The sequence below is a fragment of the Apodemus sylvaticus genome, chromosome 7 (genome assembly GCF_947179515.1).
Source record: "Apodemus sylvaticus chromosome 7, mApoSyl1.1, whole genome shotgun sequence".
Classification (NCBI taxonomy): Eukaryota; Metazoa; Chordata; class Mammalia; order Rodentia; family Muridae; genus Apodemus; species Apodemus sylvaticus.
In genome coordinates, this window is record NC_067478.1 from 73,686,417 (window position 1) to 73,929,935 (window position 243,519).

Here is a 243,519-nt window from a genome sequence, read left to right on the forward strand (position 1 = left end):
CCACAGCGTGAGCATGGGCTGAGAGCAACCAGATCAGTTTCTTGTTGGGTGAAGCTCGATGGCTGTCACAGGCTCCTTTGTTCTTTTCTTTTCTTTTCTTTTCTTTTCTTTTCTTTTCTTTTCTTTTCTTTTCTTCTTTCTTTTCTTTTCTTTTCTTCTTTCTTTTTTTTTTTCTTTTTGGATTTGGTTTTTTCTAGACAGGGTTTCTCTGTGTAGCCCTGGCTGTCCTGGAACTCACTCTGTAGACCAGGCTATCCTCAAACTCAGACATCCACCTGCCTCTGCCTCCCAGAGGGCTGTGTTTCTTAAGTGCTTCACAGTTTCTGCCACAGTCACTAAAGGAAGCATCCCCAGAACAGCACCCCGGAGCAACAGAGGGGACCATTGGATGTCGGGTCCACCCTCTGCGAATCTGCTAGGGAAGGTGGATGCCAATAGCTAATTTCTGTTGAAAAATGGGCAGAGTAGCATTGGCCTAAATACAGGCTCCGCACGTGTCTGGAATCTTGCTGGACAGTCTAAGAGGACCAATGACCCCGTTTCATTTGGATGGCATTAGACCTGGGGCCAAGTCATGGGTGTAAAGCTTATTTAACACGTTGTTTCTCTAAAAGGCCTCCAGCCTGCTTGTCCGGGGACCACAGGGCGATGGAATGAGCAGCACAGGCAAGCCTGTGAGGAATGACGACCCCGCCTGCTAGCTGGGCTGCCAATGGGCTGGCAGGGCTGGCTCTGGAGCTCCACAAATGCCTAACACTTGGAGACTTGGCAGGTGTGTGGGCTGCAGAATGAGGCAGATAGCCCTTGGCTCCTGGACTCTCCCTAGCATACCTGTAGCCATTTGTGCAGTGGGCTGATGGGGTCGGGCCTACCTGCTTCTATTCTGCTTCTGGCTCTGTCTTCCTGTTCTGTTACTTTGGGTGAGTTAAAAGCTAAGGCATTGGGGTTGGGGATCATGTGAGGCTGGAGCTGAGAAATATTTATCATATAGCATGTGCCCAGTGGCTTCACGGAGTGGAGCTTCTGCTGCCTCTTGGAGCTTGTATGGTTTACATAGAACGTGGTGCCCTTGTGTGGCCCTGGGCTGGGGTCAGCATGGCCATAAGGAAGACCGAAGGACACGGTACAGGAATCCCAGCACCCAATCCAGCCTCTTCCGGGGAGGACTAAATCATACTAACTGCTTCCTGATGGCAGACTGGACTCGGCGGCAGGTGGACTGGAGGTTGTGGGGAGGGAATGAGCAACCCTGACCAAAGTTTCTTCATCTCTCCTCCTCCATCTCATTGTAGAGGGACAAACTGGTCCCAAGATCCCTCCAAAGTCACTACTCAGTTATGTTTTCAAGCACTGGGCAGAATTAGATCTCAGACAAACAAACAAAATCCCAATTTTCTTTTGACAGGAGGCACGGCCCCAATAGCCAATATTCCCTGGATATATATATATATATATATGTATATATATATATATATCCCTGGATATCCCTGGATAGATATAGATATATATATATTGAGGGATATGGTGGAGAACTTAGACCCACCTATATTCACAGACCTTCTCAGTAACAGATAAAGAAAAACAGAGTTTTTCAGGCTGGCATTTGTGGGCACATATGAGCTGATTGTGGATGCAGGCTTTCAAGCTGTTAATCACACCAAGTCCAGCCAGGGACAGTCTCAGGTTAGGCACTGCTAAAGGCAAGTCTGAGGACTTGATTCTCCTCGGTTTTGGCTGCTTACTACCACTTGCTGATGAGATTATACAGCTTAAGGATTAAGCTAAAGCTTGCCAGTCCCTGTTCCCATTGCAACACAGTAGATAAGACTCATCTGGACCAATCTATACAGGTTGTAAGGACAGCCAATCATCACGGGACTCCGTAGCAAGTCTTCCATTCCGTGTAAACCACTGAGTTCAGTTCTTGAGAAGAACAAATGCCCTTTGTGTATAAATTGTCATGTGCTACTGTTTGAGCTAAGAAGTTGGGGCTGGAGATAGGATTTGGCCCTTCTGATTCAGACCTGTGCTGGCTAGGTTTATGTCAACTTAGCACAAGTAAGAGCTCTTTGAAAGGTAGGAACCTCAACTGAGAAAATGCCAACATCAGATCCGGGTGTAGAGCATTTTCTTAATTACTTATTGTTGGGGAGGAGCCCAGCCCATGGTGGGTGGGGTCGCCCCTGGGCTGGTGGTCCTGGGTTCTGTGAGAAGGTAGGTGGAACAAAAGCAGCACCCCTCCATGGCCTCTGGATTGGCTCCTGTCTCCAGGTTCCTGGCCTATCTGTGTTTCTGTCTAACTTCCTTCAGGGACCATCAGTGATGTGAAAGCGTAACTCCTCCCCAGGTTGCTTTGGTCATGGTGTTTCATTACAATGATAGTTCCCCTAAGACAAGACCCAAGCATATTTGTCTTAAAGTGTCTTCCAGATCCCTCTCCTGAGTCAGGCTGGTTTCTCTGATTCTGACACAGAGAAAACCATGGAACAGCCAAAGAGCCAAGGCCTGTGACTATTATTTTCAGACATGATCTTGGCTCAACTCAAGCCTACCTACAGCCAAGAGATAACAGGTCCATTGGTGTTTGAACTAAAAACCAAATGATGGTTAAATCATTTCTTCTTTCTCAAGCCATCTGGGGGGACCTCAGACTGAGATTCTAGCCACCCTGGCAGCTCTCAGAGCATCTGAAAGCAGATCTGGGGTTCGTCACCCTTGAGACCAGCCTAGGGCTGATTACTACTGTGGCTGCCTCACTCTGGGCTGTACTGTAATAGCATCTCACACTCCCCTTGCGCTCCTTCGGTCCTTTTGTTCCTGTAGGTGATCCTGCAGATGGAGCACTAGAAGCCTTACACTGCCTGCCAGACATTCTACAGAAACCTCCTGAACTGCCCCCAGGAGTCTTATCTCAAAAAAGTCGATCCTCTCTTGGACTGACAACCCCTAGACTCCACCCCATCTCAGCCAGAAGCAGCTAGAGCAGCCATTGGCCTTCCCCTGACAGCAATCCCTGCAAGGCAAAAACAAAGGAGCTTGAGGTGGGTCTAGATGAGTAAGGAAAGTCGAAGTGGGCTCCTTGAGATGCGGTTTCTTGTTTCCACAAGGTACAGAGGAGAAATGATGAGAGGGCCCAAGGTCCTGTGGTCTCAGGCTTGGGGAGGGCGGGCTGGTGGTGGTGGGGGCCTAAGAGTGGTATCTAAACAAACCAATAGGGGAAAGGGGGAGGACCCTGGAGCCCGGTAAAATACCCAGGCCTGCGTCCATTTAGCAGACTCTGAGCCCTAGGGGATAAGGGATAAAGCTCTTACTTCCCCATTCTCAGGCCTCTCTTCTGTCTTCTGTGGTTGTTCAGCCCTTTCTCTGGGCCGGGGAACAAACCTGGCAATCCTCCAACACCATCATTATGGGTCTCATGAACAAGGCGTGGCCTTTGCCTACATAGAACCATATCCTCCCTTCCAAACACCTTTCCAGGGTGGCTCTGTGCCGAGTCTCTTCGCAGGACTTAGGCCCAGTAACCTAAGAAGCAGGCAGCGGAGCAGCTACTGATCACACAAGGGGACTGCTGCCCCTCCAGAGCTAACTGAGCAGCCCTGGAGCGGGAGGACACCGGGCTATTGGAACCAGGGCAGGCTGCACACACCCCTGCCCCCCAGCCCCCACCCGCAAGCATCTACAAAGAGTGCAGGGGAGATTTGAAAGAAGTGTGAGCTACGTCACAAAGGGCTGTGACTCTCACCTTGTCACCTGGAGGAATAGGATCCCTTAAAACAGCAAGCCATCCCTCCCTTGCCCCATGCACATGAGAAAACCATACACAACTCTGAAAGCTGTTGGGCAGGCAGAATGAGAGCAGCCTGGGGGATGTGGTAGAGAGGGGAAGAAAGCTAGAGCAAGGCCAGGGAAAAGCATGGGCGGGCCTACGCGGGTAGGCTCCAGGCTCCCCCTCTGTAAAGGCCTTAGGGCTGCCAGAGAGGAGATAAGCAGCCCAGATTAAGTGTGTATCTGGTGAACTCTGAACCACTGACGACAATGGCCACCAAACATAAGCCTCTGCTATCCACATCTTAGTGCAGCTGATTTTTATTATTAAAGCTGGGGTCATAAAATGGCTGCCCTTCCCTCCCCTCCCCTCCCCCTCCCCTTCCCGCCTCCAGATCCATCCCCTCAAGGCCTGTGAAGACTTGGAAATGTCCATGCTGGAATGAGAGGATGACAGGTGAGACAGGCTTGGATGTGGTCTCCGTGGTTGTGTCGGCTCCCCCAGCATTACTGGGGCGAGGCTGGGCAGCCCCTGCTCACAGTGCTGTCCCCGCGAATCCGGGGGTGAGGGGGTGGGCATCAGGAATGAAGGCAACGAAAGAGGCCTAGCTGGCCCCCACACTCTCCCCTGCTGACGCTGGGCCATAGGCTGGTTGTTATAAAAATGGTTTAAAAAACAAAACAAAACAACAAACAAAAACCCAAAACCCCAGCCAGGAGCACCACCCTCTCCTGAGTAGGGCAAAAGGAGGCCCCAGCTCTGGACTCTGACTGAGGTCTGAGGCATGTGGCCTCTGCCTGGCGTCCCCTCCCTGGAAGCAGACAGCACCCTGTGGGAGATCAGATGGGATCCTGAGCCCCATGTATGGCCCTGGGTGGCCTCTGGGGTCCCGAAAGGGCATCAAGATGGCTGTCTCCCCTCTGCACGCAACAAGCCTGTAGGCTCTCTAGGCCTCAGGAACCGAACGCAACTTTGGCTCTTTGGATTCCAAAGATCTGAACTTGTCCTCCAGCCCGGCTGCGGCCTGCAGGTGGATGACAGGCTTGATCTGAAGCACAGAGAGGGCCTCCTGGTTCTTCTGGTTGAACAGACTTAGCCTATGCTCCAGCTCAGGGCTGGTCTGGACTGAGCCCACTGGGGTAGGCTGGGCTAGGGGGGCTGGGTCCAAGGCCTTATGGGATGGGCAGGGGTCCTTTGACAGAGAGGACATCAGGTCCTGGACTGTGGCCTCTGCCACCAGCTGCTGAGGGGGCACAAGCAGTGGCAGGGGAGAAGCTCTGGGCTTAGAGGACAGCTCTTCTCGGGGGGTGCTAGAGTCCGTGGAGGAACCCAGTGTCTGGCTGCTGGCGCTCTGGGCCCTGGTGACTGAGCCACAGGTGGAGTGGGAGGTGGTCTCCAAGGTGGCACTGGCGCAGGTGCTGTTGCCGCTGAGCTTCAGAGGCAGGTCAACCGAGAAGAGGTCTGAGGCGGTATTGGGCTGGTGGATGTCTATGGCAGCTGTAGTGACCACACACACTGCTAGTTCTGGGGCTCCACTGTCTGCAAGAAATAACATATATATACATACATACATATATATGCATATGTGTATATGTGTGTATATATATATACATGTATGTACACATACATACATGTGTACACACACACACACACACACACACACACACACATACACACCACTTCCCAGAGGAAGCTTTAGAAGTCAGCTAGTGCTTTGGCCTCGGGGTCCATGTTGTGCTTAGTCAGTGGGGACTGCTGATTTCTCGGGGGTAGAAATGGTCTGGTAGAAGAGCCTCACATAGCCTGCTGTGGGCCTTTATTTAAGCCAAGATGAAGAAATAGCTCCACAATAGGCCAACCTAGTCTATCCCAATCAACCCAGAAAGCTTGTCCTAGGAAAATGAGTCGGGGATCTCTTGGAGTCATTGAGTTATCATCATCATCATCATCATCATCATCATCATCATCATCATCAGTAGTAGTAGTAGTAGTAGTAGTTGATGTGTTCATCCTCATGCATATAGGAGCACCTGCCCACATGTGAGTAGAGCCCAGGAGTTGAGTTAGATGTCTTCCTGTATTTCCTCTACCTTACGTTTTTGAGACAGGATCTATTCTGGAGACTGAAATTTACCAGCTGGCTACCCAGTGAGCCCCCGAGATCCACCTTGCCACACTCGTGGGAGTTTTATGGGCGGGGGTGGGGGGTGTTGGTGCATGTCCTGAGTAGTCTGTTTTCTAAAGACTGACTACTCTCAGGGCAGTCAGCTTAGAGCAGCTCTTTTCTCTGAGAGGCAGTGGGGCTGATGGCGGAGCTGTACTCCTGCTGTAGAGCTACAGGGTTCTCCCCAAAGTTATGGGGAGGACTGAGAAGATGGGTCAGAGTTGGAGAACCAGCAGTTTGGATGAGGCCAGGGGAAAGGAGAAAAGAGAGAACTGGCCTTAGGGAGTTAAATAGTGGAGAAGAAAAATATGTGTCACATAGCATATATTTTCAGTGCCTATAGTGGAGTGCAAGAATTTCCAGGACTGTAAAATCCAAACTCAAGATTTAAGACTTTAGCTCTAGAAAACCAATATGCTAAAAGGTCTGGGTATAAAATCAATCCTTTCCCCTATGGAAAACTCACTAGGCATCCTCGAGGATTTCAAGGGTATGAAGGAAGCATTAAGCACATCAGGACTACCCAAGGCCTTTAGCTGGTTATGTTTAATAAGTTTTCTCTCCACCAGGGAGCATGAAATGGGAGATCACTTGAGTTCTGGACTACAAACCCTTCCTCTGTAGGGCTCCGCACTGGACTCTCATGGTCAGAGATGGATCAGGTTGCCCCGACCTTGTCAGCTGCAGGTTCAGCTCTAGGGCATCAGAGTTTCAGCTAACCTATATGCTGAGGATTAAAGTTCCAGGTGTGTTTTAACCCTGAGCTCTGTTCTGCCATCACAGTCCACAGGCTTATAATGGTAGGCCCTGCTACCTGAAGCCAGGTACCTATGTTTGGGTTTAGGTTTTGCTGGGGTCACAGGTGTCCTGGGGCTGCATGGTGCATGCCAACAGTCCCAACCCAGACTTACCACTGCTGGGCCCATTGTAGTATTGGCTGATGTAGCTGTTCATGTCATCTTTCACCGTGGCTTCTACAGAGATGAGGACAGAGAAGGGTGCATGTGGTGAGTGCTACCATGTTGTAGCTAAGTTGCTCTCTGAGCATTGTAAAATGGGGATAGTGATGGCTGTACTCCTGAGTTATTGTGAAGATTACAGAAAGCTAACCAGCAGGTCAGGCTCTTAGAATGGGGCCAGGCACACAGAAGGCCTTCGAGGCATACCTATGACCGGGTAAGGAGTCCTCAGCGCACCCTTTGGCTTATCTGCTGGCTGAGGTCTGCAGGTGACAGACTTGAGGTTTTTTGAGGCTACCTTCTGAGGTACACCTGAGTTGACTGCGGAAGCCGGTCCACCTTCAGATCTAGAGACTGAGTGGGAGACAAATGGATCTTAAAAGCTTTCTTGGCCTCTTTTTGATCTTGAAATGCCTGCGGTCAGAGGTGTGTTCCGAACCGCTGCTGAGCGGAGGGTGCGGCCCAGGCTGGCTCCTGCCTCCTGCATTAGCTAGCACAGAATCTCTGTGGACATCCACAGCCTTCCCTGTAATTACAGCCTAGTTCCGCCACTGCACTGGCAAGCAGAAATTACTGTCCCCAGCCAACCGCGGATGGTGCAGGGCCACTGGGCCATGGGGACAGGCAGCAGGGATGGTTCACTTATCAGGTGCTGTTCTCTGGAGCGACCACTGGTCTCGATCTTAATCAGGTCTTGTCCCCTTGCTAGACTTGGGTTTCTCCATTTGTTACTCGAGTCCCTACAAGGCTCTTACAGAGTGTGATGGAGCTAGGCTACGTGGCTAGAAGGCCCCGAAACACTAGAAGGTCTCAGAAGCATCTGGATCACCTGCCACTCCCAGAGAGGAATCGATGCCCCCTATGTACCCAGGGCCTAGCTCTCTGCCAGCTATTAGAGCAAGGAGGAGTTCCTCCCTTGGGAGCACAGTCAAGGGCTGGGGAGCACCCATCATTCAGAGGAGCAGGGGCTTTCTATCTCATCAGGAAATAAATGCCTAACTGCACAAGGATTTACAGAACCTCCAGGTTCCCTGCACATGGGAACCAAGATGGGCCCATCGTGACTGTAACCCTCAGCACTGGCCTGACCACGCTGTGACCTGTAACCCTCAGCACTGGCCTGACCGCGCTGTGACCATTTAACATGCTAGTTCTTCTAACAGGGGCAGCATCCATCTCCCTAAAGTGGCCTGTAAATGTATTTAGCAACTCTGTTTGCTGACTTACGCCAACCTCTTGGCCAGAAGATACCCTGCTCTCCTCTGTAGGCCTGACCAGGGCCAGGCTTTCAGCACACTGCACTCCTGTGACCCCTACCCAGGCTCTTCACCATCACCCAGACCTGCGGCAGGCGGTAGTCTGCAGTAGCAGCCTGCTGTGGCCATCCTACATCTCAGCCACCAAGGTGCCCGAGCCAGCCCTGTGGCCTTGCTCTGCGGCCTACATGTTTGAGGGTGCCCCATCTTCACCCAGGTGTTGATAATAGTAAGCTCTGTCAGGGAGCCTTCAGCCAAGACCTCTCTCCCAAGCACTGGCTGGTCTGGACACGTCCTGATGACCTCTAGCTCCGTAAGCAGAACTTACTTTCTCTCCTGACTCTCCACCTCACCTTGGTGAATGGGTCCCCACCCCAGGAGAGATCCTGGCTACTGACAAATACCTCCTCAGCTTCCTTAATGCCCCAACTGTCATAAAGCCTGTAGCTAACTGGTCAAGGGGCCTTGACTCCTCTGCTAAGGCCCTGCTTCTTTTTTTTTTTTTTCAGATATTTAGCATATTTTTTTTTATTATTCAATATAATTTATTTACATTTCAAATGATTTCCCCTTTTCTAGCCCCCCTACTCCCAAGGCCCTGCTTCTTATGGGAGAGACCTCATGGCTTCTCCTCCAGGTTGTGACTTGCCAATGGGTTTAATGAGTGGGATCACTCCCTTTCTGAATGGATTGGATACCAAGCCTGGTCCCTAGTGGCCACTGGGGTCATGTCCAGAATGTATGCTTTGCCCACTGCTCCAGACCCACACTGCACAGGGGTTTGTGTGTCTGAGGTCTACCCTGGCTCCTCTAGAGCTGACCTTGGTGCTACATGCTTCATGCAGGGCTCCTGGAGCCCATTCTCGAACAACAGCCTGGGGCTGAGCCTCTCTCCCTATTCATACAGGAGACACAAAGCCTTTGACAGCAGGAAGCACATGTCACTCAGTTCCCTCCGCACTTTGGCTTGACATATGTCAAGTGGCAAAACAGAAGTCTGGACAGGCCACAGATCTGCAGGGTCTCCAAACCTCCCATTCCCCTCAAGAGGCGCAGGGCCGCTGTGAGCTGCTCTCTGCACTGCCCAGCCTGTGTTCTTACTCTTCCCTCTAATACCTTACATGTGGGGCTGGCATGAGGCTGGGCAGAGGAATACCTGACCACACTGCCAGCTTCCCACTGCAAAGGTCAGTTTTGATTTAGCACCGGGGAGCCCGTAGGGTCTATGGAAGCAACTCACTGAGGACTGAGCCTGACAGACCTTGGTTGTGGGGAGAGACGGTGCAAACATAAGCTTCAGATAATAACACTCTATGGTGCTCTCCAGGATCCTTGCTGTGTGGTCTTAGGCTATCTTTCAGCTACACTGGGCTTCTGCCTCCTCGCTTATGAAATGGGGAGGACAGATGCAAAGGTTCTAGGGAGCTATGCAGCCCCACTAACTTGAACCTCCAGCTGTGGACAGGCCTCATGTGCCTGAATCCCTTGGCCCACAGCACTCCCATCAGCTCCGAAGTCTCAGGAGGCTCGCCTCTCAGAGTGAGCCCTTTGCAAACCCAACCTGACTAGTGCTAGGAGAGAGGAGTTCAGAGGAGGCACTGACTCCCTGGGTGAGGGCTTCAGACCTGCTGGTGAGCTGGCTGGGCCCGCCTTCTGGAGATGATGAGAGGACGGAGCTCTGTGTGGGCTGGCAAGTAGTGAGGAAGACTTATACGCCTCAAAGCCTCAGGTGTGCCCCGTTCTCCCACTCCTCTATGGCTCAGCGGCACTCCCTGAGAAGATGTTGACAGGCCCAGGGCACCTGCTGCTTGCCATGCCTGCGGGCGGGAAGAGCTTCCTGGGCCCGGAGAACAGACAAGCTGGTGGACGAGTAGCTTAAAAAGCACCAAAACTGCTAGGAGAGCGAAAGTAGCGACTTGAGCCCCAGGGCCTTATGGGACTGCACAGGTCACGAAGCTAGCCCTGCTCGGGGAGGCTAACCTCCAAGGCCGGACCTGGGTCCCAGACTCATTCAGGTTACTTCAAATTCCAGTCTGTGAGGCTTTTCCAGGTCTGTCTAACAAAGCTCTGAGGCTCCCAGCGTCCCCAGCACTTTTATCAGGTCCGCACACTTGGGGCCAGCAAGGGCACCTTGGTCCTGTCTTCCCCCAAGGATAAACCCTACAGCCAGCTCAACTTCCTGTGCCCTGCTGCTTGGCAGAGGGGAGGCCAAGGGCAGACTGGCCAGAGGCACCTCTGTGGCTGCTTCTCTGGACGCCGGTGCAGCAAGGCGGGGCGCGTGGGGGGCAGCAGGGGACGCCAAAGTTATGATATATGGGAAAATCTGTGGCGCTCATACCAGGAGCTGTATTTCATAAGTTATGGGCAAGTTTCACGACTAATAAATTTGGGATAGAAGTATTAATGACTATACAGGGGCACTGTGAACTTGGCAGGCCCCAAAGCCTGGAACTTTGCAGCCCAGGTTTTAAAAATGATTTGTGCTGAAGCAAGTCTAAACAGAAGGCAGCAGTCGGCATTGTCTGACTGGGACCTGCTGGCAACTTCAGGAAGCTCTTCCCTCTCGGAAGGATGGGGCTGCGCTGGAGCTGGAGCGGGCACTTGTGCCCTCCCCCACTTAAGGAGGGACAGCCATGCAGAGGTGATGCCGGCCAAGTCCCAAGGCTCCTGTGACTCACTGCTGTGTCTGCAGGTTAATGCCTGGATTGTCTGTGTCCTACCGAGCATGCAGAGGGCCTCTGGGCCCTGCTACCCTGGAAGTCACAGCTACTGACAAATGTCGCCCTTCCTTAATCTTCAGAGTGGCCCAGAACGCTCTTCACTCATCTGTTGTAATTTCTCGTGTCATGGAAATTCCCTCTCGGACATGGCTTCCGGTCAGAGAGAAGCCAGTTGGGGGATGCCCTGAGTTCCTACTGAGGCCATGAATCATGGCGGCTTCTCACAGGCTCTGCATTTTGCCCTCTGCTTCAGGGGCACTGGCCATGCCACTGAGGGCTCTGGGTACAGTTGTGGAAATGCAGTTGAGGGCTGAATTGTGGGTGGGTGGCTGCTATACACCAGGTAAGTGTGCATTAAAAGACAGGTATCCAGGGATGCCACAGGGTGATGGGGCAGGAGGAGGTGAGGAAGGGGTCTCGGTCAGCATCTGTTGTGACTGCATAACCGTGTCCCTCCCCCATGTGTTGTACTGAAATCTTAAGTCCCAGTACCAGGATATGAGCTTTATCAGGAAAGGTGATTGTGGTGCGGTTAGTCAAGATGAGGTCCTGTTAGAGTAGGGTGTGCTCCTACAGAGACGGGGTTTGGACACAGACATGAAGGGAGGTGGCACATGAAGATGAAGGCAGAGGCTGGTGCCTCCACAAGCCAGGGGTTGCCAACAGCCACCAAGAGCTACAGAAGAGGCAGGGATTGGCTCCATTATGACACTCTGAGCAGCCAGCCCTACCAACACCCTGATCCCAGACTCTAGCACCCAGAACTGTGAGGCTGTCTCCATTCCTCAAGTCCCTCAGCTTGGGACATTTTGTTATAGGCATCTAACAGATGACCACACTACTTGAAGGGGCTTAGACCAAACTACTGAAGGTGTTTTTCAGAGATAGAGCACGGGGAACCAGTCAACGTGTTAAGTTGGGAGAGCATGATGACTTTAGAAGGTCACTGTACACTGGTGGGCGGAGATTACTCACACTATTGGTTCCTCACATCCTATGAGGCTGCAGAGGGAGCTGGAGGTGAGGCCACTAAAGTCTCAAGCCATATATCTAGGAAGTGCGGCCTCCCGCCTGATCTGCCCTTTCTAGTTCTGCCTTGATGTGAGGAGGAGCATAGGAGACCAAGGTGACGTCACTCCTGGGCCAAGCTGGCTTTGGGAGTCCAGCATGTCTAGGCCCTGCACCATCTTTCTCTGGATGTGGCTGTTTTATTTACAACCCTGTAAGGATGCCTCTTGACAGCAAGTAAAAATCAGGGTCCAGAGAAGCAAAAACCCCTGCCTGGGTCATAGCTGCCTAAGAGAAGAAATGAGCTTTAGAGCTAGAAATGGCTCCGGGCTGGGGTTACAGCTCCTGCCTGTGACCACTCACACCATGGCCTTCAATTTGCCCCGCCTGCAAAGCTCAGGCCACAGGCTATTATGGTTTTAGGCCTAGGCCTCTTCTCTGAACTCTGGTAAGTGGCAGTCCGTTAGGAAGGTCTCAGACCTCCGACTAGGAGCCTGGCTCTATCGCCATGATGGTTAATGCTGGTCAGTTTGACAGGATATACAATTACCAAGGAGACAAACCTCTGGTGCCTAGAGGTTCTGAACTGAAGAGAGGAGAGTATGAGAGATCTAGGTTGGGTTAATTGAGGAGGGAAGTCAATTCTAACAGTGGATGGCGGGATCCCAGGAGCTGAGGCTCCAGGATGAAGAGAATTGGAGAAAGCAGTCTAGTACCAGTTTCATCTAGTTCCTAACTGGAGAGCTACTTTGGCTTCTGTGGCTCTCTCAGTAAGAAGTGCTGCTCTCTCTACCTGCCTTCCTGCCTTCCTGCCTTCCTTCCACCCATCCATCCGTCCATCCCGTATTTTTGCAAGTGCAAGAAAAGTAACAACTATTAATTCCCAATGGGACTTAAATGGCTTTACTAGATCTGACTTTTAATTTTAATTTGTGTCACGATCCCCTAGCTAGATGTTCCTCCTGGACACTGAGGGACAGTTCCAAGGCACTAACTTTGGAGTGTCACTGCAGATGAGAAGGCACGGACCTACAAGTGGCCCCAGCCCTGGGAATCCTGTGTAGCCCCGCTGTGCAGAGACCTGGAGTGAGGTGGGGGAGGAATCCTTGGGACTCTGGGGACAGTGGGCTCACCTTGAGAGGGCCTCAGCTCCTCCACGATGGTCTCGGCCGCAGTCTCCTCGGCCCACGTGCCGGCCTCCACTACCTTGTAGCGGCTGCGTGGCTGGCTGAGCACGTGTGGGGCCTGCAGCGCCGCCTCCCGCTCGGCTGCCAGATCCAGGTCCTGCTGTGCCAGGTGCGCACGCAGCTGCCGGATCTCAAACTGCAAGAAGCAGACAGAAGGGTTGCAGGTGGGTATGCCACCCATGTGGGAGCAAACGCTCAGCCACACAACGTACTTCAGATACCGGGTGTGCAGGCCCTACTCTAAGAAAATGTCCGTGAACAGAAAGTCAACTGTCATTTATAGGAAGGCCACTGAACCGGCCATCAGGACATCTGGATTTGAAGCTGCCCTTAGCTACTTGTATACCTCCAAGGAATGGAAGGAAGGCGCTCCTCAGGCTCCTCAGACAGGTACCATTGAGTCAGGAGACTCCCATCCCTAAGCTAGCAAGCTTAAGTGTTTGTTTACATGCCGGCCTGACTTGTCTTACAGTAACATCCATTTCCCTTTTCCACAAGTTGTCAGAGATGGCCCTCAAGTAGATAGTACTGGGATATGTGACCTAAGGTTATTCACTTTCTCTGGCCTCAGTATCCTGATTTGTAAAATGCAGTTTTATGTCTCTGAGTTTTATGTCCCTTTTTGAAAATGTGGTTAAAAAACAAAACAAGACATAAAAACAATAACAACAACAACAAAGCCTCAGTGGTAACACCACCACCACCACCACTGGAAAGCTTCTGAGAAAAGCTTCTAAATGTCTCCGGGGTTTGTGACTGAGACAGGTGTCCACACTCCAAATCTTAAGGCGACATCTGGGTGTAGGACAGAGGGTCTGTGTGGGGAGTGAGTAGTCACTGCCACCTAGTGTTCAAAGTACGCATTGCACCCTCTCCACAGGCGAGAGAGTTGATACTTTCTGTTACTTATTTGTCCATGACTTCCCAAAGCTCATCTCCCGCCCCGCCCCTTATTACAATGTCAATCTGGCATATCCGTTGCCTGCGTGTGTACCATTACCACACACTCAGTTTGCTTGGTCAACATACCACTACACTTTCTCAGACCTGTTCCTCAGGTGTTTTTAGCTATAGTCAAAAAACCTCCTCATTTCAAAAAAGTCTCCTCCCATGGCAGCAGCTAACCTGTTCCTAGTCCAGCTGCATCTTCAAGTGCTCTCTTAGGCTCTCACTTGTCCCCAGCGCTACTGCTGGACATGGCCTCACAGCTGCATATCCTTCACAGACTCTGGAAAACCTAACTCAGATGACGCCCCTATCCCCTCTATCCCAGATCACTTGGCTGATGTCTGCTTGGAAGGCCTTTTCCTGGTCTCAGTCACAGCAGCCTCTTTGAATTCTCTGCATCGCACTGATTTCATTCCGTCACTTTTGTCTCTGTCCCTCCCTCTCTTCTTCCTCATGCAGTGTCAGGCAGCTCCGTCCTCACCTTGGGCTTGTGATCCTTGGACACGCCTTTGAGTGGTGTGCTGGGATGCTGGGACTCTGCTCTGCCTGGTTCCATGCAGCTCTGAGACTGCAGCTCAAAGCCTCCTGCACTAGGCAGTGGCTCTCGGGACTCGGCCACACCTGCAGGGCCTATTTTCATTTTCAGCCCATCCATTTTTAGGACAGCAGAACTTGAGCTTTCGCAGTGCTAACTGAAAGCATTTAGTTACTCATGTTGGAGTGGCCTAGCGGTGACGGGCCTTGGTGGTCCAGCGCTGGGCCTCTCCTAGGGTCACTATCTGCATGCCCTGTCTGAGACCACTTATGTTTTATTTACCCCTGTCAGGGATGCACCTCTGGGTGCACTGGGAGCAGGGCAGGGGAATGGGGCATCACTGGGGAGGGGACCTTCTCTTAACTCTTAGTCAGCCATGCGTCTCTCTCCACCGGCACCTGCCCATGCAGAGCTTCTGGCTCCATTTCTCCAGAGGACAAGCCCATGGCCTCTTTTAGGGTGTGGTGAGGCCTCCTGGCCAGGCAAGCCTTAGGATGTTTTACATTTCTGTGTAGACTTCTACCCATCCCCCTTGTTCTGATGTGTCATAAGATGTCCCCCTTCCTCCCAGAGTCTCTGTGGCTCTTAAGGGCAGAGTTAATCCCTTTGCCTCCTCTGTGGCCTGTAGGCCACAAAACTCCATTGTTATAAGTCAGTCACTGTTTCCCCCACTTTCCCTAAATTCCTTGAATTCGGCATCCTCTTTGAGCCAACCTAGAGACTCGAGTTTCCTAATTTCTGAGGTTTGGATTCCCCCATCAGCCCTCATTCTCCTGGCGTCTGAGAGGCAATCAGATGCAAATCAGATGCAGATGTGCAGTTCCCCCTTTCTGTTACCACCATTCATTAGTTTACCCTTCACTGCTGGGCAGTTGTGTGCCAGCAGTTGTGTGCTGATAAACAGAAACAAAACCTTAATAGGTGTAAAAATGCCAGGAGGAAACCTACTTTGTATGCAAAAATAAAAAAGTAAATAAAACATTCTTAAAAACTAATGAAAGCAAACTCCGCTCAATTTGCAGTACATGCCCCTGTCTATCTGCAGTGCAGGACATGCCCCTGTCTAGCTGCACTGCACGGCATGCATGCCCCTGTCTAGCTGCAGTGCAGCACACATGCTTGTCTAGTTGAGTTCAAGCTACTAGCACAATATCATGGCAGACTGAGAGACACAGGCATGACTGAGCTCTGGTACACCAACACGAGCCTTGTGTGCTGTATGTTGGAGGCCTTCAAATACTTCGGAGTAATGAAGTTGAACTAGTTAGCTTCTTCAATCTCATGGTTTCACATTGAGCCTAATTCTAGCCACAGCTTGAGCTTCAACTTTAACCCAAAGTATAGACAAAGACTGTGCCATATACACTGAGCCCAGATCCTGCTTGCAGACTGATCCTGCTTACACACCCAGTATGGACTCTATAATCAATCTCAGCCTCCATTACTGGTCATACACTGAGCCCTGACCTTGGTCACACATGTATGTGAGTCCTTGTTACACTTCAACCCAAACCTGGGGCTACTACAGTGACCTAACCCTGGCACAGTCACCGTCCTAACTCCTGACTCCGGGCACTGTGCCTCAACAGCCCAGCCCTCAAATGCACTGGTAGTCTCGGAGTTTGAGGAAGTATGGCTTGTAAATTTTACGGTGGCCTTTTCTTGCAGGGAATAAGGGGCCACGCCTCTATATACAAGGTCCAGAGGTTCCGTGAGGTGATCTTCCTGGACTCTGCAGGGATGGGAGCCCTTTCACCTAGGCTGATGGGAACTTCCCACGGGCGCATGCAGTCACTTTCTCCAAGGCCATGCCTCAGCCTCTGCAGGCCCAGCTAATGGCCTCCTAGGCCGTCTAAAGTGATGCATTATTGATGGCTTGTAATCGATACAGAGCTGCTCTGGGAAGTCTCACTGGAATTCAGGCCAGCCGGCTGGAGGTCAGGGCCCGCCCAGGCCAAGACTGCATATGCTCGGAGACAAGCTCTGAACTGAAGGGTGAGCACCAAGCCCGTGGAGGTTTCTCTTTCATCGATTCTCCCTTCAGAAGTCAGGTAGGGGCTATGTTAAAATTCTGTTACATGGTTTGGAACGAAAATGCCCTTCCTTGGCTTAGAGGTGAGCCCTGAGGGACCCCAGGGAGGAGGTGCCCCTGTAAGGGACGCATCTCTGCTGGGAAGCACAAGGTGTGTCCTGCAGTAGTGCCTGGGGCACAGGAGGAAAACACCAGATGCAGAGATCAGCAGGCAGGCAGGCAGGGCTGGGGCGGCTGCAAAGGTTGCTAGGAGGAGCCATGTAACCAGGGTGAGATATTTTAGGGACTTTAGTTTTTATTTACAGAGTAAAGGAACCACTTGAAAAGTTCCACACAGGGCAGAGCGGGTGGCATGAGTGCTGTGACCCACACAGAGAGCGACATGCTGGCTGCGGAGTGAGAAGGGGAGATGTGTGGATGGCCACCGGGGCCTACTGCAGTGCTCCAGAGATGGCCAGATTTGGAATAGGATGAAAGCAGAACTGAAGGAAGGGAAGCTATTGAATAGGCAAGGGGGTCCTGCATGCACTGGGATGAGGGTAAGAGAGGGGGCAGCCGGCTACACAGGTCGCTGGAGGTGTTTTGTTTCCGTTTGGGTTTGGGTTTTGGTTTTTCCCCTAGACAAGGGTCTGATTATGTAAGCCAGGCTGCCCTTGAACACACAGAAGTCCACCTGCCTCAGCCTCCTGAGTACTGGGATTAAAGGTGTGCAACTCTGTGCTCCACTAGGATAAGTTTTTGGACACTTCATGTCAAGAGGATGTAGGGTATCTGGATGCTGACTGACTCCTAACTGCAGATGGGCCGAATGGCATTCGGCTCTGGCCACTGGATGAGACAGCCCTTGAAGGTTTCTCATCACATCCCAGTGAGACCCTCAGACACTGGCTCCCCACTCTTCTGACACTTAATACGATCACATACACCTCCCCCAGTTGACTGAAGGGTTGTCAGAGGAATGTCAAGGTGTTATTAGTCAGACGAGTTGACTGAGGCCTGGAGGTAGAAGGAGCCTTCTGTGCTGGGGAAAGGGAAGGCCAGGGCCACATGATGTCCAGAAGCAAAGCCTTTGGCAGTCAGCTCCACGTCCTTGTGTCAGGGAACTTAGAGTCCGGTGGGTGAGAAGGGCGGATCAGCCAAACAGAGCGCAGGTCAGCTTGATGGCCACAGGGGGAGAACCTGAGGTCCCCACAGGAACAAAGCTGGGGCTGGGGGAGAGGCCTGAGCTCTTAGCCCATCCCTTCCACCACACTGGACTGACACACCCCTTTCGCCTCTGGGCTTCATTGCACTTTCTGTCTAGTTCATGACAAGTGGACTGGCTGAGTTCTGAGTCTTGCCCTGGAACTCCAGTTGGGGCTTGGGGCTGGGATCAGGTAATGAATCCAGTTTCAGCTAATCCTGAGGGCCAACCCTGCTGCTGCTGCCTGAAGCCTTTCTCAGAAGATCAACTCTTTGAGGAATGATAGCGTAATCAGGAACCCTTACACACACTGAGGAGTAGGAAGGAGTCGCCATTTAGGACAGGAAAAGGCAGTTAGGAGAAGCAGACTGTGTGAGTAGTCAAGCTAACACGTAAGGGCCTAAAAATGATGATAAATGGATATGTGAAAGAAAATGAGCTGGGAGGTGTGGCGCACACCCGGAATCTTGGCACGTGAAGAACTGAGGCAAGAAGTTCCGGACCAGCCTGGGCCCCCGTAGTCCCTCAGTGGCCTTCCAGTAGGGAATGAGAGTCACGCTTTATGATACAGTATTGAAGGTGGTGTTACAGCAGCCTGGGCAGACAGACAGATAGACTGATCTGTCAGAGTTCTTGAGCTTTAAGATGGGAGATGGGTCTAAAAAAATGACCAAAAGTTATGGGTGGAGGAGGGAGAGCCAGTGGGAGGAAGGGTGTGAGGGAGGACAGACACGTACAACTGGAGCACCAGAAGAGAAAGAAAAGGACAAAAGCAACAAATCACTCAGTCGGGAGTGCGCGCTGTCGCGTGCCTGGGGTGTTCATTACCACCCCACCCCCACCCAAGCTTCAGAATCCAGTGAAAACCACCAGTCTGATCTATTCAAGAAACTCCTAGGGAGAAAAGGAAGGGAGGGAGGGAGGGAGGGAGAGAGAGAGGGAAGGAGGAAGGATCTGAAACTTGTTACTCCTAAGCAGGATAGGTGCACCCCCAACTCCTTGAGTCAACCTACTAAAAAATGATCAGTAGAAATATCAAGTCCCCCAGGATCTCCAGAGCTCACAGGAGCCTGGCCTCTGACAAAGGTGGTGCACAGTGCCTCTGAAGATAAAATAAAGCAAATCTTCCACTAGCAAACTTTACACAAAAGCCCACCCCTAAGCTAGGGGAAAAAAATCAAAACAACTATTTCTAATCTAATAACCCAACCTGATCAGCAGGGACCCACAGAGAGCCCCAGACTGCATTACTAGAGCGGGCCAGGCCCTTCTAAGGTGGCCACACCCAGCCTTCCTGGCCTTTAATGGGCTGGCCACAGAGGCCAGCTCACACGGGCTGCAACCTGATCAATGCGCACTGTGGCCAGCAGTTCGATGGCATCTAATGCAGTAACGATAATTTGGCTCTGTTCTGTCAGTGCCATCTGCACAGGCTGCCCGGCCCTCAGGGCCATCTGCTGCTGGGATGGTATCCAGTGTTTATCTCCATTACCCTCACCGTTGTTGGTAACAATAAAAATCAGGAGACGGTTGCAAAGTAATGATTTAGGAGCAGGGTGAGGTTGAGCCCGACCTTGGCCCCTTTCCATCCACTATGGAGATGACAGGTAGATGGCTGTCAGTTTAAATTATAGTCAGAGGGTAACATATGTTATTTCTCTGATGGCTAATTTTATCAGCTAAATAGGCTTGTCACTAAAGCTATCAGCTGTTTTACAAACCACTTCCCTTGTTAAAAAAAAAATAGTAATAACAACTTTCCTCGGTGGAAATTTTGAAAAATCCAGGTAAGAAGAGGCTATCGTGCCAGAAAGGTGGGGCTTAAGACTTCTGCAGGGAAGGAAGGACTCTAGAATGAGCACCGCTGGGGAAGAGTAGAACATGTTTCCTGTTATTCCTGCCCTTTGGCCCATTCTCCGAGCTCTGGGCACAGCCTCAGAGGGCAGCCGTTTGTGCAAACTGTGAGCTTTGCTCTGGATTCTCAGATCCAGGTCCAGAGCCAGGCTAGGATGAGGAGATGGACGCCATTTGTACCCTGTACCCACAAAGTCTGTCCTAGCTCCTTCACATGAGCGCTGGGGTGCTGTATCCTTCTACCTTTACTGCCTTAGAAATGCACAGAGCTTGGGTGGAAATTCCCATCTTTTTCTTGGGAGGATGCTTCTTACAGGGAGGATTTTGGTGAATGAAATTGTGCCTCCAACTATACAAAAGGGTCATGAGCCCACCAGCCTCATTTTTGGGGTTAGGTGACTGTATAGTGACTCTTTCTCTTTGGGACACACAGGCCACTAGTGTCGACATCTAATATCTTCAAACTTTTCAAGACTTGCCGATGAAATAAGGACAGAAGCAACATCACCACTTCCAGACTTGCCAAATAAAGACTCATGGCCAGTTCTCTGGCCTCTTTTCTTCTGCACTGCTGGCTGGAGAAGACCCAGAGGAGCCACACAGTGGCAGGATCCTGGGGCCAGAGTGACAGTGGAACGGACAGTTCCTCGGGCTCTGCCCACTGCACCCTGCTCTGGTAATGATAATGATAAGAATGACAAGCACACCCTTCATGTGTTAAGTCTTGGGAGTTCTTTGTGTGTCTATATAAGCATTCACACATGTGTATGGGTGTGTTATATGCAGAGCACCTGGAGATCAGAGATCAGAGGTCGGTGTTGGGGGTCTTTCTCTCTATTGCTACAGGATCTCTTACTGAACCTCAAGGGCACTGGTTCAGCTGGGAATCCACTTCCCTAGTACTGAGATGACAGGTATGTGCTACAAACACAGCTCTTCATACAGGTGCTGGGAATCTGAACTCAGACCCTCAAGTATCCACGACAAGCACTTTAGCATCTCCCTGCCCCAATCCTCCAAGTCTGATGCAGCAGCTAATGGTACCCACCATGATAAGCTGTGCCTTGTATGGACACCCTGTTGCAGTATAGAAAAATGTAGTCTGGGCTCTGTTCCATCAGAAACTGCACCCAGGTAAGGAGTAGCCTGTGAAAACCTCTGTCTTCCCATATGTAGAGGGGTTAACAAAACCTGGCCTGCCAATCTTGACCGTCAGAGTCAAAAGCCATGGAAATAATGACTATGATGGAAGACCATTCAATGGTATTTGTACCGTCTTATACATCAAGAGCCTCCATGCATATTATTCAATTAAATTGCCTCCTAACAGCACCCATGCAATAACAACTCTCTTGCCTTCATCTTTTCAATAAAGCATCTAAAGCCCAGGGGTTGGAGAGAAACAACCTGGAGTTCCTGATGGAGCAAATGTTGGAATGAGCTTGTTGCAACTCCTAGAAGCAAAATTTCAGCAACCTGCTGTCCACTGGATGCTGTTTGGGGGAACTGGTTCTTGCGCAGGATCTAAGCTGTGCTGAGGGGTACACAGGTGCCACAGGGCTCCTTTGGCTCCGCGTCACCCCTCGGTGATCCTAGACCCTCAGTATTTTCCCAAAATCTTAAGGTGAACATGTCTGGGAGGGAGCTTACCACTTTCTTCTCATCTCCATGGGAACCAACAGAGGTGAACACTAACTCCCAAGTGTGCCAGGCTGTACTAGTTTGGGCCAAGTGCTGTTACAAGGCTTGAAGGGAAAAGAGCAGACAGGATGGGACTCTGGGGCGTGTTTCTGAATTACGGCAAGAGCCGGGCATCAACAAGCATGAAATCTCAGAACTGGCTTGTAAGATGACTCAGAAGAACATAACACCACATCAACAGAACCACTAATCTAATGTGCCATTATTTAGCCAGGGCCGAGAGAGACCGAGACAGAAACAGAGACAGGCAGAGAGAGACAGACAGAAGACAGAGGGTGGGGTCCACAATGCCTCCCTGAATGACAGCCACCAGCCACTTCCTCTGGCATCCATTCGTCCATCACAGGCTTTAGAACTCTGGCTGTAGTCCCGTCAGGGAATAAAACCAGCAAGAAGAGACTTGCAGTCGCGAGGACTGTGAGAGCCAGGTATACCACAGTCGCACCAGCCAATGCAGAGAGCTGGCCAGGGCTCAGAGGCAAGAGTGGATGGCTGTGTCCTCCCCACCTGGCCCTTTATGCTCCCCTTTCTTCACAGGATTCTGAGGAATAACAGGGCATCAGGTGGTGTGAATTCCTGTCTCCAGACCTGAGCTCTCATGTGGGGTGTGTGTGTGTGTGTGTGTGTGTGTGTGTGTGTGTGTGTGTACTGGCATTTCCTCAGACTACTGCGTGACACTCCCTTTCTGTGGGCCTCGGGTTTCTTACCTGCTGTACCCTAGATTAGACCACTACTGTCACAGACTTCAGTTAAGGTGTGACAGGGTCTGAGGCACCCTGGTTGTAGCCTGTGGTAAGAAATGAGATACCATATGGTGATGGACAAATGAATCTTTACAAAGGAGAAACCGAACAGCCTCAGTTAGGTGGTCAGGCCAGCACCGGGCTGGCAGTGTGCCCCTGCTGCCCTCGGTGGGAATAGCACGCTAACTCCAATCTTCCTTCCAAACATCATTACCAAGAGAAAAACTGTACCAGATCTCAATAGGGAGACCCTTACAAACACCCAGCGAGTGCCCCCCAAATCATCAGTTATTGAGACAGGGAAAGAGGGAGAGGCTGTTACAAAGAGGAGCCAAAGAAGTCTGGAATACAGAGTCTGGATTTGGAAGAAGGCCCCTGGAATGGTGTGTAATCTGGATGACGTTTCAGTGCTGATTAATTCATTGTAACTAGTGATGCAAATACAAGACATCAGAAACAGGTGACCCTGCAATTTGGGAATTGTATAATTCTAAAATTGCTCAAAAATAATCTTTTTTTTAAAAAAAGAACTAAGATGCACGCAACCATGGCAAATATTTCCATAAGCATATTTAAAGAAAAGAAAGTGGGGCAGATCACCCAGTGGTGACGGGGATGGGGTGGGGGTGGGGACAGCTGACACAGGAGGTGTCTTATAGGACACCTGTCTTAGGTCAGTCTGAGCTACGCAGCGAAATCCCCATCAACAAAAATCAATTTATCAGTCAGTGGGTCAATCAATCAAATAAACAAGAGACCTGCATATTTCACATTTACGCGTCAGTTTCTGTGTGTGAGGCATATATAAATTCCTCTCGGAAGAGGCTCCTGTTAAATATGTTCTAAAACTCTGGCTGTGAGAGACGAGACTTGTGGCAAAGACAGAATGATGGGGTGGGGGTGGGGCCAGGCTAGGTGGACAGCAGGTTGGAGATTCTGGAGACACTGTAGATTATTGAGAAGTCTGGGCCGGTGCCTGTAAGGGGCTGCTCTCTGGCCAGTGTGGATCAGGCTACCCCATGCCTGATCTCCACCAGCAACATTCTTTCATGTTTTTGAGACACGGTGTCATTACGTATCTCAGGCCAAGAGCCCATTTCTTAGATCAAGCTGACCTTGAGTTCACAGTCCTCCTGTCTCTGCCTCTGACTGCTGCCACAGGCATGCACCAACAGCGTGGAGAAATATTTTCACAGAAAACATGGTAAGGAATGATTCTCAACAAGGTGGGATGGATCTTACAGGGGAGACACCTAGGTCTGTCCTGGCTCTAAGACGGGTGTGTTGGCAGGTCGAGACTCAGGTCTATTTCTAAAGCAGGTGAGTGTGCATGAGTGGGCGGGCAGTCTGAGGGGGGCGGCCATTGGACAGGATTGAGATCTCATAGCCATCCTCTGAGGGTTACTACCTCCATTGTTCAGATTAACAAAACCAAGGTTCTATCAGCACCCCAGACACAAAGCCACTAAGTAACAGGGCCGGCTTGGAACCATCTCTTCCGAAGGCCAATCTTGGGCATCCCAGACCCTGCCGTAACATCCGTGGCTGACATACATACCTGTTGTCTGGTCAGGACTCAAACCTCGGCTCACACTGCCATTAGGGTGCTGCCTCTGGCCTCTGGGGAGTGGGCTTCAGCTTTGGAGAGCAGTGGCCTGTTTCCTACTCTCACAGCAGAAGCTGAGTCCTGCTCCACCATCCGTCCCCCCACAGGGACCCCAGCTGTCTGTCCCTCTCGGCAGTCTTAGCTAAGATGACAGGTTTCAGGTGCTTTTTAAATTTCAACAGTTCATTTCTGTTCATCTCTTTTCCAGATGTCACTACCTAGCAAGATCTTCTTTATTTACTGCTCTTTCCTGTGCAGACTGAGGAAGTTCCCACCCCTAGACCCTGAGTGAAGAGCCTACAAGGGGGGAGTGACTTGAACCTGTACAGCGCAGGACACAAGACTTGTGGTATAGGATATTGGAGTTCACCATTAGGGTCTGCTCCTGGCCGTGAAGCGTGCATGCGTACGCGGCTGATGGTGGCTTGTGGTAGGGCTGTGTTCCCTGTTAAGCATTTGTAAGTTTGGGAGCACTGCAGTGTTGTGCTGAATCTCTCAAGCTGCCAACAGCAGTGGTGTTTCCCTGTTGTACAGGGACCCAAAAGTTCCCCATCCACTCTGAGCTGGTTTCTGGGTAACAATTCCGGCTTTCCAGTCTCAGGTTCCCAGACTCCCGGTCTAAACCCAGGTCTGCTGTCACCTGGGTGATTGCTACTGCTCTGGCTTTCTGTCCCCACCTGTCCCCTCCTACCCACTCTCCAGAAGCAGCCAGAAAGATCCATGAGAGATTGACACTTCCACAGAGACGCTTCCCCTTTCCCCAGGTGCCTTGATCAGCCCGGAGTCCCTCCAAGCCTCCCCTCCCCTCCCTTGGCTTCCCCTAGCTCACAGGGGCGTGGGCTCTGCAGCCCAGCTCAGCCCCTACTCTCACGCTGGGCTTCCTGCCTGATCTTCTCCCAAATGGCGCTGCTCGGGTCAGCTTCTCTGCCAACCTTCCCTGACCATGGCCTACAGGGTCCCTGTGGGGCACGCATGGCACCAAATTGCCTTCGTATATGCTTTGGCCACCAAATGCATTTCCCCAAAGCGCCCATGAGGAGAGAACTGGCCTGTATCCCATCTAGAATGGGGTTCTGGTGCCTAGCACAAGTCTAACACAGAGCAGGCCCCTGATGACCAGGCTGGGGACACCAGTGAGAGAATACCTTTCTCAGGGATTGCACTACTGCCTTGTTAGAGTAAGAACCCCTATCTAAAAGACTGCCATGGTCCAAGGGGTCCTGGACAATGTGCTGAGAGTGGGGTCCACAATGGCTCTCCCCGTCCATCAGAAATACTTCATAAGAACGAAAGGCCATGTTCCCAAAGTACAGAAAAATAATTGGTTTATAAACAGACATCCCAAGGGGATGATCTGAAGATGTGTGTGTGTGTGTCTGTGTATGCATGCATGTAAGCACCATCCTATGGAAACACGTCCTAGGATCAATTTGTGATGACAGTCCACAGATTTCTACACTTATCAGCTGTGGGAGTCTGTGGCTTGAGGAGTCAAAGGAACCGCTGAGCACACATTTACTGAGCTCTGCAGTGCGTGTGTGTGTGGGGGGGGCACAGGGATCTGAGGGAAGTCTGTCTTCAGGGACTGAAGACATTCTCTGACTTCAAACCTCAAGCTCTGGCATCCTGACGTTACTGACATTACAGGGTCCTCAGCAAGGCCTGGACAGAGGTGGGTAGATGAAAGTATTACCCTGTACTGACTGGTTTTGTGTGTCAACTTGACACAAGTTGGAGTTATCACAGAGAAAGGAGCTTCAGTTGGGGAAGTGCCTCCATGAGATCCAGCTGTGGGCATTTTCTCAATTAGTGATCAAGGGGGGAGGGCTCCTTGTGAGTGGTACCATCTCTGGGCTGTATTCTTGGGTTCTATAAGAGAGCAGGCTGAGCAAGCCAGGGGAAGCAAGCCAGTAAGGAGCATCCCTCCATGGCCTCTGCATCAGCTCCTGCTTCCTGACCTGCTTGACTTCCAGTCCTGACTTCGTTTTGTGATGAACAACAATGCAGAACTGTAAGCAGAATAAACCCTTTCCTCCCCAACTTGCTTCTTGGTCATGATGTTTGTGCAGGAATAGAAACCCTGACTAAAACATACCCCTTGCTCCTGACAGATTTGCGTCAGTCTCTCCAGCTGCTCATCTTGGATGGCCTTAGCCTTCTCGTACTGCTGGGTGACCATCTCCATCTCCAACTTGACGGGCAAGACATAGGCTGGAAGACAGAGGGAGTCGTGTGAAGAGCTGGCTAGCAGCTATATGTGGACTGAGCAGCAAGCTCAGAACTCAGCAGAGGCTCCAGAGCGCAGACTCAGCTTGTGGGCACGCGGGGTCGGGGCAGGTACCCAAAGGCATCCAGAAAGCACAGAGAAGCCACAACCTAAACTCAGTTCCTTCTTTTCCATAGTGACAGAGCCATCGAGCTTTGGAGTGTCGGTACAACTGCCAAGAAAAATGACTATATCCTAGCTTCTGTTATAGTTACTGGTGTCCATAAGACAACTGGCAGAGTTTGGGACCTCAGAGCCTGCAGACATAGGGTGTAACTGAAATGTAGCCTTTTGGTTTCTGGAGATAATCCATTAATAAAGTCTATTTCTGAGGAAGGCAGTAGATATGTAGATAGAAAACTAGATGATAAAAGATGGATGGATGGATGGATGGATGGATGGGTAGATGATGGATGGATAGATGGGTGGATAGATGATAGATAGATAGATAGATAGATAGATAGATAGATAGATATGATAGACTGATACTGGTTAGTGGGTAGGTCCCTTTTAGTTTTATATTTTCTTCCTTCACTTTTCCTGGGTATGAAGAAGAGTTGTGACTGGCATTGGTACAGCCATCTTGGGAAGGTAGGTTATATGCAGCAGAGCAACAAAATAGAAAGTATTTTTAGTCCTAAGTAGAGAGGAAGTGCCATGTCACTCGTAGGTAGAGAGTGACACGTGCCACTTTCCGCAAACTTCTGGCTTTGTTTGTTGGCTTGTTTGTTTTTGGAAGGTTGTGCTGTATGTAAGTCAAGGATACCCTGGGTTTCTGTTACAGATTATCCTACTTCTGATTCAGAGGGAGATTTGGAGAGAGAGCCGGGGCTTTGAGTGTGGGGTCCCATGATTTCTCAGGCAGCAGTAGCCGCAGAAGCCCCTCCCTTGGAGTTCTGGGGCTTAGCACTGTGTTCTAGACCTCTCTACACGCTCTCCCTGAGGACAGAGTGAGCACCCACAGCTTGTCCCTAACTGCTGTCGCCTGGGCTGTCCCCGAGACCAGTTCACACCCAGGTGAGAATGGCAAATTAGCACTCCTTAGTTCCCAAGTGTGATCTGAGCAGATGGTTCAAAAGGGGCTGTCAGCCTCTACTAATGAGGAATGTGCAGCAGTCTACAGCCACCAGGATCGAAACGCATTATCCTGCCCTGAGGGAAGATGTTCTCACCTGACAGAGCTCAGAATAGTATCCTGAGTAGGAAGGATGAATCAAGCAGCCAAAAAAAAAAAAAAAAAAAAAAAAAAAAAAAAAAAAAAAAACCACACTGAATAGTGTATGTGTTTGTGTGTGTGATGTGTATAGTGTGTATGTGATGTGTACATGGTATGTGTGGTGTGCGTATATAGTGTGTATAGTGTGATGTGTGTGTTTTGGTATGTGTGTTGTATATGCTTCTGTGTTCATGAGTGGTGTGTATGTGGTATGTATGGTATATATCATGGTTTGTGTGTCGTATATATGTGGTATGTGCATGTTGTGTGTATAGTGTGTGGTGTGCATAATCTGTGTGTGTGGTATGTGCATGGTGTGTGTGTGTATGTGAGAGAGAGAGGGAGAGAGAGAGAGAGAGAGAGAGAGAGAGAGAGAGAGAAAGAGAGAGAGAGAGAGAAAGGAGAGGATTGAGAGTGTGTGTGTGCTGGGCTTCAATCATGGTTCCGAGCACCATTCACAGTATGACTCTTTATTCTTCTTTGCCTTAGTTTCCCCATCTGTCATGAGGAGAATGTCAGATGAACTCCTCAAGCCCTCCTTCCTAAGTTGTGGATCCTCCACATTCTAGTTCCGTGAAGATGCTGTAATGTAATGTAATGACAGACACAACCAAGCTTGGGAATGAAGCACTGTCTTTATGTTCACAGGAGGGAGGTGAGAGGCTGCCCTCCCACAGACAGAAGACCCAGGAAGCCATCCTGCCTGCCCCACACCTGCCAAGCTGATGCTGTTGGCAGGACTCTATCATTGAAGCCAAAACTCAGGACTTGAAGGAACCGTGACATCTATCATAGTGTTCTAAACTGTGTTCTGACAGTCCTCTGAGGTGTCTCTTGGCGTAAGGAGAGGGCACGGGGGTCCTTGGGAGTCACTGGGCACCTCCTCTTAGGAGAGGAAGATAGCTTGGTAGGTTGGAGAGGTGACGCTCCCTGTAATGTCCATTGCATCTGAGGCCCACTTTGGGGAGTCCAGTGCCTTGGGTCTTCTTTCATTTCCCCAAGATGACCCCAGAGGCCCTCCCCGGGTCATTACCTTCTTTACCATGTCCCAGTTTTATGACACTGTTCTTCAAAGTTGAGATTTCTAGTCTTATGTGAAGTCTGGCCTTGCATGGACACAATACAGAGCTTCATCAGAGCCTGGTGAGGTGGCACACACCTATAATCCCAGCACTTACTTGGGAGGCAGAGGCAAGTGGATCTCTGTGAGTTGAAGGCTAGCATGGTCTACACAGCATGTGCCGGGACAGCCGAGGCTACATATTGAGACTCTGTCTCAAAAACAAAAAAACAATACCCCCGCTCCACCAAATAACTAGTTGCACGGGCTGGGAGGTGGGGCACTCATGGGTAAGTATGACACATGACTGTGTGGGTAATTTCAGAATACCATGCTGAAGAGACAGGGCGGGCTTGGCTTCCTCAGTGCAATGGGTCACCCCCAACCCCACCCCACACTGACCATGCCACCCCGAGTCCTCCTTTCTCAGGTGGACAGCTAGAGCTCATGCCCTCCCTTCCCCCCACACCCCGCAGGGCACTCACCATCAATGACCCTCTTCACCCGCCAGATTCTGAACATGATGATGAGGCTGATGGCGTCCCAGGGGCTCCTGGGTCCGTTAGCCACAGTGGATGCCACCATGGGGGCCAAGGACAGGATGATCACAGCCCCATCAAACACCTGAGGAAGGGGTGTACTTCAGTGTTCCAGATCAGCTGTGTGTCTCCGGGTAGCCTGCGCCTCCCAGAAGCTCGCCCCATCTCCAGCTGCCCGCGCTTTCCCTCTGAGGAGGCCTCTCCCTCCTGGACACCACCAAGCATTCTTCATTCTCACAGCCTCAGCTTTCCTATAGCTCTTAGTTTAGACAACCTTAGGCCCGTCTCCCATGTCCTAGACCTGGTTGGAGACTGAGGTGACTCTTTCATTGACAGGCTAGGAGCTGATGCCTTACAGGGGCCTCTTTATCTGTGGGTGGCAAGACCCAGGGCCGTGTGTCACCTCTCACAAGTGCAGAGTCTTTAACGCTGCAAGAGGGCAAGACAGCTAGAGGAGAGCAGTCCACGTGATTAAGCCTTGGGCACTGACTTCCTCTATGCTTGCCAGAGCCCAGCCTGTGTGAGCCTTTCTGAGGCCAGGACCTCTGTGCAGGCTCCCAAGTCTGAGCCCAGAGAGACTAAAATACAGTCAGAGGAGGGGAAGGAAAATAACTGACACTGGATACCTAAGCTAGCCTGGCCTCGGACTACTGCACAAACCCCTGGCAGCAGCTGGACCGCCAGCACTGTAGTGATCTCTCCTCACACTGCTGCCCGATCTCCATAAAACAGAGTGGACACCAGGCTAAGATAAGTCCATAGCTTCCCTGACCAGTGCACCATGGCTGGGCGACTCAAGTAGATTTATTTGCTTTAAAGTATCTCTCAAAGACTTTTCAAATGGATTCAACTTTAGCTGTATATCTTGTGAATAGCAAGGCAAGTTTTAAAGAAAATTCTTCAATTGGGAGATGCCAGGGTTTGCCCCTCCCAGCCTTCCCCCCCTACCACCGTGCCCAAGTGGCACCCCTGTGGTCAGGTGCATGCCGGGCAGAGTTGGACTCTTATGATAAATGAGGCAACATTTTCCAGCCTCTAGGATCTGGGGACAGAAACTGGTCATACCTCTATCTTGTTTTCGATGTAATCCCAGATGCCCAGCACCACAATCCGTAGAACAGTCTGAGGACAAGTTTACAAGAAAAAAAGTAGTTATTGTTCTCTCTTCCGAGAAGGTTCCAGAGCTCAGGTCTGGAACTGTTTCCATGCTCAGTAGTAACAAGTACAGTTCTTCACTATTCCCTGTGTCCACCCAGCGTATACACCCTCCCCTTCCCCGCTACCAGTGCCCAGTTTCAGTACAGCAGTGGCCTTGCTTTCTGTGGTACCCTGTCCTCAGGCTCAGCCCCTCCACCTATGAGGTGCCACCCCCTCAGTATCCTGTATGCCAGGCTCATTCAAAGCCCGTCAGCACATATAGAATATACTACAGATTCCTTAGAGCGGATGATACCCAAGGCTCTGCATCCGTCTTCAGCATCATCTCTCACCCTTCCTCTCACAACAAAAGCAATTACAAATGTGCTGAGTCTTTCCTGTTACCTGGTGACTGCATCATGGCAAAGGAGGAGAGCTGGTGCTTTCCATATCTCTCTGTCCTGCACTAAGTCTTCAGGCATGGCCACAGGGCTAAAGACTACATTTCCCAGCTTTCCCTGGGCTTGGTGTGTGTGTGTGTGTGTGTGTGTGTGTGTGTCTGTCTGTGTGTGTGTCTGTGTGTGTCCGTGTGTTTGTATGTATGTGTCTACATTCTGCCCGGTGGCTGGTGAGAAGCACGTGGACCTTTTGGGGGCTGCGCCCTTGAACAGACTTAGCTCTGTGTGTAGGTAGGCATGGCTGTGCCTTCTTTCAGTGAGAAAAGGATGAGGAGAGAGGTGGAAGCCTGCTGGGTCTCCACCAGCTCTAAGCCCCTCACAGGCCTTAATTCCCTACTTAACAAAGCCTGTTCTTCCAGCCTTAACTACAGGGGTACGAAGTGTTCTGGGTCGGGTGAGGGTTCCCACATCTCTCAAGGTCACACACAATAAAGGCTGACTGTGTCTTTGAGCAATCTGAATCTCTCCCCTCAGTATGGCTTTTCCCTTCTGCTGTTAGATGACACAGTTTTAGATACTGATGAGAGTAACACCTGCTGTCTAGGCTGTGGGGATGAGAGCCGGGTGCTGAGCCACGCCTCACGTGTGAGTCTCGAGAACTAAGAGGAACAGAGGCTGAGGAAGCCGCCCAAGGTCCTAGGTGACTGAGATGAAGTTGCTCTCTGGACCAGAGGCTTCCCTCTCTACATGGCGGACTCCCACAGGGTAGGAACCCCATGCTCTCCTGGCTTCTTTTCTTGTTGTCTGTTCCGCCTAGGGTGCTGGACTTGACACTTTTCTCTCTTGGATTGTTACAACAGAGAACCCACCTTCAACCCAGCAAACAAGGCCCAGGCTGGAGTAAGGAAATTGCCTGAGCCAAATGTGATCTACCAGATGGCTGCTGCTGCCAGGGTTCTAATGCTGTTAGGCACAATACCACTTTACTCCCCTAGAGCACACTCCTGCTGAGTTAAATGCACTCATGTGTGGCAATCGCCACCAGACCCTTTACACAACAGACAAATGAGATATGCACTATTCAATAGTAACACCAGGCTCCTCCACGCCCCCGACCACCTCCTTCCGTTTTCTGTGTCTATAAATTTCACTCCTCAGACAAAAAGAACTGCTATAGTTTCTCAGAAGCAAGGCTGGGGGTGTGATGGACATGCCTTTAATTCCTGATCTCTGGAAACTGAGACAGGTAAATCTCTGTGAATTCCGGGCCAGCCTGCTCTACATAGTAAGATTCAGGCCAGCAAGGGTGACAAAGTGAGACCCTGTCTTTAAATAAAATAAAATAAAATAAAACTTGTCTTAGCTGAAATTCCTATAGAATGTAGGCTGGGGGTGGGGTGGCCAGGCATGATGGAAGGGCAGAGGAGAAGAGGTCAGCAGCCAGCTCTGGGGCCGCGATACCCCTGGGGGGGGGGTATCTAGCTTTGCAGGCCACTGTGGGACCAGGGATGCAGGTAGAGCAGTTCAGGCTTCAGCACATGCCTGACCTCCTTGGTGACCCCTTTGTACATCTGTCTTCCAACTCTGGTGTCAGCTCCAGACCACTAACTGGGAGACTTGCTTTCCTAAGCCAGCAGAAACTGCAGCAAAGATGGCTGCAAAGACAAGGGCTCGGGGCACACGGCCAGCAAGCAGCACCCAGATCATCTGCTTCCAGTTGAGGTCAAAGCCAGAGTGAGAACCAGCTCCTCAGTATCCCGCCTGCTGGCTTCCTTCCGGCTGCAAATATCTAAGCTGAAACCTCCCGGCATGGACCAAAGGGCCCGACCCACCATCCATCCCGAAGACCTAGTACATCCTACATCTCTGAGGAGATGCTTCTCAATGTGCAGTGACCCCACTTCGTGTTCAAAACACTCCCAGGGAGACCCAGGATACTAGACTCAGGATACTGTTTCAGCAGGGCGGCTGCAAACCGCAGTAGGACACGGTAGAGCAAGCAACAAGCTCGACAGAAGTGGACTTCACTCCCAGTCCAGGCCGCTGCTTTCTCAAAGGGGCCCTGGGTTGTCCGTCCCTGTCATTCCAGGCTGGCTGTCCTCATGACTAGCAAGACCAGCAAGGCAGGGCAGAGTCTTGGCCAGGCCTTAAAGATGATCCATTACGTAATTATCACGAGCCAGGCTTCTCCCGCCTGAGTGCAGTCGCTGAGGTTAAGGAGGCAGGTAATGGTCCCTGGCCCTTCTACCTCTCCTTTTCTCCATCAAGCCCAGCTCATTAGTGTCAAGGGAGGAAAAGATGGCCTCCGCGGGGTGGCAGAGAGAGAGAGGCCGAGTCCTCAGCGTTACATCTGGTCCAGTGGCAGAGGCGTCCTGCCCTGTCTGCGGCTTGAGACCCTCGCCTTGGGAAATCGGCCTCTCCCCAGAGCAGTGTGGAGATCCCAGTGGATAGAGAAAGAGGCCGCTGCTAGTATCTACGTTGGCTTTGAGCACAGTTTTCAAAAAGGTAACTGCTCCGGGCAAAGGAAGACTCCTGGCTCACAGTTTCCTCAGAGAGGGGGGCAACACCCCAGCTCCCAGCCCGAGGCTTCAGCCTGGCCGGGTTGGGAGTGAGTGGATTTGGAGCTGAGATGACCCAGAGGCATGTGGATTTTGGACAAGTTTTCCTTGGGGTTAAATGTTAAGTGGGGGTGGTGAGAGGCAGTCCGAATCAGGTTCCAAGTACCCAGCAATAGAAAGGAATGTGGGTGTGGCAGCTGTCAACCCGACTCCACCTGGAATTAACTAAAACCCTAGCACCCGGCCTGGCCGCAGTTGAGGAATTTCTCTTTAATGGATCATTTGAGGTGGGAAGCCCCACCCTAAATCTGGGCCACACCTTCAGATGGCAGCCCACATAAAAGGGCGTGGGAGAAGGAAGCTTTTGCTTTTTGCCTGCTTGCGCTACCTCTCACTTAGGAGTTCATTTGTCCTGATGCTAAGTCACTTGTTCTACTATTAGAGCCTACTTCTTCAGGTGAGTGAATGTGTGTGAATGTGTGAGTGATTGTGTATGTGTGTGTAGTGTGTGTGAATGTGAGTGATTGTGTGTGAATGTGCGCGTGTGTGAATATGTGTGAATATGTGTGAATGTGTGTGAATGTGTATGAATGTGTGTGTGAATATGTGTGAATGTGTGGTAATGCGTGTGTGAATATGTGTGAATGTGTGTTAATGCGTGTGATTGTATGTGTATGTGTAGTGTGAGTGTGTGTGAATGTGTGAGGGATTGTGTGTGTAAATGTGTGAACATGTGTTAATGCGTGTGTGTGTGTGAATTGTGTGTGAATTGTGTGTGAATGTTAATGTGTGTGTGAATGTTAATGTGTGAGTGTATGTGAGTGTGTGAATGTGTGTGTGCTCATCCTATCAGTTCTGTGCTAGAGAACTCTAATACAGCGAGGAACCCTGCAGAAGGGGAAACAGTCTTCAGCTTTCTTAAAGGAGCATTCCAGGGCTGGAGAGGACTCAGTGAGGAAGAGCACACGCTGCTCTTGCAGAGGAGGAGTTAGGCCCTCAGCACCCATGCTGGTCAGCTCATACCCTGTCAAGTCTAGCTCCGGGAGCTTGGATGCCCTCTTCTGGCTTCCCTGAGCACTGCACTAAGGTGCATAAACCCAAACTCCAAGACAGACAGACACACACACACACACACACATAAAATTAAAATAAAAAGACTTTGAAGTGCTAGTTAGTGGTGGCACACACCTTTAATTCCAGCACTTGGGAGTCAGAGACAGGTGGATCTCTGCGAGTCTAAGGCCAGCCTGGAGCGAGTTCCAGGACAGCCAAGCGACACACAGAGAAACTCATCTCCAACCTCCCTCTCCCAAAAAAAGGTCTGTGAAGTTACAAGTGTCCTTTGAGAAGGACCACAAGGACACAGCACTGTTTGCAGCTTATTCCTTCCAAATCCCCAGGGATCTGGCTGGTGACCGTCTCTTCCCTGGGTCCAGAGGGCACAGCCCCACCTAGACACTGTAACTGATACCTGCGGGGGCCCTGAGCTCACAGGCAAGACTTCGGTGTGTGCCCTCAAGCTGTCTCACTCTGGCATTAGATTCCCAGCGATTTTAAGGTGACTTGTCCAAGGCGACAGGGGAAAGCAAAGGCCAGCAGCTATGTGACTGTGTGTGTGCCAACAAAGTGACCAGCACTGATGGGGCACTCAGTACACGGGGCACTATCCCAGACCCTGCTGACCAGAGAATGAACAAGGCTTAGTTCCAGAGCTTTCTCCTGGCACAGAAACATTTTCAAGTCTAAAAATTAAAATAATCTCTTCGGGAACGACATCTGTTCATTGGGCCACTGGCCTCCTGCCCCTCCTTCCCAGGCAAAAGCCATCTCTAGTGAGCCTGCTACAGTTTGTCTTCAGCCTGATGCTGCAGTTAAATCCCCAACCTGTCCCCAGAGTCACCAATGAGCCCCCGATGCCAACGCCCTTGGCTCACGTGGACAAGCAGTTCCTGTTGCTAGCCTCTGCCCTGCTGGAAGAGCCCTGTTTCCAGGACAACCCCCTTCCTCCTCCTCCTCCCCTGCCCCTCCCCCACTCTGGACTTTGGTCTCTCTGCTACATTTGTAGGTTTCTGTCTCCCAGGGCTGTCCCCCCTTCTCATTCCCTGGCTTTATCACCTCCAGTTCTCCGAAGCCCCACTTCTATATCTTCAGTCTAGATGTCTTCCTGATTATCAGTCCAGGGACATCAGTGTCCTCTCACTGACTAAGCCAGCCCCTCAGATCTCTGCACCTCCTCTCCCCACACCGTCCTCCTCCGCCCACTCCCTGGATCCCTTAACTCTCCATTCTGTCACCTTTCTGGTGACTTAGCCAATCGCCTCAGTCAATCGTCCTCCTGACTGCTCTTCAAATTCCTGTCCCCAAAGCTTCGCTGGGACCCTCTGCCCGGAGCCCCGTGACTCTCCCTTGCTACAAGGCATGGATCTTGCCAGGCCTGCACGCTGTCCCTCACCAGCTTCCGACAATTGCGATCTAACTAAAATCCCTGACTTAAACGTGTCATCTCATATCACGCAGGCTAACAAGTCACCTGTGGAAATCTGGTCTTTGGGAGTGGAATAAATGGAGCAGCAGGACTCACCTGGCTCTCGTGAGCCCGACAGTCATTCATAAATCACGGGAATTTCAGATAAGCAAGTTTCATAGTGAATTCATAAAACATTTCTCAACTCAGAACCTATTTTCTATTTTAGTGCCCTTGGTCTTGATTACTTTACAACGTATCCCTGTATTTTATTGTGAAATGCCTTAGTATACTAAAAACACTCAAAGGAAACAGCAGCGAATTCAGCAGACCAAAAAATGGCGTGGCTTTGGCACTGGTTCATGGTTGACTGTCATGACACGAGTTACTGGCTGCTACTGGACAGATACCAACACTGCACTCTTCTCAGAGAGTCACCAAAACTGGAGTTTTCCTTTTGAAATAAAGATGATAATAAGGACAGGGGAGAGCCCAGTAAACTGCCTGCCGCTCGATTGTGAGATCCCAAGTTCAGTTCTCAGGAGTCAGGCATGGCGTTTGTAATCTCAGAGCTGGGGAGGTGCGGACAAGCAAACCCTGGGTTCACTGGACAGCCGGCCCAACTGCTAAGCCCCTGGTCACGGAGAGACGTGCTTCAAAAAAAAACAAAAAAAAAAAACAAAAAAAAAAACCAAGGTGAGCCAGGGGGTGGTGGCGCACGCCTGTAATCCCAGCACTTGGGAGGCAGAGGCAGGCGGATTTCTAAATTCAAGGCCAGCCTGGTCTACAGAGTGAGTTCCAGGACAGCCAGGACTACACAGAGAAACCCTGTCTCAGAAAAAAACAAAACACAAACAAACAAACAAACAAAAAAACCAAGGTGGACTGCTTATAAAGAACAACTGCCCCAAGGTTGTCCTCTGGCACCTCTGTGTGCAGATAAATGTGTACATACACATATATGCACCTGCACATGCATGTGTGTATATGTATATACATGTATCCATAGGCAAAAAGACATTTCTCAAAGAATCCAAAGATTTCTAAGATGTCAGTCAAATAGGATAAGTGTGTTGATACACATTAGTGAAGTAAGTACCTAAGGCCAGGCCAACATGCTTTGTGCTAACCAGGCCATTTCTCCTCGGGTTTTATACTTTATTCTTAGAATACACTGAGACGTGTTTGAACTTACTTAATGCACCTAAAAATTTCCTGGCAAGACAATGGAGTCAAAGCAGCCTTTGTCTCTCTGGGAATCATCCCATAGCAGTAAAGAAAAATAACAGGAATGTCGACTCTCTCAGTTACAGCTACGAGATCCCTCTTCCCCTGAATTTGTGAGGACTGAACAGATGCAGAAATAGTGATTTGTCAGTGTGACAGCGGCAAAACCCAGCTCAGAGACAGAGGAAAGCCAATACCAGCTAGCTGCAGGATGGGACAGTATGGGGCAGGGGCGGGGGCAGGGTCTGGGTCTGGACTCTTGTTTTCTAGTTCACAAAGATCAGTTGTTTAGCAGGTCCCTCACGTGAACCACGTGAAGAAAGGGGTTCATGTCTCCAGCTGGAACCCATGCTGAGGCAGGAGAGAGGCCCCGGGGAATGGATGGAGTAAACAGCGCTCATCTGAGGCTGGTGAGACAAGAGGAGGGGATTGTTTTCTTATTTTGGCATGTTAAAATTTTTAACTGATACGCCGGTAAAATCATTCTTATAAACATTAAGTCAATTACTTTCTATATCAGACCATTCAGATGGAGTCTCAGGGACTCCCTGGGTATATACAAAGAACAAGCCGTTATCAAGGCTGTGGGAAGCCGTCCCGAGCAATTCGGACTTATGCTTACTCATGGCCCTAAGGTGGTGGCTGCTAAAATATAAGAACAATTAATTAGAGCCTTCCCCATGAGCTATCAGTGCGAGAAGATTCCCGAGAATACCACAAGATGTTCCTGCCCTAACCGCGGAATGTTCCTGGTGTCCCCACCTGGATGACCTCCTCGCTTCCTGCTTCCATCGCTAGGGGTGTCTCTGCCCTTCCCTCCTTTGTCTGGTGTGAAGGTCAATTCCTTCTCTGTAAGCCTTAAAACCCACTTACCTCCCCGACATTAAATGAAGCCTTGACATAACCCAGACTGACTTGTCTTTCTTATCGTGCTTGGCTTCCCTTTTCTCTCTCCCCCCATTTTTTACCCTCAGGTAGTGCCTCTTCAGGACCCTGGAATAACTGGACCTGCTGGACGGGTCACAAGGCTGTCTGTCCTGTGGCCTCCTAGCCAACATAACCCTTTTGGCCAAATGTCAAATCCCGCTTGTTTCTAGGGCCAGGTCAGCAAGGATGTTTTCCCAGGAGAAGACTGTGTAGTTAGAACACTGGGTTTGTTTCTGGCCACAGAGATGGGGTTGGGAGACATCCCTTGTCGTGTGGCACAGTACAGGCCCTTCCATTGCTATAACTCCTGGCCCAGAAACCTGGTGAGTTGGCCATCTCCATGACTGCAGAGTTCTGTTGACGGTGAGTTACACTGTGAACAGCAATCAGCACTGTCCGGCTGACATAGAACAATCATCTTCACATTTAACTGGCCAGCCAGCTCCTAAAGGCCACTGTCAAAGTCACGGCAAAGAAAAAAATGGAAATGAGATTTTTCAAAAGTAATTCCTCAGATACATATAACTAGTTCATTCCTTCAGTGGTTGGGGTCACATGCCCAGCCCCATGCCAGGAGATGGGGGTGGGGAGGGGCAGGGACAGAATAAGGCTTCCATCCATTTCTGTGCCCAAGAGGAGAAATAATCAAGTGCAGGGCGTAGCATGAAGTAGCAGGCAGGACGGAACTTTCTAGAAATGTCTACCATGGAGGCAAGCTCTTGAAAGCCTGTGCTCAGAACCTACGGGCTGCTCACAGCATCACCACGCTGTTCCTGGCTGAGCCTTTCTGGGGTTGGAGGTACTGTCTACTCTGCACGGGCAGGAGGGCACGAATGGATGGACTCAGGCTCTCATGGCTACAGGGGCAGGTCTGGAACCTGATTCTCCCACATCAGTGTGAAACATGGAGAGAGTGAGAGAGGAAAGTCTCTACCCTACAGCCTAAGCACTGGCCTCACCTCAGGTGGGGTCAGGGGGGCAGCCCACATCTGGGCCAATTTCCTTATGTTGATGCTCATGCAACAATGCCCAGAGAGAGGCAGTGACTTGTCTCCGATCACACAGTGTCTTCACTGCTGAACTTTCTCTCAGATAGACACTGAGAGCAGACACTCCCTTCATCTTCTGGAGCAAGGAGGACAGACACCCCACACACTCTCCCATCTCCTATCTGGTGACTGAGGTTCCCGGGGCCCTCCTGAGACAAGGCACGGGCAGAAGAGGGATTCCTCGAGAACCCAGATGCTAGGAGGCTGATGCTATACAAAGGGAAGTGTGTGGCTCAGGTTGGTTTAGTGAGGACCTTCACATGACAAATGGCCAGATCTGGGTTCCCTCCTGAGACAGGCCTTCCCCGGGGACATCTCTGGGAAGCTGCTTCAGCTGACATCAGAAGACACCTGGCTGGGGCTGGTGAAATGGTTCAGCAGCTAAAGGTTTTCCACACGCCAGACAACCTGAGTTCGAGCCCCAAGAGCCATGTGGTGGAGAGAAAGGACTCAGAGGCAGACACCCTCTCCCTTCTTCCCTTAAAAAATGTAAATTGTAGAAGAGACGCTTGGTTCAGCTGGTGGCTGGTGTATTATACCCATAGGAGAGAATATTATTCAGACAGAAAAAGAAACGGAGTCCTGGCTCACGCTGCAGCATGGACCAATCCTGAAAACATGCTTAGTGACAGAAGCCTGAAAACATGCTTACGGACAGAAGCCAGCCAGACACAAACGACCACCTAGTACATGATCTTGATTACAGGAAACAGGGATACTTCCATTCCTAGAGACATAGGGTGGGTCTGGGTTGGCCAGAGCTATCTATAAAGGAGACATGGGAATGAGTGTTGATGGATGGGGGGTCTCATCTGGGGGTAAAACTGCTTTGGACCCAGCTGGAAGTACCAGTCACATATTGTGTATGTACCAAATGCCACAGACATGTATGCCTGAAAGTTATGAGAATTCACACCGAGAGCTGGGTCAGCCAGTAAATGCTTGCTATGTAAACACGGGAGCCTGAGTTCACATCCCCACCACCCAAGTAAAAGCCTGGCATGGTATTGTTCTCATAGGACCAGGGAGACCCAAACCAGAGGTTTGGTCCTGGGGTTTACTAGTCAGCCTAGACTAGCTGAGTCGGTGGGCTTCAGGTTCAGTGTCTGAAGAGAGAGGAAGGAGGCAGCAGCTACAGCTGCCACCGCACGGACATCACCTTGAGGCCCCATCTACAGGTCTGCTGTGGTCTCTTCTCCCTGGAAAGGATTGCAGGAGGCCATGAGAGTTTCTGGCCACAAAGAGGAACAATGGGCTCTCTGCTTCCAAGTGGCTAGCTGGGCCTGGTCTTAGCCAAGGGCAGGCCATGCTTAGGAAACCCCATTGCACAATTCTCAGTTTGATTCCAAAGACTCTGCTTATTCTTGCTGTCCAAGGTCCTGTGGGAACACGATGACCCTGTATGACCAAGCACCACAGGGCCCAGCTGCATGAGCACATTTCCCCCCATCCCCCTGCTGGGACTTCACCCTAGTCTGCCTAAGGGCACCCAATCCTGCTTATTTTAGAAGGCCCCAAACTCACTGTTCAGACGCGTGGCTTTTATGAGCAGATGTCCTTGAACTGAGCCCAAGCCAGACTGTCAGCCTTTGTCCTATCTGTACCCCAAAGCCTGCCCAGGACAAAGTGGCCCATCTTCCCGGAACAGCCTCAGAACTCTAGGATGGTGAAGATGGGACCGTGGGCTGCTCACCCACCTAGGGCCTGTGTCCGACTTCCCCTGTGGACTCTGGACAGTTTCCTCCACCTCTCTAGGTCTCAGCTCCCCAACCTGTAATATGGCCCATTGTCCTTCCCTAAGGCTCAGTTGAAACTAGGCATGGAGCAATGCTCAGAAATCAGCAAAGGACCCTGGGGTGGCAGCAGCCCTCGATGGCTCCCCTGTGTGGAACTAGCCCAAGCTAGCCAGAGAAGGTCCCGTGACCTCTCAGCAGCATCCCTGGGTATGTACCAGAGAAAGAAGGGGCCAGCTCTAAGAGGGGACATTTGCACTTCTCTCAGATGAGAAGAGAGCGCCTCTCAGGCCTGGTTTGTGCTCACAGGCCTTGCATGGTCAGACCTTTGTTCTCAGTGTCTGGCCTTGGTCCTGGTCTTTCACCCAGACTCCTGATTCCTTCTTGACCTGCCAATGCCAGGCCCCTAGAGGGCAGTCATAAGAGACAGAAGCCCAGAGAGCTTTGACCATAACTGTGATAACCTTGGGATGCCCTTCTCACTCATTCATGTATGTATATGTGTATGTATAAATGAATGTGTGCATTATGTATGTATGTATGTATACATGTGTGTGCATACATGCATGTATGTATGCATGTGTGTATATGTATGCATGTGTGTATATGTATGTATGTATGTATGTATGTATGTATGTATGTATGTATGTATTTTGAGACAAGATCTCATGGATCCCTGGCTGTTCCTTGAGCTTTCTATGTAGCAGAAGATTACTTTTAGCTTCTGTTCATTTTCCCTCCACCTCCTGAGTGCTGAGATTGTGAACATCGACTCCCATACCTGGCTTATGGAGTGTGGAATTTGATCCCAGGGCTCTGTGCATGCAGGGTGAGCACTACACCAGCTAAGCTACTTCCTGGCCCTATGTGGTATTTTATGAGCATCCCTAGCACCTTGGCAGGCTAGCGTGCAGGCCTAACATGCTGCTGAGAGATGCTGGGCTCTCTGGCTTTTCGTTAGAGGTACCCTAGTCACTGTGAAGGCACAAAAGGCTTATAGTCACCAATGCTGTGCTAAGAAGACCTCTGAGAGCTGGCTGGCAGCAAGGTTTTGACTCTTGGCTTTCTGGTGCTCTGTGAGACTACAGAAGGCCACTCACTCTTGGTAGCCAGGATGCCCCGACAGGCGATCACTGTACACAGCTCCTCTTTCACGCCAGGCAGACGGCACGTGGGGGGGGGGGCGTTTACTGCTGCTTTGATAGCCTAGCTCCATCCCATCCTCCCACCTATGACAAGGTCCAAGGCAAGGGGCTAGCCTTCAGCATCCCCACAGGCTCTGCAGAGACGGCTGAGTCTGCGGGAAGCCCCAGTCCCTTTCCCACTTTGCGGGGGTTGGCTGCCTGGTCTCTACGACTGTTATTTCTGCACACAGGAGCTAGTCTGTTTCAGGTGGTTTGTCTCTGGTACTGACAGGAAGGGGATGCCAAATTAACACTGGGCCATAAATTCTGCAAAAGCCAATAAAACCAAAGCAGGGAAGAGCCGAGGCAACTGATTAAACATTTTTGTTGGCAGTCACAGGCATGGGCACATTTTCCAAAGTTTGCATCAAGGAGACAGCTGGCCCTGGCCCAGGGATTTGCAGGAGGGAATCCCAGCGAGCAGAAATGAGGGGCCAGGCAGGGATAGACCCTATGGAAATCCCAAGCTACAGCTGGGATTCAAGGTACCGGTCGGCCTCTCCAGGTGTCTGAGCACCGGCGATGGCCTCAGGAAGCTGGTGAGAAAAGCTCCTGGGAATGCAGAGTTGGGACTGGTAGGCGCTGTCTCAGCTGTAGCCATGCTCACTGGCCAAGGCCTGGGAAGACAGTGTTCTGTGTTTGCTACGCTGGCTACCCAGTTCAGCCCCTGCAGACTCAGCGTTCTGAAGTAGAAGGCCTAGACCTCTTCTGATTTTTAAGGAGAGAGAGACAGCAGAGCAATTGGCTAGGCCAGAAAAAGCCCTGGGATTCTGGCTTCCTGGGTTCTTTGACCACAACGGACAATCGCTCACTCTACAGCCTCACCCATGTTCATCTTCTTCTCTGGCCCACCATCTTCCTCTGAGATTGTGCTGTACTCTCTGCTTCAGTGCACTAGCAGCTGTGTGTGTGCACCCGTGTCTGTGTATGTGCACCCATGCCTGTGTGTGCACCCACGCCTGTGTGTGTGCACCCACACCTGTGTGTGTGCACCCATGCCTGTGTGTGCACCTGTGTCTGTGTGTATGCACCTGTGCCTGTGTGTGCAACCATGCCTGTGTGTGCACCCATGCCCAGTGTGTACACCCGTGTCTGTGTGTATGCACCTGTGCCTGTGTGTGCAACCATGCCTGTGTGTGCACCCATGCCTGTGTGTGCACCTGTGTCTCTGTGTGTGCACCTGTGCCTGTGTGTGCAACCATAGCTGTGTGTGCACCCGTGTCTGTGTGTGCACCTGAGCCTGTGCGTGCAACCATGCCTGTCTGTGCACCCATGCCTGTGTGTGCACCCGTGTCTGTGTGTGCACTTGTGCCTGTGTGTGTGCACCCATGCCTGTGTGTGTGTGTGCACCCATGTCTGTGTGTATGTGCACCTGTGCCTGTGTGTTCCCAGAAGGCTCCATATCTTATTTGTGTCTTTCATTGAAGACCCTACTGGGGCTCTCTGTGCGCAGATGTGTACCTGTGACAGAAGGAGGGGATACCTGGGTGGAGTGAACAAGGGGACGAGCTACCTGGTCAGTCTTTGGCTCTATTTGAAAGAACTAGTTCCAGATGAAACTCTCTGCCCTTCACAGCCCACAGCATGAAGCCATTCCCATCCTTCTGGGAGGCCCTGTCTTAAGCAGCTACAAACCAGTGTCCCACAAACATGGATCACAGTATCACTGCCAGCATAGGAACTGCTCAAAAGAGGTGTCAATTGCTCCCCTTGTAAAAACTGAGGGATGCCCTGGTGGCAAGGTTTGTCAAATGACCCAGTGGCCACCTGGGTCTGTTCTAAACAGACCACAGACCTCGGTTAGCACACTAAACCGAGGGGCTAGGAGATACCACTTAGCTTTCCAGATCTGAACTTTAGCCACCAACACCTGTAAGACTAGGAAGCATCTGCCTGAGGCACTGCTTCAGAAACACAGCTCTCTGCTGTCCGTCTGCCAGCCTGGAACTCCATCTTCCACAGGACCTGGATAAGTCCACTGCCCAGAGATAAGGCTATATTCTATGCCTTGGCCTGAGGCAAGCAAATCCTAATTGCTTCTGCATCTGGTTTTCCTGGGCCTAGCCCCCTGAATGCACGTCACTGGTGACACCAACAACTTCCAGTCTTTACCTATATCATGGGCAATCTTTCCTTCACAGATTCATCACCCGGACTTCAGCTGACTGCCCTGTATATATTCTGGATTCAAAGCAGCGATTGCCTGCTTAGAGGCAAATGTCTACTGCTGGGTTGGCCACTATCCTGCATGTATGTGTCTGTGGACATTCCTTATGCCATATCCTATGGTGAAACTCAGCCTCAGGGATAGCAGCAGGCCTGACGCTAGGAGATGTGTAGTGAAATGAAGCCCAGGTTCTCTGGGAGTAAGTCACCCTCAAGAGGAGATTTCAGGGCCCGAATCTTTACCTACCTCTGAGAAGAACACAGAGAGAATGACCAGACTGATCCAGTGAATGACACCAGCAAACTGGAAAGCACTGGAAACTGCAATGAACACAGCGAGGGCCAGGTTTAGGAGCGAGGAATTGAACTCACCAGTCTAAGGGGCTGTGCTGCATGAACATAGACTTCTGTGGGCCCCTGGGGACCCATGGGTGCTTATGGAAATCTGTCAGAAACTGGGTCAGAGAGTAAGGGCACCTGTACCCAGTGCTTGTGTGGAGGCGGATGCTCTTCTCTCTGGCAGTCACCACCGCCACCTCCTTAAAGGCCATCTCCAGATTCCTCCTGCCCGCTGCTGTCATCCTTTGTGTCCTAGCCAGACCCAGGGAAGGAGGGGTCATGACCACAGCAAAGTTGTGGACTGGAGTGGGTAGCTTCGAGATACACAGCACACTGTCCCCACAGCTCTGTGTGGGGATCCAGGCAAGCCTCTACCTTTCCATTTGGAAAGATGGCTGGTGCTACACCTGGCGGGAGGAGCAGATGGGCGCCAGCAGCAGGGCCTGTGGGTTGGGGTGGACAAGGGTAAAGCTGGTGCTGCCAGCTCCTTCCTCTTCAGTGCACCAGGCATCCTCAGATAGCCCTTCTAAAGGACAGGGCACTGCCAACAGCCTCCAAACCCCAGTGGGTCACAGTTTATGTGCCAGTGAGGCTGACAGCAAGGTGCTGGGGTCCAGGCAAAGGTGGGGGTGACCTCGGTAGAAAGAGAGCAGAACAGTCTCCAGAAGACATTCTCCGGATGGATCAGGGGGACTTTAGGGGGAGGAGGCAGGGGTGCTGTGGCAAGCGGGCCACACTGACTCCCTAGAGTTTCTTGTTTCTAGTGGTTCAAGTTCTCCTGGGTTCAAAGAAAGATGTCTTCATTGGATAGAAGATTCTGTGATTCTAGAATCTGTGGACCCTGGGAGTGGATACAAATGAGGTCTTCAAGCAAATCCAAGAGGAAGAAGGCTACAATAGCTGCTTCCAGGGTGGAGACGCTCGGGCCCCTGGCTCGGGACCAGTGTGACCCTGGAAAGACGAGCCCTGGAGACACCGTGTGTTCCTCCACATTCTGAGCCACATGGATACCACTGAGAACCAAGAGGCTGAGGCCTGTGTGGCTCTGGAAAGACCTCAGATGATTCTGGATGCATAAAATCTCTCCCCATTATTTCTCAAATGAATTCCTGTGCCTTTTTTATGGTTTGCTTTAGAAGAGCCATAAATCTCAGGTTGTGCATTTTATGGAATTTAAGATGCCTTTTATGAGCTGCCATTGGATCTCCCACCAAAATCAATCTCCTGGAGACTTAATCTTAAGCAAAATTCCAGTGTCGGCTGGTTTCTCAGGTCTACCCGATGCCTCGTCACAACCTGAGAAGCCTGGGGTCCCAGTACAATCCGCCATAGAGAAAGAAGGACTCCATTACGGTCAGGTCTCATAAAACACAGACAGTCTGGTTGCGTGGAGAGAAAGTCTACAGCATGGTTTAATTGAAGACAGGTTGAGTGTAAAACCAGTACTGGGCATTTAATGCTGGAAGATACTTTAACTGGAACCAAGGGGCCAGCGGCTACATAAAAGTCAACTAGGCTTATCAGACAAAAGCAATCTTGTGGCCTTCCAGAGAGCAGACAAGGCTGGTGTGTCTTGGAGGAAGCTGTGACAACCCCTGAGCATAGGAGATCCAGTAAAGGACTTGGGGCATTTGAGAAGACAGAGGACAAAATGGGTTTAGGGATGGCTGAACCTTGTCCGGAATTCTGTCAACAGTGGGAAATGAAAGCTCTCTGAATCAGTAATTCCACCTTGAAAGTATTCGTACTTAAATGGTCCACCTCCTGGATAAGAAGGGGGGGGCTTTCCCATAAGCTAGTTGCCCGGTCATAGCCACCGCCCTGGCCCTGGTATACTGAGGGAGCCGGGTCTCCAAGGGTAGGGACAGGAAGCAGGCCTCCACTCCACAGCCACACTGCCACAGTGTGTCAGAAGAAGCTTATCCTCCCGGGGCCACAGGTGGCGCCAAACTGCCTACGTCATGAGGGTGGAAGCAATCTCAAAAGTAAGGAAAGTGACCAAACAGCTGAACAGCCTGGTCGCTTGAAGTCCCTGGTCTGTTCCTCTGACCTAGGGTCCAGATTCCCAGACTTCAAACTGTCGGCTTTGTCTGTGAAATGGGGTTCTGACCTATAGACATGGTTACTGGCAGGGTTGGGAATGTAGGTGTGGAAAAGCATCTTCCAAGTTATCAAGACACATGTAAATGACCCACCCACGTCCCAGTGAACAAACATAAGTGGCTGTTGCTTAGTTACTACAGGTGATCGACTTCCCCAAATGGAACTCTGTTTAAGCCAGAAAAAAATTTCACCCTGGAAAATTCCAAATGAGAAAAAAAAAAAAAAGACGCACGCAGGGGTCCCCAACTTTTGTTTTGTCTCATGAGTTTCTGATCGTGGAATGCTGGGGAAAGGGACAAAGTGTGTCAGTGGTGACAGAGAAGCTGCCAAATGTGTTCCCTCCCCAGCAGCAATCCCCATGTGCCATCGTGGGGCCCGCAGCCTGCCGGTGGCACAGGCTGGGGGACAATCCCAGTGTAGGTTGGGGACCCCTGAGGGATGCGGATGCACAGTGAATATTGACATATGAATTTGTATTTGTGTCTCTCTTGCTACTCACACTGGAGAAGCTTTATATCTATTAGAAGTTCCAGAGTCAGGAGGATCACCACCAATATTACACAGGCTACCAGGAAACTGTTGAGACTCGCACTGAGCAAAAATACCTGCCAGACGGCCGCTCTCTTCCCACAGCACGGCTTCAGCCAGTTAGACCTGCAGGGACAAAAGAAGAGGGGCTGAGGGGCTGAGGGGCTGGGGGGCTGGGGGACTGGGGGGCTGAGGGGCTGGGGGGCTGAGGGCCTGAGGGGCTAGGGGGCTGGGGGGCTGGGGGACAGGGGGCCTGAGGGGTTAGGGGGCTGGGGGGCTGAGGGCCTGAGGGGCTGGGGGCTGGGGGGCTGAGGGGCTGAGGGGCTGGGGGGCTGAGGGGCTGGGGGATTGAGGGCCTGGGGGGGCTGGGGGGCTGAGGGGCTGGGGGGCTGGGGGGCTGGGGGGGCTGAGGGGCTGAGGGCCTGAGGGGCTGGGGGGCTGGGGGGCTGAGGGACTGGGGGGCTGGGGGACTGAGGGCCTGAGGGGCTGGGGGGCTGGGGGGCTGAGGGGCTGAGGGGCTGGGGGGCTGAGGGGCTGGGGGATTGAGGGCCTGGGGGGCTGGGGGGCTGAGGGGCTGGGGGGCTGGGGGGCTGGGGGGGCTGAGGGGCTGAGGGCCTGAGGGGCTGGGGGGCTGGGGGGCTGAGGGACTGGGGGGCTGGGGGACTGAGGGCCTGAGGGGCTGGGGGGCTGGGGGGCTGAGGGGCTGGGGGGCTGGGGGACTGAGGGCCTGAGGGGCTGGGGGGCTGAGGGGCTGAGGGCCTGAGGGGCTGAGGGGCTGAGGGGCTGAGGGGCTGAGGGGCTGAGGGGGGTGGGGGATCCGAGGGGCTGAGGGGCTGAGGGGCTGAGGGGCTGGAAGGCTGGGGGGGCTGAGGGGAGATCCTGGCTGCAGCCTTGCCTCAAATCAAACAGCCTGGCTCCCCTGGCCTCGGGCTTCATGCTCTAAGCTAAGCAAGCACTCTACTGCTGAACTACAGCATCTGTGGGCTTCCTGAGAGAAGAGTCTTATTCCAGAGGCCACAGGGTAGAGTCATAAACAGTAAAACAGTCTCATTAAGGGACACGGCTGGGTTTGCAGGTTGACTTAGGGGACTTAGAGGAACTCTCTGGGATTCAGGCTTCTGGGCTTGAAAATGCATGTGACACTCACACCCCATAGGTGAGTCAGACTTGCCTAGAAGGTACGGGCCATGCGACAGGCTGTTGCCATGACATTCCTGTGTGCTGGCATCCGGGGAAACCTCTGTTTACACTGAGTAACTATACTGAAGCACCCAGTGGCTGGAAATAGATTGTTCTTCAGCTATAAGAGAAAGAGCTGGATTGGAACCCACTTATCAGAGCAGATTATCTGGGTACTGGTGCTACAGAGTGCTAATAGCGGTTACTTGACAAAACAATGCTATAATTGGGTAAGAATGGAAACCCGGAGTTGAGGTTAAGTGGCCGCCTGTGTGGGATCTGCTGATCCCTTATCGCAGTGCTGTGCCTCTCTGCGCTCCGCTCCACACCGGTGCCCTCTGTGTTTACCAAACTGGTTAGGCCAGGGTTGCCTTTTGTTGCATCTCATGGGACTCACGCTCAGAGCATGGGTGTCTTTTGGAAGACATTTATGGGGCGCTGAGGCACCCCCGAGGACGGACTCTTCTGAATAACGCTGAGTCTGGAGTGCTCATTGGCCCATTTCTGCCTGCCCATCTGTTTTTAGTTAGAACTATCCATCTAAAGGGGCCAAGACAAGCCAGGGAAGGCTTTACTTTGGGGTGTACCCCTTGCCCTGAGGTCACCTGCAAGGCACCAGGTCACTTTGGGATCCCATGTCCCCATTTAGAAAGTAAAGAATAGTATTTTTTAACTTGTAGAGTTGTTGAAAGCTAAATGAAAGAACATATCTAACCTGAAAGCACCTGTGACTGCAATAGCATCATGGTGATGGGAATGATGATGTTAGTGGTGGTGATGGTGATGGTGATGATGATGGTGGTGGTGATGATGATGGTGATGATGGTGATGGTGATGATGATGATGGTGATGGTGATAATGATGATGATGATATCTCATGGCTCCAAGGCTTGGCCATCACCACATCCTTCCCATTTAAAGGGAGTCAATCTGCTGCAACCTGCTGCAAGAAGGACCAGTGTCCTCCTCCTGTAGACTCGGGTGTCGGTGGGCTGGAAAAGCAGCTTTGCTTTTTAGCTATCCCTGAAAGAATGACATGGGTGCTGTCAGATGGTGACTTCTTCCTCATATTCATGCAGGAAAAGTGCAAATGCCAGAGGTTCTGCCAGCCTTGAAGAACCTGGCAGAAGATCGGGCTTGCTTAAGTCTTTCTGGATATTTTCTAACACGTGTGGGAATGATTGCTGGCCTCTGTCCTTGGCTCCGTGGTAATACAAAGACCAGATGTGCTCACCTCCAGATGTGGGAAGCAAGTCCCTGAGAGAGGAGCTTGCCCTCAGCAGGTGGCAGGGAAGCTAAGCAGGCCATTTTGGATAGGGGAAGAAAGACTGCCCTGAGTTCCTAGAAAGGCCGAAAGTGTGGGGTGAGAGCAGAGGGCACCGGCTGGGTCAGACCAGAGCATGTCTCTTCAAGAGACAAATGGAGAACAGAGACACAGAGCTCGGTGGGGGCTAAGCCACAAAGACCAACGATGGAGTGCTGGGGGCCCCTTGCTGGTGAACCAAAAAATGCACACTTCCTGTTTCCTTGTGGGCTCCCACAGGTCAACCCAAACAGAAGCCACAGAAAGCTAAGCAGAACTGCTAAATAAATTCAGATTTCAGATAAACAATGAACAATCTCCAAACACAAGTCACAGGTATGTATGTCCCAGATACTGCATAGAACGACTTCTTCTGTACCATTCTCTCTCTCTCTCTCTCTCTCTCTCTCTCTCTCTCTCTCTCTCTCTCTCATCTATCCATCCATCCATCTATCTATTTATCTATCATCTATCTATCCATACATTTATCTAACATCTATGTATCTATGTATCTATGTATCTATCTATCTATGTATCTATGTATCTATCTATCTGACTTTACAGAGCATTATATATTCTTATCTGCTAGGTCTGGCAAACTCAGCGCTGAGGGTCTCAGCGGCCCGGCGAGGGTGGCTGCGAGTCAGTCAGAGAACTGCGTGGAGGAAGAGGCTGCGTTAATATTTGAAAGAGCAACTCTCTTGGAAGCCTAAGGCTGATTTCTCAGTTGCACTCAGCGGAAAGGAAAAGCTTTCCAGCAGCTAGGAGTACTTTCTGAGCGATATGCACAGTAGCGCTTTCTGTGGCTGCATGGCCCTGAGACACACGGCAGAGAGCTGGGGAAATCCAGAAGAAAACTCACGAGGCCACCTGCAGGCCTAAGAGGCAGAGGGAAGACGGACAGGAAGCCTCTGACGTGTGTCAGATGGACAGCCTGTCCCCAGCACCAGGAGACCCCGGAAGTGTGATGCTGCCGCCGCTGTTCAGCGCTCTGTCGCCCCGCCCCGCCCTGCCCCGCCCCACCCCGCCCCACCCCCTGCTGTCTCACGGCTGGCTTCCCTGCCTCTTTTCCCAGGCGCCAGCTATTCCTGTCTCCACCCCTCTTTGGCCCTATTTGCTCCTTTCTTGTCTCGGTTTGTGCCCGGCCTTCAACCAGCCACTTCTGGAGAGTCTGTGCCATCCCCTTCCCATCCCGGATCCTTCCAAAGGCTCGCATTCTTTCCCAGGCCACTAAGGCACCTCAGCTCCAGCCCCACAATATCCGATCTTGGTGGCTGCTGACCCTGGTGCCATTTCACTGTCGCTTGAAATGAGCGCCAAGCACCTTTGGAAGCTATAAATGAAACGAGCATCCAGGAAACCTTTTGGCCCTGGGAGATATCCAGTGGGGACCAGGAGGCCTCACCCTCATGGTCAGAGGAAGCAGCTGGGCACCGGTACCCCTCCTACCTTGAACTCTGATGAGTATGAGCCTTACTGAGAGCCCGCTGCCCCTTCTGCTCCAAGCAGAGGAAAAGAAACAACGTACTCCATTTGGTTGCAGCTTGCCTGAGTGAAGTTCATACAGGCCACTTTCCACCAATTGTGAAAATACTGACTGCCTCAGACAGACACAGGCACGGCAGAGTCGCCTGCAATCTGAGACTTCCCTGAGCCAGGGAGAGGCTCCAGCAGCTGGAAGGACCAAGAAAGGAGGCAGGGGCAGATCTGGATGTCAAATGACTCTGTGCCCCCTGCATGGGCAAGGCAGGCCCTGTATCCTGAGTCAGCCAGACCCGCTACATTGCAGTGGGAAAGGAAGTCAAAGGAGTTATAACTGTTGTAAGATGATGGGGGCACTTAGGGGAAACCCAGAGCCTGCGCAGGACTCAGGATGGCGAAGCTGAGCAGACTAGTTTAAACCAAGAGTTCAGGTGTGCAGGACCATCGCCTGAGCCTCGGAGATCTCCAGCTGTGTTTGTAAGTTGGGAAAACTGTCACATCAGGGCTTCTGGACTGTTTAGAGCCCTCATCGGGGTGGGAAGGGCTCGGGCCCTCGCCTGAGTGCGCAGGGCTCCCTACCGCCTATTGTATACAACATAACTGTTAGTGAGCTATGCCCACTGTGCCAGAGAGACCTGTCTCCCTAGGCTCCTGGCTCATGCCCTCTTCATGCCTGAAGGGAATGCTGCTGCTGACCAGGCAGGTCTGTGTTTCTCCGGGATACCTATGGGCACTGCCTTTAACTTTCTCAATGACATCCCTATGACATCACCAGCGCATCTCCCATCAAACCCCGAAGCCATCGCAAAGCCAAGCCTACCTATCCCACTCTGCTCCTCTGGTAGCTGGCTGTGCCCACCCAGAGCTTGGCATTCAGTCACCAGCCGCTCTCAGCCTGGGAGGCAGTTCATGTAGGTCCCCTTGCTGCACAAGGAGGTGGTGTTTGTATCACAGATGAAGTGGACCTCTTCTCCCAGTGTCCCCACCACACAGCAGCGCCTTAAGAGACAAAGGAAGATACCCACTGTAGGCAGATATGTCCTGGCAGAGAGGCCTGGAAGTATGTGTGGTGGGGTGGTGGTGGTGGTGGTGGAGGTTGGGATCAACAGTCAGGCCAGAGATTGCTGCAAAGTCCCAAGGTTCAAGCCATACCCCAGGTCCCTTACTGAGCCCCCACTTCTGGGTTAGGCTCATGATCTCTAACTCGGCAAGGTGATTCTAAGGCATGGACCGTGGTCCTGCCTCTTAATATTTACCATGTGGGTACTGGTGGAGTTATGTGAGCTAATCCTCCCCCCCCCCCCCCCAACAGCCACTGAATTTGGGTCTGCATTTCAGTAAGAACCCAGCTCGAGGGCTGTTCTTGCCGGTGACAGCTATTACGGATGATGAACTGAGGGTGTGTTGGGGACATGTGGTGTGACAGAAGGCAGTTTGGGAGCAGGACAGAGACGGTAAGGTATCCAGCTCCACACGAAGCCCAGGAGGCTTGCCTGTGTCTATTTCTTTAACAAGAGAGACGGGGCAGGGCTGTACAACTCTAAAGGGACCTCTGGTCGGGGCTCCCCAGTGGGAATGGGGTCCAGAGGCTGAACCTGCAGGTTCCTGGCTGGCCCCAGGTTTAGAATCCCGAGCAGTGAAATGCAAGTGACTCCGACATTCCAAGGAGAGTGTGTGTTCCCTCTCCGCGGAGAGGTATTCTCCAAGAAGACGGTATTTCTGGTTTCTATAAATCGGTTGCGTGGTTAATTAAAGAACTGACTGGGCCGAAGGCGGGACACAGACTGGGAAATACTGCTTTCGGGCAGCCTCAGCCCATCAAAGCCCCGGAGTGGTGTTATTCCCGGAGTTGCCACCAGAGGGCAGCCGTGCCCCTATTTTCCAACACGTGCTACAAAAGCCAAGGGCAGCTCTGGGGAGGGCTTGGGCTGCCCAAATCACAAATACCAACAGATGGGCCTGCAGGCGGGTGGTATTCCAGTGACGTTCCGGCACCCTCCTGAGGCCTCAGAGGAGTCCGGGGGTGGAAAGCAGGTGAGTGCCGGTAGGGCTTCTGCTTTAGATTCTTAGTTGTTTTGGGTAACAGTTTGAGAGAATAAATTCTAGAATATGAAAATGAAGTTTGGCAAATCTCCAAAGGCTCTTTTATGGGAGATCAGGCCGTAGGAGTGGCCTGGAAGGCAGGCAGGCTAGATCAGGTCACTCCTAAGCTTGGCAATGAAACAGCTCCATCTTACAGGTGAAGCAGGCCGCGGGGCATGGACTCGTCAGGGCTGAGCTTGTTCGCCCCTCCTGGACCAAGCCTCTTTCTCCGCACAGTCCACAGTGCGCTCAGGCTGTGGAAGGGAGAACTCGTGCTGGGGGACAGAGGAAACTTTGTTCTCTCAGAATGAGCCTAAAGAGGTGGTGGGGCCTCTCTATCCTAAAAAGGTTCTTGACAGGCAATGGAGACGATTTCCCTAGGATGTCCAGGGAATTAACCTTGTTAGTTACAAATTTAAATTGTTATCCATTAAGTTCCCAAAGAAAAGATCTGAGAGAGGTCAGAATGAGTCTAGAAGCCAGTCTGTGGCGGGAGCTGAGATGAAGCCCCGAGCACCAGGCTCCCCCCCTCCCCCATCTCTGGCCTGCAGGAGGCTCCCCCTCAGAAGCTTTCTTGGAGCAGAGCTCTCCAATACTTGACAAAAACAATAAGCATTTGCCCCCCAAAATATACATAAACCCACAACCCTGCATATAAGGTTTCGAGAGATGCAGAGATCTTTCCCCTCTCGGAGGATCATTAAGGGAGACCCCTGCCTAGTTTCTTAAACTTGCTCTTAAGGGTCCTTGTGCTTGGTAGTAGTTCTGTTAACCCAACACGAGCTGGGGTTATCTGGGAAAACGGAACCTTGAGAAAATGCCTGCATCATCCTGGCCTGTAGGCAAGTTTGGAGGGGCATCTTCTTGATTACTATGACAATGCTAACCCTGGTCAGGTGGTTTTAAAAACCAAGCTGAGCCTTTAATCCCAGCACTTGGGAGGCAGAAGCAGGTGGATCTCTGTTAGATCAAGGCCAGCCTGGTCTGCAGAGCTAGTTCTAGGGCAGCCAGGACTACACTGAGAAACCTTGTCTCTAAAAACAAAACAAAATGAAACGAAAAACCAACAAAGCAGGCTGAGCGCCCGCGGACTGCAAGCCAGTTGGCAGCGATTCTCCATGGCTCTGTTTCAGCTCCTGGGTCCACGGCCCTTCCTTGAGTGATGGTGCATGCCTTTAATCCTAGCACTAGGGAGGCAGAGGCAGGAGGGTCTCTGTGAGTTTGAGGCCAGCCTGGTCTACTTGGCAAGTGCCAGGATAGCCAGAGCTACATATGAGACCCTGCCTTGAAATGAGCAAACAAATAAACAGATAAGCAAGGGGCGGGAGAAGACCCGTTTGTCTTTGGTGGTAATTAGTGTCTCCTAATGCCGGCCGGCACTTGTTAACTAAACCATGAGCCTTAGTTTGTTAATTTTTTTGGTTTTTGTTTTTTTGTTTTTTTTTCAAGACAGGGTTTCTCTGTGTAGCCCTGGCTGTCCTGGAACTCACTCTGTAGACCAGGCTGGCCTCGAACTCAGAAATCCGCCTGCCTCTGCCTCCCAAGTGCTGGGATTAAAGGCGTGCACCTCCACTGCCCGGCTTAGTTTGTTAATCTTAAAAATGGGATCCCTGCCTTTTCAGAGGTGCTGGGATGATCTGAAATATTAAAACCAGTATCCACAAAGCTAGCATGTGTCAGAACAACGATAGTGTCTATATATGTCTCAGCAGGTGGGGGCTCTGGCAGGTGGGAATACATTGTGTTCCATATCTAGGCACGGTGCAGAGTGTTGTGCACCTGAGAGAAGGGGAACCTTCCTCTCCACAGCGCCTGGACCTTGTACATAACTCTGACTGACAATGGCTCCCAGCCCTACACATCTTTAGAGACGGTGCAGGGGAGGGAGATGAGCTCAGCATAACCTTTCCAAAGAGACACGATCCTGCCCTGTGAGAATTGTCCATCCAGTGCCCACAGGGACACCCTTTAACCGAATGTTGGAGATGGTCGGTGGGGTGTCCTCTCCTTCCTGGGGTGAGCCAGACATCAGGGAGAACAGTCAGACTTCAGCTTTCATCTCGTTTACTAGATTCCCAGAGGCAACCCAGGACAGCACACACAGTCCCAGAACACAAGCGCACGCTTCAGAAAGCCAACCCCCAGGCGGAATGGGAGAGGCTTCTCCCCCAGCCCCCTGAGGGAGTGGATCCAGGTCCATTTCTAGGTGGGCAGCCTCAGGTCTGCAGTTAGTGCTGAAGGTTCGCACCACTGCCCTGGGAGAAGGCAGGGGGTCGTGTGCAGCTGGGACCACCAGAGGCTAACGCGTGTTTGTTCCCAAATCTTACATCTCTTGAGTCTGCAGAAATATCAACTCTGAGAGAGGGCTCGTGGTGTGGTGGCAAGGGTGTGGAGTGGGGAGGCAGGAGGTGCCCTCTGCTTGGTGGGCTGCTAAACCCCTCTGACCTCCGCCCCCTCTTAGGGGACTAAGGACATTGCCCACATATCTCTGAACAGCTAATGGGCAGGAAGGATGTGGTCCCGACTCTTGGCAAGGGCCTTTGGGTTGACTGAAGGGAAAACTCGGAGAGACCCTCAATTCGGTGACCTGGCTGCAAATCTAAGGACTTCCTTTATGCTAGGCTTTGCAGCTAGGGCAACAGGATGAGATCAGCTCCCTGACACAGTGGGAAGAAGCTGTAAATTCTGGATACTGGATGCTTCCACAGGTGACTGGGGCTCTCCTGTTGGACACCATAAACCTGAGGTTCCTCGCTCCAGGCTGAGCTCCCGTGCTCAGTCCCACCCTTGACCACCAGAGGCACTCTTCCGCCATCTAGTGGTCTCCCAGGGCTGTACACCACGTATGTTGTGAGTAGGTAGGGACTATTTTAATAATGTATCTGTGAGTTGATTGCTTAGTCAATTAAAAATGAGAGGCTTCGGAATAATAGAAAATTAACATTGCTTGCAATCAATTTCATATCTAAAATTTGTACCCAAAGCTCTATTTGATAGTTTGAGCCTAGAGAATCCTTGTGGAAGCTGGGGTGTTCGGGGCAAACCGTGAAGTGGGGGGCACCTGGCGCCCCAGAGGAAGGCTAGTATTTTACTGTCAGCAAATCCCACTGGCACCAAGAAAGTGGAATAATGAGTCTCAGCCTTTCTCTTTGCTTCTTCCCCCCTCTCCTGTATTCCCACCCTTCAGTAAATCATGTGACACGGGGAAGTGCCTGGCTTCACACCTGCATGGTCAGGCTAGGGTGGACATGACTGTTAACCCTGAACACTTCTAGATTCTTGCTGTGTAAAGGTGGCACACTCTGAGGCAAAGCTGTCTTCTTTCTTTTAGGCTGGTTTTGTGGGGAGCAGTCGGGTGCCAATGATGCTTAGAGTATACGGACTGGTTTTGTGTGTCAACTTGATGAAAGCTGTAGTTATCACAGGAAAGGAGCCTCCCTTGAGGATCTCCATGAGACCCAGCTGTGGGGCATTTTCTCAATTAGTGATCAAGGGGGGAGGGCCCCTTGTGGGTGGTGCCATCCCTGGGCTGGTGCTCTTGGGTTCTATAAGAGAGCAAACTGAGCAAGCCAGGGGAAGCAGGCCAGTAAGAAACATCCCTCCATGGCCTCTGTATCAGCTCCTGCTTCCAACCCTGCTTGAGTTCCAGTCCTAAACCCTTTCCTCCCCAACTTGCTTCTTGGTCATGATGCTTGTGCAGGAATGGAAACCCTGACTGAGACAGAGGTATACAGGCAACACTTTGACCTGTGGGCATGAGAAGCCTGGTGCCGCGCCCACCCCTGGCCCTCTGTTCTTCCTCAGCTCCACGTAGATGAGCTTATAACCACTCTCCATGGGAACTGGCTTTCCCGCCATCTGATCAGACCGCTGCCTGTCCATCTACTCACTGGCCATTCAGCTTGGTCCTTTATTCTGCCTGAGTGTCCTCTATCCCAGACTCAGTCAATCTGGTCCTTGCTAGAGGGACTTCCTGGCCCAGGGCTGGGGTTAGATGTGGCTTAGTAGAGCTCAGAGGTTGTCCAAAGCTGTGAATTTATTGTTTTCCCAATCAATGACAACATGGATGGAGGGGGCTGTGGAAGTGGGGGGCGGGTGGAGAGACAGGAGATTTCTGAAGAGCGCCTCCTTAAGGTATTCTGCGAAGAGACTATTTTTAGGTGTGGCTTAATAGACCCTACACCTCCCTTCTCTAAGCTCCCAGCGATTGTTTGCTGTCATATCTTAAATTATTTAAGTCCTTATTTAGAGGTGTTTGCTATCTTAGGTCTGTCTTTTTCTAATTTGACATCTCAAAAAATATCCCTGGGCCCCATTATGTTGTCTTCCACAGACTCTGGCATTCTGGAGAAATGTGCTGTTGGTCTCATCTTCTGTTAAGCCTGTTGGAGACCCACACTTCTTCCAAGCTTCTCCTGTCTGGGAGTCCAGTTAATGAATAGAAATTAGCTCTCCCTTTTAATTGTGTCTGTGCATGTGTGCATGTGCAGGTGTGTATGCATATGTGCGCATGTGTGTGTGAGCGTGTGCATGCACATAGGTGACACTGAGCACATGTGAAGGTCAGAGGTCAACTTGGCATAGTTCTTTCTTGCCACTATGTGGGTTCTGGGGATCAAACACAGGTTGTCAGATTCTGCAGTAAGCATCATTACCAGCCAAGCCCAAAACTGGTTCTCTTTAGACTGTGGTATGTATGTAGTGTCCCACATCTACATAGCCATTCAAAAGATAGGGCCGGCCAATCAGCCTATGAATATTCCCACATCCTTTGCCATGTGACTCAGTTCTAGCTCATAAGACCTTAGGTGAGAACTGCTGGGAACTTCTGGGAAGGACCTGTGCTATTCTCAAGCCAATCATGGGCAGCCTTTCTTCTTGCTAGATACAAATGAGAAGGCATGGCTACCACAGGCAGCCCTGGGGCCAGCTCTGAAGCCACTTTTGGCATCGGGATAAAGCCAGTACTGGTTGACAGCAGTGATGGGGGAATCTGGCCCTCACGGGCACTGGTGAGATTGCATATCACAGCTCTGGATCAACCTCAGAGCTGCCTTAGCACTGGATTGCATATCAGAGAGGCCAGTGAGGTTGAGTGGATTTTCTGTTATTCATAGATCACAGTGACTGTGCCGGTAGGCAGTCCTTGGAGGAAGAACTGTGGAGTAGACAATGAAGACAACACAGATATGCGTGACTTCGTCACGGAGCATAAGGCATGAGGGAAGAAAGCCAAGTCTCCCAGCATTTCGCTGTCCCAGGTGTTGCGGTTGGGGCTGGCACCTCAGGTCCCCTTCTCCCGCTCCCCAGACTGTCTGCTCACCTCTGTGGAGCCACACAGAGGTTTGTGTTATCCCTCCTGAAGGAGGGAGACATCTGGTTGAGAGGTGCAGGCATGGGGAGGGAAAGGAAGAGGGTAAGCTGCCAGGGTGCGCCAGGCAGCTCCTAGGTTTGAGATGCAGACCTGGTGTACGTAAGAAGCAGACAGAACTAGAACAGGGCATTAAAAGCGCACAGCCCGCCATGATCCAGAGTTGGGAGTCAAGGGGGAAGGAAATGCTTCCTCCTTACCCAGTGGAACTCACACTGTGGAGTGCCAGCTTCCCAGTGCCCCTGGGATGGTGTTCCTACCAGGGTGAGAATGATAGCAAGTCAGGGCCTGGGAGAACACGGCCATCAACTGCATGGTGACTGAGTGACTGACAGACTTCAGGTAGCTCAGAGCACTGGTCCTTGTTGAAGGCTGTGGCTTATTTTGGTAGTTGAAGGATCAAGACCAGGCAACTTCTATGCCCCACTGGTTTGGCTCATTTCTTGGTTGAGGAAAGGGTCCTTTGGGGGGTGCTGTTTGAGGCTGCCACAACGAGTAGGCTGTGGCACTTCTGTCTGGATTTGAGCACCATCACCAAAAAGGCTACACAAGAGAATTACCCCGGTCGAGATGAGAACATTTCTCCTTTCAAAGATGCAGCTAACTCTGGCCAAGAAGACTAGATCATTCCGTTGACATTAGTCAAAGGCGTTTGCGGATCCCTGTGACGATCCACAAGGATTTGGGAGTTTGAAAGGGAGATTTGGGGTAGACACGTGATTTTAATCACTACTAGCTGAAAACTTACAAAGATGGATAAAATTACCCAGTGTATAGAAAAAGAGTAGTGATAGTGGCTGTGTGTGTGTGTGTGTGTGTGTGAGAACGCCAATCGTTAAGGAACAGGCAGGTGACAATTGTTAAGACTGAAAGGCACAGTGACTGAGGAAGACTGTTTTGATGGAGATATCATGCCAAGATGGAGGCAATGACAGAAACTTTCAGTGGCCAGGGGCTGTGGGCGCGTACGGTACTTACTTATTTTTCTCATTGAGAGCAAATATTTGACAGAAAGCAAGAGAAGAAAGCCCATTGTGGAACTATATGGAAAGTCAAATGGAACTATAGAGGACATCACGGCGAAGAAGCCATAGTGGTGGGAGTGTGGGGCAGAGAGGAACTGGGTGCTCTGCTGGCTTCTCCCTTCCCCCTTCTTATTCAGTTTAGGACTGAATGGTGGGGGGCGGTGTCACTTACGTTCAGGGTGGATACTACCTCTCATTTAAACGTCTCCTAACATCCTCACAAACACTCCCAGAGATGTGTCTTCTAGGTGATTTTACATCCTAACAAGCTGAAATCAAGATCAGGCACCATGCCCTTGAGAACAGTGGTGCAGCGCTGTGGAGGCTGCTGCCAGGCTGTAGTAGGCTCAGGAGTGCAGCTGACATCACTGAAGGGAGAGGAAGAGAGCGTGATAGGGGCTGGGATGTAGAGTAGAGGCTGGGAGAGAGGAGGGTGGAGCACTGCAGACATGGGGAGGCTGCAGCTGATGGAGAGAGCTCTCTGCGAAAAAGGAAGTGATGGCATCTGATGAGTCCAGGCCCAGAAGGGAAGAAGGAAGAGTCTGGGGGCCCAGCGCATGCCGTCTGGAGAGTCTGGAGACCCAGTGCATGCCATCTGGAGAGTCTGGGGGTGCAGTGCATGCCGTCTGGAGAGTCTGGGGGCACAGCGCATGCCATCTGGAGAGTCTGGGGGCACAGCGCATGCCATCTGGAGAGTCTGGGGTTGCAGTGCATGCCGTCTGGAGAGTCTGGGGGTGCAGTGCATGCCGTCTGGAGAGTCTGGGGGTGCAGTGCATGCTGTCTGGAGAGTCTGGGGGTGCAGTGCATGCTGTCTGGAGAGTCTGGGGGTGCAGTGCATGCTGTCTGGAGAGTCTGGGGGTGCAGTGCATGCTGTCTGGAGAGTCTGGGGGTGCAGTGCATGCTGTCTGGAGAGTCTGGGGGTGCAGTGCATGCTGTCTGGAGAGTCTGGGGGTGCAGTACATGCTGTCTGGAGAGTCTGGGGGTGCAGTGCATGCTGTCTGGGGCTACAGAAGAGAAGGTAATTGCTGGGGGCAGGAAAGGTCAGCAAGGGAACAGCCAGAAAGGACTGCCAATCAAGCTGAGGCTCGGTGAAGTCTGAGGCAGTGCCGGTCTGCACAGGAGTCTGCTTTTCCCCTTTAAGCCCCAAGCTGCCTGCAGTAGAGGTGAATCCTTTAGGCAATAGACAGCTCTCCAGTTAAGATCATGACAGAGAAGTGTCTTAGGACAAAGACTAGGTGATGGTTGACCCTGATTGTCTCCTTGTTTGGTCTTAGAGATGTCTAGGATATTCTGTAGTAGAGTGCACCCCTGGATGTATCTGTGAGGGCGTTTCTAGGTATTTCTGGGATATTTGTTACATGAATGAAAACTTGAAACACAGACGTCTCAGCCAGGTAGAGGCTGGTTCCTCACCTGTGCCCGTCACGGATCAGTCTGAATTAGGAGGACAGCCCATCTTACCCACAGGATTCCACACTTACAAACTCTCACCGCCACCACACCTCTCACCCTTAGGATGGCTACAGATCAAAAATGGTGGCTAACAAATGTTGGTACAGACATAGGGCCATGGAGCATCCATGCATGGCCTCTGGGAGCAGAGGTTGGCACAGCTGCTGTAGAAAATGGTGATTCTGCATTTGATGTTCTGAGGACCTGGACAGTGTGGTCCAGAAAGCCCACTTGTGGGTATTTACCTCAGAGACACGAAGGCAGGGTCTCATTCACAGCAGCAGCAGCCATAATATAGGCAAAGTGTGGACGTCACCCAAGTGTCCATGAGAAGATGAGTCAGCGTGTAGAACGCATACAATGATGGAATACTATTCTGGTTAAAGGAAGATGGCAGGGAAGTTCTGATCCACCGAGGACAGTGTTCCTACCCCGTGACCTTGAGGAAAACAGTTCACGCCCTGCTTTAGTAATCACCCCTACAGTCTCCTCCCAGTCTCCTCCAGCGAGGACAATCTGGGATCCACCGTCACCACACTCTGGGACCTGAATGCAGGGCAGATGAGTCCCTGGGCAGCTACACAGTAGGGCCCCTGAGGTCCCTTGGTTTCCTACGGAAAACGATCTGTTCCTAGCTGTAGTCCCGCTTCTCTCAGCAGGAAGAGGTCTCTCTGACAAAGAGTAACCCTGGCCTCGGTAAGCTGGAACTTTACGCTTGGATTGTGTTGCTTCAGAATGGACCAGGTTGAAAACAGTGAAAAATAAACCAAGAACCAGGAACAGCCTGACTCCACAGCGGCGGCACGCTTTTGGCTTGGTCTGCTTTACCTGGGCTTCTGTTAGAAGCCTGACTTTTCCTTGTTCTAGGAGACAATCTGGCTGTCACAGAGGTCCCACCGAGGGCTCTCCAAACCTTTGCCCTAGGCTCCCAATTATGTGACAACAGCATCATGGGAAACACCCTGCAGAGGCAAATCAAAGACCTCTGCCTCCTGGGGAGAGACCAGGCAGACAGCCAATTCAGATGCTCCTTGAAAGGTTGAGCCAGGTCTCAGGCAACCTGTGGGGTGGGAGTAGGCCTGGAAATGAGGCACGCCCTGTGGCGTGGTACACCTGCATGGGGCATGCCCAGCGAGTGGTAAAATCACTGCGAAGTAACAGGAGCAAGTGTGGGTTCTGAACCAGAGCTCATCAAGGTTTTCCTATCTCTTTCCAGGCTGTGTAACTATGAATTCGAACTGGGCTTGATCAAGAACAGGCCAGAGCAGAAGGGCCAGCGTGTTTCTATTGATGGAGGTTGCACTACTGCGCGTGACCACTAGGGAGCAGTAGCACAGTCACTCGGGCAGCAGCAGCGAAATGGGCTCAGCTTTGGTGGTCCTTTCGAGCACTAGCGGGCACTGCTGCATGAGCCATGTATACACACAGCTGGTCCTGGTTCTGGGCCCTTCTGGACTTAGTTCAGTCCTTAAGCCACAGGGAACTAGGGAGAGGCTCTGCGGCCTGATTTGATTGCTCAGTCAGTACTGCTATGCCAGACATGCCCCAGAAATTAATTTCCTTTCTTCCTTCCTTCCTTCCTTCCTTCCTCCCTCCCTCCCTCCCTCCCTCCCCTTCCTCCCTTCCTTCCTTCCTTCCTGTGAGTCTTGCATGATGTTTGCATGCAAGTGTGAGGGTGTGTGTGCCTGTGTGTGCCTGTGTGTACCTGTGGAGGCCGGAGCCGATGGCAGGCATGCTCTGAGGGCCTCTGCCTTATTAAGACAGGGTCTCTCACTGGACCAGAAACTCGCCATTTTGCTAAGCTCTCTGGTCAGAAAGCTGGATAGGATCTACTTTTCTCTTCCCCCTGGGGTTACAGGCACATACAGCCATGTAGGGCTGGGTGCTGGAGATTGAAGCCCACGTCCCCATGCAGAATATACATTCTTACCAACTAAGGCATCTCACCGATCCCTTCAGAGATTTTTTTTTCCCCTAGCAAATGCCTGTTATTTTCTTCTAGGGTCCTGCTAGCTGTGTTCACAATACTTGGGAAATTTTTATTTTCAGAGAAAGCCACTGGGGTGTCCTTCTTGCTGAAGCAGGTGTACAGTTTTCCCAGTCGGTTAGCAATTCATCTTAGGAAGGGGGTGCCCCCTTCCGCATGCACACGCAGGGAATCCGAGCTCTGCAAATTTAGCTTAGCTACAGCTTTTCCCTTGCTTCTAAAATACATGGCAACCCTTCGGTTTTGTCTTTAAAGCCAGCGTGTTCTGAAATGGTTACAGGCACCTGGGAGCATTGCCCAGAACTGGCTCTCGGGGGCTGGCCAGTGTTTGTGATTCTGTGTCTAAAAGCCATGGGGCAGAACTGGGAAAAGCTTAGCTGAGAGAAATCTAAGCTGCCGTGTGACCCACGGACATACGTCTGTCCTTCTGATGCCTTCAACATTCTAACCCCCTGCCGCTGAAAGACGGGACACCAAACCCTCGCCTTCCTTGCCTCTGTCTAGCCCAGCCGGCACACCACACCATTGCTTTGACGAGTGTATTTGTAACAGAGGCCAGGCTAGTGAGACGTTAAATGGGAAACAAACCCACTGGTCTGATTGATTGACAAGCAATATAGGAGGAGTTAGCATCAGAGCATCCCCACAGCTCTCACTGGACAGGGAGGGAGGCAGTGTCTGCAGAGCACCTATCGGGATTCTCCCCACTTCCTGGACACTCCACATCACCGTGTGCAGGGCCACGTGCAGTCCAAGTTCTTCCCGTATGGGCGCTGTGACCTTGTCACATTCCTAACCCCGGTGAGCTAAGCAGTGTGAGTCGGGAAGAATATTAAGAATCACCTCAGTCCAAAGACAAATCCTATTACCTACATTCTGAGCAAACATCACAGAAGACCTAAGAGGTTATCCAGCAGCAACGGGCATTATCTGTCTTTCTCTGAGGAAATCATGTCTGAGTTGAAAAAGCCTGAGTGACCTAATGTCACCTCCTGGCCTCTTCTGCTCAGATCTTAACCTCTGCTATTCCCCCTTGGGAGGTGCCCATGGAAACATGGGGAGTTAGGCAAGAGGCTCTCAGCCATGCCAGAACCTACCCTTCTCTTTGGTACTCTTCGTCCAGATTTGACAGGAGCTGCGAGCCCCCTGTGGAGAGGTCCACGGCAGCCAGGGGCAGGTCCCGGTAGGCAAGGTTCACCAGCTGCACTGGAGCAATGCTCTTGGTCTCTTCGTCTACTTGTTGGGAGATAATCTCAACTTCAGAAATTCCTCCTTCAATGGCAGGTCTGGGTGGAAAGAGGAGCAGCAGGGAAGGGTTAGCCCCTGAGAACTGTTCCCTCCTCCCTCTGTCAGCAGAAGGGGTAGGGAGACCCAGGGAGCTACGCTGTGCTGGAGGTCAAGGGAAATGCAAGGCTGCTCTTCTTCCCCACGAATGGTCAAGACCTGGTCCCCTTCTCCTCACCAGTTAGGGTGAATTGGGCAAACCTGATCATGTGAGTTTTGGGGGGTGTCCTTTATGAAGGGAGGTAAGGACCCTCAGCTAGAAGAATGGCTGCAGGTGGCTCCGTTCTCAATATCACAATAATAAAAGGTGCTTTTGTTCCCAACTGGATATATACTCCAGGCGACCGAGAGCCTCTCTGGAGGCTCAGAGGCCTTGGGGTGAGGAGGAGGAGAGTCAAGGACCGCTAAGATGCTGCTCCTTTCCCATTCAAACAGCTCCCACCATATCTCCATTCTCAAGATTAGAATGGAGTCTCAAGGGAGTCGGAAATTGGGGTCCCCTGAGCAAACAGAGGAGTGTGGGTCAGTCTGTGTCTTAGGCAGGCTTATCTTGAGCACTGAAAACAACCCACAGCTTCACTAGCACACAGCATGCCTCAGCAAGGGCAGGGTCACCTCCCAACCCATGAGTTTTGTCAATTTGTGGAGTCTTTTTAATATCACTGGTATCTGAGGAGGGATGGAGACATAAACATCATGCAAGGCGGTTAACAGCTGAGCACTGTAATACCAAACACAGCTGTGCACTGTAATACCAAACACAGCTGCACTGTAATACCAAACACAGCTGTGCACTGTAATACCAAACACAGCTGTGCACTGTAATACCAAACACAACTGTGTACTGTAATACCAAACAGCTGTGCACTGTAATACCAAACAAACACAGCTGTGCACTGTAATACCAAACATAGCTGCACTATAATACCAAACACAGCTGTGCACTGTATTACCAAACACAGCTGCACTGTAATACCAAACACAGCTGCACTGTAATACCAAACACAGCTGTGCACTGTAATACCAAACACAGCTGTGCACTGTAATACCAAACACAGCTGAGCACTTTAATACCAAACACAGCTGTGCACTGGGCTACCAAACACAGATGTGTACTATGCTACTGAACATCTCCTAATGGGAGACACTAGGTTGGAGACCTTGGCTATCCCTTCCTGGGACAGGATTGTTGGGCCCTCTTACACATCCTTAGTCCTGTCTCATCCTGCAGAACCTGGGAGGCTGAGTCTTGTATCTCTGGCCACACTACTAAGTTTGAAAGGGAAAGTAGAATGCATAAGATGTAGTACTTAGCATCTGGGGGATGTGGGGGGGGTCCGTGTTTGGGGAATGAGGGGCCACTGACGATGCTGAGGGCCAGCCTGCTGCAGACTGCTCTTGGCTTTGGTACCACTTTCTGTGGTGCTTCCCCAGGCCTCAGTTTCTCTAGGCGTTCTAAGGGCTGTTCCTTCCCACCTTGTATCTGTTATGGATCTAAGAAGTGTGGGGCTTCTCATGGCAAATCCCACTTGGACGCTGTGGGAACACTCTAAATTCCTAGTGTTTCTAACCTTCTAAGAGCCAACAAGTGACAGACAGTAGCTGTTGCTGGAGTCTGTAGAGCTGACCCCTTTGCTCGGATTGTTCAAGGGTTATGGGCGGGCTACCTGGGCCACCCACATGCGCCAGGTAATCACCCCCCCACCCCCGCACCCAGATCTGCTTTCATAGGCCCCTCTTAAGCCTTTGGTTTTCCCTCCCTGCCAAGCACAGATAATGGTACTCCTCACAGTGTGACATTTACAAAATGACTCAAGAGCTTCAGACGGAACAGTCATCGGATGTGCAGTTTCTGTGTCTCTCAACAATTGATAGAAAAGAGTGGGTGTTTCTGGGGGAATCCCAGTTACCCCAGATGTTTCCTAAAAAGTGCATGCTGGGTAGGGTTTGTTCTCTTAGGAACTGTTCAAGGAAACAGGATTGGTTTTGGTTTTTTGTTTTTTGTTTTTTTAATTGAACAAACGGAACTTTCTAATCAATGAGATGCTCTAAGAAGGCAGGCGTTATGATTCTGAAACTATCAGGGAAACAATTCTAAAGGGTGTGGGCACGTCACATCTTCCCTCCTCACACCTCTGCCCTCTAGTCCGCTTTCGACAGTGGCTCAGCTCTATCTCTGGACACAGGGTCATCTCAGCAGAGACTAAAAGCTTCCTTTGGTGGCAGTGGAAACTCATAAAGCTCACAGCCTCATTACTGAATGTTACATTTTGGTCTTGTATGTGGAGAGACCAGTACAGGGGAAAAAATGCATTAGTGGCTCTATTCAGCCTTCCTTTAAGGGGTAAACACGACCCTGATTAGCCAGTTTGTCACGTGGCATTGTAGCTTCTTCTGTCAAAAGGAAGTGTGTGTGTGTGTGTGTGTAAGAGAGAGAGAGAGAGAGAGAGAGACAGAGACAGAGAGAGACAGAGACAGAGAGAGACAGAGACAGAGATCTTTCAAATCCTTGATTGTGTGTTCACGAGTGTTTTGGACAATAGGACGACAGTAGGTATGTTCCCAGCAGAAGCATGAGAAGCCGTTGTACCTTTTGTCTGGCTCTTGTCCCACCAATATCAGCAGTAGAGAGTGACAAGCCTTGTGGATGAACAGAGACACACTGACTAGAGCCTGTTCTCCCCTAGATCTGCTGGCAGCTCTACAAAGTCCCACCGTGAAGGCGGATCGCAGGCAAGATCAGATCCACCTGGGTGACCCACCCCCATCCCTGGGATCTTGTGTTGTCCCAGAGCCCCTCAGTGGCATAGAGAACACAGCCACCATGCTTCTGATGACTCAGGAGCCAGATGCACAGCCACAGAGGCTGGGATAGCAGTGTAACGGAAGGAGTGTTGTTTTTAATCTCGGTATTATTTACCAATGAGTTGCTAGACAGAAAATAAATTGCCGCCTGACTACTTACCACGCTGACACGTATTAAGATCGAGTGCTTTGTCCATATGGCTGCTTGGGTTTGGGGAACTGAAAGCAACTCTTGTTTAAGAGGCCTCTACCTGGTTTTGCAAAGCCTGCTTTTAGAAACCTTCATGTGATTTCTGCGTTTCCTTGGGATTCCTGTTTTATGACATACCCCTCTTCCATTTCCTTGTTTTATTCTGAGATTTGCCTCAGGTGCCTGAAGTAGCAGACCTTCATCTCGTGAGGGACTCACAGCAGCGTCCTAGATGTGGAGAGCAGGTCCTCATGGTACTTACTGTGGATTGGTCATGTTGAGAGATGTAACCAAAGCCATGGCTTTCTGCGATGTCTAGTGGGGCTCAGCTGTCCTTACGTCTGATCTTAACATTTCCAAGTGGGGCTTTTACAAGATTCATGAAAACAGAGGGCCCTGAAATGATAAATGGGCATTTATTACCTTCAGATGCCAAACTGAATTCCTCCTAATCTCATCTAAAAATGGAGTGCTTCTCGCTGTCTCCTGTATAGCGCTGTTCTTGATGGCTGAATGTACCTTCTGGTAATGCCATGAGTGGTGATGGGATGGGGCTTCTCTCTCCCCAGCCCCCCAGGCTTCCTTATTTACCCATGTTATTCCCACTAAGCTGCGAGGCCCCCAGATCGCAGCATGAAATGTAATTCTGTCTCTATTTTCTTCTCAATTGAGTCTTCAATGAGAAAGCCAGCAGACAGCAGCTTTGGGGAACCAGCCCTACGGCCAGTCTATTGAGGGTCACTACCTCTCCCACTTACCCACCCTGCTCTGACTCTCCATCTACAAACAAGAGTAACACCAGAACTTCCCGATGGAGACCTGGGAGATGCTTGGAACAGAAGCAATTATGTAAGTGCTGGCTTTTATAACTGTGATTAGAAACTTTTAAAATTAAGGTGGAACAGTCTGCTGAACCTGGTCACATTCCAGAAATTATTTGGAGACCTAAAAATAAACTCTTTCTTCCCAAAATCGGCTTAGATAAACAGTGTGAGCTTTTCTATGATCCAATGTGACAATACCACAGAGGACTCCTCTGCACACAGGTACAGTCCTGCAGAGGGGACAAGGCAGACAGAGACCCTGCTTGTGGATGTTTTCAGACAAGCTGCTATGGAGGTCGCCATGAGGGTCATCCTTTTGTAGGTCACACTGTGCTGTGCTGCAAGCTGCTGCTCCTACAAGAATTGCTCACAGGATGAGAAACTCATTCTCCTGACCTGAAACTCTGCTCAGAGGAGAGGTTCAGCTAGAGAGACAAAGGGAGACATCGGGTACATCACACAGAAGGGAATGACTCTCAGGATGAGAAACACCAGGAACAGATGATCAGAGAGGAGCTCACTCTCGTGGTGCGAGAGGAACCCAGGGAAGGGCTGGACTTAGCGTGGCCGGAATGGAGATGAGAGCTCTCTAGAACCGTGTGGAGCTCAATACAGCAGTCATTTGACACCAGAGGTTAACAGGGGCAACAGAAGGTTCAGAGAAAATTAACTTAGGAGTTTGGAAGATGTCTTGTGGACATACCTCTCTAAGGTAAGGCTTTTACCTCACCTCAGTGGACCTTAGCAGAGAGGTCTAAACGTTAAACAGGAGACAGTATCAACAGTATTTGGGGGTTATATATTATTTATACAGTAGATATTATAAAATTCACTACCCCACCATGCACATTTAATCAATTTCAACCTCCCCCTCTCTTCATAAACACTCTTACAATGTCTTCTTGGGACTGGGAGGTCTGAGAGGAGACCCCCGCAGCTGGAAATGAGGTGCACAACGCTTCTTCCCAAGATGGGGTCTTGGTAAACCGGCATCCCTAAAGGAGTTCCTGCAACACTCTCCAGGTAACAGCCCTGTGGAGGATTCCGCAGCGAGTCCCTCCTGAGCACACACCTCCCAGTCTGGCTGGGCAGGCAACTTAGACTATAGAAGACCCTGAGCTTTCTACCTACTAACCAAAGAAGAGTAAAATCCTATGACTCTCTAATTAGAAATAATAAGCACACGCTATTAGCACAATATATTATGGCAAATATGAAAGAGGAAAAAAGGCAGAAATTAAAATAGTAAAGAATTTTAATTTCACTTTTCAAAAGAAAAATTTCAAACATATACAACACCGTAGGGAACTGAGGCGGGACCACCAGATCCTCACCACCCAGCCTCCCCACTTAGCAATTAGCAACATCTTGTTCCTTCTATATGCTTGTCCATTCCCTGCCCCTCATGATTATTTTGAAATAAATCATAATAGTTCCTGGATATCATCTTATTGAACTGAACAATATTAACATTATATATTGCTAAGTAACAAAAGCCTCCTTTATTAGTATACAATATTTTTATTCTTAAGAGAAATTCATACAATGTATTTTGATCATTAACTTTTCTTTTGCCGTGATAAGACACCACGACAAAGGCAACTTACATTTTAAGAGTTCACTGTGGGCTTATAGTTGCAGAGGATTAGAGTCTATGACCATCATGGCGGGCAGCAGAGTAGCAATGTACTCGTCGTGGTGCTGGAGCAGTAGCCGAGAGCTTACGGCGGAGAGAGATATAACTAGGGATGATGTGGGCTTTGAAACCTCAAAGCCTGCCCCCAGTGACAGCCTCATCCAGCAAGGCCACACCTCCTAATCCTTCCCAAACAATTCCACCTACTGGGGACCAGGCATTCAGACATATGAGCCTTGGAGGCCACTCTCACTCAACTTACCACAATTATATTCCTCTCCTCCTCTCCTCTTCAGGCTTCTTCAAATGTCTTCTCTATTTGTTTTTTTTAAGAGACTCTCATAGCAACCATCTTAGTTATCTGGTTCTTTTGATCCTGCCTAACCCTCTTCCATGATCACCCCTGAGTCTTAAGCGTGGGGATATGCTGAAGGCACATCAACCCCACAGGCTACTGATCCCTGCATTTTGTCCAGTTGTAGATCTCGATTGCAGTTAGAGATGACATTGGTTTAGGAAGCTGGCAGGGGTAAGGTCTCTAGGTTATATGGCTTTACTGTCCACAGGTAGTTGGATGAATTTACAGTCCCTGCCATGAATTCCCTCATGTTGATCAGGCCGTTAAGTTCAATTTAGCTGACTCTTGTGTACCTCCGTGTTGTGAGTGCCACTACTGTGCCTTTCAGGGTATCTTGCCACCCTGGCTATTGTGGTTCACAGTGTTACAGTTAGGCCTGACTATTATTAATTACTTCTCTCCATTGGCAACTTGCTCTGCTTCTTCTGAAGCCGTAAGAGCTAGTCTGCAGGGAGGGACCCAGACTGATCCTTCTAAATCCAGTGTCCAAAATGTGTGGTGTCTTCAGTAAGAGGATCTTACTTCCTTTTTCTGAAAGGCACCAAGGGACACAGAAACAGACTGTATTGTCTTGGGGATCTCTTGGACTTTCCTGAGCAAAAACTCAAAGGAGGGTTTCTATGCTTGCCACTGGAGTGCGTGTTAAATAGTCTCCAGATTTCTATTTGGGAAGAAATCATGTCACTGTAATTGGTGTAATATTTGTACTCTCCCTCTCTCTGTCTCTCTGTCTCTCTCTCTCTGTCTCTCTCTCTGTGTGTGTGTGTATTTGTGTTTGTGATTTTAAGTATGTTGCAGGAAATAGCAAAAGAGAAGAGAGAGAGAGAGAGAGAGAGAGAGAGAGAGAGAACGAACTGGCATGTTCCTGTGCTAGTGCTGGCATTGGCGGGCTGCAGGGCTCCAGCTGGGTGATATCAACTTGGTGGTCCCTTTGCCAGCCAACTCTCTGGTGGGGGTCCCTGAGTTCCTCTTGCTACCACACAAAGCCCCACATATCCCACGGTTAGCCATTACAACAGCCAATTACCTGGTAGAATCAAAACTCTTAAAGCTTATAATTATGGTTAACCAATCAGATTTAAATATCAATAAAATCACAATTTACAAGATGCCAATACAATAATTTCAGAAGCCAACTGATAATGATAAAAGCTTTATCCCAGTTATTCTAACCTTATGATATCATAACTTGTGGCTGGTTCAAGCCATGCTGGTTCACATCAGCCTTCATTCTCCCTTCCTCTCTCACTCTCCATCCTGCAACTCTTAGCTCCGCCTCCCTTTTCCCTGTCCAATCACAGGCCTCCTGTTGGCCCAATGTGATTGGAGAGGGAAAATCCTGCAACCTAAGTATCCATAAAATAATATCATTCCCTGTGGCTTTTTCAAACATTTCTACTGTTTCTTCTCCCTCCTCCTTCCTTCTCCCTCCTCCTTCCTCCCTCCCCACCCCCCCACCCCCCCTACCCCCTGCTGCTCTCCTTCCTCCCTCTCCTAGGTAAGTCCCTCCCACCACTCACTTTTCAGTTCACTAATGAAAAAACTCCTTTAAAAAAGCATACCACAAAAGGTACTATCAATCCCACCTCGATATCTTCTTAACATTAAACATTTCCTTGCCAGTCCTATAATGTCTTAAAGGCTTTTTCAATAAGGAGCTGTGCTAGTTGGGTTTGGTTTTCTTTGTTTGTTTGTGTGTCAACTTGATGCAAGCTGTGGTCATCTGGGAAAGGGGGACCGGAGTTGAGAGAATGCCTCAATCTGACTGGTCTATAGGCAAGTCTGTGGGCATCTTCCTGACCCACAATCGATGTGGGAGGGCCTAGCCTACTGTGGGTGGTGCTACCCTGGACAGGTGATGTGGGAGGGCCTAGCCTACTGTGGGTGGTGCTACCCTGGACAGGTGATGTGGGAGGGCCTAGCCTACTGTGGGCGGTGCTACCCTGGACAGGTGATGTGGGAGGGCCTAGCCTACTGTGGGCGGTGCTACCCTGGACAGGTGATGTGGGAGGGCCTAGCCTACTGTGGGCGGTGCTACCCCGACAGGTGGACCTGCTTATAAAGAAGGCAAACTGATCAAGCTACGGAAAACAAGCCAGGAAACAGCATTCCTCCAAGGTCTCTGCTTTAGCTCCTGCCTTCAATTCCTACCTTTTGTTCCTGCCCTGGCCTCCACTGCTGATGAACTGTCATCAACAAAGTAAACTCTTTCCTTCCCAAGTTGTTGTTTTGGTTTGTTTTTGTCTTAATCACAGTAATAGAACAAAACAGCACCTAGAACAGGAGCCAACCCAGACCATACTTTATCTCGTGTCTCACCTCATCTCTAGCTTCCTCTGCAATCTTCCTTTTCTTATGTACAACAGCCATAAAGACTGGCCTTCTGTCCTGTAATCTTGGATTGTGGTTATTGTATCCCTTCAAAAGCTATAATTAACCAGTATGTTCCTCTGTCTCATATACGTCCTGTAAATTTTAATTACTTATAGACTTTACATTAAAGCTCATTTTTTTTACAAGACTTTATGGGTAGTGTCATAACCTCTAATAGGAGACAGATGCTACCTTATTGTCTCTCTTTTCATGATATTAACAGCCATTGATGATTTACTCGATCCATTCTTTCATTCATTCATTGACTCATACACTCATTAGGTTTTAAATGGTGAGTTTAATTTTGATATTATTTATCAATCAGCTTCTATGAGTACAAGCTTTCCCCTATCAATAGTTTAACCAGACTAAGAGTTTACATAGAGGAAAAAAATACATTTTGTTTTTTCTTAGATTTCAGAACAATAACTTTGTCTCTCATCCTCTTTCAAAAGGAGTGATAAGGCGTTTGCTGTATTTAGAAGCCTCGTGGAGTCATCCACTCGTGGTGCAGGGCCTGGGTGGGACCCAGAGTCCCTGACAGGTGGTAGCAGTTTCTTGGAGAAGAGATGGAGATGCAGCCTTAAGGGATGCCTGCCCCTTAACACGGCAGCAAACATGGGGCCGGGAAGAGGGTGGAGTCCTATCCGATGGACGGTAACTAGTCACTGCAGCTGGCACTTCTGGTCCTCAGCAAGCAGCACATTTTAGAAGACAAAAGGCTTTAAGACGACGGGAACACTTAGCCTGGCTGTCGCTTAAAAATAATATTTTCCAAACAAAACCACCCCCAAAGCACAAGCCTAGCACGAAGCAGGTGTAGTCTGGCACTCTATAAATGAACATCTGAAGTGCAAACCTGCTGCCTCATAAACCTGGTAAAAGTATGAGAGGGAAGAGCCGCGGTGCCTGGCTCGCGTGGGTAGAAGCTGCCTCTCAGGCTGCAGTAAAGTTCCAGGCTCTGTACCTGTTGCCATGTTGTTAGTTACTGATACATGGGTGACTGTTGCAGTGAATCAGCCGTCCTTGGGATTTGGGGTTCAAAAGGGTTTCTAAGACCAACCAGCGTCTTACCTACCACATTGGGGAAAAAAGGCTTAATTTAGTTCTCCTGTCCCCAGAGGTCCCTGGGCTCATTCTCCATCCTTAAGTCAAGTGACAGCCCTTGGCTGCCTTCATACCAACCATTCTGTTGGTTTCACTCTGCCCCATTGGGAAATATAAAATTCATAGACTACGTTGCGAAAATGTCAATTGAAACTCACAGGAGGAAGATAAGAAGTCTGTTACATGTCCCGAGTGTTTCTGACACTCTAGATCCGTGGTTCTCGAAACTACTCCAGTAGCACACTCACTCGGGAGCTTACAGGACCCAGCCTCCCGGGTTCACTAATGAACTCTCTAATTTGGCACCGTGAGGTTGGGGCTCTGAAAGCTTACATGTCTGTTGGAAACAGATCTACTAACACACACCACACTCTGATCTAATGGGGAAGACTGATCAAGGTAAAGTGCACGCTTCTGTCTTCCTTTGGCAGGTGAAGCTAACTGGCTGCCAAGCTCCTTGGGTGGCATGATCAGCTGAACATGCTCTGGCCAGGTTGTACTAACAGAGCAGTGCCAGGAATACTGTGTGCAAGCAGCCAGGGCAGCAAAAGCTGTCTGTGTCTTTCTTGTAGCAAGATGGCTTGGTAATACCACTGAGGACCTGCACATTGGGAAGACAGCATATTTAGGATATAGAACAAAAGGTTTTGAGATGGGTAATGTGGCTGTAGTCTCAGGTCCTCAAGGGGGTGAGGCAGGGGGATCACCTGAGCCTTGGTGCTCAAGAAGAGCTTTGGCCAATTCAGTGAGACTTCATCTCAAACCCAGAAGCAAGATATGATGATTTATACATACATCATGAAATGAGTGTCAGGGCCAAGCTAATTCTTGTCTGTTCCATGGAATAATTATCTTATTATTATCTTTACTATTATTTTGGTGCTAATGAGAACACTTGTGATTTCAGACCATTTTAAGTAAACAACATATTCTTATTATCGGTTATCATTCTATATATTAGGTCTCTAATATTCATTATATTACAATTAAGGGTTTTTATTGCTTGACCAACATATCCCTTCCCTCCCCCCCCCCCCATATCTCTCAGTTCTTGGTAGCCACTATTCAGGCATTGGTTACCATGAACTCAACTTTTTATATTGGTTATGATATAAGTGATGATATTTAGTATTGAATTCCTATGTCTGGTTTATTTCACTCCACACAATGTTTTCTTTCTTTCTTTCTTTCTTTCTTTCTTTCTTTCTTTCTTTCTTTCTTTCTTTCTTTCTTTCTTTCTTTCTTTTGTTATTCCAGATGAATTTGCAGCTTGCTCTTTCTTTTTTTTTTTTAAAGATTTATTTATTATATGTAAGTACACTATAGCTCTCCAGCTCCTATAGTTTGGATCTTAAGTGACCTCTAATGGCCCTCATGTTATAAACTTGTTCACCAGGATGTCACTACTACCTTTATCATGCAACCTTTAAGAGGGTAGGGCTGCTAGGTCAGTGGGGAGAAGACCCTCAAAGGGGGTTGTGGGATCTTGGTCCCTTATTTTTCCCTTTAACTTATTGGCCATGAAGTGAGCAGTGGTACCATCCGGCGCCTCTAGCAGAAGCCTCACACTGACGGGTCCGCATGATCAGGAGCTGACACCTCTTAAACCGTGAGCCAAATTAACTCTTCTCTCTTTGATTGTTGATGATAGCAGGTGTTTTTATAGTAAAAGAAAACAGACTAACCCAAAGACTTAGGTTGGTTTTGTGTTCCTATGGCCATTGTGAAGACTTCCACATGGGCTCCAGACGGCAGACCTCACACAGAGATTCTGGCTTAGTTTCTTTTGGGTCTATATCCAAAAGTAGGATTGCTTAACTACATGGTATTTTTTAAATTTGGAGCCTTTCCATTGTTTTTCAAATTACTTGTATTCATGTATATCCCCTCAGTGTTCAGGGTTCCCCCTTTTACAGATCTTGTGACTTCTAATGAGGTCATATCAACAGCTGTGTGGTGATGGCCCATGGTTTTTATGCATGCTAATGATGGCTGGCTGTATTAAACACCATTTTACACATACCAACGCCCTTCTATGCCTCATCTTTGGAGCAGTGTCTATTCCATATCTATGCAAATTTTATTATTATTTTAGTTAAAAATTTTATTTTAGTGTATGAATATTCTGCCTACATGTATGTCTGTGTACCACCTGCATTCCTGGTACCTAAAGAGATCAAAAGGGGACATTGGATCTGCTGGAACTAGAGTTACAGATAGCTGCGAGCTTTTGTATCAGTGTTGGGAAGTGAACCCAGGTCTTCTGGGAGAGCAACAAGTGCCCTTAACCATTAAGCACCCTCCTTTGCCCATTTTAACTGGGTTGTTTGGGACAGGGGGGCTGGTTGGTTTTTGTTTTCTTGTTTGTTTGTTTGTTTGTTTTTTGCAAGACAGGGTATCTTTGTAGCCCTCACTGTCCTAGAACTCACTCTAGACCAGGCTGGCCTCAAACTCACAGAGGTGCACCATTGTTGCCTCCCTAGTGCTGGGATTAAAGGCTTGTACCAAAGAGCCTGGCCCCACCTTAGAGATAGGACCTCTCATTAAACCTGGAATTCCCTGTGAACTCACCATTCAGCTAGACTGTCTGGCCATTGCTCTCAAGGACCCTCCTGTTGCTACCTCCCAGTGCTAGGATTACAGGTCTACACTGCTACCCTTGACTTGACTTGAGTTTAAATGAGTGCCAGGGGTCCCAACTTGGTCCCTTGTGCTTGTGAGTCCAGCACATTTCCCACTCAGCCACTGCTCAGTCCTGTACAGTTGGTGTCTGGGCTCTCCCTTCTGCACCACTGATTTCTGTGTCTATACATATGTAAGTACCATACTATTTGCATTACTATAGATTTTCAACAAAAATAGGATGTCTTCAAACTTTTCCCTTTTACTATTTCTTTGGTTATTTAAGGTTCCATATGCATTTTAGATTTTTTTCTAATTTTATGAAAAATTACAATTGGAATTTTGTTGGTGCCTATTTGAATTTGCACACATAGTTTGAATATTATGGACATTTTAAACAGGATCTTTTAATCCAGGAACATGGGACACTTTTCCAGTCACTTGTGTCTTCTACAGTTTCTCCTGTACCAGCATCTCACTAGTTTTCAGCCTACTAAGAACCATGCTCTACTTTCCACACCCTCCTTCACCCTGCACATAACACAGCCCTCAGGCTTGCTGCCTGTGCTTGAAGAATGGCTAATTCATCCCAGGCTTGCACATTTTCATACCGGCTCCAAAATACAAAGCGTTAAAGGCGGTCTCTCCATGAAGAGGAGCTGCAGTGGCATGCCTCTCTAAACTTGTCAGCAAACATCTTCTGGCGTCTTCAGCACTAGGTCTCACAGCTACAAAGAAGCCTCAGCCATGATTCATCCATTTGGGGTGAGCATGTTGTTTTATTAAATCATCTCAGTTCTCCTAACAAGAGAGGAAGGGCTGTTGTCTAGGTAACAAGGATATGCCACACCTGGAACTTCAAACAAGACTGGCTAATTGGTGGATGGCTGGTTAAAAAAAAACAAAAAAACAAAACAAAACAACAACAACAAAAAACAACTGCAAAGCCATGCTGTCAACAACAAAAACAAATAAACACCATACGGACGCTGCCTCTTTTATTTGGATATAGCACTGCATGCATTTAAGACGGCATTTAGACCACAAAGCCTACTGCAGAACCTGATGGCTGGGAGAAGCGGCTACACTCCAGTACCTTTGTGGACATGATGCTCCTGCTCTCAGGAGAAGGCAGCTCTCCCTTCCCACCCCCAACTGGATGAGGAGGTTTTATGTTCAGCAGCGTTATGTCAACCTTGTTGTCACGTTGACCTGCTAATTCTTTGCGCCATTAGCAAGGAGCTAAAATGAAGAGAATCAACCACTCACCCGGGCACCCTCGTCCACTCTCCAGGCTACTGCAAATGTTTCAGCTACAGATTTACTCTGCAAGAGCAGAGCCAAAGCGGCTTTCCTTTGGGTGCACAGGGTCTACTGTGGACGCCCCTGCCTCTTGTTTGTTTACCGATGCGATGCCTTCGATCCATCACTACTGAGCTCATGAAGTGTAGGTCACACTAAACCAAGTCATCCAAACCGAGTCAGGTATACAGAGATGAAACTTAGGCGGACCATAGTCATAATTCCTTCCTTCCCTCTCAGCATCATTTCCCAGTTTCCATAAATTCCCTAAATTGACAGGATCGTGACTCGCTGGGACGTAGGATACCCTGGACAGCCGAAGCAGAAAGAGGCGCCATCAGCAAGCTCCTACCAGTTCCAAGTGGAACTCATTTTCTTTCCAGAATTCTGCGGGGATAGTGGGGATATCACTCCGGCTGGGGAATTACCAATAATGAACAGGGCAATAAAGCATGCTCTGTTCCCTCCAGCCCTCCCCAACCCCTGACCAAGCAAATCTTAAGGAGAAACAGCAGCTATGCACATTGCCAAAGCAGACTTTTGTTTTCCATGGTAGTCAGTGAAGTATGTTAGGAGCTCAGGTGTAAAACTTATATACAAGCTAATTTTAGTGGGTTTTTCTTTAACAGAATAAAATTAATCCACTCTTAATCACTACGCATCCCTTTCCAGAAATTAGGTAGTTTACAATTTCTAATTTCTTAATTCATGAATGTACATACATATAATAAAACCTAATATGCGTTACCTATCACCATCACATGGTTTAGTGGTGTCTTATTTCTATATTATCTACTATAATCTTATTTTGCCTTGATCATATATGTAAGTAACTACCAACGTCAACAAAATGAGCATCATTCTTCTCTGTGCTCAGAAAACTATGTAGAAATATTTTGTTTCAAAAAGCTCATATAATTCACGTGTAGTTGGTTTTAGCTTGTAGAAACCCCCTCTCCCAAGTCAAGCTGGAAGATTCTAACTTATTATTTTTATGAATGATTGCATGCTGGTGTGGATGCCCACCAGTTAGTTAATGATTTCCCAGCTCAGGCTTAGTTTATTTTTGGATTTCTGCAGGGCGCCACTGTGAAAAATGCTTGTATCTATTTTATTATGTGCTGATTCTTCTGCTTCTGTGGGAAGGATTCCCATCAGTGGATATTTCAGGGATAAAGAATATATATTTAAAACTTTAATAGTTAAACGAAATCGTTTCCTAAAAGGCTATAATCATTCACATTCCACAGCAAAGTTAGGAAATTCTCCTTGAAGGGAAGACCCCTTAAACAACTGTGAGCTGTCAAAGATGGCTGTCGACTATCAGTAGGTCCAAAAATTTGTTTAATGGTGCCCCTTCCCCATGGAACACCCTGAGTGACAGTAAGAAAAGAAGAAGATAATGATAAAAATCCAAAGTAGCCACAGATATCCTTACAACAAAAGAACTCCCAGTTGGCTTAGGGACCACCCTATCAAGTGTCTCCATGGATGGTCTCAACAACAGCCAATCTACTGAGGATTCTATTTACTTCCATAAATGCCCCTCAGACTGAATAAGCCAAGTCACAGCCAATGCACAGGCCTTGACTAGTGTCCTTTCCTTCAATCACAGGGGAACCTAAAGCTGATAGGGTGAGAAGAAACATAGCAGGTCTATGTTCCAACAGATTTCAGATTAAATAGGAAAAAAATTAGCAAGAGCTACTCTCTTTTAGAAAGTAGCACACCAATATGTAAGTCACTGCTCAAAAAAAAATTGTCAAAATATTGCTAGAAATTCCTAAAAGGTGGCATTTGTGCTTCCCGGATTCTGCCCCTCCCCCACTGCGGGGTTTGTCAGTGCACTCCCAGAGAAGCTGGTCTCTCGAAGTCACAGGTTCTTGTGTCATGATGACAAGAGCCAAATTTTGCTGCTCTCATTTGCCCACCAGTGGCACAGTGCTCCTTGGCACCAGGCTGTGGCAAGTTTCACTCAAGACTTACAGAAGTACTACTTAACAGCATAACCCTTTGAAGAACTGGGCGCACTTTGAACTCAGAACCTAGCAGTAACCTGGTGATGCTAGCCATAGATCTCATGAGAGACTGGATCTCATTTCCTTCAAAAGATCATTTCTTCCCAGAAGGGGGAACCAGAGAGAGCCAAGTCATGGTATCTAGGTGGAGGATGACTGTGTTATGGTCAGGCTCCTCCGAGAACAGGCACCAGCAGGGAGCTCAGGGCAGGCACCGTGCTGTAGCACAGTCCAAGGTAATTCCTGTATTCAGGCTTTCTGTCCCATCAGAATGGAGAGCCTGAGGCAGGAGAAGATGGGAGAGAGTATGTGCTCATTGTTTCCTGAGTTCTATGGACAGCACAGATTCCTGGGCAGTGCTGGCAGTGCTGATAAGGGAACCGCCTGGCCACCTGAGAGATGAGATGGTGACCTGATGACCCCTTTCGCTGATTTCTTAAAACCCTCAGTAAGGGTCTCTAATTTCAGAAGTGCCCGTAAGCCTCAGTTTCCTCCAGTCTTCTCCCGAGTGGCTTCCCAGGGACCGGTCTGCAAGCTCTGCTAGTTTCTTCTTCCTGTTCTTTCTCCAAATGCCACCGGCCTGAGCCCATCCCCAGGGCTGCTTTGGACCTAATCTAGGCAGCTCACTCACCAGGGTTAATAACAACACGGACTTCCTAAGAAATGGGGAGAAATAGCTTCAGAGCAGGCAGTTAAGCTGAGAAATGCAAGTCAGAGCTGTTTTGTAACAAGCAGATGACAAGTGACTGGCCCGCCCCAGTCTCCCTCCTTCCAAGCATCCCTTAATCCTGGAGTGTGACAGCCATAAGACTGTGACTGTTGTTACTGTTAAACACCACATTTCCTTGCCTCTGAGATGCCATCAAAATAAGATACAGAGTCAATTCAATAGCAGCTTGTCAAGGGAAAAGACACACTTGTCGGACTGAATTTATACATCAGATGTAAGATCCTGATCATTTCAGTAGTGGGGAGGTATGGAAAAAAGGGTTGGGCGAGACTCGCTAACCCAGTCCCACGCCTTCCACTGGGGACAGGAGGCAGGCCAGGTTCCCTTTCTCACTCCGCCCTTCTCGCAGGCTCTGGATCGCCTTGCCCCTTCACGCCACAGTGGGTTTTATTAATGTACCATCTAGTCTCGAACATATACTTCTTTGGGTCTGGGTCACAAGCAGCAGACTTCAGAAGCAACCCCTCCCAGGCACATTTCTACCTGCCACATTTAGCTGAACCACTTCCCAAAGTCCAATAGGAGCAAGGCGAGGCCCTGGGCTGGTCTTGTGAGTGCACTTTGCATTGGAGGCTATCATTCCTCACTAACCCATCAAACAGGGAGGACAATTCACAACAAGCCTGTGTGACATTGGGGACAGCTGGGTGGAAGAGGCACCAGTGACAAGTGCCCAAGGTCATCTCTTCACCTAGGAGAAACATGACTGAATATGCATTCCCTTGACTGACTTAGTAGCATGTATTTTACTGCTGTGAACAGACACCATGACCAAGGCAACTCTTATAAGGACAACATTTAATTGGGTCTGGCTTACAGGTTCAGAGGTTCAGTCCATTATCATCAAGGCAGGAGCATGCATGGCAGCATCCAGGCAGACATGGTGCAGGAGGAGCTGAGGGCTCTACATCTTTATTTGAAGACTGCTAGGAGAAGACTGGCTCTAATGTGGTTAGTAGGAGGGTCTCATTGCCCACACTCACAGAGACAAACTTCCTCCAACAAGGCCACACCCACTCCAACAAGGCCACACCTCCTAATAGTGCCACTCCCTGAGCCACGCATATGCAAACCACCATGATTGTCTAGAAGGCATGTTCCTGCCTTTGCCACTACAGTTCCCTGATATTAGCATGTTGCATTTGTTAAAATTGGCATATGTTATCATGAACTAAATAAAGCTTAAATTAGGATTCACTTTTTGTGCTGCTCAGTTCTGTAGGTCTAGACAGATCTACAAAGTGTGTGGCGTGTGTGTAACACCACAGTATCATACAGAAGTGAAATCATTAGCTCTAAAACTCCCGGCACACACCCACATCCCCCTTTCACTCCAAACATGCTGCAGCCCCTGAATTTCTCTCTGCCTCATACCCTTGCCCGTTCTGGAATGTCAGGCAGATATAACCGTGCAGTGTGCAATCTTCTTAAACTGCCTCTTTGCATATTAATTGAGGTCCCTCCATATCATTTTGTGGCTTGATAACTTATTTCTCTTGATTGCTGATCAATATTGCTTCATATGGAGGGCCTGGCTTGGGTCAACTATGAACAAAACTGCACTAAATGCCTGTATGTGGGTTCTAATGCAGATATAATTTTCAGATGCTCAGATCACTTGAGCATATACTAAGGGATCTGGTTGCAAGACTCCATGGTAAACTGTTTTCCTTTGCAAGAGACCACCAGACTGTCCCCAGGTTATCTCTACCATTTTTCATCTGTATCATTTTCCCACATTCTTGCCAGTGGCTGGCATGTAATAGTCTCATTGTTTTAATTTACATTTCCCTGGTTATATGTGATGCTGAACCTTTTTTCATATGTTTACCATCCATACATTAATTTGGTGGTCTATTCTGATACTCCCTTTTAACTAGACTGGTTTCTTCTCTTTCTTTTTTAGGAAAAAAAAAAACTTCATTAATGATTTTTTCTAAAATGGTATGAATATATGAGTGTGTCTGTGTGAGCAAATGCCACAGATGTTCAGGTGCCCTTGAAGGCCATAAGAGGTGTCAGATGCCCTAGAGCTGGAGTTACAGGCAGTTGTAAGCTGCCTGCTGTGGGTTATGGGAGATGAACTCACGGCCTCTGGGAGAACAGTAGTGATCTCAACCACTGAGCCATCGCTCCAGCCTCTCCTTTACTCTCTTGTGGAGATAATTATTTCCAGCTCTGTTTCTCCAAGGTTATGGCTTGTCCTTTCATAGCATCTACTTCTTAATCCCTGGGAAAGTATCTGCCACAGCAGACAGGCTTCGGCTGCCTCCGACTGGTAACACTTCCTACCCCGGGTGGCCTTGTTTGACAGCTCACATCTTTGGGCTTGCACTGGGCTGTGAATACCCTGAAAAGAACCCAGTTCATTGGCATAAAAAGGAAAACTGATTTGCCATGGCCACTTTTGAAGTGTGATATCATTGTTGAGTGTGTGGAGTCTTTTGGTATGTCTGGTTATTAGTGCCCTGTCTTCTTTTTTTGACCTTTGTGTGTGTGTTTATTCAACAAATGTTAGAGTTCTTAGAGGCGCCAGGGCTGGGACTGACTCGTTTGAAAGGCAATCACTCCACCTCTCTCCTGTGTCTCGGACATAGTGTGTCTTGGTTCGGCTTTCTACTGTTGTGATAAAATGGCATGATCCAGAGCAGCTTGGGGAGGAAGGGTTTCTATATCCCGAGTCACAGTTCACTGAAGGAAACCAAGGCAGGAACTCAAACTCAGGGAACCCAGAGGCAAGCGCTGATGCTGGGGCCATAGAGGAGTGGGGCTTACTGACTTATGTCTTGTTCGACGTGCTTTCTTATAGGACCTAAGAGCTCCAGCCTGGAGGTGGTTGGTGCCATCCACAATTTACAGGGTCCTCTCACCTCAATCATCAAGTAAGAGAACACCCTACAGGCTTGCCTATAGTCTGATCCTAGGGAGGCATCTTCTGAACTGAGGGTTCCTCCTCTCAGATGACTCTAGCTTGTGTCAGGTTGACATAAAAACCAGCCAAAGCATAATGCAGGGAGGTGAGCCAGCAAACTTCTCTCTCGGCCCATGGACTCTTGTGCAGAATGCCGCAGTGCAACCCTCTGGCCATCTGGAGTCCTGCACTAGATTATTTCCCACCTCTCTCTCTCTCTCCAGATTTCCCTTCAGATCTGATACCTGGTTCCAACTTGGGCTTTGACCCATTGTGCCTCTGATCCCAGGAGTCCCTGGTACAGACACTCTCAGGAGTTCTTACCACAAAGAGTACACATCCCACAACTTACAAATGGGATCAGAGAGAGGTCCACAGGAGAATAGGATGCATCCTTGCTTCCAACGATCTAACTGAAAGAAGATCGTAGCCTGTGGCTAGTGTCAAGGAGTCCTGAAGGCAGGAAGTGTAGTTTGTCATATAGGAAGCTTGTACTGGGACTGCAGTTATTCCCTCACCCCACTTTCCTCACAGGAAATGCTGACAGGGATAGAAAAAGCCTTTCTTCCCAAGGTGTGGGGCCTGGACCAGTTGTGTCAGGACTACCACCTGGTGCTTGTTAGAAACAAGGATCTCTAGATCCTATCCTACACCAAATGAATCCCAAGACAGTGTCTTGACAGCATCTGCAGACATATAATCAATCCATTGCAGTTTGAAAGCATCATGATGCATGATCTTTACTTATCTCTTAGTTCTATACTTCAGCAATCTATGACATTTACTGTGACCCTGTCAGGAGGCAGCTGCTTAGAGGTCCCTGGGAGGATGCTGGCTGACTGGCCCTGAACAACCCTGAGGGTGACCCAGCAACTGGGCTCTCATGCCAGGCATCCAGGCATGGCAGGCAGCCACTGGCTCTGTGGGTCAGTGTGACCCTCCTGGAGAGTCATGCTGCTCCCCTACCGGGGAACCAGCTTGAGTCGTCACGACAGAGCACGACCTGGAGGTGGAAGCTGGAGGTGGTGGCCACCCACGGTTGGTGAGTTTTGTTGGTGCGTGTGGGCTTCACTTGGAGACCTGGTTTTACATCATGTAACCAGTCTTAGCCTCTGGGTTTACGCATCAGCTGGGCAGCCCCGGTAAGGGAAAAAGAAAAACATTAGCCTAGAATATTGATGGTACACCCTGAGGCTGGGGGCACAGGGGAGGGTCTCTGCTGAAATCTGTTCCCTCGAACATAAATCTTCGGGTGGCAAGAACTTGTGCTTTCATGTAGTTGATCGATTGCCTGGCAGCAGGGCATCAAAGAAGCACAGTGCTGTGGGAATCAGGAGCAGGGACTCCAGGGTGACAGAGGAGCCTCCCATAAGGTGAGACCAGATTCATCATTCACATGACTGAGCCGTGGCAGGAGCCCAGGGCCTGGGAACACTGAATATTTATGGAGCTGATGGTTTAGATCCTTTCCCCAAAAGCTTCCCAGCGCAAATATTTTCTTATTTTGTGTGGTGTATGAAGTGTGTGTGTGTGTGCATGTATGCAAGCATGAGCACAGGTGCATGTGGAAGCCAGAGGTGAACCTTGGATGTCATTCCTCAGCAGACACCCACCTTTGGTGACAAAGTCTCTCAATGGCATTTGCAGTGTAGGGATCATGTTTCTAAATGCCCAGTGCTGGGTTACAAGCTTGTGTTACATGCCCATTTGAAAAAACAAAACAAAACAAAACATAGATATTGGTAATGAAGCTCGGGTCTTCATACACGCCATAGCAAGGGTTTTTATTGATCAGGATCTATCCAGCTCCTCAAACATTCTATTTTTAAATTTTTAAGGGTCTTACTTGCTTTTATGCGTGTGGGTGTTTTGCCTGTCTGTATGTCAGTGCACCGTGTGCCTGCAGTGCCTGTGGAGGTCAGAAGAAGGTATTAGATCCTTGGGAGTGGGAGCTACAATAGTTAGTTGCTATGTAGGTGCTGGGTATCAAATCATGTCCTCTGTAAGAGTGAAAGTGTAAGTGTTCCTAACTACTGAGCCATGTCTCTGGCCCCTCAAATATTCTATTTTAGGATAGGCTCTGGCCTTGAATTTGGGTTACAAATGTGAATTTTGTAACTTACCAGTTGAGTATATCAGAAGCTCAAATATCAGTTTTCTCCACCTAAAAAATGAGGACAACCCCAAATTCATAAGTTGATTTGAAGACAGAGCAAGGTGCTCATCACTGCTGTACTGCCCGTTTGTCTTGTGCCCCATGGGACTGCATCATTACAAGAGCCATAAGCCACACACAGCTACTGAGCACTGAGATGCTGACGGTAATGTGCTGAACGTGAGAAAGGCATGCTGGTCACTGAGGACCCAGCATGGATGGAATAATGCAAAATATCTCATTAATAACCTTTATATTGATTACATGTGGGTAGCATAGCATTCTGAATATAGTGATGAATAAGTAAATAGTGAATTAGTAAATAAGTGAAGATTTAATTCCTTTTCTTACTACATCCATTCATCTATTGTGTGTGTGCACATATGCATGCATTGGGGTACCTTTGTACCAGGGCGAGCATGTGGAGGTCAGAGGACAATGTGTCACTCTCCTACTATGTGGGTCCCAGGATTGATAGCAAGCACCTTTTCCCTCTGAGCCATTTCACTAGCTCTACATTAAGTTTGTCTGTTCTTTTCATGTTGTTAATATGCTGCTTGTAAATTGGGACTTGCATAGATGGTTTATGTTATATTTCTATTGGATAGCATTGACCTCAGAGAAATTAAAGTAGGTTTCTGCTGGACTCTGGTAGTGTGTGTGACGTGTTGGGAGGAAAATATCCACACATGGAGGCAGACCAAGAGAACAGCCTGGAAGGCAGGACCGAGGAGGAAAGAAAGCAGCATGGTGACTCCAGCTAATAATGGGTTGGGCGTGTAAAATTGCTAAGAAGGGACATTCTCAGTGTTCGCAACACAAACGAGTAAGTAGGTGAGGTAGGAGTATATAATTTAGCCATTCCATAATGTATGCATATTTAGAAATATCATGTTGAATATCATAAGTGTGTATAATTTTAGTCAATTAAAAAATAAGTAGGAAGGGAAGGGGAAATCAGGTGTGTAGGGTTCCATGGAAAGTCTTGAGGAGGTCAGGAGAGCGTGGGTAACTGTATTAGTCAGGGTTCTCTAGAGAAACAGAACTGGTTTATATATATATGTATGTGTGTATGTATATGTATGTATATATATATGTGTATATATGTATATATATGTATATATATGTGTGTGTGTATATATATATATAAATTCAGCAAGGCAAACAATGACTGTCTGCAGAAGGAAAGTTCAAGAAATCCAATAGTTGTTCATTCCACATGGATCTTAGCTGGTCTCTAGTATATGTTGGAATCCTGAAGAAATGGACTCTAATGCCAATGAAGTAATAAATTTGCCAGCTGGAGTGGGGGCATGTAAACCAAAGTAGAAACCTCCTTCTCCCAAGTCCTTATATAGGCCACTACCAAGAGGTGGGGCCCAGATCCAGCGTGGGTTTTCCCACCTCATGGTCCCTTTCCCATGGTCCAGTCAGGAAAATTCCCTCCTAAGTGTACTCAGCTGCTTGGGATTTAGTTAATTCCAGGTGTGGACAAGTTGACACCATCACAGTAGGCAAAGGACCATGGGATGTGCATGCTCCTTAAGGGATGGGTCTGTGATTCTCCCATCATGCCTTACATATGATAGGTACCTGAAGATTACCTGCAAGGCGCTGGGGCTGGGGGCCTGAGGGGAAGCAGGCATAATATGTCAGAATGAACACAGAACACTTATTTGAAATTCCATAGTCTTACTGTGCCGGAGAGGGGAGGCTTGTGTACCTGGGAACCTGGGAGAGAGGTTACAGATAACCAGGAGCTTAGCATGGATAGTATACACAGTGAAAGCATCTTTGATCTTTTCTTTCTGGGCATCCAGGGAACATGTTCTTATGTTTCCACTTACACAGTACAGTAAGCCTGGCCATTGACAAGCATGCTGGAACATTGTGATCCGCCCTGTGCACACCTTGATAGACTAAGCACTTATCTGAGCATATCAACTTGCTTCTCATCCAAGACATTTTCTGAGTCCCTCGCAGTACCCACACTCATCAGCTATGGAGGCTACAGAGACAACTGATTCCTCATCCCTGCCACCACTCTGAGCAGGACAAACTGTGGTTCACGGGTTAAATCCAGCCCTTTCTGCTTTTGCAGACAGTGTTCTATTGGAATACAGTCATGTCCACTCTTGGACAGATTGTCTGGCTACTTTTGTATTGCATGGGTATATCAGTATGATAAGACCCATAAAACCTAAATTATATTTACTATCTGTCACTTTTTAGAAAATGTCTGCTGACCGCCATCTTAGAGTAACGGACATATACACAAAGAATGGCGAGATAAGGGAGGGCAGGACGACGTAGAACACAAGAAGACGATCTCAATCAGGGAGCTCCAAGCTGTGTCCTGGAGGGACAGAGCTGGCTCACAGACAGCAGGGACAGGAAAGCACACTGGATTCTGCAACAAACAGCTGCCCCACTGAACACACAGAGCCCCCCACACTGGGTCCAGCCCAGCGGCCCTGCTTCTGGATCTAACCCCATCCTTCTCCCTCTGTTCAGGAGGGTGACTTTCACCCTCCCTCTCCTTTTCTACCTGTGTGGCCTCTGTTCACACTTTAAGCAGGTGATCTCCTCTTTGCCCCGCGGAAATCAAGGCAATCCCCAGCAAATCTGTACAGACTGCTTCCATTCCAGGGTGTCACCTGCCTGCCACCATTCCTACAGATGTCCCTGCACAGAACAGCCCTGTTGCCTGGGGCTCCACCCACCGCTTCCCTGCTCACTGGTAGAGCGCTCTCAACTCTCTCTCATTGCTGCATTATCAGCTTCTGCCTTGCCATCAGACTGACCACAGGTGCTTCCGGTGTGGTGTGTTAGCTCTCCCCTCCTCAAAGATCCCTTGATGATGCTTCACATCCTGCTTCTCTGCCCTGTCAGATCGAGTTAATTTGGAAAGGTGTGACTCCACAGGGCCTCCATTCTGCCTGATCCCCCCCCCTTTATTCTATTATCTCTCTTAGCCTTGTGCTCCACTGCCTCAAAACCAGCCTCATGACCAATGACCTACTTAATAAATCTGCTGCCAATTACTGCTCCTGACTTGTCTGACCTCCTCACAGCAGCTGACCTGGTGAGTCCCACCTCCCCTCCCCAGGAGCAACCCGGCTCCTTCCCTCCACTTTAACCCTTTACAGGCATGTAGGAACCCATTCTCTCCTGGAGTTTCGACTACCCTCACAGTCTTCCACTTCTCCTCAACTTCTAAATGCTTGTCTTTCCCCATCATACGCCCAGAAGTGTCACCGAGACTCAAATTATGTCAGTACCATCCAGAACTCCCAACACCATCGCTATTCTGGTCGCACACAGCTATCGGGTTCTAGAAATAAGGCGGACCTAACTGTGGCACTGCATCTTATATTTTATTCTCTGCCTGGAGAGTCACCTGGAGCTGATAGTTACTGACTGGGCAGTGCAGAAGATCGACTTGATGACTGCATGTCTGTGTCCTCCCTGTTGTCTTCACCTCCAAACCGCTCGCCCGCTGACATCCCCGCCTGGATGTCTCCTATGCCCCATTGCCATTCTCACTAATGTCAGCTCCATTTTTCCAGTACCAGTCCCAGAGGCCTTGGGGCTCCCCAGTTCTTCCCTCTCGTGCCCCACTGCAGTCTGTTAGCAAACCCATGAGTTCTCAAATCTTCTCATTCGCCACCACTCCCTCATCCTGACTCAAGCCCCGTTGTCTCTCGGATGGCTGCAAGAGACTTCCTAGCCTGTCCTTCTAATTCCTCCACGAGGAGACAAAGCCTCAGCTAGGCAAGGTACCGCCTTGCCTACCACCTCCAATGGCTTCTTCTTTGGCCAGTACATGAAGGTCTCCATGCCCTGCATCTTGCATTTGAGTCTCTCCAGTTTCTCCCAAGTTCCCTTTTCTAGCCCCACTGACCCCAATCTTCAGACATGCTGAGAACGCTCCCCACTCCATACCCTTTCTGTATCTCCAGTGCCCTTCCCTTGTAGCCTATAATTTGTCTTCTTGCCTCCTTCAGGTCTTTGTTAAAAAGTCACCTGAATGACAATAACTTCCCTGTCAACTGTAGCAAAAAGCCCACCCTTCCCGTCTCCTTCGTTTTACTTCCTATCAGATCTCCCCAGCTGTGTAATACAATATGCTCTTATTAGTCCCTTATGTTGAGTGAGTGCAGTGGGTGCACAAGAGGATACAGGAAGGCCCAGGGGCCTCTTGCAGCATTGTGGACATGCCATGAACCTCTATCTTTAGGCAGTAAGAGGCTTGTGTGTAGAAAAAAATGCTCTTTTTGTTCAAGTATCCTGGGTGGTTCCTGATGTCTCCAGTCAGCGGAAGGCGGGCCCTGGAGTATGGCAGTGTGCTCCCACTGAATGTGCATTCTGTCAGAGAAGGGAGAGCTCTGGGGAAGCTTGTGATCTACTGTCTACCAGAAGGGCTAATTCTCGTTATCAACCTGACTGGATTTAGAACCACCCAGGAGACACACTGCAGGCAGGGTACACCTGAGAGGGTATTCCCAGAAGGTTTAACTGGGGAGCAAAGACCAGACTGAACATAGGTGGGACATCTCCTGGACCAGGACCCCAGACTGAAAAATAAAGGGGAAAAGAGGAAACCAGTTGCTGTTGTCTTAGTTGCTGTTCTATTGCTGTGAAATGATACCGTGACCAAGGTGACTTTTGTTTTTGTTTTGTTTTGTTTTTCGAGACAGCGTTTCTCTGTGTAGTCCTGGCTGTCCTGGAACTCACTCTGTAGACCAGGCTGACCTCGAACTCAGAAATCCTCCTGCCTCTGCCTCCCAAGTGCTGGGATTACAGGCATGCGCCACCATGTCCCGATCCAAGGTGACTTATAAAAGGAAGCATTTGATTGGGGGCTTGATTAGAGCTTCAGAGGGTGAGTCTATGACCATCACAGCAGGGAGTGTGGCAGGAGGCAGGCAGGCATGGTGCTGGGACAGTAACTAAGAACTCACATCTTAGCGGCAGGCAAAAGGCAGAAAGAGAATAAGTCTGTGCCACCCTCAGTGGCACACCTCCTAATTCTTCCCAGACAGTTTCACTAACTAGGGATGAAACCTTCAAACATACAAGCCTCTAAGGGCCGTTCTTAATTCAAGCTGCCACTTTCTGACTACCCCCATAGACAGGTAGCAATATTATAATGCAAAATATACTTAGTTCAATGTCATATTCTTTCAGTCTGCAGACTGTTTAAAAGTCCAAAGTCTCTTCTGAGACTCAAGGCAATCTCTTCACTGTAACACCCTGTAACATCAAACAGGCAATTACAGACTTCCAACATACAAGCATGTAAAATATACACTACCCTTCCAAAATGGAGGAATGGGGGCATAGGGAAGAAATACTGGATCGTAGCAAGACTGAAACCCAGCAAGGCAAACTCCAAATTCTGTATCTCTATGTCTAATATGTCTATTAGATGGCTCTTCATACCTCCCACCCCTTCCAGGTTTGCTGACTGTAATTCCTCTCCTGGGCTTCCATACCATGTCTGCAGCCTTCTTTAGCAGGTATCCTACGGCTCTGGCATGTCCAGCATCTTGGGATCTTCCATACAATCCAGGCTTCACTTTCCCAGGCACATGCAATGGCCTATCTGGGCTTATTATGCAGGGACTGCTACCTGTCATCACCTGGCCTTGGTGACTTTCCTTAACTATGGAGGAAGATTCCACAAGCCCTTTCCTGTGTCTTTCTGGATGGAGACAGAACCACATGGCTGAAGCTGCCAAGTTCTGCAGCCTGCTAGGGCTGGAAGCCTGCCTCCACTTGAATTACATTTGCATAATGTAATTATACTGTATATGTAAGTATATGTATACATAATATATTTGACATGCTAATGCTTTCCTTTCTTAGATAAGCTTTTGTTTTTCACAGGTTAGAACCTTAGTTGGGCAGGTCCTGCACTGAGGTCACTGCTCTGTTCATTAAATTTGGCATCAGACTTCTCATTTCTTTGAGCGCAGGACTTGGAACCAATGTTACCTTCCCTGGTTCTCTTTCCCTCCTCAAACTGTGCATTCTGTGTTTCTTTTGCCCTGCTTGCTTCTTCTCTCTGTAGAGCGGCACAAGAATGATCACCAATAGCCATGTGACATAATCAAGACTAGGTTGTTTTGAAATCTCCTCTGCCAACATCAATCCAAAATTCTTCGGTTTAGCCTCCAGCAGATTTCTGGGACAAGGGCAGAAAGCAGCTACATTGTTTGCCCAAATATCACAAGAACGGCGTCTAACATCACGCCCCTCTGAAACCTCTTTGGCCTGGGCCTGCACAGCCCCTACTGCTCTCACTGCCCTCCATGCTCCTCCTAGGATGGCACTGATCCCCACTGACAGACCTCAGTTGCTTTCTGACTGCTTCTTGTTCCATTTTCCATAGCTGGAGTCGCGCCATGATCACCTGACTGCATCCTTAAACTGGAAACCAAAATACACCTTCCATCCCTAAAGTTGATTTTTGTAAGGTATATCGTCACGGAGATAAGAAAAGTAACTGACGTAGAATATTGGTACTGAGTAGTGAAGTTGTTGATATAGAAACCTGACCAAGTTGTTTTTAGGGGAAATGTGGAAAGAAGAGTTTGGAGCTGTGGGCCAGGGAGGCACCAGAATGCTGTCAGCCAGTGATTCTCAACCTGTGGGTCGTGGCCCCTTTGATAAACCTCTGTCTCCAAAAATATTTACATTATGATTCATAACAGCAGCAAAAGTGCAATTATGAAGTAGCAACAAAGACAATTTTATGGGTAAAGGGTCACTACAACATGAGGAGCTGTATTAAAGGGTCGCACGCAGCATTAGGGAGGCTGAGAACCACTGGTCTAGGTAGAGCTCCCTGGGTCTTCCTGGTGAGAGTCCCGAAGAGTAAAATGCTTAGAGAAATGCAGAGAGTGGAACCCGACTCAAGGGCCTCCGAAGAGACGAGACTCTGCCGGGCACTGGGCTGTGGGGTGTTTGTGTTACATCTTGGTGTAGCAGCTAGCTGCATTCCGCTTGTGTTCTGAAGTAGTAAGGCTGCACTGCAAGCGAGGAATTAAGTTCTGTGGTGGGGAAATGTCCGCGCAGCACCGCGTGCGGCCTGTGGAATGGTGTTCTTTGTTCAGTGTATGCAGATCTACAGTGGCAGACATAGAAGGGTGTGAAAATGTACTGTTTGTCGAAGAGATGAACTCCAGTAAAGAGAAATCGCATGCTCTTCCCTGGGATCCGAGGGCACGCCTCCTCCTTGTGAACATGAAACTCATTTGAAAGGGAGAGTCCCTGTGGGAACACATCTCTCAGATCTGGCCCATCTTTCCCTGTTATCAAATTGCTGATTCCCGAGTCCTAACCTAGGCTGTTCTATAACAGGAGGAGCCTGGGCAAACAGTCCCTGGTGTGTACCTTAACCTCTGTGCCTGTAAATAACATTCTGATTCTGACCCTTATGCAGAGGATGGAAATTAGAGGACTACTTTAGTTGTCATGGCAACCCTGAAGCTCTTTTGTACTAGGTACTTCAGTGGCTTGACGTTCCGCAGTGATGGTTGCTAGGTCTCAGATCTGTTGCTGACCAACCTTATGATCCTGGGAAAGTCCTTAATTCATCCACCCACCCCATCTATCCATTATGTTCTGACATCCAAAAGGAATTTGTACCAGTGTACAATACAAAATAAGACCATTAAAAGAAAAACAAAAGCTCAAAGCCATGCTAGAATTATGTGCAGGGCAAGAACACGTGTGTGTGTGTGTGTGTGTGTGTGTGTGTGTATCTCCATTAGAAAAAGGAAAATACTTTAAAACATGAATGAATACAGCTCTTATAACTGAAAATTAAATTCAGCTGGGAGCTTCTGAGTCTTTCCTACCACACAGCCTCAGTTTCCTCTTCTATATCTTGACGTGATGGAGTTGGTCCTAATGGTCTAAGATTCATTCCTGTTCTGCGAGGCTCACTTGAGGGAGGATGAAGAGAGCATCTCTGCAGCATTTGCCTCTCTCTCCCGCAGTGACAAAATGACTTACTTGCTTCCAAATGGAGCACCCCAGATTTTTTGGATTGGAAGAATGACAGCCTGGTGTTTGTAACAGCTGCTCACCCAGTTCACTCAGAGATGACTGAGGCCCACCTTAGGCAGAGCACAGTGCCAAGGCCATGGAGATGAGCCAGGGCCACTAGGCAGTCTGCCCTCAAAGCCTTTTCAAGGGTAGCCGTAGTGAAGTCAGGGACAGCAGGTTCTTCGCAACCTTCCTAACGCTGCAACCCTTTAATACAGTTCCTCATGTTGTGGTGACCTTCGACCATACAATTATGTCATTACTACTTTATAACTGTAATTTTGCTATTCTTGTGATTCATAATGTAAATATCTGATATGCAGGATAGCTGATATGTGGCCCCTGTGATATGTGTTTGACAACCCTTCCCCCCAAAGAGGTCTCGACCCACAGCTTGAAAACCACTGTTCTAGATTATGAGACAGAGCACCATGGGAGCCCAGGGAACCTGGCGAGCTTTTGAGAACTTTTGGAGAAAACTTTGACAGGGCCTTGAAGGAAGAATCAGCCCTTAGTATTAATTATTTTTGAGACTACAGGCTCACTGTGTATACCAAGCTGGCTGTGAACTTACCTAGATCTGCCTGCCTCTGCCTCCAAAGCACCGGGAATAAAGGCTTATGCCACCATGCCAGGTCAGGACTTGAGTTATGACAGTAACCTGTACACACAGTGATAATAATACCATGGCTCTACTGTTCTAGCCTGAACCTGCGGAGCTACTGTGACAAAGGAGAACCTGGAGCCACAGAACCTGTCTCAATGTTTCTGTTTTCTAACCACATGACACTGGGCAGTGACTTCAGCTCTTCACACCTCAGTTTGCTTACCTGGAAAATGGAAATAAGAACCTAACCCTTAGCATTGCTATGAATCCAGTGCCCTGTCAACACTGGAGCACTGACTAGAACCTGGCGCTGGTGCGATGGTGATTACTGTTCTACTGTCCACATCCTGCCCAGCATGCCCACGTTAATTAGCTGTGTGACTACTTGTTCTTTTCCTTTTTATTTTTTTTAAAAGCATTTACTTATTTTATGTATATGAGTATACTGTAGCTGTCTTCATGCACACCAGAAGAGGGCATCAGATCCCATTACAGATGGTTGTGAGCCACCATATGGTTGCTGGGAACTGAACTCAGGACCTCTGGAAGAGCAGTCAGTGCTCTTAACTGCTGAGCCATCTCTCCAGCCCCAATACTTGTTCTTATAGCAATGTTTAAACCATTTAGATGCTTCTGGAATTAGAGGCTTGTACACTTTGCAAAGTTACTAATGCAATGGCTCCAAATTGGAAACCAACAAAGAGCATTTTATTATTATATTCCCTGCAAAATCCCGTGGTGTGAGCAAATCGTGGCAGAATGGAACATAGCCCTGCTTCATTGAACCCACGGAATCAGCCGATGCGGAAAGTCCAGGGCATGTTTCCCTCTCCTTTTTCTATCATGTTGTTCAAAATTATACCACTCTGTATCTGTGCGGGCAGACATGTATGTGTGGGTATGTGTGCATGTGTGCTCATGGGCATGGCATGCACACGGGAGTCAGGGGAGAATGTGAGGCATCCTTCACTATTGTCATCTGGAGCTTGGTGGGTTTTGGGGGGTTGTTTGTTTTTTGTTTGGACCATCCAGCAAGTCTTAGTAATCCTCCTGTTTCCACACCAACCCTGTCCGGGGGTCACAAGTGCTTCTGGCCACACCCAGCTTCTAAAGCCAATGTGTGAGATCTGACCTCGGTCCTCACACCTGTGGTGAAGCAAGCATTACTCCCTGCCAAAGCCATCTCTCTAGCCTGAAGAGTACGCCGCACTTTAACTTGCTTCGTATTTAGTCTGCAACTTCTTCCACAACTTATCCCTCATGGGTTTCTCATTGATTTTTTTTAATGGAAAGTAGAAATAATTTTTTTTTATAAAAAAAAGTATAGTATTATCATTAAAATCCCCAATTTTCCTGTTAAATGGTCAGTTTCAGACACACTGCTTTGTGGATCTGCTGATCACCTGCCATCCTGACCTGGACCCACGGTTTGTTTTTGGTTTATTTATTATTTATTTATTTGGCTTGGTCAGCTTTGTTGGACTCGCTTTTATCTTTTTATTTATATCCTCAAGTATAAATGTTTTTGGCAAATCATACAGAAAGGAACTTTTCTGAGTCTTTGCATGTCAAAATGACTGTTTCACAGTGGCCTTCTCCAGCTTTTCTCTTTCTATTCCAATACTATAACTCTCCATTCAGTCCCTCCACTGAAAGTAATCTTCCTGTTTGGTAAATTACCATGCCTAGTGGGCATTTTTAATCCCACTCATATGTATAGAAATTGACACATTGATAACCTCGGGGCCTTATGACTCTCCATTTGCTCCTCGATGCACGCAAACTCTTTGTTCTTCTCCTTTGAAATCTCCAGGCAGGCGTTGGCTTCCTCCTCACAGCCCTTCAATGCCACTCTCCTTTAATGTCCTACTCCTGCTCATATGGTCATTCCCCTGCGGGCTTTCTGAAATGGCTCCTCTAGCACCATGGTTCCGGCAACTATCTAGATACTGACACAAAGCACCAACCAAAACACAGCCTGTCCAAGTGTGTGTGTGTGTGTGTGTGTGTGTGTGTGTGTGTGTGAGAGAGAGAGAGAGAGAGAGAGAGAGAGAGAGAGAGAGATGCATGTGTGCATGACTATGTATGTCTGTATAGAAGCAAGAGGCATTGGGTATCTGCCTCAATCATTTGCCACCTTAAGTTTTAAGACTTGCCCACGAGCGCCCGGCTCTTTCCGGGCCGTCCTACCAGCGCTGTGGTTACAGGCATGTACCACCTGGGATGGGGTCTTCACCTTTTCCTTCCTTCACATCTCCCCACCGGCTGCTAAATCCTCTCAAAGTTGTGTCGGATGTGACTCTGGAGTTTCACCCTCTCTGTTCACACTGTGCCTTTAATCCCAATTTTCGTTGCTTCTCGTTTGGATACTGGAACACCGTCCTATTTGGGCTCTGTATCCCCAGCCTCCTCTGTCCATCTGTCCTTCCTTCAGCAACTTATCTCCTCCACCCCGCAAATCTATTGACCATTTACTTTAATCAGGATCCCAGCTGGCTCCCAACTGCTCATAAAAAAATGACTAAATTCTTAGCTTTGTGGTTTCTTTCTCTCCCCACTCTCCATTTACACACCTAACCACCAGCGTCACCTTAACTCACCATAGCTGATGATTTGGGGGTCTCTGCCCAAGCTCAGTTCACTCTCCCCTCCATGTCTCTACGATTTTTGTCTTTATTGTTTTGTTCCTAATATACCGTATGTGTGTATGGTTCTATGTGTTTGTGCGTGTGCACATGAGAGTGCATGCATGTGGAAGTCAGCGGTGTATGTGTGGTTCTATGTGTTTGCACATGTGCACATGAGCGCTCATGCATGTGGAAGTCAGTGGTCAACACTGTGTGTTCTTTCGTTGCTTTCCACATAATTCTGTGAGACAGGGTCTCTCACTTGGCCTAGAGCACACTGGTTCAGCTTGGCTGGCTGGCCTGTAAGAGAGAGATTGGCCTCTCTCTGCCCCCTCAGCAGCACTGGGATTTCTGAGCACCGCCATGGCTCTTGAGGAGCGTATGTGGAAGTCAGCTCTCTTCTTTCACCAAGCAGGCCCCAGGCCTGACAGCACGTGCCTCTACCCACCAAGCAATCTCACAAACTACACCTGTTTATGTGGATCTGAACCCGGGGCCCCATGTTTGTATAGTAAGTGCTTTACTGACTGAGCCCCTCCCTAGCCTGGGCCCCTCCATATTTCCAGGGCACCCTTGCTAATAGCTTCCTATCATGTTATATCATTGAAGCCGTTTATTTTCATTTTCTCTAACTATGCCGACCATCAACTCCTAGGAAGCCAGGTCCACTCTCCACTTACTTATCCTCAGGACCTAGCACAGGCTAAACATTAGAGAATGCATCAAAGGACGCCGAGTGAAGGGAGAAAGGACACTCTGGTAGGAAGAAGGATTGTATTCAGGGGAAAGGAGGTAGGTCCTGATGAGGCTAACAAGGACCTATTCAGGTTACAAATGCCCAGGGAAGAGCATTTTTCAGACTATGAAGTGCTGCGGAGCAGTGGTGGGAGGGCACAGTTGTGGGCAGGTCACTCATCGAGAGACCTAGAGGGCTTTGGGCGCCTTCAGGACAGACATTCTTGTAGTGCAAGGAGGGGATGGAGGAGACCAGAGAGGCTTGGCTGGCGGGGCTGGAGGCGGGCAGTAAGGGAAGCCCTGTGTCCTTCCACAGCCCTGGGGATCAGGCCTCCGTATTTGTTGAATCACTTGGCTCTTATATGGCTGCTTGACAGACGTTTTAATCTCTCTTCAGATTCCTTCAGGGGTTCCCTTTTTCTCCTGCCCTTTAAATGTCAAGGTTTCCAGGACTCTGTTTTTAGCTACTGTCTCTGCTTAATCCACACACTCTCCTCATTTTGCTCCCTTGCTACCTCTGTCCTGGTGTCCTTCTGGCTGTGTCTCTGACCCAGAGACCTCCTGAGTCTCAGAGCCCACCAGACTCATTGATGCCCACAAGATCCGTCACCCTCAGCTGTTCTCAAGTTCAGCTGTCACCCATCACAGAAAGTTTCCTCCTAAGACATTTTTTTCTATCACTTAGACCCACACCACCAACGTTTTCTCAACACTCTGTCATCCAATCTTGGGTTGAAGTCTTCTGAATTCTCTCACTTTAATAATCCAGAAACTCCACCCCTCTTCCCTATCTCACATTAACTCTTAAATTCTAGGTCTGTAGTGTTCAGTTGCATTGTTACCATCTCTCCACATCTAGTTTTAATTCTCCTTCCTACCCTTTCCCATAGTGATCCAAAGGAAGTGTTTCTCTATCATTTTCTGAACACTGAAGGTAATTTTCACACACACGCACACACACACACACACATTACAAGTATGCAGCTTGAGGAATATGAGCAGAGCCACAAACCCGTTAAGGTTTAGAGCATGGGCTGGAGAGATGGCTCAGTGGGTAGCGCATTTGCCACACAGGCTTCTGATTCCCAAACTCATATAAAGCTAGGTATGGTAGCCCACACTGGGAACCCGGTGTTCTTGTGGCAAAACAGGCAGCAGAGATGGGAAAATCCCAGAAGCTCAGGCCTGGCTAGCCTGGAGGACACAGCAGCAAACAGCCCAGTCAGCCTGTCTCAGACAAGGAGGAGGGTAAAGACCAGCAGCCAAGGTGGCCCCCAACCTCTATATGCATGCTAAGGCACGTGCATGCCTGCACTCAACACACAGGAGACAGACAGACACACACACACACACACACACACACAAAGGGGAGGAGGAAAGAGAGAGGGAGAGGGAGGAGAAGGGGATGGAGAGAAGGAGGAGAGAGAGAGCAAGAGAGAGAGAGAGAGCATGCACAAATAAATATCATATTAAAACATTTCCATTTCCCAGAATATTCCCTCATGACTCTTTGTAGTCAGGCCACACATTGCCAGAGACAACTGCCATTCTGATTTCTAGCACCATACATTGGTTTTGCTTTTGAACAGTACACAATTGGGATTAGATAGGACAGGTGTGTGTGTGTGTGTGTGTGTGTGTGTGTGTGTGAGTGTGTGTGTTCATGTGTGTGTTCATGTGTGTGTGTTCATGTGTGTGTGTTCATGTGTGTGTGTATACGTGTGTGTGTGTGAGTGTGCATGTGTGTGTGTGTATTCTTTAGCTTAACATCTGTGACCTTAAGTGTAGTTATGCCTAGCTGAATAGATGGTTATCAGTTTCTTTTCCATTCACCTGCTTATGAAAAAAATTCACCTATTTCCAGCTTTAGTTTTTCTAAAAATACATTATGAACACTTTGCATAAGTCTTTTTTTTTTTTTTTGGATATATAGTTTTAACAGTTTAGAGTAAATACCTAAATAGAATTGTCAGGTTCTTGGACGCATCTTTGCTTCACTTCGTCAAGAAGCTGCCAAACAGCTCTCTAAAATAGTCACACCATTTCTAACACACCAGCCATGTATGAGAGCTCGCTATACCTAAAACAGCCTTTAAAATGCAAATCGAATCACACCAAGTCTCTACTAGAAACTCCTCTCTGGCTCTCTCCAATCTCAGATCTACAGGAACTAGGCCCCTCCTTTCCCTGCAGACTCCCTGACAAAATTCTTCTGCTCACCAATTTTGTTTTTGGTTTGTTTTATGGTTCATGGCCTTCCCCCACCCCACCCCCTTTCTTTCTTTCTTTTGGGGAGGGGATTTGGTTTTTTTCAAGACAGGGTTTCTCTGTGTAGCTCTGGCTATCCTGGAACTCACTCTGTAGACCAGGCTGACCTCAAACTCAGAAATCTGCCTGCCTCTGCCTCCCAGAGTGCTGGGATTACAGGCGTGTGACACCACTGCCCAGCTCCCCACACCCTTTTTAAACTATGTCTTGCCATGTAGCGCAGGATGGCCCAGACCTCATGCTTTTCCTGCCTCAGTCTACAGAGTTCTGGAAACATAACGTTCTTTTTTCTGTCTTTGGATGCACTTTCCCTTTGCCAGGGTGCCACGGCCTCTTATCTGCATTTCTGATGCCCACTCACCTCTGCGGAGGCCTCCACATCTGCAGTCCACTTCTGTGAAGCCACTGCCTCCGCTCTCTGCTCTCCAAACACACAGGGACCCCACCCTAAGACTCTGCTCCTAATGTCATAACACATTAGTTTCTTTCCTCCACCTTACTGACTTATGAGATGTCCTTTGTCCTGCCCTTTTTTTGTCCCACTGATGACTGACCACCACCAGACGGATGTCATGCTGGGAGAAGGATGGGACATTAAGACATAATGCCTGTTCCCACAAGGCTCTGGGTGTAGTGAAAAAGACAGTTGAGGGCTAGGGAAATAGGTCGGTGCTAAAGTGCTTGCCTAGTATGTATGAGGTCCCAGGTTCGATTCCCGGCACCACAGACACCACAGAGATACCCACGAGGCAGCCCAGTGATGGTAGGCGGAAAGCTAAGAACCAAGTCGTATTTGGAAGAAGAGTAATGGATGAGGCAGGCAAGGTCCCTTCAAAAAACCACGTTTGCCATGGGATCTAAAAGAGATGAGCTAATCAGGTGACACGCTGTGACCAAGAGGCTGTTCAAGAAAATGAAATTGATCTGGGAAGAGAAGCTGTGGTGACCCGGATGAAGAAGGCGAGGCAAATGCCAGACCAGAGGTCGCTGAGGCTCCTGACTGAGACCATGCAGCAAGACATCTGTGCCTTCCCTTCTTGAGCCCCCTGTGGCTCCCTGGACCCACCATTGTATCTCTTAGTGCTTACACAATATATATTTGTTCAATTGATAAATGTTCAAAGAGTTCACAAAGTTGGATGGCTCTGGGGAAGGAAGATAAATACACATAGCACCTATAAAAATTTTAAAATTATTTACTTATTTCACTTGTATTAGTTCTCTGAGTGTTTAGAGGTTTGTACAGTGGTTTTTGATCATATCCTCCCCACGTCAAACAGTATGTTAAGTGGGCTGCATGGCTGAGCATGTTTTTAAGCAAAGACACAAATGGAGTTTGTTTAGTGGATACAGTCCATGCAGAAGTGATAGAAACTGCACATCGGGTTCTGCCCAGTGGAAAGGGACAGGACTCAGGGCACAAAGGTGGTTAGTTTGGAGAGGCAAGCAGGAATCTTTTTTTTCTTTGAAATAAGAGAAAGGAATGAGAAGTGGGGGTTACATCAGAAATAAACACTTCCTGGTGGAGGGTGATGCTGTGGCCATGTGGTCCAGAAGGCGTTTTCTTGACTCTGCTTGGTGCTGTAGGACCGTCCCCCACCCCCAGCCACACCATGGACAGTGCACGTAATCACCACAGGCAGATGTGGCTGTAATTGGCTGGGTTGGAAGCTTTAATGGACATTCAACAGCTCACAGAGATCTTGCAGTAACTGTGTTGAGGACACACACACTCAGGTTTAGGGGAGCTAAGGACCTTACACAGGTCTAAATTGACAGCGAGTGGTTGATCTGGGGTCAGAATCAAGACTATCAGACACCACAAGGAGCTATGGCAACTTGGGAGCCCAAATCATTTGGGCTTGCTCTAGTACGGCTGGAATGTCATCCTCAGAGAGTGGAGACACAGTGTAAGGGGCCCAGTGTCTACAGCGCAGGTTTAACCTGTTACCGGATGTCCTGTTGTGTGACGTGAGAGACACCAGCTTGAGAGCACAGAGTGTAAAGTAAGATGTGGCTGCAGAACTAACTGTAGCAGGGGGGGATGGGGTCCGACAATCCTCCCACAGTGCACATGAAACTGAATATTAGTACCAAATCCCTATTTGATGTGTTTTTTTTTCTATACATATATATCTATGGTAAATGTTCACTTTTTTTACTCAAGGAAGCACCTTCCAGTGTTTCTTTTGGCATATTAGAATTCCCTTCAAATCACCCCTTTTGTGCTTTGGAGTATTTATTGAGTAAAATAATGATTACTTGAACACAAACACTGTGATATTGAGACAATAACTCTGAAAAGCATATGGCTGAGAGACTAATGGCAGGGTAACTGGACAAAGGGATGCCTCACATCCAGGTTTGGATGGTGTGGGATGTGAGGAATTTCATTATGATACTCAGAACAGCATGCAATGAAAAGCTCACAAACTGGGGGCTGGAGAGACGACTCAGAAGTTAAGAGCATCGACTGTTCTTCCAGAGGTCCTGAGTTCAGTTTCCAATACCCACATGGTGACTCACAACCATCTGTAGTGGGATCCAATGCCCTCTTCTGGTGTGTCTGAAGACAGCTATAGTGTACTCATATACATAAAATAAATCAATCTAAAAGAAAGCCCTTACAAATTGTTTATATTCTTGGATTTCTCATTTACTATTTCTTTGACTGTGGGTAACTGAAATTACCAAACATGAAATAGGAAATGAAGGCAAAGAGAAAGACCTCAACACCAGTTAACTAAAGATGACTTGCCCATATAGCCAGTGGCGTGGTATTAGTCATGAGTGACGTGGAAACTTGCCCTTTGGAACACTTCAAAACCCAAATGCAAAGATAGTAAGGTGAGCCCAGTGAACACGGGAGGTGGGGTTTGGGGGAGATGAGACTTTAAAGAGAAATACATCCTAACTGTGGAAAAGGAGCCTTTGGAATAATCCCCAAAATGTCCACTGAGCAATGAAGGCCCTGGGCCAGGAGACAGGTGGCCATATCAGCAGAAACAGCAGGTGACGTGGGACCTGGATCCGTCTGTAGAGAACAGTCCTGCTGGAGAAATTTCAGTTAGAGGAAGGCAGCAGAGCTGGAGACGGTGACTGTCCCTAGTGTGGAACCTGACCTTAAAACAGAGAGATCTCACAGCAGACACGGTGCTCTCTCTCTGTGTTCTGGCTTCCTCATGCTTTCACGCTAACAAATGATAGATGATTTACTTTGCCTAGTCGCTTCAGACACTGGAAATTTCCTAACCTTAGGACCTGCTGTGAGCTGAATTGTGTTCCTTCAAGATGTGTGCCCCCTCAAAACCTTAGAGAGCGACCTGACAGTGTCTTTACAGACATAATCCAGTACAAGGAGGTAATGCTGAGTCAAGGTGGATACCTACGATGACCTACCCTTATACAAATCAGAAGCAGGGAGAAACCACCACAAGGAAGACCCCAGCCAAGGCACATCCAGCATCATTGGAAGAAATACAAGGAAGGAATTCCAAGTTGAGGCTGAATCAACCTCAGCATAGCTACTGAAGAAGTTACACTAATCAAACCCTCAACTCTGTAAGAAAGAAAACAAGGCCGCTCCTTTGCTTCTCCTGTGTGTGTGCAAGAAAATAATCTCGGTTTTCTTTAGGCTTTCCAATGCGAGATGGGCCCACAGCCAGCCAGACACCTGCGAGCTGCGCTGATAACACCATGCTGAATTAAAGTGACTGGGGCAGGGTCAGATCAGGAAGAAGCCCAGTGATGGACTTCACCCAGTTGCCCAGAAGAGCCTGTCTCCAGGCCTCCAGCATCTGTGGCATTCACTGCAGATTGATGGCTATTTGGTTTCTCTATGTTCTGGGACAAGGTGTCCACTTCCGCCCAAGGAACTCTCTTCTAGACAGAGGGTCAAGTAACTGCTGCTACATTACACTTATGCTCTGAATGTGACTTCCTAAAGAATTACAAATCAGATCTCTTTGATTAAGGTATAGGTTCCTCCACTCACATAAGAACTAACATTGCCTATATTGGAGTTTGGTGGCCCATATAACGGCCACTGCTACTTTGGTGGCTGAAAGCAGCAATATTTATTGTCTTGTGATTCTAGAAGTCACAACTGTATGTCAAGGTGTCAGTGGGGTTGGGGGGTCCCTCCTGGTTCTCAGGGAGAACCTGCTACTTGCTCCATACAGCTTCTGGTGGCTCTAGCTGTCCTTTGGCTTGTGTCTGCACCAATCTCTGTCTCCACAGCCACAGTGCCATTTCTGCTACACCAAAGCTCTTTATGCCTCTCTTCTATTTATGTATGTATTTTGTGTAGATGGGTACTTTGTCTGTGTGTAGATCTTCACACCAGAAGATGGCATCAGAAAGTTGTGAGTTGCCATGTGGATCCTGGGAACTGAACTCAGGACTTTCAGAAGAGCAGTGAGTGCTCCCGACCACTGAGCCATCTCTCCAGGCCCCCTATTCCTCTCTTGAACTTGGATACTTCTAAAAGTATTTATAGCCCATCTGGTGGTGCGGAATTCTCTCTCAAAGTCGTAATTTGATCATATCTTCAATGACCCTTATTCCAAATTCACAAGTTCTAACATTCTGACAACCGTAACGTGTAAACCTAAGGACTTTACAATGCCTTCGACACAAAGGGGACATAAATTCACTTTTGAAATTCATTATGTTACATAAATTTTGACACTGGGACCTTATCAAGTCTTTTTTTTTTAATTTAAAAAATGTGTGTGCATGACGTGGCTTATCTGTGGAAGGCAGAGGACAACTCGGGGGTGTCCATCTCTCCTACTGTGTATATAGGTTGCAGGGATCACACTCATAAGTCAAGGTAACTTATTTGCAAATCCTTACCTTACTACCACTCCACACTCTTACCCCATATTAGCACTCTCCTAAAAGGTAATCCTAAACTTTATGCCACAGACCTCGCAAACTGCATTTCTTACAACCACAATACAGCAAGAGCCATCTGACACCCACGCCATCTCTTTAGGCTAATCTGTGAGTAGCAGGAGCGCCAGGCTTAATGTTATCCTTAAATATGATCTCAAATGATCTCATAGGATCACATCACGCACTAAATCCTTTCTACCCCACCTCATGCATGCACACACTCACATGCACACACGTGCACACACGAAGATTCATGTGCACATGCGTGCGGTGGCCAAGGGACGGTCTTTGGCATTGTTCTTTAGGCACCATCACTTTGAATTTTGAGATGATTTGAGGCTCTCACTGGCTTGGCTCATCATGTAAATTGGGCTGGGTGGCCATGCCCAGCTCCAGGGATCCCCTTCCCTTCACCTCCCCAGCACTTACATTTTAAGTATACATCGGATGCCCAGCCTTTTCCATGAGTTTTAGAATTACACTCAGCTCTTCACGATTGCAAGGTGAGCACTTTGCTGAATAAATTATCTTCCCTGGTCCCTTCTACCCGATGAAGCTCCATCCCATCGAATGTTCCCCTGCTCAGGAACCCTCCAGACATTTACCTCCTTCTGCCTATGCCTTTCTTTGAGGTCTTACTGCACCGCCTCTGGATGCAATCTCTAAGACACCATAAACTTCCTGAAAAGGAAACCTTTCTAGAGACTCAATGTGTTTGTTGCTTTTCTCATTGTGACAACTTACATGAGGATAGGTTTATTTTAGCCCATGGCTTAAGAGGACATCAGTCTATCATGACAGAGAGAGCATATGGTTGGTCCGTCTGTGCAGCCTACCCTGCAGTGTACTCATCTTGATGGGCTAGGAAACAAAAATAGGTGCAGAAAAGCTGGACCCATCCTTCTGGTTCCCTTCTAAAAGCCATACCTCCTACACCAAAGACTCCAGAATCTTTCAAATAGCTAGGAGCTGTACATCAAGTGTTCAAACACATAGCCTGTGGGGGTGAAGGTATTTCACAATGCCCATAACAGTGTACAAAATATTTTTGTTAAATAACTATTGTTTCTGGGTAGAGACACTCTCCCAAGGCCCCACCAGTGGATGAAGGGTTACAGACAATTACTGCTGGGAGAGAGAATCAGTCTTCCCCAGGGAAGAGCTCTTTAATTGGTTATTTAATATCAAGTGATAAGTCCTAAAAACATCCACATAGAAACAACACTAAATGGAGTCAGCAGACTGTATTTATGTAGATAGATAGATAGATAGATAGATAGATAGGTGGATGGTGGATGGATGGGTGGATAGATAGATAGATAGATATGGATAATAAGTCAGAGGCTCTACAAAAACAAGACTATTCTCCATTCTGATGCAAGACAAAACCACCTATTTTCTTGGAAAATTCAAAAGAGATTATTCAGAAAATTAGCAACAACATCCTGAAGGTTTTTTTTTAACATCCTGTTAAGAAGGGAAATTTCTTTATAGCTGGGAAGACAGGAACATGGAAGGTATTTTTCTATCAGGAAATAAAGCAATGATTTTTAAGAAGGAACAGTAGAGAGCTTAAAGAACCCCCTTCTCAGTACCAGGCTTAGGTACCGACACAGTAGAGCCCCAGTTTGAAAAATGTACATAGATATCTGAGACTAGAGCCCTAGGACTCAGGAAACTCGGCTCAGGAATCCCTAAGTGCCACTCTTAGATTACAAACCTGTGTTGAGGTCCAGAGCTGTGATATGATTCGTTTTAGTCACTCTTAGTTCATAGACAAACATGAGGCAAATGGTGCTTGATAAACTTCAGCCAAATTACTGTAGAAACAAAATGAAGTGGACTTGCTTGATGCAGTTGTCCCTAGTCATCAGACAGACACAGACTGTGGTATCTGTAGGTTCATCTCAACATAAGCCATTGCTAAATATAATGCTCAATGTAGCCACTTTAGACACAACTGGTCACTCGTCTCCCTGAAGAACCTCATTGTCGTGGCTCTCAGGAGACCACACCATCTAATGCTAATCTCTTCCCTCATTGGGTGTTCTGCCCTAATTTCCATCACTGGGTCTTCCCCTTGACTTCTGAACACTGACATGCCTTAGTGTTCATGACTGTAACCCTTCCCCCCAACTATTTTCTCTTTCTTGTCAGGAAAGTTTATTCAACCCCATGGCTTAAAATGTCACCTGCATATCATTTCTAAAATGTCTGACTCCAGACCCATTTTCTCCCTGAAATCCAGACTTACGTATTCAACTGCCTGTTTGACATCTTCAATTAGATCTCTAATAGACTGTGAAATGTAACATGATTGAAACAGAACCCCTCATTTCCTTCATTTAACATCTCCTCCTCCTCTGTCTCCACATCAATAAATGGCAATTTCACCCCTCCGGTTGTTCATCCCCCAAAACTCTGAGGCCGCCTTGATTCCTGTCTTTCTCTTCCACCTCAAACCCAATCATCAGTAAGTCTTGTGGGCTTCACCTTCAAAATGTACCCAGATTCCAAGCATTAGAACCACTGGTCCAGACAGCCCTGTAGTGAAATCACCTTCTGTATTACCCAGGCTGCTGAATCCAGCTGTGCCCCTGTTGCCTCCCTATGCAGTCAATCCACTATGGCATCCCCATGACCCTAAAACAACTTCAGTCATTTCACTTTTCTGCCTCCAAAACTCCAAAGATGTCCCCATCATATGCCCATGAGGTCGGCACGGCCCTACAAGTTCCTTTTCCTGTTTTCTTTCTCCATCTTCTGAATTTCAGCATTCTCATTATACAGGCCTTTTTGCTGTTCTTGGCAAGTTATTAAGCTGAACTAAATAGAAAGCATTAAGGCCTATTATAAAATATAATAGAGGTACTTTGTGATATCAATAACACAAAGCTGTAAGGGAACAGAGTATGTGTAGTTAATGAGCAAAGTCTGAGTTCTGCAAGATGGAGACTTCTGGGCTTGGATGATGATGACTGTATAATGCTGTAAATACACTAAATACCACTGAATTCAATGGTTGGACTGGTGAGCTTTATATGTGTTTTACCACAATTAAAAATAATTTAAAAATCATTCATAATAGGTAGCACCCACAACAGTAGCAAAAATTATCAATAGGTATTATAGATATATTCATAATATATAGGTAATATATATATGTAAAATAGGTAATCATATTATGAAAAAACCATTCTAGGCTCAGGAGATTTAGTGGGAAATGCATTTTCTGTGTAAATATGAGGACCTAAATTTGGATCCCACACCCATGTAGAAAGCTGGGTGTAGCTATGTGAACCTTCAACCCCAGTGCTTGTCAGGTTGGGTAGGATGCAGAGACAGGAGAATCACATTGGCTAGCTGGCCAGCCAACCTAGAAAAACAGTGAGCTCAAGGTTCCATGAGGGAACTTGTCTGCAGGCAAAAGGTGGAGAGTAATGGGAAGATGCCCAATGTTCCCCTTTTCCCTTCCTATACAGAGAACTCAAGATACAGCTCAGCTGGTAAAGTGTTTGCCAGGCCTTGGTTCTACCCCCATAATCTAACTGTTGTGGTACACACATCTAACCTCAGAACTCAAGAGACGGAGGCAAGAGGGTAAGAAACTCAAGTCATCTTCAACTGCACAGTGAGTTCAAGGCCAGCTGGGATATATGAAATTGTCTTATATAAGAAGTTAGCTATACCTGTGGGAGTGAGGAGATGGCTCAGTCCATAAATTGTTTGTTATGCAAGCATGAGGATCCACCATCTATGTAAGAGCTAAATGTGGTGGCACACAGATATAATCCCAGCACTGGGAAGGTGGAGATGGGCAGATCCCGGGGGGTTGGCTGGCCAGTCAATCAAGGTAAATCAGCACGTTCAAATTCAAAGACTCTTGTCTCAAAAATTAAGATGGAGAGAGACTGAGGAAGACACTTGATATGGACTTCTGGTTTCCATATGCACTGTCATATACATGTACATGTAAACAAACACACAAAACAAACACCTTACCCCCAGAATGGCAGTAGTATTTAACTCTAAACAAAGTTCTGAAACAAATCCAATGTGTAAGAACCTAGGGTCTTCACACTTCCCATTGAATGTTCTCAGTGACAATGGACTTGCCTCTGCAGGAACTGGACATGAGTCCTTCAAAGACAGGACTCGGATTTTCTTTCCTTTTCTTCCTTCCTTCCTTTATTTATTTATTTAGGTTTTTTAATACAAGGTTTCTCTGTATATCCCTAGCTGTCCTGGAACTTGTTCTGTAGACCAGGCTGTCCTCCAACTCAAAGGTCCACCTGCTTTTGTCTCTGCCTCTCTGCCTTTCTGTCTCTCTCCTTCTCTATCTCTCTGCCTCTTCCTCTCTCCCTCTCTGTCTGTCTCTCTCTCTACCTCTCTTCCTCTGCCTCTCCAGTGATGGAATTAAAGGTGTGCAGTCCAACACCAGCTAGGACTCAGGTTTTTAGATCACTCTCTGCAGGAAGTCAGGATGCCATGTCTTTGACACACATCAATCATCCACAGATGAACAAGCTGCAGCAAAATTCTGACGTCTCCATCGTGTGTCATTTGACAATGTGGTGTCCTTTGACACGTCCAAGGTACAAAACTACCTACCGTGTGTAATTAAGGGTTTCAGATAGACTAAGGTTTTCTCCTGCCAAATGCCATTCATCCATGCTCTAGTCTTCCAATGAATATGAAATATGATTTGTAAAACCAGCTCACTTGTGTGGGTTATTTTGTCCTGTTTTATGGCACTGTGTGGATTAAAGGAGTGGAGGGATTATTTTTGGACACTTAAATCACAAAGCTCACTTCTATCACTGGACGAAAGAGGATACCAAGAGCTAGAAAACTAAGGTGACTTGTCTGCAGCTGTGGAAAGGCTAAGACTAGATTCCAGGGCTCCTGATGCTTTGGGCTCGTGCTCCTTTTCAAAATTCAAAGTACCGATGTATCTTGAAGGTGTAGCAGGTTCAGTTTCTATATGGCTACAATAAAGTGAGTAAATATACTGAAGTAAGTCATACTGATCTGGACACACCCCCAAAATACAGGACACTGCCATTACTCTGATTTGTCCACAAGAATCAGATAGCTAAGACCATATTGTTGAAGACGCCATGCAAATGGGTCACAGACGTGGAACAATTAAGTTTGTGCTATATAGCTTTCTCCCTCCTGGCTGGCTTTCACAGCACTGGAGGATGCTATGCTAGTTGCTGGCAGGAAATTTTAATAATTTTATCTGGCTGTGAACCTAAAAAAATAATGTTATCCATAACTGTGAGCTGCAGTCATGACCAGTGTAGCAAGATGTGCACAGATGTGCAATAGTGGTACAGATGCTATTGGGGCAACTGGCTTCTTTCTGGCTAGATTTAAAGCCCACCTTAGGAAGAAACACGTGCCTGGTACTGTAAATACAGCCATGAACTCATGATTGGGGAGCTCAGAGGCCCTAGAGGTAAACCTAGTGTTGTTGTTGTTGTTCTACTTTATGGATAGAGTATCAAACTTCCCTCTAAATTTGTAGTCTACCCCAGTAGATTAAGCGTAATTCTCATACATCATCTGAGAAGTTTCTTGGTGTAGTGGATGCTGGTTAACATAGAAAATTGCTGCTGGTTAAAGTGCAGAGAGTAAATGCCAGTGGGGAGATGAATGGGACATCTCTATCACACCCCCTCTCTCAGGCTGTAAGAGCCAGAGACTGGGGAAGGCTAGGCCAAAACAGTACAGGATCTCTGTACTCACGATCCTGCACAAAGTCAAGCCAGCCAACATGCTGTCGTGGAGCAGGAAGGATTTGTGAACCTCTGCCCCTGACTGAGGAGCTTCAGACAGGTGAGGCTGTTGGAAGAAGAAAGAAGAAGCTGTTGCCAGCTTTCTTTAAGGATAGAGCTGCTGGCAGATTGATCATGCTCCAGGAAATGGCCCCATACTCAGCAGTATACAATCAGCACAAACTGAGAGTCAACAGGTTATAAATCAATCCATCAATAAATCAATAACACAAAATCTGGGGCTAGGGAGTAAATGTGGGAGGAGTTGGTGTGAATGTAATTAAAATAATATGAAATTCTCAAAGTAGTAATGAAAATAAAAATCTTAAAGCAAGTCCCATGATTATTTGGACTTCTCAGTAAAGTTATATTTATACTATTGTGTACTCTATTATATATACAATAGTATTATATCTTTAAAAACAGTGTACAGGGGCTGGAGAGACGGTTGAGTGGTTAAGGGTACTTGTTCTTGCAAAGGACCTGGGCTTATCACATGGCAGCTCACAACCATTTGTAATTCTGGTTTTTAGGGTTCCAACACCTTCTTCTGACCCCTGAAAGTACCTGGCATGCATACAGTATACATACATACATGCAGGCAAAATAATCATATGCATAAAATGAATAAGTCAAAAGAAAATTTAAAACAATGGACAAATTTTATGATTCTTTATTGCTAATGATCCTCTGAACTGTTTGAATGATAAACCTTCTCATGCTTGGTTGACATAAGCCTTCACTTTGTTCAAAAAAGAGATGTATGTAGCATGCTATGTATGATGTGAGGCATTCTTATGTCCTCTTGTGAAATGGGGAGGAACCAGTACCAGTCACTGTATAGGAGTGAAAACTAGAGATGGCTTCATTTTCTCCTGTCTTTGTCCTCAAACTGTCTACAGTGGTCTCCTCTTCTCTGGCTGTGGAGACAACTTTGACAGCTTCTGTAGCTTTCCACCTACTCGCATGTGCTAGTACCACTTCTGATGGTTAGGTATTAACAAGACCTCATCTGGTCCAAACCAAATATTCAGTCCTTTACCTAGTTCCAAGCTCAGTCTATTCACCTAGTAGATATGGATATGCTGAGTAGGTGGAGGCAGGAGGATCAGACGTTTGGGCTACGCTGTGTCTATGGCCATGCTACCATAAAGACACCTGCCCTCCTCTGATCTTGGGAGAAAAATGCATCAGGTTATCTCAGATTCCTGGGTAGAGAGTACACAGCAAGTCTTCCGTGTGTATGTTCCTCTCCCCGAAGGCAACAAGCAAGCTCCAGCCAAAGCAGGTTTCTTCCAAGGATGTAGCCTTAAGGTTTTCCAGCAAGCGCATTTTTAACTGTCACAGTCTTTGGGCGTGGTATGCAATTTCTGCAACTGCCTTTGGAAAGAACGTAATGGTGGCCGTCGACTGGAGGTGGGCTCTATATTCACAAGTCTGCAGCCATATTCTCTAATAGCCATGGAGATTACTGAGCAGTTGTGGCCTTTCACTCGAGCCCAAAGCACCTTGCTGTTCACTCTTCACCCTGAAGCCCCTCGAGTGCTGCCCTGGAGCAGTTCTGCGGTCAAGAGAAAATTGGCAAGCAGAGCTAGCACCCCGCGGGTCGAATAGAATTTCTTAAGATTGTAAACCACTTAGAGTTCTGTAGAAATACTATTTTTAGTTTGATAAACTTATTATTATAATCCTGACTGTATTTTGTATACTTGAAATGCCCAAATAAAATACCCCAAGAATGACTGCAGTATTCCTAGACTACGTCCTTGCGTCCGGATCTAAGCCCTTCAAGAGTTAAGATGCTCTCAATTTTGCAGCTACTTTATTTACATATCATTATTTGTGATACAACTATGCATGGTTTAGAAACACCAACACTATTTCAAATTTCCCACACATTAGTTACAATCTTCAGTTGACCCAAACTGCCCCAAATGCTATAGTTTACAAACCAAACCATCGATGAGTTTTCTGTAGTGATCCTGAAGGTCTCATTTGAGGAAGATCTTAGACCCCACAAGACAGATGGTAATTTGGGGAAATTTTTGGTTATCATATTTGGAGAGTGTTGACAGAATTACTGGCATCAAGTGGCAGGGACCAGGGGCGGTACTAAGCATCTTGGGTAATGCACTGGCTGGCCCCATGCAAATGAGTCACATGGCCCAGGCTGGTGACAGTGCTTCAGCAGGAAGCTCGCCTTGAATCCTCAAGATGCAAGGAGCCTGGCCCTTAGAAGTCTCTAGGGCTAGAGAGAGAAAGATTTTTTTAAAGGACTTATTTATTGTATGTATGAGTACACTGTAGCTGTTTTCAGACACCAGATGAGGGCATCAGATCCTGTTACAGATGGTTGTGAGCCACCATGTGGTTGCTGGGAATTGAACTCAGGACCTCTGAAAGAGCAGACAGTGGCTCTTAACCACTGAACCATCTCTCCAGCCTGATTTTTTCTTTCTTACTGCATAATTTTTAATTAATTTTTTTCACACAATTTATTAACTCATGTTTCTTCTCTCTCCCATCTCTTCTCAGATCCTACACTTCTATCATCCATATGTGTAGGATCTTTCTCTCCCTCTCTCAGGACAGAAACAAACAAACAAACAAAAAAGTTCCAGACCCCCTCCCCAAAAAAAAACAACAAACAAAAAACCTGAAAATCCAAATAAACAGGCAACAGACTAATAGTACCCCCCCCCAAAACATTCTGGAACAGAACCAAAAATCCACAAAAATACCATTGAGTTCATGTTGGACAAGAAAGTCATTATGCTGACAGCTGAAAAGAAATTCTGGTTTTTCATGACCTCAGAGATAAAGCAGATACTAATGAAAAACACACTATCCTTTATTCCAACTGAGCACACCAGTAATGGGATTAGAGTGTGTGTGTGTGTGTGTGTGTGTGTGTGTGAGAGAGAGAGAGAGAGAGAGAGAGAGAGAGAGAGAGAGAGAGAGAGAGAGACTTGTACTTGTACTAGTCCTCACTGATTGGCTGGTCTGGCTGAGCAGCAAGCCCCAGGACTGGCCAGTCTCCACTTCTGCCCCCTGCATGACCATGACTATGTCCATTTGTTTTGGTTTGGGGGTGCTTGTTTGCATAGGTACTGGGGATCTGAACACAAGTCCTTGTGTTTTTACTGCAGCTACTTCTCCAACTAGGACATCTCAACTTTCTTTTTTTTAAAGTGGATAGCCCATTCATTAACTTCAGTGTCTTCTTTACACGGAGGAGGGTGCAGGCCCAGAACTGAGTGGCTCAGAGGAGGTCTGTGTCCAGTGTGAGGGCTGGTGAGTGTGTTGCTTGAGCCCTTAGCGTTCATTTTCTCCTGGTGGTGGGGAAGATTGGGATAGGAAACAACACACACACAAAACCAAAACTCTAAACACTTTAAAAATAGCGTCCTAGGTTGGAAAGACGTCAAGCTACCTTTTAAAGTATTAAATCATTGCCTGTAGTCCCATTATTTTTAGTTATTTTGGTACATACATCCACATTCCGAAAGGCTCTCAGGGATTTGCGCCTCTGCACTGCTCTTTCCTATAAAGCCTGTTCAGACTCCAGAGCCGATCAATATGGGCATCAATTTAGAAAGAAGGATTTTTGGAAGGTCCATATAAAACTACAATGTCTTAGTAGATAAAAGATAGAAGCTAAACTCCTACTGTGTTTAAAGTATTGGGCCGAATGCTGAGAGATCTATTTTTGAGAAGTCTAAATCACAGCTGATGTTTTTGAGTAATTTGTGATCTGCCGGTGAGACAGGCTCCGTGCCCAAGGGAGGGCAGCTGACGTCACAAAGCAGGCTGCACTCTGTGCCTCCCTGCAGGCAGGCAGGCAGGCAGGCAGGCACAGCCCTCAACCTCCTCATCCTTTTGGCAATGAGGTGGGGCATAGCAGGACAAGGTGAAAGTGGCTGGGGGCGGGGGGAATTTTCTGGAAAGAAGGGGCTGGAGGGAAACTAAACAAGAACCAGTCTTAGAGGGGAAAGTGGGTTCTTCCCCCCCCCCCAAGATACCAGGTAAGCATCAAAGATCAAAGGTGACATTTAATGACTGCTGTTCTCTTGCCATGGTCCCTTCATCTTCATTCCCGAAGCTATGACATAGCTCTTCCACAAGGGAACTGAGACAGTTAACCATTTCAAGTTCCATGTGAGCAAGTGCAAGGGCCAGGACGCGAATCCTGGGCAGAGACAATGCTAGCCTGGGACAGATCAGGAAGTGCAAAGAGGCAGCCGGGCAGGCGGGCGGGGTGTTTCCAGGAAGCAGCAGCAGGCTCAGGTGTTGCTGAGCCATCAGGAAGGAAATCTGAGAAACAGCTATCAGATTTGTGACCTTTACCGGAGCTCTGTGGGAAGAGAGGTGAGGACAGGAGTCTCCTGTGGGGCACCGAGGACAGCCAATCTAGCCCTGGAGAGGGACTGGCAGGGACAACAGGAGGAAGGTTCCACGAGCGAGCCTGATGAGGCGCAACCTCAACTTTATTCAAGGGTTTGAAATACCCGATTCTTTCAAAAAGAACAACGCAGTTTAGTAATTATGGCGAGAGACAATTAGCTGCTTTGTATGCAGGTAAAATGAAAATTTTTAACTCTTTCTAGGGAAACTATTAGGGAGAAAGACATCGCATCAGCTCCCACACAACCTGCTTTGGAGCTGGTTTTTAGGAGGGAAAGCATCTGAAAGCCATTGTACCAGGGCTCCACACCGAGAACATCTGTCTGATCCCAGTCTGAGCTAAAATCCTGAGCTGCTAAACAGACAGTCTTGGATCGATCCTTTGTTTTAATGAGTGGTTAGGGTTGCAGCCATCAGTTTTCGTGCTAGGTACTGGACAGTTTTTATTATAAATCAAACATTGTTTTAGGGGGACTGCAGCTTTTGAAAGGGAAGTCTACTTAGGGCAAATAATTCAGAGCTTTGGGGGCAACAGAGGAAGAGAAGGCAGAGGAAGAGGAAGGGGGAGTTGTTCTTTTATGGGGGCTTCTTTCCATGACTATCAGCTCCCTTCAGCACCCCAGTGTAGTTCCTTATACAAGAGTTCTAGGTCTGAATCCATCCCCAGAGTGCCTGCAATTTTGTTCTGTCCCAAACAGTTCTCCTGCAAACTGCCCATTCTGGTTTGCTGGGCCCAAGGAACCTGAGTGTGCTCCTTCTGGCTCATGCTTGCTAACCATACTTCCCAGACAGACTGGTAAGTGCTTTGAGAGTGAACCCCAACTTCAGCAGGAAAGACACCAACAGCTATTTAATGCCTAAACAATGCAGCAGTTTGAGGATGATTAGCCTGCCTGGGTGAAAACACTGGCCAAGTGAGCAAACATTTTTTTTTTTTTAGTGACATGGGCTAAAAACGTGATGGTCAGCGAAGCACTGTAGTCTCCTTCTTTGGAAGTCATCAGAAGCACTGTGCAGCCCAAGTGCAGTCGTGGGCCTCTCCTTATCTTTGCTGCCCTATCACAGTCTCAGAATGACTCACAGGGACTTCTTCTCCATCTCTGAACTGCCCGATTCTTCTCCCCAGGAGTTGCTGCTTTCACAGCACTGGAGCAAAAGTAAGACACATTTTTCTTTTGCGTGCTCCTGGGTGTTGCTGTCAGGAACATATAAAGCCACTGCAGAGAACAGCAAGAGCCACCTCTAACAGAAGCAAGAAATGTGGGAATCTGGAGGGATCTGAGGGCACCACAGTGAGCTGTCGGGCCCCATTTCACAGCACCAGGGATAGGGGAGTAACAACAGGCAAAACCTTTGTCTTCTGGAGCATCTGTTCCATGGAGGAGATGGATTTCAACTCAAGGAAGACATAGTGCTGTGTGCTAGGAGGTGTTATGAATGCAGATAAGACAGGAGGAAAAGCTAAGGGCTGTTGAAGGCACAGTTAGACTAAAGCAAAGCCTCAAGGAGGTGAAGAAGTGAGCCGGCAGAGCCGGCAGGAAGAGCGCTCCTGGAATAAAACCGATTATAGCCAAGACCTGAGGCAGAGAAACAGCAGAGAGGCCAGTATGGGTAGAGATGAAGAAATGGGATGGAAGGTCAGAAACAAAGGGGCAGAGACCACATCACTCTGCAGTCACAGCCGAGAAAGGAAAAACACAGCATCTGAGCCACGTTGACACTGCCTGGAAATCAGGTCTGTTCCCAGCCCAGGGTCTGAGCCTCACTGACACAGCCTAGATATCAGGTCTGTTCCTGTGCTGCTCCCAGCTCCTCATCTGTACACTGGACCACAAAGGGTAACTGCAAAGAGACATGGAATATGAAACTCCATCGGGACACAGCACATGCCAGCTTCCTACCACAGCACCCATCAGTTCCCACAGCCTTTCCCTAGTTGTAGGGCTCTTCCCACTTGGCTTTCTACTGGGTGGGAATAAAAGTGTTTGGAAGCTGGCCATTCAAGGGCCTCTCAGACATCAAAGGTACATTAGCAGGTGCACAAAAACAAACTGAAAAGTATTATTTGTCTATGAACATAATAGTTGTAAGAGAGTAACATTTTAGTTTCTGTACTTAAGAATCTGGAGCAATCCACACCAAGCTGTGAATGGTGAAGATTACCAAAGACGTTCAATTTTCCTTTTTATAAAAAATGACTGAACATTCTACCATGAGCATTTATTACATTTATACACACACACACACATACAAAGCTAGTAGCATAGGCCAGTGTTCACTGATGCAGGGGAATTAGCTTTCTGACCTGCTCTATATAGACTTAATCCCAAGCCACCTAAGATAGGTTTCTATGACCCAACTTCAGGAACTCTTAGGGAGTTCTAGGATCCTTAGATGAGATCTCCACCACAGAAGGTCCCAAATGAGTTCTGAGATGGTCCCCGGCCAGCATCCATGACCCTAGCTGGGTTCCATTTGAAAGGAGGACACAGGTAATCTTGCTACAGCTCCCCTCAAGGACAAAAGCAGAAACCAATGAAATGAAAGTACTTCCATATAAACTGTCTATTAATTCTTATGATTCACAGTGTTGGCGTTATTTTTTTTTTCATTTAAAAACGCTAAATTAAGGGAAATAAGTAAAACTCCATTTCATAACTAAATAACTTGATTGGTCAGCCAACACAAGACAGCTCATAGTGTCTTGTTCACCATTGCATTAAAACGTGCACTATAACTAGTTAGAGCAAAACACGTAGAAGGGAAGGGTTGTCTCCCCTCTGAAATGTTCACTCTCAGTGAGAGGAATAAGAAGTAACACTGAAGCCTTCATAATTGCCTGCATGGCTTCTCCAAGTTTAAAAAATGTTTCAAGAAAAGAAGACATAGTCCAGAATATTTGGTTGGTTGTTTACATTTCCCGAGCTGACCTGTGCACAGAGTAGGGAGTTCTCTGTGCATTACATAAAATTCCATTTGCATGGAAGGCAAAGAGTCGACCTCATGCTTGGCAATTAAGAGATTCCTTCCCGGGGAAGATCCTGATACTTCCCAAGAGAAAGCCCCTTTCTTCCCCAGAGATCAGCAATACCTCGCTTTTCTTTCTCTTTCTTCCCAGTGCTGTCCAGAAACCCCGAGTTTCTGACCATAGGCTGAAAATCTCCAGGGCAGAAAAATTCCACCTCAGCATTTCCATAAGCACTGGAAATTGAATTATTCCAAAACGGAGTATTTTCTAAGAGGCAAATCTTGTATACAAATTGTCTACTATCAATAGAAGTCAGTATAATGATGGAGGTAACACTCTGCTCAAACCAGGCTCATGTCCAAGGAAGAAAACAGCTTTGAGAACTTAGAATAAACAGTTTTCTATATCTTGCTTACTGTTAGCTATCATAACCATTGCATGCATCAGTAAAAGCTATATTTTCCATACGATGTGCTTTCCAGTTAATTCTCTAAAATCACCTATACCTTTCTCACTACTAGCTCAATTACATCACTTGAATATGAAACTATAACAGCTGGTAAGTCCGTGAAAACCACTACCCAAGTCCAACACCTGAGCTGTACGAATGCACTTGTGAAAAGGAAGCTTGACCGTATACCCATAGCCAAGCAGATAAATTCTCGGAGCCTTTAATGAATAGTTGCCATGGTTATAGACACCAGACCGTGGCACATGGCTGGCATGGGGTCCTTCACCCCATCACACCACCCACAAGTGTGGAAAGACAGTGGAGTGATGACCGACTGACCAGCAGTGACAGCAAAGATCCTGTTCAAACAGGTGGGGCAGGGCGTGGGCGTGAAGAGTACCCCAGTACCCACAGGATTTGCAGATCCTTTATGGATTTAAACTGGGAGGGAAACAAAATTCTGAACATAATTGATTATGTGAGATCGTTCTACAGCAGGATGCCTTGAACCCTGTGTTTAAAAACAGGCTCAGTGTCCTTACAAAAGAAATTCCACACGGTGCCACTCGTGAACATCAGTTTCTCATCTAGGAAAGTCACAAGATTGGTATGGGATCTGTGAAATGGGAAATTGCACCGGGGCCTATGTGCTCACCGGTGAACCTGATCTTAATGAAGAGGCCGCTGAGGTAGGAACCCTGGAGTTAAAGCTGAACCCCCAGTGCCCTGAAATTCCTGCAATTCAGTGTGATGCAGATGAACTGGATCTTTACCCTGCTCCTGACTGAGTGACCTTGGGTAAGTCAGTTAACCTTTTAAGTGTCAGCACAGAGGTGACAGCCTTGCAGTAAAGACCCAAGGAAATCAGCCACACATGGCATTCAGCTCACACTGGGTCCATATGAGCACATCTCCCGTTCAATGTGGTTCCACGGTCCAGCTGCCGGACCCCCACATCTGCGGTAGTCATCCTCATTTTGTGCTCCCAGCTCTTTCTGGTCTTTCTTTTCACTATATTATTTCTGGGGGAGAGCCGTAGGGAAGCAGTTGCATACAGTCCACTTTACCCACTCGTCTTCACAGCTAAGTTAAAGCTAGGGAAATAGATAATATACACTGAAGAAAAAAATCCAGTGCTTGGAATATGGTTGGTGTATATATATGGAATATACATAAATCATATTTCAGTCTAAAATATATAATGCAAAAAATAAGAATTTATTTAAAAGAAAGAAATGACAGGCAACACATTTAAAGAGGAGAGAAGGGATCTTACGGGCCTCTCATCTCAGTATTGATGACTATGAATCAGAATGGAGTGCGGGGTCTGACTTCCAACAGGTGGCTCGCTTTAATGGGCTTCAGATGCAAACCGCGATGGGTCTGAGTAGGCAAGTCTCAGATATTCAATTCAAGGCCTCCTATTAACAATTTAGAAAGAATATTTTTCCTGCGTTTAAGCCTCCCTGACAAGTTAGCAAGCAGGGACCTGTCTGCCGTAGCTTGCACCTGTCCTCCGAACAGTATGTCAGGCTTCTGTTGAAGTATGAAACCCTTCATCCTTTCCAGACCGTCCATCCAGTCGCTGGGGCGCCTAGCGACAAACCGGGGAAGCCCACTAGGAAGTGGTCACGACCAGCCAAGCCACAAATCCCTAAGGTGTGGGATTTCCACCTCTACACCACGTCTGAAAACCGAAAATAGGCGTCCGCTTGCTATACTGCAATGGGATTCCCCTCAGAAGCAAACCTCCCGCACCCCCAGCTTTCATGTTTTATTAATAAATGCAAGATGGCACACAGAGGCAAAGAATGGGAGGGAAGGCATCTGCAGCTGGACCCGAACCAGGACAGTTTGCAAATATAAATAAGAAGCATGTGACAAGCAGATCCCCAGTCTGGCGCTGAAGACCCTGCGCTGTCCAAAGGATGGTCGTCTGGCTCCCCAGCCCGGGACATGAAGGTCAGCTGCAGGATCCTAGTCCTCCAGGGCAGTCACCCTGCAAACCACGACCGGCCCCTTGCCTCCCTCACCCGCCCGCCCGGGCCACAGCAGGGGAAGCCCCGGCAGCTGCGGGCTGCAAGAACACGTACCTGCTGCCGGAGCTCAGGATTCGCTCTGCTCTGCAGCGCCGGCCCGCGCTCCCGCTCCCGGGGCTCCCCTCTCCGCCCCCCCCCCCCGCCCCCTCGCGGCCCCGCCGCTCCCTCCGCCCCTCCGCCCACCCCGCTCGAGCGCGCGCGCACGCGCTTTCGCGACGGCGGCTCTCCCGAGCCCGCGCCTGCGCTCTCGCTGCCCGCGCCCGCTCGCGCGTTCCGGAGGCTGCAGAGGAGCCGCGCGGCTGTCTAGGAAACTGGCAGGGGCCGCGTGTGGGCAGTCACCCCCGGCGAAGGGCACGCAGGCCTCGTGGCGCGCGTGACGGGGGTCACGAACAAGAGCCCGAAGCGGAGGCTGGCGGGTGCCGCCGAGGGTGGGCGGGCGCCTGCGGTCCCACCGTATCGCCCCGGGTGCAGTAAGCGGCGGCGCGCATTGTCCACCGAGGTTTCTGCCAGCCGTCCCCCCATCCCCGCGGTGTGTGCATTGCCCCGGAGGAGCCTTTGAAGGCATTGCCCACCTCTCGGTGGTCCCCATCACACTGTCACGTGACAGATACACCGTGCGTGTTGGTCGTGTATTGTAGACGAAGAGTTCTGCCCTTGAAGCGCCTGTCCCGATTGAGAATGCCTAGAGCAGACCAAGCGACTGAGCAATCTGAGGGAAAAAGAAAAAGCCCTCACGTGTAAATATACTGCTGTGAACAGTTTTTAAAAGCAGTTTTAAATTCCTGCTTAAAAAAATATAGCCGCTTTCCTTTGGGGGCTGGCCTTCTTATGTTAGATACTTTAAACATCTAGAGTATCTTCTTTCTCTAGGGCACAAAGTTCCTGGGTGACTTTGGGGTTCTCCCCCATTGGCTTCCCCTCCGCAATAATCACGATTTGTTTGGGTTCACGTGGCCTTCAGGAACGCCCTGCGACTTTCTTGCCTTCTCTTCCTTCTCAGCCCTTCTCACAAAACGGTAGAAATTAGAATTGAAAGCTTTAAAACCCAGGCCATACATAGAACTGCCGGAAGGGCTCGGATCAGTCTTTTAATAGATACAGAAATATCTAGACAAGGAATGTACATCTAAATTTGTCCACCTGAGGGGAAAAGTGTAATGTCTTTGTTTAGTCCTCACCTACCAACATTTGTTAACCATCCGTAATGTCTAATTTCAGGGGTGGGGGATCCGTTGGAGAAAATAGTTGTAGAAATTACCTGCTTGACAGGATTTCCCCCTGCCGGTTCTAGGCGTAAACAGACTGGAAAGGAGAAATGCTGCCCTTCCTTCATGCTACCTGACCCTGACCCCATTTAGTAGAACTACACTTAAGTTTCCTTAAGGGCATTGAACCGCATTCGTGACAGTGTTTTGCTGGTTAGACATCTGGCAAAACATTGAGATACAAACAGGTATAGATTTCCTGAATAAGACTCCAATAACAAGCACAAAATATAATCCCTGGGATTAATGTGAGATTGCATGAAACTAATCACTCCCCACCCCCACCGCAGGGGCCAGAAAACCAAGGGGGAGGAGACAGCCTTCCCAATGGGAGACAAAGTTGAGGAAGAAAGAAAGAAAGAAAAAGAGCCCTCTGTGTATGTGTGTGTGTGTGTGTGTCTGTCTGTCCGTTTAAGAGTTGTCTCCACTAGATTAACCTGTAAATATGCTTATGGGACATTCTCTTATTGAAAGTTTGACATGGAAGGGTCCAGCTGTGTCTTCCCACGCTGTGAGTGGTGCCTTCACCACACTGTGGGCGGTGCCACCATTGGGTAGGTGGTCCTGGTTGCTATAAGAAAGCAGGCTATTCGAGCTGCAAGCAGCGTTCTTCCACCTCTGCACACCTTGGCTTCTCTCAGTGATGACTCTAAACTGTAAGTCAAAGAAAAGCTAATTAAAGAAAACCCTAATTAAATATTAAGAGTAGTTCAAGTATTTCCAGGGAGAAAAATTAGACTACACCCATTTATCTAGAAACTGTATTCTAATACATTTTTTTCTTTTAAGTGTTAAAGATGTTACTTAAACATTTTACTTTAAGACATTACTTAAAATGTTAACTTTAGGGAAACATTTTTTTTTTCCTACCATGGCTGTGTAAGAGAAACTAGAGAGGAAACCAAGGATATCTTTTGCCATTGCGTTCTGGCTTGTTTGCTTTTGCAGCATCAGTGATTGAATCCAGGCCTCATTTGTGCTACCCAAGGGTTCTGCCACCCAGCTGTATGCCCAGCCACCGGTGTCTTTACTCTTCTCTTCCCCTCCTCCGCAACCCTATGGAAATTCAGAAATTCCACGTTTGCAACTTGTCAGCTTTGTTTCCCCCTGGTGGTGTGTCACTTCCACAGCACATGCCCAAATTAAAATCCTCAGATTTCTTTAGGGTGTTGAAACCTTAGCTTGCCGGTATTCATGCACATACACAAACAGGCACACACAGGGGAGGAGGACCAGGGACACAGCGACTAGATGCCTTTCTGCTTTAATTTTGCCTGCTTTTCTTTTCATATATACTAAATCCTGAGATCCAGAGAAGGATTATCAAATTGGTCTAGAACTGAAATCTACCGCAGGCTTCTCCCTATTGTAATTCAGCTTTCTTGGTCTTTACGAATCAATGACAAACACTTGTTTGAAGTCAGATTCTAGAGACTCTCAAACACATTGAAATCTAATTTCGGGAAGATTGACTTGGGAATTTTGTTTTTAACTGCCTCAGGTGATCATCACTGATAGTGGAGGTTGGGAACTCCTCCAGCTACGAATAGCACAGGTGTGTTGCTTCAGTATGTGACAGGTGAGGAATAGGAGGGAGGCCTTTGTGTGTGGAAAGGAGTTACAGAGCAACAAGAGAACATGCTAAAATGCAGGATGGAAGAGACTGCTTCAGATGTGTGTGTTGCTTTCTTGACAGACAACACTTTATAAGGTGGTAGCAGTGGCATAGTATCCATGCCCAGAGCCTTAGAGGTAAGCCACACCCTTTATTTTAAAAGATTGCATCCCCCTTTTTTTTCCGAGTGGTGGGGCATGCCCGTACTCCTAGCATCGGAGAAGCGAGGCAGGAGGATCATGAGTTTAATATCAGCCTGGGCTACATAGGAAGCTCAAGGCTAGCATGAACTATATGGTGAGGCCCTACTTCAAAAATCCAAAATCAGAAAGAGAAGGAAGAAAGGAAAGAAGGAAAGACAGTTTTTTTTTTTTTTCAAGAAACCAGAATCACACAAACAGAATTTTGTAAGCATTCATACCATGGCAGCAAGATTATGGTAAGGTAAATCGAAGATATTGGTCCTGTGAATGTCTGAAAAAAAAATTGAACTCAGGATTAAAAATTCTGTTCAAGTTACTAATTAGAAAAAAAAAACATACAAATCTGATGCCTCATAATTTGTGAAAATTGGGGTTCCACACCAAGTCCTTAAATTGTTGATGTTTATCTACATGAGCATAGTTTGTGGGTGCTTCTAAATGTCTTATAACTTAGCTTTGCTAATGCGGACTGAACAGAGAAGTACCACGCTGTGTCTATGAGAGCTGGGAAGTAGACTCTGTGTTATGTTGGGTGATATTTATCCGAGGCTTAAGTAATCACAGTAACTGCTAACAGCAGGTTTCTTTTTAAAATCCTACTGAGATAGCTTTAGTGAGTAAATATATTTGACATAATTAGCAACATTCATATGCAGATAGTCTATATTGGATGCAACAGAAAGTACGATAGCAGGCATTCCTTCTGCCTCAATAAACAACCGCAAAAGGTTTTCTTACTGAGCATAGTGGTACTCACCTATAACTCCAGCTCTTCAGGAAGCCAAGACAGGAGGATGAAAAGTTTGAGGCCTACCTTAATTACATAGACGGTTTGAGGCTGGCCTACACAGTTGCTAGATCCTTCTTAAAATAATACTAAAAGAAAAAGGTTCAATCCCTGATAAAACGCAGAGGGGGAAGGGGAAGGAGGTGATGGAGAGAGCTTTATCTGAAAGAAGGCCCTAGACTTAATCACCAGCCCTCTCCAAATGAACATATTTTAGCCATTTATCTGCTGGCATACTTCCTACTGTACATCGGCATTAACGGCATTAACGTAGAGAACCTTGTGCTGCAGTTGGTCTTTAGTTAAGCATGACCTGAGCTGCTGGGTGTATTCCAAGTACATTCATAAAAGTTCAAGACAAGTCAAGAGTTGAACTTCATATCTTAAACGCTGTCCCTCCCTACATGTGAATACCAGTGTCTTACTAAACATGCTGCCATAGAGATTGGGGAGATGAAGAAACAGGCGGCGAGGAGTCTAGTACTCCTTTCTATGAAGCCACTGGGAGTCTTTCATATGTGTAAGGTTTTGTTGTTTTTTGTTTGAGACGGGGTTTCATTCCATGCATCCTAAACTCAGGGCAATCTTCCTGTGTCACCCTCATGAATACCACCACACTCCACTCAGTATGTGGTGTTTAAAAGCAGAACAAAAAAGGAACACTGTGAATTGTATTTTTGGTTGGCCATTGCCTATTTTTAGTTTGTGTGTGTAATTGTGATTTGAATAATTGAATTCAGATAAGCTTCACTCTGAATTTTATTAATCATTAATATTTGCTTCAGAGCTAAAGACTGTATTTGGAAAATAGAAGATAGCATGAAGCTTAGTACTGTGGCAGACCAATATGCAGGCATCTCTTTTTTTCCTAAAACATTAATAGATCCCATTATATTTTTGTTGCTATAAAATGTATTTTATTTTATATTGGCTTATATGTAGAGTTGAATAAGGGAGTTTTCACTATCCTTAGTTCCTGGCTATTAACATTTCATTTCGTGATCATTACTGAAATTACTTTTGTATATGGTAGAGAGATATCTATAGAAGATCCATCCTTCTGTATATCAGAAACTCTTGAGTATCTGGTCCCAGAGGATCACCAAATAAGTAATATTTAGTTTTCAAGTGAGCTTTCCTGGGTGCTTCTGTTTGGAAGTTTGCATGTGCTTCATGGGCCAACCATTTCATTGGCTACACAGCTCATATGTCAAGGTGAAATACTGGCAGATATATACTTGAAAACAAAATATCTAGGGCTCACTGGGCGGTGGTGGTTCACGCCTTTAATCCCAGCACTTGGGAGGCAGAGGCAGGCAGATTTCTGAGTTCGAGGCCAGCCTGGTCTACAGAGTGAGTTCCACAATAGCCAGAGCTACACAGAGAAACCCTGTCTGGGGGGGGGGGGGCATATCTAGCGCTCATTTCTAGTACATTGTAATTAGGTTCCTTGTTTTTACTGATAGACTTCTGTGATGGCTAGTCTTATGTCAACTTGACCCAAGGTAGAATTATCTGAAAGGAGGAACCTCAATTGAGAGAACGCCTTCATAAGAGCTGATTGTGAGGCATTTTCTTAGTGATTGATTGTGGGTGGGCCACCCCTGGGCTGGTGGTCTTGGGTTTTATAAGAGCAGGCAGAGTAAACCATGAGGAGCAAGCCAGTCAGCAGCACCCGTCTGTGGCCTCTGTCAGCTCCTGCCTCCAGGTTCCTGCCCTGCCTGAGTTCCTGCCCTGACTTCCCTCAGTGATGGTTTGTCACCTGGAAGTGTAAGCTAAAGTAAGCCTTTTCCTCCTCAAGTTGCTTTGGTTATGGTGTTCGTCTGCTTACAGTAGTTCAGACTGATGGTTATACAAGCTGTTTTCATCTTTCATAGAATAACTCTTTTGGCAACAATGTAGTCACTGTTAATATTGAAAAAGGAGACAGAAGGAGTAGCTTGCTCATGATCACACAGTCTGTCTGGAGCCTGGATTGAGATGTAGGTAGTCTGATTCAGCGACCTGAAGTTCAGCCCTCTTGCCTTGCTGCTTTGAGTGTACACAGAGCTGTAAAATCTGAGCAGTATGGTGTAGCTGGAAAAGCATTCCAGATTCTGGGGTTCCATCTCTTAAGCCATTCTGCCATCTTCAATCACCGCAGAAACAGGGACTGATTTAGAAAGGCTGTAACCTATTCCAGGCATTCTCTAACCTTTTCTAGATCTAGGATTTTATTATGATTATTTTGTCTACAGAAGAGAAAAATGATTTAACTTATCTGACTTAAGAGAACTGGAAAAATAGAGTACTAATATGGTCAAACTTGAAAGTAGATAAATTTTGGATAAACATTACTGTTATTAAATCCATTGTGTTATTTGTATAAGTATGAAAAGGTCCTGAACTGTTATAAATTCTGACATTTGCATATGACACATTTATATAATTAGAGTGTTCTGAGCCACTGTCTTGATCTCCTGTTTTAGTACATATAGAATAAATGCTTTGGGGGGAAATGAACTTTGCAGCTAGAGGGTATGTATACCATATCCCCTTCTTTCTGATAAACACTACCACCCTATTGAAATGGCAATCCATATTAAGTTTGTATAATAATTGTGACTTTTTTCATATAGGAGACAATACGAAGAATAGTTTTATAACAAAAAAAATGAACCTTTTTGGTCTATAGAAGTGGCTTAGTTGGAAGAAAAAGTCTGTTCTAGTGCAGGGGCTTGAATTTGGGTCACCAGAGCCCACGTAAAAGCTGTCAGTGGTCGCATGGGACTGTAGCCCCAGGGTTTGTTGGGGTAAGCAGAGAAAACAGACATTGGCTGGCCAGCTAGCCTAGACCAATTGAGCTTCGACTCTGTGAGAGCCCTGCCTCAAAGCAAAGGTAGATAGCGGTGTGAGAAGACGGACGACATTAATCTCTGACTTCTATACATACGCGCACATGCATACCCCAACACACACACATCGGACTCACACAACTAGATATATACTAATTCCTTGCTCTTTCCCCAAAGTCCCAGCCTGTATGTTTCAAAGGGGTTCCTCCTAGTTAGTAATTTTTAAATAAAATTTGAATTTGCTATTACTCTAACTTCTGACTTTGTGTTTAGAAATAACGAATAGTTCTCTGGGGACTTTATCTTTTTAATCTTTTATTTTGTAATTTTTAGATTTGCTGTGTGTTTCAATGTTTGGCTTAAATGTATGAATGTGTACCATCTGTGTGCCTGGTGCCCACGGAGGTGAGGAGGCATTGAATTATCCAGAACTGGAGTTGTAGATGGTTGTGAACCACTGGATGGCTGCTCATGGGAACTGAACCCATGTCCTCTGCAAGAGGAACAATGGTCTGAACGCTGAGCCATCTCAGTCCTTCCTGGGACTTGAAAATCGTATATCAGAGACATAAGGGTTAACGAAGGAGAAGTTAACTGTATCAACAGAGGGAAGCATCTTTCCCAATCATCGGGTTCTGTAAGATCACTGATAATTTGGCTGAAGTTTGTAAATGTTATATATTACTTTTCTTTGTTGCTAAACTAATCCTTTGTTTTTATCTGTCTTTTATGGTAGCCTTGGTTCCTGCCTGAGCTGAAACATGGCTATGAACCGCAGCCTGCAGGCGCATCTGCCTTCCTTCCTACGCAGCCTAGAAGAGCAAGAGCAGGGGTCTAAGGGTGTAGCAGGTAAGTGACTTCATCTCATGTGGTTTGAGGAGGAATGTATGTGCTAGACAGTTCCTTAGCTGTAATTTTAGGTCATGGCTTGATTTATTGATTTTTTTATAACATGTAAAATGTAATTTTTCATGTTGTCAAGCTTTTTTTTTTCAATTCTAAGCCTGTGTTCCATTCAGTGTTAACTAGAAAAAATGGCATATCAGAAATATCAAAGTACTGTGCACCTGGTCATTGTATTGTAAAAGTAATGAATAGAATTACAATTTTTGGAATAGAAGAGTCTGGAGAAAGTCTACGTTGTCATGATTAGAAAACGGAGGGCTTGTGGTAAGGTAGTGGGCGGGGCGCCCTTCACATAGGTGAGATTATATCAGACTGAGCAGAGGGCCTCCCTGTCTCTAAGACCTATAGGGGAAAATTGTGGGCAAACATAGGTTAGAAAAATTAAAAGATTGTGGTTAAGAAGCCTTTAAGATCAGAATGATTTACTTGGGAAGTTGTAGAGTTCTCTCTAGGACTTGTGACTGCTTGTCAGCAGCACCCTGTCTACCCTTGTACACACCTGTCACAAGCTTCCAACCCAACAGTGATGCTAGCCCTGGCTTGGCAAGCAGACGGTCGGTGGTCTATGTCTGGAGCGATAGCCAACATATTTCTAAAAGTAGAGCACACCATTGTATGGAGCCTGACCTTTGGATTGTTGGGAACTGTACAGTTTTAAGCACAGGAAGTCCTGTATTTCAGTTTATTCCATTGGTCATGTGACCGTCACTGATCTGTTTAATTTTTATGGTTCATGTGATGTTCTCCCAGGACCTTCATGTTAACGTTGACATTGAATTGTGGATTCTTAATAAATCGCCTCTACCAAGAGTAGAGAGAATGGTGAGAGGCAGAACTTAAAATAGCATATTCTCTGAGGACTATCGAGACTGGTTCTCAGAAACGCAAGATGAGATGAGCAAAGTGAACCAGAGTGTGGTTAATGTAAAGACTGCTGTGGCATCAGGAAGCATGGGAAAGACTGCTTTCCACCTCTTTTAATTGAGTCAGAGAAAGGTTGAAGAATGGTGAGATTGGGAAAAGCACTTTGTGGACTGAAAGCATTGTTCTTTATTTTTTTTTCTTTTTGAGACAAGGTCTTATTCTGCAGCCCAGGCTGGACTGAAATTCACAATATCACCCAAACTGGCCTTGAACTTGAAGCAATCCTTCTGCCTCAGCCTCCAGAGGGCTATAGTTACAGGCAGGAGCCACTATACCTGGCCCAGAAATCTGTTAGAGTAAAGCGCGAGAGGGGCAAAGATAATGTGCCGGGCCGCATCTTTAATCCTGGGATGGAAAGGCTGAGGCAGAATGATTATGAATTTATTCCCAGCCTGGGCTGCTGTCTTAGGGTTTCATTGCTGTGAGGAACCACCATGACCATGACAGCTCTTATAAAAGAAACATTTAATTGGGGTTGGACTTACAAATACAGAGTTGGATGCTCACAACCAACCATTGGACTGAGTGCGGGGTCTCCAATGGAGGAGTTAGAGAAAGGACTGAAGGAGCTGAAGGGGTTTTCAACTTCATAGGAAGAACAATATCATCAACCAACCAGACCCCCCGAGATCCCAGGGGCTAAGCCATCAACAAAGGGGTGCACATGTCTCTGGCTGCATATGTAGCAGAGGATGGCCTTGTCAGGCATCAATGGGAGGAGAGGTCCTTCGTCCTATGAAGGCTCCAGAGAGGCCCCAGAGCAGGGACATCGAGGGCAAGGAGGTGGGAGTGGGGTGGGTGGAAGAACGCCCTCATAGAAGTAGGGGGAGGGAGGATGGGCTAGGGGCTATCCGGGGATGGGGGGGGGGGACTTGGAAAGGGGATAACATTTGAAATGTAAATAAAGAATATATCAAATAAAAAAAATGAACTGGGGCTGGCTTGCAGTTTCAGAGGCTTAGTCCGTTACTGCCATGGTGGGAAACATGGTGGCGTTCAGGCTGAGGCAGCGCTGGAGAAGGAGTGGAGAGTTCCACATCTTGATCCTCAGGCAGCAGGGAGAGACTGGGTGCCACCCTGAGTGTAGCTTAGGCGTATAGAACTCCACAATGACACACCTCCTCTAACAAGGCCACACCTCCTAAGAACGGCACTCCCTAAGGCCAAGCATTCAAACACCTGAGTCTGTGGGGGTCACTGCTATTCAAACCACCACAACTATAATAGCCAGTCTCTGTTTCCAAAATCAAGAAAAGCAAGCAAGTGAACAGCAACAAAAAAGTGAGGAAGAAATTCGTGTAAGACCAAAAATTTGTCTTCAACAGAACGGACTTTCTAGTAGACACGGGTGAGGGTCAAACAAGTCAGGAGGTGCAGGAGGTTGGAGAATTGTTGTATTAGTTAAGTTAGTTGTTAGTCACATAGTTGTGTTAGTTACTTTCTAGTGTTATGATAACACACCGTGAGCAAAGTAACCTGTGTTGTTGAGGTGTGAGGTTCCAGCAGGTCAGAGTTCATGATGGTGGAACAAGGAAAGATGGCTAGAGAAGCAAGCCCAGCGCTCACATCCTGAACATCAGGCATGAAACAGAGAGGGCAAACCTGAAATGGCTCCAGTCTTTAAACGCTAAAGCCTGCCCCCAGTAACAAACTTCCTACAACAAGGTTCTCAACCCTCAAACATTGCCATCAACTGGGGGCCAAGTGTTCAAAAGCCCGAGATGGCAGGGGACATCTCATTCACTTGAAAATGAGAATCAAAAATCCCAAGAGGCCATTCTTCAGCGGTGAGAAAACACAATGGAAGTGTAATAGCATCTGCACAGGAGAAAGACTTCAGAGAAAGATGAAGAGATTCATTAAAATAATAGGCATGAGCAAAACAAAACCCAAAACAAAGGAGAATCATCAATTCTATATATCAAGGCTACTGGTAACTATTTAGGCCTGAGAAAGGCGTGTACACATGAAGTCATGGCAGTGTCCTGTCAGTCCATTCAGGGACGGGCGGGGCTTGCTGAGTGGGGCCCCCCTGTTCAGAAGACCACGTGGAATGGCAAGTCGTGTACATCACCAAACCTGCCCTCTGTCTGACATTGTTAGAAACCTGTCACAGAGAGGATTCATTTAATTCCACAACGCCCTTGTATCAAGGATAATGTTAAGAGGCACATCCTATATGGGTGTTGGTTCTAAACTAAGTGTCTAGACTTCAGAGAGACAGGCCTCTAGAAGGACCAGGGTGAGGGGCAACCCCTGAGGGTGTCACAGGCTTCGGGAGAGCTGCGATTCTTCTGTCCTTAACACACGGAGCAGGACATTTTGCAGGAAGCCAAATAACTCAAGGCTTAGTTCTGGCAGTGAAGAGTGGAGAGTTGCTATTGCTGTGAGGTAACAGTTTAAGAGTATATAAATTATATAGAAGCCAGCTTGGACGCTGATTCTTGATGGGTTATTAATCGGGGAAATGTGTTACATGATTTTAGAATAAAGTTAATCATTATAGCATCATCTTTATGGTGCTTAAAATGCAGTTATTCACATTTAGTTTTGTCTGGGTTGTGGCCTTACTCTCCAGGCACTTTACATGTATAAATTCACTTCGTATTTCTGTGTTCCTTTGAAGTAGATAAGGTTATGTATTTTTTATCTGGAATGCTTAGGGCCAGAAGTGTTTCAGATTTTGAAGTTTTTCAAACTTAAGAATATTTGCGTAAAATTTACTGGTGAAATATTTCTAACCTAAAAGTTTGAAATATTCCAAGATCTAATATGCAACATTTAAATGCTGACATGATGCCCCCAAACCTGTAGCTTAGCAGCATTTTGGAGTTCAGATCAAGGATTCTCAGCCTAAATTAATATTATTCTGTCCCCTTTTCTCTGTCTCTTGTATAATAAGGAAAGGCTCACAGTGCTTTTTTGCCCGGTGTTACATACCCACTATGGAGCAGAGTAGTTTTGAGAGCTAGGACTTTCCCTCTAGCCTTCTTGCTCCAGAACACATGCTCTCTAAGGGTCATGTTCCTATGCTACGTGCCTTTTTATATGTCTAAAGTATGAGTTGGAGTTTGCTTAGGAACTGTCACACTTTGAATGACTGGCTTTAATATATTTTAGATGGCACAATCTACATGAAAGAAAGTAGCTTTTGCAAGTTGCTAAACACAATAAAAATTGTTTTATTTATTTCATGAGCATTTTAAAAATAGAGTCTATGTCAGTACATTCTAGGATGGGAAGGGCTTGCTGCATGGGGAGAGCCAACTCTTTCTATTTAGAAGACCATGTGGAATGGCAGACCTTAGACACTACAAAGCCTGCCCTTTGCCTGTTGGGGCAAGAAACCTGTCACGGAGAGGATTCATTGAGTTCCATGGCTCAGTGCACCTAATCTGTAAATCCTAGGGATCAAAATCATTGATTCAAGAGTGATAAAGCCGTTACATAGGCTTGCATGTTGCTGGTGGTCAGTAGACCAAGAGGGGAGACAAAATTAGAATCCAGATGTAGTTTTGGTAAACAATAGGCACATTGAATACATTTTGTCTTGTTACCATATTTATGAGAGATCCCAGAAGGATTTCATCATTAATAGCTGCTATTGGGTGTGCTATCATTCTTTGGCTTATAAATAGCTCCCACCCCTGGGCCCCAAAAGCAGGACTCTGCTGCCATAGAAACAGTTGTTAATAAACACAAGCACTTTAGAGAATGTATGGGTTCATGTCTGAAGGAGGGAAAAGGGAAGCCAGTAGAGCAGGAATCCCGAAGGCTGTCATCCCAGGGATGGCCCTGGGGTATGCCTATCTCTATCCAAAGTGTTTTTCTGGAACACTGCCCCAGGTTTTCTCCCCTACTTCAGTAAATGTCTGAATTTTTTTGCCAAATAAAGATTGGTTTCTTAAAAACTATTTCTATATATATGCGGTAGGTATTCTTAGTGTCTTCCCATGCTTACTGACAAACCAAAACAGACAAACCACCAAACCTAGAAAACACCTGGGAGCCAGGGCTTGGTAAAACCAGTTGGATTTATTTAGTTTTGGCTAGACCATAGAGAAGACAAGCCCAGGTTTCTCTGCCTTGCCTGTGGCAGTATTACAGTGTACAGACAAGGTGACATAAAAGCCTGAATACACACAGCATCATTTCCTTGTGTTTCTGTTGCCATATTCTGGGTCCCTTTTGGGGATCTTAGTCTCATTAATAAAGGGATTTAAGAATAAACACAAGGATAATTTTATCAGCATTTAAAAGGGAAGCTGTAGGGCAGGTGAACAGGATAGCAGCTGCCTGGGGAAGGAGGGAAGAACCAAGTCACCTACGCCAGCATGGAGGTCACACAAATAGCTGGCAAGCCACTGCCAGGCGGGGAGGGAGGCGGCAGAGAAAGGGAAAGGACATCCAAAGTACTGGGCAGAGAGGCCTGACACATTAAGGAAAACATGCTCAGAAAAGAGAAGACAAGGTAAAATTAGAACTGGAAAACTTACATTCCTATATCGGCCCTTAAGTTGCTGTACTGAGGGCAGAGAATTCTGGGAAGAAAAATACAATATCTCACTAAAGGAGTAGTTATTCTGCCTATCTCTTTAACACGGCCTAAGCTGAGCCTACCTTCCCTAGGGTTGGTTCCTTAGCCAAACTGATTGAGCTGCCAACCCAGCTACAATGTCAGGTCCCTCCTCCACCCCCAAGCTAGAGATCACATTTTCTTGGCTCTTAGGTACTCACCAGAGGACTTGAGTCCCTTTTGCACATGTATAGTTTCATAGGAGAATTTTAAAACTCAAGAGGACCAGCAGAGGAAGATGGGTCAGCAGGTCAAAGCATTTATCCCCAAGCTGGCCATCCATGTGGTTAAAGAAGTCCTCCAGCCAGTGGTCCTCTGACCCCCACATGCATGTATGTACACATGTTCACATGTGTGTACTCTCTCACACACTGAATTAATAAAAACATATACAAAAGAGAAAACTCAGAAGTAAGTTCAGGACAGCGTTCATTGGAGTTCTAGGGCTAAGCAGGCTGGCATGCTGGAGGCCTTGGCTGTGCCTGCTGTGGTGGGCCGTGAGGAGGAGGAGCTGGGGGATTGTAAGAAAGCAGTCCTGCTCAGCAAGGATGCCTGTGAGCTTCGAGGGCACAGGAGTGTCTTCAGAGGAGAGAGACCGGGTGAACCAGCTGAGGACGGACACTGCGGGCAGGAGAATGCAGAGGGTGGGGAAGCAACGGGGCTTCTCAGTACACCGTATTGGGGTTCAATAGATGGTTTCTTTCAAGTACTACTAATCACCACTCCCTGTTCTCTCCCACTGGTCTCTGTCTCTATCCATTTCTCCGTTTTCATGGCAGATGTATGAACTGAATGAATGAATGAAGTCTAGGACACAAATGAGAACGCATACAATATTTATCTTTGTGCGACTGGTTCATCTTGTAGAATATGATCATCTCCAGTTTAATCCATTTTGTAACAGATGATAGGATTTCTTTGTTTTTCGTTTTTGAGACAGAGTTTCTCTGTGTAACATTCCTGGCTGTCCTGAAACTCCCATGCAGACCAAGCAGGCTGGCCTTGAACTCATAGAGAGTCACCTGCCTCTACCTCCTGAGTGCTGCAACTAAAGGTGTGGGCCACCACTGCCTGGCCAGAATCTCATTCTGTAAATGGCGGAATAGAACTCTGTTGTACCTATATATCGCCTTCTTTGTCCACTGCTCTCCACAGATGGTCTGAGAACTCTGATTGTGAATAGTGTTGTAATAAATACAGACATTTGGGTATCTTCAAAGTATGTTCATTTAGACCTGAAGTGCTATGTGTAGGTCATATGGTAGTCCCAATTTTAGTTTTGTTGAAGGATTTCCATACTGATTTCACAGAGAGTCAACCAATTTCCATCCCATCAGCAGTATATAAGGGTGTCACAATTAATCTAAATTATGAAAAAGTGAAGCAAAGTAGAAATGCCCTGTCACTGAAGCCAGATAGGAACTGAGGATACTAAACACAGCATCTTTAAGGTCTGACACTGTGAACCAGGAGGTTATCGTGGGAACCTGCCCCGAGAAGGTGTAAGGATTGGGAACTGTGAGTTAGATCAGGAGGACTGCAGCCTCATTTGTGGTCCATCATAGATAGGGACATAGATGGGGGTCATAGATAGGTCCCTGTAGTGTCTATCGGACTTCTTTATTGCCAAGGAAAGAGTGTTGCATGAAGAGTTACATGAGCATGGTTGACGAGAAGCCAGGGATTTATCAATGGGAAGCTGTGAGCTTTTTCTGCCTTAGCCTTCAGTAACTGGGGGCTTGAGGTGAGGCTGCTGGGCCCATCAGTGGCAGTTGAGAAGAGAGTGGCTGTTAGTGTTCAGGGATGGAAGTAGCTCAGATGTCACAGGAGTGTTTTGGATAATGCTCTAGTAGACTCTAGGGAGGGATCTTTGGCCCCAGAAAGCTCCAAACTATCACAGGATGGGGGAGGGGCCTCTAAAAAGCCTGTGTAGGTCTGAAGTTGAGACATTGTATCTCTACCCCAGAAGTAAACAGGGCAGTGTGGTAGGACTAGACAAGAATGAATAGATGTTTGCCTATTGTACAGGTCAAGAAGGGTAGAAAGGGGATGGATGGAGCTTCTGGTGAAGAGAATTGGGTACTGGAATATCTAACCATAGAAGGTGCTAGGGTAAAAAAAAAAAAGTTACTCTCTAATCAATAAGTAATGTGGGGCTGGAGAGATAGCTCAGTGGTTAAGAACACTGACTGCTCTTCCAGATCCTGAGTTCAATTCCCAGCAACTACATGGTGGCCACCTGTAATGGGGTCCAATACCCTCTTCTGGTGTGTCTGAAGACAGCTACAGTGTGCTCATACAAAATAAATCTTTTTTTTTTTAAAGTCCTCCATAAATTTTTTTTTGTAATATAACCTTGGCCCTTGGCAATGTAGGGCCACCTAAAGTTCATCTCCATGGAGACAGAAAATACAGAAACCTTATAGTCTCAGCCCACCACCACCCCAATCAGTCTTCTTCATTATGATCTTAGTAGTTTTGGAATAAAGTCATGGACATTTGGCATTTTTCAGGTTTAACCTAATCATAGTGGCCTTGGTTGGAGATCAGACTTGACTCATGTGGAAAAGAGGGACGTTTACTTTCAATGGCCCCACTTTGCAGATTGGACATAGGCTTAGAGGAGGTTTCTACTCTGGAAGCTCTAGGCACTTCTGGCTGAAATATGCTGCAGACCAGAGCCTGGTTTAGGTCCCTCCACTGAACTATTTAGCCACTAGGTGGCGCGCTAGGATTTCCTGCGCTAGACAAGGAGTCAGCAGCCCAGTATTAAGATAGCTTGTCATGTTTAACCTTGCCTTCTCTAGTTTGCCTTTTCTAGTTCTTGAGGCCTTCTCTAGGCTATTAAAGAACATGAAGGCTGTGTTGAGTAAAGTGGAGGACGAAGTCTGGGTCCCTGGGGGAGTATTGAAGCTGTTGTCTGCTCTCTGGAGAAGTTTGGGCTTGTAAAATATGCAGTCAGGATGGCTTAGTCTTCCCTTCCACTGGGATCCACATTGGTTTCAGCTTGCTTAAATTGAAAGGGACCAGGATTCTTGGCAGCTTCCTGTGTTGTGTTCTACAAGTGGTTGTAGTTAGTGGGTTTGATACTGGCATTTTAATTCCCTTTAATACATAGCTAATCATATTATCTCAGTGAGCCCATCCTTGTCATTTCCTGCGGCAGTGCTGATGTGGCCATTGGGAGCTCATAACAGCGATAGCTATGGAAGCTGGCCCGGCTGTAACCGAGTGATGCGCACACACCTCATCAGGCACACACTGAGTACCAGATGCGGCTTCTCCCTGTGTGCAGCAGGCGGTTAGAGTGATGGAGACGCACCGTTAGCCTAGCTCAAAGGCTTGGCGAGCCTTTGAATGCCTGTGAAGCTGTGGGATCCTGATTTGGTTTACATTTGGGACAGATTGGGGGAAAAGGAATATGTAACTGAATGGTACCAAGGAGAAAAATTTTTCTACAGGAGAAGCAGTATTTAATTATTCATGGGTAAATCAGATAATTAGAATAATGTAGATGTGTTGCTATGTTGGATCAAAAGCCACAGTGAATCCTCTGAGTTCCCTAATGCAGCTGAAGGGGTCCTGGCTGAAAGATCCTAATTTGAATTATATTTGGGACAGACTGGGCATGGGGAAAGGGATGTGTAGCTGCTGGCGCTATGGCCCTTATTAGCTAGCTTGCAAAGAGGAAAGCTGTTCTCCAAAAGGATGGGATGACTCTCTCTCTTCCCTGAGTTCCTGAGCAAGTATGTGATGGCGAGAATGTGTCTGGTTAAAGAGGGGTGTGGTTGGAAAGAGATCTTTGGAGGAAAAGGAAGAGGAAGAGAAGCTAAAGAGGGGGAGGGGCGGTAGAGAAGCTGGACACTAAACATGGATATGTGCAATGGAGAGGCCGTGAAGGGCAGAGTTTAAGGAAAATCCAAAGTTCAGGAGAATTTAGTAAAATACATAGCACATCCGTATTGTATCTTGTGATCTTGTGACAGTCTTGAATGCTTGATTATAAGAAATCTCAGAGTCCTTTCCTAAATTACAAACAAAGAAATCTAATTGCAGGATGAAGTACTAGCCAATGTGCCCTGAGGCAGCCAGCATTATTGATCTGGAAATGTGTTAAGGGTCAAGTTTTACTGTGAAAGAAATTATTTTCTTTCTTTTTCTTTTTCACAGTCTGAGAGTCAAATTTAGACCCGTTCTTAAGACAGCATCCCAGAGGTGTGTCAGAAGAGATTGAAAGCAGAGCCTGTCACATGGGTTCCAGAGTTGTGCATTTACCTTTGAGGGCAACAGACCTCTGTCATCAGAGTGAAACCCAGACTCCCTGCACCGATTCCACTGAGGCATCCTCTTAGAATAGTCTCTCTCTGATTCCCAGAGGTGAGATACAGTTTCTCTCTGGACCCAAACCAACCTGACGGGTCAGGCCTGATTGACCTTGAAGGGAAAGCTCACAGACTAAAACTGTCAAATCAGCCATGACTGAAAGTGAAGGGGACTCAACTGTCTTAGAGAAAAATGAGAACCTGGTTAGTCGTAGGTCTATTGACTCAGGAAGTCTGACTAGGACCTCCTAACAAACACAAAGGCCATAAGCCACAGGTTCAAGCTCCTCCCCACTCTAGAGAGCTGTGACATACTGCAGTGGAGGAAAAGGAGAGAGCTGGCAGAAGGGTCCTTATAGTACGTGCAGATCCGTGTGCATGAGCTGCCACTATCATCTATGCCACACAGAGACTGAAGGGCCTCCCAGGAGGAAGGCCTGCCTCTTACACCCTGTGGGCTGTAGAAGGCCACTTTCTGTGTCCATTGCTTTCAGGTGATATCAGGAATAGCCATGCCTAGGATTATTTTTGTTGCAAATGGGAAGTGAACCTTTCCCCTAGAGATAGAAAGGAACTACCAAGCCTGGGGGACAGCAGTGCAGAGTCACAGGCTGACGGTCTTGGGGGCTTCCTAGAGAGCAGCTCAAGAATCCTAAGTAGTCAATGGGCCAATCAGCTGACCTCTGCAAGTACTAGAGGGAGGAGAGGCTAAGGAAGGTATGATGGTTAGTATATGCTTGACCCAGGGCGTGGCACCATTAAGAGGTGTGGCCTTGTTGGAGTAGGTATGTGAGCATGGGCTTTTAAGACCCTCATCCTAGCCGCCTGGGAGCCAGTCTTCTCCTAGCTGCTTTTGGAACAAGATGTTCCCAGCTCCTCCAGTCCCATGCCTGCCTGGATGCTGCCATGCTCTTGCCCGGATAATAATGGACCTCTAAACCTGGAAGCCAGCCCCAATTACAAGTTGTCCTTTATAAGAATTGCGTTGGTCATGGTGTCTGTTCACAGCAAGGGAAACCCTGACTAAGGCTGGAAGCAAAGAGGAAGCTCTGCATCCAGGCTGTGGAAACGCGCAGGGAGTGCTGGTGACAAGTCCAGAGCATAGGGATAAATTTGTTTGCCAGACCAGAAGTAAAAAAGATTAAAGAAAAATTCTTAAAGAAAAATCCTTAAAGGACAAACAGAGATACAGCAGGAGTTCTCTGAATCGGGCCCTTGAGAAGGAGTGGTATTCTTTCAAAACATGCTATTCCCAGGCAGTTGTGTCTGGATAGATGATTGAGCATCTCACTATCTAGGTAAAATTTAAATTTTATAGCACCCGTTGTTTTTCTTGACGTTGATCACTTGGGATAAAGTGCCAGTCCCCAACAGGGCTTAGGGTCCTGTTGTAAACGTTTTTTGGGGTGCCGTACCCTGCGCATGTGTGCCTGCGGAGTTCACCAGGGCTTTGCTTCTCTTTGCGTTGAGCCCCACAGAGCGGGGCTCTCAACATGCCTCTTATGTTTCAGTTAAGGTTCTTGGTCTCTCATACAAATCTCACCTGTACTTGCTAGTATACGATCTTTTCGTCCTTTGTCCCACTGCTGTTCTCCAGTGCCTTTCTGTTCCCACAGCTAACCACCCATTATTTCAGTCCTATATGAAGGAGCATACTGTATTTCTCCACAGTCGTCTATCTCCAACCTCCTAGGTATTCCTATGGAACGCACAGGATCTGGGGATGATGGCATATCTTGAAGAGATGCAGGATAGATGATGAAGTGGCATTAGTGAACTGAAATCACAAATTAAACTAATGACAAATAAGGATCTGGCCGAGTACAGCCACAGAAATTTAAGAAAAGAGAAACAACAAAATGACAGTGACTTTCTTGCCTCTTTTAAAAAATGGCAGTAGAGATAAAACTGCAAGTAGACAGGAGGCAGGAGGGGTGACTCAGCTACCGGGTACTCTCGCAGAGGACAAAGGTTCTGTTCCCAGCACTCACACAGCTGCTGGCAACCATCTGCAGTTCCAGTTCCAGGTGAGCACTACACACACACACACACACACACACACACAAACACAGTATGCATACATACTTGCAATAGAAAGACTCATACGTAAAAATAGTGTTAAAACAGACATTGAGGAAAATGCCAATAATCTGAAATTTGTTTTATAAATAAAACCTCATGAAAATACTATGTGAACAAGGTAGGTGAGGTCTGTTTATATAAACTTTTGACTTTTTGGTTGTGAGCCTGTCATTTAACAGTTGAGCCATCTCAATTAAAATAATCCCAGTTTAAAAGCTACGTATGAACACTGTTCAGTTTAAGTTTTTTTTCTTTACCCTCCCCACCCACCCACTCATGCAGGGCTAAGGTTCAAACCCAGGATTTCAAGCATTCGACCTCCTAAGCCACAGCCCCTACCTGATTGGTTTGTTTCTAACAGTTAGCAAATAATTGTAATTATAACTAAAATTTGTGAACGAGATGAAGTGAACTTGTCAAGTTCTAATAGCTACAAGTGAAACTTTTGGTCTCTATTTTAAGGGGACCAACTGGGAGTGGACTTTTTATTTTTTTAATATATGTTATCTTTAAAGAAACGGGAACTAGGATACATTGTATGTTTGAGATTTTAAAGAATCTCATGCATTCTAAACTTGACCTAGTGATGAATACCTGTAATTCTGTCATATGGGAGGCTAAGGTAGGAGGAACCCTATGAGTTTGACACAACAAAGTGAGAGAGGAGGGAGGGAGGGAGGGAGGGGGAGATGGGAAAAGGTCCTCAGAGGGGAAGAGGGAGAGGGGGCGGGGCACTATCTGGGAGGGGTGTGGGCTTTGGAAACCTCAAGCCTGCCCTCAGTGACACACCACCTACACAAAGGCAATGCCTAATCTTTCACCACACAGTTCTACAATTGAGGACCAAGCATTCAAAAATAAGGAACCTGGCAGCCATTCTCATTCAAACCCCCACAGGGCCGTTGTCTAATCTCCCCTCCTCTCCCCACTCCCCGCCCTCTTCCTTTTCTTCTTACCTGGTATATACTGTTAACACCTAAACTCCAAGCTTAGAAATGCATATTTTCGGAGAGATGGCTCAGCAGTTAAAGAGCACTGACTGCTCTTCTGAAGGTCCTGAGTTCAAATCCCAGCAACGACATGGTGGCTCACAACCATCAGTAATGAGATCTGATTCCCTCTTCTGGGGTGTTGGAAGACAGCTACAGTGTACTTACAAATATAATAAATAAATAAATCTTAAAAAAAGAAAAGAAATGCATATTTGCAAGCATCAACATGAAAGTACTCATGAAAAGTGCATAATCTCTGAAAAGCATGAAAACATTTCTAAATGCAACAATTTAGCCATTGCTAACATATTTGTTAGTTCTGTGTAGTTAGTTTGCTTTCAAAACAGATAAACTTCAGTCTTAGTATGAACTGTACGGATGACAGTCTGTCTTGTTCATTTCTAGTTGTTTGGGATCCTTAAGCATGCAAAAGCTCTGAGCAGGGTCCACAAAGGAACCAGAGCTGCATTACGGCATCCAACCAGGCCAGAGCTGGGATGCCTCCGCATCACCTACATCAGGAGGAGAAGCACCTGAATCATCAGTCCTTTGACCACGGTTTGGATGGCTACCACACCCATGCCCACGTCCTCCCTGTCCCGAAGTCCCAGGTGGCTGAGGCCTCTGAAATTGATCTCCAGTTGAGACTTTATATCATTTGCTGGCTTCTCGATATGAAGGTCCACGAATCTGCAACGGGAACCTCTTCACTGTCACTTATGCAGAACAAATGCCCTTTTCCGTTGTCCATCAGTACCTTCATTTGGTTTTCAGATATTAAATTCTACTTTTGCTCGGTCTTTATTTCCAATAGCTTCACAGTCATCCAAAGTCATCTCTTGTGGACCCTCTTAATCCGTTCATCTTCGTTCTTGTTACTTTCACTGTCTGCCTCTGAGTGCTCTTCACCTCCTCGGTCACATTTGATTGATGCAAATCAGCGCATTCATCTCTGACAGTTCCTCAGTTGTAAAAACCACCTCCAAGTTTGTCCCCCTGCTTCAGCCCAGATCTACCACTTCCACCGCGCCACGCCTCGGCCCATCCCCCACACACAGCCTCCTTTGTGCCCTTCCCAGGTCACCTCTGCCTAAGGCGGTCCAATAATGTCTATCAACTCAAAATTCACCACCTTCACCCTCCAGGTAGTTTTTCAGATCTTCTTTCACGGAGTGGTTGTCTTTGTGGGTCTCCTATAAATTATTTTCCTTTCACCCTGAAGGCGTTGATCAGGTCTCCTACCAGCTCACTTTATTCCTGTTTTCTTTTGGAGTCACCAGCAACCTCGGCTCCTCCCTCGTCGTTAGCCACGCCCACACTGCTGGGCAGCGGGTTCTTGGGATATTTCTGTGACTCCTTGCGCTACTGTTGGACCACCATGTTGGAGGTGTTCTAAATCTCGGCCTGAGCCTCGCTCTTGGTAGGAGGTGGGAAGGCCCTAAGTCACCTGCTCCCCGCTAGTGGCTTTTGTTCTCTGCAGCCTTCAGTAAGGGTCTGATTCCTCATCAAATGGCTGGTTATCTACTGGCTGTGGAACAGGATCTCCACCCCAAAGAGTGGCCTGTTAGTTTTCCTTAGCAGTTTGAACGTGTGGTCCAAATGTACACTCATCTCTGGGTTTTCATCTCGGGAGAATACCCTACGGTGCTTAGAGGGCTAGAGACAGTCAAAGCCCAGCCAAGAGTGCACACTGTCCAAGGTCAGGTCACTGCTTAAAGAACTTACAACGGAGCACGGATAAATTTCATTGCTCTGCCGAAATAATAGAAACAGTAGCATAATACATGGCATATAAAAAGCCAAATGCCAGTGGTTGATAATCATTGCCAGTTAAAAGCAACTAAAGGAAAAGAGAAAAAGCAACTCTTGACATTCTAAAGCAGAATTCCACAAACTGTGGAGCTGTGGTACAGACAAGGCTGAAAACCGTAAAGTCCATTACAGGACTTTTCATCTGTGCGCCTGTGCTGTGTCCCAGTGGTTCCACAAAGGAACGAACAATTTTCAAACGTAGACATGATGGTGGACTTTGAAGGAAAAGAGTATAACTCATTACCTCTTTAATTATTTTCTTTAGTTTTTGAGACAGGGTCTCACTCTTTCATGGAACTTGTGGTAATCCTCCTGCCCTACTCCTCAAAGCGCTGGAACTGTGAGCTATGTAGGACAGTACCCAGCTCCCATGACCTCTTTGTAGGTATTTTGTAGAATAACTTTTCTCTGACTCAGCAGGGTGTTTTTAAGATCTTGGTGGGACAACCTACTAGTATGTTTTCTGAAAGCAACAGTGTGTGGCCTCTACATTTCTTAGTATTTTACTACGATGGCCACTCCAGGTACAAAAGATTCCCTAACTGCAGAAAGCCCCAGGCTGCTCCCCAAGGCAACCATAATTAACTTTCCTGTTCTTGAATGGCAGAGAAATTGAATCATTTTGGTTTGATAAGCGTGATTTTATTAGCTTAGCAGTATATCTCAAAGACTTTCCCGTGCTCTTTCCTTCATAATAATTTTACTTTTTGAAATTGTTACATCATTTCCCCCTTCCCTTTCTTCCCTCCAGTCACCTGCCCATCCTCTTGATTCATGGCTTCCTTGTCTTCAATTGTTGTTACTTGCGCGCATGCACACACACACACACTTCCCTAAATACACAAATACAATCTGCACCACCTGTATGCTGTTACTTGTATATGTTTACTCTCAGGGCTGACCACCTGATACTGGACCAATATGGGGCAGGGGACTCTTCCCTGAAGATTATTTATCCTGCTCTCAGCATTCCCTCCAGACATTTGCCTAGGTTGAGCTTTCCCCTTCCATGTTGGCATATCCATTGATGGTCTCATTGTTAAGGTCTTATTCAGGCAGACATACTAGTGAAATGACATGGGTGTGGCCTCTCTGACATTTCCAGGAGACACAACTTCACAATTTCAACTCTTGTGATCTCTCTCCTCCCTCTTCTGTGAAGATCCTTGAGTCTTAGGTGCAGGAATTGTGTTAGATGTATCAATTGGGACCGGCCACCACATGATCGCTAGTTCTCCAGGTTATGGTTGGCTGTGGTTTTCTGAAATGGGTCCTGTCTGTTGCAGTTTCTTTGATGGTCAGGGATGGCTGCACTTACCTGTGGTAATGAGGACATCTAAGCTCTGTTGGGAATGATGCTGGTTTATTAAAGTGGTGGTTGTAGGTTCCTCTCTAAGATCCATGACTTTCCCAGCTCTATGTAGTTGGCTAGGTTCCCAGTGCCAGCTGTGATTCCCTCTTGTAGAATGGGTCTTCCAATTAGAGAGCTGCTGGTTACCATCCAAGCTACAGTCTTTATTGATTTTTCAAAGTGCCGAATACTACTCCGTGATGTGACTGTACCACAGTTTGTGTGCACGCACTCCTGGTGACAGTTCTGGATTGTTCCATGATTCCAGTGCACATCACAGTTTATGGCCATTGCAAAGCCTGCTGTGAACCTTCTGGGACAAATCTTTTTGTGAATAGAGGCTCTGATTTCTCTTGGGTGTACCTTAAGTTATATAGGCTGGTGAATGTTAAACATTATTAGAAAGCTGTTTAACCTTGCTGCCAATCTGAGAGCTCCAACTGTTAAAGGTTGATATTAGCAGTCCTTCCAAGTTTGGCCACCCTAGGGATATATATAAGTTTTCATATGTATTTCTCTAATAGCTAGTGAGGCTAAGTGCCCTTTTATACACATACTGGCTTTTTAGATATTTTTGATGAAGGATAACATCTTTTGCCCCTTTTAAAATTTGAATTGATCATTTTTTCTCTTATCTACTTATGAGAATGCTTTAAGGGCTTGAAAGATGAGTTAGGAGAACTAAGAAGTTGCAGAGAACACAGCATCCCTATCAGGGGGCTCACAACTCTCTGTAGCTCCAGCTCCAGGGGATCTGATGAGTCTGGCCTCGATAGGCACCTGCATTTGCGTGCACATAGCCACACCTAAACACCTCTCTCTCTCTCTCTCTCTCTCTCTCTCTCTCTCACACACACACACACACACACACACACACAAAACCCAAAGTCTTTAAGTACTTTATTTTATGTATATGAGGGTTTGTATGTGTATATGTATTGTATATAATATATATGCACCTCAGGTACTCCTGAGGCCTATGATGTCCAGAAGAAGGTGTCAATTTCCCTACATTGAAGTTACAGATGGTTGTGTTGCCACCATATGAGTGGCAGGAGCTGAACCCAGGTCCTCTGTCCACTGAAATAGCAGCAAGTGCTCTTCACCCCTGACCCATCTCCCAACTTCTTAAATACTTTTGTATGCATCCTTTATCAGATATATGTGCTATGAATATTCTGTCTTCATCTGTGGTTAGGCCTTTTATTTTTTAATTCATCTTAAAAGCAATTCTTAATCTTGATATCTGAATAATCATTTTTTTCTTTAATAGTTAATGCTGTTTGTATCCTGAGACATCTTTATTCAAAGTTGTGAGCTAATTCTTTAACGTGTTTTTTTAAATGCTAAATAGATTTAGCTTTCACATTTTGGTATTAAATCTATTATAATTTTTATATAAAATATGGGGTTCAGGCTTACTCCTGAACTTCTGTTGTTTTATTGTTTGGAGAGGTCACTAAGCATTCCAGTTTCAATCATGAGGACAGGCTTACTACATTCACGCAGTGACAGGCACACACAGAGGCAGAGGGAATTCATTCTAGCCATTTTTGGAGACCAATAGTGTGATGGTTTGTATATGACTGGCCCAGGGAGTGACCCTATTAGGAGGTGTGGCCTTGTTGGAGTAGGTGTGTCACTGTGGATGTGGGCTTAAGACCCTCACCCTAGTTGCCTGAAGTCAGTCTTCACCAGCAACCTTCAGATGAAGATATAGAACTCTCAGCTCCTCCTGCACCATATCTGCCTGGATGTTGCCATGTTTCTGCCTTGATGACAATGGACTGAATCTCTGAACCTGTAAGCCAGCCCCAATTAGATGCTGTCTTTTATAAAACTTGCGTTGGTCATGGTGTCTGTTCACAGCAGTAAAACCCTAAGATAAATAGGTTCAGTTGATTTATACACCTTGATTTTGTATCCAATTCACTCCTTAGTTTTAATTATTTGAAAATTTTTTTGAATATCCCCTTTTCTGTTGGCTTTCTTCTAGCATACAAAAGAATGGGTTTCACTGACATTTCACACACACACACACACACACACACACACAGACACACACACCATTATTTGCTGTTTTTACTCACCTTACCACAGCCCTTCTCCTTTTATGGTATCCATTCTTAAGATGTTTTGGCCTGTATATAATTTGTGGTGTGCACAGTGTATGTGTATGCATGTTCATATATGTATGTGTATACACACACACATGAACATGTGTGTAATCAGGTCAGAATTTGAAGTTATGTATCTTTATCATTGCACACCTTCTATACTGGTGCAGAGCCCTCACATGACTCCAGAGCGCACTAATCAAGCCAGTTCAGCTAAGTAGCTCTGGAATCCTTTCTCTTCACCTCCCGTGTGCTGGGATCACAGGCAGGCTGCCAGGCCCACATGACCTTTAAGTGGGTGCTGGGGATACAAACTCTGATCCTCACGATTGCATGGCAAACAGTTTACCGTCTGAGCCCCTGGTCCCTTTGTTCTCCTAAGACTTCCTTACTCTGTTTCATGGCACATGCTCTGATACCCTTGACAGTCGCTCCAACCCTGCCATTGAGACCACTTTCCCATTTTTATACTTTAATGTTTCATGTCATTCTCTCTCTCTCTCTCTCTCTCACACACACACACACATACATCTGGATTCTGTATGTATGAGGGCAAACATTTGTCTGACTCTGCCTTTTGGCCTGATAAAATGATCTCTAGTTGCATCCATCTTCTTGAATGTCATATTTCTATTCTTCCTCTCAGCAGAATAAAGTGACTATCATCTTCATGCATTCATTCATTCGTTGATGGACATTTCAACTGAGTCCACATCTCGGCTATTGTGAGCAGAGCTCAGTAGACATGGATATCAGGAATCACCAAGGTTGGGCAAGGTCCATATGGGTGGAGGAGTGGAATCTCCATGTGACTTCAGTTGGAAGCAATGTGGCTTAGACTGTGGTTGTGTCAGCGGTCCCGGCTGGAGGAATCCATGGTCATCGTGGTAGCTGAATGGACCACCAGGGCAAGAGCTTCAGGGGATCCTTCTGTTTCTGTCTTTCTCATTGTGGGAAGTGTTTATGGAGAGTGTCACTTCTGGTTTGTGAACTGATAGATTACAAACACCCACATTGGGATCCAGGACACAGGGTTGGTGGTAGACTCAGATTACTGGGCTCAGGGTTGTACAAAACTACCTGGTCACACTTAGGTGTAATGTCACTCACTTACCATACACAAGCGAATGGAGTTCTCCCACTAAACCAGGCTCTACTGCACTGAGGTACACCCCTGTGTCCAGATCCAGGCTCAGCTGTCATTCTGACACTGGCCCAATGGAAAGAATGATTTGGATTGTCAGGCCTCAGGGATCAGGGCATTTATCCTGGAACCCAATGCTGACAGAGCATAAGTAGCTCTCGCTTCAACTGAATAAGGTACCATGAGCTATGGCTTTAGACCCCGAGGCTGTTGAGACATAGCAGTAGCCCTGGCTTTGTGAGGGCTGGGTACAGGGCAATGGACCTGAAGATAAAGAGACCTCATTCTCCAGAGATGTGAGAGGCCGCCACAGCTAGAACCGTGGGGGACTAGTTTAGTGCCAGGTATTGAGGGAGCTATGACTGCTTGGCCTGATGAATGGATATCATAGATGGTAATGTCTTGGGTGAGTGGAGTCTCTTGATCTTTGAGGGAGATCATTGCATTAGTTCTAGTGTTCTTGTGATGTGGATGCTTCTATTCAAGTGTAAAAGAGACTTGGGATCCTTGTGTGGCCAGATGGCTCAGCTATGGCTCTGGAGGAGCAGTAGCTCTAGAAGTCTGATGCTCTGTGTTGTCTGGGGTCGGATACCGTATCAGTTCAGCCCTAAAGCTATGGTGTGCTGGTTATCAAAATGAAGGACAGACATCTCTGTCTTAGTGTGGGCCTAGGGCAGAGCACAGCAGCAGTTCCATTTAGGTTGGTGGGCACAGTGCCCCAGAGCCTCAGCAGTAGAGAGGTGCAATGGCCATTTGCACCAGGAATGGGACACCACGTGTAAGGAGCGGCTCTAGTTCCTAGACTTAGAACCAAATGGAGAGATGACGCAAAGCATCAGCTATTTCTTGCTCACTCGGAAGGCACCCAAGGACAAAGGAGTCTCCGTGGGCAACGCACCACAGTAATAGGGCTGCTGGGTGCTTCTCCTTATCTTCTGTCCTTGAGGGGCATCCTTCCTGCTTTCAGGCTGACAGGACAGGATGATGGGTACAAACAGAGTGCTTCCTTCCTTCCCTTCTGTGTTCTATAGGATTGCTGCTGCTGCTGCTGCTGCTGCTGCATGATTATCCATGGTTCTTTAGCTATTTTGGTTGAAATGGAACTCTTTATTCATTATTTGGATTTCAGAGAGGCCGTGATAAGAATGATAAGAAATTTTGTTCAGCCATCTTTCTGACATCATCCTCAAAATTCATGCTCTGATGTTAGTTTCACAAGATGCCACATAGTACAGAATGCTATAAACATTCAAAATGCAGTCCACCTAATGGGATCAAACGGCATCGTCACTGCCTGGGAATTCTTCACAAACACAGCTTCTCAGACTCCTCACAGAACTGCAGAACCAGAAGATCGTGGGGTGGGTGGAGATGGCCATTCCGTTCTTTAACAGCTCCCCCAGTAGTTTTGGTACATGCAGGAGTCCGAGATCCAGGACAACATTCCAGTTCCTTATTTTGGAAATGTTTTAAAAAAGCAATTTCATTGTTAAAAATACTTTGCACATGTATGTGTATGAATAATCTCAATAACTTAACTGGCATATATGTATATGTATGTGCATATATATGTGCATACACGGCTCCTTTCTCTCAGCCTTCTTGAAGCTTTTCCATGTTGTGTGTCTCCATCTGTTCCTTTTTATTGATCTCATTGTTCCATTGCATGAACAGAGCACACACTTTGTTTATTCAGTCTCCTGTTGATTGACATTTGGGTTTTTCTAGTTAGGCAACTGTGATTTCCTGACCATTCATTTACACTTCTCTTTATGCAGACTTGCTTTTTTTTAAAAAAAAGTTTCCCTCGGTAAGTATATGGCAGTGCAATAACTGGCTCATAACCAGGTTCATTGGTTATCTAATGTTGCACAACAAATGCCCAGAGGCTGAAAACACCCAAAATGCATCATCTCTCAGTTTCATTAGATCAGGAATCTTGGGATGACTCAGCCAGATAGTTCCAGCTTAGAGCCAGTCCAGGAGAATAGGGGACACGCTCATCTTGGGGATCACGTGAGTTAGACTTTTTCCTAACGTTCCTTGCTGGTAATAATAGTCTTGTATCAAGGCTTTCTCTGAAAAAAAAAAAAACAGCCTGAGAGAAGAAAAAGAATATAAACAGGAAAGAAGCCATGACCCTTAAAATCCAGACTTGGAAATCTATCTGATCAAGCTGTCCTAACCAACCACATTTAAGGGGAAAGGATTGGACAGTGTGAATTCTAAGAGGCAGAGTCCATAAGGCGCCATACGATCGATGGCTTTCCCCAAAGTAGTTGTTTGCTTACATTTATAAGCAGTTGCAGTCTTTGGTCAGCTCCTTACTATACTTCATTCTCCCTTGAGAGCGAGGTGTCCTCGTGCCTGCTGATATGGACAGACTTCACATGCTATGCATTCCAGCGCAGCGGTGGACACAATTCTGGCTTTAGAGTCACCTCTGTCTGATGACTGTGCCTTTGAGCATTTCATGTGCTTAGTAATCAGCTGTTCATATATCTTCCCTGGTAAAATGACTTCACTTTTTTTCCATTTTGAAGTTGAGCTGTCTTACCACTGCATTTTATGGAATTCACTATAAGTGTATGTTACATGTAAGTGCTTAACCAGGTCTACAGTAAAAAAATAGTCTATCTTCTCCCAGCTTGTGGCATGAACTTTGTTGTCTTAATAGTTCTATATAGAGAACAACAGTTTTTATTTTGATCAAATCCAATTTATCATTCTTTTCTTTACAGTTCATTACTTTTGTTTTTTGAGATGATATCTTGCTACTACGTAGCCCAGGCTGGCCTCAATGTGCAGTCTTCCTGTTTCTGCGTCCCAGATGCTGACATTAGAGGCACCATCATACTCGGCCAGTTCGTCTCTTATTCATCCATTGTTTATTGATTTTCTTTTTTCACTTTCACAATCTGACCATTGACCAGAGTGGGGGAAAGTCCCAAACTGTCGTTATATTAACTGTTCATTATATACTGCCAATATGAAAGATTAAAGAGGAACAGGGGCAACATCTCCATCTGGAAAGTGCTTCTGAGCAATTGAAACTGCTGGGTCCACAGGCACAGTGGGGCATGTAGAGTGTGTGCCCCTTTAATTTTTGCACTGAAAATGTAGAAACAAGCAGATCCCTGACGATTGTTGTCACCCAAGCTGAATGGTGAGTTCCAGAAGCAGAGATTGGCTTGTGACCTCTACCTAAATGTAAACACATGTGTATACCTACTTTCACACACACATGCGTGCACTAGTATGCACTAACATGTATACAAATATATCAAAAATAGATAACATAAATTGTATAAACAGTAAAATAATAAATATGCTACAAATTGATAACCACGGTGGAATAAACCAGTCTCTTGAAGGATATAATCTGACTCACATAGGAAGAAACAGATAATCTGAATGTGTCTCTTTTGAGGAAGTTGTGCTGGTGATTAATAACCATCCAATATAGAAAGCACTGGGCCAAATGCACTCACTGGTGATTTTTAGCAAACACTAAGAAGGAAATGATACCAATTCTCTACAATCTCTTTCCAAAGAGATTTCCTATTTCTAATGCTTCCTAATTCATTCTATGAGATCCATAGAACCTTATTACAAAAAGCACATTTCCAGAGATGAAAACCTCTGTCCAGTATCTTCAGTGAACAGAGACACAAAACCCTTCAATGAACTAAAGTCTAATAATACATAAAAAGAAACATAACCAGTGGAATTTATGCCAGTTATATGAGGCTGTGTGTACAGCATTCTACAATGAATTGCTGTAATCTATAACTTCAACAGATTATTAGGAAAATCACATAGCATCAATAAATACATTTGACAAAAATTCAATACCCATTCATAAGAAAGAGTTAGCAAAAGTAGAGAGGACATTTTTTTCCAGTCCTATAAAGAACATCTTCAAAACACCACTACTTTGCACCTGATTAAATGGTGCGAAAATAGAAAACCTTTTGCTGATACCAGGAATATGAAAATATCCATTCTCACCTCTTCTTTACAGCACAATACTGAATGTGTTAGCTAATGTACTAAGAGAAGAAAAGAAATAAATACGCAAATTGAGAAGGAAGAGTTAACATCGTTGTGCACATAGTGATTCTCTATAGGTGTTCCAAAAGAAACAAGCTCTTTATCTAGTACGCAATTACAGCAAGGTTGCAGGAAATTGAAGGGAAAATATTTAACTCCCCAAAATATAAACTACACGGGCATAACTAGCAAAGCATGCCTAAGGCTAAAACTCCAAAATCTAATGGAAAAACACAGGGAAGGACTAGGAGCTGCAATTTGTTGAGATGACATTTTTTCCCCAATCCTATCTACAGATTCAATGCAAACCCAATCAGAATTCCTCATCAGTTATTCCTACAACACTGCTAAGCTAGTTCTAAAGTCAAATGGAGAGGTAAGGGACACGGAATAGCCAGCTCGGTGCTGAAGCAGGGCGATATTGGATTTACACCGCCTGATTTCAAAATTTACTATTTGTACATGTAATCAACATGCCATGGCTAAGTGAATAAACAGATCGGCAGAGAGAACAGAAAAGGCAGAAGTGGGCCAGCGCACAGTCAGTCAACTACCCACCCACCATTGGCAAAGGAGCAGAAGCGAGAGGGTGGAGGGAGAATGCCGCAAGTTTGGTTCCCTTAAAAACACAGAACTCTAAACACGTGTTTCTGTGTTTTTTTTTTTTTTTTTTTTTTTTTTTTTTTTTTTTTTGGAGACAGGGTTTCTCTGTGTAGCCCTGGCTGTCCTGGAACTCACTCTGTAGACCAGGCTGGCCTCGAACTCAGAAATCTGCCTGCCTCTGCCTCCCAGAGTGCTGGGATTACAGGCGTGCGCCACCACCGCCTGGCATGTGTTTCTGTTTTAATCTCAGGTGTGGACATTTGGGGCTGCTTTGGACTGTCTGCTGCAGCTGACTGTGATTTGCCTCATACTCTAGCAGAGGGATGCTTTTGTCAGCTGCAGATAGTTTCTGTTTCATTTGGAATTCTGGGAACTTTTCAGAGGGTATGTGTGGCCTTGTTAGGGGAAGTGTGTGACTGTGGGGGCAGACTTCAAGGTCTCAGATGCTCAAGCTATGCCCAGTGTGATTCACTTCCTGCTGCCTGAGGATCAAGACTTAGACCTCTCAGGTCCTTCTCCAGCACCATGTCTGTCTGCCAACCACCATGCTTCCTGCCACAATCATAATGGTCTAAACCTCTGAAACTGTAAGCCAGCCCCAATGAAATGGTTTTTGCCATAGTCATGGTCTCTTCACAGCAATAGAAACCTTAACTGAGACAGTCTTTCTTAGTATTTTGAAATTTGAGAATTTGTTTTTTAATTTTTTTTAACCAAGTAATAAAATATTTCTATTCTGTAACTATTGGAAGCAAAGGCATAAGGTGAAACTGTCTTTCTAGTTCCAGTAGGCTAATGAGGCATATTAGTTTTTTACTTGTTTAGGCTTACATGGCTTTAAAATAAACTAGGGCATATGAAAATGGTTAAACTTAAAACATTGAAAAAAAGGAGGAAGCCGGGCAGTGGTGGCGCACCCCTGTAATCCCAGCACTCTGGGAGGCAGAGGCAGGCGGATTTCTGAGTTCGAGGCCAGCCTGGTCTACAGAGTGAGTTCCAGGACAGCCAGGGCTACACAGAGAAACCCTGTCTCAGGAAAAAAAAAAAAAAAAGGAGAAAATTAAAAGTCACCTGCTGGCAGGTAATGTGGCAGAACATCACAGTATTAGGGAAGATGGAAAGGTGATATTGTTATATTGAAACCAAAGCTCAGGCTGTGCTGTAAGGCTACATTAATGCCTTAGCATCCTCCAGCCCCCAGAGGATTCCGTCCTACCAGGGAATACCTGGGCAAAAAGAACAGGACTGAGTGCCGTTGACTGGCAGCAGTTGAAGTCAGCATGCAAATGGCTGTAAGAAGGGCCCCATCGGTATCTTCTCCTTTGAAAACCAGTGAGGTCAGTCTGCTCCAGGAGAAAATCTCCTTTTCTGAAGAAATTTAAGGAGATAAGACTTCCTGTATGTTTGCTCACAATTTCTGTAAATGGTCAGGTGGTAAATATTTTAAGATTTTTAAACCATATAAACTTATTTCTGTCTTAATTCACATTGCTATAACAAAATGGCAGTGCCATAGATATAACTACATACTGGACAATGGCATTTCAGTCCATACTTTACCACATACACAGTGATGGGTGTGCTGTATAGCCAACTCCATAAGTAGGCTGTACCTTCTGTGATCTCACAAGGATGGAAACAACGGCAGCTGCATCTCTCAGAACATATGCCTGTTAATAAGCCGCACACGGCAGTGTCCCCACCGCTCTGAACACTTGGAAATCCAGTGTCAGGGGCAAGTGGGAGTGTCTGATGGGGACTGTGCTCTGCTTCTATGGTGGTGCCTTGTTTCCAAGTCCCCCAAGGAGGAACATGAAGGAACAGGGGGTGACAAGTCTGCATGCTGTATAAAGTCTCCTAAAAAACAATAATAAAAGTGTGTGGTATGTAGGTATCTATGGAGACCAGGAGAGGGTGTTGGAACCATTGGAACTGGAGTTATAGTTGTACATTTCTATATTATGGGTGCTGGGAGCTGAACTTGGGTCCTCTGTAAGGAGAGAAATCACTGGCCATCTCTCCAGCTCTGGAACCTTTTTAAAAAGACCTTGGTCCTATTCATGAGGTAGGGGCCTCTTTTGACTTAATCACCTTGTAGAAGTCTAACCTTTTAACCTGTTGTCATTGGAAGTTAAGTTTCAATACACATTTTTAAGGTGGCTAAGGCAGGAGCATTGCCACAAATTTAAAGCCAGCTTAAGTCTATGACTAAAGTCATAATTCCAGGCCAATTCCAACTAGGTGAGACCTTGTCACAAGCAAAGAAACAACTCCCAACATACTGTGTGTGTGTGTGTAAGTGTGTAAAATGCTCCAGATCAAGCAGTTTACAAAAAAACAAAACAAAACAAAAAAACAAAAACAAACAAACAAAAAAAAAACAGTCTGGGCTTGGGTATGTAATAGATTTACACTCTGCTCTAAGAGAAGTTTTAGCTCTGCAGTTTTCCAGTGGGCTCCTGGCCAGTTCTTCCCAAAAACAAACCTCCCAGTCAAACGTTCTGCACAGGTACACAGAGTACCTATTACTATTCCCAGCAGAGTGCGAGGTCTGCTGGAAAGCAGATGTACTTACACAATATCAGAGGAATCCACACCTCTTCTCTAGAAGCGTCAACCAAGAATAAACAGCTAAAACATGAGAGCAATCAAGGTTCTTCAAATAGCTGAGGAAAAGCAGTGCTGATTAGAGAAAATCCTAATAACAAACACTGGCCCTGGACGTTATAAAATGAGGGGACCCAAACAGCATCTAGAAATGTTTCCTTTGAAAACAGATTTCTTTGTTAATTCTGTGTATGTTTGGGCATATGCATGTTGAGAATAAAGGAGCGGGCTTACAGGTGGTTGTGAGTGCCTGGTGTGGATGCTGGGTTTGAACTCGGGCCTCTGGAAGAGTAGTGAGTGCTCTAAACAGCTGAGCCATGTCTCCAGTCCTAAAGATGGTACATTGTCAGAGATTAGAGGAGCTATTCCATCCTTTAATTACAGCCACGGGGAATGATGTAATGAAGAACTCTTTATTGATTAAATATATTACTAAGTCAAAGGCAAGCATTTACCAAGGTACAGCTGAAAAAAACCCTTAGACACTGATGTCTGAAAATGGGTTAGATAACAGTGGAGATGCAAGGAAGATTAAATCTAGAATTCCCCAAATCTAGGCTACAGAGTACTATAATAGAAAAAAACTGGCAAAAACCGTAATGGATGGATTTTTTTAAGGTTACAGAACATGAGGCTTTAGCTAGGAAGGACCCACATGGCTGTCTAGGAATATTTGGAAAACCTTGCCAAGGATAAACTTAGGGAATATTCTCATGAAATTTTGGAACCTTTAGCAGAAATTAAAAACCTCACATATACTTAGGGGAGAAGAGAGAGTTGGTAACTCTTGCAGGCACCACACTGTGGTCTACATTTCCAGACACTAAAAGATGATACAGTATCCAAATTGGGAATTGTTTTTCAGTGTACAGTAATATGACAATCTCAGCTCTATCACGTGTAAAGACATAATAAAGATGTCATCACCATGCTGGAACTCAAATTTGACACTGCATCCTGTTATAGAAAGTTAGGTGATGTGTTCCAGTCAATGAGACAGCAAACAAATCAGGAGACAGGGGATCTAGGATTCAGGAAGCAACCCAGTGAATAGAAACTCTTGATTATTCAGTAGCAATTCTGTGGGGGAGTCAGTCAATATAGGGTAGGGGAGAGCTTTGGGAGAGATGGAAGGAAAGGCAAGGGGAATGCCTGAGATAAACACCACAGCCAAGAGGAGGGCATTTCTGGTGGTAAGATTAACTATCATATGGTTACTGCCGTCCCATTTCTCCCCTGACCCCATAAACACGCAAATAAGATGCAAATAAAATGTAGAATGGTTTTAAACCATCCTACAGAGGGTAAGAAGAGACTCTGCTTCAGGACATAAGATGTGTTATTCCCACACCCCTCACAGGTCTGTCAGGAATGCTAATTAAATAGTCTTAATAACACACATGCTTTTTATTGTTTCCCAACTTTTAAAGTAAATCTGAGGCAAAATATCAGAGTTCATTAGGGAGCCAGGCAGTGGTGGTGCACACCTTTAATCCCAGCACTTGGGAGGCAGAGGCAGGCAGATTTCTGAGTTCGAGGCCAGCCTGGTCTACAGAGTGAGTTCCAGGACAGCCAAGGCTATACAGAGAAACCCTGTCTCAAAAAACAAAACAAAACGTGTTCATTAGGATTATAGACCAGAATATGAATGTTAAAAAAATCATGATATACAAGTCAAGACACAGCTGAAAAAGGAAGGGGAAATGGGAGAAGGAAGACAGTGACATTACTTATTTCACACAATAGGAAGTTAGCTTGTGAGGCTAGCAAGGTGGCTCAGAAGTAAGAGCACTGCTTTCGCAGAGATCCCAGGTTCGATTCCAGTACCCACATGGTGATTCACAACCATCTCTCCATGGTCACAACATCAACTGGATTTCAGGGTAATCTGATGCCCTCTTCTGGCCATGATAGACACCAGGCACACATGTAGTACACACACACACACACACACACACACACACACTCCTACAGGCATGTCTAAAATAAGTATTTTAAAAGTCAGCCTGTACTGACCCCAGCTGATAAGGACATAGAAGGAGTTAGCCGTCCATATCTGATGGGGCCACAACCAATGCACTCAATCATCTGTGCATCCATGATACTCAGGAGAAGTTACATCTGGATTGAACATAGAGAGGCCTATTTCTGGAGCAGTATCCTATTCCTACTATCCATGTAGCATTGACATTGGATTAGGTTAGGCATTATAAGTAATCTGGAAAAGATTAATACATATATATACACACATATACATATATACATACACATTTACATATATATATATATATATGTGTGTGTGTGTGTGTGTGTGTGTGTGAAATATGTCCCCTCAAGTGCCCATGGATTGTGGTCTTTGCAAGAAGTTCTGGAACTAATCCCTAGCAAACACCAAGAGACCAACTATCTCATTTGAAATTTACAAATGTAGCCAAGAGGAGAAATAAAGAATTCAACTTATTAAATATTGAAACAAAGAAAGTTAAAGGAGTAGGGGATAGTGTTGAGACTACATGTATGGTAGGGCCATAGACCTTGTCTAGAATAATCAATATAGAAAGGAGGACTATATGCTGAATTATGGAGATTCACGTTGGAAACATGCTAGGAAGAGCCTGCCTCTGGGGAGCCAGGCTATGGCTTTTCTCTTGTTCTTCTGTTTCTGTGGCCCCCCCCCTCCAACCACCAATGCTTAGATGTGGTATCCTACTGGAGACAGTCCCTGGCCTTTGTGTCACCCAGCATAATATGCATAATAAATGGATTCAAGTCCAGAGCACCCTTTTATAGTATGATGATTTTCCTAAGCGCAGTATCTGGATTTTCAGACTTCTCTTTCTGCATGTCCTCATATCACTTAAAGCTTAACATATCTGGGGAGCAGGGAAGATGATGCTAAGACCGCTTGTTGCTCTTCCAGAGGCCCCAAGTTTGTTTGGTTCCCAGCTCCCATGGTAGGAAGCTCACAACTGACTGTAACTCTAACTCCTTGGGATCTGACACCTGTTCTCAACCTGTGGTTCGCAATTTTCCCCAGGAATCATATGTCATATATGCTGCATATCAGATATTTATAATTCATAACAGTAGCAAAATTATAGTTATGAAGTAGCAACAAAATAATTTTATGGTTGATGTTTCTGTGACATGAGAAACCATAAAAAAGGGTCCCCGCGTTAGGTAAGTTGAGAACAACTGTTCTAGACTCTGAAGGTACTAGCCCACGTGTGGCATACACTTTCAGAGAAACTCATAGCCAAATATTTTTAATGTGTTTTAAATAGAAATTATTATCTTACTCATATATATTTCTTTATTCTTTTTGTTTTCGACAGTAGCTGTATACATATCTTTCTGTGACGTTTTTACATTTACAGAGTTGTACAGCCATTTCCATAATCCAGTTTTGGAACAATTCTGCTCCCTATAAAGATCCCTTATAGTTCCTGTAGTTTGTTTCCAGCCCCAGTCCCAGGCAGCTGTTACTCTACCTGTGTCTCTCTAGGTTTGCCTTTTCTACACATTTCATGTAAGTAAGATCACATATGTACTCTCTTTTGACTCACTTCTTCACTTAGCATGTTCTGAAGTTCATCCATGTCTTAACATATGTGACTACTTAATTCCTCATTGCTGTCAAATGGTATTCCACTGTATGGTCACACCATATCCATATGTTTATCTGTATGTCAGTTAGTGGGCATGCTGATTGCTTCCAGTGTCTGTGGATTGTCAGCTGATGGACGTTTAGATTGTTTCTAGTTTTGGGACAACAAAAATGAATGTGTTCTAACCATCTGTGTAAAGGTCTTTGCGATTTCATTTCTTTCATATACATTTGAATACTAGACCTACACTTAGCTTTTTTCCCTGCCGCCTTGGAACTTTATGGCGGACCACATGCTAGGCACATACTCTGCCACTGGGTTGCCCTAGCCCTTACCTGTAACTTTTCAGAACTCTCAACGTGTTTTCCAAAGTAGATGTACCATCTTACAGTTGTGCCAGCAATGAATGTGAGACTTGGTTGATCTGTATCCCTGTCGGAGCTTGTTATTGCCACTATTGTGATTTAGCTATTCAAGTGGGTACAAAATGGTAACTCATCAAGAGTTGTTATCCAATCGCTATACTATGTTTATCTTCAGCAGTGTTTGAAAACTACCCTTGACTTTCTCCCTCTTACTCTGCTCCCTTGTTCTGTGATGTGCCTCTTAAGGATGTCTTTAATTATTGTTCTTTATCCTAATTTCTATTGCTTTATTTTCTTTCTTCACTCTTCTTGGTTACTAAAAGGACTTCCAAACTTTTTTCTCATGCCAACTATTTTCTATACTATCAGAAAGCAAACTTTATAGCATGCAGATATAACCATTCGGCTCCTTTCCCAAAAGCTCTTTGTAGCCTTCCCGTTGCCCAGATGTTCATGTCTGGATTCTGCTTCTGTCACCCCTGGCCGGCCTTTGCTCAGTTACCTCACACTCCCTAACAATCTGTGCACCTTCACTGCTGTGCCCTGCACGCATCCTGGCCTGTGACCTACTACCAATTAGTTGGCCACCTTGGATCTTCTTTCTTTGTTCTTTCAGTGGGTCTTTGTGTGAAACACCCATCTCTGCTTACAAATGCTTCTTTATTCCCAAGGTCACACATGAACAATTCTCTCACTTTTCCTTATTAACAAGTATTATTGTTTTCAATTTGTGTGTGTTTATATAGCAGCATATAGACTAGGCTACACAGCAAGACTCTGGTTTAAATAATAAAATAACACACACATAGGAGTTTGCAAGTATCTTAGCCCACATGAAATTATCCTTGTTCTGAGTAAAAATCTCCTTTATGTGAGTTTTTTGTGTCCGCTTTCTGTCACAGTGGAAAAACCCTGAGAAAGCAAAGGGAAGAAGAAGGGGTTTATTTGGGACCACAGGCCGGGTGGTGGTGGTGGCACACGCCTTTAATCCCAGCACTTGGGAGGTAGAGGCAGGCAGATTTCTAAGTTCGAGGCCAGCCTGGTCTACAGAGTGAGTTCCAGGACAGCCAAGACCACACAGAGAAACTCTGTCTCCAAAAATCAAAAATCAAAAACCAACCCCCCCAAAAAAATAATAAAAAAAAATTTTAAAAAATTGGGGACCATTAGCCATGGTCCATAGCTAGTTGGCTTCATTACCTTGGGGCCTGTGCTAAGCAGAATATCACATCAAAGAACATGCAGCTAAGCCCTTCATTTTGTATCTAGAAAACACAGAATGGGTCAGGGTCCCAATATCTTAGTTTAAGGGCTCATCTCAAAAGACTGACCTAACTTCCTCTAGGTTACATCTCCTCAAAGCTCCACCACCTCTCGGAAGTTCCATGAGATAGGACCAAACCATTCACCACATGCGCTTTAGGTGGGGGCACATTTGAGAGCCAAACCACAGAGATGAGTCAGTGAAAGATTTTACTTACTTGTTCTGATTTTCATCCTGTGTCCAACAGTAGGTGGGCATTTGTTTAAAAGGTATCCACCGCTTAGTACAAGTGTCCACAGGTAAATAGAGAAATTGTTCTTAACCACCAAGGCTTTCATTCAGTGAGATGCTAGCTTGAAAACCTTTTCATTTTTTAAATTTAGAATCACATGTATCTGGGTAGCACATATCTGCAAACCCAGCATCTGGGAAGCTAAGGCAGAAGGACTATAAACTTTAGGCAAGCCTGGGCTATACATAAAGACTCTGTCTTAAATAATAAAATAAGGAATCACATAGCTCTCCCTGGTTTTAATTTCTCATCTTTAAAAGGCAGTATAAACCATCATAACATGTCTCTTAATAAACACATCTTGAATGACTTAAGGTCACATAATAGTTTCCACATTCAGATAAAATAATAAAGGTTATTTTTATCATCTTATTTTTCTGTCTCAAATACTGTGTGCTAAGATGATTTATGTATATATGTAATGACTATATCTATAAATTTTCATTTTATGTGAGAGATAATATGAGCAAAGAAAATAAACCTATAGTCAAAAGTGTGATTATATATATATATATACATATATATATATATATATATATATGCTTAGTATATCTAAATGCTTAGTATTCTTTATATAAAAGAAAACCCCATATTTCATGTAAACAGATTTACATATTAATATTTTAAAACATGATTTTTGTAACTTAACTTTTCTTAGCGTATAGGAGGCTGAGGGATCTTCTCAGAAGGGGAGGAGAAAGGATTCTAAGAGCCAGAGGTGATGGGTGACTCCAAGGAGACAGCGTTTCCCAGACACAACAGGCCTTACGCACGCATTCAGAGATCGTGGTGGCGCGCCCAAATGGCTGTCACCGTTCTCCTGAGAACTTATATTAGCAGATCCACGAGCTGCATCATTGTAAGTGCCACCATAGGTGTGTGAGCCCCGTTTCAACTATTGCTTCGTTCAGTTTGATAAGTTCAAGTCATTATTTATTATTTATTATTATTATTTCACATAGTCTATTAGGAAATTAGTTTTTAAACTCTGTGGTGCACCTGACCATTAGTTTCACACCAAAATGCCATTTCTCCACAAACTTACATAACACTTATGAGTTACCAAGACATGCAGAGATAGATTAGTAAGGGCTCTAAAGTACGTGGCTTATTTCATAACTTTGAAACTTGGACCACGCTTTAGGGGCGCCACCTACCGCAGCTGCAGCTCTTTCTTTTAGTGAAATCCTGCCCATTTGCGCTTTGGAAACCTGTGGGCGTGGTTCCCCTGGCTGCTCCTGACTCCTGTGTGGGCGTGGTTCCCCTGGCTGATCCTGACCCCTATGTGGGCGTGGTTCCCCTGGCTGCTCCTGACCTCTGCTCACACCTTGGTCTGCCTTGACCTCGCCTACACTGAAGTGACATAAATCAGATTTTTGACTCGTTGTAAAGTACAAGTCACCAGTCACCGCTGTCGAAGTCCTCAGCCTTCAAAAACGTGTGACATGTTGTATGTCTAGCAAAATTTACCTTTTTATGGGTTTTTTTGAGGTAAGCCTTGTTTATTTGGGGACAAAGAAAAAAATGAGTTACTGATTATACGTTTACTATGCTTATGTGTTCTCTCTCTCTCTCTCTCTCCCTCCCTCCCTCCCTCCCTCCCTCTGCGAGTCTGTAAAAGAGATTGCCTCTAGAAGACTTTAATATTGCATGTTCTTATATGAAGTAGTAGATTAAACTTTCATTACAATCTTTGTACTAAGACAAGAGCTTGCAATCACAAGGTAAGGATAACTGCTTCATCTGCAGCTCTATTTCAATGCCTTTGTTTCTGTTATGGTAGCAAACTTTACTCATAAGCATAGACATGAGTTTTTATGACATGAGTTTTTTATGTATGAGTTTTTATGAGTTTTTATGTTTTCATTTACCTTGCCTTGCCAAATCTCAGACACTGTTTTAAGGAGGGGCGTTTGTCAATTGATTGACAGGCAGAATATGTAGCTTCTGCCTACCAAGCGTGGACGTGCCCTTGTGCAAGTTTTAAATCTATAACTGAAGTGGTTAAATGCCATTTGAGATTTTTCTATAGAATGGCCATTTTCAACAAGTTGAAAGTTGGGAGGTCATGGGTTCATCATGGAAGTTAGATTTCCGAGGGCTTTAAACGCACAGACGTCTCTGGAGGTGACTCAGTCGAGCATGTGTCTGCACATATCCATGTGTGTTCGCCAGCGAGATGCAGTGCCACCCAACGTTCTCACCCAACGCTACCCCTTTAACGTCGATCTTTGTTTTATCTGTTCATGTTTTAGCACTGTGTATCTGAGATGCTCAAATTCTGTCACAAATGTTTTATTTTCAACACTTTAGAGTTTTGCTGATGGAACATTTGGCACATTATAATGTTCTTCAAACAGGATAACTTCCCCTAAAATATAAATTTTAAATTATTTTAGGTGCTGTTTTTCAACCTTAATTCTTCCACCAAGAATGAAACTTTAAAAATTAAGATGCCAACAGGTAATTTCTTGTAAGTTCATACTTTTTGTCTATGTGTGAGTGTATTTAGTAAGAAAATGACTAATGTATATTAATATAAAACTATATTGTCCCCCATGCAAAGTCTTACAAAAACATTACATAGTTTAGCTTTAAAATACCTATATAACATAAAGCTATTTTACTTTGTATTTTTGTTTTGTTGGGTTTTTTTTTTCTTTTTACAAAGTGACAGATTTTAGCTTTCTATCTGGTATCAACTTTTCACGTCTCATTTACCTTGTGAATGAAACCAGAATAAAATTGGCTTAAGAGGTAGTAGTTCAGGTTAGGTGAGTGAGGTTAGAAGTTGGATTACTAACAGACAGGGCTTTGTATAAAAAGAAAAGGGAATCTGGAGAAAAAAAAAAAACAAGTTTGAGCCAGTTTATTTTTGTTTCTGTAACACTAAATTCTTTGTAGTGTTTTTTTTTTAATTCTTTAGTATTGTATACCTTTTTTTGATAATTTCATAGTTACAATCTGAAACTGAAACAAGTTTTCTTGTTTCTAAAGTAAAAGGAGAATTTAAACTTTTCAAATTCAGACTGGAGATTTCTAGCTCCTTGAAATTATGTTAACAGGTGTCAATATTTTAGAAGTCAATATACTAGCAAGTTTTTTTTAATGGCATATTGTGTTTTAATGCCAAGTGGGATGGCAAAAAGAAGTAATGTAATTTTCTTCTTCACATTAGATGATTGTTGATTGTAGATCATGTTTTAGGCAGAAACAAACTAGCAACATGCAATTTTTAAGCAATATGATGTTCTCTTTAAGGAGAAAGTCTCAGTTTTCCCATGTAAATAGTAGCTGATAAAAACTGGTAAAGGAAAGGTCAAAGGTGAAAGAGAAGTAAAACTGGAAAAAAAGTAGGGAGAGAGGAAGCCTGGCTTCTTTCCTTGGTAGTCTAACGTTTGAACTGGGCCGAAGCTACAGGCTAAATTTTCAAGGAATTTTTTGTGTGAGGGATGGGGAGTATGGGGAGAGCTATCGGGGAATCCCCTTCAAATCAACCCTCATTCGATTGTTTCCTTTGTTTTTTGATATTGATATGTAAAAGTGTTTTTAGAAATCAGAATCAGAATCTATTTCAATTATCTAAATTTTTTCCCACTACAATTTCAATCATATATATATATGAGGTTCAAATATATATATATATATATATATATATATATATATATATATATATATATATATATATATATATATTTGAGATATAAACAGTAAAATAAAGATCTAAATACAGCTTTGTCCAGGAAATATCTAAGTACTACAGAATCCCTGTGCCTCTCAAGGGAGAGGCATGTTTTGTAGTAAGACTGTACTTTAATCTGTGAAAATTTCTTATTTCTGTCATATAGCTTCTACATTTATTATTGCCAACAGCCATATCCTTGGGATAGGATGGCTTTTAAGGGATAGATACTCTTGTCCATGAAATAAGGAATAAAATTGTTTTGCTTTGAGAAAAGAAAATTCATTCTTGTAAAAAAAAAATGCTGATTTGTTCTTAGATGAGACATCTCGACCTCAGGCGGCCTTGGAAAAGCGTTAACGGTGTCTATTTCATATGCATGTGTGTTGTAGATCACGAGCAGCCCTGTGGTCCCAGGCACAGGTCATTTTGCCTGAATGGGGGGATTTGTTATGTGATTCCTACTATCCCCAGCCCATTCTGTAGGTGAGTGATGCGGACTGGGGGAGAGGGTGATTTCAGTTTCATCATTTGATTTTAAAAGAAGGTAAAAATATATAAGATAAAGGGGTATGGTGATGTTCTGTTCTTTGTAGGACAGTTAGCTTCTGGAAGAAAACAAAACAAAGCAGCAGATAAAAGTCACAATGTGGGGTCATTTTCAAACCTGGCTTGGTAGTTAACCAGCCTAGGCAGATAATAAAGAAGAACACACTCAAGAGACCCTTCTGAATTTTACAATTTTAGCCGTTTAGGGAAAATGATCTGGTTAACATGGTTAGCAAAACATTGTGAGAAATCACTTGTACACGAAGCTCACACGAGACATTTTGCTTTAATTTAGAATGCTTAAATACAAAATAACAAGCTGGTCTTTACTCTCTTCCCATAGATAGTAACTACTGCTTTAAGAGATTTAAAGAGCGTCCTATTTCATCCTCCAAATTCTAATTGTTCAGTTCCAAGTTTAAAATTTTCCATTGTGACTTTTTCTTTAACCTATGGGTATTATTTCTCAGTGATAATCCCTTAATGTATAAATTAATTGCATTGTGGTCAGAATATTTGAACCATCAAGCTGTCTCTGCACCAAATAAGCTAAAAGACAGTGTTAAGAATGCCAGGATTTAGAGATTCACTAACTTGGGAAGGAAGGTTGGTTGCCTGCAGCCTTTTGCTTGGATAAATATGGGTTTAGTAGATTTCCGAAAAGCTACCCTCAATGAAAGAGAACAGGCAGTTTGCTGGTAAAATATTAAATTTAAGAATGTGTCTAGTTCCTTCCCGTTTCCAGTTTTGAACAGCAGGCAGTGAATAGCCATCATCATACTCTGAGCTTGTGATGGGCAGAGGATGAGGCTCGCAGAGCTAGCCACTGTAGTGTATAGCCATATATCAGTGGGGTTGGCCCTATCAATGAATGTGCCACGTGACCAAGAGCTGTTCAGCACCCAAGAGAAAGAGAGATCAGAGCTGGATGAGAGGGAGGGCAGGGAAGATTGGGAGTCAAGGAGCAAAGTGTTTGAAGCTTCAGGGGTGTTCAAGGGCAGACGTAGTTTAAATCATGTATTATTTTATTAAAAATAATAGCCTTCCCATGACCTTAGGACAACATTCTACTATAGTTGTTGCTATTGTAGACTGTAACAGCAATATCTGAGGGTGATAAATTCATTTTCTACCCCTTCCACACTATCACCTGTATTTCCAATCATCTTGTCATGGAGAAATCCAGACTTGTTTCTGACTGGTTTTGCTGGTTCAGCCAGTTGTCACTTCAGATTTCTTCTTTGCCCTACCTCTTGAATCTTTCCAGTCCTTTCTGTTTTTACTGTCAGACCTTCCTGGCTCCAGGTTTGTCTAACAGAAATAGTCCCCAAACTAACTCCTGGAGCCCCATTTGTATCACCATACCTGCGAAATCAAGAAAACGTTAACAGATCCCACGCCTGCACACTGACTCTCTATGAAGTAAAGCCTTACAGTTTTGCTTAGCTTTTAGGCTTTTTGGTACCGAGCCTACCTTTGTGGCCTTCATCTCGGGCGCTGTCAGTGCTTGTTCTGTTTGCATTAGATACACTTTACATAACCTTGAACTTAAACTGTTCTGCCTCTTCTTTGTCTGTAGCCACATTCAAAACCTACTAATATTTCAAGACTACATTCTCCCTGACCCTTGACCTCACCACAAATCAGAGCTGGCTTCTCCCCATGCACGTCTACAGAAATGTGGGGAAGTTATTACATGGTTAGTCATTTGTAGAGTCGGTACTATTTTATTAAAATATAAATAGCCCCTAGTCTGTCTCACCACCTGAAGACTGAATGATCCATTATCCATGATGAAGTTTTAGAAACAAGTTTAAGTCTGAGTCAATGACCAGTATTTTTTAGGGAAACAGGTAAGTGAATTATTTTTTTAAAAAAAATTGAAATTTCACAATGGTGTTGTCTAAATCTGCTTTGCAGCTCTAATACAATCTCTCTGTGCATAAAGTACGTCGCATTTTCTCCTCTTGTCTGTACTTTTTTGTTTGTTGAACTTTCTTAGAATCTGCTCTGGCCTTCTTTATGTAATTTAACTACCTAGACTTTTAAATAAATGATTTTAAGCTAACATTTTAATTGAGCAGCTGTTGTTAATTCTCTATCACGGAGGCAGCGGGAGGCAGCGGGACTGATACAGGTTCATAGCCAGCCTGAGAGATGATGTGAGACTCTGTCATTGGTGTTTGTGAAAACTGGGCTAGAAGCCTGGTTCGTGGACTGAATTTGAAGTGGTCAGCCTGGGGTAGAGGAGAGTGTGAACTTAGTGATGGTCAGGGTTGTGCATGCCCATTAGACCATTTCCCTGAAATCCTCCCTGTGTTTTTATCTGTTTGGTTTCTCAATAACTAAAGAGCTATGCAAGAGTTCCTTCTGTAATTTTGAATCTTCAATATGGTTTCTGCTCAGTTTTTACTTAAAATATTTTGAAATAATATTATTAAACCCATATAAATATATAATGGATTATCTTCTGGTAAATGTCGCTTTCATCATTGTATGATACTGACCTTCTTTGTCCCTAATAATGCTGTCTTTGCACATATGGTTCATTGATATTAGGATGGCTAAACTAGTTATCCCTTATTGAGTATTGAATAGGAGATTTTTCCCCTTCAACTTTTTATTAAAGGTAAGCTAAAAGTTTATTAAGAGTAAGCTTTAAAAAAAAAACAAACAAACCAGTCTGAAATGTTTTTCTTTTAGTAAGAGTTAATCAAATTTTGTTTTTCTGGTTATATTACTGAATTTTTTAATCAGTTTGTAACCATCTTCCCTTGTCATCTCTACTGTGCTTTAAAGATTCCTTCTGATCTTTTCAGTGTGTTTTGTTTCATTTCGGTTTGTAGTGAGATCTCATACTGGCCTAGGCTGGCCTGGAACTCTTATGTAACCCAGGCTGGCTGGGATCCAAGGCATGAGCTGCTGCCCTGCCCAGCTTCCTACTGGCCTTTAGTTCTAGGACCTTGAACTATGTGCATCGACTTAGGATGTACAACACATGTGCTGGGCCTGACTCCATGCTGCTTCCTCTGCCAAAGATGCTGTACTCCTCAGATGGTGAGGTACAGGAGTTTCCTACTCCCCGTGAAGCCTTCTGGGTCCTTTCTGAGCACCTGTCACTCCAGGGTCACACTAGCATGAGAGTTGACACTTGGAAAATCTTAATTTTTTTCTTTGTTATTCTAAGAATTCATTGCCAGACCCATCACGAAGCTTCCCCCTTGCTTTCTCCAGAAATGTTTGTGTCTGTGTTTAGGCCTTTGATCTATTTTATGTTAATCTTTGTGTTTGGTATGAGATGAGGTTTCTTGGTTGGTTGGTTGGTTGGTTGGTTGATTTAATGTACCTGTGCAGGTTTTCTAACATCGTGTGGTGAAAACTGTCTTTTCTTCGTTGGATGGTCTTGGTGTCTTGGTGTGTGTGAGGGGTTATGTCTGGGCTCTGTAATTCTGCCTCATTTGGTCAATAGTCTGCGCTTAGATTTTTTTTTTTAAAAAAATATAGGTTTATTGCTTTTTTTAATGTGTCTAAATATCTTTCTTGTATGTATATGTCTTAATTAGAATTTTAATTGCTGTGAGGAGACACCATGACTAAAGCAACTCTTATTAAGGAGCTGGCTTACTGGTTCAGAGGTTCAGTCTATTATCATCAAGGCAGGAGCATGGCAGCATCTAGGCAGATGTGGGGCTGGAGGTTCTACGTCTTCATCCAAAGGTAGCCAGGAGAAGATCGACTCCCACGAGGTTCAGAGGAGGCTTTCATTGCTCCCCCCCACAGTAACACACTTCTTCCAGCAAGGCCACACCTCCGAATAACTTGCTCTGTAGACCAGTATGGCTTTGAATTCAGATCTGCCTGCTTCTTCCTACCAAGTTCTGGAGTTAAAGGCGCACCACCACCCAGCCTATTTTAATTTTTAAAATTAATTAATTAATTAAATTGGATTGCTGATCTGCAGCCCTCCTTCTCTCTTCTGTTGCTGTCCCTGCTGTCTTTTCTGCATCCTGTAACTGCACAGAGGGGCTTTAATACTCACCCAGTCCCAGCTCCAGCTTTCAACTCAGATTAGCCTAAAGTGTAATCTTTATTTCCAAAAGACTTAGGGGGATGTCTAGGTATATATATATCTTAATGATATTTTTCAAAATGTTATTGTACCATATATATATATATATATATATATATATATATATACACACACATATATAATATATATATAATATATATGACATAAAATTTATTATCTTAACCACATTTAAATATGCACACCAGTGTATATTAAGTCTACTCAATACTGTGTGATTACCACCATCCATCTCGGTGCTTACCTTGTGGACCAGGGGCTCAGTAGCATTTAAACAATAACTTCCATCCACTCACCCTGTAAAATGCATTTCTGGGAGTGAGATTGCTGGGCTGAAGATAAATACATTTGTAACTTTAATGTGTTATAAACTCACTCTCCAGAGAGCTTTTGATATGATAACTGATTTCCCACTAATAAGGTCTTTGGGTGCCTCGTTCTCCATCTATATCCTGGAAAACTTCCAAATTTCTGCCAATCTGATAATTAAAAGCATCTCAGAATTTGAGTTGATTATGTCATTGTTTAAGTATAATTAAAATGTTTCATAATGCATTTATTTTCATGATTAGAATTTCTATTCCTTTCCCTATAAGATTTTCATTTTAAATTTGGATTTTCCCCCTATGACATAAGTCATCGAAAATTACTTATAGTTTATCCTTTTTAACTTAACCTGTTTACTTTTTCCACATGGTAGCTTTGTTTTCTTGAAGTCAAATTCTGTTATTTTTTAAAACTCTTCTAGTTTTAGTCATACTAAGAAAGAGATGTCCTCCTTGGTCTAAGTTTATAAGGAATTCACCCATGTTTGCTTCAGGTACCACATACATATCGTAAACCCATATACAAATATTTGGGTTTTGTATAGTATGTGGTTAAGGATCTACCTTTATCTTCTTTAAAATGTTTACTTAGTGGGTTTGTGCTGCTAACAATAGAAATGTATTCCTCCCAGTTGTAGAGGTTAGTATGTCTAAGATCCTGGAACTGGCATTTGGTACCCTCAAAAGCAAGGGCCTAGCCTAGCTCGCTCTGCCTGTTAATAGTGCACAGTTGAGGGTAAGTCGGGACAAGCATTTTGGAGAGAACAGATTGAAAGCAGGAAGGCAATTCTGATCCCCCAGTGTCACTGCTCTGGCTGTCCCAGTTCCCATTAGCACACAGAAATCTAACTTTCTGTGCCAGTAGGTAGCAATCTCTCTTAGCTGCTGAATTTTCAGAGTAATATGCAGTAAGTCTAGTGGCTGTCCCCTGCCCATGCGTTTTGATATTTCCATCTGAACTTTGGAAGTACTTTATCTGTTCCGAAAAAGAACTTGGTTTTGGAGGGGTGGGGGTTGTTTTAATTGTGGTACATTTACTTAAGGAATATTTATTGGTTTATAATGCGGAAGCTCCTTATCTAGGATTGAGAAGTGTGTTTGCATTTATCCAGAGTCTCTCTCGAGTACTTCAGGAATGCCTTCAACATGGTATAGATGTTTTGAACATCCCTGAAGGGAGCTCATTCCATACACTTTGTGTTTTATTATTAAAATCAGTGTTCTCTATGAATTTAAAAAGTAAGTTATTTCTACGCTTAGGACGCCTGTGGGACTTTCTCGGGTAAAAGCCAATGGCTGACAAAGCACAGCACAGCCTGCTCCAGTGCTCTGGCCTTGTGTCTTGCTCTTGTCTTCTCATCTCCAGAGTCACTGTAGCCGCCCTGCTGTTCCCTGCACTAGGACTGCTCAGCCCCCGCACCCCCATGTCTTCCTCTGTGCTGGGCTTTTTCCCTGCAATTTCTTCAAGGGCAGCCCCCTTGCTGTCTTTATATTTTTATCTCTCTCTCAGGAAAAGCTGAGGCCCACTTTCCTTCTCCAGCTCTGATTCTGCAAACCTCTCACCATCTACTTAATGTTTGCTTAGTCTTTAGTTTCTAACTCCCTAAGGTAGAATGCCAATTCCACAATGGCATGTTTTTATCTGTTTTTCAAATCTATACAGAACAGCTGTAGAGCAGTTATTGGGTGATTGCCTTTGGAATGAATGAATGCCCTACAACTTGGTTGAAGTCTTTCATAGTTTGTAAAGTTTCTGATAGTAGTTGGGTTTTCACCAGATAGGTTCAAAATTAATAGTGTGTTCTGAAACTCACCCAAAGCTTTCTATCCATTATAGAGACTCTCAAGGAAGAATTTACCATTTCTGTTCTACACACTGTAGCAGAGGCTCTTAGTGTCCAATACAGACTCATCTGTTCTGCATTTCCTAGTCTTGCTTGCAGATACATTGGGTCCTTGCAGAAGATCCTCACATTGGATAACAACCAAAGGGACCCCAGCCCCTGGCAAGTCTGGCTTTTAAAGCCAGCTCCATCACTCCAGACTTCATTTCTCTTTTCAAGTTACCTAAGGTAGCAGAACCGGAAGGTAGAGAAGATAGCCAGGTGGGATTGGGCATTAGACTGTATAATGAACAAGAAAAACTTTTTTTTTTTTTTTTTTTTGCATTAACCTACCAGTACTTGAGAGTGTGCCTTCAAGGCAACAAAAAGCAACTTAAGGGAGCGCCTTGGTTTGCTACTGCTGTGATAAACACCATGATCAAAAGAAACCTGGGGAGGAAAGGGTTTATTTGGTTCACATTGATACATCACAGTCCATGATCCAGGAAAGGCAGGTCAGGAGTCAAGGTAGCCGCTTAAACAGAGACCCTGGGGGAACACTGCTTAATCATTTCCTCCTGCGGCTGCCAGCTCAGCAATCTTCCTTACAGAATCCAGCCCTGCCTGCTCAGGAATGCTGCTGCTTGCAGGCAGAGAACAGGGCCTCCCACACACAGCCATTAGCAACTGAGAAGGTGCAGCCCCTGAACATTCTCACAAACAGTTGAACTTCCCTCTTCCTGAGTGACTTTTGGTTGTAGCAGAAAGACAGAAGTTAACTATGACTGGAGGAGGGGTTAATTTTGGCTTTTGGTTTGTCAGCTGCTGTGAGGTAGCTGGTCACATTACATCAACCCTCAGGAAGCAGAAGCGGGTGGCTTCTCCTTTCTATCTGGTCTGAGACCCCAGCCCACATTCAAGGCTGGGCTTTCCTCTTCTTCAGACCTTTCTGGAAATACCCTGGAGGTGTGTTTCCATGGTGATTGTAAATCTAGTCAGGCACGATAATAAGAGTGACCAATACAAATATGTTTTCAAATTTCTCATGAAGTTGAACTGGTACCAAAATTTTTTAATTGTGTTCCTTTCCACTAAGGAAGCTAGTAAATAAATTACCCCATAAAATGTATTTGTGATTTTGTACAAGGGTATTATTGAACTGCTTGCACTCTTATTTAGCTCAGTTTCCTTCTCCCATTAACGAATCAACTCTTTGGAGCATCACAACCTTTTTTAGTCTAATAGAGTATGAAATTGAGAAAAGCGGCCGGTGGAGGCTGGGGCGCCTGAAGAGTCCTGACAGACAGTGCCCTCTGTTTTGCACCTACCTCATCCTTTCTACAAATTATCTCAACCAATACGTGTGAAGTGGAACTCCAAATATAGCAGCAATCCTGGGGGTGGGGGCGGGGTCAGACACAAGTGCGCAGAACCAGTATTTATAGACCCTCATTATGCAGCTGCCAAAACACATTTTTGCGTTATGGTTTTTGCGGAAGGTTTTTAAGGTTTGGAGTAGACTCTGATGGAGCCATTTCATCGGACCCCCCAAGACTAGAAGTAAATCTCATCATCATGAGCGCACTGAGACCCAGTGCCGCCTTTATATAGGTAAGTAAGTGATCGACATAAATGATTAGCCACTTCAACAGTCAGTTGCTAGGAAGTAATGCTGCACATTTTTCAGTTCTGTGAATGAATTTCTTTCTTGCTACATCTAAGAAGAGTGAGAGACTGTAAGACCCCCAAAAAACGAAGGTGCCCCAGCACCCCACACCCCGGAAGGCGACACCCAAATCACTTTCGAGAAAAGGTCTCAATGCAATAGCATGAGGATTTCTTTATTCCAGAATTCTGGGTTCCACAGCCATATACCACGCAGGAGTAGAGGACTGAGGACCCCATGCAACTGAAGTCAGGGGTATTTAAAGGGGAAAAATCACAAGACAAGGGTTGGAGGACACAATTCACAAGGCAAGGGGTGGAGGACAAAACATGCATGGAATGGGGAAGTACAGAATTAGGAAGTGAGGAAGGTTAGAGATTATCTGGAGCAAACATCCTTGGGGCACTGTATAGTTAAACATTGGAACTAGAACAGGGTGGGCTATCTTTCTCAAGTTGAAAGCAGAAAAACAAGTTACTCTGTGATGGGCTAGTTGCTTAGGACTCTAAAAACATTGAGTTGGGGGGGGCGTCTCTCTCATTCCCCACTCCTTCTCTTGTTAATAGTTCTAATCTTAGAACTGTAGAACTAAATCTCTGACTCTATATATTCTGGATTGTCCTGCCCTAATCTCTGATATTGTTGTCAAGCATAAGAATCTGCACAGCACTTATATGGTTCCCTAATAAAAGTTATTAACCGGTTAGTTACACAGGTTCCAATTGTAAGCAAAAGGAGTAAAATTACAAAGGGTCTCATCAAAACAGAAAGCAGGATGGTCAAAAGTACAAGATAAGGGCTTTTCCACCGAGATTCAAGATTTTTCTGCGCCGCAGCGTCTAACATAGACCTAATCTCCAAATTGGAAGCAATGTGGGACTTGCAAGTCTCTTTCTCTTGAGTAGGCCTTCCACATCTGCTGCCTCACCCACTTGAGGGCCTTGAGCCTAGAGAACAAAAGCCTGAAGCAAAAAGGGTAGGGAGAGCTATCTAATCTTTAACACCAGTCTTGGTGGTCAATTTGGTGAGGGTTTCTTTCATCAGGGTTCAAGCAACAGTTCCTGAAGCTTTCTTATACAGATCCAGTCACCTATCTGGAAGCAGTGAGGAGTCTCTGGCATGCCTGGAGCTTTTAAGGCAAATCTCATATTGTGGGACACCTCCTGGGAGGGCCCAGTGAACATCAAAGGAGTTGGGGTATCAAAGAAGATCTCTAGGGGGTCAGGTTAAAATGGTAGGGGCTCTTCAGAAACAAGGGGAGAGGCACCACCCAGCCTGAACCAGTCTCCAAGGTCAATTTAGTTAAGGTCTCTCATAGGGTTTTGTTTATTCTCTCTACCTGCCTTGAGCCCTGGGGACAGTAGGTCCAATAATGTTTCCAATTAGTCCCCATTATCTCTGACAATTTCTGACTTACCTTAGAAACAAAAACAGAACCATTGTCTGATCTAATTACCTTGGGCACTCTGAAACTTGGAAAAATTTCTTCTAACCTTGGCAGCTGTTTCCTGCTTCAACTCACCTAGATAAAAGTATCTATAAATGCTATAAAATATTTTATAACCATATTCTCCTGCTGTAGCTTTTATAAAATCTCTTAATATACTGTTCTCTTCTAGGTCTTTTGCCCTGTTTACTCTTTAGTGCATAAGCATTTACTTGCTGGCATATCTTACACTGTTCTATTATCTCTCTAGCCTAAAACCTGAGTCATAAATATATACGTTTAGTCCCTTAACTGCCAGGACAAGGTTTTTAATCCCCTATATGAGTCCATCTGTGCATTTGGCCTACTGAGTCTTTGGCTTACTTTCTGGGGAGTATAGTTCTCCCTTCTTGTGTGCACCTTCTCTTGGTAATGGTTGGTAGTGTGGCTAGCAATCTCAGTCCTTTTTTAAGTGAGGCTGTTCCTTAATTTTGTCCCATTTCCCAATGGGTGTCTCTTACAGACCCATAACCAATATAGGCTCCTGCATATCCATTCCTGGAGCCACTTGCTCTGCCTGGCTATTGCCCATTGAGACTTTTCCCTTTGCACGTCCTGGGCAGTGAATACTCACAGTGGCTGACTTCATTAGGACATCTGAGAGGTCCAAGATTTCCTCTTGGTTTCCTCTGATGTGAACAGTCCTCTTGGCATATATCCTTGTGGACATGGGCTGTGGCAAAGGCATACCTGTTATCCATGTGGCTGTTGATTTTCTTGCTGGTTCCAAGTTCCAAGGTCTTGGTGAGAGCAACGAGCTCCACTTTCTGCATTGGCCTGCCAGGGGGTAAAGATTCTTCTACCCAGATGACATTTGTGCCGTCCACCATAACAGCACCTGCTTCCATCATGGAGAAAACTGCTCCGGTCTATAGCAACTTTCAGCAGGGGTCAGTCTCTCTTTTTGGGCCAGTAAGCTGCAGCCCATTGGGCTGGAAGCATATCTGCCCCCCTCCCCATTTTGGAGTGTATGTCTTACTTCACCAGAGGATAGGAACCGTCTGGGGTGACCCTAAATGGATGGGCTACCCATCCCATCCCTAGGTCTGCTGTTCTTCGGGTAGTCCATGAATACAGTTTGGTGCCAGGGACTTCTTGGATCCAAGATCTTTTCTTGGAAACAGTGCCATTGGCTTGGAAGACCGAGTGTTGAGCCCCTGTATCCACCAAGAACTGAGTGGGTTTCTCTTTCACTCCCACAGTTATCCTGGGTTGGGGGAGGTGGTCAGAAAACCCATCTCCCCTAATCACTGTCTTCACCCAGGGCTAACACCTGGCTTTGCCATTTGGGGGCACTTTTCCTGCTCCCAACTTCTATTTCTTAGGGCACACTCTGGCTCAGTGGCCTCTTTCTTTATAGTATGCACATTGGTCCTTTTCTGTCTCCCTTTTCTGCTTTTTTTAACTATTATATCCAGGGTTCTCTGTACCTTCCTTGCTTCTCTGTCATTTTCTTTCTTTTTTCTCCGTTTCTTCTCCTCCTCTGTCTCCTTGTCTCAGCAAACTACTAAATCTCTCTACAGACTTTCTCAATAACCTACACTACTAAATCCTTCTACAGACCATCTCAGAAACCTGCACCAAATCCCTCTAACCTCTGAAGCTCTTTCCTGATATCTCTACTAGCTCTGTCTATAAGAAACATTGTCATAGTAGCTTTATATTCCAAGCCCCTGGATTCATAGCATGTATATTGGCAGAATGCCTCTATGAGCTGCTCTAGAAAAGCTGCAGGTGACTCATCTGGTCCCTGCTTAACCTTACATACCTTGGTCAAATTCGTGGGCTGCCATGCCCTCGAGACCTGCCAATGGAGTCTGGTGTTGGTCTATCAGATGCCTCTTACCTTTTGTCTGAGGGGTAATATTTTTGGCTTCCTGTATTACAAATAAAACACTCTCAAAGATTAATTAGTCTCTTGGGAAATATACCCTTAGTGAGAGAGCTACCATGGTATCAGGATAGGTGGTTTCAGGTCCTCTCTAAATATCAATTGAGCATAATTATTACCATTTTGTAAATCATAAAGTATAAGATTGACATAACACCTAGTTTATCATCCCTGTCAATTAAACAGAACCCTTTTCATCTGTATTATTTTAAAAGACTGTCAGAATTAACACTTAAGAATTAACATTGTAAGGATTGACTCATGTCCTGGCTTTAAATATTATGTCACCTGAAAATCATTTATTTAAATTTATATCAGCTTTCTCAAGATTAAACAGCTTGGGCTGTCTGTGAGACTAACAGTCTTCAACCCCATCAGAAATCTAAGAGTGACCAATATTAACTGAAAACATATAGAAAGCTTTACATAGCTTTTAAGACATAAACATCATATATCATGGATTTTTGATGTTTTTGGAAACCAACTATCTATGTAAAATAATGTGGACTGTTGTCTATTAAACTATCTTCAGCTATTTCTGATTATAACCTAGAAAACACCCTAACAATAAACTCAGAGCCTTATATTTCTATTTAGCCCTAAACTCATAGGCTTAAACATCTCAGATCAGTAATAATAACAAAGAACTGGGTGTAAATCCTGTACTTTCAAATTTAGTATTTATACCAATGAAAGCCTTGATTTTGTATCAAAATAAAACCTGTATCAAATAAGAACTTATGCCTTGAACTTAATAACAATTATAAAGATTTTAGTATCACAAAGACAGATTTTTTTTCACTTAATATTTTAGAATCTAGTCTTCTGGAGGTCTCCCTTAGTTTGACCTCTCTCCCACAAAGTTTAACATCACATCGATCATAACAATTTAAACAAGTTAAAATAAATAAACCATTTGTACCAACTTAAACCCAAAAATTCTCACACCTGCCACATTGAGCGTCTTGTTAAGACTTGTTTTCATTTTCAGGGGGCGTAGGGCCCAACTATTTTGTCTCTCCTTTTGTTCTAAGTTGGCACACTTGAGTCATGTGACCTGATTTTGGGGTGCTTGAGTCACATGACCTGATTTTGGTGCCACAGACAAAGTTGCTTTTCAGTCAAAGTCAAAATATATCGTCCGTCTAAGTCCAAGAACACAAAACACGATACAAAACAACACCACATAGACAGCCTGACCCTGCCACCGTCAGGCCTCTAGAGTCAAGAACATAAGAGCAAGGAAAATCACACAATTTGCCCCTAGAAGGGCCCAGTTTCAGACACCAGGCATCCCTGCACACATAGCAGGGATCAGATAAAACAGATTTCAGCAAAGCATGGCTTCCACCATTACTGTCTTGCTGTTTACAGATGGAGGAGAGCCTTATTTAGCTTTCTCCCAGATCTAAAGCTTCCTCCAGACCTCATGGTCTCGACTCTAGCAGCTGTCAGTCAAGTCCTGCACTAGTCGAGCCTCACACCATACAGGTTCTCTGAACCCCAGAAGCTTGCAAGCAAAACCGAAATTTTCAAAAAGGCTTATAGACTCAGACTTTGACACACATGAGACAGACAGAAAACAAACCGCAGCACCTATCTAGTGGTTAAACTGTAGACAGAGACACACAAAACTGACAAGTATTCACCTCCACTGAGAGGGACAGAACCAGATCAGAAAACCAGATGGCCAGAAGTGTATAAGTTCTCCAATTCAGTAGAACTACCGTGTCCTCTCCGAAATTCAGATGGGAATCTTCCAGGGTCTCTGGAGTTCCCCCAAAATACCCGGGAACATCTCCCCGGGTCGTAGCCTGTGGTATAGAGCACGTCTGCCCACCACAGTCCTCTGGTACTCACGAACCCGAGAAGACAGCTGTTCACCGAAAACGCACGTCTCCTCAGATACAGAAAACAGAGCAGTACAGATATTCAGAATACAGACACCAGCCGGTACATACACACATTCCAGAGGGGATCCCCTTTACCTCTGAGTTGGTTCTTGTGTGTGAAGGAAAATTGCACTTCCCGGCCCATGCACCAAAAAATGTAAGACCCCCAAAACCGAGGGTGCCCCAGCACCCCACACCCCGGAAGGCGACACCCAAATCACTTGTGAGAAAAGGTCTCAATGCAATAGCATGAGGATTTCTTTATTCCAGAATTCTGGGTTCCACAGCCATATACCACGCAGGGGTAGAGGACTAAGGACCCCATACAACTGAAGTCAGGGGTATTTAAAGGAGAAAAATCACAAGACAAGGGTTGGAGGACACAATTCACAAGGCAAGGGGTGGAGGACAAAACATGCATGGAATGGGGAAGTACAGAATGAGGAAGTGAGGAAGGTTAGAGATTATCTGGAGCAAACATCCTTGGGGCACTGTATAGTTAAACATTGGAACTAGAACCGGGTGGGGCTATCTTTCTCTAGCTGAAAGCAGAAAAACAAGTTACTCTGTGATGGGCTAGTTGTTTAGAGGTCTAGAAACATTGAGTTGGGGGGTCTCTCACCGGCTGACTGACTGACTTCATTCCCCAGCTTTTCAGTCTGCTAGTTCTCTGGCATTGGATCTTTGTCTTCTTTGTCCTATACAGTTAAGCATCCATGATACACTAAGAATCAAATTAGCTGGGCACAGTGGCACACACCTTTAATTCTAGCACCTGGGAAGCAAAAACAGGTGGATCTCTGTGAGTCAGAGGCCAGCCTGGTCTACATTGTTCTGGGACACCCAAGGCTACGTCATGAGACCCTATCACAAAAACAAACAAAAAAACCTTAAACTTGTTTAACAATATGAAAAATAGGCCTCAAACTCTCGTAGTTAAAACAATTTTTTTCACTACTCCATGAACTAGTATTACTGAGTGCAGGGAACTAAGAGAGTTGCAGACTGCCGTGACAAGGATTATGAGGTGTGACAGATGATATTTCAGCACTGTGAGTGGGCTTCATCTCTCATCATCAGACATGCACAGACTAAGTTTACAGAAAATAGTGTCTAAAATCAGCTTGCTAACTTACTGCTTTATAACGGGCAGAACTAACATGAGAGCCAGGCATTTTCTCTCCCTATGGACTGACGCAGATAGGATGCCAAATTTGTAATCAGAACATTTAGTTTTGGGCACTATTGCATGGGGTGGGGTAGGGGGGGACAGGAACGTGATCTAATTTAAATGTCTAACTTCCATGATGCATTTATATCCATGAGAGGAAAAAACAAATCTCACACCAGACTGTAGTGGCGTTGTGTCGCCTGGCCAGAACTGCCTCTATTTGACAGTGTTTGAATACACACCACCGATATTTGCCTCCACGACATTCCCAGACTTAGGCGTCTTTGCCAGCTGACAATGTCTCTAGGTAGACAGCTCGCTGTTTGTACAGGTTAATGCATACTAAGCCAGTCTCCATTATTTAAGTGAACTTTGCTTTGTCCTGCTCTGTCTCATTAACTTTTTAATTAATTTTGAATTAAATAACCCTATTTCCTCCGGCTCTAAATGTTGTATACCATATCAGTTTCCTGCTTATACCTAACAGTCAAGCTGAACATACTGAATAAGTTTAAGAAATGAATATTATAGCCTGAATTATTTCCCTTTATGCATTTTTCTTCTAAATCTTGCCTTCCAGGAATACTATTCATGTGGCCAGTGGCCACGGTACTTCAGCCTGAGAGAAGGGCCTCAATTCTTAAATCCCAGGAGGTTCTTTCATACTTGAGCTTTATCAGAACACATTCTGGTTGAAACCTGTTCTTTAGGAAAGACTGGAGTGGTTCCCCTTCCTTTCAAATAAAAATGATGAACTCTGAGAATGTAGCAAAGTTGTGGGAAAAGAACCCAAAGGTAGCTGGGGATAGTTAGAAATAAAAGGAAGAGGCATGTGGAAAGGGACCATCACCGTCACCATTGAGTTTCCCCTTTCAATGGCCATTTGCCAATGGACAAGCCCTTAAAACTGGGTAAAGCCCTGCAGGCAAATACCACATCTGGAAGTTAATGCAGACATCTCACAGAGGCAACTTTATAGGGGAGAAGTTAGGTTAGGTAACTCAGTTAGCAGTTAGAACTTAGACGTTATCAGTGAGGTGGAAAATGGGGGTTGACTGCTCATGAATTGCTATTGCTTTTAGATGGGATTAAAACATCCTAAAATTAGATTTTGGGTAACAACCCTGTAAATAAATAAATCTACTAAAATCATCAAACCATCTAAGGGTTATATGTTATAGGAATTATATGTCTCAACAAAGCTGTTAAAATGAAAGCAAGATAAAGATATATTTGGGATATATGAAAATGAAGATCATTCACTGACAGTCAGTCAGTACTAGAGGAAAAGCAAAAGTCCCCAGATTGAGGGAAAACAGTGCCTGAGTCTGCAGAGAGGCGTGAAGAGCACTAACAAGAGTGCAAGTGTACATGCATGTTAGACACACTTACGTTTCAACTCAGGTGAGGTATATACAACTGTTTAAAGCAAACATGTATTGTGGAGCATAGCAGGTCAAGGCATGCCCCTGACCGTGGGCCACAGAGGGCAGGTGTTGACGGGAAGATTTTATGACACATTAAGGATACACATTTCAGCTCCAGGGACATAATACAGACTTAGCTGTAAGGCTCATTAAAATGAGCAGCTGAATGGTGCAAAAAGAAATCGGGGCAGACCAATATCAACCTATCAACTTCATAAACTGTAAATAGGCTAAACATGCTGGATATAAGAAGACACGTGGAGGAGGGCTGTGGGGAAAGGGAGGAGAGAGCTGAGAGGACAGAGATTTTAATAAGACACAGTAATGGATGAGGGAAAAGAGAAACAGTTGCACCATGGAGACAGGAGGCCACAGCTGGAGTCATGACAATGGCTTTGGAGGAGGTAACCCTCAAGCAGAGTGTCACCTGGCAGGAAGGAATAGAAGATGTCATTTTATGTATTTACCGTTTGCAATTTTATAAATGTGTATAATGTTTTGATCTAATGCACTGCCTTTCCTCTTCCCCTCCAGGCTCCTACCCCACCAATCCCTTCCCATCCAACTTCATGCATTCTTCTCGTAATTTAAAACCCACTGAGTCCATTTAGTGCTGCCTGTGTGGGAGTGGGTGTTGAACCATCTGGAGCAGGGGTTAGCCTCTCAGGGATCATATCCCTGAAGAAAAGCAGGCTGTCTCTCTTCCCAGCAGCCACCAACTGAAAATAGCTTCTCAGCTAGGAGTGGGACCACACAAGCCCCGCCCTGGTCCATGCTGGGATTTCCCCTGGCTCAACCTGTGTGTGTCTAAAGTCACAGCTGCTGTGAGTTCACCTGTGCAATGGTGTGTTTTGTCTGCCTGGTCCTGTTTTGCTGGACACGTCCGCTGCTTCTGGCTCAACTTAGTATTTTTTACCTAAGAGAAACATTTTATAATGAAAGAACTGTTAATTAGGAAGATAATAATCACAGATATGTGTGAAACTAGCAATAGAAATTGAAAATGCATGAAATAATTGAAAAGGTCAGCAAGGCAAACAGATAAATCCATGAATCAGAGATTTCAATGGCTCTCTCACAGCTGTTGATAGGACAGAGTATTCCAAGAACTGCTACCAGCCACCCACTAGGCCAAATTGCTACCATCAGAACTTAAAATCTACATTCCATCTACATTTTAAATGTTCATGATACAGTTGCAAAGATATAACTTATGCTGGGCTAAGCAATCCCTTAGTAAACTTGTAATTGAATTTTGGAGTGGGGGCGAGGGGGGGTTCTGAGACAGGGTTTCTCTGTGTAGCCATGGCTGTCCTGGAACTCACTCTGTAGACCAGGCTGGCCTCGAACTCAGAAATCCACCTGCCTCTGCCTCCCAAGTGCTGGGATTACAGGCGTGTGCCATCACGCCTGGCTTTGTAATTGAAATTTTACAGAACAAAGATTAGCAACACATGGACCAGAACCCCCCCCCCAGTCACCAATTTTTATAGAATATGGGTTAATAATAGTTTTACATTTGAAAGTATTTTAAAGACTATTTTTTGACATAGGTGATTTATATGAAATTCTTGTCTCAATGTTTATAATAGTTTTATAAACACAGATATATTCATTTACATATCATCTGTACTTGCTTTGCTATATTGTTGAATCCAGCTAAAGACACCATGAACCACAATACCTAAAATATCTACTTTCTTTTTAAAGAAAACATTTTCTGACCCTTGCCATCAAATATGTTCTCTTATTACAAAGTATTTTAGAGACAAGAATACATATTGTATCCTAGCTGACCTGGAACTTACTGTGTAGCCCAGGCTGGCCTCAAACTCATGGAAATACTTCTGCTTCAGAACCCAGGGAAGAATAAATAAAATTGCTGACATCTATAATGAAAGAATACAATATTACTACAGATATCCTGCAGACACTGAGTCTGTGTTTTCGTTCAGAGAGCATAATTAGAGTAGATTTGCTCTCTGAGGTAGGTTTCTGTTACTGGGATAAACACCATGACTAAAAGCAACTTTAGAAAGAAAGAAATTATTTCACCTTACAGGTTACTGTCCATCTTGAAGGAAAGTCAGGGCAGGATCCTGGAGGCAGGAACTGAGGCAAGGCCATGGAGGAATGCTGCTTACTGATGATGTAGCTTATTCAGTTGGCATTTTTGTACAACCTAGGACCACCTGCCCAAGGGTGGGACCACCCACAGGAAGACGACTTCTTCCACTCCAGTCAGCTATTAAGAAGATGCACCACATACATACATATATATATGTATGTATGTATGTATGTATGTTTGTATGTATATATATGTATGTATACATATAGTACTATTGCTTCTTCAAATATGTATTTTAATATGTTTATAAATATAATTCATAAATATATTTTAATATATTTTCACACACACATATAAAATCAGTGGCCCAAAAGTCAGCAGAATTAAAATATTTTATATTCTAAGACTTTTCTTACACTTCAATTTGTGTATATGTGTTTGTGTGTGTGTGTGTGTGTGTGTGTGTATGCCTGCACATGAGCCATAGCACAGGTAGAGATCAGAGGATAATTTGTGGAAGCCAGTTCTCTCCTTCCACCTTCCACAAGTTCCTGAGATCAAATAGGTCATCAGACTTGGTGACAAGCACCTTTCACCACTGAGCCATCTTGCCGGCTGGCATGCTGGGATTTTGCAGATAATTGGTATCTACAAGGGAACAACTTTGATCCCAGCACTCTGGGAGGCAGAGGTAGGTGGATCTTTAAGACCAGCCTGATCTACAGGGAGAGTTCTAGGACAGCCAGGCCTACACAGAGAAATTCCATTTTGACCCCTCCTCATCCCCCCCAAAAAAGAATCTGAGCAGCCACCATCATGCTCCTAAACTGTTAAAAGCAGGTCACTGGGCAACGGTAAACTGAGGTAAGAGGAAGACCCACATCTCTGTGAAGGAGCGAGCATCCCAGTGTTGGTCTGAATCAAAACAGAGTTCTTATAATATTAGAAACTGCTACGTCATACTGTGTGGTACTGTTTGGGATAAAGTCATATCTCTAGTCTCTCCCACAGGCTCTGTGTACACGTTCCCATATGTAGACGGACTCCCCACTGTCTCTATTCAATAATATTCCCCAGAAGTTAACACAGATGCCCACAAATTTGTTTATTCGGATTAAAAGTGACATCACTGGTTGGTTCCTTGGATCTTGCAGTGTATGGTGAACCTTACTGAGAGCCAGTGTCCACTGTAACAGACAGAACACAGAGAGCTATGGGGTGTATTTGTCCAGAAATCTACCAGTGTCTGGCAGAGAAATGAGCAGAAGTCTCAGGACACAGTTGCCTCTGATTATGATTGTTGTTTAGCAACCGTCTCCTGCCATTGCTTTAGTGGGGGTCCCAGAAGCTATTGGCATTTTAAAAAAATTGTTAAAAAATTCATAGGGCTAAGAAAAATGGAACAATAGGGATTGGCATACCATGCACAGCTCCACGTTCCTGTCACGTGTCTATTCTCTGCTCCTGTGTGAGCAACTTCAGAAGCTTCTAGCACAAATGGTTATGTATCGCTGCCCTATGTTACTTAATGATGGGATGTGTTCTGATAAACGCGTTAAGCGATTCTGTCATTGTCCCAACATGATAAAGTACTTACGCAAACGTAGGTGGTGCAAGGCAGGTCGCTTAACACAGCTTCTTTATGCTCAAGTGGTGTACGAAACACGGCTGCAAACCCACTGCTGGTGTAGCAGAGCTCACTTCTTTATAGGAAACTTCACAGGTAGACAGACAGCACTCTGTAATTCTGCAATATAGCAATAGTAATTAACAGTAATAGTATAGTAAATGCCAAGCGCAGTAATAGTTAATTATCATCATCAAGTACCGTAGTTGGTTATATATGTGATTTTAAAACATTTATTTATTTTGTGTCTGGTGAGGACATGCATCCCATGGTGCACTCATGGAGGACAGCTTATAGGAGTTGGTTCTCTTCCTCCACCATGTTGGTTCTGGGGATCAAACTCAGGTTGTCAGGATCGGTATACCTATGCACCCATCTTCCAGGCCCTGTGTATGCAGTAATCTTGAAGGACTGGCAGTGCAGTCGGGTTCTTTAAATGAGCACCCCACAAACGTGAGTAGCATTAGTTCAGGTTGTTTCGTGCAGACCGTGCCATGAGGGATAACCTTTCATTTTACAGGTGCAAGCACATTTCATGAAGCTGGCCTGGCAGAGGGGATGTATGTATTTGTAATTCTGGTAGACATTGTCCGACTGGTTGACAAGGCATCTGAGTCCCTACCAACTGCATATGGAACTGCCTCATTACCAAGCAGAACATTTCCTTAGTTTGAACTTTTCCAACCCAACAGACAGAGAACAGAGTAACTCAGTATTGCTATAATTCACATTTATCTTGTAACAGATGAGGCTGTCCTGTTTGTATTAGTCAAGGTGTATAGAATAGAGTATAACAGGCCTGAGATAGCTGTCTTGGAAAGACCTGCTTGTACAGCACTTGCCTGGCATATAGTTTTACTTCTGTAAAACTTTTAAATGAGAGTGTGTTTCTTACTGTGTATGCAACGCAGTTTATACTGAATACCTGCTTTCCTTTTGAAAGTCTAGGATGATGCTATATACTAGACAGGATGAGGTCATGGCCTGCTCCCAGGAAAAACCTTGGGCACCAAGTGTCTGAAAAGCCTCTGTGGTAGACAGCAAGCACTTCAGAAATGTTATCACCGGTCATTACTAGAATATTGGGTATCTCATGCCTGCCTATACCGGGGGTAGGGGGGGGGGACCTGGGAGCCCGTGCCTGGAGGATGGGGCATCTCCTCATGCCTGCCTGCACAGGGCTGGGGACCTGGGAGCCCGTGCCTGGAGGATGGGGCATCTCCTCATGCCTGCCTGCACAGGGCTGGGGACCTGGGAGCCCATGCCTGGAGGATGGGGCATCTCCTCATGCCTGCCTGCACAGGGCTGGGGACCTGGGAGCACATGCCTGGAGGATGGGGCATCTCCTCATGCCTGCCTGCACGGAGGGCGGAGTAGCCCTGGGAGCCCGTGCTGGTCTCTTCTGGAGCAGTCCCTTGGCAGCTTCCCTTTATGCCTCTGCTATAATAACGGTTGCCTTGGGGATGGCACTGTGCTCGCTCCATTCTTAACAAGTCGTCAGTACTGGGAATTACCATAGAATTTACCTCTGCTTTCTTTCCCTTTTATTAAAGGCTTTATTTGTATTTTTAAAAGGCTTTTTCCCCCAGGGTAGTTTTATGTTCACAGCAAGGGCAGAGGCTCCTGTTCTCTTCTGCCTTACACAGAATCACTGTTTCTTCCTGTGGCCTTGTGTCAGAATAGTAATGTTTTCCCATGTCAGTAGTTTTCTTTGAAATTCTTGCTTTCACTTGGGTTTTACTAGTTTTTCATCTCCTGTTCTCCTCTCCCATCCTTCCTCCTTCGACCCCTGGAGCCTTTCTTTTCAATAAGGGTCCCTTCTATTTGTGGCTTCTTCTTGTGTGTGGTCCATTGAGATTACATAGCTTCTTGCCTGAGCGTGGGTGGGAGGTTACTTACTGGAGAAAAGGCGGCTTCCCAGGGACTACCGCACTGCTGTCTGTGGGGGGAGGGTATCCTTGGCATCCTGCAGTCACTTGTACATCTGTGTTGTCCCTGTGTCTCCACTCCCTGCTTCCATCCCTGCAAACATGACAATTAGTTCCTGCAAGTCAAAATGGGCTGCTTTGCCTGCCTTCCTTCCTTCTTTCCTTCCTTCTTTCCTTCCTTCCTTCCTTCCTTCCTTCCTTCTTTCTTTCCTTCTTTCCTTCCTTCTTTCCTTCCTTCCTTCCTTCTTTCCTTCCTTCCTTCCTTCCTTCCTTCCTTCTTTCCTTCCTTCTTTCCTTCTTTCCTTCCTTCCTTCCTTCCTTCTTTCTTTCTTTCTTTCTTTCTTTCTTTCTTTCTTTCTTTCTTTCTTTCTTTCTTTCTTTCTTTCTTTCTTTCTTTCTCTTATCATTTATCTTCTATCATCTGATTACATGTCATCTGTCTATCATCTCTCTGTTTGTGTCTATCATCTTTCCTACTATCTAACTATGTATCTATCTATCTGTCTGTCTGTCTATCTATCTAAGACAAGGTACATATAAACATACATACTGCATAGCTCTGACTGGCCTGGAATTCACTATTTAGACCAGGATGGCCTCAAACCCACAGAGATCCCTATCTCTGTCTCTCTCTGTCTCTCTCTCTCTCTCTCTCTCTCTCTCTCTCTCTCTCTCTCTCTCTCTCTCTCTCTCTTTCTCTCTCTCTCTCTCTCTCTCCTCCCCCCTCCCCCCCTCTTTTTCTCTCTCTCAAGACCTGGGAATCAAGGCACAAGCCACCACCATACCTGGCTTGGGAAGCAGTCTTAATGGTGCCCACTGGCCTCACTGGTCCATGGACCTCTTTGTGATTTCGGCTTCATCTTTGCTTCTCCTGATATTTCTCACACACATCTTAGAATCTTTGGATTACGACTTTTCAAGCAGTGTAACAAGGAAAGGAGAAAGTCTAACCTGTGCAGGACATGTTTCACTTTTCCTCGTGTCCTGCTAGCTGGAACCTACATGTCCCATGACTGTCTCACTGAGAAGAAGTGAGGCAGAGAAGTGTGATTCGTGTAGCCCTGTGCATGGTGACAGATTCTGTGATTAGCTAAAATAATTAAGGATAATGAAAACAGAGTGGCACGTAGCTGCTTCTGCCATAGTTTTTGATGATGAAATGAGTGTTTTAGCCTTGCTAGAACTAGGTCACAGTTGTGACAGGACTGAAGGGTCCTTGGAAGTAGAGCTGCCGCTGCCAAGGTAACACTGCACAGGGAACTGGAATCTGTCCCTAGCCTGACACTGTGACCATGCTAGCCACTCAGGATGGCTTTATATGTATGCAGCACGTGTTTTCCCTCTACATGTTAGAGGTTTCAGCACTCACATTCAGGGGTTCCCAGCCTGTCTGATCTCGGGATGCGCCTCATCTTGGTGCAGCTAAGTTCTTGGACAGGAACAGATGGTTGTCTCTGCAGCTCTTGAGACACTTGGAGGGGCGGGAGACAGGCTGATATATATAAATGGCTCCATTTTAATAAAAATTACCCCCTTTTCTCCCAAATCCCCTCTTTTCTCACACTTATGGTATTCTTACTAGAGGACCCTGATTTGAACTACAGGAAAACTATTTCTTATATCATTGGAGGTTTTGTTTTTATTATAATATTAAAGTGTATTTTTAAGCTATGTGTTTAATATTTCAAATGTTTTACTAATCTATCATAAAGAGCACTTCACTGTTGTCTAAGACAATACATATTTCAGTGAGGGGTTATAGGTATTGCATTGGTACAGATTCAAGGATAGATAGGAACTTTTCAAGCTAGGGTATGAAATGTCTCTCCTTTTATGACAGTGATTTATTAGGAAGAGCTTTAATTATGTATATTGTTAGCTACAGTGTTTTTCATAAGGCTAATTCTTTCAGCAATTGTTCAATTTCTCTTTAATGAGATAAGTATAGTTGGGCATTATTTGAGGGGTTTTCAGTTTTTATCACTATGATACAGTTTAAAGGAGGAGTTGTTTTGGCATAGCTTTAGCCATCTTGGTCCCTCACTGTAGGTAAGAGCAGGGGAGTAGGGAGCCTACCATGGTGGACACAGGACACACAGGATGACTGCAGATAGAAACATCCTTTCCCTTTGATTGCATTTGCCCTTCTAGCCTTTCAGATGGTGCCAGCCATACTCCAGGCGTGTCTTCCCCTTACCTAATTCTCCCTGGGATGCCCTCACAGGTATACTGAGAGGTGCTCCCCAGAATGCCCTCACAGGTGTACTGAGAGGTGCTCCCTGGGATGTCCTCACAGGTGTACTGAGAGGTGCTCTCCGGGGTGTACTGAGAGGTGCTCCCCGGGATGCCCTCACAGGTGTATTGAGAGGTGTTCTCAGGATGCCCTTACAGGTGTACTAAGAGGTGCTTCCTGGGTTGTCCTCACAGGTATACTGAGAGGTGCTCCCCAGGATGCCATCACAGGTAGATTGAGAGGTGCTCCCCGGATGTCCTCACAGGTGTACTGATAGATGCTCCCCAGATGCCTTCACAGATGTACTGAGATGTGCTCCCCGGGATGCCTTTACAGGTGTATTGTGAGTGCTCCTCAGGATGCCATCACAGGTGTACTGAGAGGTGCTCCCCGGGATGCCCTCACAGGTGTACTGAGAGGTATACCTTTCCCAATCTCCTAAGCAATTCTCAACCTAGTCCCGTTGACTTGCTTAACCATCACACAGTTTAGGCTTGCAAAATTTGATTATTTTCTATAAATTGCAAGGTTCTCTTTTATGTGCAAATATGATCTTTGGGAGAGAATCCTTTGGCATTATTAAATATTAATTAAACATGGATTAGCACATAGACTTGATGAAACCTCGGAGGGTGTGATCTGGAGTGTGGGACCTGGCCTTGTTGTCTCTGTACTAGAATGTCCTGAGTCCCTCTGGAGACTGGGTTCGGGGGACAACAGAGAAATGCAAGGTGAGCAAGAACTATACTTTGGGGTACTTAGCTGTCTGCTGGGAAGCGCCCTGAACAGCACCTGGCCTCCCTCCTGAGTGAGTTTCTCCTGTTGGGTGGCTTTACTTGGTTACAACAAGTATGTCAGTTCTAATTGTTTTGGATCTGTTGGTGTTTTTCGTCATCTTCAGCAGTCTGTTTTCCTTTTTTACTCTTTCTCAAGTCTAGAAGATTTAGAAACCTGGCCATTTCTTGGATAAGAACCTCTCAGGAGGCTCCCCAGGTGGTCTTTTCCAGGTTTTGTTCTGGAATTAGTTCTACTGTCAACAGATGCTTCTTGTCCCTTCTAAACTATAAGTCTGTAGAAAGCTAAGTTCACTTAAATGCATTTTGAACATAAAAGTAAAAGATATTAAAATACTATAAAATTATTAAGCAAATATTAATATTTTAAAGCATTTAAAATTTTTAATAATTTAAAATTATTAAGCAAATATTAATATTAATATAAAGTAAAATAGTAATACATCAATAAACACCAGATATGTTTTATATACTTTTTATTCCTACAATATTTTTCAGAAAAAAATTATAAATTAGGCTATAAAGAATAATCTTTATCTCAGAACTTGTGAGGCAGAGCCAGGCGCTCTGTTAATTCAAGGCTATCCTGCTCTACATAGCAAGTCCCAGGTCAGTCAGGGCTACACAGTGAGACCCTGTATCAGTAAGTCAACTCATTGATAATTCTTTTAACAAATTAGTTCTGAAAGTCTTCCATATGTTAGCTATAAACTTTGAGCTAGATTAAGATGGTCAAATGGCCATTTGAGGTATAATTTCAACCATGACTCTTGTGATCTTGTTTATTTAATGAGAAGTAGATAAGACCAAGTGCAGGGGCCGGCAGGTGGGGTGTGCCCCTGTAATCCTGTGTTCTAGAGGGTGAGCCGGGAGGATTCCCAGCCAGAGCTGCATAGAAGCTGCATACACACACACACACACACACACACAGACACATACACACACACACACAGACACATACACACACACACACACACATACACGCACAGTAAAGATTATCAAAAAGGGCACATACAAGAGGCATGAAAAATTAATAAAACAGCAAACTTGACATTAAAAACTGCTAAAATAAACATATGCAATGTATTGACCTTTTCTATGAGTTAAGGTCTAAACAATGAAATTGAAAATTACTGGCATTGATATGGGGGAGTTTGTTTTGTGTCTCCAGTCAGAATTTTGCTGATTTAAAATAGTTATAATTCAAATGGGAAATGTAATAAAAAATAAACAGGAAATTTAAATAAAAACTTAGTCTCTTAAACCAGAGTGTAATTTTGGGTATTTTGCCCTGACAAATAGTATTTGAGATAAAATTATGTGTTTAAGTCTTTCTTTATATCTAAATAAATGTCATTAAAACAGCGACTCTCTCCGGAAAAAAAAAAAAAAAATGGAGACATCAAAATCTGCTCAGTTTGGAGAGAAGAAGAGAGCAACATGACAAATTTTGCTGACATGTGCGCTGGCCAGTGCTGTTCTGGCATTGTATAATGTTCTGGCATGACAATGCTGTACAGTCATGCTGGGCTGTCCCACAGTTAGCAGTGTCAGCATTTCTGTCAGGAACACGATGCGCTTGAAAGAACTTAGTGTAACTTACTGTCTGGGGTAAAAGCAAGCTATTGCTTCTGAACTCCAGCCGAGGGCAGTTAACACAATACGGAGAAACTATGGCAAACCTTTTAGGCATACGGTTATATTTTTAGCCTCTTACATACTTAAAAAAATAACTATCTAAAACTTAAAGAAATTTTAGAAGATTGAAAAATTATTTTGCCTTCATCTATTTTATGCTCCGTATTTATGTAATTTATTCTAGATTTATACATAATTTCAGAATTTAGTGTATCAAAATTTGCATTATTGGGCTGAGGCATAGCTCATTGGTAGAGCGTGTAATGTAACGTATACTTACATTGTAATGTAAGAAATACGTACATGAGTATTTCTGCACTTGTGTTCTGGCAACAACAAAGAAGTCTTTGTATTATCTCTTTTTATGTTTTATTATTTGTCTACTTACATCGTTCACTGGTGTACCCCATGTTTCTGAAGTAGCTTGTCTCATTGGCGCGCCCCGAGGCGTCTGTGAGACGCCGGGTGTCAGTAACTAGTTTCAGGTGGTTTTTCTTTCTCCTTCACTTACCTGTTTACTGTGTACACCCAGGACTGTAGTTGGGGGCATGCGTACTACGGACAGCCCCCACGCCCAATAATAGATGGTCGCTCTTAGAGACCAGCTGTGAAATAGCAGGAATATACCTTTTTCTGGTCTCTTTTTAGGTTATGATTTTCCCTTATAATATGCATTCCTTCTGAAAATCTCTAATTACCTTAAAGTATAAATGTCACCACGTAGCTTAATGTCGTTCCCTAAATGTGCAGGTCCCACAGGAACAGAAGCAAACGGTGGCCCCAGCCCTCCTGTAGATCTGCATCAAGGCTCATGCGATCTTGTTGGGCCTCTTCACACTGGATTTTTTATCAGACTACCAGTTGGTTTTTCTTAAGATATAATTTTTATTGCTTTATGGCTTGCTATCCCTTTTGAAATTTATTTTTGATATTATTATGCTGCCCTTGTGCAGTGTGTATATATAGCAGAAAATTGACTCATAGACTATTGTAGTTCTGAAAGGATTTACATCTTTAATTTTGTATTTTTACTTATTAAAAGTAGGAGGGTAAGTGAACTTCAAAAGTATGATTCTTTTACTAGTGTTTTGTTTGTTTGTTTGTTTGTTTGTTTTTTAGCTTAAGCCAGGATAGTTTGTTTTACTGTGACTTTTGTCTTCCTAAGTTCTCAGGCAGTGTGTTCCTGAATGCTTGAAAGCTGTTTTCTGCAAATCCTTCATAGGATGATTAGAAGCCTGTGTGAAAAATCATGAAATTACCAAATACCATGTGATGCGTATAGTCTCTCTTACTGGCAGCTCAATCAGGGGTAAGAATTTCCCAGGTTCAGGACCCCTTTAAAATATTTTTTTGAAAAGGTAAAAGCATAGTCATATAAATATAAAGGAGCTTTCGAAAGATTTTTAACTGATTAGTTATTAGGAAGTCAATAAGATATCATGAGCAGCTTAAAAATTCAAGTAGCAGATATATATACAGAGATACTAGGAATTCTGAAACGACCTGATAAATAGGTACAGAATTGGTCAATATTTGCAGGTCACTAATCACTTGTGTCCCACCAGATAAAATGTATTTGGGTTCTGTAAGAAAGAGTCCCTGACAATACTGTACATTGTCTGAGATTACAGACCTGTGAAATAGCACATTGAGCCGCCCTCATCCTGTCATGGACACCTGGTACTTCCTTTGAGACACAGGTCCAGTAACTCAGACTAGTTTAAACTCTCTTGGTGCTTCTCCTCAGGTCTCCCAAATGCGGGATTATAGGCGCCACATGCCTGGGTCCCAGCAATTTTTTTTTGAAGTTTTTACACATTCCAAATTCTTTCATAATTTTTATAAATACCTTGTTCATGATTTTAGTAACCTCAAAAGTTGTTCGTTTTTGTCAGTGCTGGAGATTTGAACTTAGAACCTTATTTATATGTGCACAGCTGCTGAGATATATCCCCTTTAATTACATTTGTGTTTGCATGTGTGTGTATGTATTTGCACACGCACTCACACATGCATGTGTGCACATGTGCACCCACACACACATGTCATGGCATACCTATAGTGCCAACAGGTGGGGGAGTCAGTTGCATCTTTTTCCTGTATGGGTTCCCGGAACTAACTAGGTTGTCAGGTTTAGCAGTGTCTTTATCAGCTAAACTATCTTGCTAGGTTTTTGTTTGTTTTGTTTTGTTTTGTTTTGTTTGAGACAGAGTCTCTCTGTTTGCCCTGGCTGTCCTGGAACTCACTGCATAGACCAGGCTGGCCTCAAACTCACAGAGATCTGCCTGCATCAGCCTCCCAAGTCCTGGGATAAAAGGACCACCACCACCTGGCTTAATTTGATGTTTTTAAATTACTAATTTTTTAGGTTGGCATGCAGAATTATGTTCTATCCTCACTCCTCACACACATGTGTCATACTGTGTCCTCAGTCGCTCCTCTCCCCCACCACTGTCACCTGTGCTCCCGAGACCCCTCCAGCTGGCTTCCTTCTTTCTTCTAGTTAGTCCCACTTCTGCCTTCTTGTTACCTGAATTCTCTCCTCTCAGGATCACTTCCCCACGGGTGTACACATGTGAGCACACACACAAACATGCACACACATCCACAGACTCAAACACACATATGCACACACAAATGTGTGCTAATAGACATACACATATAAATAAGAGAACAGTTATGATATTTAACTTTCTGGATGTGGGGTATTTTGTGTAATATAATAATTTCCAGTTCTATTCACTTTCCTGAAAAAGTCATGATGCCATTTTTCTTTGTGACCACTCAAAATTCTATTGTGTATATGTCCTACATTTGATTTGTCTGTCCATGAATTGATGGACAGCTAGGCTGACCTTACTGCCCTGTTGCTGTGACTAGCAATGGAATGGATGTGTGTGTATCAGGTCTTCAGGCATGTGTCCAGAAGCGGTGTGTCTGAGAGTACAGTGGCTCGTGGTTAGTTTCCTGAGGACCCTACTGCTGATTCCTGTGGTAGCTTCATACAGTCAAGCTTTAGCCACAGTGAACTCCTCTCTCTCTTTGGTCTTCGTCACCATTTGTTTTCTTGATGTCTGATGGTAGCCATTCTGACCAAGGCAGGATTGGTTTCAATGCGGCTTTCATTTGCTTTTCCTTGATGGCTAAGGATATTGAGCACTTGGTGAGTTCTCATTGGTTGATTTGCATCTTCTTTTGAGAGTTACCTATTCTGTTTATCATCCTATTCATTGATAGATCAGCAGTTCTCAACGTGTTGGTCATGACCCCTCTGGGGTCAATTAACCCTTTCACAGGGGCCTAAGACCATCATCAAACACAGATATTTGCATAAGAATTCAAAACAGTAGAAAATTATAGTTATGAAGGAGCAACAAAAATAAGCCGGGCGGTGGTGGTGCACGCCTTTAATCAGAGGCAGAAGCAGGCAGATTTCTGAGTTTGAGGCCAGCCTGGTCTACAGAGTGAGTTCCAGGACAGCCAGGACTACAGAGAAACCCTGTTTCGAAAACATCCCCCCCCCCCAAAAAAAAAAATTGTATAGCTGGGGTTCACTACGACATCAGAAACTGTAAAGGGCTACAACATTAGGAAGGTTGAGGACCACTGGATTAGTAATTTGGGTTTCTAATGTTTAATTTTTGCATGTTTAAAAGGTTTTTTTAAATATTTATTTTTAGATTTTTTTTAGCTTTATGTGAGTGTTTTGTCTATAAGAATGTATATACACCACGTGTATCTCATATCCCCTGAATCACCACATGGATCCTCAGAACTGAACCTGGGTCCTCTGCAAGAATTTCCAGAGCACTTCACTGCAGAGCTGGCTCTCCAGCTTTGTGTGTGTGTGTGTGGGGGGGTGGTAGTGGTGTGTGTGTGTGTGTGTGTGTGTGTGTGTATTAAAGCTTTATTCATTTATTGTAAATACACTGTAGCTGTCTTCAGACACACCAGAAGAGGGCGTCCTATCTCATTACAGATGGCTGTGAGCCACCATGTGGTTATTGGGATTTGAACTTAGGAACTCTGTAAGAGCAGTCGGTGCTCTTACCTGCTGAGCCATCTCTCCAGCCCCTTTCTTTGTGTTTTAAAAAATGTTTTTAAATTTAAAAAAGACCTTTTTATTTTGAGGCAAGTTTTCAACTTGGTCCAGGTCAGTCCGGTCTTGAACTTGTGATCTCGCTCACACCTGTTGAGTAGCTGGGATTTACAACCTGTGCTGTTGCCCAGTTGTTCTTGCTCATAGAAGTGCTGGTTCCGGCTTATGCGAGTGAGGAAGTGGGTTGATGACACCATGAGTTCGTTCTTACACGTCTTAGCCATTTAGCAATGAATCTACAAAAGTTACAACACTCCCTTTGCTCTGAGACATTTCCTAAGAGTCTTGGAATGAAGTTTCCCTGGCCTCTTGGCTGTCACAAGGATAGGAAACCACGCCTAAGAAACTATCCCCCAGATTTCATGTGTAGTATGGACATTTAATCCAATAACTCTTGACTTGGAATCATCCAATTTCCTGAGTTGCTTGGCCTGGTATCCAAGGACATTCTTTAGGGCCTGCAAGCCAGGGAACAAGCCATTTGTACTGAGTAGGCTTGGTCAGATGTAGGACCCACTAGTAAAAACAGTGTAGTTTTGTAAGAATGAATGGACGCTAGATAATTCAAATCAACAAAAATCAGATAATTCAAATTTTAGTTTCAGTTTATAATATAAAAGCAATGTTTACTGAATTTTTGTAGCATATAAAATATCTTCTGAAAAGAAGAGTTTTTAATATAAAAAGAACATGACATTAAAATATTAATAGTAATCTAAACAAGTATCTGTAACAGTTGTCCCCTCATAGTTCATACGGTCCCATGCTCTTCATGATTTGGGGTTACCAACCTGCTTTCCTGTGTTGTCTTCTGAAATGCAATAGATTCTGGGAAATCCTGACTCAGGCCTTTGGTTCTGAGTGAATGTTCTATAAATACCCATCATCCCAGAATCTTGTTCCCAAGAATCCTTTCTTTGAAGAATTAAGGCGTATGTTTCATTTATCTCCTATGTGACTCAGAGCCTTTGCCAAACGTCAGATTAAAACAGAAACTGTGTTGGAGATGTCTTGGAGAGTAGAATGTGTGTGGTACACTTTACTGCGTTTCTAATGCTCAGCGCCAGCTAAAAAGCCAGGTGTTTGTACTACTGGTGCTGGGAGGCAGAAAGAGAAGGATCCTGGGAGCCCACTGCTCCATCTCTCTAGTGTAATTGGTGACCTCCTCCTGGTTCAGAAAATATGACCCAGAGTCACTGAAGAAAAGCACCCCAAACCGCCTTCTGTACTGTGTACATACATGCACACACTTGCCTACACACATGAACATAAGCATACATATATACCATGCACAAGAAGGGAAGCATGAGTCTTTTATATAGCAACTATGGCTATAGTTAATTTCCTTCTATAGTCAATAATATCATAATGGAGAAGGACAAAATTCTTTACTGGCATGTATTGCATGACCATTTCACTTGGGTTTTGATCTGTATTTAGAACCTTTTATGGTGAGTGGGCATGATGGTATTCGCTTGTGACCATAGCAGCTCAGGAGGCAGAGACAAGAGGCTCCCACTAGCCCAACTGTTCATGAACAGCCTGGTCCCATCTTAAAGCAAACAGGCAAACACACAAACACGTGGAGTCAAAGATGTCGAGAACCCTCCAGGAGCATCTAGAGATTTTAATGTGATGAGTTCTATCCTAACTACTATCTTTATTCTCTAATGTAAACGACAGTGATTTTGAAGTATCCCTTTGGGGTATAAATTATACTTTGAGGGTATTTTTTTCCATATTCAAGATTCAATTTTGGGAAAGTAAAATTAAAAGCTTATTGGAGAGATTGGGCCATTTGGTTATAGCATCTCCATGGCTGAGAAAGGATTCTTAGCTGTCTCTTTCCTCAGAGGAACAACAACATTTAAAATAAAAGTAGAAAGTATAGTTATAAAAAAAAAAAACCTTGGTCTGGCCTCTTCCTCCTCTTCCTCTTTCCTTGTGAGTTAATATTTTTTCTTTCCATAAATAATTCAGGATGCAAACTTCAGCACCAAGCACAGAAACACATCCTGGGCAGATGCTGAGTCACTGCTTTCTGGGCTGGTCCAGGAAAGAGCAGTGTTTCCTTTGGCCTGAAAGCCCAGCCAGTGGGTACCGAGAACCAAGAACACACTTTATCTGACAAGAAAATGAAATTCCCAAAACAAGTCTTTTCATATTCTAAAAGACACCTTCATTAATCCCAGCAGCAGTCTCTTGATAAATAACGCTGAAGTGTTGTATGTATCTCCGTCATTTGTATTTCAAACGAATCGGTATTCTTCATTGTGTTTCTGTTTCCAATACCAGCAGTTCCGAACCCATGTCAGGTCGTCACCTTTGGCTTTGAGGTTAAAAAAGCTGAGAACTGTTACTTTTAAACAAAACTACTTTTCTTTAAAAACAGAAGTGCATGCACTCATGTGCATCTCTGCCGTTCTTAGTACAGTCTCCATGTTTGCATCAGCTATAGCCTTTGACCAAGTAGCCGATTTCTGTTTCACAAGGAAAACTAGGTGCAGGGTCATCTGGAACTGTGAAGCATAAGATGCAGTTCAGTCAACAAGTCACAGACGTATTACACACCTTACTTCTGCCTCCACATACAGACTTTTTAAATGTTAATTTATATTTTTTTTACATTTCTTTATGGTATATGCGTGTGGTACAGCTTATGTATGGAGGTCAGAAGGCAACTATAGAAATCATTTCTCTGCTTCCATCATGTCGGGTCCAGGGACAGGGCTCAGGATGTCAGCTTTGACAGCAAATGTCTTTACCCTCTGAGCCATCTTGCTGGACCTTTATTTTTGCTTTGATTTTAGAGATGGAGCTCACTCTGACTTTGCTCTTTTTCCCCTAAGTGATGCCAGGGATAACACTCAGAGCATCCTGTATGCTGAGCAGGTCCTCACCACTGAGCTGTGCCCTCAGTACCGCTCACGTCCTTTACATACCCCACTAACGAGGCAAAATCTTCATTAATGTAACGCTAATTCCTTATGCAAGAAACAGAACTGTAAGTACAAAATCAACTTAGTTACTAAAGTTTCAGTGGTCCTACCTTATTTAAAATCAATCTAGTTGGTTCAGATTTTTAATATATCTTTAAAATTTCGATTATAAAGCACAAGTGATATAAAATAACTATGGTTTAAGTAGAGCATCAAAATAATGATTTAGCTGAACAGTTTTGCATTCTTAAATTTTGGGTTTTCTTTGGTTGTTTTGTTTCATTTTGTTTTGTGAGACAGGGTTTCTCTGTGTAGCCTTGGTTGTCCTGGAACTGCTGTGTAGACCAGGCTGGCCTCAAACTTACAGAGATCCACCTGCCCCCTCTTCCAAGTACTGGGATTAAAGGCATGCACCACCACTGTCTGGCAATGTCCTTAAATATTTTTAACAATATGTAAGAACTAATAGCTTATTTGATCAGTGAACCCATATAAGTTTAGGGAAAATAGACCTAAGTCAAATAAAATGTATGTATAGCGTACTCAATATTCTTTTTTTTTATTCGATATAATTTATTTACATTTCAAATGATTTCCCCTTTTCTAGCCCCCCACTCCCCGAAAGTCCCGTAAGCCACCTTCTCTTCCCCTGTCCTCCCACCCACCCCTTATCAAAGAAAAGGCGATCTGTTTTCATTAAGTCAAAATTAAACTAATTTTTTAATGTACTCTATCTGCATGTACACCTGCATGCCAGAAGAGGGCATCAGATCCGTCTTATAGATGGTTGTGAGCCAGCATGTGGTTGCTGGGAATTAGACTCAGGGTCTCTGGAAGAGCAGCCAGTGTTCTAACAAAGATCTATTAATATAATTTGAGTTCTTAAAATGTTTCTTGTTTTTTGATGATAATAATTTTTTAGATTCATTAATATTTAAGACATTAGAATATTAGGTATATTTTATTGTCCTTCAATGGACTTTAAGGGCTGTTCAGTATATATATCAGGCAGAATAGGGTTCCTTGAATTTGATTTTACACTCTATCTCCTCTGTGAATAGACTCTTTATCCCCATGTCATCCTCTCTCTCTCCCAATGGATATAATCTTGAGTGTCAGCCACCAGCTTCAATGTTTAGATAGTTAAGCCAGGGCCTTCATCACGATCTTACTAATGGGAAGTAAACTGTTAAACCCAAGTGAACCATAACTACTAACAATGAAACCCATGAAATAAATGGTAGAGACCATGAAGTCTAGACTGTGAAGGGAACCAGCCAGTCTGAAGCTCTACTCCCTTGGAATCCACCTCTGAGAACTGGGAGGAGACGCTCAAGTGTGCAGCCTGCCCCAGTCTACAGGCCTGGCATGCAGTCCTCTCTGCTTATAAGGCCCAGTGTACAGGCTTCTCTGACACCTCAGTAGACACCTCATCTACCCAACGAGTCAAGCATTTCAATGAATAGTCTCTAAATGTTTTAAAATTTATAAAGGAGAAAATCAAATTTTTCACAAATGAAAAAAGTGAGCATGTGTTAGAAGTATATTTGATGAACTGCTTATTTACAAGGAGACCAAAAAGATGTTGCAACTGACTCAGAGGAAAATTCAATACTGCGCGCACATGTGAATAGACATGAAATTGATGTAGGCCAGCACAGCAATCTGTTGTTGCATACCAAGCAGAGTGCATCTGTATTTTCCTAATACAGGTTTATGATTTACAAAGTTGTAAAGTAGCTCAAAGGTAAAAGGACAGGGCTCTATGGAGTTGGATAATCAGAAGGAGATATCTGCCTTGTGTCTTGGAACCTGTTTTGTAGATGATGTCAAAGCCTTTCTCTGAAAAGCAATCTACGCAGGAGCCTTGTAGCCTTTGGCATCTTGGTCATCTTGGCCATTTAGACACAAAACAGCCAAATACAACCTCTGACCAGAACTTACAGAGTTGAAGCAGCAAGAGTGGAGGAGAGGTTTGTCTTCATCTGGACCTGCACCACTAGCTGGGTGAGGCCCTGTGGGCTGCCCCACTTTCCTCTCAGCCTTGTGACTTGTCCAAAGATCCGAGCCAACAAGTACGCTGCATTCAGCTTTGTGATTGGAGCTTAACTTGGCAAAGCATTATCTGGTGGGACAGTTGCCTATGGTGACTTAATGAGTTCTGGTTTCACCAGGACTCTGGCAAACAATAGGTTGCTCCTGTGATCACAAGACCCAACCAGAGCGGCTTCCTGCTTTTGTGACTGTGTCTGAGCACCTTTTCCCATCTGCAGCAATAGCAATGGTATTCTTGGGCAGGTAGAAACCATTTACTGGGTGATTGGACAGACTGAGCTCTGTTCAGGAAATGGGAATTTAGGAAAACAAACATGTAATCTGTGGAAGACTAGTTATACAAAAATAAGAAGGAAGCCTCCATCTACAGTATTGCTGTATTTGGCACATCATCTTGTTTACTTTGTTTTGTCCCAGCATTCCTGAACCCCATCTGACTTAGTCAGTGTTCTATCATGGTGAAGAGACTCTGTGACCATGGCAACTCTTATAAAAGAAGGCATTTAATTGAAGCTTGCTTCTAGTTTCAGAGGTTTAGTCCATTAGCAGCATGGTAGGAAGCATAGCAGCATGCAGACAGGGATATGCTGGTGAAGTAGCTGAGAGTTCTACATCCAGATCAGCAGGCAGCAGGCAGCAGGAAGAGACAGAGTCCATCCCAATGACACACTACCTCCAACAAGGCCACACCTACTAATCCTTCCCAAGTACTGCCACTCCTGAGAACTAAGCATTCAAATATATGAGCTTGTAAGGGGCCATTCTTACTCAAATCACCACACCACTGTATGCTTTACCAAATTATTTTTAAAGGGAATTTCAGAATTTTGTGGCTCACTTTTATTAATCACAGAAAATGTTAAGGTTTTTGTTTTTGTTTTTAAGATCAGTTCTTGGCATGCCTTATGGATAAGATTTGGCCTTTGCATCTCTAAATTTAGTAGAAAGTTGTGTTTCAAGGAAAATAGTCAAAATGCCTCTGATATTAAATACAGCTAAACCTCTTTTGCTTTAATCTTTGACATTATGTCATAAGCTTTATTAAGCATCTGGAATGAGGTTGATCTTTAGAACACCTTTATGGAGCAGAAATAACAGCCTTGGTGCTTATAATAGAACAAATGCAAATGCGTCGAGCACAGCTCCGTTTATGATTTTTATTTTAGTAACCTTACTTCTGATTATAGACTCCCTTGTTAGTGTTCTCAGCAGAAACAACGGATGCATCTCTCTCGACCTCAGTGTTTAGAACAAAACCTAAGAGCATAAATCATCCGACCCTCTGGCTTGGCCCGGTGACACCTCTCTTGTGGTGCAAGCTGTAGCAGAGAAACGAGCACATACCAGTTCCCTTTGCTCTATTACGTTTCCAGCTGTGTAAGAGCTGAAATCGTGCTTTAGAGCCAACTCGGTTCAGTCCACTGCTCTTCAGAACGCTGAGGGCCGGTGAAAGGCAATGTAGATCTTGCTTCTACTTTCTGATTATTGCATAATGGAGTTTATACAATCATGTGTTGGCATCTGAATTTTGATTATCCCTTGGGTAACTGTCTTTATCATTCACTCTCTCCTTCGGAGCACAGCCAAAGAAAGTTTCATTATCTATAAGCCTTAATTTCTGCACAGGAATGCTAGCAGCTCTGACTTTTGCATAGATCTAATGCTTAACTTCTTTTGTCAGGAAGTGAACTGTTGCTGGCTTCTCTTTGTCTTATTCCAAGTTGGGTCATGAGATTTTCCCTGCAGCCTGGGAAGGTAAGATGCCAGCATTAACTCTGTGCATTCAAAACTGTGGTTTAGCTACTCCAGTCTTCCTAGATGGTCCTAAGAACCCTTAAAAGACATACATGAACAGGGAAAATCTCTGAAGTTGGAAGGCCCATTTATATATTGTTTATTTTTAAATATAGTTTACATATACTGAAAATATTACTTAAAAGGAAAAGCAATGGCAATTTTCTGCATAAATACTTTATATATGTATGTCCACATATACATTGTCTCTGGGATATGTGATGAAAAGTATACACATATTTTTTGGTTTGAAACTGAGTTTGAGGTAGCCCAGGATGACCTCAAACTTCACAATGTAACTGAGGCCACCCTTGAACGTTTTATTTATTTACTTATTTATTTTCATTTCATGTGTGGGTGTTTAATCAGCATGTGTCTGGACACGATGTACCGTGCCTGAGGAAGCCAGAAGAGGATGTCAGATCCCCTGGAACTGTAGTTACAGATGGTTGTGGACTGCCATGGGGTTCTGAGGATCTAACTGGTGTCCTCTGGAAGAGCAGCCAGTGGCCCTTCTCCTTTGAGCTAACTCCGGCCCAGCCCTTGAGCTCTTTCTCCCTGGCCCCACCTCCCACCCCACCCCTGTTCTGAATGCTGCTGTTGTAGGCATGAGCCCCTGGTATGCATACTTTTTATTTTTTATTTTTACTTTGTTTTTCCAACCTTTTAAGAAGTAATAGACTTTATTTCAGGGAGTGACTTTTAGAATTTTCTTCTTAATCATATTTTTGAAGTAAGCAAAATGGAGAAGGCAGAGACTGAGACTTCAATAAGCTATTTGTATGTGTGGCAGAGAAGGACAATGTTATGAAAGCTAACAATCACAGAGGTTTGTCTCAGGGCTCACGTGTCACGTGAAGTGTTCTGTGGGTCCTCCTCTCGGAGTGCTCACCAGGGCACACTGGCCTGTGCACACTCAGTGACAAAGCTTGTGCTTACGGCTTGCGACTTGCTCATTGCCTGCTCATAGATAGCACTTCTGTATTTTGCTGGACTTTAGCTACTTTTAGCAGATACTTAAAATTTTCAGTGATTTGCTTAAACTAAAACTTACAAACCGCCGTAACTCACCCGATGGCAAACATGGATGGTTTTCTATGTGGCGTGCATTGCTGCTCCCTGAAACACATCCCACATATGAGTTCGCTGGCTGACAGTAAATCGTGAGGAACTCTAAGATTTGTTTTTTAACTAGACTTAAATCTGGCTAACCCATTTGAAGAACTCATAATTATCAATGGTACAAATGTCATGCACATAAACAACTACTTCTTCAAGAGTGGGTAGTGACTAAATATCTCTAGGCATAATCAAGCTAGTAGATGTTTAATGCTTTTGTGGCACCAGGTAATGAAAGTGGCAAAGGTTGCCAGCCAGTCATCTCTGAGTTCTTGGCCTATACATACATATCTATGGCCTATATATACATATCTGTGGCCATGTGTTTGTATATCAGATAGCTTTGGTCTAAGTGGATCCAAACCGTGTCGGTATATTTTCTTGAATTCTCGTAAAGGTTTTATTTTGGTTTGTTCTCATTTTTTTTTATGAGTTTCAGGCTGAACTTTGATTGCCATCTGGGGTTTATGAAGTTGGGTCAGCTCTGGGCTCACTGTGTTAGGATTCTTCCTTCTGGGATAGCTCTGTCCAAGTGGAATGGCATTGGAGTTGAGGGGTTTTGGAGGAGGGGTGTGGTGGTGATGGTGGTGGTGGTGATTCTTTTATAGTAGGTTCTTGTGTCCCGTTTCTGGGAAATGTAATAGTAGTATCTCTATTGGCTATCGAACTCCTAGTTTCGTACCTGGAGTCTGGCATTTGAAAGGGATGACTCGCATTCCCCTCTCACCAGGACAGCATCCTGCTGTCTGTGGCACTGGTAGATGTCTTCATCAATTATGAAAATAACTAAGTGAAAGAATTAAGACTTTGGCTTCATGCTGCATGCAGCAAGGTCAGGATATATGACAAGTATATATCTAGTTTTTTCTAGCCTGAAGTCCAGTGTTCAGTTTTTAGAACACAGCTACATCTGTTCAGGATTCACAACTTCTGGATTCTTGTAGCTTGTGTATGTTTTGCCTTTAAAGGGGGTCACCCCAAATATCTCATCCTGGCCTTGAACTCATGGTAATCCTCCTGTCTCAGTCTCACAAGTAAAAGTTTGGTTCCTTTACTCTTGCTAAAGACCTTCAGTATCATAGCAACTTTGTCTGAACACTAAAGTCAGATGAACTTTTCTCATGTCAGGTGCACTAAACGCAGCTTCGATGCATCTGGTGAAACTCTTTGGTGCATCTTGAAAACCATTGTACAACATGGATTTTGAGTTTGGAAGATTCTCATGTCACTGGCCAACTGTACACATTCTGGCATTAATCTTCAGTTCCAGGAAAGTGCGTTAGCACTTGGCGTTCATCAAATTAGATGACACAACCTTTTGGGACTTGACAGCCTGTACAGAAGCGAAGGCCAGGAATACTTTAGCAAGAGTTACTTACATAAAGACAGAGGCTGCTCAGCTCCGCACAAAGGCTGCCGTGACACTTGACCTTCAGCTCACGCTAGCGCGACTCCATGTCCTCTGTCTCCACTCTGCCGTCCCTGACTTATGTTTGCTTGAAATGTAGCATTTGTGTTACAGCTGACGCCGTTAGCATTTTCATAAGTTACCGAGAGCTTTCAGAGCAGACTCCTTGTGTACATCACTGGATAGGCAGTGTTTCCTTATTTATATGATAATTATCTGGAAAATCAAAATTTACTTGTAGGTTAGCCAAACAATGTGCCTGTTCCTTACTCTGAGTTCAGATTTAATGAAGCGAAGAATAATGTTGTTTTGATGTTATTTTGCTTAGAATTTCCACCAGTGCGTTACTTTTTCCCAGCTGTGGATGGTAGAGGACTCAGCTGATCATTTCTCCTTTGTGCCTTTTTCTGTTTGCTTCGATCCTGACCTCATAGCTGAGCTTCGTGCACACCATTCCTGGACTACACAGGGCTTGCTTTCAGTGGCTAAAAATTTTTAAAACAAAGCAAAGCAAAAGCAAAAGCACCCCACCTCTGCAAAGCATATATGGTGATTGAGCTCTATTCTAGAACAAAAATAATCTTAAGGAAATTGCAAGAGAGTTTTCATTTATATTTTTGTGCATCTAGTACAACTCTTGGAACTGAATTCAGAGCAGGGTTTTATCTTTTGGAAAGCTGCCTTTCCTGTGTCTGTTCTGAGCTGTGTGTATTGGCTGTGACAGGCTGAGGTTTCTTTCTAGGGGATTTATCAACTCCTCTCACCCTCCACCTTTTTCACCTAAGAAACCTCTGCCTGACCCCAGATATATACATGCAAAAACCTGGAGCACGTGCCAAGAATTTACTTATAATGGTAAGAGCATTTATTTTTTAAACAATTCTTTGCTAAAATAATTTAGTTATTTTTTGGTGATATTAGTTGTATTTATTAGTGATAAAAAGCAAATTTACATATTTGATACTGAATGCCAGGAAACATGTCCAGCAGTCTTCAAGCCTGATGGGCGTTTTATGTCCTCCTTCACCATGATATACAGTGTGGAACAGCAGAAGCATATTAGGGCCATTTCAGAAACTAATAGAAATTCTGTCCTAATGCCAAGCCAAAATTCATTTAGTTATTTTTTTTTATTTAAAAGTTAGCAACTTAAATAGCAATTTTAAATTCAAATGTTCTAACAATATAATCCAAAGGTATACTACTTTGACGCTTTCATGCTAAGGGATGACAAGAGAAATATATTGGGGCTGGAGAGATGGCTCAGCGGGTAAGAGCACTGACTGCTTCTTCCAAAGGTCCTGAGTTCAATACCCAGCAACCACATGGTGGCTTACAACCATCCATAATGAAATCTGACACCCTCATTTGGTGCGTCTGAAGACAGCTACAGTGTACTTAGATATAATAAATAAGTAAATCTTTAAAAAAAAATTTAAAAAAATATATCAAAGCCTTGGTTTCCCATAATTAAACCATTATGTTTTGATAATAGAACACTTTGCATGCATAGTAAAAAACACTGCAGTTTACAATGTATGCTGGTCTGAAATCTGAGCTGAGGTGTAAGAGGCAGCATCTGTCAGGGTTGTGTAGTGACTACACACGTAGTGGGAAGTGTGTGTATAGTGTGTTCAAGAAGCAGCTGCAGAGACATGCTGTCCTGCAGGGAGACAAGCCCAGGAGACTCACCATAGACTCAGTTTAACTGAGAATTGTGTTTGGAACTTGGTATGATCAGATATCTCTTATTGTTGCCAAATTTTCTATAACCCCACATGCTGTTATGTGACCTCTGTGACCTCACATAAGGTTATGAACCATAGTTTATGAAGCTCTATTCTGAAGAGTGTGTGTGTGTGTGTGTGTGTGTGTGTTCATGTGCTATCTGTGTCTTTGTCAGTCCTGGGAAGTGGAAATAAAACTAGAGAAGAACAAAATGAACGTTTACTTCTCCTTCTCCTTTTTCTTCTCATGAGTATTTAATTGAGCCTATGGGAATAATAATCCTTTCATATTTTATTCATTTATTTATTTTATATGTATGATTGATTTGTCTGCATGTCTGTCTATCAGTACTCCATGCATGCCTGGTACCTTCAGAGACCAAAAGAAAGAGATGTAATTACAGATGGTTGTGAGTCTCCATGTGAGTACTGAGAATTGAACCCAGGTCCTCTGGAAGCCATCTCTCCAGCCCCATAGACAAAATAGTATTCTAATCTTTATACTCTAAGTAATAATGAGTTTTCCCCAAAATATCTTTCACGTGGTGTTTTGTATCCTGTCCTTACGCTCGCTCCCTTCCTTTTCTCCACAAACAATCTTCAGGTAGTTTGAGAGAACCACGGTACTGCTGAGGTCCCCACAAAGCCAACAGCAGTAACCTCCTGCCTTCATTGGGGTGGCATTAGGATTATAAAACTTCTGCTCTTTGGTCAGTTGGAATTCACCCTCTGTGCCGAACTGCCCTCCTACATATATGTAGGCTGTTAGTTATCCTATCGCGTTAGTTGCTAAACCAGTCATTAGCTCACATCTAGCCCTCGAAGCCTGTTGTGCTCATTAGCATAGTGTGGAAGACAGGGAGAAAAGACGCCTAAATGCCCACCTACTCTGAAAAGCGGTGAGGAGGAAAACTAGTTTTCTACAATCAATCTTTACAATTTTTTTAAAAGGAGCTTAAAGTATGTATCTGTGTACATACACACTCGTTTTTATATAGCATTATTATTATATATACATGTGAATTCCCCACATGTGAACATGTGTATATATATGTTATTATATATACATAACTTCTGGAGTTACTTTATAATCAAATTCTCACATTAAAAAGAAATACTTGTTTTGAATCTCCGGAATGGGCTGGCCTTGAATTTGAGTTGATTCTCCTGTCTCAGCTTCCCAAGTACTAGGTCGACAGATGCATGCCAACATTCCCAGCTAAAACATTTTTTATTTTACATTCAATTGTAATATAAATGGCTTAATTCTTGTTAATGTGCAGTAATCCTTTGAACATGTTAACATGGAAAAACGGCTAACTGGCCATATCAAAGACTGCTTCTTGTGGTATTCTTTGCTGTTTCATGTTGTCTCTGAAGAAAAATATAAATGCTGAAGTTGACAAAATAGTGAAGTTGACAAAAATTTAAGAAGGCATTTTTGAACCAGAAGGAAGAGATGTAATATCAAATAACTCAGGGTTTGGAAGAAATAGTAATTTTTGAGAAAAAGTCGCAATCATCTATGCATCTATATATAAAATATAATAAAATAAATTGTAGATGAAGTTGAGTTATATACGGATAGTTACCCCCTGGAAATGTAGACTTTAAACCTTTCAAGTACCTGCAGTCCCAGCTACTTGAAAAGCTGAGGCAGGGGGTTGAGGACACCTAGAGGAACAACATTGTGAGGCCCTTGTGTAAAGTTGGCAGGCAGAGAAGTCAAACCTAGAAGGCATCCACACTGTCCACCGTGGAGTCTGAGTGGAACCCGATCCCTCCAGCCTCTAAGCTGCTGAAGAACGGCAAAGGAAGGCGGCAAGTATAAATAAAGCAATGCATCTGTCGGCAGCCGTGGCTCTAAGCGCACGCGCCGCACCGAGCATGCCTTCTCGTCAATCACAATCTGAAAAGCAGAGACCTTCCCTTCCTTCCAGCCGGAGACTGTACATTGTCCACACCAGTATGTGATCTTTATCTAAATTTGTATCCTATAGGTGCATTGAAAATTATACAGGAGCTCGTTGCGAAGAGGTTTTCCTTCCAAGCTTCAGCATCCAAAGCAAAAGTAACCTGTCGGCAGCTTTCGTGGCGCTGGCGGTCCTCGTCACTCTTGCCATCGCGGCGCTCTGCTTCCTGTACAGGTAACGGAGCGGAAATAGACCCACCCCACCCCCCACCCCCCGAAAGAGGGGAGCAATGCACAAAGCGGCGGCCTCTAAGTAACACGCCCTTTGCTTCTAGTGTTTCCGCAGATACTGTTTTATATCTGGCATTATCTCTCCAATACAATTTTATTATAAACTAACAAGTCTCTCCGAAAGCATCTTAAGCAGTTCGCCTCGTTCTTTATCACCATTTGCCTTGATACCTCTTAGCTAGGTGCGCCCACGCTCACTACAGCTCCGTGCTTAAGTCACTTGAGTATTTGGGTGAGACGTTTCTTAGCAGGCTTTGAATATGACAAGCAAAGTGACTCACCCAGTGCTTTGGAAGCTTAAGGTGCCTGGCTGATGTCTACCTTACCATGTGCAAGGAATAATGAACACAGCAGCCGACAAGGTAGAAACATCCCCTAAATTCCTGGGCTATTTAAATCTAGAGAGTCAGATAAGGAGACAAAAAATTAAACTGGAGAAACTGGTAACTCCTAAGGGAAACAAAAGGAAAAATTACATGTTGTAAGGCTGTATATCAAAGATTACTTTTATTGATTCCTTTTGATTGACCTTCAGTGTTTTTGGGAAAAAAAAGGTTTTAAAAGGGGAATATGGAATTGAGTTTAGTAGTTATTTGTATTAGTAAGTATTAAGTGTGCACCGGTTTCTCTCATAGGATTGTGGAAATGGAGCTGATAGTCATCATATACCAAGCTGGCTTGAGAAGTTAATATTCCAAGAATAAGATGTTGATAAAATAATACCTCATAAACCCTGATTAAAATTTGGAGGGACTTTGATCCTTTAAAAGATGCATTATGGGGATGGAGAGATGGCTCAGCGGTTAAGAGCACTGACTGCTCTTCCATAGGTCATGGGTTCAAATCCCAGCACCCACATGGCGGCTCACAACCATCTATAATGGGATCTGATACCCTTTCCTGGTGTGTCTGAAGACAGCTAGAGTGAACTCATATAAAATAGATAAATCTTTTTTTAAAAGATGCATTATTGTATATTTTATTTCAAAGTATCATTTAGTAGATGTTATCCCATAATTTCTGCATCTGAATGCTTCAGATGCAGAGTTACAAACCCATTACTCCAGACTGCATTTCCCACGTGATCTGCCTTTCACATGTGCCCTGTCTTACTGTGACCCTACTACTCAGGCAGCAAGGGTTAGAGTTTAGCGCTGGGCTGTATAATTCAGTGATATGTGTGCTTGCCTAGCAGGCATGAGGTTCTGGGTTCAAGCCATCGTACTGTGATAAGAAAGTTTATTTCTTTAGACTGGCACTATGATTACTATAAATGTGTAAATGATACAACTAAGAGCACAGACTTTAAATGTACTAAAAGCTCCATCTGAGAACTGGGAGAATCTTGTAACAAGCCTACTGCAGAGAAAAGAGCAGCTCCAGCTGGGTTCCCGGCCAGCAACATCCTGCTGGCTTGAGCCTGTAGTTGGCTTGTTTCATCTACTGGTTGCCTGCAATTACACAGAGGACGCCCGGGTTAAAAAAAAAAAAAAAAGGAAAAGACAAAAAGCTCAGCTGTCAACCAGCAGAATCATGAGAAAGTTTTAATCGACTGCATTTAGGGTAGCATGTTATGAAGTATTGAATGAGCCATCTTGGTTTGCCCTTCACTGTAAAACATTTGGAAAAACTGTATAATGATCTATTCTTATTCTATCCCTCTGTCTGTTTTCCAGGAAAATATGCTAAGCGAAAGATCAGCTTAACTAATTCTAGTTTCTCATTATTTACATTAGTATTGACTTGGAAATAGAATTTTATCATCTTCTATTTCCTGGGCTACTCTATGCAGTAAGTCCTCCGACAGTCTAGGTCTGACTGTAGTAACCATCAACTGACTTACTACGGCTCAAATTCGTTCCTCAGATTTCATGTATTAGAAACAACTTCCCCAAACCCCTATGTTAATGGCGTTTGAAATGTTGGGCCTTTGAGTAGTGATTGGGCCATGTGGCCCTACAGAATGAATGAGGCAACCTTAATAGTTTAATCACTTAACAACAAAAAACTTTCTTATTCATCCTTATGGGTCAGCACACAGATTGGTTGTGTCAAACACAGTCGTGAGGACTCAAGCTACGAAGCGGCCATCACAAGCGCTGTTGGTTGCCATGGAAGAGGGGAAAGAGCTCCAGGGTGCCTCACACTTAAAATGGCTCAGTGTCCTGGAGGTGACAGGGGTACTCTGACAGAAGTCCTTTCACAGGCCTGCCCAGTTACAAAGAGCTATAGTAAGTGCAGCTCACCCATGCGCTGAGTAGGAAGCCGGAAGCAGGTGTCACACAGTGACCAAAGGACTCAGGAGAATCTAGTATTCCACTGAGAGTGCCTAAGAGTGGCTTACAGTTTGTTTTGTTTTTAATCCATAGAACTTTAATGTTGGTACTTCTGTCTGCAACTGGATTCCTTTACTAACCTTTGAATTTGTAAAGGAAGTGATATATCCCAAATGTACCAAGTGCGTTTTCATAAAAGAGCAAAATACGGGTAAGGGGATAACACTTGAAATGTAAATAAATTAAAATTAATTAAACAAAAAGAGCAAAATACAGTTGCTCTTTAGACTAGAGGCAGAACTCAAAAATATTATGAACTAAAGCTGGGTATAGTGGTTTGTGTTTGTAACTCCAGCTCTGGAAAGGCTGAGAAAGGAGGAATGTTGTAAGTTTAAGGCCAACCTGGGTTTCATAATAAATTTCAGTCCAGCCTGATTTACAGAGTGAGACCCTGTGCACAAGGAAGAAAATTCTAATCAGAAATGCTCTATTCCACTCTGAATGATAACTTTTGGTCCAGGCATAGTGGCTTACACATGTAATCCTAACACTTGGGAGGTTGAGGCAGGAAATTGCTGAGTTCTAGGCAGGCTTATCTGCCAGGGAAAACCCTGACTAAAACAGACGCTTCCAAAGCCTACACACAGGAAGTGTAGGACTATAGGTATGAGGAATATGTAAGGATGGTTGGTGTTCATGGAAAAAGAAACCTCAGCAGGAGAGTCGGACCCGAGCCAGTGGCCCTCCCTCTGCCTCTTAGAGGGAGCCTGCCTCAAAACATGAAGACAAAAAGAAAAACCTCTAACCACAAATGTTAAGTAGTGGGTTTTAGCCCTGAGCCCATAGTATTTCTAATGTCTCCTTGGGGAAAGGTTAAGATTATCAAGTGGTCCAGAATGTAAATATTCTCAGCTGATTGACAGAAATGAGTACAAATCAGCTCTTAAAGAAGCTACTGCCGGGCGGTGGTGGCACACGCCTGTAATCCCAGCACTCTGGGAGGCAGAGGCAGGCGGATTTCTGAGTTCGAGGCCAGCCTGGTCTACAGAGTGAGTTCCAGGACAGCCAGGGCTATAAATGGATTAGAAATGGTAAGGGGAGAGATGGAGGGAAGGCAGACACAGAAAGAGAGGTGAGGGGGAGAAAAACAAAGAACATGGGAGGAGCGATGAAAAATGAAAAAGTACCCCATACCTCAGGAAAAAAAGAACCATAAAATATTGAGGAATGATCAAGAAATGTGGCAGTGACTGTGTCTAATTCCTGTTTTGTTTTGTTTTTTCTGGAGTTTGGGGAAGAGAAGCCTTGGGACAGAGGCAGCATTTGAAGAGGGTGATAGCTGAGAACTCAGAATGTTAAGTCACCCACGGATCAGCAGCTGTTGGGCGGGTTAAGGAAGAACATGCTCATAGCACAGCCTTATAGAACTGCAGAGTGGGGACTTTGAAGTGCTACTGAGCAGTCAGGGGCCGGGGCAGCAGTGACATCTGCAGTGTCCTCAGAGGTGGAGCCCTGCAAACCCCAAACCTCTGCAGTGATAAAAACACCTTTTAAGGATGGGGGAGAAATGGAGACAATTGTGGGGTGTAGAACTTAGAGTTAGTTGCCAGTAAGTCTCCCGCCTAAGGGCCAGAGTAGAGTTGACCCTCCGCAACATGTGTGAGATGCAAAAAGAAAGACTGAAGAAGTGATGTATAAATTTCATCAATAAATACATTGTCCTGTATGTGTGTAATATGTGACATATATGCAGCATTATGTGACATATGCAGTAGTATATGATGTATGTGGTAGTATGTGACATACATGTGGCAGTATGTGACATACATGTGGCAGTACGTGACATACATGTGGCAGTATGTAGCATATATTAGCAGTATATGACATATATGTGGCAGCATGTAGCATATGTGTGGTAGTGACCTTGCTGCGTATCTTCCTCCCAGGTGTCATGATGGATACATGTGTTGCCACACCTGGCTGAGCATTGATTCTTAAACTGTCTGTAAACATTGTCAGTCACCCTTTTAATTATATGTCTTGTTTTACCTAAGTTTTCTTCCTAGTCATAAAAGTTAGACTTTGGAAACCTGGGCATTTAGAAAATTGATATAATTTAATTTTAAGATAGCAATTGTCTTATAAAAATAACATATCAAAATAGTTTTCAGGTCAGATTGAACTGTGCTTGAAATCACAGATTTTCTTTGTATATGTGTCCATGTATGTGTGAGTACCATGTATGTGTGAGTGTACCTGCACATGTGTGTGCAGGCCAGAGGACAGCAGCAGCTGTCATTATCCAGGCACACCCCGCCTTGCTTGGCCTGGACTTACCAAGTGTTGTAGGCTGTCCGGACAGTGAGCCCCAGGGATCCCCCTGTCTCTGCCTTCCCAGGGCTCCATATCAAGGGTACACAACCACACATACTTAAAGATGTGGGTTCTGGGGATGCGGTTCAGGGTCTCCTCATGCTTGCAAGGCGGGCACTTCACCAGGTGAGCTATCTTCTCAGATCCTTTTTGTATTTTTAATGACAACTTGAGCGGAGGTAACACATGTCCTAACCACACTGGGGATTCAATGCGTCTGCCATTGCTCAGGAGAGCTGGACACAGGCTGCGTGCTGCCGTCCGCTAACTCTGTACAGTGTTTCTGAGCTTAGAAATATTCTTCTAAGAGTAAAACTAAGCTAGGCATGTAGTGTATGCCTGTGGTCCCAGCACCTGGGAGGGTGGTAAAGTACTTCTGTGACCCCAGAAGTTGGGGGAGAAGTAGACAGGAATATTGTAAAGTTCTAGATCTGCCTGGGATACTTTTTAAAATGAGACTGTCTCCAAAAAAATGAAAGGGTTGGGGTTGGAAAGTACTGTCTCAGTGAGTAAGTACTTGCTCTGCAAGCACGAGGTTGTGAGTTTGAATCCCCGGCACTCACATAAAAGCTGAGCATCACTGCATGGGCGGGCCTGACCCGCCAGCATTTGCGATGGGGGTGGGGACAGGTGGGAACCAGCTCGCCAATCAGCTAGCCGAGAGGAAAAGATAATGTTAATAAGCGAAAACGCATAGTTCTCCATCGGTTCTGCCTGACTGGTAGTTAAAAATACTTCAACCTGAGGTCTTGGACTTTCTGTAACTTAGGAGATGATGCTACCCTAATGAAGCGGTCCAAAATGTCCCCAGCCCGTGCTAAAAACCCCAGCTGAAATTGGCATTTTAGGATTAAGGGTTGCTGTGTTTTTAGAAAAATGCCATTTTGCTATGGCTAGATGATGTTGATTCGTTTTCACTAACATAAATTAATATGTTGGGGTTGACATATTAAAAATAAAGCAACTTCTTACATTTCACTTTTCATTTGAATATTTAGAATAGTTTTTAAAATTCACATGGTCACAAATGATAACCTGTATAGGGTTATGACCAGATGGCCCAAAGCTGATGAAGCTTGAGGTCAAAATGACTTTTTATTGTCATGAGCTAGAGTTGTTCACCAAAGCCATCCCCTTCATAAATGGGGCCACGCTGCTGGAGTGGCCTCAGCATCAATGCCGTGCTTGTAGTCTCAGCTTAGCGGCATCCAGAGCGTCACTGCCGCTGCCGCCACATTAGGGCAGCTCTAAAGAGAGAATGTGCTTCCAGATATTCAAGATTAATTTTCTTTCTGATTCTTCTGACATGTCTTCAAGTTGCCCATTTTTCATTTGTATTTCTCTTCTCTTTGATGCCAGGAAGGGCCACCTCCAGAGGGCCAGGTCAGTCCAGTGTGAGATCAGCCTGGTGGAGACGAGCAATGCCAGTACCCGCCACAGTGAGTAAAGCCGGAACGGGCCAGTTAGGGGCACAGGCCAGGTCCTTGCTGTTGTGTGGATGGACTTGTGTTCACAGCCACTCAAAGAAGGGCAGCCCAAGGCTTTCCCCTGGATTTCGGGCTAGTCGTTACTGGTTTTTTGGTTTTTGTTTTTTTCCAGACAGGGTTTCTCTGTGTAGCCCTGGCTGTCCTGGAACTCACTCTGTAGACCAGGCTGGCCTCGAACTCAGAAATCTGCCTTCCTCTGCTTCCCAAGTGCTGGGATTAAAGGTGACTACAGGCTAGTTACTTTTCACATGAGAATACTTTTCTTTTTTTTTTTTCTTTTCTGTGTTTGTTTGTTTCTTTGTTTTTTTAAGACAGGGTTTCTCTGTATACTCTGGCTGAACCCACACTGTAGACCAGGCTGCCCTAAGAGATCTGCTTGTCTCTATCTCCTGAGTACTGGGATTAAAGGCATGAGGCACCACTGCCCGGCGGATTAACTTTTTATTAGCAGTGTGACAGAAGTAATATTTTTCACAAAATAAATATGTGAATTATATGAATTTCAGCCTTGAGGTGATGCACTCAGCTGTAATGTGCAGCGGCAGATCTAAGGAACAGTGTTCCAGAGCCATTCTGATGTGGGCTGTGCTGGGAGGCCGGGGCAGGAGTTACCTCAGGAGTGAGAGAAAACTGGGAAAAACTGTACACAAGTCAGTGTTTTCAAGCTTCTTGAGATTTCTAGCAAAATAAGACAGCATGCACTGGATTCTCTTACTTGAAAACAATGAAGAATGAATAAACCACATGAAAAAACAGTTGACCTCTGTTTTCAGTATACAGTTGCATCTGTGCATGCACACATATGCACACATACATGCATGTACACATGCACACGTGTGAACATGCATGTTCACATGTGTACACATGGGCACACAGGTACATACACATATACAGGCATGCACATACATGCATACACACATGCACACATGGGCACATATAAATGCACACACACATGCACACACATGCATACACACACAAATGCACATACACTAAAATGAAATAAATCTTTTTTAAAATGTTGTGTTTGATGGCAAGGTTCTGCAATCCTACTCGGAATAGCCAGGGACAGGAAGATCTCTGGGGTTTGCTGGCCACATAATCTTACTGACTCAGACCCAGGCTGAGCAGAAGACCCTATTTCAAAACCTACTAATGATCGAGGAGGGGAAAAATGACAGGAATGAGCAATATCAACTTCAAAATTAGGTAGCATTTCTAGCAATACTACAAACAGGGCAACAGGAGATCTGGCATAATTTAGATTAAACAGATAAATCCTTTGAAGAACAAAAACTACCAAAGAAAGGGCTAACTTGAGGGGCTGGGGTGCAGCTCTCGTGTGGTTTGTCTGCCTAGCAGGCAAGATGCCCTGGTTCTGTCCTCGGCATTACATAAAACCAGGCTCTGTTATGCACACTTATAATACCAGCCCCTGAGAAGAATTACAGACAGGAAGACCAGAAGTGTAAGGATATCCTCAGCTACAATGAGGCCAGCCTGGGCTCCATAGAAATAAAATCTGGAGAGTAATATGAAAAGTTAAAAAAATCATAATTCAAATAGTACTGTATTCATTGGTTTAATTTGTGTAGAAACTTTTCTTCAATGACAATCCAGGCCCAAATACCTGAACTTATGCCAAACTTCCACTGAAACAAGTCATTCTTCATAAACTCATTAGTAAATACTGAAGAGAGTATAGAATGAGACAAGATGGTAGTTTAGTGATGTTGCAAGGTTATGAATATTGAAGGTAAAATACATTTCCATATATTAGAAACTGCTAGATATAAAGACTTAAAAAACAGTGCTTCCTTGTAACAGCGTCTCAAGGTATACAGGGGTGGAGCTAACAAAAGCAGTGGAGGACCTGCAGTGATCTGAGTGACAGTGACCCCAATGACCCCCACAGGCTCACAGGTGATCTGAGTGACAGTGACCCTCACAGGCTCACAGGTGATCTGAGTGACAGTGACCCCCACAGGCTCACAGGTGATCTGAGTGACAGTGACCCCAATGACCCCCACAGGCTCACAGATGATCTGAGTGACAGTGACCCCCACAGGCTCACAGGTGATCTGAGTGACAGTGACCCCCACAGGCTCACAGGTGATCTGAATGACAGTGACCCTCACAGGCTCACAGGTGATCTGAGTGACAGTGACCCTCACAGGCTCACAGGTGATCTGAATGACAGTGACCCTCACAGGCTCACAGGTGATCTGAGTGACAGTGACCCCAATGACCCTCACAGGCTCACAGGTGATCTGAATGACAGTGACCCTCACAGGCTCACAGGTGATCTGAGTGACAGTGACCCTCACAGGCTCACAGGTGATCTGAGTGACAGTGACCCCCACAGGCTCACAGGTGATCTGAGTGACAGTGACCCCCACAGGCTCACAGGTGATCTGAATGACAGTGACCCTCACAGGCTCACAGGTGATCTGAGTGACAGTGACCCTCACAGGCTCACAGGTGATCTGAATGACAGTGACCCTCACAGGCTCACAGGTGATCTGAGTGACAGTGACCCCCACAGGCTCACAGGTGATCTGAATGACAGTGACCCCCCCACAGGCTCACAGGTGATCTGAGTGACAGTGACCCTCACAGGCTCACAGGTGATCTGACGGTGACCCCCACAGGCTCACAGGTGATCTGAATGACAGTGACCCCCCCTACAGGCTCACAGGTGATCTGAGTGACAGTGACCCCCCCCCCAGGCTCACAGGTGATCTGAGTGACAGTGACCCCCACAGGCTCACAGGTGATCTGAGTGACAGTGACCCTCACAGGCTCACAGGTGATCTGAGTGACAGTGACCCCCACAGGCTCACAGGTGATCTGAGTGACAGTGACCCCAATGACCCCCACAGGCTCACAGATGATCTGAGTGACAGTGACCCCCACAGGCTCACAGGTGATCTGAGTGACAGTGACCCCCACAGGCTCACAGGTGATCTGAGTGACAGTGACCCCAATGACCCTCACAGGCTCACAGGTGATCTGAGTGACAGTGACCCCCACAGGCTCACAGGTGATCTGAGTGACAGTGACCCCCACAGGCTCACAGGTGATCTGAATGACAGTGACCCTCACAGGCTCACAGGTGATCTGAGTGACAGTGACCCCCACAGGCTCACAGGTGATCTGAATGACAGTGACCCCCCCTACAGGCTCACAGGTGATCTGAGTGACAGTGACCCCCCCCCCAGGCTCACAGGTGATCTGACAGTGACCCTCACAGGCTCACAGGTGATCTGAGTGACAGTGACCCCCCCCCCAGGCTCACAGGTGATCTGACAGTGACCCCCCCCACAGGCTCACAGGTGATCTGACAGTGACCCCCCCACAGGCTCACAGGTGATCTGACAGTGACCCCCCCAGGCTCACAGGTGATCTGACAGTGACCCCCCCACAGGCTCACATGCTTAAATATTTAGCCCCCAGGTGGTAGAATTGCTTGGGAAGGATTAGTGGGGGCGGCCTTGGTGGAGGAGGTGTGTCACTATGAGTGGACTTTGAGGTTTTTAAAGATGCATGCGATTCCCAATGTGTTCTTTGTCTCCTGCTTGCGGGACAATATGTGAGACCTCTCCGCTGTATTCCAGACATGTCTGCAGCTTGCTGATATGCTCCCCGCCATGTTGGACTCTTAACCCTCTGGAACCATTACAAGCCAAACAAAGCCATCCTTCTGTACATTACGGTGGCCAGAGCAGTTTTATCACATCTGTAGAAAAGTAACAAATACAGATCTGCACTGTGAAATCTGCAGCAGTTCTAAGAAAAGGCAGACCCAACTAATTGTGGGGATGTCTGTGCTGATGGCTTTGGAAAGTATAATATTCAGATGTCAGTTCTTAGTGTGAATTTTCCCAGAGACTGGTGCATCCCAATAAATTGCAACAGGTGCTTTTGTGGTAGCTGACAGGGTGACTGTGACACACCAATGGGAATATGCAGGGCCCAAGGCAGGTAAGCAATGAGTTAACAGCACATTGAAGGGCTCAAACTACAGACAGACAGTTTATGGCAAATCTGACATAGTTTAGACAGCATGGTGCTGGTGTAAAGAGGAAAGCAGGGCTCTAGACACAGCAGTCTCACAGGATGCCGTGACAGTCACATGGCCACATGCAAGAAGATAAATTTATTTCCCCCATATACGCAAATAACTCATGAGCCCTGTGAATGTAAAAACTAAAATATAAACTTCGAAGGAGAAACACTTTATGCCCTCATTTTAGGCAAAGATAGAATGTGGAAAGCACAATTGGTAAAATACCCATAGACTGGGCTGTGTGCAAATGACAGATCCCAGGCTTCAAATGATTCCACTGTAAAACTGAAATACAAGGCACAAATATGAGAAAATATTTTCAACTCACATATCTGACAGATGGTATAATATACACAAGAACTCATTCAAAGGAGGCATCTCAACTCAGTAACAGAAAATGAGAGAACTAAAGTGCAACCATTTACCAAAGAAAATGCACAAATGGCCAATAAGTACGTGCAAAGTACTTGACACTGTAATTCACTAGAAGACTGAAAACCCAAAATAAAATACCGATTAACATACTAACTCCGCTGTGATTTTTAAGTCTGTGGGATATGGAAAAGTGCAGTCCAGTGGTGCTGTGACTATGAAGAGATGTAGACAGTTTATTAAGGCACACGTTTGTATAGCCCAGCAAGTCTCTTCCTAGTCAACTTCCCAAGTACACAAAAACTTGGGTTTGAATAAAGGACCCAAAAGTTCACAACAGTGTTCCTTCCTGTAACCAAGGAGTGGAAATCACCCAGAAGTCCATTGCTGTGCCCGTAAAATGGACAGCCATGGCTCTACAAGCACAACAGGGTCCCATTCGCTGTCACATGACCTCCGCTGTGAGGTAGGACTCGCAGGGCTCCCATGTGTGTCCGCCTTTGTAGTAAGCTAGGTGAGTGGCTTCCCACGGTTCAGGGCTGGGATGGGCAGTGACTGCAGATAGCCATGAAACATGTTTCCAGGGTGACAGATCTGGTTTAAAACTGGGTCATGGTTATATCTTGAAGACTGTTTATTTTAGGCCAGTGAATTGTATACAAAGCTGAATGTTATAAATTGAGAGTTGTATCTTAGTAAACTTGTTAAAAGTTCGATTTTCAACTAACAGTGCCAGGGCTGGGTATGTATGTGGTGAAAGTGGGAGCTGTCCACTAGTGTGTGGCACACATGAACTCAAAGTGGATGAGAGACGACGCACGCGTAAGACCCAGATGACAAGACCCTGAGACAAACCGGAGAAGTATCCTACAAAGCTGGACTTGACAATGATTCCTGGGTATAGATAACACCAAAACAGTCAACTAAGAAATGTAGACATCTTGGACTTCATTAAAATGAAAACTTGATATAACTGCAGGACACTGTCTATGAAAAGGTAGTCCACAAAACAGGAGCAAAGGCTTTAAAAACCTTGTAGCGCTAGGATTTAATATAGAGAATGTGTTTCACACATACATACGCATGCATGAAAAGAAACAGGAGCTGTCTTTGAAGGATGTGTGACTCCCCTGGGAAAATGTAAAGAAACATCTACTTACCTCAAGCAAGAGCAGACAGATCTGAGAAAGATTCTCCCAGTTTCAGCTTGACACGAGAGATGAGTTTGTTAGGATTTCTTACAGGGTGTAGGTGACTCACGGTGTACCAAGAATCAAGGCCTGCCCACGGGCTCCTGTCTGTACTGTTCTCAGTTGGCAGCAGAATTGGTACAAACCTGGGCTCAGAGTGCTACCTAGTGTTAGGTAGAGGTGATGGCAACGAGGCGCAGACAGGTCAGACTGCAACGATACATACAGAGCCCTCCAGATGCTTGCTGCTCTCTGCAACACAGAGCGACAGACAGGCTCCAGGAAGGCCGGCTGGTCCATTCTTGCTGCAGTCCGGCACACAGAACATTTAAACGGCTTACTGCAAGATGGAGCTACTCTGCCAGGACCCAGGGACTGAGCCCACTGTAGGAGGGAGTAAAGAGGGAGCAGAGGAATAGGTCAAAGGCAGTAGGGCAGGAATGAGAGCAACACGCATGATACACGTGTGTGTGTGTGTGTGTGTGTGTGTGTGTGTGTGTGTGTGTGTGTGTGTGTGTGAAAATGCCATCATGGAAACTGTTTTAATAGCAACTTAAAATTAATAACAAGAAATGCTCCTGAATAAATAAATCATAACAAAAACAACTCAATTCAAAAACTGACAGAGGATTCCCAAAGATGTTGCTCCAAGAGCTTGTGAAAAATGTTCAGCAAAAAGTGTGGATTCCACACACACTGGGATGGTGACTGCTAATGACCATGTGTTGACAAGGATGTACAGAAATTAGAACCTGTGTGTATTGCTGGTAAGAATGTAAGATGTTAGAGTCGCCTGGATAAACAGTGTGACAGGTCTTAAACCAAACCACAGAATGACTGTTTTACCCAACAGACCGGTGTGAGGTCACACACGAGCAAGCATCTGCACACCTCCCTCTTAGAAGCTGCACTCATAACAGTCAAACGATGGAAAACAACCCACATGTCCACTGATGCTTGCATGGACAAAATAAGTAGATGTATAGAATGGAACATTAGCCTTAAAAGGGAATACAATTCCTATACTATAATATGAAGACTCTATATATGAAGAATACTGTACTCGGAAGACATTATGCTAAGTGAAAAAGCCAGACTCAAATGAGTACTGTGTAATTCCACTAAAGTGAGATTCTAGAGCATTCAAATGCACGGGGACAGGAAGTGGGGCTGTTGTGCCAGGGACCCTTGAGAGAGTTGTTGTTTCATATATAGAATTTTAGTTTGGAATAGTGAAAAGTTTCTGGAGATGATGGTGATCTCTCTTATGTGACTGTACTTGATGTCACTAAACTTGACAATGGCTAAAATGGTAACTTCTGTTACATATTTCACAACCAGGTCAACCAGAGTGAAAGACACATTGGAATTGATGATGTTATCAGATAATGTATTGAGTTTCCATGTGCTCAAACTGATCACAGTCTCAACATGCTAAGGGAATGTGTCCCTACTGCGAAGCTCAGTGACAGTTCTGATTAATGGCTTGAGTTTCCCTTGGCTTACTCTGTAGCAATAATGTCTGAAGTCATACTCCTTGATAAAATGCCTGATGGTGAACCAACCAGTCAAAGTCCTCCAAGAAAACTGCAGGGTTTTTATTATTGTGCAGTGAACTGGAAAGGTGAACACAAATAGGACAAAGGGGTGTGTGTGCAAACCTCCCTCCCTCCCTCTGTCTGTCTCTCTCTCTCTCTCCCTCTTCTTCTCTCTCCCTCTGTGTCTCTCTCCCCACCCCCAGATGTGGTTTATCAGAGTAGTTGATGGATCTTTGAAACTCAATGATGGTTTACTTTTTATAAACTACAGATAAAACATGTTTAGCCTTTTCTTATGTGCAAAGATTTATTTGTAAAAAGAAAAAGGAAGAGGCTGGAAAGATGGCTCTGTGGTTAAAAGCACATACTGCCCAGTGCCCAGCACCTACCCTGGGCAGCTCACAACCATCTGTAACTCCAGCTCCAGGAGGGCCCTATACCTCTGACTTTATGTATACATGACTGTCCCATACCACATATACATAACTGAAAAAAATATTTAAAAAGATGGGAAGTGCTTTTGCAGCCCTTCCATACTACCCTACACTGGAATCTTAAATTCAAAATGTTTCTTTATATATTAGGGGTTTGTTTATTTCTGGGATGAAGTTGTACTCCATAGCTCAGGATGCCCTGGCACTGTTTAGCCCAAGCTTGCCTCAAACTTGAAAGAATACTATCGCCTCTGCCTAAGTGCTGGTATTACAGGAGTCAACCACCATGCTGGGAGGAAATGAATATTTTTTAATGAAAGAAAAAACACCATGAGACCATAATAGTAGCCAAAAGTTGGGATAGGGTGAGTATCAGCTTGCAAAGTTAGCATATCTGACCTGGCATTTTTCCAAGGCCAAATAATAGGATCTAAGGCTGTAACACAGAGAAGGAGATGAGTTCGCCGGGGTAAGATAAAAGCTGGGCACTGGGGTGAGCTGTTACAGACAGGAGGACACTCAACCTCCGCTCAGACCCGTGCTGTGACACAATAAACGTCAGAGAACACAGTGGCAAACACAGATGCCACCCGGTGATGGGGCCATTGGTCTTGATTGCGACCAGAACAGATGTATTCACATCATCCTTGCACTTTTGGGAATGCAGTTTGCTGCATTAGAAGAACGGAGGAGTGGCCCCTGGTTCTGGAAAGACTCAGTGTAGCAGTATAGGGCAAAACCAGAACAGGGAAGTGGGAAGGGGTGGATGGGAGAAAAGGGGGCAGGGAAGAGGGCTTATGGGACTTTCGGGACGTGGGGGGGCCAGAAAAGGGGAAATCATTTGAAATGTAAATAAAAAATATATCGAATAAAAATAAAAGTCAAAGTGGAGAGTAACTAAGGAAGATACCCAGTGGTGTCCTCTGGGTTACACACCCATGTTCACAGATACTTGCAAACACATTCACAAACACACACAAAAGAAAATGCTACTCTTTGTCTAGTTTTCCTTGATGAAGCATCTTTAACCACTATCAGCCAGATCCAAAATGCACAGGTAAACAAAGGAAGATTAAAGGTATCATGTCAAGAGTGGGTGACTGTTATTTAAAACTTTTTTCATTTTAGCCCTTATACAAGCTACCAAGTGAAACACAAACAATACAACCAAAATAACATGAAAATTCCAAATTTTGAAAGAAAATTATTCCTAATAAATGTCAAAAAAAAAAAAAAAGAAAGAAAAAAGAAAAAAGAAAAGAAAACCCACAGCCTCAAGTCCCAGCACATATTTACATGACAACTTGTGAGAGTTTGGGGGTAGGTGGCACTTCTATTCACAGGAAAATCGAGGGTCAGAGGTAAAGGTTCTTTATCCAGATACCAGCAGAGCAAGAATTTAAACCCAGATGTGTCTGGATTCCCACTCTTACTTTCCTTCCCTTTTTGAGGGTGCAGAGGTCACAGGACAGTATGACAGGGTCAGCTGTGCTCCTGGCGGTAACGGGTTCTGAGGACTGAGCTGGTCACTAGCCTTGCACTGCTGGGCTGTGCTGCTGGCCTCCAAGCCTGGGCTCCCTATTGCACATGGCCGTTCCCAGGTCCCTGGAGATTGCTGGCCAGAGCTTTACCCTCAGGACTGTCCGGTCGTCCTGGGTTTGGTATTCCTCCCATGTTCGGCACCTGCTGCCGTCTTTGCTGTCAGCGACTCACCTTGGTGTTCCTCCTTCACCCAGCTTTTCTAGTTGTGAATTTTTCAGAAAGACCATTAATCTTGTTAGAACTTTAGGCTGCAGGAAAAGGGTAGGAAGGCAGAGGCGGGCAGGTACTTGAGAGGCCGGGATGTGGACGCTGACACGCTGTGCACAGGTACTGTGGGACGGCTGGTGTAGGTGTGGATGTCTGAGGTATGATCACCTCAGGTTTCCAGCCACAAGTGGAAGCTGTGGGTTTATGCGTGCAGTTAAGAGGGCAGGTAGGTGTGTGAATGCAGAAAACCAAGTGCCCAAGTCTCATATATTACTTTCCACAGGCCACAGAGAGCACTGAAGACATCCACAGTGAGGGGCATTATTACCTACAAAGGCAGACTGTGGACCATACGAGGAGAGAAGGTAATGCGTCCCTTGTCCTTGTCTTAGACACAGCCTTGGTGAATGGTGCTGTTCAAGGCAGCCCGTATAGGAGCAGCAGCAGCACGTGGTGCAAGGTCTAGGCTGGGAGATCTACTGTTTTAAAGTACTCTGAAGAACACAGCTCAGGGCGGGCCATGGAGCGCATACACCCCGGGCAGGGCCAGCAGCCCTATCACTGCCCAGACCCTTCTCATCATCCCACACTGGACCTGTGTACTCCTTCAGATCCCCTTTTGTATCACCCCTACACCAACACAACACAACACAACACAACCAACACCCAGCAGAAAGTAACTGGAGACATAGACTCCTCATCCTCTGATTCTGATTCTTCTGACATGTTTTCAAGTTGCCCATTTTTCATTTGTATTTCTCTTCTCACTGGCAATTGTCATTCAACGTGTTTTCAAAGTTCATCCACACTTAGCCAAAAATCTACTCTTAAAATAACAGCTCACTCGGTATGGATATATTACATTCTGTTTACCATGCAAACACATTTGGATGTTTTCCAATTTGACTGCTGTAAACGATGTTATAATGTATCAATGTATATATATATACACCTTCACAACCCCAGCTCTTATTTTTAAATATTACATTTCAAGTAGAATTTCTGGATTGAATTGTAACTTTTCTGTAACCAATGCACCATTTTACAGCTTTACCAGCTGTACAGGGCCTAGTACTTGAGCATCTATGTTACTGTGTAGAAGATGGGGGAGAGGCATGGGGACAACACACCCACCATCCTAATGGGATGATGTGACATCTCATTGAGGCTTCACATGCACTTCCCTTGCATCAGTCAAGTTGACTATACTGCTATACTATTTGTTAGTCATTCATGTATCTTCTTTGGGGACTGTTTAAGTCCCTTGTCACTTTTAATTAGATTTGTGTGTGTTGTTACATTTTAGTTTTGTATTCTGGAAATTAAGTTCTAATTTGTAGGCTGCAAATATATTTTTCAATTCTATGTATAAATGTTTTGCTCTTTAAGTATGATATATATATATATATTTTTTTGGGGGGGGGGTGGGTTTCAGCCCTGGAACTCACTCTGTAGACCAGGCTGGCCTCGAACTCAGCAATCCACCTGCCTCTGCCTCCCAAGTGCTGGGATTAAAGGTGCACGGCACCACCGCCTGGCCTAAGTATGATGATTTTTTTACAAATTATTACAAATTTATAAATTACAAAATTATAATTGATTAGTCTGTTTAGATCTATTTTTTGATTCCTAAATATTTGGTAAAACTCCACAAAATCATTGAAAAATTCATTATCCTGATATTCCCCCAAGAGTTGTATAGCTTTTTTTTTTAGCTACTATTGAAATTTTTAAAATTTTATTGAGTTGATTTTCATAAATGGTATTTCTTAAGGTCCCAACTCCAGCATTTCTAGAAGATTGTCTCTTCCTTACTGAAAATAGTCTTGGTACTTTTGTCAAAAAAATATTCATGATACAGATGTTTCGTTTCTAAGGATTTCTGTTCCACCAGTTTAACTTGGTGCAAGAATCGCTGTTCTAGAATCAGATGGCTCATCCTAGGTTAATATTCCATATTGATTTGGCTATTCCAAGTTTCCTGAGATTGTATCTGAACTTTTGGGTGTATTTTTCTGTCCAGAAAATCAAAGACTGCACTGTGATATTGTGGTTTGGATAGGGATTACAGTGACTCTGTAGGCTGCCTTAGGCAGGGCCAACATTTACCTTTTTTAGACGTTCATCATGGATACGCCCCATCATTTCTATGGCAGTCCCAGGATCTCACTCTTGATGCTCTTGTCTTGATGCTCTACTGTATGACTGTTCATCGCTCACGTACAGAAATGATGCTGGTTTCCTGTGTTGACCCTGCACCCTGCTTCTGTGAGTAGTTATGTTTTTGGGCTCTGAAAGTCTTTTGTGGGGTCTTTACTTTTCTGGGTATAAGATCATATAATTTGTGAACAGATACTTTTACTTCTTTCCAGCTTAATTGATACCTTTCCTTTGACGTGCTCAGTGGCTCTAGCCAGTCCATGTTGCCTAGCAACAGTGCAGGCAAGCACCTCACTCATCTGGGGAAGCTTCTCCACTTCTCCAGTCGGTGTGGTTTCACTGTGGGCATTACCATGGTGGCTTTTATGTTGAGGTGGTTTCTCCCTATTTCTAATTCAGGATCCTTAATAACAAAAGGACGGTTTTACCAAATGTCTTTCCTCGGTGTCCCGCAATTTCTTCATGCTGGGTTCAGCTGTTCCTGTTTATATTCTTCAGGTCCCAGCTTTTAGCTTTCTTCCTCATTGTCCCTCCCTGTTCCCAGAGCCCTCAGAAAGCTCCTGGTGAGGACATTTGTTAGTCTTTTCCCCTTAGGGCTTTTGGGGTTTGTTTTGTCTTTTCATATTTCCTTTCTATTTGTGGACACTGATTCTGTCCTTTATCACATTCCTGTGGGTGTACTAAAGTCTCTAGTAAGTTATACCAGCTTTTCTTGCTTCCTTTTTGGTTGCCTGTGTTTGAACTCTCAAATGCAAGACAACTTTGGTCAGTTCTCTTCTTCCTGGATGTGGGGCATGGACATCAAATTTAAGTTGTGTTTTGGTGGCAAATGCACCTTTATCTGCTGAGTCATCTTACTGGTATTTATCCCTATTCTTTTGCTTTTTAACATGATAATCTCAGAGTCATCTTTTGGGTGGGTGAGAAAGGACAAACTTAGAAAGCTGGTAATGGGCTGTTTAGAGGACAATACCAACTATTCACAGCAAGCAATTAACTGATTAACAGAGACACACCTCATTACGACTTGAATGAAGGTCACCAGCTATTTTTCCTTTGGTGTATATCATTTTAACAGTATCGCTCCTCCCCTCACCCTCACCTCACTCTGATCTCAAGGTTTCCCCAGTTTTGTTTTTTGTTTTTTTTTTTTAAACAAAAGCTATCATCCAGTTGTGTTTACTCTCTCAAACCTTTTACAGGTCTTCATCAACATCCCTCCCCACTTATAGTCAGCCATTATATAGCAATCCCCTTGTTTATTGGCGGGGTAATTCTTTGATACACAGTTATTCATTGAGTTTAGGGATCAGACACACTTGAAAGGTCAGGTGTCAGATCTTTAGACTTCCCTGGAGCCCTTATGTGTGGGTTCTTTCAAATGTTCTGCCCTCCCTATGTCTCTCCTCAAGTGGTCAGCTTTACATCTCCACCCATCGTCTCTCTAGACCTTGTTGTTTGTGAATCTGTGCAGCTTGTACAAGCAGTGCCCACTCTCCACCCCAAAGGGAGGCAAAGTAAACAAAGCCAAGCAACCGTGTGCCAGCACCTCACTATCCTGAGGGCGTTCATACATGCATGCAAACCCACAGATAGGGCACTTCTCTAGCTTGTGAATGGGAACTGGGCTTCTGCTGCTTTAAGAATCAGTCACAAGGGGGCGAAGTTGCTGAAAGCATCCCAGAACCCAGGCCCTGTTTCAAGCTGATCTCTTGGTTGGCCTTTCTTTCTTTTTGTTGGATGAGCCTGTTCTCTAGCACTCCAGCAGAGCCAACTGGACAGCTGGCTTGTGTTTGTTGCTGTTTGTAGGGAATGAGAGCATAGTTTGTCACTGGAGACGCTTCCTTCCTGTCTGTATGTCCAGTGTCAAAAGATGGTGGACAGGGAACATTTGCTGAGTAAACCTCACGGTGACAGCAAGAAAAATATCAAAACCGTGGTCTCAATTTGTTTCTCAGTCTAATCATTTGTTTTTAAAACCAACCCCATCATGCTCTGTTACAAAAAGTTCCTGAAATGCAAGTGTTCCACATTCTTAACTCCAAAACATGGCATGGCGACTTTACTGACTTCTGCCAGGTGACATTTACTTTATAGCAGCATATGTTAGAGAAACTTATCTTCAGACGTGCGGCTGGGCAGACAAGAAGTATCCATAGTAGCAACACATCTGGCACATGTCACTGCTAAAATAACTTTCCAGTAACTGTAAATAATAACGATGTCATTCTGCCAATTACACTCAGGACTTTACTACAGGGCTTACTTTGCCTTATCACTATTAACCCAACCCCGCCCAGTCTACAGCCAAAATGATGACTTGAACCACTCGTATTTTTACAGTTTCATAATCTTCTGCTTCTATCAAAGGCTAAATTTATGATGTGAATTTAAGCCAGATTTTGTGGTTTTAAAATGATCTAAGCACTCCCCGCCCCTATCTAAAATTTCTAGATATTGGCTAGAAAGTACTCAGATTTCTAAGTTTATTTCTACTGTAACTCCTTACATGTCCATTTTGTTAAATTTGCAGCACAAACCACTAGTCTTTTGCTACTGGTCTCCCTGATCAAGATCCAGGTTTAAACAAAATTGAGAAAGCCAAAGTAACAAGGCCCCCTGCTGGACACATCCCTTACCCCTCACACTACCACTATGCCTGCAGGATTTCTACACTTCCAATTTCAAGATTGTCAGGCCTTGCTTGAGAAGACAGCTCAGTATGTGAGCAAAGCTTCACTACTGTGTTCAAATCAGTTTTTTTTTTAAATGTGACTAATTTTTTTGAAGCTTTGTAAGTATCAGCAATTGCCATTTCTAGTCATTTGTTTTTGATAAACCAGTATATTTTTAATACTTGTATTTAATTTTACACTATTAGTACAAACCTCTCACCATTACAGAAATGTTACCTTGTAAGAATATACCTGCATCAAAGACGTGGCACTAGTCCATGTTCGCTTCTGCCTGAAAAACAGACTAGAAGCAGCAGCCCAGGTCCACTGTGAGGACCCAACAACACAGGTGTTCAGAGACCCAACATCTCCGGTTGTCCTCGCCACAACGGAGTACTGACATCTCTGCAGTGTCCAAGGTGACCTGCCCATACTCCAAGCAATAAGGAGAACGGAACAAACAAAGATCATGCCATTGTTAAGAACGCACGACACAGTAGTAAGAAATACAGGCAGTTAAGTAACTGAAAGTCAAAGTTCCCATCCCAGCGTGCAATGTAAGCTTGGATGCTGAGGGGGACTGCCACTCACACGCCCCCCTCATCTCCAGGTCTACTGTTACTTGAAATCCCACTCAACTGGCTACACTACATCCTTCACCCTCTTGTCAACAGCAATAAATACAACACCAGCTGAGTGGGTCTTCAAGTATATTTTATTGGTATAAAACCAAAATATGGTGATATGATTTTCAAAACTATGTGACAAAGACTGTTCCTTTGCAGTCTCTTTACTATGAAGAAGAAAATGCTAACTCACAAAAAAAAACTTTATACAGTAACAAAAACAAAGATAGTTCTCTATCAGAAAAGTAAAAGTCAGTAATATTTGTTACAGCTTCTGCAAAAACTGAAAAGCAGAGAAAGACTTCTCAAACCATTTCTTTAATTTTCTCCTTTATTAAGTCATGATTCTGCTAAAAGTTCATCAACCATTACTTAATCCTCCATCTTCCAGTCACCCCTCAAGCTCGCAGGGCGCTTGTGCAGTGGCCACAGAACTGGGGCAGTTCAGCCACGGCAGCTTTGCCTGCACCTAACAGCCTTACTTCTTGACTTGTGTGCTCACAACATTAACGCTGTCCATCTATATATTAAAAAAGAAATCCCAAAGTGATCTCAGAGCATCAAAGCTACAACACACACATAGCTAGTTTTGTTTAAAATATCTGTATCCCCAGTTTCCATTTTTCTAAAAGAGGGAGACCCCAGAGTTATATATTGTTGTGAAAGCGACTCTCAGCAAGGCGGCTGGCTCATTTAGAGGTCCCCAGGTGAACGAGCGCCATGATGGTCGTGTAGCTATGGAACAGATCTTCTTCCTTGACCTCGTTACATCTCCTCAGTATGAAGTTCCCAGTGACTATGCGGTCACATCCAATCTCCCCATTTCCAAAGAAGCCAAACAAGGGGACACTGGGAAACAACTTCCTAAAGGCATCGGCCTCAACATTGCCCTTGGCTCGGTAGTACTGGAAGCCTCGGCCAACGCACGCAAACATGAAGCCAATGGTGTTCTGTTCAGGGATGTTGGCTGCTTTGAGGCGCTGCATGGCGGCCTCCACGGTCTTGGCATCGTTTACATCCTCATTGAGGAGAACTGTGGCACTCTGGATTCGGTGCCCACTAAATGACAGTCCAACCACACCAGTGGCATCAATATCCAGAGGGTTCCTGGAAACAGAAATAGAAAATCACCAACACCTCCTGACTGAGCTTTGGCCTGAGGTTTATCCCTCTTAGGCAAGGATTAAAATAAACTTATTAAAAAATAGGGCAGATCAAAAAAAGAAAGCAACTGTCCTTTTCAGTCACAAATACAAAGCTAGCTATACAAAAGCCCCTCCTGGATTGGTGTGCCTAGTAACTCCCAGTCTGAGCACTCCCGGTGGAACCTAGCAGGCCTGTGGGCATAGACTCGGCACTGTGGACTGACGGGCGCCCCCACACATGCCTAGTCCATGCGTGCTTTTGCACCATGGCATCTTGCCCCATTCCAGCCATCCGCAGCTACACTATGAAAAGATTATTAAAAATATAATCAAGGAGGGTGATCTGACCTGTGCAGGTTTCAGCTTTGAGCTGACTAACCTTTGAACAACTGAGTGCAATGCTTCCTGTCTGGTTTATTGCCTTGAGCCTGAATTTTGACCCAGCATAAGCACAGCCCTCAGCCTCGGGCTATTTTTGTCATTTAAGCCGACTTCCACACAAGAGCCACTGAAAACTTTAAAACGAGCAGCTTCAACCTCACCTTAGAGTTCCCCTTGCCCTTAAAATCTCAGTCTTCCTTATTAGTTTCCATGAAGCCTCTACTGCCCAGTTACACTCAACTGTATACTGAAATAAAAGCCATGTGCGTTTATGTTAGCCTCACTCAAATGACTTCTTCATTTGCAGGAGCAACAGCACAAGAGGACCAGAGCTATAAAATACATCAATGGGTAATGCTGAAGAGCCTGATTCAACATTCTTGAAAAACAACAAATCCGAGTTTAGTTCTTTGACTGCCAGCAAAAGTATGTTTAGTGAGCGTCTCGGAAAGAGCAGATGGAATGAACTGGTCTATTAGCAATTCCTTTCTTTTGTATTTTTGGAGACAGGACATCATTTCATAGCCAAGGCTGGCCTGGAAGTCACCAGTGTAGATAAGGCTGGCCCTGAATTCAAGAGACTCACCAGTTTTTGCCTACTCAGAGTTACTAGAATTAAAGGCATAATAACACTGCACTCTGCTTGATTCCTCTAATTTCTTTTTTAAAAACCTAAAAGTAACAAGAACCTGGAGTCATTTCCATACACCCCCAAGAGAAGAGAAAAGTCCTCAGGCTTACTTCTCACAAGTCAGAGAAGACAAGTTGTCCACCTGGCCGCCAGCCAAGATGATGTTCATATTGCTGAAAGTGCTGACGACCCGATGGAGGTAATTACTGGCTCCCACCTTACAGCAGTTATAGCCAAAGACGAGGACCACACGAAGTTCTGGGTTGTCCAGAAGACCTGCAGAAGCGAGGGATAGAGACGGCCTTGAGACAGCATGAGCTATTGCCCCTCTGACTGGCACTCCCAGTGTGTCCTGCAGTGGGGAAGCACTCAGTTTGCCAACTCTTAGAGCTTGACATTACTCACTAAGTTTTAGTTACAATTTTTCCATTAATAAGACCTATAGCTAGCTGGGCATGGTGGCGCACACCTGTAATCCCAGCACTTAGGAGGCAGAGGCAGGCAGATTTCTGAGTTCGAGGCCAGCCTGGTCTACAGAGTGAGTTCCAGGACAGCCAGGGCTACACAGAGAAACCCTGACTCAAAAAAATAAAAATAAAACAAAATAAAACTCTATAGCTACTTGAATATAATATGCCTTACATAAGCAAGGACATTTTACAGAGTGCTACACAGACATGTTAGAGTGAATGACCGCAGTGGCGGCTCCACATCTGAGTTCCAGGCACACCAGGGACCTCGAGCTTGTCTTATCAGATGTGGTCTGAAAGCAGCTTCCATCAGTAGCAGCAGGGCTCAAGAGAGTCAGTGACTTTCTCCTGCCCAGAGCTCCACCTGAGCCTCTGGTACCTCGTTTTCAAAGCATTAATTTGAAACCGATCAGTCCGAAACATGATGATCCCATTTAACTCAGCCACAGACTTCCAGAGCAGTAAAGCCACTCCACAAGACTGACACTCCGGGGGAGGAGGAGCCCTGCAGACCAGTGCTCCCATCACATCAACACGGAGCTCCACGCACACCAGTGACCTCCAGTTTTATTTTATCAAATGTTATCCTGCTCCACAATCCCAGGAGCCAGTCATCCCGAGTCCAGTTAAACTTTAATGACAGAGCTCCTGTAAAGACAACACGTGGCCCTCCTCTGCAGAGCCCACATCCACTTTCCCTGAGTGTCTCTCAACCCTATGCTGAAAGTGATGCTGAAAACCTCCTTTTAATAAACGTCAACTATTTTACACCAGCTCATCCTGCAACTGTTGTGTGCTGAAATCTAGGTTAATGTTACCTGCAAGTCACAGCCTGGAGCAGCGTCTCCACCCCAATGTTGCTGACAAATAATCCTTCTGACTCTGCTCCTAGGCCCGTTCTAATTCTCTAATTGCAAACCACAGGTCTGCACAGTGTGAACAACTGTACCTCCAAGCACCCTACATCTCAAGCCAGTTCTGAAGGGTCCACCTTCTTACAGAAGAGCCTGCCTGGCCCATTGAAAAAAGACCCTTTTGTTTTATAGAACCAATTTTCTGAATAGGAAAAAGCCTGTGGCAGTAAGAGTTAAGTCTAGAGTCCCCACAGCCCACACTTGTCTTTTTCTATTCTAAATAGTCACACTGCAGGAGCAGTGCGCTTGCTCCTGTGCAACCCTCTTGGACGCTGAGGCTTCTGTGCAGGGCTCCCAGCCTCAGCTCTTCCTCTCCTGTTTACACCGATCAGGACAGTGCAGAAGACATTGTCATGTGTATCCTTCCTCTGAGGCAGAAGCCCAAACTTTCCTTTGTTGTTACACCATTTTTCTCTGGCTGGTCTTTTAGCTGGGACAAAGCTGCTTAACTTTTCCAAACCCATTTCCTTGTCTGTAAAGCAAAACTAACTACTCCAATAGGAACAGGACTCAACAGGGGACGTACATATTAGCTAAGTGGAAGCAGAACAGGGAAGTGGCAGTCCGAGGGCCACCGTGTAGCAGAAGCCCATGTGTTCAGGCTAGCCAATCTATACCCAGATGTGGAGTTTGCACTAAATAACTTTTATGAGCAGTGCTAGTGTAAGCCCTATCTTCCCCTCTGCAGGTGTGGATGATGAAAGGCCTTCACACTGCCTTGCTGACTCGGTAGCCCGTGGCCTACTGTAACAGCAAGTTTCCTATCAAAGCCTGGCCTACTGCGATCATGCTTGGCTTTCTCAAACTCTGCTGTAGTCTTAACTGTTCACCAAGTTCATGACTATCTCTACTTTTTCTTCTAAAAACTTTTATAATAAATGGGTACTAGAAATATTTTTAAAAGCCTAAGTTTCTCAGCTTTAAATAACAAAAATAAGACAAAATTACCAATAAGAGCTTACTGAAGACCAAGATTTCTTTTGAAATTCAATTACAATTAAATGCATGCATGCTTGGACCTTACCTCACAGTGTCTGTAATTCCAGGGAATCTGCTGTCCTTTTCTGCTCTCCATGGGCAGCAGGCACACATATGCTACATACACTTACATACATGCAAACAAAATACTCAGACAAGCTTATTGGCAGAATACTTATAAAAATGTTCATCTCTAGGCACCTAGGACTTCATGGCAAATAAAATAACTTGAAACCAATTCTACCAATCATCAACAGCCTGTCAATAGCGGCCTAGCAGCTGCCAGCCAACCAAAACTAAAACAGAGCAAGTGAATCAACAAAATGAGCAAGTAATAGTAATTAACAGTGTCCGTGCATAGCATGCACCTTTAAACCCAGCACTCAGGAGGCAGAGGCAGAAGGATCTCTGAGTTGAGTTTAAGGGTAGCCAGAACTACAGTGAGATCCCGTCTCAAACCAAACAAATCAACCAGTAGATAACAATAACTTACCCACTTCAGTAAGTTGGTGTCTTTCAAGTGTTAAATTCTTGGAGTCCTTAATAAAATGAAAGGGCTGAATTTTTATTCCTTCAATTTGAGGGAATAATAAAGCAAAACCAGATTCTCCAATTTCTATTTCCTGAGGTCGATTGCTACCTGATCCCATTGGAGTCACTAGGGAGAAAAAGACAGTATCATGAGGACATCTCATAGAACCTGGACTTAGTAAGAGACACATAATCAACCCATTACATCCTCCCAACTGCCGGTTAGGCTGTCAAACAGCTGCTCCTAGAGTAAGAGCTCTTTGGCGCCTTGAGGGTGGCAATGCTGCAGCAAACTTTCAAGGATGTTCAGAAAGGAAGCTTTACAAGCAGAAAGCATCCAAGCTGAGCAGTGGCTGAGTCCGGATGAAGGGAACTGCTGTCCTTAGATGGGTTTCAGTTTCCAGTCTAACTCTAGTCCCAGGAGATCTTCTACCCTCTTCTGGGTCCATGAGCACCAGGCTCATGTAGTGCACAGAGATACATGCAGGCAAAATGCCATAAATCTTTTTAGGTGTTAAGAGTCTAAAAACTCAAACCAGGGTGGGGTGGGGGATATTCAAAGAATAAAAAACCCAGAGGACAAATCCCACATGACCGTGAGCTTAAAACATGAAAGAAGCATGCAAGTGTATGATAAGGCGTGTGACCGTGTCCTGGTGTCCTGGTGGTTAACCTGACAGGATTGAGGACTCCCAGGACTCTGGGCACTCAGGGAGGGCTCTAGCTTAGGTGGGGATAAGACAGACCTTGAACTTAGGCAGCACCGTTCCAGAGCCTAGAGTCCTGCAGCCAAGCACACTGCGCTCCTTCAGTAAGGACAGTGCAACCGGCTTTCAAGTCTCTCACATGACTCCCTACAAGGATGCACCCTTGAACTGTGCACTAAACAAATTCCTCACCCAGACAGTGTTTGCTAAGTATTTTGTTGCAACAGTAAATGAGCTACTCTGCTACAAAGCCTAGGAGGGAAACCTAAACAGTGTTTAACTGTGTTTAGACGCAGGATGGTCCAAACTAAAACTACAGCAGAGTGAGTGAACCACGCACAAGTCAACATACAAGTACCCAGTAAGCACACAAACGGTATTCAAGGCGGCCGGTCATTAGAGAGATTCCAAGAAAGTACTCAAAGGAGCATCTATCTCCCTACCATACCGACTAGCCGGGCCGCCGCTGCCACAGGCTGGACCAGTGGCAAGGATGCACAGCAACCACAACCCTCAGACTTCGCTCACCGAGGTCGCCATGGTAGAACTTTGGAAAATTAGCAGTTTCTTTTTGAGTTAAATATACATCAATGCTAAGAACAAGCAAGTTCACTTCTTACGTTTCAGAGACAATTACATGAAAGTAACATCCTCATTCATGATACCTAGGACCAGAAACTCAGTCTATGAAAAGCAGAATGGGAAATAAATCTTGTACCTTATATCATAGAATGACTCAAAATGCTTAAATGTAGGCTGGGGACATGGCTCAGTTTGGCAGTGTCTGCTGTTAGGCATGAAGACCAGAGTCTGGAAGTCCTCCCCACACCTAACGCCCAAACAAGCAAAGGTCGCCCAAACAAGCAAAGGTCGAACAAAGGAGAAAGCAGAAAAAGGAAGCCGGGCGGTGGTGGCGCACCTTTAATCCCAGCACTACGGAGGCAGAGTCAGGTGAATTTCTGAGTTCAAGGCCAGCCTGGTCTACAGTGTGAGTTTCAGGACAGCCAGGGCTATACAGAGAAACCCTGTCTCAAAAAAAAAAAAAAAAGAAAAGGCAGGAAAAAAAAGAAAAGAAAAGGCAGAAAAAGGAAACCTAGCTAGAACACTGAGCCCAAGATCAGTGAGAGGCCCTGTGTCAAAAGAACTGAAGAAAAGATACTTGACAACCTATGATCTCTTCATGCATGCACTTAGACAGACAGACAGACACACACGCACGCAAGCATACACTTACACTCATGGGTACCTGTACACACATTTTAAAAGAATTACTAATAATTTTAACATAAATGAATCTCCAAACCACGTTTATTTATATTGAGTGAAAGAGCTAAAGCACAAAAGGACAACCATTATGACGCTGGCAGGCAAGACTAACCAGTCAGAAGAGGCGTTTTGGGAGGCGGTCAGGAAAGAATAAACTACTAAGGCTCAAAGATGGAGTGACACCAGGACCAAAGCAACTTTTATAAAAGGAAGCATTTAATTGGGGGCTTGTTTACAGTTTCACAGGCTCAGCCCATCAATCATCATCATGGCTGGGAGCAACGAGGCAGACAGGAGACTGGAGAAGTAGCTGGGACCACATCCAGACTCCCAAACAGAGAGGGAGACTGGGCCCATCCCTAAGACAAACTTCCTCCAACAAGGCCACACCTTGTAATCCTTTCAAATAGTTCCTCTCCCAGGGAGACATTCATTCCAGGAAGGGGGGCATTCTTATTTAAATCAGCATAGGCGTGGTGAGGGCCCAGCAAACAGCAGAGGCCACACTGCGGGCAGGAATGGGATTTGATATTTAGCCCCTAAGGGCTTAAAGCAACACAAGTCAAAGCTGCTTCAGGACAGGGCTGCAACAAAGGGAAAGCCACCCAAGCTGGCCCTTTCTTTCCTGCAACAGAAAACTTAAAAAGGAGGACCTTGACTGTGTCTAGAAAAGCCACAGTGGATGTAAGGGACAGACTAAGGTATGAGAAATGAGAGCTACTGCTACTTGACCAGAAGCCAGGAATCATCCAACAGGAAGCAGTAATGATAAAAAGGCTACCGGCCACTTAATGCCAACGCTGGAAGAAAACTGCACAGCTATTGCTTCATTGTGTGTGAGCAGCTGGAAACACTGGAGTCCTTTGTGTTTCACTGCACTTGGACATGCAAACAACAACTTTCAGGATGCTTGTGTGGGGACCCATGGGGAGAGAGGGTGCAGCAGGCATCTCACCAAGCTGTGTTTAAAGCTCTGGAAAATAGCAATAGCTGACATCTTGCCACATGGTTTGTTCTAAATGCCACAGATGTGTTATGTCACTACATCTTCACAGTCCTCCAAAGATCCAATTTCACTGATGAAGAAACTGGAGCCTCGTGGGTTTAAGCTGTTCAGAGTAACAGGAGCACTAAGTGGTGCAGCTGGAATCCTAACTCACGTGTCTTACCCACTGCACCACAGCTACATAAACAGGAAACAATACAAACACTAACGCCAAGCATGTGCCACGCTGACGACACGCCCACAAACCTGTCACTCTCAGTCACTCCTACCTGCAAAGACACGAGTGGGAGAGCTGAGTGGACTGGGCTGGACAGGCTGCAGGTCTGTCCTAATCTGGGGTCGAAAGAATGAGATACTTTCCTCCCTGTGACTGGCTGAAAGAAGATACTTTGCTCTTGGGCAGCCCTGAGATCTCAACTATGACCCTCATCGATTTGAGAGATATTTTAAGTATGAAGTAACACCATGGTAAGGATGACTAATGCTGTTTTAGGTGATTGGAAATGTAAATGTACTTTTCAGCCTTAAATATTTCACCAACCCATGGGACCCTACATCAAACTAAGGCAAGAAATGAACTGTTAATTTCTCTCACCTACAATTCCTGGGGTCACAATCCCAAGGACTTGGCACTGCTTGGGAAAAAGCTTCTCCAGGGCACATGCTGTCTCCATAGTAGTCCTCTTCCTCGCTGTAACGATACAGTCCTACAACTGTTAAATACTAAGCAACTTCTATGTCAAATCTGACAATGTTAAAAAAACAATAACAATAAAACAGGCTATGAGGCTGGGGATGTAGGTTAGTTGGTAGAATGTATGCACAAAGCCCTAGGTTCAATCATCAGTGACAGCACTGCATAAACCCTGAGCAGGTACAAGCTGTAATCCTAGCACTGTAAGGTGGACGATCAGGAGGAGTTCAGGGTCACCCTTGGCTATACAGTTGAGTTTTGAGGCCGGCTTGGCTATATGTGACCCTGTCTCAAAGAAAAAAGAAAAAACAATGGACAGATGGATGGGAGGGTGGTGGGTGGATGGACAGATAAGGGTTTTCCCCACTTTGGTGCCTGTTTTATTCAACTTCTAGCCCTAACGTTTGCCGCCACCATTTTGCCCTAACGGCTCAGCCCTGAGTTCAAGAGGTGCTATTTACTGGACCTCTCTGTTCAACTGATTTCACAGCACAACTACTAAGTGATTCCACTCACTTAGATTCAAGTCAGACAATGTCCAAATCAAAAGTCTAGGCTGCAGGGTTCATCATGGACTCTTGGTCCGCATTTCCTGTTAGCAAGTCAAGAATGCATACTGTTGTAAATAGCTTTGGTAATAAAACCTCGCATTGCTACTTTATATAAGAGTAGGCTTGGATAACCAAAGGCAGGCTCTTGTTTTAATAAGGAGAAGTACACCTAGAGGATTAAAGTATTTGAAAACAAGAAAAATATCTTTCTGAAAAACCTCATTCCATCCGTCCATCCAGCTGTACCATGAGGTTAGACATCACTCTGCAGCACAAAGGGCCCCTCCCTCCACTCAGGCCAGACGCAGGAAGGCATACAGGAGCAGTGCCCCAAAGTCTCAGAAGGCCTGTTTTCAGGACTGGGACAATATCAAAACAGAAACAAACAAGAGCAAAACATGGAACTCTGGTCTCCATCACTACCTCTTTTGTGACCACGGCACTCTTCCAGGCTGATGAAAGTTTCAGAATCTGCCATGTAGAGAACTGTCTGTGGTAAGATTCGAACATTCTGCAAAAAAAAGGAGAATAGGATCCTGTGACTCTGCTTGCCTCTGTGTTTCCAGGCTCCCCTGTCTGGGCCCCTGAAGCCCCTCCACCCTGAGTCCCACCCCTCACGTCTCACCTGCCGCTCCAACTCTTGTCAGGACCTACTATTTTGGTTTTTGTGTCAAACTTATCTCAGGTATTAAGTTCATTTTCATAAAGCTCATTCAATCTTTTAGAACAGATGTCACAGTAAGAAGCATCTCAACAGAGGGCGGGTGCACAGGCTGCACCCCTCTGTGGCCTTCGGTGCCAGCCCCCCAGCTCAGTATTTCAGCCCTGCTCACACTTGTACAAACAAGCACCTTCAAGGGTTCCCTAAGGCACTCTCAATCTCAGGACCTGCACCTCCAAGCAGCATCCTTTACAGCCCGCCTACCATTCTTGTCTGTGTGATCTCAATTCTGAGCAGGGCTTCCACAGACTGCTGGCTTTCCTAAGTCTCACATGATAGACAGGTATCAAGGGCTGAGATAAATGAGGAGAGACTTCCCAAGTTCTTCCTATAGGAATGGAATAAGGAGCAGCACAGCATCTGCCTTGTAATGGGGCAATGTGGGTGTTTCAGAGAGGGTCTAGATAAACTCATGAAGAACACTCAACAGTACGCTGCACAGTGTGGGGTGGGTAAGACCTGTGACCTATGGATACAAATCCTTGGTTTCACCTGGCATTTCTAAAAAGTCTAACTAGTTGCCACAATTTAAAATCCCACAGAACTTTAACCTATTTCCTGATCCTTTTGATAAAACTACAGAAGCACTCAGACTGCTGGCCTTTCAGCCATGGCTAGGCACACCTGCAGTACCTACAGCCACTAGGCCCCTCGGGCTTCTTTCTGATGTTGGTTATTTCTGTCTGTAATGCCTGCTGGGCGAAGGGGTCAGGCCTGACCCTGCCTCTGCCATCAACAGCAGGTAACTTTCACAAAGCAGGAACCTAATTTCCTGAGCTTCCTATGCTTAAACATTCAAGCCTCATCTCTAATTCTCACCAGAAACTGACTAGACAAGCCTCAAAACGAGACACTCACTGTGGCATAAGGCAGCTAGGACTACACCACTCCAAGTTACAAATGGCAAGCTGTCTTATGAAAGTTCAAAATATTTCTAATAGGAAGTTAAGAAACTTTCCTTCTATCTGTTAAAATACTCACTCCACAAGGTGATCTGGAAACAGAGAAAACAGCATATATGGCTTAGTCCCCATGTTTCTGTCTCACCATGAGTTTAATTTTTTAAGGCCATTTTAACTTTAATAGTCATAAGAGTTCTTAACATCCATCAAAAATATATATAGTCTTATCCATAAGTAACATGTTATATGCATTATCTTTTTGCCATTTAATCCTTCTAAGAACCCTGTAAGGGTACAAGAGAATTATTGTTCTTCTTTTTAATTTGTGGAAATAGAATTCAAGGCTTGGAGAGGTCAAAGTCATATTGCTAGCTTGAGTCAAAACATCTAAGATTATCTGTATATAACAGCCACTACCTACCACATGTAGAATAATGCCTACTATAGTAAAAGGGTGAGAATGACAGGATGTGTAAAAGAGCATTAAACAACAACAACAACCCACATAGATTCTATTCCCCACAGAAAACTTTCACTAACATTGTCGCTTATCTATGCTCTTCCTTTGTATTAATCTAGACTACACTAATATAACTTAATAATCTATTTCTCAAATTTATCAATGCTTAAAACTTTTTATTTTATGTGTATGTGTCTAAGTGTAAGCCATGCGTGTGGGGGTGCCCTCAGAAACCAGTTGTAGTTATAGGTAGCTGGGGGGTGCTGGGAAAACTTGGGTCCTCTGGAAACTGAAACCAACCATCCTACCCACTGAGCCACTTCTCCAGACCCTTTATCAAGATTCTCTTATCAACCGGTGATGGTGCACGCCTTTAATCCCAGTACTTGGGAGGCAGAGGCAGGCGGATTTCTGAGTTCGAGGCCAGCCTGGTCTACAGAGTGAGTTCCAGGACAGCCAGGGCTACACAGAGAAACCCTGTCTCAAACAAAACAAACAAACAAAAAAAGATTCTCTTATCATTGAAGGTACTTTGTGGTTTATAATTTAATGACCCATTTTACCAAACAGCAGAATTTTAGGCTTCCTCACTGTACATGATGCTCCAGTAGTGGACTGTGGGCTTTGATCAATGTATCAGAGAAACAGTACTCCAAAAGGCAAGAGGGATGTGAGTCCAAGAATCCAAAAGGGCAAAGAAGAAAACCTAAACAAGACAGCACGGAAAAAAGACACCACACTGGGACTAGCACAGTAAAAATAAGAACCAGGGCTTGGAGAGATGGCTCAGCCTTTCAGAGGACAGACTTCATATATCTCACGATCCATTCTTCTGGCCTCCATGGGAATATACACATGTACACATATTCAGATACATGTTAGACAGATATACACAGACACACACGTGGGTGCAGGCATGCCTGTGTGCACGTGCACACACATACACTAAGAACCAGGTTTCCTAGACACCTGGGGGCCCTCAGACTGAGCCACTAACCAAAGAACACTCAGGAGGACCCCTGCACATATATAGCAGACACGCAGATCAGTCTCCAAGGCTACCTCGTCTGGCCTCAGTGGGAGAGGAAATGCATAATCTGGCAGAGACTTTATGTACATGTGGGGTGGGGGGTGGGGGAAGGTATGGAGGGGCACCCTCTCAGAGAAGGGGAGGGGACGGGACTCTGAGCCAGGTTTCCCACTGACAATAAAGGAGGTATAAATATGAACAGAGAGGAAGTGAGACAAAAATCTTATGTTAGATGTGCCTAAGGCAACTCATGTGTCCCCACGTACATGGAAAAAATACGGCTGCAGATACACATAAAGTCACTCAGCTCTCTCTTAATTCAATAATTCAAATGTGGCTATTTTTTTAAATGGGGGAGGGGCCGAATCCATACTATATTTACAAACTTTGTCTTTATTTCCTAGTCTAAATTTATATGAGGTATAAATTAGAGATTTTAATTTAAATATAAGGGTGGGCTATATAGGTTAACAGAAATACTATACCACTTTATAAGGGACTTGAGCATCTGTGGACTTCAATATGGAGCAACTAATACGCTGACAATACCAATGAACAATTGCATATGCAGAAATATACATATATTCCTGTCTCAGCTGGAGGCAGCAAACCCTTACTTACACAGTACTGACCTTAAATTCTAAATACTGTTCTCCACTAAAAGAAACCAAGACTATTAGAGAAATTACTAATTTCTTGAATGAAGCAGGTGAAATACAAGCTGAAGACATTTGGTGCTAAAAAGAAAGGTCATCCCTAAGAGACCAAAAAAAAAAAAACCTGGCTTGAGAGCTCACCAGTCACACACAGGCTGTATGAGTACCAAGGAGCCAAGGAGATTCTAACAGTAACAGATACATCTCTAAATAAGAGACCAGGAGAGTGTGTGAGTGCTCTGTGAACAAACTGAAAGACAATGAAAAGTTTCAAACTTTGTACATACAATATACTACATACAAATATAAGTACATACAAATACTTATTAACTGCAACAGGGCAGAAAAATTAAAGGCAGAAGCTTCTGACAGACAACACTTGAATCGAGTAATTTAAGGTAATGGGATAAAAAAATCTAATAAATCACAGTCATACCCAACTTGTGATTGTTTTACAAATTAACTGGCCTTGAACTTACTTAGGTGTTGGGGCTGGTACAGAAAGGCAGTCAGGTTGGAGAGACATACAAACCAAAGTGTGTCTTTTGGTTAGTCATTGGGAACAAAATCCAATCCTTTTGCTCTCAAGAAAAGCACTGGGACAAAATCTGAGTGGAAACCTGCAGACTAGACTGTAGTGTGCTTGCAGTCCCTTCCTGAAGGATGTACTTGCCACAGCTTTTATTTGGTACTCAGATTATCTCCAATTTGACTAGTGAGACCCCACTTCAGGGTACCTTCAAATGCCTTTTAGGTACTATATTCTTAAGTTTCATTTCTGTTACTGTGATAAAGACCATTATGAAAAGCAATCTAGGGAGTGAAAGGTCCCTGAAGAAAGCCAAGGCAGACACTGGACTGTTCTCCACGGCTTGCTTAGTTTGTTTTCTTATAAACTCTAGGACCATTGGCTAGGAGGCTGTATAGTCTACAGTGTGTGTGTGTGGGGGGGGGGATGTCCCACACCAAAACATTAATCAACAAAGTGCTCTACAGACTTGCCTATAGACCAGTCTTTGTACTTTGAGTTCCCTCTTTCTGGATCAGGTTGAAAACCAAACCCAATCAAAACAAAAAAAATCCCTTTAACCAACTCTTATGCCAATGATAATTTCCTAATTTAGACGCTATATTGTAGTTAAGTAGAACATTCCTATTTGCCTATTATACATACTAAGTAATAATAGAGCATCAAATTGGCAATTTCCTCACAAGGGCTCCTGCTACTCAGTGAGATACTGGAGATTCACTATCAGTTCTATAATCTGTCTTGACCTCCACAAACACTGACTCTCCTGGATCCAGGGACAAAATGAGAAAAGGACTGTGGTTTAAGTATTTGGGTAGAAGTTTTAGTTCTTCCAGTTCTAGTTGTGACCCTGGGCAAGCAATACCCAATGCCTTCATTGCAAAATAGAGGCAAGTTAAGGAAGGCTCTGTAGGGTGTTGTTAATAGTGGACACCTGGACACTTCAATTGCCCAACATCTAATAATGAATAAACCGCAGCACGCCCTTGCAAAACCTGACGCTTACTACAAAATCCAGAATATGAGCAAAGGTTCCCCAAGTCAACAAAAGCAAGGGCAAGTATCACAATCGTGATTTTATAAAAGTTCTCAAAGATGGTCCAACCGCCCTGCAAGTGACAGTCCAAGGCACAACTCCATACTTGCCTCAAGCGCCTCAGCCACCACGCGGACCAAGCAATGTCCCTCCAAGTGGCCCGCCTCTGCCACACCCGCGGAGATCCAGGTCACGCTGCGGTGGGTCCGCAGCACTCTGCGCACACACTCCCTCCACAGGCGGCATACTCTGGGGACGCAAAAGCACAAAGGGTTGCCGCCGGGCGGCCCGTTCCCGTCGTCAGCAGCCTCGCAGCGCCAGCCGAGCACTAGGACACCCGTGCAGGGGTCCCGGCAGAGGCGAACCCGCCACCCTCCGGGACGAAGGTCTCCTCCCGCCCCTTCGCCCTCACCCGGCTACCCGAAGCAGCGCTTTGGCCGGCAGGAAGGTAAACACACGCTCCACCACCTCCGCAAGGTTACTCAGCACGTAGGTGCTTCGCGGATCTGTGGAGCCGCCGCCTGCCGGCTCCATTCCTCGCCTACCGGCCGGTAAGCCCTACGGAAGCTCAGAGGAACCCGAGCGGCCGGCGCAGCACCGAACCGGAGCTCACTGCGCAGGCGCGAGCCACTTCCGGTGGGCCGCTTCCGGCACTGTACGCGCCGCTTCGGCGGCGCACCGGCCTGCACAGTTCCGCCCAGAAGGGAAAGGTCGCAGCCTGGCGTTTAAGCGGTCTGCAAACACTGTGTGAATCTGGTTTATTCGTTAGTTTTAAGTTTTAAGCGAGTAGACATAGATAGCACTCGCCATTCTTTGGCCACTATTAATTGCTACAGAACAGGCCAAACCAGATAGATACTTTCACACAGGAGCCATTATTCTTTGGCTCGTGCAGTTCTTCACTGCGGGGCTTCAGAATAACGGGACGAGATCCAACAACCTTACGTGATTCCCATACATTCCCAAACCAAAAATAAAAGAACAGCAGAGGCAGCTTCATTTCGACTGAATAGGCCGTCT

The 243,519-nt window shown here is 45.5% G+C and overlaps 3 protein-coding genes and 1 pseudogene across 6 annotated transcripts; 1 reads left to right on the forward strand and 3 right to left on the reverse strand.

Moving 5' to 3' along the window:
• Positions 1-4,158: 4,158 nt before the first annotated feature.
• Positions 4,159-119,715, reverse strand: Tmem266 (transmembrane protein 266). The gene is made up of 11 exons (XM_052188293.1): positions 119,646-119,715; positions 66,979-67,112; positions 63,535-63,723; positions 46,528-46,682; positions 43,834-43,907; positions 29,809-29,865; positions 28,690-28,828; positions 25,758-25,873; positions 13,007-13,196; positions 6,842-6,904; positions 4,159-5,305 (listed from the first exon to the last, which is right to left on the reverse strand). Exons 2-11 carry the CDS (start codon positions 67,014-67,016, stop codon positions 4,713-4,715), a joined length of 1,614 nt encoding a protein of 537 aa, XP_052044253.1. The 5' UTR covers positions 67,017-67,112; positions 119,646-119,715; the 3' UTR covers positions 4,159-4,712.
• Positions 119,716-140,565: 20,850 nt separating this feature from the next.
• Positions 140,566-143,245, reverse strand: LOC127689724 (plasminogen activator inhibitor 1 RNA-binding protein-like; annotated as a pseudogene).
• Positions 143,246-160,642: 17,397 nt separating this feature from the next.
• On the forward strand, positions 160,643-230,054 carry Nrg4 (neuregulin 4). Of its 4 annotated transcripts, none has more exons than XM_052188311.1 (8): positions 160,643-160,804; positions 161,713-161,776; positions 163,388-163,481; positions 206,743-206,889; positions 212,954-213,033; positions 222,714-222,795; positions 224,549-224,698; positions 229,725-230,054. In XM_052188311.1, the coding sequence occupies exons 1-6, from the start codon at positions 160,766-160,768 to the stop codon at positions 222,728-222,730; spliced, it is 441 nt and encodes a 146-aa protein (XP_052044271.1). In that variant the 5' UTR covers positions 160,643-160,765; the 3' UTR covers positions 222,731-222,795; positions 224,549-224,698; positions 229,725-230,054. The 4 variants fall into 4 exon arrangements, with proteins under 4 accessions (XP_052044271.1, XP_052044272.1, XP_052044273.1 ...); XM_052188312.1 differs by having other exon boundaries at positions 224,587-224,698; XM_052188313.1 differs by having other exon boundaries at positions 224,657-224,698.
• Positions 227,963-243,122, reverse strand: Fbxo22 (F-box protein 22). The gene is made up of 7 exons (XM_052188300.1): positions 242,912-243,122; positions 242,610-242,748; positions 237,589-237,676; positions 236,516-236,611; positions 232,904-233,068; positions 230,159-230,324; positions 227,963-228,998 (listed from the first exon to the last, which is right to left on the reverse strand). Exons 1-7 carry the CDS (start codon positions 243,031-243,033, stop codon positions 228,581-228,583), a joined length of 1,194 nt encoding a protein of 397 aa, XP_052044260.1. The 5' UTR covers positions 243,034-243,122; the 3' UTR covers positions 227,963-228,580.
• Between the last annotated feature and the right edge of the window lie 397 nt (positions 243,123-243,519).

Coding starts and splice junctions, on each gene's coding strand:
- Tmem266 (XM_052188293.1), bottom strand. CDS start 67,016: ATGGCTTTGGTTACATCTCTCAACATGACCAATCCACA. Junction 43,908..46,527: donor AGATATAAAGCTTCTCCAGT/GTGAGTAGCAAG, acceptor TGTTCATTGCAG/TTTCCAGTGCTTTCCAGTTT. Junction 6,905..13,006: donor GGAGCTGAGGCCCTCTCAAG/GTGAGCCCACTG, acceptor TCATCTCTGTAG/AAGCCACGGTGAAAGATGAC.
- Nrg4 (XM_052188311.1), top strand. CDS start 160,766: ATGTCTAGCAAAATTTACCTTTTTATGGGTTTTTTTGAG. Junction 160,805..161,712: donor TTTTTATGGGTTTTTTTGAG/GTAAGCCTTGTT, acceptor AAATTATTTTAG/GTGCTGTTTTTCAACCTTAA. Junction 163,482..206,742: donor ATCCCCAGCCCATTCTGTAG/GTGAGTGATGCG, acceptor TGTATCCTATAG/GTGCATTGAAAATTATACAG.
- Fbxo22 (XM_052188300.1), bottom strand. CDS start 243,033: ATGGAGCCGGCAGGCGGCGGCTCCACAGATCCGCGAAGCACCTACGTG. Junction 236,612..237,588: donor GTGCCGTGGTCACAAAAGAG/GTAGTGATGGAG, acceptor GTATCGTTACAG/CGAGGAAGAGGACTACTATG. Junction 233,069..236,515: donor TGTGACCCCAGGAATTGTAG/GTGAGAGAAATT, acceptor TTTTCTCCCTAG/TGACTCCAATGGGATCAGGT.